The sequence below is a fragment of the Oryza brachyantha genome, chromosome 3 (genome assembly GCF_000231095.2).
Source record: "Oryza brachyantha chromosome 3, ObraRS2, whole genome shotgun sequence".
Taxonomy (NCBI): Eukaryota; Viridiplantae; Streptophyta; class Magnoliopsida; order Poales; family Poaceae; genus Oryza; species Oryza brachyantha.
In genome coordinates this window covers 348,840-606,957 of record NC_023165.2, presented here as the reverse complement: position 1 = coordinate 606,957, position 258,118 = coordinate 348,840, and the positions used below count along the sequence as shown (strand labels likewise).

At 42.0% G+C, this 258,118-nt stretch overlaps 37 protein-coding genes, 2 long non-coding RNA genes, 2 other non-coding genes and 1 pseudogene across 59 annotated transcripts; 20 read left to right on the top strand and 22 right to left on the bottom strand.

Moving 5' to 3' along the window:
• The first annotated feature begins 6,936 nt into the window (after positions 1–6,936).
• LOC102709999 (AAA-ATPase At2g46620) lies at positions 6,937–9,282 on the top strand. Its single transcript, XM_040522303.1, has one exon. The coding sequence runs from the start codon at positions 6,963–6,965 to the stop codon at positions 8,691–8,693; it is 1,731 nt and encodes a 576-aa protein (XP_040378237.1). The 5' UTR covers positions 6,937–6,962; the 3' UTR covers positions 8,694–9,282.
• A 3,578-nt stretch (positions 9,283–12,860) lies between these two features.
• On the bottom strand, positions 12,861–22,264 carry LOC102709345 (serine/threonine-protein kinase OSR1-like). Of its 5 annotated transcripts, none has more exons than XM_006649198.3 (22): positions 21,891–22,264; positions 20,939–21,193; positions 20,744–20,868; positions 20,604–20,648; positions 19,906–19,987; positions 19,418–19,486; positions 19,131–19,301; positions 18,983–19,048; positions 18,346–18,414; positions 18,153–18,221; positions 17,690–17,745; positions 17,147–17,431; positions 16,663–16,796; positions 16,354–16,448; positions 16,217–16,261; positions 16,045–16,104; positions 15,366–15,467; positions 15,217–15,268; positions 15,103–15,143; positions 14,899–14,963; positions 14,312–14,363; positions 12,861–13,457 (listed from the first exon to the last, which is right to left on the bottom strand). In XM_006649198.3, exons 1-22 carry the CDS (start codon positions 22,086–22,088, stop codon positions 13,386–13,388), a joined length of 2,208 nt encoding a protein of 735 aa, XP_006649261.1. In that variant the 5' UTR covers positions 22,089–22,264; the 3' UTR covers positions 12,861–13,385. The 5 variants fall into 5 exon arrangements, 4 of the variants coding, with proteins under 4 accessions (XP_006649261.1, XP_006649260.1, XP_040377882.1 ...); XM_006649197.3 differs by having other exon boundaries at positions 16,663–16,799; positions 21,891–22,109; XM_040521948.1 differs by having other exon boundaries at positions 13,369–13,955; positions 16,663–16,799; positions 21,891–22,109.
• A 1,882-nt stretch (positions 22,265–24,146) lies between these two features.
• Positions 24,147–26,068, top strand: LOC102709059 (probable RNA-binding protein EIF1AD). The gene is made up of 4 exons (XM_006649196.3): positions 24,147–24,401; positions 24,506–24,581; positions 24,705–24,831; positions 25,694–26,068. The coding sequence occupies exons 1-4, from the start codon at positions 24,288–24,290 to the stop codon at positions 25,878–25,880; spliced, it is 504 nt and encodes a 167-aa protein (XP_006649259.1). The 5' UTR covers positions 24,147–24,287; the 3' UTR covers positions 25,881–26,068.
• A 1,079-nt stretch (positions 26,069–27,147) lies between these two features.
• LOC121053945 lies at positions 27,148–28,179 on the bottom strand. Its single transcript, XM_040522611.1, has one exon. It carries the CDS (start codon positions 28,103–28,105, stop codon positions 27,371–27,373), a length of 735 nt encoding a protein of 244 aa, XP_040378545.1. The 5' UTR covers positions 28,106–28,179; the 3' UTR covers positions 27,148–27,370.
• A 1,633-nt stretch (positions 28,180–29,812) lies between these two features.
• Positions 29,813–35,888, bottom strand: LOC102712517 (kinesin-like protein KIN-14E). Its single transcript, XM_040522817.1, has 20 exons — positions 35,663–35,888; positions 34,530–34,828; positions 34,272–34,443; positions 34,120–34,193; positions 33,871–34,048; positions 33,680–33,789; positions 33,480–33,579; positions 33,308–33,394; positions 33,018–33,194; positions 32,524–32,797; positions 32,282–32,443; positions 31,983–32,198; positions 31,860–31,897; positions 31,578–31,741; positions 31,343–31,468; positions 31,145–31,270; positions 30,981–31,052; positions 30,832–30,894; positions 30,696–30,758; positions 29,813–30,617 (listed from the first exon to the last, which is right to left on the bottom strand). The coding sequence occupies exons 1-20, from the start codon at positions 35,886–35,888 to the stop codon at positions 30,126–30,128; spliced, it is 3,219 nt and encodes a 1,072-aa protein (XP_040378751.1). The 3' UTR covers positions 29,813–30,125.
• A 3,467-nt stretch (positions 35,889–39,355) lies between these two features.
• Positions 39,356–40,251, bottom strand: LOC121053891. Its single transcript, XM_040522356.1, has one exon. The coding sequence runs from the start codon at positions 40,164–40,166 to the stop codon at positions 39,582–39,584; it is 585 nt and encodes a 194-aa protein (XP_040378290.1). The 5' UTR covers positions 40,167–40,251; the 3' UTR covers positions 39,356–39,581.
• Positions 40,252–44,715: 4,464 nt separating this feature from the next.
• LOC102712241 (protein HLB1-like) lies at positions 44,716–51,244 on the bottom strand. Its single transcript, XM_040522434.1, has 14 exons — positions 50,825–51,244; positions 49,204–49,323; positions 49,039–49,108; positions 48,789–48,899; positions 48,396–48,479; positions 47,814–47,864; positions 47,149–47,178; positions 46,991–47,053; positions 46,828–46,893; positions 46,611–46,727; positions 46,260–46,295; positions 45,749–45,868; positions 45,441–45,611; positions 44,716–45,255 (listed from the first exon to the last, which is right to left on the bottom strand). Exons 1-14 carry the CDS (start codon positions 51,136–51,138, stop codon positions 45,145–45,147), a joined length of 1,464 nt encoding a protein of 487 aa, XP_040378368.1. The 5' UTR covers positions 51,139–51,244; the 3' UTR covers positions 44,716–45,144.
• Positions 51,245–57,998: 6,754 nt separating this feature from the next.
• On the top strand, positions 57,999–58,602 carry LOC121053983. The gene is made up of 2 exons (XM_040522737.1): positions 57,999–58,144; positions 58,237–58,602. The coding sequence occupies exons 1-2, from the start codon at positions 58,036–58,038 to the stop codon at positions 58,455–58,457; spliced, it is 330 nt and encodes a 109-aa protein (XP_040378671.1). The 5' UTR covers positions 57,999–58,035; the 3' UTR covers positions 58,458–58,602.
• Positions 58,603–64,658: 6,056 nt separating this feature from the next.
• On the top strand, positions 64,659–68,878 carry LOC102711959 (trihelix transcription factor GTL1-like). The gene is made up of 4 exons (XM_040521856.1): positions 64,659–65,092; positions 65,183–65,547; positions 66,143–67,667; positions 67,799–68,878. Exons 2-4 carry the CDS (start codon positions 65,237–65,239, stop codon positions 68,168–68,170), a joined length of 2,208 nt encoding a protein of 735 aa, XP_040377790.1. The 5' UTR covers positions 64,659–65,092; positions 65,183–65,236; the 3' UTR covers positions 68,171–68,878.
• Positions 68,879–69,363: 485 nt separating this feature from the next.
• On the bottom strand, positions 69,364–75,970 carry LOC107303958. Its single transcript, XR_001549967.1, has 6 exons — positions 75,721–75,970; positions 73,938–74,049; positions 72,849–72,981; positions 71,698–71,792; positions 71,174–71,532; positions 69,364–69,790 (listed from the first exon to the last, which is right to left on the bottom strand). It is a non-coding gene; the product is annotated as an uncharacterized LOC107303958 (long non-coding RNA).
• A 3,834-nt stretch (positions 75,971–79,804) lies between these two features.
• On the top strand, positions 79,805–81,451 carry LOC102708778 (salt tolerance receptor-like cytoplasmic kinase 1). Its single transcript, XM_006649195.3, has 2 exons — positions 79,805–80,251; positions 80,359–81,451. Exons 1-2 carry the CDS (start codon positions 79,882–79,884, stop codon positions 81,012–81,014), a joined length of 1,026 nt encoding a protein of 341 aa, XP_006649258.2. The 5' UTR covers positions 79,805–79,881; the 3' UTR covers positions 81,015–81,451.
• A 4,562-nt stretch (positions 81,452–86,013) lies between these two features.
• On the top strand, positions 86,014–87,790 carry LOC102708502 (cytochrome P450 84A1-like). Its single transcript, XM_040522713.1, has 2 exons — positions 86,014–86,931; positions 86,999–87,790. Exons 1-2 carry the CDS (start codon positions 86,014–86,016, stop codon positions 87,626–87,628), a joined length of 1,548 nt encoding a protein of 515 aa, XP_040378647.1. The 3' UTR covers positions 87,629–87,790.
• Positions 87,791–88,522: 732 nt separating this feature from the next.
• Positions 88,523–92,930, top strand: LOC102711685 (transmembrane and coiled-coil domain-containing protein 4-like). The gene is made up of 15 exons (XM_015835250.2): positions 88,523–88,867; positions 88,961–89,042; positions 89,225–89,653; positions 89,784–89,949; positions 90,037–90,189; positions 90,545–90,642; positions 90,757–90,848; positions 90,921–90,991; positions 91,064–91,199; positions 91,426–91,485; positions 91,563–91,645; positions 91,747–91,823; positions 91,957–92,027; positions 92,128–92,185; positions 92,276–92,930. The coding sequence occupies exons 1-15, from the start codon at positions 88,644–88,646 to the stop codon at positions 92,420–92,422; spliced, it is 1,947 nt and encodes a 648-aa protein (XP_015690736.1). The 5' UTR covers positions 88,523–88,643; the 3' UTR covers positions 92,423–92,930.
• A 268-nt stretch (positions 92,931–93,198) lies between these two features.
• LOC102711416 lies at positions 93,199–101,624 on the bottom strand. The gene is made up of 12 exons (XM_006650906.3): positions 101,144–101,624; positions 100,935–101,014; positions 100,135–100,319; positions 98,752–99,709; positions 98,557–98,684; positions 98,046–98,105; positions 97,893–97,943; positions 97,717–97,787; positions 97,176–97,321; positions 94,374–96,986; positions 94,134–94,270; positions 93,199–94,048 (listed from the first exon to the last, which is right to left on the bottom strand). The coding sequence occupies exons 1-12, from the start codon at positions 101,482–101,484 to the stop codon at positions 93,551–93,553; spliced, it is 5,268 nt and encodes a 1,755-aa protein (XP_006650969.3). The 5' UTR covers positions 101,485–101,624; the 3' UTR covers positions 93,199–93,550.
• Positions 101,625–105,912: 4,288 nt separating this feature from the next.
• On the bottom strand, positions 105,913–116,606 carry LOC102708219 (AP-2 complex subunit alpha-2-like). Its single transcript, XM_006649194.3, has 27 exons — positions 116,180–116,606; positions 114,614–114,745; positions 114,357–114,482; positions 113,659–113,721; positions 113,479–113,576; positions 113,200–113,407; positions 112,567–112,638; positions 112,388–112,480; positions 112,102–112,203; positions 111,845–111,942; positions 111,417–111,498; positions 111,206–111,294; positions 110,507–110,612; positions 110,363–110,428; positions 109,930–110,036; positions 109,742–109,846; positions 109,539–109,659; positions 109,214–109,399; positions 108,836–109,135; positions 108,681–108,761; positions 108,415–108,579; positions 108,240–108,326; positions 108,028–108,153; positions 107,800–107,880; positions 107,643–107,714; positions 106,609–106,688; positions 105,913–106,521 (listed from the first exon to the last, which is right to left on the bottom strand). Exons 1-27 carry the CDS (start codon positions 116,309–116,311, stop codon positions 106,377–106,379), a joined length of 3,123 nt encoding a protein of 1,040 aa, XP_006649257.1. The 5' UTR covers positions 116,312–116,606; the 3' UTR covers positions 105,913–106,376.
• A 1,769-nt stretch (positions 116,607–118,375) lies between these two features.
• Positions 118,376–125,297, bottom strand: LOC102711140 (WD repeat-containing protein 6). Of its 5 annotated transcripts, XM_015834255.2 has the most exons (20): positions 125,159–125,297; positions 124,792–125,081; positions 124,618–124,711; positions 124,425–124,507; positions 124,076–124,296; positions 123,802–123,940; positions 123,605–123,687; positions 123,278–123,490; positions 122,828–123,184; positions 122,569–122,737; positions 122,068–122,259; positions 121,783–121,989; positions 121,600–121,692; positions 121,187–121,386; positions 120,486–121,007; positions 120,288–120,368; positions 120,126–120,211; positions 119,360–120,004; positions 119,112–119,262; positions 118,376–119,032 (listed from the first exon to the last, which is right to left on the bottom strand). In XM_015834255.2, exons 1-20 carry the CDS (start codon positions 125,253–125,255, stop codon positions 118,954–118,956), a joined length of 4,002 nt encoding a protein of 1,333 aa, XP_015689741.2. In that variant the 5' UTR covers positions 125,256–125,297; the 3' UTR covers positions 118,376–118,953. The 5 variants fall into 5 exon arrangements, with proteins under 5 accessions (XP_015689741.2, XP_040378157.1, XP_040378158.1 ...); XM_040522223.1 differs by lacking the exon at positions 125,159–125,297 and having other exon boundaries at positions 118,376–119,029; positions 123,802–124,296; positions 124,792–124,950; XM_040522224.1 differs by lacking the exon at positions 125,159–125,297 and having other exon boundaries at positions 119,360–119,470; positions 123,802–124,296; positions 124,792–124,950.
• A 1,181-nt stretch (positions 125,298–126,478) lies between these two features.
• LOC102707751 (heavy metal-associated isoprenylated plant protein 39-like) lies at positions 126,479–127,825 on the top strand. 2 transcript variants are annotated; one of them, XM_006649193.3, is made up of 3 exons: positions 126,479–126,586; positions 126,725–126,803; positions 127,439–127,825. In XM_006649193.3, exons 1-3 carry the CDS (start codon positions 126,578–126,580, stop codon positions 127,663–127,665), a joined length of 315 nt encoding a protein of 104 aa, XP_006649256.1. In that variant the 5' UTR covers positions 126,479–126,577; the 3' UTR covers positions 127,666–127,825. The 2 variants fall into 2 exon arrangements, with proteins under 2 accessions (XP_006649256.1, XP_006649255.1); XM_006649192.2 differs by lacking the exon at positions 126,479–126,586 and having other exon boundaries at positions 126,713–126,803.
• A 3,211-nt stretch (positions 127,826–131,036) lies between these two features.
• On the top strand, positions 131,037–131,568 carry LOC102707471 (non-specific lipid-transfer protein 2-like). The gene has a single exon (XM_015835122.2). It carries the CDS (start codon positions 131,126–131,128, stop codon positions 131,420–131,422), a length of 297 nt encoding a protein of 98 aa, XP_015690608.1. The 5' UTR covers positions 131,037–131,125; the 3' UTR covers positions 131,423–131,568.
• Positions 131,569–136,094: 4,526 nt separating this feature from the next.
• Positions 136,095–138,330, top strand: LOC102707194 (remorin-like). The gene is made up of 5 exons (XM_006649190.3): positions 136,095–136,353; positions 136,919–136,951; positions 137,055–137,142; positions 137,486–137,567; positions 137,817–138,330. The coding sequence occupies exons 1-5, from the start codon at positions 136,233–136,235 to the stop codon at positions 138,015–138,017; spliced, it is 525 nt and encodes a 174-aa protein (XP_006649253.1). The 5' UTR covers positions 136,095–136,232; the 3' UTR covers positions 138,018–138,330.
• A 217-nt stretch (positions 138,331–138,547) lies between these two features.
• Positions 138,548–143,576, top strand: LOC102710859 (folylpolyglutamate synthase-like). The gene is made up of 16 exons (XM_006650904.3): positions 138,548–138,917; positions 139,035–139,162; positions 139,256–139,321; positions 139,652–139,761; positions 140,066–140,126; positions 140,301–140,384; positions 140,646–140,702; positions 141,103–141,163; positions 141,239–141,285; positions 141,441–141,518; positions 141,627–141,791; positions 141,876–142,112; positions 142,235–142,313; positions 142,519–142,665; positions 142,800–142,909; positions 143,153–143,576. The coding sequence occupies exons 1-16, from the start codon at positions 138,740–138,742 to the stop codon at positions 143,210–143,212; spliced, it is 1,668 nt and encodes a 555-aa protein (XP_006650967.2). The 5' UTR covers positions 138,548–138,739; the 3' UTR covers positions 143,213–143,576.
• A 62-nt stretch (positions 143,577–143,638) lies between these two features.
• Positions 143,639–144,618, top strand: LOC121053854. The gene has a single exon (XM_040521965.1). It carries the CDS (start codon positions 144,256–144,258, stop codon positions 144,565–144,567), a length of 312 nt encoding a protein of 103 aa, XP_040377899.1. The 5' UTR covers positions 143,639–144,255; the 3' UTR covers positions 144,568–144,618.
• Positions 144,619–144,711: 93 nt separating this feature from the next.
• On the bottom strand, positions 144,712–147,201 carry LOC102706920. Its single transcript, XM_006649189.3, has 9 exons — positions 146,994–147,201; positions 146,804–146,903; positions 146,443–146,570; positions 146,220–146,359; positions 146,054–146,122; positions 145,809–145,947; positions 145,644–145,706; positions 145,484–145,527; positions 144,712–145,074 (listed from the first exon to the last, which is right to left on the bottom strand). Exons 1-9 carry the CDS (start codon positions 147,091–147,093, stop codon positions 144,988–144,990), a joined length of 870 nt encoding a protein of 289 aa, XP_006649252.1. The 5' UTR covers positions 147,094–147,201; the 3' UTR covers positions 144,712–144,987.
• A 245-nt stretch (positions 147,202–147,446) lies between these two features.
• Positions 147,447–151,339, bottom strand: LOC102710574 (DNA (cytosine-5)-methyltransferase DRM2-like). The gene is made up of 8 exons (XM_015835207.2): positions 151,117–151,339; positions 150,493–150,618; positions 150,272–150,377; positions 150,140–150,186; positions 149,894–150,061; positions 149,299–149,398; positions 149,133–149,224; positions 147,447–149,045 (listed from the first exon to the last, which is right to left on the bottom strand). Exons 1-8 carry the CDS (start codon positions 151,120–151,122, stop codon positions 147,873–147,875), a joined length of 1,818 nt encoding a protein of 605 aa, XP_015690693.1. The 5' UTR covers positions 151,123–151,339; the 3' UTR covers positions 147,447–147,872.
• A 2,007-nt stretch (positions 151,340–153,346) lies between these two features.
• Positions 153,347–153,418, top strand: TRNAT-UGU. The gene has a single exon. It is a non-coding gene; the product is annotated as a tRNA-Thr (tRNA).
• Positions 153,419–153,673: 255 nt separating this feature from the next.
• Positions 153,674–156,488, bottom strand: LOC102710288. The gene is made up of 4 exons (XM_006650902.3): positions 156,096–156,488; positions 155,824–155,996; positions 154,697–154,869; positions 153,674–154,611 (listed from the first exon to the last, which is right to left on the bottom strand). Exons 1-4 carry the CDS (start codon positions 156,276–156,278, stop codon positions 154,133–154,135), a joined length of 1,008 nt encoding a protein of 335 aa, XP_006650965.1. The 5' UTR covers positions 156,279–156,488; the 3' UTR covers positions 153,674–154,132.
• A 5,556-nt stretch (positions 156,489–162,044) lies between these two features.
• Positions 162,045–166,738, bottom strand: LOC102710007 (kinase-interacting family protein-like). Of its 3 annotated transcripts, XM_015834855.2 has the most exons (4): positions 166,639–166,738; positions 165,698–165,802; positions 164,713–165,021; positions 162,045–163,349 (listed from the first exon to the last, which is right to left on the bottom strand). In XM_015834855.2, the coding sequence occupies exons 3-4, from the start codon at positions 164,831–164,833 to the stop codon at positions 162,361–162,363; spliced, it is 1,110 nt and encodes a 369-aa protein (XP_015690341.2). In that variant the 5' UTR covers positions 164,834–165,021; positions 165,698–165,802; positions 166,639–166,738; the 3' UTR covers positions 162,045–162,360. The 3 variants fall into 3 exon arrangements, with proteins under 3 accessions (XP_015690341.2, XP_006650964.3, XP_040378030.1); XM_006650901.3 differs by lacking the exon at positions 165,698–165,802; XM_040522096.1 differs by lacking the exon at positions 166,639–166,738 and having other exon boundaries at positions 165,698–165,945.
• A 493-nt stretch (positions 166,739–167,231) lies between these two features.
• LOC102706637 (THO complex subunit 1) lies at positions 167,232–174,590 on the bottom strand. Its single transcript, XM_006649188.3, has 20 exons — positions 174,306–174,590; positions 174,082–174,165; positions 173,920–173,994; positions 173,542–173,632; positions 173,269–173,414; positions 173,101–173,172; positions 172,669–172,741; positions 172,506–172,571; positions 172,315–172,361; positions 172,120–172,191; positions 171,913–172,041; positions 171,733–171,840; positions 171,061–171,177; positions 170,885–170,967; positions 169,923–169,989; positions 169,549–169,620; positions 169,379–169,429; positions 168,371–168,430; positions 168,126–168,275; positions 167,232–167,827 (listed from the first exon to the last, which is right to left on the bottom strand). Exons 1-20 carry the CDS (start codon positions 174,450–174,452, stop codon positions 167,603–167,605), a joined length of 1,935 nt encoding a protein of 644 aa, XP_006649251.1. The 5' UTR covers positions 174,453–174,590; the 3' UTR covers positions 167,232–167,602.
• A 2,794-nt stretch (positions 174,591–177,384) lies between these two features.
• Positions 177,385–179,204, bottom strand: LOC102706362. Its single transcript, XM_006649187.2, has 3 exons — positions 179,144–179,204; positions 178,578–178,611; positions 177,385–178,247 (listed from the first exon to the last, which is right to left on the bottom strand). Exons 1-3 carry the CDS (start codon positions 179,202–179,204, stop codon positions 177,659–177,661), a joined length of 684 nt encoding a protein of 227 aa, XP_006649250.2. The 3' UTR covers positions 177,385–177,658.
• Positions 179,203–182,777, top strand: LOC107303420 (annotated as a pseudogene).
• Positions 182,778–184,247: 1,470 nt separating this feature from the next.
• LOC102709449 (protein WEAK CHLOROPLAST MOVEMENT UNDER BLUE LIGHT 1-like) lies at positions 184,248–187,119 on the bottom strand. Its single transcript, XM_006650900.3, has 3 exons — positions 187,003–187,119; positions 186,254–186,461; positions 184,248–186,163 (listed from the first exon to the last, which is right to left on the bottom strand). The coding sequence occupies exons 2-3, from the start codon at positions 186,425–186,427 to the stop codon at positions 184,355–184,357; spliced, it is 1,983 nt and encodes a 660-aa protein (XP_006650963.1). The 5' UTR covers positions 186,428–186,461; positions 187,003–187,119; the 3' UTR covers positions 184,248–184,354.
• Positions 187,120–188,276: 1,157 nt separating this feature from the next.
• Positions 188,277–191,454, top strand: LOC102709161 (protein IN CHLOROPLAST ATPASE BIOGENESIS, chloroplastic). Its single transcript, XM_015834897.2, has 11 exons — positions 188,277–188,532; positions 188,608–188,691; positions 188,893–188,967; positions 189,075–189,117; positions 189,200–189,257; positions 189,357–189,518; positions 189,599–189,661; positions 189,752–189,843; positions 190,787–190,868; positions 190,984–191,094; positions 191,192–191,454. The coding sequence occupies exons 1-11, from the start codon at positions 188,406–188,408 to the stop codon at positions 191,330–191,332; spliced, it is 1,038 nt and encodes a 345-aa protein (XP_015690383.1). The 5' UTR covers positions 188,277–188,405; the 3' UTR covers positions 191,333–191,454.
• Positions 191,455–192,733: 1,279 nt separating this feature from the next.
• Positions 192,734–197,474, top strand: LOC102708881. Of its 2 annotated transcripts, XM_015835076.1 has the most exons (8): positions 192,734–193,691; positions 193,803–193,902; positions 194,338–194,457; positions 195,003–195,057; positions 195,398–195,477; positions 196,501–196,562; positions 196,661–196,745; positions 196,853–197,474. In XM_015835076.1, the coding sequence occupies exons 1-8, from the start codon at positions 192,877–192,879 to the stop codon at positions 196,913–196,915; spliced, it is 1,380 nt and encodes a 459-aa protein (XP_015690562.1). In that variant the 5' UTR covers positions 192,734–192,876; the 3' UTR covers positions 196,916–197,474. The 2 variants fall into 2 exon arrangements, 1 of the variants encoding a protein (XP_015690562.1); XR_001549825.1 differs by lacking the exon at positions 196,501–196,562.
• A 395-nt stretch (positions 197,475–197,869) lies between these two features.
• LOC107303824 (basic transcription factor 3-like) lies at positions 197,870–200,140 on the top strand. 3 transcript variants are annotated; one of them, XM_015834682.2, is made up of 6 exons: positions 197,870–197,982; positions 198,482–198,549; positions 198,894–199,042; positions 199,133–199,189; positions 199,368–199,406; positions 199,576–200,140. In XM_015834682.2, the coding sequence occupies exons 2-6, from the start codon at positions 198,482–198,484 to the stop codon at positions 199,791–199,793; spliced, it is 531 nt and encodes a 176-aa protein (XP_015690168.1). In that variant the 5' UTR covers positions 197,870–197,982; the 3' UTR covers positions 199,794–200,140. The 3 variants fall into 3 exon arrangements, with proteins under 3 accessions (XP_015690168.1, XP_015690167.1, XP_015690169.1); XM_015834681.1 differs by lacking the exon at positions 197,870–197,982 and adding an exon at positions 198,026–198,046; XM_015834683.1 differs by lacking the exon at positions 197,870–197,982 and adding an exon at positions 198,140–198,158.
• A 336-nt stretch (positions 200,141–200,476) lies between these two features.
• Positions 200,477–201,321, top strand: LOC102706080 (40S ribosomal protein S17-like). Its single transcript, XM_040522354.1, has one exon. The coding sequence runs from the start codon at positions 200,609–200,611 to the stop codon at positions 201,035–201,037; it is 429 nt and encodes a 142-aa protein (XP_040378288.1). The 5' UTR covers positions 200,477–200,608; the 3' UTR covers positions 201,038–201,321.
• Positions 201,322–202,595: 1,274 nt separating this feature from the next.
• LOC102705794 (homeobox-leucine zipper protein HOX10) lies at positions 202,596–211,063 on the bottom strand. Its single transcript, XM_006649185.3, has 19 exons — positions 210,500–211,063; positions 209,679–210,068; positions 209,227–209,386; positions 208,655–208,737; positions 208,482–208,572; positions 208,298–208,393; positions 207,794–207,907; positions 207,610–207,693; positions 207,369–207,524; positions 207,181–207,255; positions 206,828–206,934; positions 206,424–206,607; positions 205,876–206,064; positions 205,606–205,686; positions 205,140–205,271; positions 204,354–204,679; positions 204,140–204,245; positions 203,371–203,520; positions 202,596–203,191 (listed from the first exon to the last, which is right to left on the bottom strand). The coding sequence occupies exons 2-19, from the start codon at positions 209,915–209,917 to the stop codon at positions 203,045–203,047; spliced, it is 2,520 nt and encodes an 839-aa protein (XP_006649248.1). The 5' UTR covers positions 209,918–210,068; positions 210,500–211,063; the 3' UTR covers positions 202,596–203,044.
• Positions 211,064–219,610: 8,547 nt separating this feature from the next.
• Positions 219,611–232,439, bottom strand: LOC102705510 (probable cytokinin riboside 5'-monophosphate phosphoribohydrolase LOGL3). Of its 3 annotated transcripts, XM_006649184.3 has the most exons (11): positions 232,297–232,439; positions 231,862–231,881; positions 231,444–231,622; positions 229,680–229,784; positions 224,223–224,633; positions 222,105–222,202; positions 221,757–221,787; positions 220,832–220,931; positions 220,528–220,598; positions 220,252–220,395; positions 219,611–220,130 (listed from the first exon to the last, which is right to left on the bottom strand). In XM_006649184.3, the coding sequence occupies exons 5-11, from the start codon at positions 224,343–224,345 to the stop codon at positions 220,062–220,064; spliced, it is 636 nt and encodes a 211-aa protein (XP_006649247.1). In that variant the 5' UTR covers positions 224,346–224,633; positions 229,680–229,784; positions 231,444–231,622; positions 231,862–231,881; positions 232,297–232,439; the 3' UTR covers positions 219,611–220,061. The 3 variants fall into 3 exon arrangements, with proteins under 3 accessions (XP_006649247.1, XP_015691042.1, XP_015691044.1); XM_015835556.2 differs by lacking the exon at positions 231,862–231,881; XM_015835558.2 differs by lacking the exon at positions 231,862–231,881 and having other exon boundaries at positions 224,223–224,398.
• A 689-nt stretch (positions 232,440–233,128) lies between these two features.
• On the top strand, positions 233,129–233,202 carry TRNAN-GUU. The gene has a single exon. It is a non-coding gene; the product is annotated as a tRNA-Asn (tRNA).
• Positions 233,203–234,450: 1,248 nt separating this feature from the next.
• On the bottom strand, positions 234,451–235,902 carry LOC102708603 (NAC domain-containing protein 21/22-like). Its single transcript, XM_006650897.2, has 3 exons — positions 235,728–235,902; positions 235,351–235,631; positions 234,451–234,894 (listed from the first exon to the last, which is right to left on the bottom strand). Exons 1-3 carry the CDS (start codon positions 235,900–235,902, stop codon positions 234,451–234,453), a joined length of 900 nt encoding a protein of 299 aa, XP_006650960.2.
• A 4,959-nt stretch (positions 235,903–240,861) lies between these two features.
• Positions 240,862–246,758, top strand: LOC102708321. 3 transcript variants are annotated; one of them, XM_015835610.2, is made up of 5 exons: positions 240,862–240,959; positions 241,163–241,342; positions 241,439–241,512; positions 245,532–245,676; positions 245,782–246,758. In XM_015835610.2, the coding sequence occupies exons 1-5, from the start codon at positions 240,897–240,899 to the stop codon at positions 245,917–245,919; spliced, it is 600 nt and encodes a 199-aa protein (XP_015691096.2). In that variant the 5' UTR covers positions 240,862–240,896; the 3' UTR covers positions 245,920–246,758. The 3 variants fall into 3 exon arrangements, with proteins under 3 accessions (XP_015691096.2, XP_040377935.1, XP_040377934.1); XM_040522001.1 differs by lacking the exons at positions 245,532–245,676; positions 245,782–246,758 and adding an exon at positions 243,679–243,767; XM_040522000.1 differs by lacking the exons at positions 245,532–245,676; positions 245,782–246,758 and adding an exon at positions 241,601–241,746.
• LOC102705230 (DEAD-box ATP-dependent RNA helicase 50) lies at positions 241,774–245,209 on the bottom strand. The gene is made up of 8 exons (XM_006649183.3): positions 244,849–245,209; positions 244,100–244,581; positions 243,705–243,899; positions 243,069–243,256; positions 242,761–242,974; positions 242,540–242,671; positions 242,273–242,445; positions 241,774–242,202 (listed from the first exon to the last, which is right to left on the bottom strand). The coding sequence occupies exons 1-8, from the start codon at positions 245,162–245,164 to the stop codon at positions 241,980–241,982; spliced, it is 1,923 nt and encodes a 640-aa protein (XP_006649246.1). The 5' UTR covers positions 245,165–245,209; the 3' UTR covers positions 241,774–241,979.
• A 639-nt stretch (positions 246,759–247,397) lies between the features above and the next one.
• Positions 247,398–249,916, bottom strand: LOC102704956 (vacuolar protein sorting-associated protein 24 homolog 1-like). The gene is made up of 6 exons (XM_006649182.3): positions 249,712–249,916; positions 249,528–249,604; positions 249,347–249,449; positions 248,789–248,910; positions 248,508–248,702; positions 247,398–247,768 (listed from the first exon to the last, which is right to left on the bottom strand). Exons 1-6 carry the CDS (start codon positions 249,821–249,823, stop codon positions 247,688–247,690), a joined length of 690 nt encoding a protein of 229 aa, XP_006649245.1. The 5' UTR covers positions 249,824–249,916; the 3' UTR covers positions 247,398–247,687.
• Positions 249,917–251,858: 1,942 nt separating this feature from the next.
• On the bottom strand, positions 251,859–253,142 carry LOC121053958. Its single transcript, XR_005811455.1, has 4 exons — positions 252,947–253,142; positions 252,776–252,868; positions 252,584–252,688; positions 251,859–252,512 (listed from the first exon to the last, which is right to left on the bottom strand). It is a non-coding gene; the product is annotated as an uncharacterized LOC121053958 (long non-coding RNA).
• Between the last annotated feature and the right edge of the window lie 4,976 nt (positions 253,143–258,118).

The following is a 258,118-nucleotide window of genomic DNA, read 5'->3' as shown; positions in this document are numbered from 1 at the left end:
GAAATGCTGTGTCTCAATTCTCAAGGCCCCTTCTTTCCTGTTAAATCAAGAGGCTAGTTTGGGGAAAAAATTGCATATCTACCGTTCCAAAGTGGAGGCTTCGCTGTAATGCCATTCATAAGGTTATACACTTTGCTAGTTTCCCATTTTACTGGTTTAGGGGTCCTAAAAATTCATTTTGTCTATTTTACAACTTTTCCTTCCCAATCTACCCCTGGTCTCTCTCGTTCTCTTGTAGATGGACACCAAGTCCTCCGAATTCGACGGCAAGCTGATCCTATCATGCGACGACAACCCGACGATCGCACGTGCGGCCGCTGCCGTAGCAGCAGCTAGACAAAACACAGAAATGAGCAACCTATATCGGATCCAACATAGCACACGGAGTTGAGTAGCTTCTCTCCAACGCGGGAGAGGTCCATGTCGCCGCCTTGGAGCAGGAAGACGAGCAGCCCCGTCGCTGACCCAAACAGCTCGCCACTGCCGTCGCCGTCGTCGCCACCGAAGAGCGAGGGGGTTGACGAGGAGGAAGCGGTGGGCGGTGGCGCGTCGCCCCGCATCTCAGCAGCGCAGCCGCTGCCGGCCGCTGGTGGCCCTCTTGGCGCGGCAGGGAGCCATGGGAGGGAGGGAGGGAGGGAGGGGTGAGCGGCACCCGGCAGCTCGCTCCCAGATCCGAGCCCTCGTGCGCGTCGATGGTGGAACGGCGCCGGCCGCCGGTCCTCCTCCCTCAGCAGCAGCGGCGCGAAGGGCAACGGGCGCGCAAGCCAGGCGGCGACGGAAAGGAATAGGAGAGAACGAGAGAGAGAGCAAGGGCAGATTAGGAAGGGAAAGCTGTAAAATAGATAAGATGATTTTTTTAGATCCTTAAACCAGTAAAATGGCAAACTAGCAGAGTGTACAACCTTATCCATGGCATTCCCCATTTCATTAGTGGTATTACTGCGAATCCACTTTTTTGGAATGGTAGATATGCAATTTTCTCCTGAGAGGCATGATTTTAAAAATACAATAACATGAGAAACACTTGATTAGAATGTCTTACATTGCAAACTCTCAGTGTATATTCAGTTTGGAAGAATAACAGCCCATAAATTTATTAAAAGTAAAGAAATAGGAATACATGCTCATATCAATTAAAAAAAATCCAAGAGATTTGAGTAGATGAAAATTTCCCAATACTATCTCTCTGTAACTTGCCGTAAAGGATTTTTTTTTGTTTTTCTTAATTCATTCGTTTAAACCAAATAACTTTTATAGAATTTATTTCTTAGAAGTCAAAATCCTTTGTTTTTCCTCTAAACCGACTAGGTCCTTACTGGATTCATGACTGTTTTAAAATAGTTGTTTGGATGCCATGTGAAAAAAAAAAGAATTGTAAACACAAAAATCATGAAGTTTGATTTCCTCCAAATTCCCTATGAAATGGCTCGTTCCATAGGGTTTTCAAAGTAATTTTGGGACAATAATCCTTTGTTCTTGCTGACTTCATAGGATTGCATTTTAAGGATTCAAATCAACTAAAAATCATTTACATTTATCCTTCCTTCCAATTTCCAAAGGAGCCCATCTTGCACTCTTGCTGAGCCGGGAATCAGAGTAACCCATCTGTTTTTTTTTTTTGGTCCCCGGAGATATTATTCTGGTTTCTTAATGCATAAGGATTTTCAAAGGAGTCCTTTTATGGCGAAGGAGTGTGGTGTTGACAGTACACTGTACAGCAGTGCTGCTAAAGCACGTAAACATATTAGTAGAGTACTAGCATGCATGGGCCACAATGCCCTTCATGATTGACTGTTCAGCATATGCCATACCTGACGGTGCTAGGCAAACCTGCACCCAAATTTTAGACTGAACTAACATCTTGCTGACACGGCGATTTTCTTTATAGCTTCTTATCTGGGCATCGGCATATCTTATCCTTTTCTTTTTGGGCCTTTTCTTCCCTGTACCTGAGGTGTTCTGTTAATGGCTGGGCCATCCTCTCATTAGGACGATCGACATCACAATACCTTCTGGAGACTAGAATATGTTCTCTGCATTCAGCTATTTCAAAGGGTTGGCTTTTGGTGATGTAATTTGATCGTTTGACCAATGATCAAAACGAATCAAACGCATGGTATGCATGCAGCTGCGTACTTTCGTGGTTATTATATTTCGACGTACGTATGCCTAATTGTTCAAAGCTTTCGCCGTAATAATTCCAACACAGGAATGTGAAAGTCCAAGCTTTGGCTTATTCTAGATGACAGTACGATCGATGATGTGTTAGTAGATGCCTCTGCCTTAGAGTCTTAGAGATGGTTTTTATCTCGACAACAACTCTTGTTCTGTTGTCGACATACTTTACCCAATCGGTGGTTTAGTTTCGTGATCGTGGAGGCGTGGAGCTCACAGTTTAAGTTGTCGTTTTCATGACTATAAACATGCGCCGCGACGAAGCTTCTAATTTGATTTCTGAGCTTTTGATGGAAACGCCGTTCACTTTGCTTTATCTGACCGGACGACCGGCACGCCAAGCAAGCTGATCGACCCTCCTGCATATTATTCCCTGCATGTCGAGTCCCAGTCCAAACACGCGTGCGAGAAAATTCGCGTCGCAAGAATTCGCAAGCGTCACTCTCATGGGCATTTGGTTAATCCCCAAGAGAACAAACACACGCGGATCGGATTTTATGACGAGAATGGTTAGGATATATGTCAATCTAAATTATTTATATTGAGTTGATAAATTTACGGTTTAATAAGATCAATCCATACCGAGCTCTTCGTGTGGAAAGGTTATCCATGAACCATCAAATTGGCTGCGTACATCTCTTTGGATGTATGTAGAGGCTGGGTTTTTAATCCATTATCTAAAAAATTCATGAATAACCAAATACGTAAGAAGAGATATATATATATATATATATATATATATATATATATATATATATATATATATAGGTAAATGTTTTAAATTTGGTGTAAAATTGTTCTTCTACATAATAAACCATTCCATAAAATCTTAATCAAATTTGATAGCTTTTTATATTATGAACACGAGTTAAAAAAATTAAATCTAATTTTATACATAATAGATGGGTATAAATAAAATGGATAAAATGGCCGTATAACAGCAGGAATAATCGGTCCATTCTTAAGGTTAGGAACATTTGACCCATTTAAATTCTAAAGACACTATTTCAAATTTATTAAAATATATCTTGAATAGATTTAAGTGGATAAACAAGTTGAACTTAACCATTCCCACCCTGAACCGGAGAACGTACGTGTACCGTCACTCACTACCGTGTAGTTAATTGCCAGTATCGGGTATCGCCTGATGACCGTACGTGCCATGCAATGCAAGCACAGTTAGCAACGGAGGCCGCCGACCACAATATCAGTATGGACGGCGACGTACCACGTCATATACGACCTCAAGCCAGCGTGCCCACATGCACAAACGCCGTGGCTGGCAGTGGCAGTTGGCCGTGCAACAGCCGAGGAGCAGCCGGCAAAAACCGCGCGTTGACACGCAGCAGCGCATACGACGATCCATCGGCTGATGCATGGTCCCGTTAAAATTCGGTCGAGTCGAGTCGAGCCGAGCCGGACATGCGTAAATCCCCCACGACGTAACGATCCCCGTGACCGTAGCGCGCCGCCCGCGCGGTGGATACGGGCGAGTGCTGGGCCGGCCGCCGGCGAAAGCGACCGGAGTTTCACGTGACAGAGCCGCGCGCTGGTGCTTGCTTGCCCGTGCGCCCGGCCCTCGGCCTGCAGATCGAAACTCTCTGCGGTGACACAATTTGTGTGGTGCGACTTTTGTAGCTGATGTGAGAAATGGCAAGGCTGATTTCTTTTTCTAGTTAATGACGTTTACCTCATTTTTTAGGTTCTGCATGCAACTAATTTTCAAAATCTAGATTGTTTCCTAAAGCTGAAGGTTTTAGGAGATGTTAGCCTAAACATGGCATATGTATTCTCATGTGATTTTTCTCTAGAGTCACACGAACGTAACAATAGTACAATTAAAATGTAATTACGATGTAACTAGTAATGCATATAACTTAACACGTAAACTTAGTGTAACTTATAAGGAAAAACACTCGTAGCTCAATGTTATTTATACTATAATTTCGTAGTAGTAATATATAGCGCTAACTCCGATCTAAAAAAATATTATTTTTGCTATATATTATTTGTCACGAAATAAGTCTATTTTTAACCATCATTTTATCAAGATTAGTGAATAAATGTTTTAGAAGTAGATAAAATAAAAAATAATTGTATGGGATTTGATAAAATGAAATGTATTCTTGTCTTTTATTTTTTTTATATTGCTATATGTGAGATGTGTAAAAAATAAAATTACTTTGGGATATGGGAGAGTAATTATATACTAAGGCCCCGTTCGGCCCTCCCTACAAATAAACTAAGTCACTCTCGTTTTCCGCATGCACGCTTTTCAAACTGCTAAACGGTGTATTTTTTACAAAAAATTTCTATAGAAAAGTTGTTTAAAAAATCATATTAATCTATTTTATAGTTTTTAATAATTAATAATTAATTAATTATATACTAATCTATTACTATATTTTTAATGCCAGAACGCGGCCTTAAGTCTAGCTAGTACGCAAGTTTCACACAACTTAGAAAAATTACTTAATATCTCAATGCTAGCTGTATTATAATTACACCATAATCATACAATATTTACATTCGTATAGACCACACACGGAAGATTTATAGCAAAACAAAAGAGAATACCTGGGCGCACCCGGAATCTGGCCGGGACCGATCGATGTAGCGATGGATATACATACATACTGCTCCGGTCCGGCGAGACTGGTCCAGGGAGAGACGCCGCCGTGCGAGCCTGACCCCGTCGAAAATGTCAGCACAGGAATGCTCGACTCGACTCGGCTCGGCAATCACAAGCGACCCTTCATGCTGTGTTGACCATCGACTCGATACTACGTACACATCATGTCGACGCGTTGATACCTTGTGTTTTCGTTTTCAACTCATCCGTTTGTTCGAGCACTCATGTCTTTTTATAATATAAAAATTTGAATTTTAAATTTTAAATAGATTTTGAGGTTTCTTTTTATAATATATGTTCGACTGTTACACGGTTAACAACACGTATATAAAAGTTTTATTCATAAAATATTTTTTTATTTATATATAAATATATGTCGTTTTCTTTTTTTTTTGAAAAAGCCGAACGAATCACCCCTAGATTTTGTGTGACGGGACAAACCTTTTAAATCACATATTGCCTTTTTTTTTTCCTTTTAGGTAGGATTCATGCGGTTCAGCGGTTGCATGTTAACATCACGCCAAAACCCATTCCGTCATGCAGTAGCGTTTTCACAGCTGCGAGAGGTTGCAGTGTGATGCAACACAGCAGGTTCGTTTTTTTCCATATATTTTTGCATGTATTTTTCTGGCAAGTGTGTGCCGCCCGCGAATTCAGTATCTTTTCTCTCCGATCCATCCATCCCGTGCTGCCGTGCATTGTATGTCAACGCATGGTGCCAAGACAAAGATTAATTACGTTAAGACATGCCCATACCCGATACCAAAAGGCACTCGGTTGACCTCTTTGATCGGCTTGTCTTTCTCACCTGTACCAGTAAGCTGTGATTATATATATATACAAGATGAAAAGGTGGTGTTAACTGTCGTCCCACTTGAATTTTCAGGGGTTATTACACGAAATTAAATTCATATATACTCCTTCCGAATTTTAATATTAACATCGTTGTTTGTTTATATACATTTAACCATTATAGAGGTGACTTTGGTAGGAAGCAAAATCCCATGTTCTCCGTGAGCATCGTTCCTAAATTTCTAAACAATATACTTTATTTTAGAAATATATAAAGTTTAAAATGATTAATGTTTTAATTAATCATGGCAAGCTGATAATCTAGCTCGTTTAGGTATCTTATTCTTCTCCTTCCCATCCCTTCGTACTCACTCTAAGACATGCTTTAAATTATATATTTTTTTGTGAATATACTCTAAATTGGGCTGTCAGGTGGGGCAGGTTGATCTCATAGGATAAACACTTACCCTTATTTTTAGCTTATGTTTATACTTATAAATTAAAATTAAAATTTTTAATTTTAGGTTGATTTTATGGTTTTTTATTTAGTTTATTTTTTAGATTTTGCTTTTAAATTGATAAAAATGTATATAAAATTTTATTCACAAATATTTTTTAAATATATTTTTTGGCCAATTCAAACCGTCACCCCAGCATGTATCTGTCTCTCTCTTGTTCATGCTGTTAATCTCCTCAATAAATTATGACGCCCGTGCCATTTCACTGTTGACAGCTGCCGACATGTGCCATTTGGTTGTAATTCAATCTCGCAGCTGGTTGGCAGCTGTAATTTGTGCTGTCACCATAAAGTCGAGCTGAATAACCGGTCGAAACTACAAATGGAGACATCTCACATACTCCCATCCTTTTGTACTGCAGCAGTACAGGTGTAGCATCGTACGTACGTGGCCGTCAGAAAGAAAATGCATATGGTCATATACTCAGATGACTATTCTTTCATGGAGAAGAGAAGGATTAGAGTACTTTGCAAAGAATGAATCCTCTCTTGCAGGCAATTAGTACATGTCAATAGTGATTCAGGCAGCAGCTAGGAGTAATAAAGATGTTTCTCTGTTCCTGGCTGTTATCTTCCAACTGTCTTTCATCCTCTCCATACTGAGAGTGATATATGCAAAGATAGCTGTCCCATTTGTTGTTTATGCTAATCCAGGAATAGACCACAATTAAGGCAGTAATCACTAATCACCTATACTTAATGTGAAAACTGGGAAGAAGCCAACTGTCCCAAGTGGCGTGTTTGGATTGAAGACTGATTGGATTATGAGCTAATTATGACCCTTTGGAAACTGAAACCCTCCAAAAAAACAACACAAATGTCAAGGAAAACTGTAGTAGTAACAAAATGGCGCAAGACAGAATCAGATTTGGCGCCACTTTTCATCGCCTCCTCCCCACCATCTTTGACCTGTGCAAACGCCGTCGCCCAACTCCACCTCTTAAAAGCGCAACCCCTCTCGTCTCGCCGAGATCGAGCTCGCGGCGCGCTCGACACGACACCGGAGCAAGCAGAGAGAGCGCGACTGCACGCGGCGCCATGCTGATGGGCGTCGCCGTCGCCTACGCCGCCATGGCCGTGGTGGCGCTGCGACTGGCGCTGTCGCACAAGTCGGCGCTGTACGCGGTGCGCCGCCTGTGGCGGTGGGCCGACGAGTGGGCGCAGGCGTACCAGTACCACGAGGTGCCACGCTTCGCGTGCGACGGCGCCGAGAACCCGTTGTTCCGCAAGGCCGCGCAGTACGTGGCGGCGCTGCCGTCGCTCGAGGACGCCGACGCCGCCTCCGTGCTGTCGTCGTCATCGAGGACCAACGGCGGGTTCTCGCTGCAGCTCGGCCCCGGGCACACCGCGCGGGACGCCTTCCTCGGCGCGCGCCTCGCGTGGACCAACCGGGAGGAGGACGGCCGCGAGGTGCTCGTGCTGCGCGTGCGCCGGCATGACCGGACGCGCGTGCTGCGGCCGTACCTGCAGCACGTCGAGTCCGTCGCCGACGAGATGGAGCTCCGGCGACGCGAGCTGCGCCTGTTCGCTAACACCGGCGTGGATGGGAGCACCGGGACGCCCAGGTGGGCATCGGCACCGTTCACCCACCCGGCGACGCTTGACACGGTGGCCATGGACCCCGACCTCAAGGCTCGCGTCCGCGCCGACCTGGAGAACTTCCTCAAAGGCCGCGCCTACTACCACCGTCTCGGGCGAGTGTGGCGCCGGAGCTATCTCCTCTACGGCCTACCTGGCACCGGCAAGTCGACCTTCGCGGCGGCTATGGCGCGGTTATTGGGCTACGACATCTACGACATCGACCTCTCCCGCGCCGGCAGCGACGACCTCCGCGCGCTGCTCCTGCACACCACACCGCGGTCACTCATCCTCGTGGAGGACCTTGACCGGTTCCTGCAGGGCGGCGGGGATGCGGAGGCGAGGGCCGCGAGGGTGCTGAGCTTCATGGACGGCGTGGCGTCGTGCTGCGGCGAGGAGCGGGTGATGGTGTTCACGATGCGCGGCGGCAAGGAGGGCGTCGACGCGGCGGTGGTGCGGCCGGGGAGGCTGGACGTGCACATCCAGTTCACGCTCTGCGACTTCGAGGCGTTCAAGGCGCTGGCCAGCAACTACCTCGGCCTCAAGGACCACAAGCTGTACCCGCAGGTGGAGGAGAGCTTCCACTCCGGCGCGCGCCTCAGCCCCGCCGAGCTCGGCGAGATCATGCTCGCCAACCGCTCGTCGCCGAGCCGCGCGCTGCGCAACGTCATCACCAAGCTCCAGCACGTGTCCGGGGCGGCGGCGCCACCGCGGCCACCGCACAGGCGGAATACGAGCTGGTCCGGTGCGGGCGGGCCGTGGGATGAGCAGTCCGCGCGCACCAGCGCAGACACGGCAGACGCCGGCGAGGAGGCGGTCACGGCACCGGCGGCGTGCGGGGTGTTCGCGAAGGACGCGCCGATGAGGGAATTCAAGAAGCTGTACGGGCTGATCAAGATCAGGAGCCGGAAGGAGGCCGCCGGCTTCATGCCCCTGCAAGACGGCGAGACGCCGGCGCCGGCGAACGGCCGGGGCAGCGAGCTCGACAAGGAGCGATGATTATTAATTAATTACGCAAATTGTAGAGTGGTTGTTACCCGTTAGTAAGAGTACCCATCAAACAAAAAAATATTTTTGATTTTTTTTACCGTGCTTTTTTACTTCGTGATAGACAAGTACCGTAGTTGTAGATTTGTAGTTACTTCGCCTTTTTATCGTGGTTGAAGAAATTAACAACAAAATGGACGGAGATAAGGATTGGGTGATGTACAAATTGTACGTTAGGATTGTGTGGTTTAAAGCTTTTAATTCGATCAAACAATTATGATGCATGGAAATCAAACAGTAGGGGGAGAGAAAATCTTCAAATTGCATAGAGAACAGTACAAACATGTCATCAGTTTTGCTATTGACCAGTCAATTTTCCCCTCTTAATCTAGACTTATCCGTTGATTAAGGTATAAATTTTATATATATCTAGATTTATTAGTATTAATATGAGTCAGAAATTTTTATTATGAAACAGTTATGTTATGAAAAAGATGTAATATTAGTTATCAGTTCTGCAGGCAGGGGGTGAAAATGATACAAAAGCTTCCAACACTATCGATATTGTTAAATTTTGATATATTTTCGAGCATTCTGTTTATAAAAATTAATTTATTTAATTTCTGCTAAAGCTATATTGATGTCGACACTAAAATCGTTTTGTTCAGATCATTTTCATGCTTGCTTGAACGCAAAAAAAAAAAAAAAAAATTCAACGACACCTCGTACCACAGTGGCACAGTCTATATGTCCTTGGCGTGGGGGTGTCATACAAGTGACTGATTGTTTGACTTTTTAAACTGATATTTGCAACAAAAAATAGTTTGTAAATAAAAATTATATAATTTTAGTGATCTAAAAGTCATCAAGATCGAAAAACAAACTTTGGTTAAAAAAATTCTAAACTTAACTTCAAAATTTAAATAGAGGCTTATAAGCATTAGCAGAGGCAAACTTGTGGGGTTGATAGAAATTTTCTTTTCGGGCTTCAATTGCGCAAACAGTGACCTAAACGGACACACAAAAGGCGCTCTCGCTCTCGCAACCGCAACCGCAACCGCCGTGCCCGCGCGGCTCCGGCAGATGATCGGGCGTTCCTTCTCAGCGGAGGACAGCGACTCGTCGTCGGCGTCCAGCGCGAGCGGAAGCATCTATCATGGCGTGCTTGCCACTGCGAGTTTTTAGTGCGTCTCCAACCGGGCAGCGCAGCGCTCTGCCACTGGAGTTAGCTAGTAGCATACGTGATAGCTGCGGCTGCGCGCAACGCAACAGTGGCTTGCTCGCCAACCAGGTCCAGGTCGGGGATCCATGATGGGCGTGCCACTGCTGCATCACTGTTGCGCCAATCTTTGCCGGCTTTGCTGCTTGCTACTACTACTAATTAATTAGGCACCGTTTATAATAGCAAAAAGAAAAGGAAATAAATGCACTTCTTATTGGCAAGAATTGGATTGATTCTTGCAAAATTCTGTTTTCTTTTTGTCTTTTAAGTTGGTGTGTACTCCTGATGAGTAGGCAATGTCTGGCTCGATGCTGGACGGGTGATGATGAGTTTAGGTGCCGGTTTGGAGATAATGATAGGCAGCCGCTAATTGTGCCACTGGCCTGTAGAATTGCCTCTTTTGATTACGAAATCCTTTTGGTAGTCTGATTATTGTGCGGCTGACAGGACGATCGACGCATGTGTGTATGGTTCTGCTGCCTTTTTGTTCGTGGCTGCCATTTGTTTTGCCAACGGATATTACGCATGTCATTACAGCTGTTCCAGATCGGTGTAGGGTGGTTTTCAGTTTTATTTTTCCAAAGGGTCAGTTTTCAGGAGTCACTGTTGAAAAAGGCAAACGATATATTTACACAACAAAAAATAATCTATGAATTATATATATATATATATATATAATCAACAATCTAAAGGCAAATGCTGAAAAATAATCTATAAAAAAATCTTAAAATCAACTCTAAATTTAAAGTAAAAAAATTAAATTATACCTATAAGTATAAATAGAAAACGAAAATATAAAGGCCTTTGTTTGATTATCCGGAAAGCTGATGTAGCAATAGTTTTACTTTCTCCAAAGGAGCATTTCAAGGTTGTACTTTGTATCATCTATGATACTTTTATGGATCAAATACATATGCTGTAACACATAACAACGCAAGGTAATGCAGTAAAAATAAAAACAGCCTGATCCACACATGGCAGGAACTCCATTGCTGGGCTTTTGGGAACTTACCATGACGATTAAACAGAGGCCCCAGTCGGGACAGCTTTTTCCCTGGTTACCGGAGGAGCCACCCGGTGGCCATATGGCACATTGATTTGGGTTTGGATTTGCTTCTGAAACGGAGACTGAAGCAAACCTGAAAAGCCCTGAATACAAAGATTGCTTGGCAGGCACATACAAGTCCTTGCCTGTCCTTCTCCGTCTTTGTCCCGAAATTTTGACCAAATAACCCTTTTAAAAAACTTATTTTAAGAATAAACCATGTTAAAAAGTAATTAAAAATTGCTGGTTTTCTCAGTACTAATCTTGAGATTTTGAGCTATAGCATCTCAGCGCCACTGGTATCGAAGTTGAGGTCGACACTTTTTGCCATATCATTAAAGGTCGGCGCCAATAACTTTGATATTGATCTCTTTAATACATAGGTACTATAAGATGATAATGTTAGCTTGGTGGTGGAATGTTCTGCCTTTCACCTTGAGTTCAAACCCCCACACTTGCATTTTTTTTACATGTGAAAGATTTAAATCCAATACCTCAAAGTGCAAGGCAAAATACTCTGCCACCGGGGTACCATTGTTATTTTTTCATCATGATATTAGATAGGTTAGCGTCAAAGGTATGGGCGCCAACTTCCAATGACATAATAAAATTGTGCTGTTTTAGATAAACTTTATTAGTATCAGTGGCTGAGACATCGTAGCTTAACGAGTCCACGCCATTGAGAGTTTGAGACTGACCCTGGTAAAACGGTATATTTAGAGCATTCCTAACCCAATGACTAGGATGATATTCATAGCATTAAATAAGTTGTCACATAGAATGAAAAATGATGTGGCAAGTGAATAAATGAGGAAAGAGAATGAAACCATGGTTTCTACGCAACATCACATCTAAGATATCATGTGAGATAAGTAGCATTAAATTTAAGTGTGGAATAATGGTGTTTGTATTGGAAGAGTAGTGTCTAGTACTAGTTTCTTGATGATGAGAAGTTTATAGAAACCATGTCTAGTGTTATGGGTTGTGAATGCCCTTATATAATTATTTTTTTGTTACTGTATTATTTTCAAAAAAGTTTTTTTTTAAAAAAGGGTCAATTTGTCAATCTTTTGTCATTGAATGATTATTGCCCAGTCTAGAGTCAGACCACCGCAGGCCTATTGACATGCTAGATTGTTTGCATGTACTGTAGAGTTGTACTATCCTGGGCACTTGGACTGTTGGCCAGGAACTCAGGATGCAGAGAGTCACGGACATGATGAGCTGAATCTAATGCATTGGCTGCTGGGTTGGACAGTGTTAGGTGTTGACGGTGCGGCTTGACTGCTTCCCCATTCATCGTCGATTCGCGCCCATGCAGCTTTCAGAAAGGCATCGCATTCATATAGGTCAGCAGGGTGCAAATGGCACTCAGCGAACCACAATTATTAGAGCTAACGAATGGTTAAGCCAATTGTTAAACCTCTATACTCCGTACTGTAGCATTTACATCCATCTGCGAATGACTACAGCCATTGCTGACTAGAATGAAAACGCTCGGCAGGTAGCCTGCCATGGCAATACTATTAGACGTGCTCTTTGGATCCAGGACTTTTTTTAAGTTTTTTGTCGTATCAGATATTTGGACGTTAATTAGAAGTACTAAATATACACTGATAACAAAACTAATTGTATAAATAAAGACTATTTCATTAGATAAATTTTTTAAGCCTAATTAATCTACAATTAGCAAATATTTACTGTAGCATCACATTGGCTAATTATAGACTAATTAGGCTCAATAGATTTGTCTCGCAAAACAGTCCAACAGTCTAGAGTATGAGATAAGTTTTATTAATAGTCTATTTAATACTGTAATTAGTGTTTAACCATTCGATGTGATAGACTAAAAAAGTCCCTAGGATCCAAACAGGGTCTATTAGATAGTCTATTAGATAGACAAAAAGGCCAGGCCCTTTGAAGAATGGACAAAAAATTAGTAGCTAATGCTAACATATAAACAATATATTCTGGTGTTTTATACAATACAACCATCCAGTCTCGCAGCTCATTGGTGCTAATACTATATTGGCCAAGATTGGCACCCATGGCCATCTCAAATCTCAATGCCCGAAATACTATGTGGATACCGCAGTTTCATGACCACCTTACACTAGTCCTTGAATAAACTAAGCCCCAAGTAAATAAATAGATCGAGCAAAATATACACATATACATAAGCCCAAGCTGGCAATCATCGAGCAACCTTTCTTGCTATACATCTCAAAAAGCTCTCATCTCCTTAGGAGTTCGTTGTAGATTCCCAAGACGAATCCATGGCACCTTAGGTTTTCCTCTCTTTCCAAACAACGCGCCAAACACCTTGGAATCCGATTAGCCAAGCTTCCAGGCATGAGCCGGTGCAGGCAAAACTTTTAATCGCCTGAACACTGCTTGTACTACTAAAAATCTGGCATAACCTTAGCATGCCAATATGTCATGCATTGTCCTCCTCCCTGGTGTCGATGATTTCTTCTTGACAGTACAGTGTTTTTAACTCTTCTTGTAGCTGAAAGTGATGCAGGAGATCCATCATATATGATGGCTATAAAATATGATGTCAAAAAATCCATATTCTGTTCCATTTAAGATTAAAAACTGACTAACGTCATGGACGTCATATTTAATTTTCCCTATTTCCCTAGATATGCCATTTTGAGTGGTGGCTGGCAGCAAGGCAGCGTTTTCAGATGAGCTAAAGGGGTGCTTTCGACTCGCTTGCATGCTAATCTGCTGGTCGATTTGAAAGGAACGGAATGCACGTATCTTCAACCAGACTTCCAAGCACCTTGAGGCGATCTGTTTGGATATCAAGGAGGAGATCGAGGCTTGGCATCAAGCAGGGCTGTTCAAACCTGTAAATCTTTAGAGCCAGCAGCTAGCGCAAGTTTTTTTTTTTTCCTTTTGGGCGTCGAGCCCAGTTGACAGGCCTCCATGTCATTGTTGACAACTTGTATATCCATCTCTGATTTCTTAATACAATCTGGTCTGCCTGTCTTTGGCCGACCTGGCCAAAAAAATGCCATTTTGTTTCTACTGAAAATAGATTTTAATACCTCCCCCACAAATTGGCATTTTTAGTAAATACTTGATCTCTGAAAATCTGGAGTAATTTACTTGGGTGGAAAATGGTTCTATATACTAACTACTACCTGTCCCTAAATAACTGCACCATTCTAGTTCAAATTTGAACTAGAAGGCTGCAGTTACTTTGGGATAGAGGTAAGAGTAAACAGTGCAATAAAAACCCGTCATGCGAAACCAGTCATATGGTGTAAATAGCATTATCCTTATTGTAGGTAGTCCCAAGTGCCAATATAGTAAAGAAAACTAAACAGAGATGACTTGATAGTTGATACTGACCTGGACGTGCTTCAGTTTTGTTGTGATCAATTCATCAGTTAAAGAAATCATTCTGCAAGGTAGAAAGGTATGTTACTGCATTGATCAAGGATCATCAGGCATCCATTGCCGTGAAAAGTAGAAGTATCAATAACAAATGTCATGTTCAAGCCTCCTTTTGAGCTCGGATAAAGCAGAGAAAGGGCAGAAGGGGCATAAGCATAGTAGGGCAGCTAGATCCAATTGTTTTGATGTTTGGACTAAAACAAAAGAAGATGGCATGTTCCAATTCGGTTGAGTCGTGAACATAACACAATGATGTGGTAGCTGGTAACATTGAGTTTCAGGTATTAGCCAATTCATCCAAAAGCTTAAGCTGATGGAGAACAATGGACACTTCGCTTCAATACTCCCCTTCACGTGGACGCCCCCTTAGGCTTCACATGTGGAATGGAATAGAAGCAAATTGAAGATCTCTGGCTCTAATGCCATGAGTTGCATGGACCGGCCAGTTTAATATAAAGCTTAATCTGATGAGGAAAGTAAGAAATTCACTTGTGAGGATGTCATTACCACCCTTAATTATCAGTTTCAAGTAATGGACCTACCTAGATTGCAATTCAAATATTTTGACAAGCAATGACCGTTCTCCCTCAGAAATAGACGTTTTGACCTACCAAAAGATTGTGAGCAATTTTGAGTTAATGAGCATTTGATAGTAGTAATGAGAATCTTTGTACAGAGTGCACAAAATAATAACGAAAAGAATGATATGTGATAAAAATTTTCGACACAGCTAATAAGCTGCTTACCCCCGTATCACTGCCCACAGTACCAAGTCTATACTGGGTTGCTGGAGAAAACAGATGATTTAGACGTAAATAAGTGGGAAAGGAACTTTCAGCAAATATAGAGGAAAACATTACCATCAGTTTTTTCATTTTGTTGCAAGCTACTTAGTAGGTTTGTAATGAGATCCTAAGTCAACGAAATGGCAAATGGTTAGTTGGTCAAAATATTGCAAATAATTATACTGCCCATACTTAGAGGGCACTAGATTAAGCTTATTCCATACTTGCTGAAATGTGGTCTGCTGTACAAGATTCCGAAGATGGGGAATCAGAATGGATGCAGACACTGAACCATTGCAGAGTTCCTTCCGGTGAAGACTATTTGACTGCAGTATCAATGGAAAAAAAAAAGGGTGATACATTACAATCTTAAAGCAAGGAGAAGGCATATAATATAAGGGCAGTGGAAACTGTACGAGAACAAGAAGGCCATTCCAATTGCATGTGCTGCACTAGCCAGTCTTACTGAAAAATAAAATACTAAAGATGGCGTGTTTGAAAGTTGAACCTTGGCTGCTTTTCTAATTGAGTCTTAAAATTCTGAAATAAGTGTCTTAAATTCATTATTGAATCCTCTGTCCCAAAATAAGTCTATCTTTCTAAAAAATGAGCTTATTCTGGACAGAGGGAATACACGCTGATAGTAAATGATATGAATAACACACTATTTTCAGAACATCAAGATTCGGTAAACTATTATGTGGCATGACATAGAAACAGAAGTACAGAACAATGCCCCTAATCAAATCCTACTTATTCAAAACATGTCAGGTTTTGCTCAAATGCATGAAACATTTGCACTCAGAAATTCCTGCCAGAATTTTCTCCAACAAAAGAAAATGTGTGAAATGTCAAATCACAGCAAGTAATTAGTTTCTACAAGTTGAAAATGGAAAAGCTTACTGTTGGCTTAGCATCCACTGGCCAATGACCGACGCTGGCTGATTTTCTCAGTGCAGAACCCTGAGTAACCCAGGCAAGTCATGACATATGATGGCTGGATGTGGGTTTTGTTGTGTTGGCTGTAGATTACAACGTAGCTTTCAATAAAATGGATAGAGCAAAAAATTCTTACCTCCTGTAATTTGCGTGAAATGCCACTTGTTGGAACTTCCTGAACCTGCCAGTAAGATTTTATTTAGTATCCTTTGTAGTGATCTTTGTTCAGCACGGAGCACACCCTATTGAGGGTATCCTCAGCATGAAACCCACCTTTGCAAGATCCACATTCTCAGATGTCACTGAAAAGCGTCCTTTTATCTCCACTACACTACGTTTAGGCTTATCTCCCAAGGAGCCCACATAGCCTGCAAATAATAGGTGGCGAATCATACTTCCCTTCAATTCACAATCACTGAAGACTACAGTCAATTAAACTGATTGATGAAGAATGTGATTTCTGTTACAGAAGTCGAGTAAACCTTCATTGGTCCTACGATATGTTAATATTAATGCACGACTGCAGTTTGTCATCAAAAGAACTTGTGAAATACTCTTAAAACCAGGGTGGCCTTTTCTTACCTCCGGAAGACCGAATAGGAGCAGACAGACTATTTGCAGAAGCACGAGTAGGGAGTGCAAGAGGACCACTGAGATTTGTAGTTCTTTTCGTACCACTCTTTTTTTTATCAGATATTAACAGAGCTGCTGCCTCCCTGCTGCAAGGAACAACAATAACTAAAAGCGCCTTTAAAAACGGCAATACCTTGTTGAGCAGAGAAAATTGGCAATGTAATTTCCTAACTTCATAGGGTTTCAACTAACAGGAAACTCAAGTACCCAAATTGTAGAAGAACAAATACCAATCCGCTTTTACAAAATCAATATTTTCATGGCATACAAATAAGAACTACCAAGACTTGAAAGCTCAAACAGTAGCCCATTAGTTAGGAAAACATCTTAAATTGTATTTCATTTCTGAGGCATATTTATATGTAATATATCAAACAGGTAAGTAATCTTAAAATTATAACGGAAAAAAATCTGCGAAAATTGGTAGGCTTACCTATCAGAAATGCGACTACTTTCCGTTGCTGATCTATTATGTATACCAGAACACGAAATTGGACCAGAATAAGTCCTTTGTTTTTGTTGATCTTCACCACTACTGATGTTTTGTCCTTCAGAATCATGTTTTGATGTAGAGGGTAATGATTCGTTTTCTGACCCTTGTTTTTTATACCCATCAACCTTCTTTTCACTATCAGCATTGCCAGGTTCAGAAACCAATCCTCTGTCTGCCTCATGCGTATTCCCAACTAGACTTACTGCAGTGACACAAGTTTGTTCACTGAAATGTAACAAAACAGCAAAACATTATGAACACGCTACCAGTAACACAGCAAAGCAATGCAGCAGTACGCATCAAGGCTCACTGAATCTTTCTCTAGTTATAAGACCAAAATTTGACCCTATACCATATAAAATAAAATTTCCGTCCTATATACTTGAATCCGAGATATTGAGAACAAGAAGGTAGTGAACAATATAGAACATACATATCTTTTAAAGAAAGCATCATCACAAAAATATTACCAACTGATTCTACCTGAAGTTTCCATTCAAAATTGTTGGTTGTCCAAAATGATTGCCAGAAGATGGCTCCTGCAAACAAAGTGACCCTAAATGACTTGAAACGAAAGCATATTTAGTATAAAATTTTCTCTTACCTACAAGAAATCAATTGGTTGCAACAGAACATGGTGAGCATATGTTTTCTGCAGCATTTAGAATTGGTAGGAAACTATTTAACAGTACCAAATCATAGGCACTTTCCATATTACACACAAACTGGCATTAGAAATGACCCTGACTTTCTACATTTGATAATCGGTAAGCTCTTTTTTGTGCTATCAAGTTAAACATATGTAAATATATAATACTTCATCTATTTGATACACTAGATAAAAGTTTTCTCATGGTCCCATATAGCTACAGCTCTTGTCCTGTCTTACCAGAAGGCAGGCTTAAGGTCTCACGAGTGAAACAAAACCAAGTCGAGAACAGCTAACCTTAACCACTTCGTTTACTCTATCACTGTCAACATCTTCCTTTATTTCGGGTGGATCATCATCAAGAATCTGCAAAAAGGTTGGAACCTCGCTTGTAAGACTAAATTACATTCTTTTACATCTTAACAATTTAAAAGAATGAGTCAGGGAGCAATTTAAAGTTTTTATATAGAACTAAGGAAAGTTGTTTTACCAACGATGCTTGAGCCTTTAGATCCTCAATATCGAAGTTCCATGCGCTGACGCCTCGTTGGTACTCACTCTGTTAGATAATTATCAGATGACAAGGAAACAATCATGTGAGTGATTTCAAATCTTGAACTTCATGCATATGATAATAAACGACAATGGAATGGCATACATATTTATCATGAGTGTTACAAGTTTGTATGTGAAATAAAAGGGCAAAACTCATGTGGGTATTATGTCCATAAATCCAATAAGTGAGAAAAAAAATATAAGTCAGATACTGCATGTGAGGTGGACTAGCTAAAGTGATATCTCATACAAACCATTGTTTAATAGAAAAGGAGAGTACCAAACAGGAGATTAGTATGCTGGGATCTTAAATCACTCTGTTAGTCTTTGTTCAGCCAATATGTTGTTGATAAAATACTAACATATTCATGCATGAAAAAGTAATTACAGTTTTAAGTTCTAATTTCAGTTTGCAAGGCCTGGAGTATGTGTTACTGCAAATCAACCCTGCCCTTCTACTTTATCATAGGCAGCATCTATTGACCAAAATCTTTAATACTGGTATGGTCATGAACTCAAAAGGAACGAACAGCACAAAACAGGAACATAAACAACACAGCAATATCACAAACCATAGAAAGAGCCTCCTGTTCAGAAGAAGGCATTTTCTTCAAAGCCAATTGTGCTGCATCTTTTAGCTGCAAATGCACAGAATAACATGAATTAATTAAGATATAATCCATCATCTAAAGAAACAAAAGGAAAGTAAAGTAGCAAAACCTTGAGTGCTTTTACACGGTCCCATAGAGGGGGCAAGTCAGTTAAAATATTCTTCACAGACAGCTCTGGAAGTTTTGCGCTCTTGAAAAATGAATGCTTTAGTAACTTTTCAGCTGTTGGCCTCTTTGTTTGATCTTTGACTAAGCACATTGCAACCATTTCCTTGAAAGACTGATTACAACTGAAAAACCTTCATTAGGAGGGTAAATATTGAGGCTAAAACAAGCAGAAATTGCCATAAAACAGAGACTTGCTAGCCAAGAATTAGCTTAAAGGACTAATACTACCTTTGAGAATTTTTTATCACGGTCATAGTCGAGGCCTGGTGGTGCATTTTGAAGGGTCATGAGAAGAACCTACAGTCCAGATACACATCATCGGTTCAACAGAAAGTACGTATTCACATGATTCTAAACTCAAGATTGTTTTTGTCTAACAAGAAAGTTCTATAGGCATATCGCTGACAGCATGGATAACACTGTTCATCAGCATGTCCGAACAGGTAGTCTGAAGAGAAGAAGGTATGTGCATGTAGTATAATGGGACTATATACAAATGGCAAAAACATGACAAAAAAAATCAAGAAAATATCATGTGCCTGTAAGCAACACTAGCCATGTGAAAATTTTGAATATAAGAGGCACACGGATACTAGGCTGATCATGCACTTATTAATTATACTGTTACTCCTTTTTCTTTAGTGAAAAGATTGAACTGTTTTAATTTTTTTAGATGATAAAATTGTTCTAATTTGCAAAAGAGAATAATTCATTGCCTTCATGGGAGGATACTTCGAGAAGGGAGCATGGCCATGTGCTAGCTCCAGTGCAGTTATTCCAAAAGACCATATATCAGCTCTGTATAAGGACAAATAATTGTGAGCGCACTGTGCACCTCAACAGTTCAATAGAAACCAAGTACTAAAATATAAAGACATAGTAGAAAATATATAGAACGTTGAACATAAGCAGAACTGCAGTTACATGTTGGGTCCAATGACAGAAGAAAGAAACAGTGCCAATGGTTCACAGACTGAAATATATCACCCTCATCTTTTCACTTTTGCTAATGCTTATAAGCTAAAATTTAAATTTTCAACGTTAAATTTGGAGTTGATTTTAGAGTTTTTTCATCATAGCTTATTTTTCATCCTTTGCTTTTTGATCGCCAAGAACCCGTAAATAAAATTTTTATTCCCAAATTATTTTTTCATTCGCAAATGTGCCGTTTAGAATTTTCCACGGAGCCAAAAGATAAGCCTCTATGTCTTATCCTCAGTATTTCTATGACAGTTAGGGTTCTTCCCAAAAATGGAAATTTCAAATAATCAAAATTAAGTCAGTAAATTCCTGGTAAAATATATTAAGAAACACCATTTTATCTCAATATTGACAAAAAAATATCACAATAACCAGGATACGGATATTGGTATCCTGGTAGCTAATGTCAAAAGTTATGATATTGCCAACGTACTTGAAATTATAACCTGCTCCAGGCTGGAGAACTTCTGGAGCCATCCTAAAGACCAAATAACAGAACAAAATACGTTTAAAAGAGTGCAGAATACTTATTGTACATATAGAAGAAAAAAAATGCAATAGAAATCTAGTTACCAGCATGGTGTTCCCACAAATGTATTCCTCGATCTTTGCCTATCGCCTCTGTCAAACATACAAGCAGAGACACCAAAGTCCCCAAGCTTCACTATACCAGGACTATCCATAAGGATATTACCCGCCTGCATAACATTATGCTGAGCAAAGCAACCAATAAAATCAGCGAATAAATACAACCGTATAAAAGCTAACCTTGACATCCCTATGGATATGTCCTTGTCGATGGAGATACTCTAGAGCCTTAAGTGTTTCTTTTAGGATAGAGCAGATAACAGGCTCCTCAAAACCATCAGGATATGCAACCTTCATCAGGTGTAAACATGAACCCTCTGCCATGAATGGCATGATCACCCAAAGGTTATGATCCACAACAAATGAGCAGTAAGCCCTGATGACATTAGGGTGATCTATCAAGCTCATTGTTTGAGCCTCTTTTCTTATATCATCCTGTATAGAATATGTATATATACCACCTATGAGATACTAAATACAATATTGAACTTGGGGAAAGATCATTAAGAGACCTCAAACATCAGCCTATAACAGTAAATGTATAATGGTATTTCCGAATCCTAATTATTGAGATAACTAGAGATGCACTCATGATCCAATGCAACAAACAAGAAAAATCTGCAACAAGACAGGATATAGCATGACATGAATTAGTCACTCAAGAAAACTACATTCCATCGTGTAAACTGCAAATGCACTACCCGGATGAATTAGAGTGGGCATATGTGAAGTTAGCCGTCCACACTATCAATCAAGTTAGCCGAGGATGGATTAAAGTGCATGGATATATAATGAGCCCTAAGTTGCCTCCACACAGCCACAAAAACCTAATAAAAGTCACTGGCAATATGAACAATATGAACGATCGAACTAAAAATTTCTAAATGGATAGAACAAAAGCGAGGGGAATTAAACCAAAACCCCTAAGGCGCAGTTACAACCTAATTCTTAAGTTGGAAACACGTTAATGCTCCAACTTCAATTAGATCAATTGTCCCAACTAGACACAGCACAGCTCAACTGCATCGAATCCTCCGCTGCACGACTGCATGTCCCCCGTGTCGAAACAACGATCACCACCAAACACCTAGGACGCGAGCTATGGGGGGGGGGGGGGGGGGGGAGAGCTCACGAGGTTACTGTTAACACGATCGAGATCCAGGCACTTCACGGCGATGATCCGGCTGGAGGGCAGGAACACCGCCCGGTACACGACGGCGTGCGCGCCGTAGCCAACCTCCTCCAGAAGCCGGTAGTCCCCGGGCGACGCGGTGAAGGCCGGCGCCGCGGCCGCGGACGACGACCGCCGCACGCTCCCGCTCCTCACCATGGCCTCCCCCCCCCCCCCCACACACACACACACGCTGGCCGGGCGGCGCAGGCAGAGAGACCGCCACGCGGTGCCGCCCTCCCTCCGGCGATCGCCGACGACGGTGGCCTCGACGTTTGACTCGTGTCGCGCGTACGAGACTGGGGGGAGTGGTGACTGCAACGAGAAAGAGAGAGAGAGACGAAGGGGAGAAAGGGTGGTGGATTTTGGGAAAGAGAGCGAGTCATTATTTTGGCGCGACGTGGCGGAGGTGGGGCGCGAGAGGCGGGGACTGACGGGTGGGTGTTGTTGGTGGCTATCAATGACATGTGGGCCCGATTGTGTGGGCCCCATTTGGCAGTGGGTGGACTATAGTGGCTGTGGCAGAGCAGGGTGAGTATGGGGGCAGCAGATGCCGCCGACTGTCTGAGAGATCTCCGCCTCCCGATGTTGGTCTGTGACTAGGATCGTCTGCGGGGGCTTTCCTGTGGCTGATAACGCTCTTTTTTTGAGACTAACGTCACACAGGAGCTGAGCATCTCGTATCTGCATCTTGTGCAGCCGGTTCGTGTATTTGCCCGCTCATGGCAATATTAGTTACACCAGGCTTTCTTTTAAAGCCAATGGATAGCATTATATATTAGCCTCGCTCTAGGGCATCAGCAATACATATCTCACTTGGTAAATTTATTAGTAGCAATTACTTTGTTTTTCATGTTGTTCGCTTTTTTTCTAGGTTGACAGTTATCTTATTAAAAATTATATAATTATTAATTTTTTATCATGATTTAATTTATTACTAAATGGACTTTAAACATAACTTAAATTTTTGCATATCTACAAAATTAAATAAGATAAATGATTAAACGTATACCCAAAAGTCAACGACACTAAATAAAAAACAAATGGAGTGTAAGATTTGACTCATACTATAACTACAATTTTGGACAAAAGTATTCTAGATTCGTAATCCTATAATTAGTTAAGGTACTTCCCTAAATATATCGTTGTTAGAGTTTCTAGCTCTTCATTGAGTATTTTAAGATGAACCATTCAATGGTACGAGATGTAGGAATCATAATGGCCATAGTATTATTTGTATAGAATCGTTTGTATTTTGTACGGCAAAATTTTCATGAAGTTCTTACATATCGGTAGTTCTCTGAGCTCATGTATTTGTCAATAGTATTTATTGATTATCTTGCAGAAACGGACTAAGGCCGTGTTCGCCGATGGACGTGGTAAGTTAACTTATCTGGCGCGGAAATAGCAATAAATTAGTACATGATTAATTAATTATTAATTATAAAAATAAAAAAATAGATTAATATGATTTTTTTAAAACAATTTTTCTATAAATTTTTTTACAAAAATATACCGTTAACAGTTTAGCAAGCGTGCGTGTAACGCCTGGAAAACGATGGTGTTTAGTTAACTAGTTGGATCTACCGAACACAGCCTAAGACTGCGTTCCGCATGGTGAGAATAAGTTAACTTATCCCTAGCACGAAGAAAATAGTAATAAATTAATACATGATTAATTAATTATTGATTAGTAAAAAATATAAAATAAAGTAATATGATTTTTTAAAATAACTTTGCCATAACAAATTATTACAAAAAATATAATATTTAGTAGTTAGAAAAATATGCACGTGAAAAACAAAATGGGATAAGTTAACTAGGCGGGGCGGCGAATGCAGCCTAAGTAATTCAAGGCACCCACAAACTTGTGAAGGCCACAAAGGATCCGTGTTCGTCGTCGGGACTCGGGAGCATAGCGTGTGCCGCTGCGGCTACCAAGCCGGGTACCACGGCCAAGGACGCTCGTACAAAAACGGACGGACTCGCCGCTTCGCGGGCCCACCTACAGCTCCCCGTACGATCCAAACCAGCCTCATTTATTGCCCACCATCCCTGGGCCCGGGGTGGTGGTGCCGACGCACGTGGGCCTACTAGCCTACATGGGCCGGGCTCAAACGACATCTTTCCTCATGGGCCTATTTCGCCAAGCAGGCCACGGGCCCAACATATATGGAGGAGAAGTCTACCCAATGGCCGTAGCATAGGAATCTAGCATCCCTACTACCATCGCCGTGTCCGCGCAGCCACCCCTCGCCGCCGCCGCCGCCGCGCGACGTCCTACACCTCTCCTAGCTTCCAGGAGCGCCTCCGCGTGGCTGGATCCGGCGGGTTGGAGGGACCGAGAGCGGGGGTGGGATGAAGGCTGGGAGGAAGAACCTGCGGCGGGCGTGCAGCGAGGGCGCCGTCACGCTCGCGGAGGGCGAGAGCATCATGCAGGTCCTCGCGCTCCGGGGATCCAACGTCATCGAGGTAGGATACGTTCTCTCTCTCCCCCCTCCTGGCCTTCCCGGGTCGTGAATTCTCTTGCGGTCCGTCCGTGTGTGTTCCTCATCGCTGTGGCTTGCTGGTGTTAGGTGATGGACGCCAAGGGAGTGCAGTCTCTGGCCTTGTTCCCGGCCAAGTTCCAGAAGAGCTTCTGGATCAAGAAGGGTGAGGGGTCACCGAACTTTGTGTCACAGTAACTTGTCACAGAATCACAGCTCCGGAGTGAAAGGAGTTGTCTTTTGCCGCCGGTGCATGACAATTTGCTTGTGGGTTACTGTGAATCTGCAGGAAATTTTGTGGTTGTGGATGCCGGTGGCCGGGATCAGGCGCTCGAATCAGGCAGCAAGATAGCCTGTGTTGTCTCGCAAGTCCTCTTTCATGACCAAGTTCGGGCTATGGAGAAATCCGATGGATGGTGAGTTAATGTGTTCTTTGATGCTTGACAAGTTGATAGACGTCTAGTTGCCTGTACTAACAATCAGGGATTACAAGTGTGTGCAAGTTGTAGGAAAGGCTGCTACTGGATATCTGTGATCAGGGTTAGCTTTTGAATTTGTTTGCCAGTAGCTGAGGATTTTGCTTCTATATATATGCAAGGTGGCACAAGAAATTATTGGGCAACTTTGGTTAATATGTTTTGCCTCATGTGTCTAGAAATCATCACCAATATATTTGTTGATGTAAGCGACTTGAATAGTTTTCTTCAAGCTATGCTCAGTACAAACTACAAAGCAATCAGCTTCCAAGAAAGTAGCATCTACTGTTTTTTCCCTAGTATGCATCCGTCAGTAGCAAGTTTATAGTGTGCCATGAAACTAAAATATAGTAATTCCCGTAGTAAATGCTTGTGAAGAATTCTGCAGGCTATTGTTTTAAATATTCTAACTCTTATAACTTTGGAGTAAATTCAATTGCCTCACGTCACCAGTGCATTTCAACAGCCTGAATAGTTTTCTCAGGCTTTTTCTTGACCAAATATCCATGAAAAATGATGTGATGAATTGATAACAATCACACCACAAAACTAAGACTTTGACTTGGTAAATTCCTCAGAATCCTAGTTTATCATGTAAACCATCAGGTTGTCTAAGCACTGGAACTATAGATTCAATTATATGTAGTCAAAAGGGTAACTTTGCTTACATCTTCAAACTGGCTCTCTGATGGATTTATATTTTCCTATATATCTTGCCATAGCATTATGTTAGTCAAAGGGTAGCTTTACTGACATCTTCAAACTGGTCCTCTGAAAAATTCATCATTTCTATATCTACTAGGCCAGTTATCTTCAAGTCAACTTCAAAAGAAGGTTCGGAGGCAGGAACACAAGATGGAACAACGCCCCAGATCGAGGAAGAACCAGATTCTGATGAAGATGATGATCTGCCACCGCTTGAGGCGAACACGAATAGACAAAGACCATTTGAACTGTATGCCGACTCAGACAGTGATTCTGACTCTTAAATTAGTTTACCGTAGGCCATGCCATTGATGCTGTTGTGGTTTCTTGATGGAAAAATACACGCGCTGTACTTATGATCAAGTCTTACATTCTGCCAAAATGTAGTGTCAAAATATTCTGAACTTCAATGTCATTCAGTAGCAGGCACAAGGCCTCACTTGAAATATAGTGCTGATTAGCTCCAACTGCATAGGCCATATTAGTGCCTGATCTTACCAGTAGACAATTGTTCAAGCTTGCTGATGTCAGTTGGTTAGCTCCAGGTTCATGAAACGATGAAAGGAAAGGGGTACCGAACCCGGCACGACCTTTTTAAATTTTTTTGAGATGTCCAGGTGCAACTGGAGCATTGCCGGGAGGAAATTGTCGCGGCTTTCTTGTCACTGGAGCTGACCGGGCAAACTGAATGAAGGATCAAAGTCAGAAGTCAGAAACGTGGAAAGAATCTTCGTCGTGGCGAACTTCTTCTAGTGAAGCGAAGATGTGGTAATGTCATGCTTTGAATCAAGTTGATGGCTTGCTTATGCTGCAATTATGTTTATGATCATGTCTGCCACTATCCGGATAAGGCCCCCAATAAACTTGCTGTTATTATGGTATATATCTGTTATTATGGTATATATATTCTCAGTCGAAGCATGTGTTTGTTTCGGGTGCAACTCAGATTATTATTTCTCGGTTTTTACTCACGTACCAAATTGCAAAACGATTTGCTTTTTACAAAAAGTTTTCATATAGTTTGTTATCTTATTAAATAATTATCAAAAATCCGGATAACTTTTTATCCATAAAACAACACAGCCTAATCGTCGTCGTGATCAGGAATAAGTCAGGGATTGTCTCTATATTTGATGAGTTTGTGTCAAAATTGAATTGTAAACAATGGCAGCGGTTGACACTGGCAAGCACAGATGATTTTCTCTCTTTTTGTTAGGTTAGGACTGAGGAGCATGAGCGTCATTCCATGATGATTTTCTCTCTTTTTTGTTAGATTAGAACTGAGGAGCATTAGTAGTGCTAAGCATGCACTAGGGTGGAGGTGGTTGTAGTCAAGTATGCGAAAAACTCAAAGAAAGCGAAATTTGGAACAAGCGGTGTGGACCGAATATTTTCTATTACGCGGATTTGGGCGAGCGTTCAGACCTTTTTGGACTTTTGTATTGTATCGCAAATTCCTACATGCTTCTCGGTGATTTCCCAGATTTTGCAACCAAATCATCCCGGTGTTCTTGGATCACCCCTAAAAAATTCAATCTTTCGGCGAAATTTGCTTGGCAACTTGGCATGCCACGAACAGGTCTCGACTATGTATCATGTATGTAACGTTGGAGAAGGTAATTTCGTTGATCGATTCATATGTACACAATCTAGAGTAGAAGATGAGGTGAAATCTTCTGCTAAAAATCTACAAAATTTGGACATTTTTTACACTTGAAAGGTGAAAAGAAAAAACAAAAAGTGCGTCCTCTTGTCGGCCGGCGCGGTGACCGGCTCACCAGAAGGCCCGCTTCCGTCTGAACCGCCTCGCCGTGGCGAGAATTCCGACGCCGACGCAGACCGCCCATGCTCCCATCTCTAGCGCCCACGTCAACGTCTCCGCCTCCATCTCCGGCGTGTCCAGGTCACCTTTGCAGTCATCGCCGTCGTCTCGGACCACCTCCCAGTCGTCATCCCCGCACATCCCGCACTCGCACCCGCACCCTTCCTCCGGTATCCCCTCCAGCCTCGTGCCGCCGCACCCGAGCCCCCTCGCCGACGCCTTGGCCCTGGCCCTCATCAGCGCGCCGCCCTCCTCGAGCACCACCACCTCGCCCACCACCACCGCACTGGACGCCGCACGGCGGCACTCGACGCGCCACCCTCCTCCCCCGCCGCCGCCGCGGCGCAAGAAGACGCCGTCCGCCGCCAGATCCTTCCCGGCGTACACCTCGAAGCGCGCGCCCTCGGCGGCGCAGACGCGGTCGGCGCTGGCGTACGCCGCCGCGTCGCCGCCGTCGGCGCCCACGCGGCGGAGCGGCACCTCGGCGGGCGAGGCCGGAGGGAGCGGCCGCCCGTCGAGCTCCAGCGCCGCGCCGCCGATGGCCGGGAGGTAGACGAGGGAGAGGTCGGTCGACGCCGACGCCGACGCCGGCGCCGGGGAGGCGAGGCGGAGGTAGAATGCGCGGATCTCGAGGCGGCGTCCGCGCGTGCGCGGGCGGAAGGAGCCGTCCACCGTGGCTAGGCACATTGCTGCTCGGCGTACTGGTTGCGAGCAATGGAATCGCGGCAATTTCGCTGGGTTTGTGCGGTGTTTGTCGTGTCGTGGTGATGCAGTGTCGCGTGGCTTGGGCGGGAGGTGTTGGGATAAAAAGCAGCGGGCGCGGCGGGAGGGTGGGAGGGGATCGGTGGGCGGAGCGGCTCGCGGTTTGCGGGGTTGGGCACGGGGTTTTGCGGGTGGAATCAGTGGTGTGGGCGCGCGGGAGCACACGGGTTTTGCTCGGTGGGCACGCGGAGGGGGATGTAGGTGTACCTGGTTTGGGTTGTCATTTTCCGGTCCCGGTTGCTACTAGATGTGCGCTATGTACAGCACAGGGAGTGCAAGTAGTGTGTGCCACTGCGCGAGCAAAGCGACGCACCCGGGCGACCTTGCTGTCAACCGCGCCGAAGAATTGGTGGCTGATAGCTGACGAGAGGGGTTTCGTCGCGACGTGCTCGTGCGTACAGCCAGGAGAGGGAAGGAGGCACCGGTCGGCGGGGAAATTGTTTGTCCTTTTTCAAATAGAAAAACCAAACGATATATGTAAATAAAAATAATTTATATATAATTTTTTATATTTATTTCTTAGCGATCTAAAAAGGTCAATACTAGAAAATAATAACTTTGGTAAGAATAACTTAAAATAAACTTTAAATTTAGCATTTGAAATCCAAAATTTAGCTTATAAAGATAAGTAGGAGTAAAAAGACGAGGTTGGACGTAAATAACATTTTCTTGACAGAAGAAAACTTGTTCCTCTCCACTCTGTTTCTTTTTGCTCTCCTCAGCTAGCAGTCTCTCGTGTGAGCGCAATCTTGCCAAGCGATTCTCGATCGGTTTGATCTCGAGGTATTGACCGCGATAGGAACCATATATTTTACATTATCCATTCCGTGTAATACATGAGAAAATGGATTATGATCCTTTATCTTTGGCTTTGAGATGGACGGTGGTATGACTTGGGATATTTTTAACCGTGGCTTTATCCTCTGACGGCAGAGGATCCTGATCCAAGAAAAATACCCTTCTTGGTCTTTGCTCGATCGGTGACACTCACATATCATATACTTCTTTCTACGTTCAGCTATGTAACTACACACGAGGGCCGCGTTCGATTAGAGGAGAAAACAGTTAGTTATCTACTGCAGAAAACACAGTAATAAATAAGTACATGATTAATTAATTATTAAAAAAATATAAATAGATTAATATGATTTTTAAAATAACTTTTCTATAGAAAATTTTTCCAAAAATTACACCGTTTAGCTGTTCCAAAAACATACGCGCGAAAAACAAGGCTTAGATATCTAAGCCGGGGTACCGAACGGGGCTGAGATCCTTTATATGTTTTGACGAGAACTACTTATATATATTTTTTTAATAAAACTCTTACAAACAAAGGCTTCAAACGTTAAATTTAAGAGTTAAAAATCTCTGAATTTACTCGCACCATGTCATATTGTTTGTAATAGCATAAAAAAGTTCTATATGAAAAAAATAGTACGGTCACTGTCTTTTGATACCGTTAATTTTTATATCTAATCGTTAAACATAATTTAAAAATCAACGGTGTCAAATAATAAAAATGGAGAGTAACCACGAGCTTTTCATTTTAGAACGGAGGTTGAACTACGTATATCTAGGAACAGTAAAAGCAAGCAGAACTACTTCAGTCAATCATTGTAGCTTTAGGCCCGTAGGTACGAACAACGGTCAACGCAATTGAAACAACACAGAATGGTACTAGTTCCATCACAAAATAACTCCATATCGGTTAATAACGCACTCAACCGTGCGATTCCTATTGAATCTGTAAGATAGTCAGCAATAGATAACACAGGAGCGCAGCACTCCAAATTACATGCGCGCCCTACTAGGCTACTAAAGTATCCACTGCGAAGGACGCAGCGGGACTGAGCTAAAAGTACGAGCCTCATACAATACAAGCCATACTGGGTACAATGGCATCTACAACACTTCATGAACGCATGTCAGGTTCATAAGCAGCAGACTACCTAACCCACCCTCTCGTCTTGTTGGCTGGTTGCTGCCTGGTGGTGGCTCTGGTAGTCGGAGCCATCTTGTGTGTAGCAGTGGCCGTCTTTGAGGTTGCCGTTGTCCGTCCTGTGTTCTTTGCCAGAGGCTCGGTCGATTTTCTCTTCAACCTTGTGTCTCCTTGTAGGCTCCGCTTCCTTGCAGCTACAGGCTGGTTCTCCAACTCCCCACCAATCGATGGATTCCTCGCATCTCCTTTTCTCTTCTTCTCATTAACAACTTCTGGGGCCCCAACAACGGAAGAGTTGTTGGTGACTCTTTTGTTCACAGAATCCGAGCTTCTCAGAATGTGATGCTCCTTCTCGCTCATTGCTTCCTCTCTTGTGAGCAGCTGCGCCTTTGCCTCTCCAGGAGTACTAGCAACTTGCATACAATTGGTTGAGTCATGTATCATCTTTGTATCTAGAATTGTCGTCCTTTCTTGCAGGGCATTCTCAAGTTCTCTTAGCTGAAATGTGGAGGGGGTTAAGCTACGCATTATTTGTAAGTACAGGTGCTATTTAGCGGTTCTGATAAAAGAGTTTACCTTGATCTGAAGCACAGCCTCTGTTCTCTGTGTTTCCAGGAGCTCTTGTCCTATTTCCATTGCCTACAATATTTTCAGGATGATACAAGTGTCAGCTAGGTTAGGAAGACACCAACCACAGGTAACTAGAGATCACCTTTGATTCGGCAACTGATCGCTGGTCTTCTTGTTCCCTCAACCTGATCTCCAGCTCCACAATCTGAGAATAATAATTACAATTAAGCCAATCCAAACATGGATTTTTTCCATTAATAGTCACAAACAGCTTAGTGTTAAATTTCATACCGTCTGCTTAAGAACTGCAACCTCAGATTCTGATTGCTGCTGGAGCTTAAGTTTGCGCTCTAACTCCGCTATCTGCAAAATGATCGAATGGGCATATAATTTGATTTTAGTGCTCTGCACAATACAATTGCTACTAACAGCAGCAGCTACACTTTTGATCATACCTTCTGTTGAAGGGTAGCACACATTTCTTCTGTCTCCTTTAGCTTTCCAGAAAGCTGATTCTGCTGTTTCTCTGATGTAATTTGAGAATGCATCTTAGAATCCAGCTGGTTTTCAAGCTCTTTTACCTACACAATTACAAAAACGCCATCAGGTACATGTGAAGAACAACAATAAAATGTTCCCTGAATTGTATGTACCTTTTCTTGTAAATTTTTGTAAAGTTGTTCTTTCCCTTTGGCTTTATTCTCTAGGCTTTGGCAGTTATCTTCCAACTTTCTCAAGGAATCATCCTTAAGCCTGACTTCTTGTCTAGCCCTTTCAAGCTGGCATACATTCACAGCAGGAAAAGTGTGGAGGAGTTTATGTCATTGGCTCAGTTTCAAGGAGGTTCGGATAGCCAACTTGAGAGAAAGGCGCATTATTGACACTAACCATTTGTTTGACCTTTTGAAGTTCGGCAGTGTCAACCTGTCTCTTTGCTGGACCTAATTCTATACGACGAACACGACTTGCAAAGTTTAATGAGCTCAAAGTTTCTGATACATCATTGTCAGATGGGCTAATTTGCACAAACATTAATGCTTTTGAGTCCCCTCCTATTACCAGTGGAAGAAGCACCAAAAGAGCAAATTAACCATGAAAGGCAGTAGATCACCAAAAAAAAGGTTGGAAATAGTGAAGATGGTTTTCTTCCAGAGCAACAGATCAAGTTACCTAGAGAATCTTGCAGCAGGTGTGTCAACTTCGAATTCCTGCCAAGAAAGGAATATAAACAATGATGAGAATCATAAACTGATGAGTCAGGCAATATACATTTTATTTATGAAGATCGCAAACCTGTAGGGAATGTGGGAATTTTTTGTGGCAAGCGCCGAAATCACATCACCCAATGCAGACAGTGATCTGTTAATGTTTTGCGCTTCCTTAAGCCTTTCACCTTGCACGTCAGTCTTGGCTAATCTTTCACTTCCAGCCAAATCTACAAGCCAAAGCTTACTTCTTGTACATTCTCCATTCATCAGGTTCTTCGCTCTCACCATAATGCAAAGCATACTGAGGTACAGATATAAAGGTTAAAAGATTTTGACCAGAAGCAAGTAGTCTACAAAAGAAAAGAAATAAAAATTATGACCAACCAGTGTGAGCGACTGCTGTGCTCATTCACATTATTTGACCCTACAGCCCTTGCATTACTTCCAGCTTGCAAGACATCCCAAACCTCCTTGATGTTCTCAACTTTGGCCTCCACAATGCCAGGAACATGATGTGATCCTTCACCTGCCTGCTTGATTTCCAACCTAAAATATGAAGATGTACAAGTTATCACAGGATGGTAATTTATTGTGGAACAAAACTCAGATCCTAAAGAAGGTCATACTTCTTAGACGAAGGGGATGATGCGAGCAGGTCTCTGATTTGTTCATTGTAGACCTCAAGCACACTGACAGATAGGTTGTATGTGACAGTCTCTTTTCTCTCTTCTGCAATTTTGAACAACTCTTCCAGAGTTCTGTAATTTACTCCCCTGTTCCTTTCAGTCCCTTCCATGGTGAAGGTCTTCCCTGTTCCTGTTTGTCCGTAGGCAAATATGCACACATTGTAGCCATCCAGGACTGAAGTGACCAGTGGAGATGCATCGGCATACACATCAGCTGCTCATTATTGGAAGTTTACATACTAGGTGTTAGATACAGTACACTGATGGTAATAATGCAACATTGTTTTAATTACCAGCAACTCGTCATTAACCATTGTTCTCACTGCGTACTTGCTGTAAGGTAATACAGAGCTACCATTTTGATCTCTCATGTCTAACAAAACGCAAAGAACAGAAAAAAGGCCCAATACAAACTCAAACACAGTGAGAAATACCTTGATTGTCTGTTGGCATGTACACTCTGTCAAACTTGAATGACTTCTTAGCTGTTCCACCAGTAACAACCGCAATGTCACCATCTTTTGCTCCATCAAAATCCACTGCACATTTATAACCAGATGATGTCTCATCTTTACTTAATGGGCGGCACCGACAGAAAACCCTGATATTTCCTGGAATGGTATATATAGCCAGTCAGTAGAATGAAAAACAATAATATTATATACAACAGACACTAGAAAAAAGAGAGAGGGTCTAAATACAGAGAGAAGATCGGAAGGGGCACCTTTGGTCTCCTGAACAATATTATGAAGTTTCTTTCTCTTGGTCATCTCTTCATAGTACTTCAGTTTCAGATCTTCACACTGTGCCACTGCAAAAAAATAATCAAAAAAATTCTTACATAGTTTTTCATCATGCTTGAAAACCTTTGTGACAATGCGACTGATGGATATTACCTAAGGCCTGAACAGCACCGATCATCTTACTCAGATCAGGAACTGCATTCGCACAGTCATGTGCTTCAAGAGACAACAATGCTTGCTCTTTTTTCATGGACTGAAGAATAAAAGGGTGATATAATCAGTAAAAACTTAGAAAGTAGTATTGTATTTATAAATTCTTGTTATGACATTGCAGACAGTAAATCTTCTTTTACCTTAATTTTATTTTCCAAATTAGATATGGCAGCAGCCCATAATTTCTTGGCATTTTCATACTTCTGGGAAACATTTCTTAGCTGATCAGCTTGACTATCAAGGACTTGTTCTGTCAGGAAGGTAGAACGGTGGTGAGCATATATAAACATTGAGGACAGGTAGTTGATTATCCTGATAGCTTAGTCCATACCAATATTATCACTTCGAACGACCTTCTGGTGAAGCTCTATCTTAAGTCTCTCAAGCTCCTGATTGGTAGATTCCACTGAAGACCACGCCATGTAACACTCATCAGATTTCATGTTGCACTGGTTGGTTAGCTCTTCGATCTGCTTCTCATACTTCGAGATTAATTTACTTGTCCTGGTCTGCATTGTAGATTGATATGTATCAGGATTACACCAAATATGATTCTGTAAATGTTTGTGGTAATACTGACCTGTATAGGTGAATTCCCAACATGACCTGAACATCTTTTGCACAGGGCATTCCCTTCTGCGACTAAGTTTGCCACTACAAGTTCATGATTAAGGTTATCACATTGAATACAAGACCTTGAAGGAGTCAGTTGAATCTAAAATCAGTTTTTACCTGCAAATGCTGCAACTTTTCTAATACAGATGCCGCAAACCATGGGACTTCCCCTTACTCCTTTGAAATTTACGATAATGGTGCCATCGCTCTCAACTGTAACCCTAATATCACGCACCTGAAGGGGCCTGTTACCCCCAACCACGGCATATACATCAAGTTCAGACAAAATCTGTGTATCAAAAATCAAATTGTTTAGCTAAACCTGAAAATAAATTGTGACACAAAATCATGAGTCATGCAGGTCAGTATATTTGCCTTTTCTTCTTGCACAAGGACATCAAATGCTCTAATTCCTTTTGGCCCATAAGTGTTGACTATCTCAGCAAAATGCAGATCTAGAAAATAGTCTCCAGGAGCAAGACCATCGAACTTGTAGCTGAAATTTCCATATCGAGCTGAGTGGTAAAGCGAAGGATAGTCACCACCATCAACTATATTTTCAGATGTCTCTATTGCATCGCCTCCTTCAAAGAAAGAATCCCCAGAAAACTTTGAAGGGGGTTCACATCCTTCAATAGCAGTGCCACCGGCATTAATGACCAGCACGGAGTCATCTGTTTCGTCACAGGCACAAAAAGGATAATAAGAAACACTGTGAAACTATGAAAACCTAACCAATTTAACATTTCCATACAGGCATACACTACCTCCAATTTTCAATTGAGAATTTAAGAACCTGATGGCTATCATCAGATAGTGGTACCACACAACAATTCATGCAACGTTGTACTCTAACATAGAAAATTATCTATGTTCTTCAATCCAATTCAAAGACAATATCTTTAGTACTATATGATGTATTGTTCGCTCACTTAGAGAGCATCAAATGAGGTCAGCATAGTGATCCACTTGAAAATAGCTAACATGGTAGACAATGAAGTCAATGAACAACCACTATTCCAAGAATGGAAACAGTGCCCTATCAAATCTACTCTGAAGAACATAGACGATGCATAAAAGCTAGAACGATCCGTGAATGATTCCACACATAAATGATTCCTGTTATCTGGAGAACCTTATTAAGCTCCTAACGTAGCAGAACCCCTGATAGCCTCGACATTGTGATTACAACTTAGATACCGGCAAATCCCAAATCTGGGGAGATCCAGCCTCCTAAAATTTCCTCCTTCACCCGTACAATCGCCCAGACCAAAAAAGAGAGCAGATTGGGGGAGAATGCCTCCTAGGGTTTTCAATCCGAGCGAAACGGAGTACTCTAATTCGACCAACCTAAACGATCCATATCGCAAGAACTGAAGACAAAATAGAACGACGAACTCTGCTCTGGCAGAAATCAGAGGGATCTAAGAATAAGATCTGCATCCTAGAAATCAAAACACAAGCAATCACAAAACCAAGGGACGACGCGACAGCTACGAGGAAACCACCTGCGCGGCAGTCGCCCCGCGTGAGCCCGGAAAGAACGACGCGCGGCCCGGGCACCAGGACCATGGACTCCGCCACCTCCTGCGGCGTGGGGGCTGGCGGCGCGGGCGCCGACTCCGCCTCGTCGCCGTCGCCGGCGCCGTCGCAGGCCCTCTTCTCCCAGTCGTTGGTCCACGAGAAGTCCATGGGGGTGGGGTCCGCCGGGCACCGCTCCTCCTCGCCCTCCATCTGGATCCGCGAGCTGCTGCTGCTGCGGCGGCGGCGGGCGAGCGAGCTAGGGTCGCGATTTGCTTGGGGGGGATGGAAATGGGGATGGATTTGGCCTCGTCTCTCCTGCCTCTCTTCCCTTCTTCTCTTCTCTTCCGCCCCGCGGTCCGAATTCGAACTGCTGGATTGAATCGCGACCGTTGTGTTTTGTGCGCGCGAATCGGGCCGTTGCATCGGGTGCGCGCACCGGCCTGGCCCATCTACACATGCGGCCCAGTTTCTGCTTCCACCCGCTTTTGCTAGAAGGCTAGCCGAGGATTTCCCCTTGGGCTTATCTTTTCGGCCCAAAACACATTGTTATTTTCTCTGTTTCAGATTATAAAACTTTCTGGCATTGCTTGTATGCAAATAAATTTAGACATATATATAAAATATATAGATAGAAACATGGATAAATATAGGTAAAACCAGAAAGTCTTATAATCTAAAACGGGGGAAATAATTGTTTTAAGTGAATTGCAATTTTAGCCATTTTTTATTACCGTTGTTTCACCTTAGAACACCCTTCAGGCTTCAGCCAATATTTTTGTTTTAGACTAGATAATCTTTTTTGCACTTTGAACCACCAATTAGAGATGGATTCATAATTTTTTTTAAGAATGGACACGCTTAACCATAGATAATGATTGTGCTTAACGACTACCGAACCTATGTTTAATTACTATAATCAAGCAACTAAGACGTAATACCCCCGTTTCATATTGCAAGACTTTCTAACCTTGCCTGTCTAGATTCATTAGCATCTATATATATCTAGTCAATATTGTCAAACGGAATGTAAACGGAATGAGTATTTTATAAATCCGTGTGGCCACAACGGCAATTCCACCAACTCTCTTTTCTAGCCACATTTCTCAGCCATAACTTCTAGCATTCCCAGCAAAAAGTTAAGGAGGATGAGAAAAGACTCAAATTTTCCTTGTTAGTAGAAGAATAATGTTAGTGGGTGGTTAGATATAGGGTATTGAAGAGATAAACTTTGATTTGCAAACCGAGAGTCAAAAATACAGGAATATACTTATTTTGCGACAAAGCTTAAACTTTAGGAGTTGATTTACTTTTGAGGCCGAGTGTGGGGGGTGATGCAGTAATTCGTGCAGAGTCCAATCATCAGACAATGGATGGGCCAGATTGATCGGACCCAGCTATCCTAGGAAAGCATAAAGGGTAGGCTACCTACAAATCACACTTGTCATTTGCCAAGTTGTTAGCTGTCGCATGTACTGTAGCCAAGACGAGGTAAAGTGATCGATGCTGGCAGATGGAGTGAATGTGAATTTTCTCTCAGCGATTAACCTGCAAACCATTTGTCCTTACCTTTTTTATGAACAATTCCAAAGAGGTTTGGATTGCGTGCCTCACCACATAGTGGAGTAGTGGATAGAAACGATGCACACACAGAAGCTCCATACTTCCCCCGTCTGAAGAATGGTGATTTTTTGAGATTATAAGATAGGTAGAAAAATAGCTTCATTTTGACTAAAGGTTGAGTGGAATGGGGTATTGTTATTTTTCATAGAAAAATCAAACGACATATTTGTAAATAAAAAATAATTTATAAATAAAACTTATATATATATATATATATATGTTTTTAGCGGTTTAAAATTAAATGCTAGAAAAATAAAAAAGCCCAAAACAACTTCAAATGTAAAATTAAAAGTTCAAATTTCAACTTATAAATATAAGAAATAAGTCTACATAACCCCGCAACATTTTATCACCTGATCACTTAACCCCCCACCTAACAAACCAGATATTTAACCCCTTAATCTATCTAATACCATTTAGATTGCCCCTCATAGTGGTTTCGGTGGTTTTGCTTCTTGTTGTGCTATGCTGTCAGGTTTTTTTTTAAACATGATTTTTTGATGCATTGTATATTGCACTAATTCAGGTGAACATGATTGTATATGGACTAATTCGAATAGTTTAGGGGTAATCTAAACGGTATTAGATAGATTAGGGGGTTAAATACTTGGTTTGTTAGGTGAGGGGGCTAAGTGATTAGTGGTAAAACGTTGAGGGGTTACGTACACTTATTCATAAATATAATCGAAAGTAAAAGACAAGGGTGATCGTTATTTTAAAACGGAAAGAGTAAAAAGAAGCTGGCGATGACTCGTATTAACTATCAGGAAAGCTAAGCACATCGTTTTTGTTTTGTACTTTGGTGTGCATGCGACCTCTTCTCCTCCTTCGACGTAATTAGCGTTTTTTTATGCTGAGTAACGACTAATTACTTTGTCACGTCCTAGATAAGTAGAGTCACTGTCACAGCGCATGCAGTTGCTAGTGTAGATTGCCATCGACGCAGTATAAAAATACAATCAACCACGCTTCCATCACGCGTGGCATCGACTCATCAGGCAACCAGCCCCCAGAATTAAACCCAGTAAAAGAAACTGGATTAAGCTATGAGGACCAGATGATTAACTCGGCCACTGGCCAGCAGTAAAAATCGTTTAAAAAAACTGCAAGATGAACATGACGGATAGGATAGGCATTAGGCAGCATGTATCTATCCGTCGTCCACTCGCGACAATGACAGCCCAAACTAAAAAAGAAGAACAAACTGAAGAAGAGATCGACACCAAAGTTGCAAAAAAGGACTGGCCACACGAAAGCATACAGCAGCACGCAGAAAAACACTCCATCTATACTTCTTCATCAGAGCCTGAAATCAAGATGCAGACAAGCTCAGCATTGGGATCTGAATTTCTGAACTTCTGACGAGCGCACACAAGCCGTCAATTGGGACACAACTTGGCAAGATTTCTTTTTTAGAAAATACTACTGCTACTCGATTCTATAAGTACAGTATTAGAATAAGTCCAAAACATTTATATTTTAAAATGAAGAGGTTTCATGCGTGTGCCACCAAAACCCACCAAATGCAATGGAGGAGGAAGAAAGCTAGAATGATTGGAATACCTGAGCTGAGAGGCCTATTGGGTTCCATGTTAGAATAGAGAAATGGAGATCAGGAACTGAATTGGCTGAATCCTGATTGGAATGAATAAGTACAAAGTTAGCTGCATCATGCATGCATGCAAATGCAATGCTGGTGTGAAACAACCACCTAGCTACAGATGCTGCCGCATTATAGGCTGGTTGGTTAAGCTATTGTTTGGTCTGTTGGATGGATGGATCCCGTGGTTTTATTAATACTGCCCATGTCAAAATCACAGCTTGTTTAGTGCCAGATGAGCCCAGTTTATCATAGAGTATGAACACACTGTGAGTAGTATATTTATGGCACTATTGACTTTATAGTAAACTAATCGAGTATATACGGCGGGATTCTTTTTATTTTTTATTTTCTTTTGCTGTTGTTCTTGATCCCAATCATTCGGTTCTAGATAAAGAATTGGCCATGTTTGATTTCTGAAGAAGGAGAAGAAGAGGGGGGTGCATGCAGATGCAGGTTCCCAGACCAATCAAATTGAATGTACTATTGAATTCAATTCAGGTGTTGAGACATCGATGAATGAAATGACAAGATTTTGTTTTTTTTTCGGGGTCACACCGGAGAAGTAGAGGAAGGTTGGTTGCTGCAGAGAATGGGTGGCTAATCAAGATCTGGTGATGGCGATTGGATGGGATCACGCCATGCATGGGGCTGCCTAGGCTACCAAAGCTTCGATCTTGAGCTCAGAGGTCGAGGAATCCGGTTTGCCGGAGCACGGCGTTGCGCACGCGGCGGAGGTCGCGCCCCTTGAGCGTCCGCCCGGCGCCCTCCAGCACCGACGACGACCGCGCTTGGCGCCGCGCCGCCACCACGTGCGGCGGCACCATCTCCTCCTCCTCGTCGTAGTCGTCCTCGGGCTCTTCGGCGCGCTTGTTGGCGGCGGGGGCGACCTTCCCCGGCCACATCGGCACCCTCACCGGCGCCGACTGCCTCGGCGCCGCGGCGCCCCCCGGCGCCGCCGCCCTCACAGGCACGGCCACTCCTCCAGCCTGCTGACGCTCGTCGCCACGTCCCCCGTTGGCCAGCAGCGACGACAGCCCGAAGCTCTGCGGCACCGCGTGCGCGCGGCGACGCACCCGCGGCGGGCCCTCCGGGAGCGGCGGCGCGGGGCAGTACCCGCTGTCGTCGTCCCCGCCACCACCGACAGGCCACAGGACGTCGCTCTCGTCCAGCTCGAACGACGCCGCGCCGTCGGGCCCCGCCTCCGGCTGCTTCAGGAGGCCAAGAAACCGGAGCGAGCCGGCGCCCGGCGACCGCGGCATCGCCATCGCCACAAAGCTGAACAATCCAGAAACTCCCCCTATCGCCGGCGGCGGGCGTGACGAACAATTCCAACAAGGTGTTTGTGTTGGGTTTGGATGCCGCTCCCGTCCCGGTGGCTCCTCCTCTGCTTATATAGCACTAGTAGAGTGGAGAGGAAGAGGGTGACGATGCGTCACTGGGGGTGGGGCCCACACGAGGGAAAGAGGGTGGGGAATCTCCAGATAGATGCAGTGGGATTCCTGTGTGGTTTTGGAATGCCTACATACACCAACACTACAAAAGGAACGGATGCTTGTTGATCCCGTGGTTAGTTTGGTGCTAGTAGTTAAGGTGTGATTATTTGGTTTTTTATGAAAAAATAAATAATATATTTGTAAAAAAATATAATTTATAAATAAAACTTTTACATGCATATTCTTATTGATCTAAAAGCTAGAGTAAAAAATAAAGTCGGTGAGAAAACTCTTAAAATCAACTTTAAATTTAAGATTGAAAATTTTAATTTTGGCATATAAACATAACCGTAAGCGTAAAGATGGAGGTATTGGTAGTTAAGTTATCGTAGATAACTTACACTTTTGCTTTGTTGTTCATGAGTAGAGAGGAGTGGGCAGATGACGAGAAGCTAGCTGTTCCTTTCTCATGAAGATCATCAGGTTGCAGCTCAGGACTGTTGTTCTTTTGTACTAGACCGATGTCTATCACCGTGAACTTGTGATAGTGTACCTTGGATCCTATCTCTTTTTTTTTTCCCATCGGATCAAACGTAGAAATATTGGTTACTACCTTTATATTTTATCATAAAATGTTTTAGAAAAAAAAGGAGTACTCGTGTTGTAACTTTGGATTTATTAAGTGCCGTGAATATACTGAGTGAAGTTTATTTACAAGAGAGACATAGCTTCCATATTCCAATTCCAAACAGTAGAAAGGGTCAAAACGGACGTGTGAGTGTGACCGAAGAAATGAAAAATATAAATCGACCATGAATTGTAGCGAACATTAAGAAAGAAGAGCCCATCTAGGCCATCCAACTACCGATCAATTGGAAAAAAAAAAAGGCAAACAGAAAATTTATAATAAAAATAATTCATAAATAAAATTTTATAATATATTCTTAACCATCGAAAAGACAAGTCTACAAAATAAATTTTGGTAAAAAAAACTAAAATAGATTCAAGTTTAAGGTTGGAAATTTAAATTTTAACTTATGAAAAACAAAAGAACGGGTGTAAAATTCATTGCCCCTTTCCTCATAGTCCCATCAAGAGCCAATGCAAACTCAGCTGTGAGCCGAGCATCGAGAGGGCCTGGCAGGTCGCCGTCGATGGCAGTCACTGGGGGTGAGCCAAATGGGGTCATGATGGTGGTGAGTTTGTCGTTTAATCTTTTTTTGGGATGATTTAGATGAGACTACTAAATCACAGTGCTTCAACTGGTATGACGTACCTACATGTCTATTTCATCCGTTTCAAAATAAATCAATCTTTCATTTTTTACTTACAATATTTGACTCTTGGTCTTATTTAAATTTTTTTACAATTAATTTTTTTATTTTTATTAGATGATAAATCATGAATAATATTCTACATGTGACTAACTTTTTTTTAATTTCTTAAAAAAAATTAAATAAGACGCTTGACACATAAACCGAAAAGTCTGTCTTTTTTTAAGGGACGGAGGAAGCACGTGTGTTACGAACGTTCACATTTATAACATGTTTAAAAGAATTACTGAAATCATAGCAACTACATCATCTATTGCATGCCCTCTATGCATGCATCTTTTTTTTCTACGAAAGATATTTGGTATAGTGGAAATTTCTGTGTGAACAACGAGCTAGGTGGGTTGTTGTTTAAAATGAAATCCATGTGATGGTTACTTTAATTAAGACCGTACTAATGTTGGAAGAGCCAACAGCGAGTCACTGTTTTGATGAGAAATGATTGGCCGTAACATATAAATTGGCTCGATGATAGGATGGTGACAACCTGCCGGATCACTTCTGAGCCTTTCTTGGCTGCGGTTAATTCCAATCAAATAGAGAGTAGAAGACAAGATGCGGTGGCTAACCTTCAGAGGGTGTGCTGTTTCAGTTCCATGGTGATAGTGGCCTATGGAAGGTTCCAAACCATGCACCTTTCAACCATGCAATGTACCTGGTATATATTGGTATATATGTTCACTACTCTTTTCCTCAAAGATACACCCCTTTCACTCCAACGAACGGATCGATGCGCTCTTACGAGGTGACACTGAAACTACACCTTCGGTAGCACATGACAAACCGGTTTTTGCTAGCTAATACTACGAGTATTGTAGTGGAGTACTACTAAGATAATTCAGAATGATCAGATGCATGGCGAATTGGAGACCTAAAGGCCGGTTAATTTGTTATGCCATGGTAGTAAATTTTTGTAAAACTAAATATAGATTTAGTATTAAAATTAGCACAAAAATATATATTTTAGATTTAAATCCCTATCACTAACGTTATGTTTAGAGATATATATAAACATTATAGTTTTGTAATGGAATTAACACTAAAGATGTAGTTATGTGATAATTCTGCTATTAAATTTGAGCAATTTTACAGTACTTGAGAAGGAGGTACCAAAATTTTTACACTAAAATTTTGGTACCTCTCGGTATCTACTCAAGGATTGTAAAATTACTTATTAAATTTATAGTTTTATGATATTTAATATAAAAAATGTAGTTTTATTATAGATTTGGTGCTAAATTTATATATTTATGATACAGTATCTTAAATAAATATATAGTTTTACTGTAGTTTAGTGAAAGTGTACATATTTATGTGAAATTTACTCTAGCTATTTATATCCTAGGAATTTGTTCCATCACAATAAGAACAAAGTCTTCGTTAATACTAGTAACAATGCATGCCCACTGGCATGTTGATATGTAATGGGTGTTAAAGTTTTTTTTATTTATTTTGGTGAAGGGAGGGAGCAGTACGTAACCTGTGCGCAGGACGGCGCGTGAATGATTGGTGTGGCTCTGGCTCAGGGATGGCCGGCGATCATTGGTGACACGACGGATTTGATGGTGTGCATCGCAACGTGACCGCGTGCTGCTGCTGCCTGCTGGTTGCCGCACGTACGGGCGCGCCCACCGCGCACACGTACGTACGGTTTGGGGCTGGCACGCCGCGTCGCGTCGCCGTGTGCTGCTGCTCGCGAACCCGCTCACGGTTCACGCAGCGCAGCCGGCCGCGGATCACTGTGCTGATCGGCCGATGGACGCGCGCTCTCGGTGGGCCGGGTTTGCCAGCGTGTGACACGAGCACAGCACAGTACTCACCCCACCCCCTGGTGTTGCCGTGTCTAGCCTTGCATGATTGAGCTGAGCGCGCGCGCATGGATGGCACAGTGGCAACAGATGAAACGACAGCAGATGAGAGCCTTTCTTTTCTTTGCTTTTGCTTATGATGATGGTCCTGACGGCATCACTCCTCTCTTCACCGTGTTTGTAGGCTTGATGCTCTCTCCGCCTGACCTGATAAGATGGGAAACTACCCTACAAGGCTGACGCGAGAGGGCCCTTTCGGGCAGCAGCTAGCCTTGCCGGTTTTGTGCACGCACGGCACCGGTCATATACATTGCTGCCAACCTGGACAGACTCTCTCGCTGTTGTACTACTACTATCACACTCTCATCAGCATGTTTTTATCATCAGTAGCTGTGCCATGCCGGCTCTTTAGATTATACTAAGACCTACCGGTATTAAGCTTCTTCTCAGGTTAACCCTGAGACTTTGGACATGGAACATACGGAGTATAGTACAACACCTAGCTTAGGCATGCACATATAGGAGATGCTTGGCCCATACTACACCAGCAAAGATAGAAGGGATCCGTGACTAGAACGACCCCACGTTAACCTACGCATCACGTACTGTGCCATCCCCTGAATCGGGAAAGATGCACTGCACTGCACTGCACTGCAACACCACTATATGCGAGTCATCAGCGAGTGAGAGTGACAGTGTAGTAGCTAGGGGCACGTACTGGTAGGGCATGCAGGCCGGGGACCTCTCCAATTAGCGCGACTAATGCCCAACAAAAGTGCTACCGCGACGTAGTGGTAGTTTTTTTTTTGTTACGTGGTGTCATGGCCAACACGTTGGGCCCGCAGGGCAGTGCATCGATCGCCAGCTTGGTCGATCGATCTCCTCGCTTTGGAGTTGTCGTGTCATGTCAGGAGGCTTCACACGCGCCGGGCCGGCCGGGACGTTGCATCACTTGTCATCGCGCACACAGTCGCAGGCTTTCTCCTGCCTTGGATGCAGCTTTGGCTCGGCTATGCTATGCCATGGCGCCAGATGCTGGGTTGCACGCAGGGTTGATTCGTCATGGGATTGAGGAGCTGTTTCGTTCGTACCCTCAAAATCACGACCGAGTTAGGCATCAATCTCAGGCATCTGATTTTGTGTGACCAAGGGCTCTCAGGCTGGTCACCATCCAAACAATCCCTAATAATTCCTCAGGAATTTTACTAGAAAAATAGTTCAATTCCTCTATAATTCCCACGGAATTCCTCCAAACCAAATAGGCATTAAAAAAGTTATGATTCGGTGCCGATCTGTCAAACCACTCTAGCCTTAGTTAGGAACCATTTTACAGAAATAATTCAGCATCAGTCCTCCGAAATGATGTAAAGAACAGGAATATTTGATGCCCACGTGGTTTGGTTCAGACTCGATGAACTTTAAATACAGTGAATGGATTTCGATCTTCGTCGTGCATCTATAATGAGGTTTTACACATATAATGATACAAAAAGAGTGTCGGACGACGTAGCCTATGATTGGTAGGGGCCTACAGATCAACTTGTACTCTACAGATGTGTGGAAGATAAAAACACTCGGAACAATCAAGCAGAGTAAAAGAATATGGGTGGTTAAAATGGACAGGAATGCATGATATCTGTTGCTCGACGCACTCGTACATACAACAATAGATCAACCAGTAATGATACCTGCCAGGGCATCGCTTTTTCCTCGTGCAAATATGGTGTACACTAGGCGTATGGCATCTAGCCAACCATCCAGAGATTCCCAGGTATCAGCCACCTGAAACATGAATTAAAAATCCCAGGCTGAGAACTGAAGTGATAATGACAAACATGGTACTATTCGGTTGTACATCAAACAGAGTGGGAGGGCCTACGGAGGAGTAACATAAAAAGAAATCTCAAGAAAGTGGTTCATATGAATTAAGCCCTCCGAATTGTAAAGGGCAGTAAGTATGTCCTTACCAAGTACAAAGGCCCGTGAATTGTATCTATACAAAGGCCAGCACCAGGAGGCAGTGTTAGATCGGAGCACGCAGATACTGAAACGATATCTGTAACAGCTACTTTAATATATTTTTTGCTTCTTCCCATATGTCCAAGCGATTTGCTAGAAGGGCTTTCAGAGACATTAGCCTAAAATTTCCGAAAAAAAAATAATGAGACTAAAATCCTGGTGACATGCACACCAATATAAACATCTCAAGCTAAAAGAGAACATTCGAAAACTCCAGAAGCTCTAGAAGTATGGTTGTTTTAAAGGTAGAACTCACCTGCTGGAGTCCCTCATGGTTTAAGATAAACTGTGATCTTTCCCAATGTTTATGTGGTGCAATGGTATTGTCTGCTGGAGGGGCAGTTAGATATCCGGCTTTTAGATAAGGTAAAGGTAGCTGCCAAGCATAGTATATACGTCAAGCACAGCATAATTAATTACCTGGTGGATGAATGGTTGCTGAAAATTCAAATAGAAATAAAATAAAAGGAAACATAACTAAGCTATAGATAAAACAAGAAAGGACGCATACATTTTGCACACAGAGGGCACAGAAGTTCATAATATTTACTCTAATTTTCTCAATCATATTAAAAACTCTAGTCATTTCAGTATTCGCTCTTATGTCGCAGCAGCAGCAGCTTTTTCTACTTGCTTCTCACCATTTTTAATCGATAGAAAAAACAATTGTATTTCCAAACCTAAGTTCTATACAAGAGATGGACTTCTTAAAGACAAAAATCAAACATGAGCAAAGTTGTACAAGTAAAAAAAAACTGCCAACATACCATTGAGCGAACTAGACGTAGAGCACTGCGATAAACCTGCATTATGCACAACAACGTTTCAGTAGACAAACATATATGCCTAAAGATACATTAAATGGCCAATGGAACTTGAATCTTATAACAACATCGTGATGTGAGGCATAAAAGTATTGAATATGATAAGAATGCCAGAAATCAGAACTCATGGAGAATACAAACAAGTTATTGTGTGAATTTTCTGACACGTGTGATGACTAATTGACTATGAAACTTTTCTTGCTGTGGTATCACATCGCAACCTTCCAGAATGCCCCAATGAAAAAATTTAAAAAAAAAGAAAGGAACACGAGAGAAGGACAGATCTTCACATACTGAATAATTTGGCTTCAATGCATGAGCAGCTGCAACATAAATGGCGGACTGACTGTATAGGTCATTAGGAGAGACATCTGGACCCGCAGTCCTCATTGTATCCTCTGCTAAGCCATACTGTACCACCAAAGAGATGAAAATGAGTTCATTGCTGTTAGCACAAAATCTAGTCAGCTAGCATGTATTAACATTGATGGGGTGCTGTGAAAAAACACACCAGAACAGTTCCAAGGTTGTAAATAGCCCGATGGAAATCAAATTGCAACTGGATTGCAGATCGAAACTGCCACGAAAAAGCAAGTTATGAGTTTAAGAATTTTCTTGTAGATACATTTGCTCAGAAGTAATTTATCTGAAACATAATTAGCAGGTATACCTACCTTGCTTATAGCGGTTTTTATGATTGTTTGTTTATCTCGAGCTGGAACAATTGCACTCAGTTCCTACATCACAGAATCATAATATTGTCAGTGAATAAAAATAGATAATGTACTGATGAAGATATGTTAAACTAGATATAAGTAACAAAGTCGTGTACCTGTAGGCCCAGACCCCAGTTGTTGAGGGCCTACAAATAAAGAGACACAAATTAAATCAAGCAAAATGACAATTGATAAAAAATGGAAGCTAATCAACTAATGCACATAGATAATGGGATTTGAATACAACGACCTGACAAATGTTCAACCAATATCCAGTCAACAGATTTGTCCCAAATGTGGAGTTCAATAAATAAGGCAAAATAATTTGATATTACATTACAAAGCAAGATAAGTTCAGAACATGTAAGCTTGACATTACAGGTGGAAACATTTTATATCTTTCATAAACTCTCTATCAGGAGGGCATGTAATTCAGCATCTTTTTTATAAATTGACTGCTTACTACTAATCGTACAATGTCTTGGAAGTCTTTCTGCAATGCAACCTTATAGCTCTGCAGTAACTTTAACACTTGAGAATGCTTCTACAATCTTAGAACTGAGGAGTGGTCAATAATAGTGTAAAAGTTCATAGTTCATCATCAGTTTGGTGAAGGTCTGCAATTATGTTACTGATGCTTTTCTAGGACCTACTGCATGCTCTTCATTGCATTTGTTTCTAGGATGAAGTTATTTATTGGTGTATTCCATTTCCATATGTAAAATCAAAGAGGAATATTTGTTATCTTGCCCATCAAATCAGTCAATTACACAGTTCTAACCTGGGGGCTGTTCCAGTTTAACTGGACTGCCTTGTCATAGTTCATTATAGCCTGTAAAAAAAACAGAGAGAAATGAGCAGTTCATAACACATTAACTCCAAAATGGTGCAAACAATATACTCAAATGCTAACCATAAAGGTCTTGAAACTTCAAATCTTTTTTTCCCAAATTAATGACCCCATGGTGAGGGATACTGTTAGCAAATGATTATAGACCCTGAGAATTAAGAATCTAAGATAAACAATGATAGAAAAGAAATTCGACATTATGTTTCATTCAGTGCTGCAAGAGTGCTGGGAATTGCAAGCTAACTATTTCCTGTGGATAGTATTACTAGTTCACACGTTTATGACTGCAAAGAAGATAGCCATTCTGCAAATATCATTTCATCAACTCACAGATTTGGGTTAGAATTCAAATTGTTCATTTTTCACACTGTTAACAACATAAATGTTTCAATTTCTGAGACCTTCGACTCTACAAGTGTAGGAAAGATCAGAAAACATTTGCCATTTAGATACTAGCATAAACAAGATTAGCCTTTGTAAAATACACACAAAACTATTAACATTGTTCATGACCTGCTTCCATAGTTCTTCAGCCTCTTTGGTACGTCCACGCATTTTGGCCCGATCAGCAATAGCAATAGCCCAGTTGTAATATGCCTAAAACAATGAAAGCGAGGAATGAGGTGCGATTTTGGTCAAACAGAATATTTTGAAAAAGAAAAAACTGTTCACAAATGATAGCTTTCTTAATCAAAGTTAGGAACTGGCAAGTGCCAGTACCAATTTGGGCCATCTCATATGATAATTTAAGGCACAAAAAAATATTATCAATGGTTTCTATACATATTGATAATATCACCACGATATAGCACCATCTCATGATGAACATGATAAGGTGGAAATTCTTAGCAATTTCCAATCCAGTAGAGAAACATGTTTTAATGAAATTACAATCAACAAACTTACATCATATAGTGTTGGGCAGAGTCGTGTGGCTTCAGCATACTTTTTGCAAGCCTCCTCGAGTAATGAATCTTTTGAAGAACTAGAATCAGGATCCACATTATCTGCACTTTCCTGAAATTATATATTTAGATATTAGAACTACAAGATATTAGTGTAACAGAACTACAAGCTTTTGTTTTAACTTTTAACTACATACATACTTTAAGCAACAGAATGAATTACTGCCTTTCTATAGGGAATGCAATTCTACCTGGAGGACTAGGGCCCAATTATAGTATGCATCAGGATCTTCTGGATTTCTTTCGATGGCACTAACATATCTGCAGAACATGTGTTAAAGGCACAATTCTGAACTAATTGTGAAGTTCATAACACCAGCATATGATTAAGTTAATCAAGTGAAATAAACAAAAACCTTTTGGCAGCAAACGAAAGAATGCGTTGGCGAGAACGGCCTTCCTCATCAACTCCAGTGACACTATTTATCAACTCCATAGCAACATCATGATGGGATGAGAGCTGTAGGCTGTCCTGACTGAAATGGAGCAAAGGAAGTGTTGCAACTCTTCAAATGATAGCTAATTTCAAGATGTGTGAAGAATTGAGGTTTAAAAATGATTGATGTATCACCTCTCCTATGGTAATAAAAAAAACAATTCTACCAAACCCAATCATGTTGATATGAGATAGTATAAGTAATAATATTAATAGTAATGGAAAACCATAAAACTGCATGGTAGTGACTTGCTCAAATAAATCACCCATTGACTTGACACCCGAAAGAGACAAAGTCAGGTCCTGAGGATATACGGTGCCATCTTTTTGCTTAAAATAAGCATAAGCGAGACAGCTTATTAGCGATAAAAATAATTTATAGATAAAACTTTTATATATGTGTTCTTACTGATCTAAAAGTAAATGCCGGGGAATAAAATATGGTGAAAAAACCCTAAATTTAACTCTAAACTTAAGCTTTAAAATTCAAATCTTGGGTTATAAGCATAAGCACAAGCACAAGCGAAAAGATGGGGGGGCATAATTGGTAGGCATATTTTTCATGCACGGGTCAGGAGGAAAGCAAACTAAAATACGGCAGATAAAGAATACTTTCCAGACAGTTCTCCAAGATTTTAGGGCTTGTTTGAACTTGAAGCCAATTTTTGCCCCACCAAAATTTTGGTAGTGCCAAAACCTTGGCAAGTTTTTGCCCTACCAAATTTGGTATTATATAATTTGAACTAACGTGAGAAAAAGAAATGGTAGCAAACCAAACAACCATAGGATATTATTGAAGCTGCCAAAATTTTGGTATGGCGAAAATAGGCTCCAAACCAAACAAGCTCTTAGTCTTGTTGTGAAGGAGAATGCAACGTTCTAGTGATGTTGTTGCAAAATATGAGCCTAAGTTTTGTACAGATACTCAAGCCCTGCAATCTGCATGCAATTGAGAAGCTAAACACAGGGTACAAATTTTTAGTTTTTTTCCTTACTGCAGACCAAAGCAGCTAATTGCACAATGCAAGCATCTTCGGAAAATTATGTTTGCTAAACTAACACCATAGAATTCTGACTAGCACCAGTCATCTAATTCAACACTGTACTATAGTATTATCCTAAAAATGGATTCGCATCTAGCAACTTACAAGTTCGCATTATCAGTCAGCCAGTCTAGGAACACAACCTGTGAAAGAGACTTATGTGGACTGGAAGAATTGACACAGATGGCAAAATTGTATAGTTTGACGCAGTACCAGACGTCTAGCAGCCATTAAGACGAGTAAAAAGCTTCTAAATCAATCAGATCACCAGCGTGCAGTGGCTACTGGCGAGCACTAAACTATTCGATCAAAATCGATCACAACGAAGCACTGCCACACAGTTCACGTAAGTGGCAGATCTGAGGACGTTCTACAGCTAAGCAAGCGAACGCGGCAAGCGCGAAGCTGAGACGCGGCTGCACAGCTCAATGGCTTCTCCCCCGAGATCCGAATAGCTTCGTACAAACCCAAAGTGAGAGCAGAGACTGTCACACTGACCTGGCGCCCTCCGCACCGGCAGATCCAATCCCATTGCCCTCCGCGAGCGCGGATCTCCCACCCGCAGCCTCCCCGCCGTCCTTGAGCTCCCCGAGCAGCTCCCGCATGGTGAACGGCCGCGAGGCCTCACCCTCGGCGCCGAGACCCGCATTCGCCTCCGAATCATCCGCAATTTCAGGGCCGTCTTCCACTCCCACCTCCACCTCCGCCGGCGCAGGCGCCTCAGCGGCGGGCGGCGGCACCGCCTCCGGCTCCGCCGCTCCGTTGGGGAGCTCCGAGGAGTCAGCGGGCGTCGGCCGCGCAGAATCCTCCATGACTGGAGTCTCCGAGCAGGATCTACTCGGCCGGAGATCTGGGTGAGTGAGGCGACGCGAGGAAGAAGAAAGGAGACGCGACGCGACGCGAGCCGAGCCGCTAGTGGTCGCTTCCGCTGTGGTGTTGAAGTGCGCGTGGTTCACTGGAAGGAGGAAGCGAAAAGCTTACGTGTCGGCCTTGCCACGTCGGTACGACCGGTGGGCCCCGGCGTAAGAGGCTCGTCTAGTTTAGTTGGGCCGGGCCGAATCAGTCGAGGGGATGAGGCCGGCCCAGAAGTGGAAGGGCCCATGCAGCGGCAAATTCTAGAGGCTTCTTCTTCTTCTTCGCCACCACGGGAGTCGAGAGCATTCCACGGCCAACTGCCCACCTACAAGTCGCGGCAGCACGCCGCCGCCGAGCGAATTCACCGGAAGCGATCAAGCGGAGCGGAAGTGACAAAAAAAACCCTCCTCGCTGTGTCCCAACTCCCAAGGCCCAGGCGATGGCGGCGTCTCTGCTTCTCCGGGCCGTGCGCCGGCGAGACCTCGCGTCTCCTCTCGGAACCGTACGCTCCTTCACTCTCTTCCTCCTCCCTCGTTTTCGTTCCACAGTGCTTGGCGTGATCCGCTCTGTTTACTGTTTAGTGTCGCTTGATCATGTATGCTCATGCGTCGTTTTTATGTGTTCATGACTGCTCCAGTGTATATGTGTTCATGACTACTCCAGTGTAAGGGATGACTTTATAGTAGTAATGAAATTAAGCGAACGTCGCGCTTCATTCCCTATCTCCTGAAATCTGAAGATGTAGAGTTAGCTTTTATTTTCTTTTTCTATGCTCTTAGTTATTCGCGGTTAAGCAATGATCAGGCTGCTTCCTCTCGAGTCTGAACTGACTGCTGTAGCGGTGACTGACTGGAGTGTTGGATTTGATCTCCGGCCCTAGCCATTGGGCAACCTTGACCACGCCCGGAGGGGCGTACAGCCCAAGTAGGCTGGTGGGCCCCTATCACCCTGCACTATATAAACAGGGGTGGAGGCTAGCTCGGCACGCGTTCCAAAGTTCGCCGCCGCCACCACTCCACCCCCACAAACCCTAATCAGATCCTGAGAGGGCGCCGCTAATGACGCGATCATCACTGCCGCGCTGCTACCTCGTCGGACTACTCCGACCGATCGTGACCACGTGCTAGGACATCGTCGACCACCGTCGCCGCCATTAAGACAAAGCAGAACAACGACGACGATGTCGGGATCATCTTCCTCTACGAGTGGCTCCACCGGTCGGTAACCTAAACCCTAATCCCATTATCATATCCCATACAACCCGTTTCATCCATACAAATAGAGACCCCGATCAATGCTAGACTTAGGTGATCCCAAATAGAATCCAAACATGGAGTAGTGGAGTATGCTCTCCAGTTGCACGGATACTCATACACCATGGTCCGGTTCCTGCTGATTTTAGTTGGCAGTATGATTTGTTTCAGTTTCCAGTGATGTGATCGACTGATCGACATGATTTGTTTCGTTTCCTATAGCATGTTTAGGCATCTGCACTATAGATCGACATGGAAGAGTAGTGGTGGTGATGGAGATGTTTTTTTTTCTCCTTCTGCTCTTATCCTTTGCCACACATTCATAAATATGTGATAGCACTGGCTATAGAGGGTGTAGCATGTGCTTGATATTGGTAGATTTGATTGTGGCATGGAAGGAAACAAAATGGAATACTGCCTGGATATCTCCTTTTGTTTTGGCCTTTTGGATTGTAATTAGCTTGTGCTACTCTTTACGGCTGAGCTGCCTGACTTTATGTTTGTCGACTCATCGACGATGATGCTTTTGCTTATATCTTTCATGCCTGTCAATGTGCTCTTCTATGATGTTCTTATTTTAATTAAGAGTATTTCCTTTTCATCATTTTGACAACGTCCCTATTTATGGTTTGCTATATTTCAGTTGACCGCCAATGTCCAGGCAACATGCGCTGTGAATGTGTGTTGAAGATGGGCTGGTCTTAGTATCTTAGTACCTTTGTTTACAGTCTTACAGATAATGGAGTGGAGATTCTTTCAGTGCATTTTTAACCTGTGCGTATAACTATTTGTGTTCATATTTTGTAATGTAAAACCAATTGGAAAGGGTAATTTTACAGTTCAACAAAAAGTATCTCGAGGTACCGGTACCTCGTGGTACCAAGTCGTTTCCGATCGTTGAATCTAACCGCGCACGTCCTACTCAGCTAGATCCAATGGTGAGAAATGATTTGGTACCTCGAGGTATCGGTGCCTCGAAGTACTTTTTGTTGGACCGGAGCAAATCTCAAGCAACAAATGGTGACACTTTCGTGTGTGGAGAAGATTTTGACAATACCCTTTTGGAGTTTTTAGTAAGCGAGTTCAAAAGAACTGAAGCTATTGATCTATCGAAAGATAGACTGGCTCTGCAGAGGCTACGTGAAGCTGCCGAGAAGGCAAAAATCGAACTCTCATCAACAGCCCGACCTAGATCAACCTGTCGTTCATTACAGCTGATTCCTCTGGAGCAAAACATCTGAATATTACGTTGACAAGATCGAAGTTTGAAAATTTGGTGAATAGTCTTATCGAGAGGACTAGAGATCCATGCAAGAACTGCTTAAGGGGGTGTTTAGATGGGGCTAAAATTTTTAGCCCCATGTCACATCGGATGTTTGGACACTGATTTAAAGTATTAAATATAGACTAATAAAAAAACCAATTTCATAAATGAGTGCTAATTCGCGAGACGAATTTTTTGAGTCTAATTAATCCATAATTAGCAAATGTTTACTGTAGCATCACATAAGCTAATCATGAATTAATTAGGCTCATTAGATTCGTCTCGCAAATTAGCCCAAGATTATGGATGGGTTTCATTAATAGACTACGTTTACTATTTATAATAAGTGTCGAAACATTCGATGTAACTAGGGCTAAAAAACTCCCTAAAGGATGCTAGTATAACTACTAAGGATGTTGATGAGGTCCTTTCTTGTTGGTGGGATGACGAGGGTTCCAAAAGTTTAGGAAGTTGTTTCTGAAATTTTTGGCAAGGCCCCTAGCAAAGGTGTCAATCAAGATGAAGCTGTGGCCATGGGTGCTGCTATTCAGGGTGGCATTCTCCGAGGAGATGTAAAGGAGCTTCTCCTCCTTGACGTAACACCTCTAGCACTTGGTATTGAGACTCTTGGTGGCATCTTCACCAGACTGATCAACAGGAACACTGCAATCCCCACAAAGAAAAGTCAGGTCGGTATAGTTTAACTCCTTGAACTAGGATAGCAGCTCTTACACATTAGAGTATTTTTCCCATCCTCCTTAAAAAAAGTATCATATGGTACCACTGTTTTCTATATAAAATTTGGTGTTTTTAAGTATACAAGGTACCCAGAGATACTAAATTTTATATAGAAAACAGTGGTACCAAGAAATACGGATTTTAAAGTTAGGGTGCTACACAGCGTTTACCTAACCAGCGGGTTCTCCACCATGGTTATCATGATAACCGCGATTATCGAGGCACAAAACTGCGATAATCGCGCTCCTCGGGACGGCAGCCTCAAAGGACTCTGTGGGGCAAGTTTACTAGTAGAACCGAACAATAGTAAATTACTATTAGTAAGTCCACGTCATTTAATAGCCAACTTTAGAGACTTGTGAAACAATAATACAATACCAAGTCATCTCTACACAGCAAAAAACAATAATTTTTTAATTCAATCAATTGCATATGATTGGCCAAAATGTTTGCATGCACCTAGGAGCCTGTGTACAGCTTACGCTTAAACAAGCGTCAGCTTCATTCTCTCTTGCATTCTCCCTCCTCTAGGTAGATTTTGGATGACATCGACTGGCTAATAGTAGACAATATAGCCTTATTGCACCTGCTTTAAGGTAAACTGGTGGTACATATCTTTCATGTTGGAAGAATAAATCCGAGTGTTACTTATCGTCGACATTAGAATAACAAATTAAAAGTTAGAAAGAGTATCATATAGACCAAAAAGACAACAAAAGCGAAATGCCGCAGCTTGGAGAAACCTAACCCATTGTACACAAGTTGTGGTTAGTTGTTCGTCGTTGATCTAGCGAATCAGTCAACGCAATCATTCCACGCAGTCCATCTTAGGTGGTGTTTAGATGGCAAATTTTTTGTCAGAAATGTCACATCGAACGTTTGACCGGATGTCGAAAGTGGTCTTTGGACATAAATGAAAAAACAAAATTTCACAGCTCGCCTGAAAACCGCGAGACGAATCTTTTGAGCCTAATTATGCCGTCATTAGCACATATTGGTTACTGTAGCACTTATGGCTAATCGTGGACTAATTAGTGTCAAAAAATTTGTCTCACGATTCCTCGTATAACTGTGCAATTAGTTTTTTGGTTCATCTATGTTTAATGCTTTATTTAGATGTCCAAAAATTCGATGTGATGTTTTTGGGAAAATTTTTTGGGTGCCTTAATCTAAGGAATTAATTCGGCCAAATCTATCCTATCCGAAACAGAATGCGTTTCGGAGACAGAGCACAGAGACCAAAAACCAGTACAGAGTATTCATTCAGACAACTAGCTTGCCCATCAGTGCCACTTATGTATTGTCATTGCTCTTCATAGCGATCGATACAATTAAGCTGGGAATCAGTATGAAAGTGAGGCAACATGCGGCAAAAAGATCGGTATAGATAAAAAGAGGCAAAGGAATATAATAATTATCTTTTCTAACTGCTCATGAAAAATGACAGCCGGAATATGTATAGAGCAAACGTCCACAGCAGCACAGTAAGAGCAACTCTAACAGTTACCTAAATTTCGTTTCCCAAATCTAGTGTTTTAGCAAGTTTCTAAACAATATGGTAAAGGAAAAATTATTTCATCTCCAATAGTTATGGATATTTCACTTGTCTAAAACAAATTTAGTCATCAAAACGGTTAGGGATATTCGCGGCGAGTCGGTGGCGGTGAGGCGGGTGATCGGCGAGCTACAGTTATGGGCATCCAAGGTATGTGGCTGGTGGTCGAGCTCGCGAGGTCGATCGAATGCACGAGGAGATCGATGTCCGTGTGTCTTTTTTCTTTGGCCGTGAATCCATGGTTGTCAGCGTTTATGGCCTAATCGCAACGCAGGGAACAAGGCAACGACGCGCGAGCATGACTTCCTATCGTTGTGCATCGCGGCCGCCAAGGATCCGTCGTCTCTCTAGCCAAGCGGGCGTGCGGCGCCGGGCGACGGGCGAGCTGGCGCGGGGCCACGGCACAGGACGGCAGGCGAGCGGGCATCGGGGCGCAGCGGCCGACGATGGCCTGGAACAGGCCTCGGCGGCGACGAAACGCCGGTCGGCGTCGGCTTGAGCATTGGACCACGACTAGGCGCGAGAGAAACCCAGCGTCGTACTTCCTGGATGCCAAGTGAAATCCGAACTCCCATATATGGGCGTAAACGAGAGGATATGACAAATTACTAAAATTTGGAAACCTAGATGGTAAACTGTTGGAGATCTTTTTTTACAATTTGCCAAAATAACAGAGATGACAAGTTAGGATGGAGAGCTGTTGGAGGGTGTTTAGTTGGGGAAATGAAAATTTTTACGTGTCACATCAGACGTTTGACCGGATGTCGGAAGGGGTTTTCGGACAAGAATGAAAAAACGAATTTCACGGCTGGCATGGAAACCGCGAGACGAATCTTTTAAGCCTAATTAATCCGTCATTAGCGCATGTTGGTTACTGTAGTATTTATGGCTAATCATGTACTAATTAGGCTCAAAAGATTCGTCTCACGATTTCTCAGATAACTATGTAATTAGTTTTTTTATTTATCTATGTTTAATACTCTATTTAGGTGTTCAAAAATTTGATGTGATATTTTTGGGTGAAAATTTTTGGGACCTAAACGGAGCCTAACTTTCAAATGTCTATATGTTTCTATGGAGCATTAAAATAAACATATATATACTCTATCTAATTTTTTATTTGATGTCGTACCATTTACTTTATTCAAGTTCGTTGTACAAATATACAATATTATAAATTATGTTTAAAATATATTAATTTTAAACTAAAAATAATAAAATATTTTATGTAAATTTTTAATAAAAGCAAGTGGTGATCCAAAATTAACAGTGCTAAATATAAAAAGGAGGATGCTGTATTTTTCATTGCTGTCTCGTGCATACCTAGTCTTGCAAAGTAGAGGATGGTAGAGGCAGCACGTGATTTATTGAGGTGCGTGGTGCATTGTTTTCTTTGGGTTTTCGTTTGGTTCTTTGTCGACTTTTATATAGTTCGATTTTTTTTTCGAGTAGCCATGCGAGGGTTGTTTCTTGGGTAGCAATTTTTTTAGGGGCTAGGTTTTTGCTAGCGAAGATGATGAAGCTGTATGCTCCGTGTTGGTAGAAATGGAGAGGACAGATGATGAAACTCACCTTTTTTTATTGCATTATAAATATATCTTTTTTATATAATTATATATTTAATACTTTCTTTATACCTCTTAAAAAAATTATTCGCTCTCTATTATACGATTTTGTGGCTCTACCTATATTAACATATACATCATGTATATATCAATGTATATGTTTTAATGTAGGTAGAGCCATAAAATCGTATTTTATACGTGTGTGGAGCGTCAAAACATTATGCGAAGGAAAGTAATAATAATTCTGAATACAAAGAATACTTGTTTACACCTTGAAATGTAATTTGTCAAATAGTAAGATGTGAAGAATATCATGATATATCTTAATATTAATTTGCACCACATCAAAGAGTCGCTATACATATCACAATCACGTTGCTATAAATACCCTGAGCACTACACCTTGTATATGAGCTGAGCTTAAATGCTTTGAGCCTGTGACACCTCCAAAATCCACAAACACACACTACGAAACCAAAATGGCGAGGAGGAGGTACAGATCTGCAGCGTGCGACGACAACAAATCTACCATGATCCCTCTCCTGCTTACCATCCTTGTCGTCGCCGCTGCATCATCCACCGTTGCGAGTAAGCAAAATTTGTTTGTTTGTTTGATTCATCTGCATGTGTCCTTGATTTGCGTAGTGGTTCTTGGCGTGGACGCAATGGTGCGTACGTAGGGTCGGCGTGGGTGCAGGACTACGCGTCCAACCACGGGTGCGGGGAGACGGCGGCGGCGGAGCTGTGCGACCCCGGCGACCCGGCGGCGAACCGCGCGTGCAGCGACGCGTGCCACTACAACGGCTGCAGGGGCGGCCGGTGCGTGCTGCTGTACTACCTCGGAGGCGGCGGCGGCGGCGGAGGCGGAGGCATCGGCCGGGGCTGCCACTGCCGGCGTTGAGGGCGGTGACGACGTACGACTCATGACAACATCATCCTTCGGCGCGCCATTGCTGCGTGCATGCTGTTGTTCGAATAAACGGAAGGCTATATGTACGATATGATATCCATCCAGTTGGCAATGTGCAATTACATTCAATTTATTTGATGCCTCGTATATATATGGTGTATTAATTTGGATCGATCGGTCTTGAAAAGGTAGCAAATTAGTACGTTTATTTATATCCTGCCATCTATGCATGCATGCGAAAATGAAATTGTGAACGACTGGACGAGCTGGTGGTAGCGGGAAAAAGGGCGATAAAATGGCAGGAAATACTAGTAACTGCCCCGCTATAAATTTTTTAAATACATTTTTTCTTCAGTTTTGCGTAAATATACACCCTGACCAACGTGTTGCCCCGCACTGCAGAAACGCGGGCCCCGATGGAGATGGGCTGGATTTGATATTGGGCTTTACTCTTTTTTTGGGTCCGCTTAACGCAAGGTCTTTGCTGCAGAGGTTGTGCCGCTGCGCGTGGAGGGAATTGTGTATTGGAAGTGTGCAGTGCGGGCTAGCCAGATACGGCCCAGCACGAGCGAGTTGTCCGTTCTCCGATCCAATGCATCACTGATGTAACTAGTAACATTGCACATATACTTCCCACGTACAAAGTAACGTCTTGTTATCACACCTTATTATATATATACACAAACAAAGATAAAGATACTAATACTAATACTATACTATCCTTTATTTTTTTTCTAAATCATAATGTATTTGTTCTCTATTTTCTCAAATCTCAATACATTTATCCACTATATTACCAAACTACAGTACAATAATTTCTCAAAAGATAAAATTTTTATGTGACAAACAAGATAAGAAAAAGATAAAATCTTTTTTAAAAGGAGGTAGCGTTATTTAACAGACCTAGGCCGGCACCATACAAGTGAGAATGGACTAAGAGTACAATTATAAGGAACTTAGCAAAATAGCCTTATAACTTCAGGATAAGGGGTGCTCTCTCACAAAAGGGGGTCACAATTACAAGATCTCGATGATTATTTAGCAAAAAATGCATGTCTCCACGAACTCGCAAGAGTGTTCATTTGGAAGACATTGAAAGAAAACTCTCATTGTTTGCTTGATCACACTTGCCCAAAAAGTCATACGGTACATTTCTATAAAAAAATATTAAATTACTGTAAAAATTATATTAATCTATTTCTTAAGTTTGATAGCCGATACTTAATTTGTTATGCACTACACTAAGATACCTCATTTTATATAATCGTCCTCCTCCTCTCCCGGTCAACCCCAACCCATCAAAACCATCCTAAGTAAAAAGGATATCTGCAGTGGATGGTGGCCAGGAAGGCCAGCCAGCGGCAACCAACTTTGCAGCGCAGCGTAAAGGCCAAACAGTTGCGATGCAAGCTAGCAACTTTGCTTTGCAGCGCCACGTTTGTAATGCCGCACCGCGCCGCGCCGCACGCCGGCCGGCCGGCCGGCGACGGTTGAAAAACCTGTCCTGCCAGCCAGCCCTGCGACGTGTCGAGCTGGGAGCTCGTTGATTAAGCAGGGCGGCCAGTTATTACCACCATGATTAATTAGGTACCTCAATATCTGATGCATCCATGATTGGGTTGGATAATAGGGATATTTGGATTGGATTTTGGACCGAAGCATGCAGTAAATTCAGCCAACGGAGGACCACACGGCCGGCCGCGTATTCCACCTGCCACAATCCACACTCTCCTCCGCACTGCACTGCTCTGCTCTGCGCTCGTACTTGCTCTGATCAAATTGTCTCCACTGCATCGATGGATACCATCTTTATCACGCACGGCAACGATGCAGGAGGATTCATTTGATCCAGTTTAGCCATGTTATTTCACTATACAGACTTTGGATTTCTCATGTACAGGCTATCCAAGCATGTACCGTCCTTTTCATTTTAAATTGTAAGATTTTTTTAGTCTTATATAGATTTATCTATTAACCAATTTATATTGTTTGAATCCATTTCTAAATGCATTAGCACCTATATAAATAAATGCAACACTAGAAAAATCTTACGTTGTAAGATGGATGAAGAATTAAATTTTATGTTTCGTGACAAAATAAATCTGCATAAAAGTTCATCATTATTTACTTTTTTTGATAATTTTTTAAATTTGTAGCGATGAACTTATCCATTTATATCCTTAAATAACTATGAAAATATATAAAAAAACTAATCCAAAATCATGGTTCATTTTAAAGGGGGGCTTAATCTGCCATGCATTGAAATTGAGGCCCACAGGACCAGCTGGCTCTGCTCTACCGGAGGAGCACGACATGGCTGCCTTTACGTATGTGCCGTAGGAAAACGGTAACGTACTCTGTCTAACTACCATGCATCTGCCTAAGTGCCTAGTATTATTATAGTTTCATCTAATTGTCTTCACTCTTCTTCATACCATCAGTCTGTACTACGTACGAACACCATCGATATATACAGATAGCCAATGTAGCAAGCTACATTTGCATGCATTTTGTCTTCGATCGGCAGCAGTTTTTCAGCCCCCAACTGTCTCATGTAATTACGATACAACGACGCGTGAACGGAATAGTCGGGTGGTACTGGTGAATGTCATGTGTATACTTACAACAAGTTGCAACTGACCTGATGATATATAATAATAATAGTACAGAAGCAGTAGCAATATGCATCCATGTATATATCGGTAATAACGGCACTTAATTCATGCTAGTGAAGAAGCTGGAAATTAATAATTAAGGCAGTTGAAACTAACTTCTCTAGCTGCCAGGGAGATCGATCGATGTGCATGCAGTGGTGATAGATAGATATTAGATGTGTGGGCGACAGCGAAAAAAAGCTTCTTTTCTATCACCTATTCTTTCGGAGCAATAGGATAGATAGATAGCTTTAATCACTACTCATGTAGATCTTCACAAAATAATAAACTTACATCATTTAGCTGCGCATTCAAATCAGTGTGAACACCATCAAATAAGTAAAAACACGCAAAATTCAGACCTTCTTTTTTTACAAAATCATGAAAAGAATAGTAGAGGTAGGTATATAAGGCATGAACTAAGTCTAAACTCAACATTATTTGGGAGGAAAAAAACAATTTCGCTTGAAAAAAAAACTTTCAGGTCTAATTTTCACGAGTTTTCACTTATATCTTCGATGGTTTTTACATGATATTAGTATATACTTCTCATTAGATAGTTATCAACTTATTTGATGCTATATAAAGTCCTTCGCTGTTGATTAAATCTATGCCGTTTTAGACAGCCAAATTTAAAATATTAAATTACTAATGAATAGCATGGGATTTATATATGTAAAAATGTCACAGAAACGTTTCTGTGCTGTTATATTTTAAATGATGTTTACAAACATAAATAACAAAAGTATATTAGAGACAATACAATGTCGATTGTAAGTAACACCCGTATTTTTTTTCTGTTTATAAGCCAAATTTTAAAATTTTCAACTTTAACATTGGAGTTGATTTTGGGGGTTTATTTGCTCATGACTCCATGGATTGTTTACTTGATATTAATTTGAAAAAGCAACCTCACAACTAGTGTAGAACAGATGGGCTAGGAAATGTAGTAGAACTGTTTTAAGAAAAAAAAAAGGATTTTCGGAAGCACGAAGCAAATAGTTTATCTTAGAAACTGAGAAAGGAAAGAAAAGAACACATTCTAATTATGCGTGTTTTTAGTCTGCAGATCGCAGTTAATCCTTCCTGGCGTTACTCGTTAGTCCCATCAACAAGAACATGTGACTGGTACAAGACCTGCAAGCAGCAGTGACATGATATGATCGATCTATCTCGCTCATTAACCTGCATGCATGCCACTGTTTTACCAACCTATACCTAGCTAGGCTCGAAATGTTAAGTCTTCAGTACTAAAAAGAACATTCACAGACACACAATATATACTACACGCTGTGATAAAACGGTAATCAGAAGGGATCGCAGAGAGAGAAACTATGCAGAAGTAATTAATTAACAGAGTCCATGACAGTGTGGACGTACGGCACATGACAATTATTTAGAGAGTTCTGGCACGCAACAGTGTAGTATATATTGTTTTACAGGCCCAACTAGCTAGAGATCAAGAACGACCATTTGCAACGACTGATGCTTGTTTTTCTTCCTGTATGTTTATGCATAAAACTTTTGTGTAGTACCAATTCATTCTTTCTTTCACCCCCTTTTCCTCTTTATTTTTCCTCTTTTTAAAAAGCATGTTCATGCATGCATGCGTGAAGCTGGCTATAGCTAGCGTTAGCATAAAGGAAAAGTCAATCAACAGGAGAACATGTAAAAAAAGTACAGGGTTTTGTTGCTAGATACTCTGGCTATAGACAAGTGCATGTGCATTTCATTTCATTGCCGTAAACTTTACTATTTTCTCAAGATGATATGATGGTTCGATCGTATATATTAGCTAGTTGCCACCTTTTTTATCATATGGAGATGAACAACATTCCGGCTAGCTAAGAGGGGGTATCTTTAATTTAACAACAACATGCAGCTTAATTAAGGATGTTAGTTCATTTGTTTAATACTGAACTACCTTATTTTGGACCAGCTAGCCCATATATGAATTCATTCATCCCCCACGCAGCTGTGTACACTAATGCTGCATTATTGCATTTTGTATCAACCATACACACAAGCATTCATTTTTTTTTTCAGATTTCTTTTAACAAACAAACACACACCCACACACAGAGACACTTCCCTTTATTATTGATGAAGGATATTAATAAATTGTCGATGCCATGCTCCTCACTTTTTCTACCATTTATTTAGCAGTAAAAATCAGTTTAGGAATCAGACATGTGGATGCATGGATGCATGTTACTAAGCAGTACTAGTACCACCACCTAATCAAGCTTAAATAGCTACTCCTTCCGGTTCATTATTCCTATGGTTTTTTAGACAATTACGCGCTCTTTAGAACCTACGTTTGACTATAACTTTCCTTTACAATATAACAAATAAATAAATGAATCTCTACTCGAATTAAAGTTTTTTTTAATACGCATCTGTATTGTTTTCCTAATGTCTTTAAATTAAGAGCAATTTTACTGTTCTTAATAAGGTACAAGGAGATACCAAAATTTTGGTGTAAATTTTGGTTCCTCCTAATACCTACCGGAATTTTACACTGAAATTTTGGTATCGACCATAAAATTATTTTTAATTAAATATTATAAAAGCTACTAATAATTAAAATTTTAAATATTAACTTAGTTATGTCAAATGATAAGAATTACAGAACCGGGTGAAGCGGCTTAGCCGATGAGATGGGGTGAGGTAAGGTGAGCTAGAACGGGAGTGAGTGACCTGGGTGGTACGCAACGTGGGGCGTGTGGGGTTCTGCGTTTATACTTACATCCCTGGATGCACGTTGCGCGCCACCTTCTCTCACTAACCTGCCTGCCGGGCCCACATCACAGGCTGTTACAGTGTGGCCTTGTCTGGCCACTCCCGTCCACCCCTCCTACCGCTTAATTCCCTGGCTCCTCTCTCTTTTTTGTTTTCTTTTGTCTTTCTTAACCTTTTTACCCTCGCAATTATGACCTAAACTGTTCGGTTTTGATGTTTTCTCCCTGTGATTTCTTTCACTTTGCAAAAAAACAAGCGTACCTGTTGCTGTGCAGGAATCGGAGGATCGTGGGATCCGAAACGTAGGGTCCGGATGCCCCGGCCACTCTGCACCATCAAACCTGAAAATCACACATGAGCTAGCTAGCTAGTTAGCTGCCCACAAAGTGACAGTAAAATTTCGACCAGGATTCTCTATACAGGTACATATTAAAACAATAGTGGTTACTAACATATGGGTGAACATACCAACTTCGTCCTCGAATGTAAACTATTTTAAGGATGAATGATTTCTGTAATTATTTATATTACGCGTTACTAGCTTCACTGACTTAATTATAAGTTAAATTCAGTGACTTAACCGTGGAAGCATTACAGTTACGGGGGGTGGCCGTACGTAGCCATCCTGACAGCGCATGCAGCATCTGGTTTGTTCTGTCGATCTATCTATCTATCACTCACACCTCCTTAGCTATAGACCTCATCTCCCTAGCTAGCTATCACTCACATCATCGTCGTCGTCATCATCATCTACCCCCGTCATCTTTCGATCTGCATTTCTTTCCTCGCCTTCTTCTTCTTCACATCACAGTGGCTGCAGTGCAGTGAAGCCTTCACCCTTTCTTCTCCACCGCCCTAGTATAATATTTAGTGCAGCCCTATCGCCGCTGCTGCTACAGTAGTGACCAGTGCTACTACTAGTATACTTCTCTGCATCCTCCTCCCCTTCTTCTGCTTCTTCTTCCTCCTCGATCTCCTTCCCTTTGCAGCCAGCAGCCATATCTCTGCCAGCCTGCGAGCCAGCCTAGTACAATCTTACTCTTTCTCTCTCTCTTGCTGCTTAGCTAGCTAGCTCGAGGGAGCTGAGCTAGCTAGCTTCACCTTTCTTTTCTTTCCTCTTTTCCTCACCTCCATCTTTCCAGTTAGCTTAGCTTAATTAGCTAGCTTGTGGATGCCATGGCGCCGTCTCTCTCATAGTCTCGTGCACGCGCACCGCCTCCACTAGCTCCGGTACTCCTCCATCTCCATGCATGCACTGCTGCTCGTCGCATCGCAGTCTCATCCCCACCTGACCTCAATTCTCCACCACCACTGTGACAGCCGGACTACCTAGCAGGAGGGACAGCGAAAGATTTCGTCTTTAATTTTGTTGGCATGCAGCAGCAGCAGCAGCCGGGCATGCCGCCATTCTCGGCCGCCGGCGAGGCGGCGTCGCCGATCAGCAGCCGCCCACCGGCAGCGCAGCAGCAGGTGGAGGAGCAGCTCGGCGGAGCCAACGGGCCGGGCTCCGGGAGCTCGCTCGACCACGACGGGCTCGCCGGCGAGGACGGCGACCGGGGCGGCTCGTCGGCCGGCAACCGGTGGCCGCGGCAGGAGACGCTGGCGCTGCTCAAGATCCGGTCGGAGATGGACGCCGCGTTCCGCGAAGCCGCCCTCAAGGGCCCCCTCTGGGAGGAAGTCTCCAGGTACCCACTAATTCTCTCTAATTAAGCTCTTAATCCCAACAAATTACTCACCCATCTGACGAGCATGTCGAGCTGCATGGTCAAAATTAGAGCTCAATTTTGATTAGATTTGCTTCAGAGAAGCTTGCTCAACCGCAAGAAGTAGCTAGCTCTTGCGGCCACGACGAGCACAGTGAATTTCCCAATTAAAAATGACACACATATCGCTCTCCTCCTCCGCTTTTCAGTTCCCTTTTGCCCTTTGCGTCACTTCATCCAGCAGCACACACTGCTGATGATGCTGTTAGTATCAGTAATAATAATTCCCCCTTATTTTATATGTATATGCTTCTTCAGATCCGATGTAATTAAGCGGCATCAATCCCAATTCCAAAGGGGTAGTAATTATCTTTCGCTTTCTACCACCCACATGAAGTAAAAAAAATTCAGCGCATATAGGGTTGGCTAGATCTTTCTTTTCGGCGAGAGCAACATGCATGCTAGATTGCAGATGCACGCATGTGTTTGCAACAAGTTGTGATGGTTACATGCAAGTGTGTGTGTGTGTGACATGAACATGCCGACGAGGTTAATTTGTGGCTGCCATGGCGTGCAGGAAGCTCGCCGAGATGGGGTACACGAGGAGCGCCAAGAAGTGCCGGGAGAAGTTCGAGAACGTCGACAAGTACTACAAGCGCACCAAGGACGGCCGCGCCGGCCGCGGCGACGGCAAGGCCTACCGCTTCTTCACCGAGCTCGAGGCGCTGCACGGCGCCGCGGCGTCGTCGCGCCACCAGCAGCAGCCGCCGCCGGCGGTGTCTCTGGCCCCGGCGCCCGTGGCCGTGGCGCCGCCGGCCACCCCCGTCGGCGGCGGGTCAGGTGGTCTCTCGGCCTTGCGCGTCCCCGTCGCAGCGCCGCCGCCTGTCGTGCTGCAGCCGGCGCCGAGGGTGACTACCTATAGTACTGCTCCAGTTGCTGGCCATGCCATGGATGCGGCAGCGTGCGTGATGACGATGGATGACGTGAGCTTCTCGTCGGGGTCGGACACGGAGGAGACGGCGGAGGAGGGTGGGAAGAGGAAGCGGCGAAGCAGCGGCGGCAAGGCGATGAGGATGTTCGAGGGGCTGATGCGGCAGGTGATGGAGCGGCAGGAGGCGATGCAGCAGCGTCTTCTCGAGGCCATCGAGCGGCGCGACCAGGAGAGGATGATCCGGGAGGAGGCGTGGCGGCGGCAGGAGGTGGCGCGCCTCGCCCGCGAGCAGGACGCCCTCGCCCAGGAACGCGCCATTGCCGCCTCCCGCGACGCCGCCGTCATCTCCTTCATACAGAGGGTCACCGGCCAGTCCATCGCCGTCCCGCCACCGCTGCAGCCGACGCCGGTCGCCTCCGCCGCGCCGGCGCCGGCACCGCCGCAGCATCAGCATCAGCAACCGCCACCGCAGCCAGTTCAGCCCCACATAATGCCGATGACGCCACAGCCCCAGCCCCAGCTCCAACCACAGCCGCAGAGCAAGGAGCTCACCGCTGTCCGGGCTCCGCCGGAGCTGCACGACATGGCGGCGTCCGGAGGCGGCGGCGCGTCGTCGTCGAGGTGGCCAAAGGCGGAGGTGCACGCGCTGATCCAGCTGCGCACGGAGCTGGAGGCGCGGTACCAGGACGCGGGGCCCAAGGGCCCGCTCTGGGAGGACATCTCGGCGGGGATGCGGCGGCTGGGGTACAGCCGGAGCTCCAAGAGATGCAAGGAGAAGTGGGAGAACATCAACAAATACTTCAAGAAGGTGAAGGAGAGCAACAAGAAGCGCCCCGAGGACTCCAAGACCTGCCCCTACTACCACCAGCTCGAGGCGCTCTACCGCAGCAAGGCGAACGCCGCCTCGCCGGCCGCCGGTGCCGGTGCAGCGCCGCCGGTCACCGTGCTCGCGGCGGTGCCGCTCTCGCAGACGGCGCCGCAGCCGCACGTGGAGCACGGCAGCAACGGCGCCAACGGGAATGGGTGGGCGAGTAGAGCCGCCGCCAGCGCAAACAACGGCGGCAGCTCCGGGGGCATGCAAACGAAGGCCAGCAACGGCACGGCAGCGGCCGGGTTCCCCGTCGTCGAAGGCGCCGGCGCCGGCGGCAACGGCGTGGCGTCGGATAACAAGGTAAATTAGTTAAACACATTGCATTAACTCTGTGCTGTGTACTTGTGCGTGCACAGGCACATGCATGTACGCATCGTTGCCTGTACGATCCATTCTCATCGATCGACGTCGTCTATCAAAACTGTAATTAGGGATCGAAGCAAGAATCCGTCGTGAAGGAGACGGCGGCGGCGGCGGCGGAGCAGAGGCAGCCGCAGCCGTTGGCCATGAACCACAACTACGGTAACGACAGAATGGCCGACGACATGGACAGCGACAGCATGGACGAGGACGACGACGAATTTGACGACGACGATGAGGACGACGACATTGGCAGTGGCAAGATGCAGATGCAGTACGAGACGTCGTCCCATTTCCAACGGCCGCAGATGCAGCAGAACCAGACCGTCGTCGTCCGGCCAAACGGTGGTGGCGGCGGCGGCGGTGCCCCGACGCCACCACCGGCGGGCCCTCCGCCGCCTGCGGCAACAAGTGGGACGTCCTTCCTGGCCTGCGTCCAGTGACGACGACGTACGCTAGCAACACAGCGACATATATACACCAAAAAATGCTCAGGTGGTGGTGATCTCGATCTCGATCTACTATCTCCTGTACCATATGGACCTAAGCTAGCTAGCCAGCCACCACTTGCATTGTTAACTCCTACACTACACTATATATCTCGATCGATCCATAGTTAGAGCATACGCTTTGTGAAACCTAAAAGCCAAAAGTTTACTGTTCCTGCCTAGATTCCAAGTTCCAACAATCTGATCATTTTCCGTATATTTATCCTCCTGCACATACATTGTTTATCGTCGTATACACCTTGTACATGTCACACACACTCACCATGTCCATACATACATAAATGGTATTGGGGGACCTCCAGGAGAGAAAGAGAGATCTAGCTAGAGAGAAACTAAAAGGAGGTGAGATATGATCTTGTACATGTGAAGGGTTTTGCGTACGTAGGTACGTGTCCGTTTTCTCTTTAGTGCTGTATTACCAGTGGATTTGCTCAAGTGCTACAAGCTACGTACGGCAACTGAGAGAAAGGCATGATCATGCATTTTTTTTTCTGGGTATACTTTTCGATGTCTTTTTTTTTCTTTTACAAAATTTACTGTGTTATGTGTTATGCAAGTTAATTTTCTTTCCCATACTGTTGTCGAATTGTACACTTGGTAATTGTAAAATCATTGAGGTTAATATTATATGCGGGCACATTACATCCATTACCTAGTACGCGCCCATATGGCCATATGTATGTACTATTGTAGGCGATAGAGATGCCTGGTACTTGCATTAAAATATTTCAAGCTCTGGTTATTCTCTAGGATCCAAAGTTTTGTTTATTACCCTGAACCACTTTAGTTAAGATCTAGCTAGTATATGCTTTGTTACGTTGTGCTACCTCTCAATCCAATACAATAATCTCATAAAAATAATCAAGCATGGAGCATTATGCATACAGGGCACATGCCAATTACGGTTAGATCTAGTAGCTAGTAAGTACCCCTAGTGGATCTAACATAGAAAATATGATTATGTTTTCATGACAACAAATTAAATCGGTAATACTGTATATATATAGTTTCTCCAATGTTTAAACGCAGGATTAAAGTTTCCAAATTCGTTCAAATTAATATCATGAGCTTTTTTAACATGTTAATCTTGTGTATCCCTCTAGCTAGATCGATCGACCGCTCTTCTTACCTCATAATTAAACACAAAAATATGCATCTACCTCACGGTACTTCAGGTACATGAAAAAATAATTCTATTGCACGTCCACGATTCAAGCAAAGTTTTTTTACCCACTTCAGCCCCTCTGATAGCTATAGGAATTCCCCGACATGAGTAGAACCGGTGCCATACATTAAGATTTCGAGAAATACCCATGAAACCAACTCTGAATTTTACAGTGCATTTTACAACTAATCTATAGAAAACTTCACACACCAAATTAAACCAGACAGAACTATAGGTTAAAATCCAGAAACAACGAGCTAGAAATTGCATGCATATGCGAGAGTCACCTGACTGCAGGAGGTAGCGATGACGTGCATGCATGTATCCGCAGGACGAATGGTGCAGATCGAGAGGCGGATGCTTGGAGTTTTGAGCCAGGAGTGGCAACCCTACAAAATTAGTTTCGACATCAGTGGCGGATCCAGCCGCAGAAACGGTTGCAATGCATGCAGTGAGGTCACTATAGTGTGTCACAGACAGATAGAGATTAATTTACATTTCTTATTATGAAAGAAAAAGGGAGCTGTCAACTGTGGGATCGGCGCTGATCTACTCTTGCTGTACTAGTAACTTAACTTTCATGAGAGGTAGGAGTATGTTTCCTTTTCTTTTCACTGGCAACTTGGCAAGCAGCAGCACGTGTGGTAACTCCACCTCCACCCTGCACGAGCTAATCACTGTTTTTTTTTACTACACTCCATCTATCTACTTGTACCGACATCTTATTCTGAAGGAGCACTACTTGTGTACTCCATCTAGGTAAATTAATTAATCGTTGGATAAAAATTTAAACAGCTGGGGGTCGATTAATTCTAAAGAAATATGTAAAGCTAACACCATTTGAGAATATTCTATGGAGTTGCAAAATTAAAGTAGCGGGTTATATTCTCAGACTGCTTGATTAGTTGATATACAATAATTATACAATACAACGAACGCATACATGCCACATGGGGCCAATTTGTCTTGAATGCCTTATGTCGGGTTGCTATTTTGTTAGATTGGCACTGTTGCCATTGCTGATGGTTTAATTAGGTGGGGGAGAACAATTAAACGGGGCAGACGGCTCCGTGCGTGCGAGTTTCAAGTGCCCACTCGTACTAGGGTCTAGGGCAGGCAACCCTCACACTTACGCTTACACAGCTCTCACCCACACGTGCGTGTCACTGCTGACGCTGTGACTGTGGCAGTAGCTACCTCTCCTGCTAAATTCTTACAATTTTAGTTTGTCTAATCGATCACCTCGTCTAAAACTGTCCCGTTAAATGCTATTTAGTTCGGTGAAAACGACTTCCATTAATTGCATTAATTAACCTAAGTTGGCACATAAAACTGCCCCATCTGACTATACTATTCACTTAATTAATTGGCGTAAACAGCAGAAGTAACAGTTCCGTTTTCCATCAGATTTTGCACAACTACGTAGAGTACGTAAACTTAGTGTCTTGTACATTAGGAGGGCAAAAATAAAATGCGTCTACAGTACAAACCTAAACTCTTGAGTACGCTACATGTATATATCAGTGAGCAGCTAGCACCCAAAATATATATACCCAAAATATATATATCAGTACATGTATATATTAGAAGTCGGATAAAAAATATATATACCCAAAATATATATACCCAAAATGTATATATCAGTACATGTATATATTAGAAGTCGGATAAAAAATATATATACCGGCGTGAAAAATCAACAAAAACAAAGGCAGAAATATGATATGAAAAAAACAAAGGAATAAATGGTTAGAGAGGAGCATCTTACATACCTAAGGAGACAAACTGGTAAAGGGGAAAAAAGCCATCCCTCCATCCATCCACCACAGGCGCGAGAAAAGGTGATGCCAAAATGATGGGGTCACAGCCCAAATGATAAGAGGAACGAGGGGGAAGCCCTCGTCTTGATTCGGCAGCGTGTAAAATTGTACGAACCTGACTACTAGTGGATTAATATGCCGCCCGACAACGACACCATTATGCATGCATGAGCTGGTCTCTTTTGATATGTTTCAGGCTTCAGATTGTTACTGGCCTTTTACTACACTCACCATGAAAGACCAGAATTACGGCGATTACTTTATAGAGCAGCCCAGTCATTCAGTCAAGAAACACAGGCTGAGAAATATGCCTGCAGAGAATTTAAAAGGGAGAAAAAAAATGGTTAATGGTGATATTTCTATAGAAAAACTAAATGTACTACTATAAGGTACTAGCAAAGAGGGGCGCAATACGAAGATGCCATACAATTAAGATCGGGAGGTTATACATCTAATGGAGTGCAAAGGCACTATACCTGATTGCAATGTGCCCATACTGTAGATAAGCCATGGCGACCATTCACTTCCAAACATTTGTGGTCCATTTGGGTGCTCATCGACACAATACAGCCTAACAAGTGAATCATCAGTATGGTCCCATCATTCTGGACGAGAGAGCTGAATTATAAGGGACGATCTAAGCATATCTTTCTTTTCTTGTCCTGTTTCAGTGAGGAAGTAAACTTGCATATTCTTGCAATAAAAATCTAACAAGTTTTTGATGGACCACTTGAGAAGGAAAGAATCTTGCGTCTATGGGATTTTCACCCTCATCTTTTCGTTTTTTTTATGCTTATAAGTTAAAATTTGAATTTTTAACTTTAAATTTAAAGTTGATTTTGGAGGTTATTTTTATCAAAGTTTATATTTCAACGTTTGCTTTCAAATCACTAAAAACACGTACATAATTTTTTTATTCACAAATTATTTTTCATTTGCAAATAAATGGGGTCCTTTAACTTATCTATTTAGACGTTACAGTAGTATATTTATTTGGCATCTGTCAGGATACACAGGATGATGCTAGGGTAATTTTAAAGGATGTAAAATACTCGACTCATTAAAGCTTGCCTAAGAGAACTTTAACGACAACTATTGACATTCCAGTAAATCTCCTTTTCTTTTCCACCTTTACAAAGTGTTAGGTGCCAGCGCCACTCTGTAACCTTTTTCAACACTAACAGCTTAACAAAATAACAAGTGAAGTTAGGACCAACTGTTGACAGGGATGCTTCATCAACAAGTATGACTACAACTAGTCCTGGCAGCCTGGACAGCATATGTAGTTTTCTTGAATATAAACTGCTGCTAAAGTGAACATATACATGCAAAAACAGTATATGTATCTAATAAACATACTGGAAAATATTCATATTACTCCCTCATGTTGTACTCATGTATGAATGAGCCATATACATGCCACGCAATTTAAGTGGTAATAGCATATTTTCAAGGTCGCCATCTTTCACCTCTCAGTGTTTTTATGGGCCCAAAAGGGTGGGGTTCCAGTCTAATCCGTGTGGATCTTAGTGCTCCATATGGATTGGCTGTTTGCACTGTTTCGAATGAGGCATCACCGCATCAGTGAACAGATAAAAGTAAAGTTTCCGAGGAAAATTATGCGCACCTCGGTATTTCATTTGATACCACATCTGCATACTCCCATGTTTTATTGGAGATTAACAGGCATGGACATGGATATCTACCATTGACCTGTATAGAAAGCATCCAAATCTCTCTGCAAGTGGCCCACTATACACCTGCAAGAAATCATTGATGTATTTTGCCAAGTGATTTATCAATAAAATAACTGCATGCTGAGGTTCTGCCTGAACAATTTTCTTGAAAAGTAATCCCCACAAGGAAAAGAGAGCCCCACAATCTCACCAGCTTAGATATATTTCTATTGGACTACTACAACTACACCATCTTAAGTGCAGAAATTACTGGTTTCAAAGAGAAACAACAAAAACTGCAAGTATGCTGCAGTATATTAAATATTGCCAATTCACAAAAGACTTCCTGATATTCTGTGAAGATACCTAAGATCCATGAACTTTGATCATTTAAGCTTAACAATGGGCTGTTCCTTGGTTGTCTAAAACAATTAAGGCCTTCCAAAGTGACATGAGTTGTCCATGCCACAACAATTGCCTAATCATGTGATAGCCACAAACAATTCCGTTTCTGAAGGTCAAAGTGCATAAATGTTTATCCATTTTATCCTCATCATATCATGAAGCAACCCATCCCTTACAGCACACACACTAGCATTGCCTTGACAAATATATAACAGAACCACAGAAAGTGGCCAATTCATATATCATTATCTAAAAGGCTAAGTGTCATCTTATTTTTGCTGAGTTATAGTTAACAGTGATATCAAAACTGTAGGGGCTTGGTTGCTATTTGCTTATTTGAATTCCATTCAATACAGTAGTTGAATACCCACTTGGTACAGGTAGTTGAATCTTTTGCTACAAAATAGTTGCATTGCAGAGGGGGAACGTGAAATAAAAAGGACTACTGAAGGTTTAAAGCCACACTGTTATCTTAAAAAGCTGAACTAGTGCACTGGTAAAGAGATGTAAACTAGAATCGGGAAAATTAAGTTATTGATGGTTATTCTTCTGCCAGAGAAGTTCAGCCAAGACCAAAAGTTATACAGAATATACACAAGGTATTAAGGAGAGACATTGTTCGCACCCCATGTTACCTCATCCAACTGTTGTTCCCCACTTGTGTGGTTGTGCTCTCCCTTTACACATGGCCTCATAACTAACCCATTCTCTCTTCTCCCTTTGTTAACATAGCATGGGCCCTCCTGCCTATACAAATTAATCATCATTATTATTCTCCCCCCTCAATTGTACCATGCATGTCCACAATACAAACACTATTCTATAAGCCCTGCGTTGTACATTGATACAGTAAATATAATAAAACAAATTGTTTCAAAGTGCATCCACCACACATATAGTGAATTATTGTGTGCACTAACTGGCTAGTCTGTACAGGAACAGGAGCTAATTACAGGAAGAGGATTATGTTTGAGCTGATTAACAAGTGCAAACATGGGGATATCTCCAAAAGACAACATATATCACAAACCCATACTCAAATGACATGGTAATTGAAAGCTGATGGAGATGCAAGATATTCCATATGGGTGGAAGTTCCCATTCTCATCAAAGTGGCATGATTTATCACTTCACATTGATGCCCAACTGCACTAACATTCGTTTTCAGGGCAATCTCTGAGAAGTTGTCATCATGTTACCCGTTAAGATGTGACATAAGTATTAGGGCAGGTGGGTCAGTACTTTAGATAGTTAACTACGAAAATAGGTTTTAAGACCACAAAAGGATCACATGCAACACTTCTAACTAGGAAAAGAATCCTGCAGTGTTAAAATATGGTAACCTTACTATTAAGCAATAAGAACATATGAACAAAAGTTCAGCCACTTTTCCAAAGATATGAGTGGACTTATACTTTTTGTGAAATTATTTCAATAAATAGGCTAACAATTCTCATAGCTTTGATATATGGAGAAACTGAAACTATGTTAGCCAAGAAAAAGTATGGGACAGGGATCTCATCAATTAAAATCCTACTCAAAATAGAAGTATTATCACCAAGTCATCTTCAAATCTCCAGATTTCCAATGAACCCATGTTACTATTCATTTATAAGTCCATCTTAGATTTTACACCTGCAATGAGCTTTCTGAAAAATCACTTCACCGAACAAAGTATGAGCTTAGTTCAGGATAGCCAGAGGGAGATGTACAGACAAAATTGGTCCATAGTACAAACTAATCACGTGCTAGATATTGTTATTTTTTAAATAAGCAACATCTTACAGATGGTAGATATTTTATAAAACTTGGTGCATCCTGCATCTAGCAGTTAACACCTCTCCAAACTGTATCTCTGAAATAAAGAAGACTAAAGTGTTCTAAAAATTTTATTTTATAACTCTCAAAACTTAAACCAGGCCATCAGAACAGGAGAACTCAACTTTTGTGACCAATCGCAGTGTGATGGCTACTGAACCAATGATGTCACAAATGCATATTTGTACACTGATAGCTTAAACTGTTTTGGAGGAGTGGTACTCCCTGAATAAAATAATGTAAGCATCATAGTGGCACAGAACATAACTTAAGCTGTCTAGTGATGTTAACCAGGTCCCCATGGCAAAAACGTGCCTCACTTGGAATTCGACCGCTGATGGCGGCGCAAATGTCAAACAGCATCGCTTCAGAGTCCAGAGTCCAGCCAAGCCCCTAGAGTCAACTCCAGCCATGCCCCTACATAGTGCATGATGCTAGTATGGACATGCCGATGTAACAATCATGAGCGGAGTTTAAACATATCTGGTTCAGGTTCACTCGTGGTATCATCGGCGGGGGAAATCCGCATCAAAAACCTCTCTGATTTCATCGTGAGATTGAAATTCTATCACGCAACAGAATCAGGGATGAGTGAATTACCATCCCTTCGCCGCCGCCGGCCGTTGCGACCTAGAGGAGAGAGTCCTCTGCGCCCCCTCCAACCACGGCGCACTTTGTACTGTATGGAGTTAGAGGGGATGTCGAGGAGGATGAATGCAAGGAACCGCCGCACGAGCAGCAGCGACGGCCCTGCTCAAACCCTAGACCTCGCGCCGCCTCCCTCGCTCGCGGCGGCTTCCCCTCCATGGGCGGGCACTGCGGCGATGTGACGTCACCGACGAGCAGAGGCGACGAGGCGTTCGGAAGAAGCCGCCCCTCTCTACCACATCGCGTTGGGCCTTCTCGATTGGAAGAGACGGCCCACCATAACTTCTGGGCCTCTGAGATTTCCGTCGTGAAACGTGTAGGTGCGGAAAAAGTGCACTTCAGGTCCTCCATTTATGGACCCCACGTATTTATTTTGATTGCCGTGTCACGTAAGCGTTATACGGTGTGAAGACCAAGTTTTTTTTAAAAAAAAAGCCCTAGGGTGTATATTCATATAAAAAGAAGAAAAAACTCTAAAAGAATTACAGGAGACCCTAGAAGGGTTAAAGAAAAGAAAAAAAGACACTCCCACACAACCAACACTGCTCTCCCGCACTAACGGAGAGTAACAACGCGAATTACAGGAGACCCTAGAAGGGTTAAAGAAAAGAAAAAAAGACACTCTCACACAACCAACACTGCTCTCCCACACTAACAGAGAGTAACAAGGCAGAGCACAACGCTAGACATCGGTACTAATAATGTCGTAAGGCGGTACTGAGGATCAGAAAACGTCGAACCCATGTCATCGTTGCCAAGCCTGTCGCCTCGTGACCCCGTAGCTTCGACTCCACGGCGCGACATCCTCTTTATCAAAAGTGCCTCCAAAACAGCAAAGCCAACACCGATTTCCCACAAAGCGCTTCAGCCCAAGCTATCAAGCACCAATCCTATACCTAGAAGGACCATCACCCCTAACAATAGAATCATACCTTGTGCGAAGATCATGAGCGACACGACTTGACCCGCGCTCACGTTGATGGAGGCAGCACGGATATCTCTGAGATGATACCACTTATCTCCCCCCGACAGGGAGCTCACGTACCTGAGCAAGGTGTCGAGAGGCGGGAAGTCCAAGATGTCGCCGGTGAAGGGGGTGGAGGAGGCGGATTGCAGTGTCGTGGTCTCGCTGCAGCAGGAGGATGCCCTCCACAGAGTAGAGGACGCAGTGGTCTTTGAAGATCGGGAGGTGGACGCGGACGAAGGCGCCGGTTGAGAGGTTGAAGAAGCGGACGAACCCGCGCAGCGAGGCGTGGCCCGGATGGAGGCCGTGGTCCTCGGGGAACAGCATCCACCGCCGCGGGTGGAACCGCCGGTCGACGATGCCGCGGCCGCACGGGCAGGTTGTGATGGACCTCCAGTGGGGGCAAACGGCGGGGAAGCGGACGTAGTCCAGCAAGTCGCCGGCCAGCACCCGCCGCGCGATCGGTTCCAACAGATCCTCGTGCAGAGACGCCCACGAAGATGATGAATCACGAGTCGTGGCGGCGGCATCAGCGACCATACCCCTCCGGCGCTTGCTGCTGCGGCTCGCATCCAGGTCCGCTGGGCGATTCTGATACCTCGACGACGACGATGGCATGCCGCCTTCGCTCCCGAAGTCTCGCTTGCATCTCAGGTTGGGCGTTGGGGCACTTGGGCCTCTCACCTGGAAGAAACGGACATGCAAAGCTAGGTTCAGGCTCATCTTTAATTATGGGCCTTTGTCATTGGGCCGGCTCACCGAAGGGCAGGAATTTTCTTTTCTAATTTATTATCATTGCCGAAAATAAGCTTTCTTTTGTGAGAAAATTCTCTGAACCCTGTGAAATTTCTGCATATCAAAATCCGAATGGAGTTTACTCTGTGCTGTGTACTCGAAAGGAGAAAATTAAAGCATTCTCCCTCCGATTTTTTTTTAACGCCGTTGACTTTTTAATCTATGCTTGGTTCTTCGTCTTATTCAAAAGATTATATAATTATTGACTTTTTTATTATAATTTGATTTAGTACTAAGTAACTTTAAGTATGATTTATAACTTTTTATATTTGAGTAAAATTTTTAAATAAAACAAATAGTCAAACGAAATAAAAAATTAATGGTGTCAAACAAAAAATACGGAGCGAATATATAGGACGGAACAGTGCAGTGCATCAGGTCACATTTCAAATCCCACTGATGCTCCCGTTTTTTTCCTAGCCCTATCCACTTGCAATTGCCATGCCTCCTACCATTTTTGTCAGCTCGTGCTTTCGTTAGGACATACACTTAATAAAAGTAGCAGTGGATTAACAACTAAACCGGATCACCCCCTCCTTTTTGTTTCTTTATAAAACAAACCAGCAATATATCCTCTAATCCAATTGTCAAGTAGCCGCCCTCTGCTCTCCTGATTGGAAACCGACACAGATTCGGAGTGGATACGTGACGCGATAGATTGCAAACTGAATTAAATTTGCACCGTATAAAATCATGATATCTATACACAAACTTTTGAAAGAAAAAAAAAGCTATATTAATTAGTTCATTAGAGTGGATGAGATGGCTGCAATTAAACTTGGTCATCTCCGTTTCTTTAAGACGTCTTCGTCTTCCTTTCTATCTCACGCTTTGTACCCGGGGGCGGGCCATTGTCTGAAAGCACTGCAATGGCCTTCCCCTGATGTGATTAGTGGAGTTTAATTTGTACACGTTGGATGGCGACGTACGGCCCGAAGCTCCGATCAGGTCATGGCTCTCGTCGGCCGCTTTATCCCTTTCCTTATCGGCGATTAATCAGACGTAGCAACGGCCCAGCAGAGGCACTCTCGTCTGAAAAACATTTGGCATGGTTGCCACATTCTGAATATGCTGGTAGGCATCTTTCCGGAGGGTGATGATTATACCATTAGTTCAGTTAAGCCCAGTTCAGATTTGTTAATTCACTACCTGCGTTTCTTCAGTCTAGTTGTAGTAGTTGTGTGTACCTAACAGAGATTTGCAATGTGCTGTCTTTCTGACGGCTAGTGAAGCTGATCAATACAAGAAAGAAAGAATCAGAAATTTAGAAGATAGACAAGTGCTTGCTATGGCTGCCTGATGGAAAACATGACAGGAAAAGTTGTATGCTTTGTCTTTTCGTTTCCGTTTATTTTAAATTTAAAACTGATTTTATGTTTTCTTATGATAACTTATTTTTTAGTATTTGTTTTTAGATCGCTAAAACATGTATAAAAGATTTTATTCATAAATTATTTTTTCTCTGCAATATAATACCGTTTTGTTTTTTCTCTAAAGAACCTAACGATGATCGATCACCTTGATCCTTGATGTCTGAAACTGAAAACCCCGGTCCGTTCGGTGGCTAGTATGTGCAAACATGATGCGTTCGATGGAAGGCAGCGACCAACCAGCATCAGAGTGGAATTATTCTGCACAGCATACAGGACAGCCAGTGCCAAACATCTGGAGATATGTGATTTGGAACATATATATACATATGTAGCAGCTATAAACACGGCCTTTCCAATATTCAGATTGCATGGGTTAATTCTGTCCAAGACTTGGAACTAAACGCTGCACCCGGAGATTATTGCCAGACACTCCACAGCTAGCTAGCTCTTCAGGATCATGCATGCATGGATGTCATTAACTCATTATTTAGCTAAGAAATCACGGGTTTGCAATGCAAGTATAGTTGTACAATACAAAGATGAATCATTTTCCCTGATTCCCATCGTCAGAAGGATCCAAACTGTAATGATCCAACTGACGACGACGTGGTTTCTAACGGATTCGAGCTCGCTGGCAAAATAAAAATAAACTACAAAAAAACTAATTAAGCGACCTGCTGGTGAGTGCCGCAGTAGTCGTCGTGTGATGTCACACATAGTCTCTTAACGATTGAGAATTTGAAAGCAGCAAAAACTAATTAAAACCGTTGCTATGTCACTAACGATGAAATGCAGAATAATTACCAAACGAGAAGTCTCAAAATTTGAAAGCAGCTGCCAAGTCTGAATTTTTTTTGGTGCACCTGAACCTGAACCGCCTATATATAACGACCAAAAGACGCAGCCCGAAAACCAGCACGCGTCTCGCGCAGAGGGGAGCCTTGCCGCGCGCCTGCCGGCGACAAACCAAACCGGCTAGAGATGTTGCTGCACCGGCACCGGCACAGGCTCCTCTGCTGCGGCGGCGGCGTCGCCATCGCCCCCGGCCGGGGTGCACCCTTCGGCGGCGACGGCATCACGGATCATCGCCAGTCCAAGAACGCGGCCACGTCGGCGAGGCAGCTGTCGTGGGCGCAGGTGGAGGCCATGACGCGTGGGTTCACGTCGGCGGTTGTTGGTGAGGGCGGCTTCAGCACGGTGTACCTGGCTCGCGTCGCCGGCTCCCTCGCCGCCGTCAAGGTCCACCGCAGCAGCGAGCGGCTCCAGCGCGCCTTCCGCCAGGAGCTCGACGCCCTCCTCCGCGTCCGCCACCCCCACATCGTCCGCCTCCTCGCCTTCTGCGACCAGCGAGGTATATACGGCTAGCTAGCTAGCTCAGTGACCAAGAAGCTGGTGCCGTCTCCGGCGACCATGACGACCTGACTGACAATCTGTGACATGGACGACGTACGCATGCAGACGAGGGCGTGCTGGTGCTGGAGTTCGCGCCGAACGGGAACCTGCACGACCAGCTCCACGGCGGCGAGAGCGGGAAGGGCGGCGTGATGCCGTGGGCGCGGCGGGTGGCGGTGGCGCTGCAGGTGGCGCGGGCGCTCGAGTACCTCCACGACCGGTGCGAGCCCCAGGTGGTGCACGGCGACGTCAAGTCGTCCAACGTGCTGCTCGACGCCGCCATGGGCGCCAGGCTCTGCGACTTCGGCTCGGCGCGCGCGGGGTTCTCGGCGGCCGTCCACTGCCCGCGCCCGCGGCCGTCCGCGCTAGCCGTGCTTGGCTCCCCGGGCTACGTCGACCCGCACTACCTCCGCTCCGGCGTGGTCACCAAGAAGAGCGACGTCTACAGCTACGGCGTGCTGCTTCTCGAGCTCCTCACCGGCACGCAGGCGTTCTGCGACGGCCGTCTCCTCACGGCGGCCGTCGCGCCCAAGCTCAGGGCCGACCCGTTCGACGTGCAGAGGCTCGTCGACCAAAGGCTAGGGTGCCAGTACAACGCCGCCGAGGCGGCGAACGTGGCGGCGCTGGCGGCGGCGTGCGTCGGCGACAACCCTTCCCTCCGGCCGTCGATGGCCGACGTGGTACGGACCCTGGAGCAGCACGGACAAAAGTTCAGACGGTGACGTGGAAAGCTTGAAGCCGTACGATGCTTAGATCTGACGTGGCGAGCATCAGGGCCGTAGGATTCCGTGCTGCTCCCGGTCACGGAACCCTCGCCACGATTGGGTTGGTGAGGGACAAGCAGAAGCAGTAGAGATGAAGCTTATCAAAAGAAGCAAGCAATCAACGAGGGTTGGTTCAGACAAGGACTTTTTGGAGGATAAAAGGCTTTTAGTTTTGTTCTTAGTCTTTTGGTGATCGATCATTGTTATTCATCTTCTAGGTCGTTGGCAACAGTGCATGCAGCAAGTGTAGGAGGATTCAATCCATATCCACTGCATTTTTTTAGATGTTTTTGCAGGTTTTCTTCCTGCTTCAGCAAACACCAGCACGTAATAAAACGTGCAGAAATATGTATATATCTGTTCAGAGAATCAGATGCCTGCTGTATGTTGTCGCATTTCTTTCTCCGTTTCTTTTTTGTTTTTGATTGTATATATGTTGCAATTTCATTGCCCACATAACACTCCACAATCGAGTATTAGTATCATCATTCAGCACCATGTCTGTCAATGGCATTGTCACTCTGAATTCACTCGCCTTTTTTCTGACTGAAAGCTCTGCATGGCCAATTACTGAATACTAGGCACTATCTAGCTCCACCATTCCCGTGGCGTGTTCTTCATCACACCCAGAACGTCTTGTCATCTTCCACCAGAAAAAGACACCAAGTAGTATCAAGTATATTTCATCCAGAACTCGAAACAATAATCCATCACAATTCAGATAGACCACAGTCAAATGGAAGGGACGAAATCACCAAAATTTCCTTCGTTTTCTTCGAGATGAACAACGAACAGTAATCAAGTGATTCAGACATGGACATGGTAGCACGCACTACATCCAAGGACCAACTGCTCTGCCGTGCAGCTCGTACTGAGTGATGTGTGGGTGCCATGGCGACGACGGGCGGCCGGCCGGCGAGGGAGAGGAGGTAAGTAGGGGTAGCTCTCCGCGAGGCAGGCAGTGCACCGGTGAGGCGTCCCGGTCGTTGATTGCACAGCCAAACCACCGGAAAATTGCCGCCACATCTCTTTCAGCAGCGACGGCATGCCATGCCATGCCACTGTATACACAACTATAGCTAGAATCCAATGTATACAAGCTATTGATACAAATAATGTCTACAATATTATCCAGTCCTGCTTAATTAATCACATGATCAGAGATGTCTGAAATAACCAAAGCTGTAGGCCAGTGCTGCTTTGCTTTGTCTCTTGGGCGGCGTCCGTATGCTGTCATGACGTTGGCGCATCGAATCTTCGAGTAACCAAAGTAGTATTATACATTTATTTATACTGGTACTTGAATTGGATTTCTGAATGTTTGTGGCATTGAAACAGTTGTGCTTTATGTTCTTGGCTGTGAGGACCGCATGAGCCATGACGAGAGAGAGAGTATGACCAAAATATAAAATTTGCTGGCTAGATCACGCTTACGTACGTCTCAACCACTCCTCTGATCTCTCTGATGAATGGCCCAAATTGGACTAAATTGGCTTCTCTCTGATGGAGAGAATGCATCTTTGTTCAAATCTTTTATTCATGTCAACAAAGACAATACACACTCTTTGTACTGTACTTTGTTGCTGCAAAATCTTCAGTGCAGCAATAATTTGATCTTGGGGTTGTGGGAGCTACTTTCGTTAGTGCAGTTGAATTGCTTGCTTTTGCTAACGCATATGCCAATATGCCTTTGGCTTTCTGCTTTTAACGATCTCCTCGGCTTTTCTGAGGCAAGTGCCATTTGTCTTGATGCAACTTGGAGAAGAGAGAAATGCAAGTGGCTTCCCTCTCTGTCTCTCCGCCATTTTTTACACATGAATGAAGGGGGAGAGCATAGGCATGCACATGTGAGAGGAGATCGATTGCTCCGTGGTTGTGCGTGGTCAAAAAGAATGTTGGTGATGGAATCAATCGGCTGCTAGTAGGAACATACAGGATAATGTCAACTTGATCATCCTGCTATTCCAAATAAGCGATCGAGAGAGCATACACCGGCGTGCACGATCGATCGTTGGCTGGCTGGCCTACCAGACGGGATCTCTCTGCTGTCTACTGTTGTGATGAAATGATCATCGTTATCATGTGATAGGGTGATTAGGTGAATCAGCAGAGGCAGAGCAGCACATGCGCTGATGATTCATGGGTAGCTTAGCTGCTTGACAGTTTTGTTTGATAAGGTCAAGGCGGCGTACATGGATGCTTGCACGGTTGGCAATTGCCTGTGAGAAATCGGTCAGCGCAGCACACAGCGGCAGCGGTTGGTCTCCGGGTGGCATCTCGTGCGCTATCGCCAGATCGATCGCGGAAAGCACGCAGCCTCCACTCCACGGAGCGCGAGGATCACACGATTCGATCCGATTCCACAGCCACTTCTCGGCCTGATACATGGGCCTCCATGAAGCCCGTGTTCTTTCTTCATTTGGGCCTCCATGAAGCTCGTTTTAACCCATCATCTTGGTCCATATCTTAACTCATCCAAATAGGCACTCTTATTTGGGCCGAAATCGATCAAACCTAAACTTGCTTGAGCGTTTTTTTTTTTTGGGGGAGGGGGAGTTGTGGTCTGCAGTTTGCTATTTGATGTGGTGGCTCGTGAAGCCAGCCAAAAATATTGTCGGGGTCCTCTCCATTGCATAGCATAGAGAAACAGTGATTGAATTAGTATTTTATTAAAGATTTTAGGAATTTTGTCCGACCCCGACAAATATGGCTAGCTATACCATGAGTGGCTGGCTATGTCTATATGCCTATATGGTTATGCATTGACATGGCAAATGAATTTATTCCAAGTACATCCAACCTATATCATTGAAGTAGTCAAAATAAGTATATGCTACCTAGGAAAATTTTAGTATAGGGTACTCTGTTTATATGAATGCATATGTTTTTTACTGTTTATGTATAGTGAGTAGAAACACATTTTATTTCGTGCAATTTGTGCTCTATGTTACATGTCTTGCTTTCGGACAAGCTAGTGAACCAACCCGATACACTTTATTTCCACACAAATGCTTTGTTCATTATGTTAGTCTGTTAGATCGTCTGTCACATGGCATGTGAACTATTGTTTTAGATGTTTCGAGATGAATATGGTGTACACGCTAGTATCATCGACTAGTTATTTATAAGATGAAGTTGTCCTCTCTACCTAACTAGCGCGCTTCCCTCACTATATATACTACCCACTTCTCCCTCATGCATCGGTGTATTCTCTCGCTCACTTGTTCCTTATTTTCTCTCCCGGTCTACCTTTCTTGTAAAATTATGAGATAGCAAGATACATCCCTATGTATCGATTCACTAGATCTACAAATGCGTGATATGCCAATTTCATAGTATTACTGATTAAGTTTGATAGCTTGCAATTATACGTATCGATTAACTAGATCTACTAAGTTGGTGATTTGCTGTTCAATTTGTATTCTTTTGGTCTATTTCAGATTCAAGAGAAATTAATGTTTACATAATTTGTTTTTGTTTTCAGGTATGACAATTGAAGTTGGATGATAGTACGCAAGTAAACCTATGCTTATTTTAATCATTCATTCGCTCACACGACAACTGAATTATCTGTTTAAATACCCTTTTTTCCTTCTCTGAAAGAAGATTGATGCCTATTTCAACCATGCATAGATTTTCGCCGTGCTAAAAATATTATATTTCTTGTTGTGTTAAAAGTGATCCCATATACCTAGCGATGGCTTCCCTTTATAATCCTAAATTAAATTCCTGAATATTTATTTCCAAGGTTTTTTATTTGTTAGTACATATGAAGTATACCACTTATGCTACAGTGTTTAGTGTGAACTTATATGTGTAATGCAGCATATTAATTGGATATGAAGTGGCGAAGTGCTATAATGTAAATCGCTACTATGTTGTATATTTGAGCTCAACTTACAGGTTCCTTTACAAAGCTCAAGAAGCGAGTTATCCTTAGATTGAAAGGTTTTTAATTAGTTCCATGAGTAGAGAAACCACTAGTACCGTTGTTATTATTTTTTTTTTTTGGCTTACTACATCCTAAGCACTGACATGTGGGCCCCAACTCTATCAGGCCTACTTGTCAGTTTCTCTAACTTTACATTAGAGATATTAATCTGGGTGTGAAGGGGTGGAGCATTTCGCTTGTAATTAATAAATTCACAGATAAGGTTACTATGTTGCATGAACCCTATCTCTTTATTACGAATCAATATATTGCTAATTTAACCCAGGTACAACCCTATAAATCTCTGCCAATGTTGCCATTTTACTTGATAACCAGTTTTCTCTTTGAGTACCAGCTTAGTTAAAGACACTACCTCCAAAAACTCTGATGTGGCATGGTAGACATGAGCTTGTGACTACAGAATTACAGATTCCAGCTCATAGAGTTGCAGGATGTAGAATTCTCAACCCTGTTTTTTTGGTGCCAGTTGTTGTATCATCCAGCACATTTTATAACTGATGCTTTTGAATACTAATCTAAGGAGAAAAATAAAGAACTGATGTCTTTTTAATCACAAATCTAAGGGGGGAAAACAAATAACTGTTGCACTAATCCAAAGAGGAAATTAAAGAACTGATTTTTTTTATCACTAATCTAAGGAGAGAAAAACAAATAACCGTTGCACTAATATAAGGAGAAAATTAAAGAATTGCTGTTTTTATCACTAACCTAAGAAGGAAAATAAATAACTGTTGTTTTTAGCAACTAATCTAAGGAGTGAAAAAAAATGAAGAACTGATGCGTTTGATCACTAGTCTAAGTTTGAAAAAAGAGAGAGAGAGATGAACTGATGCTTTTGCCAAGAATCCTGGAAGAGACGATCCAAGGATGAAATCTTCCCCAAGATTTCATTGATAACCTTTTTCTACCTATATATAGGCGCATTGCACCTCTCCCATTTCTCACCAGCATCACTCCTAACAATCTAGCTTCGATCGATCACCTTCCGATCTCTAAGCTCCAGCAATGGCGTACGGCGTGGAGTACTGGCTCCATGAGCAGTGGCTTGTTCTGTGGCTCGCGCTGGCCTCCCTGACCTTCGCATTGCTGCACCTGCGGCGTGCGCGGCGTCGGCCGCCGCTGCCGCCGGGTCCCCGGCCACTGCCGATCATCGGCAACATGCTCATGATGGACCGGCTGAACCACCGTGGGCTGGCGGCGCTGGCGGCCAGGTACGGCGGGTTGCTGCACCTCCGCCTCGGCCGCGTCCACATGGTGGTGGTGTCCAGCCCGGAGTACGCGCGCGAGGTGCTCCAGGTCCAGGACGGCGACTTCTCCAACCGTCCGGCGAGCATCGCCATCGCCTACCTCACCTACGACCGCGCCGACATGGCCTTCTCCCACTACGGCCACTTCTGGCGCCAGGTGCGCAAGCTCAGCGCCGTGAGGCTCTTCAGCCGCCGCCGCGCCCAGTCGTGGCTCGCCGTCCGCGACGAGTCCGCGAAGCTGGTCCGCGCCATTGCCAGGAGCGCCGGCGAGGGCGCCGTCGATCTCGGCGAGCTCATCTTCGCGTTCACCAAGGACGTCATCTTCCGCGCCGCCTTCGGGACACGCGGCGGCGGCAGCAACGACGAGCTTGAGGTCATCCTGCAGGAGTTCTCCAAGCTCTTCGGGGCGTTCAACATCGGCGACTTCATCCCGTGGCTCGCGTGGCTCGACCCGCACGGCATCAACAAGCGGCTCCGCGCGGCGCGCGCTGCTCTCGACGGCGTCATCGACAGGATCATCGACGAGCACGTGAGCAACTCCGCCGGCGACGAGGACTCCGACATGGTGGACGACATGCTCGCCTTCCTCGACGAGCCGGCCGGGCGAGAGCAGAGCGGCGGCGAGCTGCAGGGCACGCTCCGGCTGACGCGCGACAACATCAAGGCCATCATAATGGTACGTTGCCATTCTGGCACTTGCCATGCACGCACTTCATGTTGCTTCATGGAGTTGGCCGGTGCAGGACTTCGTTTTCGGAGGGACGGAGACGGTGGCGTCGGCGATCGAGTGGGCGATGGCGGAGCTGCTGCACAGCCCCGGCGATCTCCGGCTGCTGCAGGACGAGCTGGCGGACGTGGTGGGGCTCGGCCGCGGCGTGGAGGAGACGGACCTGGACAAGCTGCCCTTCCTCAAGTGCGTCGCCATGGAGACGCTGCGTCTCCACCCGCCGATCCCGCTGCTCCTCCACGAGGCGGCGGCGGACTGCGTCGTCGGCGGCTACTCCGTCCCAAGGGGCTCCCGCGTGATGGTCAACGTCTGGAGCGTCGGGCGCGACCCCGGCGCGTGGAAGGACGCCGACGCGTTCCGGCCGGCGAGGTTCATGCCGGGCGGCGACGCGGCGGGGCTGGACCTGAAGGGCGGATGCTTCGAGCTCCTGCCGTTCGGGTCGGGGCGGAGGGCGTGCCCCGCCATAGTGCTCGGGATGTACGAGCTGGAGCTCGTCGTCGCGCGCCTCGTCCACGCGTTCGAGTGGGCGCTGCCCGACGGCGTGCAGCCGGAGGAGCTCGACATGGTGGACGGCTTCGGCCTCACCGCGCCGCGCGCCGCCCGCCTCCGCGCCGTGCCGACGTCCCGGCTCACCTGCCCGATGTGACGTCACGTTCAGATTTGGCGCGAGAGATGTACTGTGCAACGTGGCTTGAATGCTCGATCAGTGTGAGCGTGTGAGAGAGTATCTGGCGTGGACATCGTATGCGTTATTCGCGCATACGAATATGAAATATCCAAATAAAACTTGATGAAGTTGGATTTGATACTATATATCTCTCCTTTTGAATAATTGTGCTGTTAATCCCTCTATTTTATGTTATAAATCGTTTTTAGTTTATCATAAGCCAAACTTATTAAAGTTTAATCGAATGTACCAACGTCTATAAGTTTCCTCAAATTCATCGTTGAACATATTTTTATGTCAACTGTCATTATAACAATTACTTTAGATCGTAGAAAACATCCAAAAAATGGCTACGGAAAAGGTTAAAAAAAGACAGTAATTAGATCCATAAGATTTGGTATATTTATTTAAAATATTGCTACGTGGTTTTTATCAATTTAATCAAACTTAAAAACATTTAACTTAAATGACTTATGATATAAAATAAAGTGAATTTAGTTTTACCTTAGTTAGGTATATCACGGTCTACGGAGTTTTTATTACCATATTTTAGAGACAAAATACCCATCTAATATGAAAGACTTTTAAGCACCTAGACTAGACACTCTTTTAGAAACATAAATGGTCAAAGTTCAAATATTTTGAGAACGAAGAGAGTATCAACTTGTTTATTTCTAAGGATGATTTCATTCCAACATCATAAACAATTTACCCGTATAATTTTTTGAACGAAATCTTGAGCATTCCGTTCCTTGGGTGGTTGGTTCCACGTGCCAGGTCGACGTGGTCTTCTAGAAAATTTCTATGCCTCGTTTGAAATGGAAAATATTTTGTAAAAAATCAACTGTTGCTGGCTGCTGCTCTCTCGTTTGGGAGGTCGGCTGCTGCTCTCCCCAAAAAATTTGACCGGCTTTGGCAGGAAGGAAACCGCCTCGACGCCGTCCAAGTGAAGCGACCAACCCACCACCTGCTCGATCGATCGCCGGCGAGGCAGATGGCCACGACGCTGACGCCGACGCAGCGGTACGCGGCGGGGGCGCTGCTGGCGCTCGCGCTCCGCCAGGCCCAGATCCACCAGTCCGTGCTCCTCGGCGCCCACGAGGACGACGCCGAGGAAGGGCGCGCCAGCAGCAGCAGCAGCAGCAGCTCCTCCTCCGGCAGCGCCGACGCCGACCTCTGGACGCACGACTCCCACGGCCTCCTCCGCCCCGTCTTCAGGTCCGCGCCCGCCCCCGTTTTTTCTCCCCGCTCGCAAAATTCGACACGAACGCCTCCGCTTTACTTGGCGATCGGGGTTCCCCCCTCTGTTAGGTTCCTGGAGATCGATCCCAAGGCGTGGTCGGGGCTGGAGGAGACGGCGGCGTCGTCCGAGGCCAAGCACCACATCGGCGCGGTACGGCACTGCTCTTTCTGCCCCTCGATACTGTAATTGGCCGTGACTCGTGAGTTTTGGTCAGATCATTTGGGGTTTAGGTGTTTGATTATATGTTTACAGAGCTGTTCAACTTCAGTTCCCGCGTGTGCTTAGCAGTGAAATTGTGTTTCATAGCACCTCATATCACTCCCATTTTGTAGTTTCTGAGGATAATATTTGAAGAGGATGGCGAAAGCTCTTCAGACAGATCCCTTCAAGAGCTTGCCTTGGCAAAAGGAGTTGATGTGATGGTAATGAGTTTGGGCAATGATAGGGAAGTGGATGACACAATTAAACAGGGGGATCAGGATGCTTTGCCTTGCAGCTCTGGAACAGATAAATCCCCAGGGGAGAGCTCTCATGATGACTTGTTAGGAATCAATGAATTGTCCTTAGATGATATTCCTGCTAACAATCACCGCAAGATGGCATTGCTATATGCTCTTCTCTCGGCCTGTGTGGCTGATAAACCTGTATCACAAGAGGAAGAGGACAGAAAATCATCCCGCTTCAGGAAGGGTTATGATGCTCGGCATCGTGTCGCTCTTCGACTGCTATCAACATGGCTTGATGTTAAGTGGATCAAAATGGTTTGTACAGACTTTTTTTTTCAATTCAGCAGAGTAATAACCAAACAATATCCTAGGGCAATTAAAGAAAATTTTTTTTCACACTTTTCATGTTTTGTCAAATTTGCCACCAACCTTTCTTTTACTGTAGGAAGCAATTGAGGTTATGGTTGCATGCTCTGCCATGGCAGCAGCAAAAGAACAGGAACAATCACAAGAAAGAGCATCACCCAAGAGTAAATGGGAAAAATGGAAACGTGGAGGAATAATTGGTGCAGCTGCGTTGACTGGAGGAGCATTGTTGGCTATAACTGGGGGTATGAACTATTGGATGCTAAATGTCAATATTAGTTTCTGTTGCTCGTAGTACTCCAAATGGTTGATGTTCTCTTCCAACTTGACAGGTCTAGCTGCTCCAGCAATTGCTGCAGGGTTTGGTGCTCTTGCTCCAACGCTGGGCACTCTTGTCCCTGTTATAGGAGCTAGTGGATTTGCTGCTATGGCTACCGCTGCAGGATCTGTTGCTGGCTCTGTGGCAGTTGCTGCATCGTTTGGAGGTGTGTCTACATGTTCTTCTAGAAGTGAAAACCCTTTGAATGATGATGTTTTGAGCATTTATTTCTTCATGCTACATTGCTATCAGCTGTAGTCTCCCTTTCCTTTTGTCACGAGGGCTGTGAAATTGTTTAGTAAACTTACCCAAGAATATGCACACCTCACTCTTAAGGGTGCATTCTACAATTAGATAGTAGTTTGATGAATTACCAGAAGAACGATAAAACTCAATTATACAATGTATGACCCAAAATGGAGAGTATGGATTATAGATTAGTGAGGATAGTTATGTGGTATGGAAATGTTCTATTTAGTCATGCTTGTCCTTTGAAATTTTGAAATGTTATTTTCACTTAGCTGCTGGAGCTGGCTTGACGGGGAGCAAAATGGCCAGAAGAATTGGGAGCGTGAAAGAATTTGAGTTCAAACCTATTGGTGAAAATCACAACCAGGGTGTGAGTTCCTTTTTGCTTTCTGATGTCACAGGAAATTCCATGCTACTAGATTTTTATTCACCCTTTTAGTAGTCAAGCTGATCTGGTCTGGTTAAACGTTGTCCACCCTTTCAGCGCCTTGCAGTTGGCATCTTAATTTCTGGATTTACTTTTGATGAGGATGACTTTTGTCGACCTTGGGAAGGATGGAAGGATAACCTAGAGAGGTATAGAATGATTTTTACATGTTGAATAGCATTCTTAAAAACACAGCTTTAGAGTTGAATAATGCCTGGCAGGTACATCCTTCAATGGGAGTCTAAGCATATAATTGCAGTGAGTACAGCAATACAGGATTGGCTGACATCAAGTAATATTTGTAATTATGCCCATTTACACCATCAGCAAAAACTTATAATTTACACTGTTGTTTATGATTCAGGACTTGCCATGGAATTGATGAAGCAAGGTGCAATGAGAACAGTATTAAGTGGCCTTCTTGCAGCTTTCGCATGGCCAGCCACACTACTTGCGGCTACAGACTTTATTGATAGTAAATGGTCTGTTGCTATTGACAGGTGGCTATAAAGTCCCATTTCTCTTATGTTACTTATGCTCACTGACTTTTTACAGTATTGGCTTTCTTCTGTTGATCCACACAGAAATTTGTATATTCAAACCTATGAAAATTGTGACATGATAACACTTTAGAATAACCTTTTAATGTATATTTATCACAGCATATGCGCATTGCAGTTAAACATATCCTAGCAGTTTGTTAGCTAATCAACTGTATCTTCTCAGATCAGATAAGGCAGGAAAAATGCTCGCTGAAGTGCTTCTCAAGGGATTGCAAGGAAATAGGTAATTGCATACGCATTTGTTTCATTTAGCGATGTGGTCGCCCAGAAATATGCCCCCCTAATGCTAAAATTTTCCAGGCCTGTGACTCTCATTGGATTTTCACTTGGTGCACGTGTTATATTTAAGTGTTTACAGGAATTAGCTTTATCGAGTGATAATGGTACCTGTCCTGTAGCCATCTCTATCTATTCATCTATAGAGTTTTCTTTATTGGTGGCAAATTCTCACCTGCAATCATCTCCACCACTTGTTTGCAACCAGAGGGACTTGTTGAGAGGGTTGTTCTCCTTGGTGCTCCAGTTTCGGTGAAAGGTGAGCGGTGGGAGGCTGCGAGGAAGGTAATGACTATGAAAGCCTTTCTTTTCTTTAGTAGGAATGGTTCAGTATGCAATTACAAGAGACAGTGAACATGTTCATTTATCCCAGCATATTCTGCTCAGCACTTGGTTAGCTCACTTGTCCTCATTGCAGATGGTCGCAGGAAGATTTGTGAATGTATACTCCAGAGATGACTGGATTCTTGGTGTTACTTTCCGTGCAAGGTAAACAGATTTTACAATTTCGAAGCTTTGATTAAGAACGGATGATCATTGCATATCACCATTCCATTTGTGAGTTATGACAAGTAATCCTCTCGTACAGTCTGCTTTCCCAAGGGTTGGCCGGCATCCAGAACATTGATGTTCCTGGTGTTGAAAATGTAAGCACGTCGGTGCCATTCTTGTCATCTTTGTTTTCCTACTCGAGTTTCGTCCATCTTTCACACGGCTATTTTGCGCAATTTTTACAGATCGATGTTACTGAGCTTGTTGATGGCCATTCGTCTTACCTATCGGCAGCACAACAAATACTGGAGCATCTTGAACTAAATACCTACTATCCTGTTTTTATTCCCCTGAGTGCAGCCAGCGAAGAAACGGATATAATAGTAACATAGTACTCCCTCTATGTTTTTCACGACGGTGTTAATTTTTATGTTTGTGTTTGATCATTCGTAATATGGCGTACTTTTTCGTGGACGATAAAAAAGGTCTACAAAAAACATGGAGGGGGTATAAGATTGTGACTTGCAGGACCGAAGAAAACTGTATATAGAGAACAAAAATGTAACAGCTGAGATTGTAAACCAGTCAGCCTGAGGCCAATGTGCCGTGGCGCTGGTTGGTGAGGCTCTGCCATTTCGTGAATCGCTTGGATATCTTAAACATCGAGCAAAATATGCTTATGGTTATATACCCAACAGTATCTAGGTATTACACATGCGAGAAAGAAGAATAAGGATTAACGCGACAAGCCTACAACTTATGTTAGAGCCCGAATCAGCCTGGAAATCTGGAATATTATACCAGAAATAGGCCCAAAGAGAGCGCCATATATTTAGTTAGAGATACATTTATTACAGATGTGACATATTGCCGCACAACTGTCTATAGCCACAAAATGGACGTGGATACACCAGTACAACACAAACTAATGACGATAACCGATCAACTATTCCACAAGTCTCTAAATACAAATTCCGTGATATGCTGCCTAACTTGTACATCTGACCTTCGGAAAGCCCATCCTCTTACCGAATTTCGGTCTATAGTATATCAGTATGTCAATACTCACACACATGTTAAGTATCATATATATATAACAATTAAAAATGCTAAAATAATTGTCCTAACCAGATAATACCGAGCGATTCTGTCAACACAAGAAAAATCGGAAACTAAACCGATTAGATATCTCTATTTTTCCAATACATCTGGCAGACCATGCCCTGAAGAAACAGATGAGGGGAAAACAATAGGATACAACTGCAGTTCAATTGAACAAAACAGAATTAAATAGGTCATGTTCCCCCCAAAAGTGGAATCTACTTGGGCAATACATTCAGTCATTATCCTATGCTAGAGCTAGACATATACGTAGTACTCCTTAGTCCTTGCTACAGATGAATGGAACCAAGCAAAAGGTCGTGTAGGCTCTATGTTGACTACCACTGTAATTAGGCTATACAAAAAAGTCAAAAGATGTGGGCAAAGAATTGCAAACCCTCTTTTGTCTATTGCAGATATCAGGGATGCAGGTAGTTACAAGATGCACCCTTCCTGCAGTAGCCACTCTCATGAAATTTACATATCCCCCTCTGTGTTTGTCCCCTTGGGGTTGATCTCGATGACCCACCAGAGCCAAATCCATCGGACCTACTCCTAGAGTAGTTTGAGCTAAGAAGCCAAGATTCGCTTATTTGTGAGTACCTGTCACGATGATGACTCCGCTGGCTGCCCCGATTAGCATTACCAGCAGATGGATTCCAGTTCTTCGTGTTTCCTAATGCCTCCCCTGAAGTAGCCACATTCAAGTCAGTTGCACATCCCGGCTTTCTTGATGCTTCTCCAGAGCCTTTACTCAATGGTACTGCTGTTTCATGGCTGAGGGATAAGTTAGTATTATGGTTAGTGTTCCGTGATGTATCCACATTTGGGCCACCATTCGCTGATGGCTGAGAACATACTAATCCTGTGCTCCTGTCTATCATTGATACCGATGTGTCATTTGCTTCTGGATTCATCTGATGTAGTGAGAACTCAATGTCAAATAGAATGTCATACATAAAGCAAATATCAAAGGCTAACAAGATGTTGGAATACCATTACCTGCTCAACCAATCCCCAAACTGTGCATGCACCTGAGTTTGGTAGCTCCACCTTCTCCCCTGGCGTGGTATTTCTTGGAATGATTTCATTATTTACTTGGGTGACAGTTACCTCATCAATAAAATGAGCAGTTGTACCTGCAGGAGAGGGAAATTGTTGCCGCTCAAAATTAGCAGGTGTATGCTAAACAGCACAAACTGTTAGGATTAATGGATTCATGCTAAACATCAGCAGACTAACCAGATGAATATTGGACAGCCGGTGTTTGTGTGGATAATTGCCACATTTCACAGATTGGATCATCATCCTGGACTCCCCATAAAGAAGAACCAACAGAATCACCTTGATAATAGCCAGATTCACCCCAAGGGGATAATGCAATGGGGCTAGAGCACGTGGATAAAGCAATGGGGCTAGAACATTGTGGTTCTTCCTTAGATAGAAAACCTTCTAATGCTGCAGCACCATCCAAGTAGAAAGTTCCACAACTTTGCTCCATCAAAGATTCCAAGAGATTTTCAGACATGTCTACGGACTCAACTCCAGAGGCAGGATTAACCACCATGTCCTCTCTTATAACAGTTGATTCAACATACAGTTCTTCTTTAACATAGAGTTCCTTTACGTTTGAGTCTCCACCTTCTATATGTGTCGTTTCTATATCAGATACTGATTTCAAAGCACCATCCCCAGCTCGAGGAGATTTTGGAAAAATAAAAGGAAGTGAAGAGTCTTCACCAGAAGCTATCTTTTCAGGTGCTAATGATATTGACTGAGAGAGGTTTATAGTAAGCTCTTTACTCTCAGATATCAGATTTGGACTATGATACCCGTGTTCAATATCTTGGTTATCAAGAGAAGATCCAGAGGGAATCTTAGACTGTCGAGACACCTCTTTACTCTCACATATCGGTGTTGGGCAAGGATATTCATGTCCAACATCTTGGTCATCATGAGAAGGTCCAGGAACCTTGGACTGCAGAGATAGTCCTTTACTCTCGGGTATCGGAGTTGGACTAGGATATTCACATTTAATACCTTGGTTATCAGGAGAAGATTCTGGGAGAATCTTACACTGCGGAGATAGCTCTTTACTCTCGGGTATTGGAGGTGGATTAGGGTGTTCATGTTCAATATCTTGGTTATCAGGAGAAGATTCAGGGAGAATCTTAGACTGTGGAGATTGCTCTTTACTCTCAGGTATTGGAGGTGGACTTGGGTGTTCACGTTCAATATCATGGTTATCAGAAGATTCAGGAATAATCTTTAACTGTGGAGGTACCTCTTTACTCTCAGATATTGGTTGTGGACTAGGATATTGACGTTCAACTTCTTGGTTATCAGGAGAAGATTCACGGTTAGTCCTTGACTGTGGGGATAGCTCTTTACATTCAGACATTGGAGGTGGACTAGGATATTCACGTTCAATATCTTGGTTATCAGGAGAAGATTCCGGGAGAATCTTAGAATTTGGAGACTGATTAACTGATGCATTTGATATATCAGCTTCAAGTGGTTTTTGTTGATTCATGGTCTCCTCCATCTTACATGTATCAGAAGCAGACACAGAAGGAGCTGACTGTGGACTGCAGATTGGTGCTCTTTCTGAGTGGCTCAGCATACCAGAGGGTGAACTCGAACCTCTGTCTTCAACAGGAGTTGCTGGAGCGAAACTTTTAGCCTTTGCAGAAGCAATTGAAGAATTAAGTTCATCATGAGCACATAAATTGGTTGTTGAACTCAAGCAAGAGCCTTCATGTTGACTGGAAGCAGTCCTGGACTCAGATGGACTCCAGGCAAAAACAGGGCTGGGGGTATCTTTCATGATCCGTTGACTAGGAAGTTTCTGTGAAAAATCCTGCCTGGAATTCATATCCTTTCCAGAACCTGCTTGTAAACTAATTTTAGTATCATGTTGAACCTGTGAACACAAAGCATAATGATTGTGATGAGATTCCACGTTACTGTGTGCACTAGAACTTGTCTGCGGCATGGCTGGACTCCACATTTCACCACTGTTGTGTTGATTGTTCCATTCACCAGAGCGTCCTCCCTGTACTTCATCATGGTGCAAATCTGATTGTCGGCGTGGACTTCCAGAAGATGGAGGAAAGCTTGAATGCTTGATCTGATATATTGGTTGACTATTTGAATCCTTCGTGTCCTTCAGTGGAACTGAGTCCATTGTTAGTGATAACCTGTCATCTAAAGAGTTTACGCTTTCCCTTTCTGGGCCTGAATGCTTAGTACACTGAATAGTTGTTTCAGAAGAATTCAGCATACTATAACCAACAGGAGAAGGAGCTTTGTTTAGATCCACAAGTTGAGTGCTTCTGTTTTGTCCAGTGTCTGCTAATGTGGATTTACTACTTGTAGTCAGAGCTGCAGGTTGACCAAAATCCTTTGGCTGTTTAGAGAGCACTTCAGTCAACAGCAATGATCTCTCTTCACTCTCAAATGTAAGCCATACTCTCATATCACGTGGGAAGTAACTTGTCCATTTGGATAGCTGCAAAAGAGTAAACGGGCCCTGAACATTTCCAGAAGGATCCTTATAGTGCCAGACTTTTTCTGGTTCTATGTCACCTGATACCGTTACTCCAGAATATGGAAGTGGTGTAGTTCCACACATGGTACTCTTTGCATTAGTGACAGATTTTGGTATATCCATACCAACTGATGAACGGGGATTCTCAGAGTTTCTTGCTACTACTGGTTTACGAACTGTATTTTGCTTAGACTGGTTTTTGAGATGACGGGTAGCATCACAATTCTTTTGTACAGTGTTCGGATATTTCACTTTAACAGGTGAACCAAATGGATCTGATCTTGCCCAATTTACATTCCATTCAGCTGCAAATAACGAATAAGCAATGTTATTAAACATTAATTTGTTTTTACCTAAAAAATTAAATGTTTATTGCTAAAAACTACAACAACTAAAAAGTGGTACAAGAAGTTCCTATAAAACAGATGCCAGATGACTAGCTGCATCATAATATGAAAAATTGTAGAGCATTAACATTTCAAGGATATAAGTACCAGTTTTCTTGCTGCCAAATTCTTCAGCAGATTCATAATCAGGATCCATATGCGAATCAACATGCACATCAAGAACTTCATTAATTTTGCGTGCTCTTTCCTCCGGAGTGTTGAGAAGCTGAAGCTTTTCCACACATTCTCTGAGTGTGCGATACAGTTAAGGTAAAAAAAAAAGAGGCAAACTCAAGCTGTTTTTGGTTGTCTTGTGGAATTGGATTTAACATATATCCTATGGCTCAAATAACATCCCTAGCATGGCAAGAAAAAGAGATCCCTCTGCCGATTCCATAATAAACAGCAAAACCATAATATAAAAGGCTAGCATCCCAAAATTTTTCATTAACCGATTATGAATTATCTGTGCATGTTAAATGCATCCTTCAACGTTATTTTTCTAAAAACAATCTGTAAATATAATGTTTGGACTCATCGAAAAGAAACACGGTCTCAGAAGACATATCAGATCATCAAGCCAGTAAAAAAAGGTTCAACGGAAAGTAATGAATGCAAAAGTAGCATGATAATATAGTCAATAGGATATTCCTTTCTGCGCCCAGTTTCGCTTGCACGGTCACGAAGATGGCACAGCTTCTGCTTTTCATTTTCTAACCACTGTAAGAATTTAAATAGTATCAGATAAATCAGAGATCTTTGAAGAAAACAAAAACTATTAGTAAAACTAGAGACACAAGTTTCCTTTCAAAGGATTATGCTCACATCGTTCACTCTTACAAGCTGGAAGATATTTGCTTTCGCTTGGATATCACCCTGAATTAATAAGACAGAAGATAACAAGGATCAAACCAATACATATCTTGTTAAAATAAAAATCTATCAGATCACTGGGTGTTTAATCTCATGTAGCAGTACCACTTTCAGTCGGCTAATTAGATCATACTTCATGCTCTGCCTTAGGCGCTTGCATTCCTCCTACACAAATAAATGCAAGCAATCCATTGAGCCAGAAAAAGGAGGTGGCAAGGAAATCAAATGACAGCTCAGTTAGATGCACATTTAGAATGCACCAAATCAGATATTATACTCGGTGGACCGAAAGAGAATATTAGGTACATAAGAAACAAGCAGGTGCATATAAGTATATAACACATATCCTTTTTTTTTCAAAAGAGAGGAAAAGTCTCATATGCCCAATCATCTTAGCATTTGTGAGTTTAATCCATCCCATAATAGCTGCTAATAAATAAATCAATGTGTGCCATCATCAACATATTTTGTTATTCAAAAAGGGTTTACTTAATTATTTTCACAGCAGACAAAACAAAATTGTAAAACAGGAAATGAAATTGCATGTTCCAAAATATACACAAAAAAATGCCATATGAAATTATTTGAGAGAAGAGAACCAAATAAAAGATTTGACCTCTGTAAAATCCTGATTTGATACTGTATCCATTGTGATAATCTCCTTTTTGTTTAAGTTTAGGATCTCAAGTGCAAGATTTGTTGTTTTCTTCCCAATGCTGTATTTTTCTGGGACCTTTTGTGTGCCTGCACAAAAACTTATGTTCAGTTGAATGAAAATTGTATATGTAGGAGCTTACGTTAATTATCTTACCAACAACTTTCACCAGTCGATACATATCTTGCTTCTGGCCAAGACCCGAAATTCTTATCCTTACAAAAGCACCAGATATTTTGTCCGAGAATGTGGGATCATCAATAAGATCCTCCATCAAACTACGGCGCAGGTAAATTAAGCTAATATTATGCATATCAATCGCTGCATAATCCTCAGGATTAGCCTGTGATTCTCTTTCCATCTTTCTATGCATCCTCCGTCTCCTATCAGGAGAAAACTTTGCAGCCATGTCACTATATCCACTGGCATGATCTATTTGAGCTGAACTAGGATTGGTAATCCCTTGACTATCATCATTTACTGCAGAAGGCTCACTCACAAGAAAGTGCATCTCCAAAAGCTTCAACATCTCAAAATGAGCAACACGTGTTTTCCTGAATAAACGGTGAAGTCTTGAATCACAAATAATTTGACTCTTTCTTTGAGGGTCCCGGAGGTTATTCTGTTTTATATAGTCAAGCAAAAGAGCCTGTACGTCAAACTGGGAAATAAAAGATAGATCACCATTTCTCATGTGCCCTACAAACTCCAGTAGCTCTGGCGAAGCCCATTTGGTGTCAACTGGCAAGGATGCCTCTTGAATTGGTACTTTGCTGGGCAGGGTTTCAGAATCTCTAGTAACACTTTCGAACTTTTTTGTGGCAATGCTACAATCAGAATTTGTTTTTTGGCGTTTTTGACCCTTTTTTCTTGAAGAATTCCATTTTCGCTTTCCAGATGAGCAGTCAGAACCAGCATCGTCATCATTATTAGCATCATACAGGTCATCAGATGACTCATCTTTTTCTTTCCTAGTGTAAGTAGTAGGTGCATTCCATCGAGATTTGGCGCTAGTTAGTTCTTCCAATGTTAACGAAAGCTTCCCTTTCAGATCCAACCAATAAAGCTTGAACAGGTATTCCCAGCTATTTTGATCATCAAAATCAACAACAATCTGCGATAAACACAAGACATGACAAAGCAAGAATTTTTAGAATTTGAAGTGCAAAGCTGCAAACTGTGGAAAGGCTGAAATACAAGAACATGAAATGAAGGAAACAGACAGCAGAACTTGCACAAAGATGCAGCTTGAATGGGACCTTAAAAATCACTTCTTTATTGTGCAAGGCGCATATCTATGCTCCAATTGGGATTGCAGTAGTGTGCTAGGCTGTTGTTATTTTGTGTGTGTATTTATTTCCACTTTTTCATTTTTGTTGGGGCTTGGGGGGGGGGGGGGGGTGGTTGTAATTATAAGGGAGAATAAGGGAGATCACAAAATACTCATGCAACGTACAATTTCTTCCAGAGAAGGAATGACCAATCACAGATGTTTTATAAGAAAAGACAAGAATTCTTTGTGGCTGGTAATAGACATACCTTTCCATCACCTTCATCTTTGGATTCTATCAAAAGTATAGTTGTATAACAGGTATCGCAGAAGCCCTTCGTCCCCCTGACGCTGAAAAATTTGCCTTGCTTGATGCATACCTTGCAAAGGGAGTATGTGCACGTATAGCACATGTAGTGCACTGCCTTTTCACAGCTGCTGCATATGTGCCAACCTGGAGCAAAATGCCAGGAGTGTAATTTTAGTAGGTTTATGTCAATTGCTGAGACTTTAATTTTTCTTATGCAAAATTGCAGATAGCACCAAAACTTTATGTGGAAGTCATAACCATTTACCAGAACCATCATGGACAAATTTTTGGAAACAATAAGATGAACTTTTTCCCCTTTTACTCAAATTTCGATTTACGTGAAACATCGGCCCATGATTTCTTGCATAAGGAAGAAAGTCGTTCATTCAATCTTGAAAAATTAGTGGTTCTAGCATCTGATGAGAGGATAGCAGCACCAGTGTACCATGAAAAGCTAGCTATAGCAGTTGTGAAGGCACGCATCCAATGACTAGTCGATTATAGCACTGATATTGGGTGTTGAATCATCTGCTCAATGCTAAACAACAAATACACGTGAAAGTTGTCTATTATTATCCACCTCCATATCTCTAGTTAGTGTCTTAAGGCTATTATTGGTTACCACCCAATGATCATGTTAGCACATTTATTTATGCTCCGATTACTTAGCTGTGAGCAGCCGGAGAGCAAAACAATGACATGTAGTGTCATATCTACACAGGGGAGAAACAGCACACAGGATGAGCTCAACTCAATTACCGCAATTCCACTTGCTGCGAGATTGGAAGAATGCCTCATCACGCTTGATGCAGGCCGGATGATAGACCTTAGGGCATCCCCTACATGGAGGAAAACACAGGGCTCGCCTCAGTTGATTTTTCAAAGGTATCCATCCACAAGGGGAAAAAAGGAAAAAAGAGTCACAACGCTACGGCAACGCCGCGAGGTCGCCGCACCAACCCACCCACCTCCGATCGCACACGACGAGGTTGCCCCCATCGAAGCAGATGAAGCAGACGACCTCCTCCTCGTCGACTCTCTTCCTCGCCGGCTTCACCGGGACCGCCGCCGCCGCCGCCCCGTCCCTCTTCTTCGGCGGCCTCCCCCTCCTCCTCTTGACCCCGACCGTCGCCCCCGCCTCGGCCGGCGCCTGGTGCGCCTGGGCAGGCTCCCCGATGATCGATCCGAGGAACTGCGAGTCATCCATCCCCACCCCAGGCTGCGGCGGCGGCGGCGGGAGGCGCAGCTCGGGAGGCCAGTCCGCCTCGCCCGGCGAGAGCATCTCGGCCGCGGGACCCGCTCCCTCCATGGATCGGCGGCGTGCTCAGCGGCCTCGCCCCGTCCGGTCGACGTCCCGGTCGTCGCGGCGGTCCAATCCGGCGGTCGCCACCACCTCCTCCTCCCCCTCCCCCCTTCCTATGGGCTGCGTCAAGCGTGTGAGAGAAGACAGAAGAGAGAGAGCGACGGGGAGGTGGAGACCGCAAGAGAGAGAGAGAGAGAGAGAGAGAGAGAGAGAGAACGAGTGGGATCGAATATGTGAATAATTCCCGCTTTTTCGAGGGGGCTTTGCGGAAAAAGCCGAGACGACGGTGGTGCTGGTGCGCGCGCGTGCAGGTCGCACACGCAACAACACACAACACGCCGATTAGGCGAGGTGACAACACGCACGAGGTTTTACTGGGCTTGGCGTGTTTTTTTAGCGGTTTGGCCCCTGCAACTTTGCGGTTGGACGGCGTTTGTTAGGTGCGCTTCATAAAGACGCACGCACGCACGCCCGCCCGCCCGCCTCGTCCGTCTTGGCTTCCGCAAATCGCCGCCGGCCCGGGGCCGCAAGTCCACACTGTTCCGGCATGGTAGTACTACTACTAGTGTGGTGCGGCTTTTGACCCGCCTGCCCGCCCTCCCACCCGCGGCTTCGGCTTCGCATTCAACAGCAGCCTCTGCTCAGCTCACGGGATGGGGTGATGCTGATGCCCATGTTGGGTTGGATGTTGGATTTTCACGTGTGGCAGGCACCCACAGCCGCTGTCCCCCCCTTCAGTTCCTTCTTCGCTTTCGGTTTAAGAGCCGGTATATCCCGGCTAGAGATATATTTTAAAAAGATAATAGAGAAGAGAGAAGGAGAGTAAGTTAAATTTGTAGCCAGCCATAACACGAACTTCAATACACAATGTGTGTATGACATGTGAGATATGATGGTATATGTTATGTGTGTATGATATGTGGGAATGATGGTACATGTTTTATAGATAACTATTATATGAGTTAGCTATTATATTGGCTATTAATAAATTAGAGCTAGTAGTTGGTTGTACTATTAAACTTGCTCTAACGTGAGTGGTCGTAGACTGGAAGTTCGAAGTAGCTAACACTTACTCTACACCCCTATTGTTTGGTCGGTCAGCTAGCGGCGGTAACATATTAATACTATCTCCGTCTCATAATAACTTTATTTTTCGTTTTTTCGTGTTCAATATTTGACTATTCGTCTTATTTGAAAAATTTATAAAAAACTTAAAAAAATACTCATGCATAAAGTACTATTCATGTTTTATCATCTAGTAAGAATAAAAATATTAATTGTAAAACAATTTCAAATAAGACGAGCAGTCAAAACATTGTATCAAATAACTTAAAAAATGGTCTTATTTCGACAGAGGTATTATATGATTAATTAATTATTATATATATAAACTTAAAAGTTGATTAATATATTTTCTAAATCAAATTTTCTATATAACATTTTCATAAAAAAATTGCTGTTTAGCAGCCCGAAAGCGTGGGTCTGAAAAACATGGAATCTAGATTAGTTAACTAGGAGAGATAATAGGGCCTACTTAGGATATGTTCTTTGCTCTTGGACAACGAAATAGCTATAAAAAATCTAAAAAGTGAATTGATATAACTTTTGAAATTTACTTTAATATATATTTTTAAAAACACACTTTTTAATGTTTAAAAAGTATGTGCGGGAAGATCGAGAAAACCTGGTTTAGTTAACTAGTTAAAAAAACACTGTCTTAGTATTACTATATACTATTAGTCTAGCCCTTTATACACGTTTACTTAAGTATAAGATTCTCAATTATTACATCTGTAACTTGTTATTTAAATTTCTTTCTGTCCTCTCATCCCAACTAATACTAATTTAATAAAAGATATACTAGTCAATTCTTTATACCCTAATATTTCTTTCTAAACAGAGAAATGTCCCTTATATATTTGAACACTGGTTACATGATGAGTAATACATGTAGGCTTATTAATGATGTAAATTATGAAAAATTATTATAAAATTAAAAATCTATTTTAGAGAGGTGAGATTATAAAGAATACTGTTTCGTTTTGTATGTTTCGTTTAGTAGTTCCGAACCATGCGAATAAGATCCGAGGGAAAATACGAGAATAATCAACGTTAAAGAACGTACCAATGGTATAAGTAGGTAGATTATTTTTTTTTTCTTTTGCGACGTCATATCGATGGGAGGCTTCATGCTACGGCGGAGAAATAGAATGCAACGGAGGCTCTCCCTCGGTGGATGGATGGAAGTGAAAATCACTAGTAGTAGCTCGTGATGCCTCCACGACAACGCTGACGTCGTTCTCCAAAAGACGGTGACATCGCGACGTAATACGGTACGTAGCATGTATTGCGAGTATGAGTATGACGGCCAAAGGGAGAAGAGAAGAGAACGACGAGAGAGAGGTACGTACGATGCGGCTCCGCGGGCCACGTAAGACGCGACGCGCGCGGCAGCATGTTGAGCACGACACGAACCCACATGTTCCGTCCCCACGACGCAACCGGAGACATGGCTTGTTCCCCTTTTTTTTTTCTTTCTTTCCGTTCCTTTCTGCTTTCTCCCGCGACGTCGTGACGTCCTTTTATTACTGCTTTGCTGCTGACGACGAAGGAAGCGCAAGTGGCGGGCTGGCGGCCAGCAAGCAAGCTAACGTCCCAGAAGGGCGAAAGCGTAGCAGGAGTACGGCCCCGCTTGGAAGCAATTATCAGTTGAGTTGATTATTTCTTCGTTTATGATGAGTCTTAAGGTTAAACTCTAAGCTGAAGGTTATTTTTTATTCACTGTCTTATAGTCCATGTTCACAGTGTATATTGCTAGCCATAAGGGTTTATGGCTCGTTCTTATGTCATATTATGGTTACCCTAATGTATGTCTAATATATCTTATAGCTCCGCTCTCAAGAAGCAAATAAAGTGAATAATAATTGTATTAAACTTTCATAAAGTGGAGGATATTATAGTTTTTTTATTGGTATATATGAGATGAGTGAAAAATAAAGTTATCTTTGGATGGAGGGAGTAAGTATTTGTGGAATTTAAATATTATATAAAAATACATTTTACCTCGATGTATAGTGATACATGCCTTATCAATAACTTCTTATTTAAAATTATTATCACTGTATCCTCGCATACGCTCCTACCTCATAAAATCATTATTTATTAGAGGGCACTCTTTCTTATATTTTAGAACAGAGGTATTATTTCGTGGCAAATTCGTGGCAAAATAAACCTTTTGATTTGATTTCCTCGCTTATTATGAGCCTGTTTCCTGAACTCCGACAAAATATATATTTTGTGCGTAGAAACTTTTAAAAGATCAAATAAATCTAGATTTTAAGGAAATTTATATTTAACGTTTAATTGATTGTGTGCTAACTACTCTCCTGGCCTCCTGGGCCGCGCAAATGTACATGCCGCCGCCTTGTGGTCAGGATACGACCTACAGACTACAGTAACGGTCTGCGATTTTGAGGGCGTACGAAAGATGCACGAGCTGTACGCATCGGCACCCGCATAAACGCGTGCCGACCAGGGACAGCCTCGCATTTGACCATTCTCCTCAGTTCACCCCTGCTGCTTTGTCGGATCGCTATTGGAGTAGTACTAGAATTCTTCAAGAGCGTATGGATTGTACGAACGCAAGGGATCACAGATGAAGCATAGACGACCACACATCTAGCCAGCAAATGGGTTGGATAAAAATAAGTTAAATGGGTTGGTTTTAATTTGGATTGTGTTTGGTTGGGTACAAATGGATTGTAACTTCAAATGATCTAGATTGGATTGGGTTATAGAGATAAATGGATTGATATGAACTGGATTTGGTCAGGTTATTTTAGGTTCTAAATGGATTAAACCCGTGGAACGTAAATGGATCCCTAATGGATAAGATAATAGACATATGTAGGGCCCACATGTAGAAATCGACCAAAATTTGCACAAAGTTGTTTTTATACATAACATATCATCCTACTAAATTTTAGTCAAATTTGATAAACTTTTATAGTGTGAACGCGAGTTTTAAAATTTTAGGTCCGAGTTTATACATATCAAATGGTGCATCATTTTGCAAGAGTGGATTGAATCCATTTTAACCAAATGGGTTGGTGCGGGTTGGGCTAAAATCAAAGTTGGATTGGTTTGAATTGGATCCCAATAAAGAATAATTGGTGCAGATTGGTTTAGTAGACTAATTAGCAAAGAAATAGATTAGTTTGGTAGACTAATTAGCAAAGAAATAGATTGAAGCGGATTTGGAGTGGATTACAATCCACTCGCAGGCTTACGCATACACAGGGTTAGGAACAAAAGAAAAAACGACACGTGATAACGTACGGAACATCATTAGATTGAAGAAGCGAGAAAAGCTAACCTATCAGTCAATCAAAACAAATGCAAAGGAGGGAGTGAGAATGCAGGTGCAGCCACACGCATACCAATACCATGCACATAGATAACAAAAACCTATATGAATTTCTTTTGCCTATTCCAACCTTTATTGGTACAAATCGTAATGCAATGCGCATACATGGCAACTTTACAATCGGTTTGGTGGAAAAACCCTAGCAACTTATATAAACACACAAAAACTAATCATGTTCACCACCAAGACCTAGGGCAACGCGAGTATACAAGATGGCAGTGTGGTGGCAAACGACGGAGGAGCAAAACGAACTTACACGCTATGGTGATGAAGGGGCCTTGCAACGGCCCAAAAAATCTAGCGCTTTTCCCGGTGAAGAATCTGAAGAGCTGAGGACTACTCCGCCAGCCCTCTCTTCATTGGCCTTTCAACCACATGTCGTCTTGGCAGCAGCAAGATGTTTGTGGTGATGTTAGATCCTTACACTAAACAACTGTCATGTACATCAAGATGCTATTTGTTTTTCAACTGTTTATAGCAACCCAGCTAGCATTGCACCAGGGTCGTTGTATGTGGCAGGTACCGCCGGAGGCAACTGTGGCTGCACCGGGACAGGAGCTGGGGCAGCTTGTACCCTTGGGATATCAATTAAATGTTCCTTGATGAACTCTTTCAACCTGTTAGGCAAAATCCCATGATCAACTTTGGCTTTCCTAGTAGCCATTAATCATAAGATACAATAAATATAATGGAGTAAGATTTACTCGAATGTCAAATACTGATCTCCTGATGCAACTGTGAGCCGGAGTTGCGTTCTGTCTTGTGGGTCAGTTTCAACTCTCACCTGCAAATGGTACAAAGCAGGGAAACCAATTCTCACACCTGATCAGAAACCTAATATATAATATGTCTGAAAAAGGAATACCGTAATTTATGAAAGGATCACACATATTCAACGGAATCATGCAATATTTTTTTCTTTTGTAATGAAATCATGAAATGATTGACGACACATCACGTGCTAAATTGGAAACAGACAAGATAGTTCAGATTTAGATACAGATGGATTGGACTAGAGAGCTTTGCTACACTTATACTAATGGCATGACTGGTCAAAACTGCTGGCATGGAGGAACAAACGTTCTGGTAAGGAATGCCCTAACTGGACTTTCTCCTAGCTGCTCATTGCATCAGCGCAAAGAGTCATGACTTGCAGCATTCCATTTATGATTTATCTAAAGATTACTGCTAGCTATATCCATCATGCTAGAGGCAAAACTAGCAGAGATATACTGAACATAAGTAATACGGAAAGACTAGGAAAGGGCATACTGATTTATTCCCTTTTTAGCGAAATGAAGACATGTTAACTGCCCACACTATCCAACCAACCCAATAAAACTCATAGCTGCCACGTGCCAGGTGCAAATGACCTTTCAGAGGAAAAAGGTTCAGGTGTGCTACTTTGTGTAAAGAAATGGGTTAGGTTCAATTCGAATCTGACTCAAGTGGCAAGTCAGATACAAAATGGGTCCAGCACAAAGAATAGAGAGTGCCATGATTCATGAGTCATTAATCTGTAGGAGTCAATAATTTACATTTCTATATGATTGTGCTGAGCTTAGCTTGGATTTTAATTAGTATTACGCATTACTGTATTAGAAGGGATTAAAACAGAAGAGCCCAAAGAAAAGGATATTATACAAACAAGTTGCATTCAAATCATGATGCTTCACAGGGTGTGTGTTCTCATGCAACCAAACCAATAAATCAAAGGAAAGTTCACTGACATACTTACCAGACAAAGCATGGCACGAGTTGTTTCGGAAAAGAATGTAGTGCATGCAACCAGATTGTTTGGGTTAGTATCCTAAAAAGGAAAAAGAAGTTCAATAGTGAAAAGGCTTGGAAGTTGAACAGAAAGCTGAAAAATTCAGACAAAAATCACAACATACAAGTCCAGGAGCAACTGCCAAGTGAAGGCCCATGAAAAGACTAGCCATCTCAGGAAGAGGTAATGGTTTCACACCTTTAACCTGTTAAACTCAGACGACAAGATGTTCTTTAGAAAGACTGATGTAACAGCTACTTCAATCATTAATGCTAATAACATACTTCTTTGTACTTGCATAGAAGACTTATTAACTGTTCAGTGAACATCGACAACAAAAGCAAAATCTTACCACTTCTTGAACTTTAAGAGGTTGAACATTCAATGCTTTCCACTGGGGGAAAAATTCTTCAGGTGAAAGAGTTATAGGTTGCAAGAATTTATTCAATACAACAGGGAGCCGAAGTTTGACATTCACCTGGATACGAACAAAGGCTGTTAACTTGTGATATAAAAATGTGAATATCTGGACACTCAGAAAACATGAAAAGATAGCACACTTACCAATGCAGTTCCAAATGTATACGAGAAATCAAGAACAGCAACATCTCTACTTGCACGGAGATTCACAATCTCAAGTGGAATTTGGACCTACAGAATGCAAGAAAATGAGGATTGAGAAAAGTTAGGAAAGGAAAGATGGAAATATATGAAAATATTGAATTGCATCACTTAGTACCTGTGCTCTTGGAGGAATAGTATCAGGAACTGATGAGAGTTCCACTTTTAAATGGCTAGGAGGCAAAATCAGAGCCTGCACTGATACAAGCGGTGCGGTATTTTTGTTTCCCAGGAAAAGAACAAGACGACCATGATGAGCACGCCACTCTGCTTTTAGACCAATCTAGAACCGAGGACCAGTAGGAAAATGAATCCATGCAGAAGGTTAAGGGAGGAATATATATCTGGTTATGCAAAATTATTGACTTAATAACTAATGCAAACCTGAATGTGAGGATCCTCATAAAGTACCCCGCTATCTTTTGAGCACAATATATGAAACTTCTCCTCGACATTTACAGTAGGCTGTACAAGGTAGGGTTATGAAAAAAATAAATGAATAAATAAAGGACAAATAATATGATAAAGTACACAAGTACCTGAACAGCGTTCGACTGATCCTCAAGGGTCGCTAGTGCCAAATCACCAACTGGACTTTGACTAGCCTCCAATCCTTGAACAGGACTTTGTTCTACAGCAGCCGAAGGACCCTCTATTGCAAGAGGACCCAAAAGATCTGCAAGGAGGTCTGCTTGGGAAGCAGGCTGAGATATAGGAGGCTCAACTTTGCTCTCAATGTTGGTCTCTGGAATACTCTCAACTTTACTCACAACTTCAACAGGAGCACCATTTTCTTTGGGAATTTCTACTGGGGTTTCTTCATGAGTAACATTGTTCTCCTGAATAGCACAAATATCAATTTCATCAGATACAGGAATTACATCCAGTGTATTTGACAATTGAGAGGAAGACAGTACTTCAGTGATATTTTGACTTGGCATCTTCACCAGAGTGAGATGATTAGATGCTGGTACTGATCCATTTACAGGTGGGTGATCAGCTACTACAAGAGCAGTCGATGTTTGTTGCTGACTTCGTAATTTTATAGCACTTTGCTCTGCTGTGTCAACCTCAGCGTCTTCAGCCTTCTTCAACAGAGCAGACTAGATTTGACAAGTAAATCCGTAGTAAGAAAATAAATCTTTGTCAATAGAACAAATGGAATATATATAAACCATGAGCATGAAGGATGAAGATTTGGTACAATAAGCTGAGTATACATGTAACAGGATGCAGATTTACCTCACGTTCAGGAAATTTTGGCATTTCTGCCAACACATCTGCTAGAGCAGCACCTTTCCTGCTTAGTTCAAAATATTCGACTGCTCTCTGCTGTATTTCAACATCAATATAACTCTCATACCTGAAATAATGTGCACGCAGATAAATAAATGATTCAACCATGGAAAGGTGATGCACATCAAACATGTAGGCTCAATTGGTACTTCTTAAATATCGTCAGGATTTGTTGCTGCAGTCCCACATCAGGGGTTTGACTGTGCATTAGTATCTTGGCATAAGTCGACAGAATAATAGCAACAGTACTTGTCCTGATAAAAAAATCATGGTACAAAAATCACAACAAGATAGATGATGATATCGTTAGTAAACTAAAGAGGCTTTTACAACTTACGATACTGTTGGAAGCTTATCATTTATTATAGCAAACAACTCCTTAGGACTACAACCAGGTCTTCGGGCCAATAGGTGGCCATACTCCCCAAGAAGGTACGCACTCACCTGTAAAATTATGTTGTAACGTAAACAAATAAAGCACAGCAAAAAAAATAGAGAAAATAGTTGCTGTGAAGATTGGATTCGCTTGCAAACAAATAAAATACAGAACAAAAGGTCCAGTTAATCATAGCATCAGATAGTGTTTATTGTAACTAGTTTTTTTTTAAAAAAAATTCATTGCAAGGCTAGCACATGGTATTGCCAGTCAAAGTGTTCGTTAGTTGTAGAGCAGATTTCATTCATACCAAAATCAACAACTAGGTCAGTACTAAAAAATTAGACTTCATGGAATCATTGTACAACTGTACGAGTTCAGGTGATGAAAATACCTTGACCATTGTTTCATGCAAAGCAGGCTTGTCAAGGTATTCTCTAGCCTTTGCTGCAGCATATGGCTGATAAAATTACAAGTCAAACTTCAAGTTCAAAATCAAAATTGAGATGACCATGGGCAATCAGAAATGTGCAAGAACCTGCAGATCTTCATTGTTGGTGACAAATTGTACCACTCGATACCATATATCATCACTTACAAAATCTCCTGCTTTGTCTATCAGCTGAAGAATGACATCAACATACCTATAGAAAGAAATATGGATAATATTGAAATTTCAACCTTTCAGGTCCAAGGAGCTGATAACAATTCCACGCTAAACTAGTATAATGCTAGCTAGAGTTACTACCCTACAGGCAGTACAGAAATTCAATACAGCATTGCCAGGTTGATCACTGCTTCTCAAGTTACTAATATCCTATACAATTGCACTGTTTTCTACTGCTGTCATCCTCTGTGAAGGGTGTTGATCAATAAAAAAATGGATACAATTATACAAGGCTGATCACTATCAAACCATGGATCATGCCAATTTTAGAGCTGTACTGGATGAGATTTGGGTTTCTCAATTATACTACCTGAGAAGAAAAATGTCTCATGAATGCTAACATTTCAAGTTCAATTCCACAATCGCACGGTGACAGCTGACAAGTAGATAAGTTATAGTATTTTTATCTACTATGGTTTCAAAATAGTCAAGGTAAGCATTAAAAAAAATATGTTTAAGGTTAAATTTGTACATTTATGAATACATCACACACTTATCATCAACAAAGATAGCTCACATTTCACAACATAGTGACTGAAGAAATTGGGTGTGTCGTGAAAAATACTTTACCATGAAAGATCTGGAGCGAATTTTTCAGCAAGGATAGCTGCCTTCAGGGACAGCTCTTCGCGCATTGCAAATTCAGCTGTATTAAGATACTGAGAAACAAGATAAATCTTAGGATTTGCATAACAAGACTAACAGATGATTTGACAAACAACATGCCAGCAAAATGTTTTGAAGTTTAGTTTTCATTTGCAAGACAACTATTTCAATATACCTGCAATAACTCCTCAACAATTTCTTTTGCATTCGTAACATCACACATACCATATAGCAAATCAAGAGCCCGCCTTCTAATACTGCAAGGTGATATACATAAAAACATTTCAAAAATCAAACTGAATTAGTGAATTGTGAAGAAAATGTCTTATATAATCCATCTTCATCCTATTTTACTGCAGTACTAGCTATCACCCTTTTCTGACTCTACCAAAAAATATCCTACTGCAAACATCAACAGTTATTAAGTCATGCGTGGAATGCCTTGTATGAACCAACGAACCATGTATTCAGGATTCAGGAACTGGTTGCGATTTCAGAACACTGATCATAGTCTAAAATGTGTTTTATGCTCAAATAATACCAAGTTCCTTTGTGGCTAGTTTAATGGCTATGCAATGACAGATTATGGAAGGCCTCAGGTACCTGATATCTGGATCTTTCAAAGAAGTAATAATCTGGGCCTGGTGCCTTTTAATGATATCCTGTACGTCTGTTACTAACAGCATCCTACTCATGTTTTCCTGTGAAGACAGATGAAATACCATCACATTATTGGCAAAATTTTCATTCATGGGGTTTGATGTGAATGAATCATTTTTTCTAATGTAAATGAAATGTTACCAAAGTACCACACACATATATAGAATCAAATAATATTACTATTGCAAAGCACAACTTACCAGACCAAGATACCTAATATTTGGCTCCCGAACTGCAATAAACTTCCCAAGAAGCGCCACACACTGGGACATCATCTCCTTTTCAGCATCAAGATGCATAACCTATAATTCAGAGAACTTAGAGAAGCATTCTAAATGCATGATTAGCTTTATTTTATTCAAGTGGTGAAAGACTGGAGACCATGAAAATAAATGTATGAATATAAAAGTAGGGAAGGAGACAAACTGGTTAAGGAACAAATTGCCAGAAACTAAAGCATATGTAGAAGTTTTAGTATTAACTCACAAGAGCAAGAGCTTCAAAGAGAACAGCATGTGAGGCATTATTCTTGTTGACGTTTTTAACAACATCAGTACCCATCAAAATGCGCTGTAAAACCTGGAGAATGAAAGAAGTATCATTAGAATTCATGCATTGTGTTGTATATGTGGAGAATAGATATGCAATAGTCAAAATAGGTGTACCTCAAATAAAGCTCGTCTTGCACCAGGATCTTCAATTGTAGGGAAGTACTGAAGAGCTCTCATTGTCTTAACCTGCATAAAGAAAATTTAACTTGAAAAACAGTTGGGACATATTTATTCATTTATTTATTTGAATAAGACAGCAAATAATAGCCGGTGCATTAAAAACAATTCAAGTGTAAAATTATCATGACGTCTTATGTCAAGACTATATTCATAGCCTAAAACTAGCACTTGGATTAAAGAATTGTCTCATCACCGAAATAAAAGAGAATTATACTTCCAATTATAGGAACTCTGCCAGTTCTGAGTTTCAATGGTCAATAGATTTGCTTGCTTCATATGCACAGCACAGAATGCATATTTGGGTTTATCTACTGGTGAACTTATGAAACCAGCCTCAATTATGAGTCACCTTAGTGGCTAGTTGCACTACACAACTTAAGGATAAAGAGCATCAAGACTGGCCATGAAATTTTTAAAGAAAAAGGGAGGGGGGGGGGGGGTCCCCTTGACTTAAAAAGAAGCGGGCCGTCAAAACCTTGTTCAGGGGGTTTATTTATAATTATGTATGCCCAACTTTAATGATGAATAAAGCATTAAAGCTAGATGATACCAAGGAAAGAAAAGCACCTGAAGCCACGGAGATGGAATTCCATAGTAAGTGTATTCTTGTGGGATATCTTGGTTCCTTGCCATCCTCTCCAATATTCTTACACACTTTGGAAGGCAATTCCAATATGCTTCAGCATTATTAGATACCAGTGAAACAAAAAGGCTCATGACAGATGTCAACACACCCAGATCCCGCTCATCTAAAAGTTGTGCCATCCGATCAGACCTGATATACATAACATAATTAGCAAATTGATTTAGCGGAGCAAAGAATATAATGTCACATTCTATTAGTACCAGCCATCGATATTCACAACATCAGGGTTCTTCCTATAAAGCCGCAGAAGGCATAATGCCGCCTTCTTTCTGACCACAGGACGACAGCTACTAGAAATCTGACACCAGCAGGGTGCTTGATCAATCAAACTGCTCATATGATAACGGGAGGATATGAAGACTAAAAAACCATTCACTTACAAGAAGTTTCTGGACATCTGGGGCAAGCGACTCAGAAAATTCTTTCCCACCGATATTACCTACCTGAAACAGATTTTAGTTAGAAATAAGTTCATACTATACACATTGATTTTTATATTTTGGAAATTAGCCATTAAGTAGTCCTTTTATCTCTAGTTGCTTGGAGGCCCATATGTTCAATATTTAGAAACACTGTGAATTAATATATGTCGAGGTATATACATTGGCAGCATGAAAATGATTCATTGGATTTATATTACAGAATGCATGAATAATATATAAATCATATCATTTCAGTACTATATTATGGTTATAAACCATAGGGAAAGTAGCATACTGGAGACCGTAAAAAGTGAAGAAGTTATATATTTTTGGCCAGAGGATAAATTAGACTCAAAACAGAAGCCATAAAAAGCAGGTAAATTAAAATTAAAAAAACTTGACAGCATGCTGAGGAATTTTAGAATTGCTATCAGGCTTTGGTTGCCAATTTTTCTTAAGGGTAACTTATTGCATTTGTTGGCATGAATGCCTAACAAAATCATTTCTCGGTAACACAAGTGCTACATTCCAGCATAATATATTTGATGGTTGGAGAATGGGAGCTTATTAATATAAGGGATAATATTTGCTCTAAATATAAAGTCATCAGACAAAACCAGCAGAAGACTTTTAAAGGATAAAGCAGAATTCCATACCATTGTCAATGCTAAGCATTGATAAGTCTCGTTCCGTCCTATTATGTCATTGCGTACTGTATTTATGACCATCCGTAGGAAATCATTATTTTCATTCAATAAGCAAGATGTCACGATGTACCCAACCTGCAGCATGGGTCATACAGTAGCAATTAGGAAACAAACATGTGTTGTTTTGATAATTTTACAGTTTTGCACCAATGTATACCATTATTAGAATGAGATGTAGTAATTAGGATTAAAACTGCCGTTTTCACCTGTTTCTCAGGATACTTTGGAGCAGATATCAAAGAAACAGTTTCCATGTGCCCAAAGTCAACATCATAACCCAACATATAAATGTAAAGCATCTTCCATACATACTTTTTCTTCTCGTAAGGCGATAGTCCCTGCAAGATGATAAATTATGGTAATTATTCAGTAAGGTTGAAATCTTCTGCTAGTGGTTTGAGCCTACACAGAAATTTTCTCCATTTCCTGCAGGAACTGTACTAGCTCCTGCAAAAATCCAGTAGAATTCCTACGTTCCAAAGGAGGCATTGAGGATTTCAGTCACCTTCAGGGTTGCAATTAATGCTTAACAACATTAATCCAAGGGAAATGCATGGCCCTTGGTGAATGGCGTTGTAAATTTACTTGTGGAAAGTGAAACGGTCATCTTTGGTACTTTCTAACTAAATTACGATGAACAACTCGCTAGGGTCAATACAACTGTTGAGGTATAGTGGATATAACATGCAGATATTGCCTTATAAACAAAAACAAATATGGAGTTTGTGCTAATGGAATGAATATCTGCTGCTGGGAGTTAAGATTGTACCCCCTCCGTACAAAAATGTAGGGCTTATTTGTTTGATGCTTCTGTAAAAGAATATAGGGCGCACACATTTCTAAAGCATTTTTCATGCATTGTTTACCCTAACTACCCATACTTTTTATAGGTTGTAAATCCATGCAACTAGAGTAGAAATGCAATAATTATGAGTATTTTAGTTTAGAAAAATGCTTCCATTGTGTTATATGAACATGCAAACTATATGCCTTGCATTTTTATATGGAGAGGGTAATATCTAATACACAGGTAAGTCACTTGACATGATGTAAATAAGTATGCCAAACTGGAGTATCAAAGTATGATATTTTTTTATTTAACCTGAACCCACAGAGCTTCTCTATGCACAATGAAGCATATAGTCATATGATCAGAATTACACTGCTGCACCATGCTCATGTCCCAAACATCAAGACATTGTCATAACACATTTAACTCGTACTATCTTGCAGAGAATCAGTTTGGGAGTAAACTTTTAGTACCGAAGCCCTGTTATATTCTGTCCATCTTTCAGTATTAATGTTCTTTTCTGAAATGATAGTACCAAAGTTTTGAAACTTTGATAAAAAATAATTTGCTTGACCTTATGAAGGTTTCTGCTAGTGGATTCGTAATAAAGAAATTAAACATTTCAAGCATTTTAGCCCCCAAATTGCAAGAAGCACACTAAGTACTGGCCATTTTGTAATTACGGTTCATCATTGCATGCGCAGCCTCATTACATCGGATGTCGTCGAGTAAACTAAAACACTGAGTATCAGCATCAGGCATCAAACAGCTTGCAAATTGACACTGCAAAGGTTGAAGAAAATTCGCAGGCTAAGCCAGCACCGCTACAAAGCTCCCTGGCACGAGTTTACTACCAGATAGCCACCTCTAAGGCCTCGTCGAGCAGGGTCAATTCGAGCAAAACTCCCAACACCTCAATTCCGCAAATGCGCTGGCGTAAATCTCTACGGCAAGGGGCAAGGGGAGCAGGAGAGCGCGTGACCTTCTCGTTTTTGAAGCGCGTGCGGATGTTGCCGAGCTCCTTGTCGACGCGGAGGCGCTCCTGCTCCTTGTTGTGGCAGTTGCGGATGTCGCTGATGAAGACCGACAGCCCCCGCATCCCGGAGAGCGCCATCCCCGGCCGCCGCTCCTAGAAACGCCCAGATCCGCGTGCCGCCGCGCGAGATCTGGCCACGGAGCACCGCCCCCCAACGATCGTTGCGGGAGCACCCCAACCCAACCCAGACCAAACCAAACCAAACCCTACGCGGCGGCGTGGATGGATCGGCGGGCGGCGACGAGGAGGTGGTGGAGATGGGGGTTTTGATTTGATTCAGTCTTCGCCGCGTCTTCCTTCGCAGGAGAGGCGAGGGGAGGAGAGGGAGGAAGGGGAGCGCTCGCTCGCTCTCTCTCTCTCTCTCTCTCTCTCTCTCTCTCTGATCTGTCTCGGCTCGGCTCGGCTCGCGCTCTGGCTGCTGGAATGGAATGAGGCGCTTTTTCGCTGGTTTCTCGAAGGTTTTTCGTTCTTCTCCGCGAGGTGGGGGAGAGGAAAAAAAATGAAAAGAAATGGAAATTGGCTGGCTGGCTGGTTGGTCGGGTTGAAGTTTAAACTGCTTCCCCGGGGGTGACGTGTCTTTTTGGCCGCACGGGATTTGGAGTTGACCTCCTTTGGCTTTCTGTTTAGCAGCAGTGCCTCTCTGCTCAGTTCAATCTCATCGTTCGATTATATTTTCTGTAACCACATTTAATCGATGTATTTCAGTCGTGCAGCGACACTGAGGATCTGAGGTCGAAGAAATATCTTCTGCTAAAGCCCGCAACACAGAAGTGCAATTGTCGTTTTGATTTTCAATCACCCCGTCATGCATTGCATATAATCCTAGTATATTTTCATAACAAAGAAACTCAAGGAACTGATGAGGAGACATACAAGTGCTGGAGCACATGGTTTAACATGTAAATTAGTAATGAACTTTTGGAGCTTGACATGAGTCTATGTATGGGTGATGGCAAGAATGAGATGATGCATTCTAAACTAGTAGCAGTTCCTTTTTTTCGTTTTCCTTTTTTTCTTTTTTCCAGCAAGTCAGACACCATGCGACAAATTTTGTAATAATAGGATTCACCTAACGTGGGCGCTAATCAGCCATGGGCTCCATCCATTCTAGGTGCACGGGTAACCTGCTTAAATAACGGTAATGATGACACGGGCTCAAACAGACAGAAGTTTCTAGCAATATCAATACGCAGTATCTGCTAATACAACGTTTTACGCCTATTTGAATCACACGAATGAAAAAATTGTAGAAATAACCGGACCATAGAAAAATACAGAAATTTAAGAAAAGATAAAGACTCAAAGGATTTTTTCTGTGAGATACTACCTCTTGTTAAATTTCCTCCGAAACTTGTATGGAAAGAGGCATTCTATAGGAATTTCATATGGTTCATTTCCTTTGAAGGCTTTGTTGGAAAAATTTCTATAGGAATAAAATTCTCTAAAATTTCTATGAATTTTCTTTGAACCAAAGGGGCCTTAGAAAAGTATGAATAGTATGAAAGCTAACATAACAATATTCTTCGCAAGTTTACTGTTAAAAACCATAGAATTAAGCTAACAAATTCCGCTGCAAAATGGAACCTTTTAAGAATTTGGGGCATTGACCGGTCAAAACAGGTAGTAGCAGTTGAGTCAGCATAGGATTCTAACTCTAGATAGAGACCCAACAGTTTAAACGAAGCCTCTGAACTTCTGAAAGTCTGAATGCCTGACTGACGAAATAAATGGAACAGGAAGGACCAAAACAGACCATCTTGTGCATCATCTGCCACCACAACTGAGGGCTCGTTTAGTTCTTAATTTTTTTTTAAAAAAACATCACATTAAATATTTGGACACCTAAATAAAGCATTAAACATAGATAAATCAAAAAACTAATTACACAGTTACGAAAAAATCTTAAGACGAATCTTTTAAGTCTAATGAGAAAGTGATTAGCCGTAAGTACTACAATAACCAACATGTTCTAATGATGGATTAATTAGGCTCAAAAAATTCGTCTCGCGGTTTCCAGCTGAAATCCGAAATTTGTTTTGTAATTAGAGTACGTTTAATACTTTAAATATGTATCCAAAAACTTGATGTGATGTTTTTGCAAAAAAAATTTTGCAAACTAAACACCACCTGAGAAACGTTTGCCACAGTATCAGTAAAAATAGAGACTTCACAATACTAAAAATGATCTTTTTGAATCTGATCGCTTTTCACAAGTTAACATCGTGGGCTCATTGTTGGTTCAAGATTACAGTATCACTCTTGAATCTGATTACTTTTCACCAGTTAACATCATGGGCTCATGGTTGGGTTGGTTAAAGACCGCAGAATCACTCCTACCAACAAACATGTCACGTTAGTCATCAGTTGCATACTTCCTAGTTGTCCAGCCAGCAAAATCCACTACGTGACAAGGTCCCATCAACCTGGACGGACAGATGGACAGTTCCACTTGCCATTGTCACTGTCCACCATGAGTGATATCAGTACAGCACTGTAGCTTAACATCGCACAGTCCACTCTTCTCGATCGGCGCGATGAGCATGGTGAGGTTGTTCAAGCACGAACCACAACAACGTACAGGCCGGCATGCTGTGTTTTGAAGTTTTGCCTAAGTTGCAGAAGTCCAGATAAAATTCCAGTACTCTGGAGGGCATCCTATTTCACCCCAAATGAACCAACATTTCATCCCGAAAATTAGACCATCTTGAAATACATCTTCCTTAATCATCTTCAGATGATAAGAATTCAACCATTTGCATTCCCCTTCCAGCAACAGCAATCCAGTATTTCTTCTCTCTACTGAAAATACAACAATCGTGAGAGAATTCAAAAGATAAGTTAATTACAAGGAAATTATATGCACACAGAAACACCTCACCGCTCATGAAAAACATCCAGAGTTTCTGGCTCAGGCACACTGATGATAACATGGGAATACTCGGTGAATCTACCAGATGGTTCCATCTTCCAACATCTTATTCTTTGATCAAGACCAGTAGAGAAAGCCCATAAACCATCTGTCCAGATGCCTATGACAAGTATGCGAATGCGTGAGCTACATCATCCAAAAACAGGATTGAAGTGAAAAAATAATAATTTAGTAAATTGGTACTAACAGTGACAGACCTTTAACTGCTGAACTGTGAGCAGAAGGAACCCTTTGCTGACAAATAACTTTAACTGTGCTATTGTCAGGTGAGTGTAGACTTGTATTTATCGAGCAATCCTGAAGAGATCCTAATGTAAAACAGAAAGAATGAACAGCTTGATCATCCCCACCACTTAAGACACAGTAAGACATGCCAGGAATTGAGTATGAGCAATCCTTCATCTCTGAGACATGGAGGCAGTTAACACCTGACTGGTGAACACCAGAGAATATATGCAGTGGTGTCACTACAGGTAAATTACATGATTGGGAGCTTGAGAATACATAGTTCTGGTTGTTTGTGGTACCAATTTCTTCCACACTAGAAGTTTCAGATGCATTTTCAGTGGCACTTGGAGTATCCGGGTTGCTCCTATCAGGAAGAGACGCCGCTTCATTTATCTTTTTCAAAGAACGATCTGGCAGTGTTCTCCACCTGCGACGACCGCCTTGACTTCCTCTTCCAGTTCTGGGCCGCTTTTGGCAATCAGTGACCATGTGTGGTTGAGTCTCTGATAGTAGTTGCATAAATCCATGAATAGTATCTGTAAGGTCCCAGAGAGTAACACTACCATCTGTAGATCCGCTCACAACAATGTATGTATCTCGACTGTATGCATTTTCTGGAAACCGGAATTAGAGCTTCATTGAACTGGACATCATTATCAGACACCCATCTTTCCCCAAAAGCCCCACACACACCCATACATAAAAAGGAGAAAGCAAAAGAAAAACATAACTAACCTTTGCAGTTGACGCTAGCTGCAGCAATAATATGCTTGAGGACCAGAACCGGTGATTCCTGAGGAGCCAACAAAGCAATATCAAACCTGTATAGAAAGGGGCAGCTGGTTATACAGCCAATAGTACTACAAAATACAAAGTTTACAAAATTATACTACATACCAAAGCCTAGAAGGCAAAAGAAGAGCACGGAGGACAATTGTAGCGTCAGAGCAAGCAACAACAACAAAACACACAGTCAATCTGACAAAAAAAAGAGAATTGGTTAAGATTACCCTTATTCTTTCAAGAGATGATAAAAATGATACACTAGACCCTATGCTGTCAGCAGTGCATGAGTATACACATATCATATCTCACTTGGTAGAAGGATGTTCCAAAAGAAATGCTGTAACTGAAAGATAACGCCAGTCATTTTCCAGCTGGTCCATGATAACCTGGTTGGGTTGCACCACAGAGTAATCCCCTTCATCATTATTTTGTTTTACATGGCCAATCTTCGACCTATTGGTAAGCTTTGGAGGCATATGAGTAGAAAGCCACTGAAACGTCATGGCAGGATCACCATCCCCCGTACTTTCAGAGCTTTGCTTGGAGTCTACATCTAAGACACTAGAACACACAAGTCTATTTTCTGCAACCTTAGGTTGTAAAACCCATGTAGTCAGGACTTGCTTTGATCCAACAGATATTAATAAGCCAATGTTGTCCTTGTTTTTGATTAAAATGTCATCAGAATCGCCCTTAGGTATGGTGTTACACGATTTATCTAACAATGTGTAGGCCTTCTGCACAAAGCATGTCGCCCTCACAGCTGACCCGCCAACATGCTCCCCCAGCAACTTGGAGGAACACCATCTTCCAGCACTATTAATTGTGGTCCTGTAACAAACATCAAGAGCAAAAGGTATCGTTTACATCCTTGCAAAATAAAAAAAGGTACAATTTACAGAACACCTGAAATGAACAGCTATACTTTTCCAATGCTGTATAAAATAGAGAACCAGAAAGTTATATCGAACTGTGTTTGATTCTTGCGTATCAAATATGCAAATCATTACCCTGTAAGTCGTACGGTTCCATCTTCGCATCCTGTTGCAATATACAGATTTGAGCTCTTCTCAGGATTTGAATAGCCTGCTAGATCTATGAAGCACAAAGAATGCACTTCTCTTCCATGGAACTGCATATGGAGAACTTGAGGAAGCAGTTTCTTGTCTTGTGTTGGTGTCCAGTGCCTACGAATGTGAATATTATGATCCTGCTAGAAAAAGAACAGCATCAATTTAACTATCTGAGGAAAAATATATAGAACCTCAGGTGACTCACTTCTATAAATTAATAATCGACACACACACACACACAGTAACAAGTATAGGCAGTCAACACACTGAAAGCCGTATAAAAGCAATATGAAATTGCAGATACAAAACAGCATAGGGGAAAAGGAACCACGAGCAAGAGAAACACAAACCTTAAGAAAGGCAAAACAATTCTGATACTCAGGGACCGTGCCAAGATAATACGAATAAGGACGCCGCCATCCTCCACATGATATTTGAAGCATCTACAGAAGATGAAAATTCAGAGTAATAGATTGACTGAACTATCGGTTGCTCCAACTTCCCAATTCATGTGGTATGTATTACCTACTTACCTTTGTTTCATTTTCTAGGTCCCAAATGATAAAATCTGCAGAAGTGAAGCCTATAGCATAGGTGCTAAGCAATTGATTTTCTGAGGCATGATGAGAAAAGACGGACTGAACAGTGCCCAGCTCTTTTACTTGTCTCATTCCAAAAAATTCAATCTTTTGCACATTTCTGTGACACTTGAACAAACAAATGCAACCATCTCCCCCTGTCTATAAAATGGTCAATGATCAAAGCGAATGCAGGATAAATTCATGAAAAAAAGGAATAACAAAGCACTTTAAACATACAGTGTGAATTTCAAGATGATCAGAAGTTGAGGTAATTATATGAACACTTGTGACACTAGAAATGCCATGGGCTCCTTTAAAACGATCACATGAAGGCACATTCTGTTGTATCCCATTGCTCTCATGTGCTACCAGTACTTTAGGGAAAGGAAAGGCAGTGATGTTACCCTTCTTATCACCGGCTATAAGGATCTGCATAGAATAAGGGCAATGTTACAAAAATTATATTCAAATCAGACAAATTTAATTAATTGTTTCTAGCAGGATCATATCATTCTCTTCTACCAAGTACCAAACAGGCTACCAGATACATTTTTTATCTTGTTTCACTATTTTTTCTGCTTGGTCTAAATCAGGCACTGGCATTCTAGTTATATAACCCTAAAGAATCAACAATCCTACAACCATAATACTAGCATCTGCTGCCCACACAAAATAATAGTTAGCAATTCAGCGTGTTTAATCTTGCCTTCAATGAGAAAAAAGTTTTAAAATAGTTACCTCATCCTGAGGAGATACATCTAAGCACATGATTCTTGCCCCAAAGGAAGATTCGAACACAGCGATAAGGGGAACCTTCTGAGATGTAGCATCAAGGGTGTCTGAAAAAAGGGCATTCCTTATGTCCCATAGCTTAAGCACACCTCTAGGATCGGCTGTGAAAATGTGTCTGCAAAAGAAAAGAAGAAAATTGGTGAGCATAATGAATGCTTGCTGACTGATGTATTTTAAGTAAGAAAAGATTGAGCATTCCACAGACCTACATTCAAGTGACTTGCACCAGTATACTCCTAGTAGTTGTCTATCTTTTTCTGCTAACCAGGTAAAAGATAAATCTATTTTAGGTCCAAGATCACTGACAGTTAAATAGACAACAGTAACATTTCCACGTCCATCTCCAAGGGCAATGATATCTTCCCTATTCGGTGAAGTGTCTGAATGCATTACCATAGCATCCATGCAAATAATTGGTGCCATATCAGCAATCTGAATAACCTCAGTCCATATTACATCTTTGGAATTAGAGAACTCCGCATGATGCAGATATCCATTGTTTGTGGCAATATAGAGATCATTTTCTTCTACAAAGTGTAGGCACCGTACATACTCACTTTTGCTGTGATCAACCAAACAGGCAATAACTTTCACCATCACACCACGAAAGATAGAGATAACATGAAGATTATGACACATCACAGAAATGCCATACCTATCCAGGGGACCATGATGTCCTGACACTGTAGGGGATGATATTGAAAAGAACTCAGAATCATGATTGGCATTGTCTGAGTCCACCTTGTCTTCTACTTTGTCATGAAAAGATGAGTTCCATAGATGGTGCACTTTGATAGCTGAGTCAAACCCAGCAGTGACAAGTAGTAGTGTACTTGGATCATATAAACACCGCCATATTCCTCGGCCACTACAACATAGAAGAAGCAATGGCAAATACAAGTTCTCCTTAGGGAGACATTCCCCCAATTCCTAATTGTTAAACTCCAGGTTACAGTGTAGCTAAGTGATCAGGCCAACTTACATGTGTTCCCGGAACTTCTTGATTAGCTTTCCATCCATAGCCCAGATGCAACAAGAACAATCCTCACCAGCTGTAATAACTATCTAAAAGGCCAGTTCAATTGGAAACATTAAGATATATTTAGGACAACTAAAAGAGTTCAGCGAGAAAAATCAAATTATATTTTAAGTTGCAAAAAAATAGTTTGGTCAACTTACAGAATCTGATACATAGCAATCCCATATTCTAGCACTATGCCCAAAGATTGTGAGTTTTGGTATAATCTGAATATCATCTTGTCCAGCCGCCTTATTGACAAAGTTTTGTGACTGAGAATTCAACATCCAGATGCGAGCACTGCCATAGTAACAAAGATAAGTAGATAACACAAGTAATACGGAGGACCGAGGTTTTAAAACAAGATCTTCCAGAAGGTGGATAAGAGAATCTGACGTAGAGGATGCAGAGGGAAGTGAGGGAAAATGAGCCAACCTACGATCATCGGAAACAGACATAAACTTTGATCCATCAGAGGACCAAGCTATTCTAAATATTGAACCTTCATGTTCCTTCAGCCTTCCAAGATGCATTGCTATATATTTCTTATCACTAAAATGCATATTCTCGTAATCCTCTACACCATGAGTGTTCCTTTTGTATGAGCTTAACAGGGATTTTTCCAGGGTTTGGGATACCAACTTCCAAATAAGAATCTGGGAAAATAAAGTTACTACTGAGAACAAATTTATAGACGAAAGGGAATACCATGCCTAAACCAAGATTCTTTTTCTCAGGATTTTGCCTGTTGTAGAGTGGAGCTGAGAGTACCTGGCAAACTTACCTCATTTAAAATCGTTCCAGAAGCCACGAGAAGAGATTTAACAGAGTCTCCCCACATTCTCATCGAATACAGAAGGCACTTCTCTGCATCCGGAAAGCAATACCAGAACCAAGTGTCAACAGAGCTTCCAGCACAGAAGATGCCATATCGTTAGGATAAAGGGAACACTGAGATGCTCAATTGCTCATCAAACCTGGTGATTTCACTCGGGTAAGAAACAAACGCTTGCTCAAATCCCATAATGCCACGGAATTGTCACTCAAACCGATCGCGAGTAGCCCATCAGCCTGCTCACAAATCATACTAGCCGCCATTAAGTAAAAAAATGGAGGTTTATCAGCGTAGAGCACGTAGCTAAGCATCATACCTCCAGGAAGCAGGCGTCCAGCACCCAGTGATCAAATCCCGGGAGCCTCTGCTCCAGCTCCAACCGCACGCTGCAAGCTTCCCCATCCTCCACGTCGACGCGGAGCCTGAAAACCTTCACCCTCCTCTCACCGAACACTGCCATGGTGACATCGACAGGAGACGAGCCGTCCGGGCAGCTCGGGGCGCCGCGGGGCTGGATGCCGTGCACGCGCACGCCGTAGAACACTTGGAAGGAGGCCGCAAGCCTCGCGGCGTCCACGTCGTAGACGAGCAGCTCCGATCCGGTGCCTGCAGCGGCAAACAACCATAGGTATCGATGCACACACGCCTGGAGTGACACGGAGGAAAGGAGGAGGGGGTGATACCGGCGAGGAGGACGGGGCGGGGGCAGGAGGGGAGGAAGGAGAGCGCGGAGACGTCGCCGAGGTAGGAACCCGGCCGCAGGTGGTCGCCGGCGGCCATGGGGAAAGCCGGAGGAGGGTGGAGCAGCCGTACTGGAGTAGTAGGTTTTTTGGGGGTTTAGGCCATGGCCTCTTGGGATTTGGGCCTTCCTTTGCGGGGTGGCTTTTGGGCTTTTATTTGCGGTGTGGACTTTGTCATTTGGGCTTTGATAAGCCCCTCGTTTTTTTATGTTTATAAGTAAATATTTAAATTTTGAAACTTAGATTTAAAGTTATTTTAAAGTTTTTAGCATTTATTTTTTATCACTAAGAATATATGTAATTCGTATCCTTAAATTTATTTTTTAATTGTTATTACGTGGTTCCGTTTATGTTTATAAACCCTAAAACAACGAGGCTATAGAGTTGGGCTTCATATGCCCTCTAGGGCTCTACCTTGTTGCTTGCTTGCAGGGATGAAAAGAGTTAGAGACGGTATCATTATTTTATTATTTTTACGAAACAGTAAAATCTCTATATTTATGAATTGGATTTAAGCATTTAGTTGTAACTTAAATATTAAATGGACAGTTTTCTTAAAGACTAAAGTTTAAAAACAGAAATGATAAAAAAGATATCATTATTATCATTATTGTATTAGTATTTGGAAGCCGCACCAGTATGGTCAGTAAATTTTCATACCGTTAACATGCCGCTTCCAAGCTCACACAGGCTCTCTCCGACTTCCCAAGAACTTCATTCATTCAGAGGCGAACTTGGCTGTATAATCTGAGTACTTCAAGCTTGACATTAAACTTCAAGACCCGGTTCGAAAATTTCATCCAAAACTCATAAAATTGCATAGCAAACACCCGCTACCACTACTGGTTATGATAGGCATATACTATATCGGTTAATGACCGTAATATACACGGAAAAGAGAGCGGGCCTAGATATCATCATTTATTATTATTCTACCGTGCAAAAACACTCACTTTTGACACCGAAAGCCTGATCGGTGAGTAGTCATAGATGTTGACTCAGCGAAATCCTGACAAGCTGAAATTCCTGAACCCTGAGCTGAGTCACTGATGTGGATGTTAACCGTAGCTTGAGAGAGAGAGAGAGAGTCAAAGATAGACAAGAAAATCAACATTTGTCAAGGAGGATTCCCGAACTGAAGCCTCTATTGCATGGAAACGCCTAAGAAGTTTTGTTGACAATTTGGCATGCTATAATGATCATTCAGGTGAGGTGAAGATGACACTTCACCACCCAGGAAGCCTTTATAAGAGACACCAAGGATATCATCCAACACTCTTAGTTCCCATTCTTCACATTTCTATCAGGACACTGCTATCACTGTCTGTCTCTTGCTGAGACATCAAAATTTCAACACTTCAGATGGCTCAGGTATATATTATCGTTTGATGTGTTCTTCTTCCTCCTCTTGATTTTCCTTCGCTTTTCCATGTTCCATGTTGATCTTGGTGTTTCTGCTACTGAATTTCGACATCTTCAAACTGAAACAACTTACCGATGGATGAGCAGAAGGTGGTGCTCAAGGTTCCAACCATGTCTGACGACAAGTCGAAGCAGAAAGCGATCGAAGCCGTCGCAGATATCTACGGTAAACAATTAGCACACCCTTTCTTGCTTGTTCTTTGCAGTTTGGATTACACGTGCTGTCGTGCAATACTCAAAAGACTGAATTACGTATGCTACTGTCTCGAATCTCTGAAAGTTAAATCTGCTATGACACTGAAATGGTTTGTTTCAGAGATTGCGACCTTCTTAGTTTTATTTCATTTTCTTTTCGTTCGCCGTTCGTTCTTCAATGTGTTGTCTAATTATTCAGAAAGATAGCTTTACAACTAATCAATAACTGGATTCTTGTGATAAAGAAACATCGTTAGGTGGAGCTCGATTGTGATACCTGATCAGACTCGGTGACGTGAGTCAAGGGATAGGTCGTCCACATGATATATTACTATAGTTTATAGGTGAAGATTATGTTAAAAAAACTTCTTATCATCGCATGTTTCATGGAGAGAGTTGGTGCAGATTGGCACGTTTCAACATGTGGATGATTGGTTATGACTTATGATGTACTAACATGATTAGCATGGTTGATTCAAAAAAATAGTTCAAATCCAACCACTGAAGTGACTGAAACTTATTTTTTAAAAATTAAATCAGCTCTGATCAGATGCAACAAATACAAACAATGGAGCATTATCCGTCGATCATTTCGTTTGGGTGCAGGTATTGATTCCATAGCTGCAGATCTCAAGGACAACAAGATGACCATCATTGGTGACATGGACACCGTCGCGATCGCAAAGAAGCTGAGGAAGCTCGGCAAGATCGACATCATCTCAGTTGGACCTGCCAAGGAGGAGAAGAAGCCAGAGAAGAAGGAAGAAAAGAAAGAAGAGAAGAAAGAGGAAAAGAAAGAGGAGAAGAAGGAAGAGAAGAAAGACAAGAAATGAAGCAACTCATCTTGAAATTAAATCCAATATCATCACGCGAAACGGCAAACAAAAGCTTGATCCTCCACCTGAGTGGTGTCCCTGTTGAGATATTATCACCTTGTAGTTTGCACATTATATATACACCCACAGCTGCAGAAATCAAACCGTTTATATGTCACATCGAACGTTGTTTCCTCGTCATCTTAGCTTAAGCTTAGGCTTTGTTTAGTTCCTAAATTTTTTTTTCAAAACATCACATCAAATCTTTTGAAACCTAAATAAAGCATTAAACATAGATAAACTAAAAAACTAATTGCACAGTTACGGAAGAAATCTTTGAGACAAATCTTTTGAGCTTAATTAGAAAGTGATTAGCTATAAGTGCTACAGTAACCAACATGTGCTAATGATGAATTAATTAGGCTCAAAAAATTCGTCTCGCGGTTTTCAACCGGAATCTAAAATTTGTTTTATAATTATACTACGTTTAATACTTTAAATAAATATCGAAAATTTGATATGATGTTTTTAAAAAAAAATTTATAAACTAAACACCACCTTAGCTGCCATGCACGCCGCCGCACAGGATGCAGAATTCAGAAAGACAAAATGCTGAGAATGTGGGCAACTTTCAAGCCATCCCATCAGATATTCAGATGCATGATTAGCTGCAGATAAGCATCACCAGCACAGCTTTCGATAGGAGCTCGGCGATTCCGGTGGCGGCAGAAAACCTGAAAAATTATGGACCGGTACCCATGCTGGTGCTTCTGGTGTTATGTTGGTTTTCAAAACAGTGTTGGTGAAGGCGAGAGGCGACCGGCGGTGACGGGCCATTGGAGGACCAACCCGTGCTCTGCTCTGCTCTTCCTAGCGGCGGTGACGGTCACCAATGCGCTCCTCAGAATTCCATGGTCTCCGTCACCGCACAGTGTCGATGGAGATGTTTGCATGCTAGCCTCAACTTGACCATGTTTGATTACAAGTATGGATCTTCTTTTCCTTTTGGAGTCAGCCATTTCTGCATGCTAGTAGTGCTGGCCAGGTTTCAATTCCTTTACCCTGCAGAGCTTTGACTCAACCGAATATTCTGAACATAAAATTACCGCTGATGTTTTATTTACCAGCAAATTGCATATTATCTAAACAACCTCTGTATTTTAATAGATGACAATTAATCTTTTTCATATCATTTGTCTTATTCGAAAACTTATATAGTTATTATTTATTTGTTGTTTTTGGATTTATTACCAAATGTATTTTAAGTATAACTTAAATTTTATAGTTTGCATAAATATTTTGAATAAGACGAATAATCAAACATATGACAAAAAGACAACAACATCGTATATAAAAATAACGATGGACTATTAATTTTTTGAAAAAAAATGGTAATATACATTACCACTCATTTTGGTTAAAAAAATCTACTATTTAGGATATAATTTAGTCAAACATTTAAAATTTCTTCATCAATATTTTTTTCTTAAAGGGTACCTTTGCCATTATTTAAAAGTACCAGGATATATTATATTTTCTAGTGTGAAACTAGAAATCAAAATTTTACATTAAAACTTTAGTACTTCCATGTAATTTCTTAAGAACAGTAAAAACTCTCTTTTAAATGTTTAGTTCAAATACAAAACAAATAATATACATAGTTTTTTTTCAAAGTGTACTATCATAATATTATAAACTTATTATGTTTTATAAATTATTCTATCACAAAATTGTTTTATGGAATTGTAGAATTTTAACAAAATATTACCCTAAATAATAATTACTTTTATCAGGGAGAGTATGTAATAGACCGCTCCACAAACATAAAGATTTAAATATGACCTCTATAAGACAGGGAAAACAAATACGACCATATTCATGTCCATACTAGTAAGAGCTTAATTTATCTTTTGTTATAATCCATAGAAATTGTATTTTAACTGGTATATTTATGGAGTAATATATCATATATTCACATGTTAGTCTATCTTATCAAAAATATTTAATTTTTCTATAACTAATTAGATGGCATGCACGAGTCACGATGACACATCTCCGTAGTTTAAAACACATTGCTTTATTTTACTTGATTGTCCTTTTTAGGTAGGCTATTGAACTTCTTTTGCATTGAGGCTATCATTCGAGGCAACACTTGTTTTGGAAGTAGCAGTCGTTTGTTTCAAAAGGATTTGCACATGAAAAGGTAAGAATACAAATTCATTTGATTGAATAGAGTAGGAAACTAGGAATACGAAATCCTTTGGATTGAATAGAGCATCGACGTTCGTTTCAAAGGAACGAATCAAAGGAGAACTATTGAAACTTTCCAGCTTATCAGGAGCCCCAGTGGACTAAAGCCCAAATGCCCTATCTATGTTGCCAAGTTGAAATTGGGTTTCGCAGCAGACAGCTTCCCTGAAAGTCTGAAATCGTCGATCGATGCATGATGCCATTTGTCTGCAGCGAGCGAGCGAGCGAGCAACGAGCACCTACCACCGGACCAACCTACAGAATTAATCACGAACGATTGAATGCAGTCCATACATGCCCATCGCCACTGGATCGGATTAATTGACGACCATGATGTCGATTATGGGCTTCGCTAGATTTGTCAAATCCAGACTCCCTGTGTATACGTACGTATATTGTTAGATGCCTAGCTACTGCTCCCTGTGTATACGTACGTATATTGTTTTATTAGAATACGAGTTTAAAAAAACTACTCTATTAAAATATAATCCACCCATTTTTTATTTAGTATCATTAACTTTTGAAACTACGTTTGATTGTTCGTATTATTTAAAACTTCTATGCAAATATACAAAACTATATGTCATCTTTAAGGTTACTACTCAGTAACATAGCAAATCATAACAGAATAATTAATAATATGTATTTTTTGAATGAGACGATGATTAAACGTATATCTGAGAGTCAACGACTTTAAATTTAAAAAAGATGGAGAGAGTAATTTTTATGACAAACATGACATTATTACATTTATATTGAAATATTTATCTATAATTATATTTTGACGTCACATAAATAATATATTAATAATGTAATAAACTATTATACTAACGAAACTTAAATACGTGATGTAGAGAGATGACTAATTAAAGAATGATCGAGCCAATTATATTTTGAAGTCGGTGACAAATTAAAGCGAAACAGTTGAGAGTATACCACATAGGAGTATTGCTGTAATTTAATCGGTCTCTTTGGATTTCTGTCAGCTCGCCCGATGGCCAAGATCAGTCGACCTCGTACAGTTGCTATTGGAATTAACTCGCTCCCATACACACGTGGCGGCATCAGCCAGGCCACGTGTGCATGCAGCGCCTAGAGCGGCGAGAGGCAGACGGCTGTGGCTACAAATACGCGGCGAATTCGTAGCTACAGCTTCAGCACAGATCGAAGTAGTAGCTAACAGCTAGCTGATCACTTGATCGATCGAGAGGAGAAGCGGCAGCACGCGATGACGCCGACGGCGACGACGATGAGGAAGGTGGCGGCGGTGGTGCTGGTGGTGGTGGTGGCGGCGTGCAGGTGCAGCGACGCCGCCGTGCCGTGCAACGCCGGGCAGCTGACGGTGTGCGCGGGGGCGATCGCCGGCGGGGCGAAGCCGACGGCGGCGTGCTGCTCCAGCCTGCGCGCGCAGCAGGGATGCTTCTGCCAGTTCGCCAAGGACCCGCGCTACGGCCGCTACGTCAACAGCCCCAACGCCCGCAGGGCCGTCACCTCCTGCGGCATCGCAGTCCCCAGATGCCACTGATCCATCCACAGCTTAATTAATCTGCTGCCTCCAATTCGATCAAACATCATGCATATGTCTGCGTATTTGTACGTTTTTAATTTACTCGTGGCGCCTCACGATGCGCAGCGTGAATAAAGGATGCATCCGTATGGACCGTATATGCATGTTACTGGCTGCGGCTTGCACCCCCTATTTTCACTTCACTTGCATTTACGTGGCAAAACTTAAATTTTCAATCAAAAATTTAGAACATTTTATTGTAGTTTATTTTTTAGTTTTGGATTTTAAATCACCGAGAATACGCATATAAAATTTTTGTTATAAAATATTTTTTATTCATTCGACCTTTTAAAAGACAAACGATCGCCTATACTTATTGGATGGGTTTGGATCACCTATGGTTACAACTGCAACCATAAGTAAAGGATTTCTATCCTGGTTTCTGTCGAAGGCTATCCTTTTCTTTTCCGGTTTTGGATTTTCGTTTACACTTAAGAATCTAAACGATATATGTTTTTATAGAACAATTATTTAAATTTATTTATTTATTAATACTCTAAAATAGCTAATGATAAAATTCAAACAATTGATCGATTTCCGCTAATGTTCAGACGGAGCTGAACTTTCAACGCGCATTGCATGTTGCTCTGAAACGTGCGGCCTTATGTATCTTGGGCCGGAATGGGAGTTCCACCTACGTGCGGTCCATAATCTGCAACGGAACTGCACTGCCACTTGTTGGGCTGGGACGAGGATCGCCACCGTCGTACGGCGCATATTGACACCACCGCTCGGTCGCCAGAAAGGGATTGCCCCGAACGTCAAGTTGGGCCGAACAGAGATACCGATGGCTTTGAGTCCTGTTACTGTGTAGCCTTCTGCCCGTTTGGGTAGGTCCTGGTTTCACTTATCGATTATCGCGATAATACATTATCGTCCAAGCCACCAAGACTTGATAACATATGGTGCGGTTTTATTCGGTAAATATTGCGATAATTTATTTAAATAAATTAGAAAAAAAATCTGAAATAAATTCATGATGATATATGTGATAAGCGTATATATATCTTGATAATTGTGACATATCACGCGGTTTTCACAAAAAAACTACGATAATACAAAGACTATCATAATTATCATCCTAGATGCGGCGATTATCGTTACTACCAAAACCACGATAATCATCCACTATTACACAATATCGTGTGGTTTGACCACTTAAACCATGACAATTTTTTTCTCAAAGAAAAATTAAATTCAAACCCATGTCGTTTATCCACAATTGTCCGATAATCATTTCTCCGACAGCTAACAATTTCAAAGGAAAAATGAATAAATGATAAATGCGACTAACAGTAGGGGTGGACATAGTAATCTAGAGTTGGTTTTAGTTCAACTAAGGCCCTTTTTGTTTGAGCTTATAAGTAGACTTTTAAGTCAAAAGGCTTAAGCCTAAACAAACAAACAATTTTTAATTGAATTTTTGAAGCCATAAGCCACTCTGATACGATTAAGCCAATGAGATGGATTCAAGCAACCTTTTTGGTTTATTTGAAACAGAGGTAGTACCTCATTATTATTTTTGAAGCTTTAAAGCTACCAACTTACAAATCATATAAGCCAAAATATCATCTTAAAAGCTTAAGCTAACAAGCCTGAGCCCAAATAACCATATTGCAGGCAGAACCGCAGAAGTTTCGCTTATCAAATTTATCAACTTGCCACGTTTGACAAAAGTTTGTTTTTTTATACAGCGCACGTGTTCAATCGGAGAAGCTGTATTTTCAAGGATGAGTTTGGGCTGGTACATTTATATGTGGGCAAAAGTATGCTTATCAAAAACTTCTCTTACCTTACTTGGGTCCAAATAGCGTGACAAAGTGTAGCAAGTAAACCAAGTACGTCTTCACATTGCTTTCTACACATGCATCATTTTTACTTCACATCGGATTGCTGTCTACACCTGCATCTTTCTTTTCTAGAGAGAGAGGAGATTCTGCATCCGTATGATGTATCTGATGGACTTAGCTCACAGTATATATATCTGCTAGGGAGGTGGGCATCAATCGAATCATGCTAATCAAGTACTGATTTAGCGACAGATTAACTCGTAATTATCTGCTAATCATATAGCCAGGTGGGCTCGATTAAGGAGACATCCTAACTGTTAGGTGGTGATACTGATATAGGATCAGAGCTGGCAACCAACACCAACACCACCATGCATGATATGACGATGCCATAAAAAGCTAGCATGGCATCCGATTGATTTAGGCGTTGTTCAGTTTGTAATTTTTTTTCAAAAAATACGGATACATATTTGAAATATTAAATATAGTCTAATTACAAAATAAATTATAGATTTCGTCAAGAAACGACGAGACGAATCTTTTAAGTCTAATTAATCTGTCATTAGTACATATAGATTAATATAGCACTTATGGCTAATCACGTAGTAATTAGGCTCAAAAGATTCGTCTCACGATTTCTCTCATAACTGTCTAACTAGCTGTTCATGTATATTTAATGCTCTATTTTAGATGTCCAAAAATTCAATGCGATATTTTTGAGAAAATATTTTGGAAACTAAAGAGAGCCTGATACTCTCGTATACACATCGTCAATTCGTCATCCATCACACACAGCTCCAATTCGCTGTCCACCGTCACTGTCGTTGGCCATGCACAAAGCTTTCTAACGGCTGTTGCTGCTGCCTAGCTAGCTCTTCTCCATTGCTTCGTTTCTAAGGTTAGATCAACGAATGCATCCACACTTGATATTTTTTTGCAGTTTGAGTATCTTAATCATGCACCAACATTAATTTTATCAACGTACAGAATTTTTTTTAGAAAATAATTATTAACGTACAGAGAATCAGCGAACAGGTTAGGTTAGCAGCTTAGATATTGCAGCAGTTTCTTCAGAGAAGTTTGGTCATACTGATGATACCCGTTTTGCTGATCATAGTTTTAGTTGCCTGTGCGTTGAGTTGAGCTGTTGTCGTCCTGGAGAATCAATGTACGAAACTGAATGATTTCTTACATTCTTTTCTACTTGCAACAAAGGAAAAAAGGAGTAAGAACAGCTAGCTAACGAAGCACTACTAGTTGCACGTAATGTTGTTCTGAAGTGGACTGAATAAATTAAAGGGGACAGATTGGCAAACAAAAGTAGGTAATTATCGTTCCACCATACTAGTACTACAACACCTAACTTTAGTATCTTCTTAGACTGATGATTGATGATTCTCATTAGACTAAACTAAAGGTCTCAATAACCTGCAATGTCTGAACTCGACAGTTAAGCAGATGTACGTTTTTACCTGCAATTAATGAATTAATGGACCATAGCGACTCTATAATGAACTAATCTCGGCCGAACTCATATGCAGAGCTAACTTGTACTTCGTCTCTGCTTCACATTTACTCTATTAGTTACTATAGGTTTTTAAGTTAAAGTTTTACAGAAAAAATATGGCAATATTTTCAACAGATAATAACTACGTTATAACATATATTTAATATTGAATTAAAAAAAACCTATTCGGTGCTGCGGATGGTACTACACTTTACAATAGACCCAAAATAACTTATAACATGAGGCGGATGGAAAAAAAATCTACAGCTTAATTGTTTGACTTTTCTATGTAAAATATCGAACAACATTATTACAAACAAAAAATAGCTTGTGAGTAAAATTTTCATATATATGGTTTTTAGCGATCTAAAAACAAATGATGAAAAATAAATTATGATAAAAACCCCTATGATAACATCAAATTGAAAGCTGATAATTTAAATTTTAACTTATAAATATAAACAGAAACGAAAAGATTAGTTACCTAACCAATTAAACGACAGGCAAGGATATACTACCTCCATCCCATATTAAGGTCGTTTTTCAGTTTTTTAGATACAATATTTTGACTCTTCATCTTATTTGAAATATTTTTATGATTAATAATTTTATTGTTACTAGATGATAAAATATAAATAGTACTTTATGGTGACTATTTTTTTAAGTTTTTGTATATAAATTTTTTAAATAAGACGAATGGCTAAAATATTGGATACTGAAATTAAAAAATAAGGTTATGATAGTAAGAGGTAGTGCGCGAGAAAAGGAGAGAGGAAAGCGGAGAGGAGTGCCTGTGCATAGGCAACGAACGAACGACCGAGTATTAGCAAACAACCTGGAACATGGAAGATGGTGGCTGTCATCGGCCCCATGGTCGTAAAGCAGCTTAATTGGTTGGCGCCGGAGCTCAGCTAGAGAAGCCAAGACGACATGACGCGCACCCATCACCAAATCATTACTCATATCATTATTTAGCACTAATGTATGCTTCTTATTTAGCTAAGTAAATAATCAATTACATTTAACGTGTACTACCATATTATATAACACTACTCTGTAGTCTGTACGACCCTGGATAGAATGTTGTAGCATCTAAAATCTGATGTTTTTTTTCCCCTGGGCATAAAAGATTATAATGTTAGTAGCGTCGAATATAATAATGGTGTGATATGCGAGCTCACCAGACCAGCTCACAGCCTGCCTGGAAACAGTACGTCGTCCATCACTCTTGCTAATTAACTAAGCCACCCTTGATTGTGACACTAACTCCATCCATCCATCGCCTTCTTTTTATTTCTTTTTTAGCTTTCTTCCTTCCTCTATATACACACATATATCCTCCTCCGGTCCAGCTAACGGTTTACGCCTGATTAGCTGTTGTTTTGGCGAAACCATTTGCTGCTCGCTCGTCGTCGGGAGCAAGAAGAAGGAGACATTTGTGTTGTTTTCTGGAGGTGATCTAGCTTGCTCGATGGCCGAGGAGGCGAAGAAGGTGGAGGTGACCAAGGACATCGCCGAGGAGAAGGCGGTGGTGCCGCTGCCGGCGCCGCCCAGCCAGCACGACGACTCCAAGGCCATCGTCCTCGTCAAGGGTACGTACAGCAGTTTACACCACCCTCATCTCCGCGATCGATCGATCGGTTGATTTCATGGCCACTCGCAGTTTCAGCAGCTGATTCGTCTCATCAATTATCTAAGTTTCAGTTCTGCTTAATTACTTGCCAAGTATACTATGTTCCTTTGGTGAAATGTCTCTGTGATATGATGCATGTTTCTCCATGTATGTCCCTGCTAGTTTTGCTAGCTTTTTATCTAGGAGTATATGGGATTTTTAAGAGATCCCTTTATCTAGTACTGATTTAAAACCTGATTTCATGAGAAAAAAAACTACAAGGTTTAAAGATAATGAAGTGAAACTTAGGCTTCACTAAGGTAAAACAAACTGGTACTGCATAATTTGAAAATAGATGTCAAATCAATGCGAGGTAGAACGATCATCTACCAAGCTATTGTTCTAACTGCTTATACAAGCAGAGTAAAAGTTCCCTGCAAAAAAGGAAAAAAAGAAAAAGAAAAGGAGTACTGAGTGTAAAAATGAATGTTTCCTTTTTTTTTTTTCTGAATTCTGACTTATCCTTTCTTGTTTCCCAACACCAGATGCTGAAGCTACAGGAGGTTCAGCTGAAAGAGGTACTAACACAGAAATGATCATCTGAATCTCACTGTAACCAGCAAAAAATACTTCAGGTTTCATGCTTATGTGCTCATATCATTTCGTTTCCTCGTTGTTCAGATGCTTACCTCGCAAAAATAGTGTCCGAGAAAAGATTGGTACTGATCAATGCCTGGGAGGAGAGCGAGAAGGCTAGAGCAGAGAACAGGTACTATATTTTAATCAGAAATATTATCCACAAAAAAAAGGGTACCATATCAAAATACTAGCATTCAATTAGTGGTTGCTTAAAAGCGAAAAGAATCAATCAGACTACTGTAGCGCGTAATTACTGACATGGCACATCATCTCGTTCGCTGGTTAGCCATATTTGATGGAGAACTATTCTTACGGTGCACTCAAAGAGCAAAGTACCTTTCATATCATATCTGATGCATGCACTGACGTTGCACTCGTACCAACACTAGCTTGTACTACTACCTGAAAAATGCTGATGAAATTTCTTTCTGTCTCTGTCATTTTTCTTTGTCTGACTGAACAACAACAAACAGAGCGGCCAAGAAGCTGTCCTACATCACTTCATGGGAGAATGCAAAGAAAGCAGAGATGGAGGCTGAGCTGAAAAGGATCGAGGTAGACAGATCATCCGATGATTGAAGTTTTACTAACAGTTAAAACTGTTCAGTAACAATCACTCTCATCTTTCGCTTCTACTCATACTTATAAACCAAAATTTAAATTTTTAACCTTAAACTTAGAGTTGATTTTAAGATTTTTCATTATATATATATAAGTTTTATTTTTAAATTATTTTTTGTTTGTAAATATACCATTAGCCAAACAATCACCCCCAATAACAGTTGAGTTACTCTGTGACTGCAGGAGCAACTGGAGAAGAAGAAAGCAGCATACGAAGAGAAGCTGAAGAACAAGCTGGCGTTGCTGCACAAGACAGCCGAGGAGAAGAGGGCGATGACGGAGGCGAAGCGAGGTGAGGAGCTGATCATGGCGGAGGAGCTGGCCGCGAAGTACCGTGCAAAGGGCGAGGCTCCGACGAAGCTCTTCGGCCTCTTGAAAGCCTGAGAAGGAGAAAAGGAAAATGACGATGATGATGAGATGAGATGATACACGATATTTGCTGGGATTTGGTGTTGTTAGTATGGGACTGTAAGTGTATGTGCATGCATGGCATCCGTGTGTTCGTGCGTTTCGTGTGTATGACGTCTAGTTGAAGGCCAGTTGGTTCGTGTTTTGTGGGTTGGATGGTGTTTGATTTCTGGTGCATTTTGTAAAGGAATTTGTGTATATGCATAGGGAGTGCAGTTCTGATGGATTATGGATACGTTTATTCTTTCACGAAGATTTGTTAGTAAAACATTGGTTATTAATTGTTGTATATTGTCAAATGAAGAGTTAAACTTGCTCCTCCTTTTTATTGAAAGGTAGCACATGAAATTTTCTTGTACCATAAAACAACGATCCAATGGAAACCCAGAAATCCGCCTCCGCGCCTCGGAGAAAGCGTATAGCACAACACACTACTACGAGGCCATACAGTAGATTACTGGAGCAGCGGGATCCAGTTTGGTGGGATCAGAAAACTCGGGGACCCACTCGTCAGCGGGAGGGTACCCTCCGAAGAGACAGACAAACGGCTGCGGCGCCCGAGGCGTGGAGCCCACCAGGCCACCACCACCACGGCGGTGGCGGCGGCGGCGCCACCACTACCACCAACCCCGCCCACTACAACTAGTAGCGGCCATGGAATCCGCGCTCGCCTGAGCTTGCGCTGCACGCGGCGGCCTATGCCTCACCGCCCTCCGCTGGCCCAGCTCCGCCGCCTCCTGGTGCCCTGCTCCTCCTTCCTCCCCGCCGCCGTCGCCGCCGCCGCAGCCCCGGACCCTGGACGCCGCCGCCTCCTCCTCTACGCTCGCGAGATGGCCTCCATCGCCACCGCCGCCGACGCCGCTCAGGCGCGGGCAGGTAAGCGGCGGCACCGGCCTGATTGATTTTGCCTGAGCAGTTTGGTATGGCATGGATGCTGCTGCTGCTGCGCTGTGCTGATGTGAGGGATTGCGGGTGAATCGGTTTGGGATGCAGGTGGTGTTGTGGCGGCGGCGGAGTACGAGGACGTGATGGGGCGGCTCTCCTCGCTCATCACGCAGAAGGTGCGGGCGCACAGCGGCAACCGGGGGAACCAGTGGGACCTCATGGCGCACTACCTACAGGTCTATTTCTTCCTCCGCTTTGGCAAGTTTGATTGCCTATTAGGATGGTTTGTTTCATTCGATCGGGTGGGTTTGGTTGCTGCGGTGGCGCAGATTCTGGAGCTGGAGGAGCCGATCGCGCGGATGAAGGTGATTCACGTCGCAGGGACCAAAGGAAAGGTAAACTAACTAACCGAGGATTAACTCCAGCTATAATGCTAGATGTTGTGTGGTTTCCATTTCGATGAAGAATGTTTAGAGAGTAGAGATGCACGCTGCACAAATCATTAAAAGAGCAGCTCTATGCAGAATCTTGATGCAGGTATGCAACCAATATGCAACATTAAGTTTACCAATGCAACAGTTTGATTCTGTTTGGTACGGCACGTAATGCAACCAATTCCAGAGCTTTCCTGCCATGCTAAAAAAAATGCAGAGCTCTACATACTGTAAAACTCATTTGCTTCCTTATGATGTGGAGTTTGAACAGCACATGGGCTTTATCTACAGGGTTCAACATGCACGTTCACAGAGTCAATACTGCGATCATGTGGTTTCAGTACAGGGCTGTTCACCTCACCACATTTGATGGATGTCAGGGAGCGATTCCGGCTAAATGGGTAATTTCCTTTCCGTTGTTCTCCTTTACTCATCTTTGCCTCTAATGTTGAATTGTTGATTGCTAATGTTTCTCATGTCAAATTTCTGGATCTAGATGTGCTATGCCACGTCTTTTAAGTTATTTGGATAACTATGCGTTTTGCTAACTGGCATCCCCAGTAGCGGTTGTCGTTTTTTACTTTGCTCTAAACATTCTGTATGCTCTCTTGGCTTTCTATCAAAGGCAGGTCAATAACCTGTTTCCTAAAAAAGAACTATGCATTTTGCTTGTTCTGATCTAGCTCCTAATCGTGAGAGTATCAGGGTGGATATTTCTGAAGAAAAGTTTTTGAAGTACTTCTGGTGGTGCTGGAATAAGCTGAAGGTATATGTCTAACTCTGCTGTTTCATATGTGTTGGGTGCTAGCAGTGGTTAAAAAAAAACTATGGCATAAATGCTACCAGGAATTTGCACATTTTCTACATAAGCTATCTTGAGTTGTTTTGCTGCTTTTGTTATCAAAACTTCTAGATTATTATGTACATGGTGTACTTTCAGGAGAAGACTGACGACAATATTCCCATGCCAACCTACTTCAGGTTCCTTGCACTCCTAGCATTCAAGATATTCTCAGCTGAACAGGTGAGATAACAGCAAACACTTCATTCTCTTTTTTTACATTATTACCATTTGCGCCCTTTTATCTACATGGAGAGGATTGTAGCATTCAAAATTTCATTTTCTTCCTCCATTTTACTTGAATGACACTGTAATTTTAGGATTTGAATGTACTAACATAGAAGCACCAAAGACATATATCACACATTGCCTTTTGAGACTTGGAACCATTTTTCGGGAGAAACATTCTTTGATGGTTTACTCCCTCTTTTTTGGTTCAAACAGGTAGATGTTGCTGTTCTCGAGGTTGGCCTTGGAGGGAAGTTTGATGCAACTAATGTGGTATGTGATCTGCTGTTCTAGTAATGTATAGCTAGAGGTGGTGTGCACGTGTTCATATTGTGTAATTGAAGTGCAAGACTAATTTGAGCTATACCATTTTAGTATTGAAAATCTTGTTCGTATTAGGTTTTTTGCTATTTTTTTTCCGATCATCCTTTCATCCCACATAAAAGGTGTGATCACAAGGAAAACTGTAGAAGTAGTTAAAGTTTAGCTATATTCATTCAGGTATAGCCATATGTTGGTGTCTTCTATTTTAATCAGAGTTAAAGTTTAGCTTCTGTTTCTTCTGAATATTTATGAACTCATTCAGATCAAATACTGCATGTTGAAGACATGATGTATAAAAAACTCAAGAGCATAAGCGTGCAACAGGTCTAATAACTTTGTTTATCCGCAGGTTGAAGCACCTGTCGTTTGTGGAATATCTTCCCTTGGATATGACCACATGGAAATTCTTGGTTAGTCATGGAACTGACTGTTGATCCCCCTCTATTACTAGGAAAAGTAATTTCATGCTTTTGTCATGTGCCCAGGAAATACGCTTGGAGAAATTGCTGGGGAGAAGGCAGGGATTTTCAAGGTCTTTTTAGCTACTACCCTAACAAAGTCATGTACTACAAATTTAGGACGAAGTGTTCTATTATCACTTTCACTTGGAATTTTACCAATTAAAAGAAAACGTCTACCTCATATTTCTTGATTTTTTTGGGTTCCCTTTTGGCGTCTGATTAACAGAAAGGAGTTCCGGCCTACACTGCTCCACAGCCAGAAGAGGCAATGATTGCTCTGAAACAAAGGGCTTCAGAATTGGGTGTATGTTTTACTTTAAAACTTTTCCTTATGCGCTGTAATATTTGTAAACTTGATAATTAACACAGCTGAAAGCATCTTTTAAAATAAGTTAGTCTATGCCTCCTGAAGGTTTCACTCCAAGTAGCACATCCTTTGGAACCCCGTCAGTTAAAAGATCAGCATCTTGGACTGCATGGTGAACACCAATATTTAAATGCTGGCCTTGCAATTGCATTGGCTAGTACATGGCTCGAGAAGCAAGGACATGTAGATAGAATACCACTAAACCAAACTGTAAGTTTCAATCAATAATTCATGCTAATTTTTATATATAAAAAGGTTGTTGTGATAACTTCCTTCTTCTCTTATGGAATTTAGGACCCTTTACCAGATCAGTTTATTAGTGGGCTGTCAAATGCTTCTTTGCAAGGCCGAGCCCAGATTGTTAGAGATTCACAAGTGAGCTCAGGAGAGGAATTGGTTTTCTATTTGGATGGGGCTCACAGTCCTGAAAGTATGGAAATTTGTGCTAGATGGTTTAGCCATGTTACTAAGGAGGGAAGGAGAGTACCATCTCCCATGGCACCATCTCAGTCTTGTGGCAACTCTCAAAAGGTATGACTCACAGCTTCTCTACTTTCATGTGTACTTTCATCATACTTGAGTAGACTTTATTTTGCGTGCACCATATCATTGGCTTTCCCCTTATATGAAATTTACTGTTGGTCCAATTACAGATTCTTCTATTCAATTGCATGTCTGTGAGAGATCCTATGAGATTGCTTCCGCATCTTGTGGATACATCAGCTCAAAATGGTATGTAAAAGTGCTTGGCATGGAAAATAAGTTCATATACACTCATTTATCTAATACTTATGCATTATATTGTGTACTGGTTGTTTGCACTAACAACTAGAGTTTTGCACAAACTTCTTTATTCACTGCTGATTCCACTATTAAGTCGAATTTGTTCCTGTTCTTGGTTGAACATTTGCATTTACTGTTGTTCAATTTTGTTCAGGGGTCCACTTTGACATGGCTCTTTTTGTGCCAAACCAATCACAATACAACAAGCTTGGTACCAATTCATCGGCTCCTGCAGAGCCTGAGCAAATTGATTTGTCATGGCAATTGTCACTTCAAAGAGTGTGGGAGAAATTACTTCATGGTGATAAATGTTTTTCTTAATCTGATTGCTTTTAGCCATGCATGCTGCTTCTATTGTATCTATGCAGTTTTCTTGTTGAAACAAGTTATTTTTAGCCTGAAGATGGTATCTGAATTTAGAAGCAAACGGTGCAGGTACGAACAACACAAATTCCAGTGAGACCAGTCTGGTTGTTGAATCACTTCCACAGGCTATCGAGTGGCTGAGGACAAATGCCCGACAAAACCGATCGACTTCTTTTCAGGTAGGTGTTTTCATCAAACTATTACCTGTAACTTAGAAGCGTTAATGTTTCATCCCAAATGTGTTACTTCATGTTCACCATCACTGTCCTGCAATCTGTTATCTTTTTATATTTGGCATGTGGCCATGTTTAATGATCTTTCTCCCTTTTTTCCCCATAAATTCATTTTTGGAAACGCTGTAACATGTCTAAGCTAGCTTCACACTTCGTACTGATACATTTATGTCTGATACATTGAACCAGGTCTTGGTTACTGGCTCCCTACATCTCGTTGGTGATGTATTGAGATTGGTCAAGAAATGATACTTCCTCTTGGAATGATATATTTAGTTCAAACTGAAGCTGAGCATTTCGTGGTTTATGTTTGAGATCCCCCGGCGGCAGCCGGACGGTTGCAGAATACAACAATTTCAGGTGTTTTAATATCTATGCTGACCAGGTAGCGAGCTTCGTGTATACTCTCTTTTATGTGTTTTCATGGTTGTTGCTGCCACTGTAATCCGTATTCTTTTACCCAGAAAGCTTTAATGCCCATTATAACAAGTCATAGATTGAATACTCCACTTGAATAAGATGGTGTTCATGAGTAGGATATACTTTTGTAAGCTCCTGTTGAAGATGTGACGATTCATCTTTTGACGTTCATGTGCATTTAGTCAACTCTGAATGCCTGATCACAGACTTGCATGATTGATCTGATGATTTCCACTGATATCACAATGATATGAGATAACTGTATTTTTCTTTGTTGCGTGTGCCCGTGAATACTGCTCTCCACGCTCTTGACAACGCTGCTGCACCAGACTCGCGACCTGACATCTCTAAGGGGCCAACTCTGCTGTTCCTAACTCTTAAAAGATTAAGACTGCTCTTGTCCTGGATGAAGATGACATTAGCTCTACTGTTAAGGCCTTTAATCCCATATGGCATGTTGCCCTGATGAAACCAAATGGTGAGCAAAGCATAAGCCAACCCTCCATTGTCCAGTAGTACTTTCTTCACTAAATTTTACTAGCTAGTAGTTGGGTTTGTCTTATCAAGAGGGGATAGATAGCTCCCTGTCGATACAGATGGCCCATCATCGTACTCCCTCTGCCGCTCTTCTTGTCTTGATCACAATAAACTTTTAGCCGGCTATCTTAAGGATGCACTAATTTTTTTAACCTATTTTTAAACTACAATATCATCGAGTAACGTTTGTGAGTTGTGACTTATTTGGCTATAAAAGTGAACAGCCAAGGCAACAATTTCTGGTCAAGATATCTTGTAGCTCCATCTTCCAGCTAGCTTTAGCTCTTCCATTTCCTCTTGGCGTTTCTTGTAAAAGCACTCTATCCTCCTCCATTATGAGGTCATGGAGTGTGCGCTTAATGCTGCTCCTCACTCTGCTGGGAACAGAGCTGGCAGGCCTCTGCCATGGCCGGATAATTCCGAGCTTAGAGGTCATCCAGGTGCATGAAGAAGAAGCTGAGTTGCCGTTGCCGTCGCCGTCGCCGCCGAGCAAGGGCTACGGCGTCTTGACGATGGCGGAGAAGGCGCCGCCCGGCGATGCTCCCCGTCGCCATTACTACAGTAGCAGGCGTGTGCAGGAGGAGGATCATGGCGTGTCTGCGTCCAAGCGTGTGGTGCCGGAGGGGCCAAACCCACTGCACAACTGAGGCAGCAGATGAAGGCCGAGGCGTTTGTCACCTGCAGAATTAATCAGCGGACGAGTGTGCATAGCGAGCTTGCGATCGATCGATCTATGGATGTAACTAAAAGGTTATATCAGTTCATAGCTTAGCTAACTTGCTTGATGAATGACAAAATTAAGACAAGGATATATAGTGCAATCGTTTGTGAATTCATGAGCATAAGAATCAAATACTGCATTCATGTCATGGCAAGATAAGACAGGTTCAAGGTAGTCTCGTTGTTGCATCTTCCAGGCAATTAAGGAAGGCGTCTAATGAGCACGACAGCATATGTACAACCTCAAGATTTCGTTTCGATGCCTTTCCCTGATTAGCAACTCAAAAGAGTTTACCAACCATACGTCCAATCCAGGACTGAATATTTGTCAGCTGCTCGATCAGAATCTACATCAGCTGGTTACCCACGGGGTCGACTGTGAAGTGTAGCACAAGAGATTTCTCCACAATCGGTTGAAATTTTGATGCCCACACCTGCATTTCACAAGTCATTGTCAGTTTTCAGTGCTTTACATGGTGCACTTGTTAACAGAGTGAGTACATACTTTTGCATGCTTGCTTACTGCAAACAACTCAACTAAGGGCTACGTTTTGATGCAATAATTCAGTGTTCAAGCTTTCCTCTGCTAGTTAAAAGTGTAGCGTAAAATCATTCTGTAAACTGTTATCAACCCATTATATATGTATACAACAGCAGGTTCTGATTTTTCAGTATCCTACTTTGCTATGAAGGAATTGAACAGAAGGCAAGACCAATTTTCAGGGTTGTTGGGTTCTGCTGTTCAATATTGTTTGCTTGTGTGTGTGTGTGTGTGTTTATTTATTTTTTTTAATTTTTGGTCCAGATAGCAAATGCGGATTCATGCAAGTATAGAAGCCTTACATCCTTGTATTCCATGCCCTCCCTGAATAACTTGAAGTCGTCAACTACAGGAAACATAAAATTCAGTAAGGAGCCTTATTATACGCACTTATCCAACTTTATTCTACATTTATATGGATTTTTAATTTCAACGACAGGTTTAGAATTATTGATCACTTACATGATGGAAAACGAATAACTGCAGCATGACTGTAACCACTGTCCACATGATTCAGACAGCAGCCTGATACATGTAAAACAACACACTTTGTTATCTGAGTAGGAAAAACGGAAAGTTTTGTGAAAATGTGTCGGAAGAAATTACATTGACACCATTTTGTCATACCTAAGGTTGCCTGAACAATGGAAGAACTGCATTGACTGATCAACCTCTGAAGAGAAGATAATGCATCCTCCACTGAATCTCTGGATGCACTTTCCAAGAAAGATATCAGTAGCATGAACTCCACTCCGTAGTTAAAATCCTGTTGGAAGAAGCAAACTTAGGCTCACATACAAAGTTTTTCGAATATTTTACACGATCAACCACTGAATAACAATGTGAGCCAGCTTGAAGTCATCTTGAATTACCTCTCCCCTACGGAAGAGAGGGATAATGTCATCTTCAACTTCAGATTCAAAATCTACAGAAACCGAGCCCTGTAAGTTATCCAACTAGTGATTCTCACAATGCAATGAACAACAAATAGTCAGAATGCTTTAAGAACCAGAAAGAAGATTACATGCTGAGGCGTACATATGAAACAGGTTTTACGTGCTCATCAAGAATTTTGTAGTAGTAAGGACTACTCTGGAACTTTGCAATGTCATCTTTCTGCTGAAAACGCATGAAGACAGCATGCGTAAAGTTCTCCATATTGGGGTCCTCTATGCGCCCTGCATCAAGAGATAGATATCAAAATGAAACACATAACTTTGGAGAATTCTTCATCAATGAGAAATAGATATAAGGTTATCACCTAATGACACAGCTAGAATCCCTCTCATCTGATACTGAGAAGTATACAAGTAATCAAGCATGTCCTTTTCTTCAGCATCCGAAATGTTCGGCTTGGCTCTGAGCAGAATGATGTGCTCCACAATCTTTCTGCCAAAGTTCACCAAGTCAGGTTATCCATAAACTCCAGATTAGCATGTAGATACTCAGCTCTTCTGAAACAACTTTACAGAGGAGTACCCACTGTGTTATAATCAGTCCAGGAAAAGTAAAATAGTATACGAAAAACTCTTTAAGGTTTGAAAGTAAGTAGTGTTCGTTCACAAAGTAAATTTGAGGACGGTAATTTCTGTAACAAGCAGTGCAAAACACAGTTCCCACACCTTTTCTTGACAAGGCCACCAGATGGCGCGCCATTGCTGGAACCTAGCACACTGCGAGTGCAAATAACCACCTTCCTCATAGGAATCTGCAATCTGAAACCTGCACAAGGAATACGGTTAGCTTAGCTTTGGCCATATGCTAAACTGGAAAGCCATGAAGATTGAACACAAGATGAGATCAAGAACTCACGCCGGTCAGAGTTATGCAGGCGCCGTCCATGCAACCCATAGTAACTTGCAACAGGACGTATGGTGTGATGAGGGATCTGAGCAGAAGCTGGCATCAACATGCTGAAAATTCAGAACTTGGAAGCTTAACTCATGGTTGTTGCAAAGGTTATATGGCTTCGATTTGGGGGTGGAACTGGGGTGTGGTATCTGCCAGTTGAAGTGGGATTTTTTTTTGTGGGGTCTACACATTGTGGCGGGCAACTCCTCACCATAAGTGGGTGGCTGAAGTGTGTAGCACTGTCCTTTTCTGTTCTGCTTCCCAGATTCTGATATTTGTTGGGGCCGGCAATACTTTTGTCATTCTGTTTGTGATCACAATTCAGAATTTACAGTACTAACGCAAAAACAAGAATATATAATCATGAAAAGAAGAATAAAACACTCTTAGTAGAGTGCAATAACATCACACAGCTCACCATCGAATTATATAAAGTTCAACAATCAACAATCTGCAGAGATAAATCGTACTGTTACAAGAAATCACAGAATCATAAGTTTGTTTCTGCATGTATCAACCAAATAGAGGTTGACCACTACCAGGTTGCAATCTATGAACTCTCATTTCGTAAAACAGGAACTACTAAACCATAAGAGAACCAGAAAATATGTCAAGTCTTCTCCAAGCTCTAGGACCTCCAGTGCACCTTGCACTCATTACAAAAGCTTGTTCACTAAAATGCATTCAAAGGAGTAATGATGGTAACCATCAGAAACACTTCAGAACAGCAATTGAGCAGCCAGATTTGCATATTAAATGTGGCACAAAGATCAACCAACAGGTTCTAACTTTGTTAGTAACAATAAATCACAGAACTAACAGTTAATTGGATAATTTAGTTTACATCCCTGCCATAGATGTCTTTACACTATCCAGGATTCTGAAATAGTCATAGAATAGTGCGGAGTGCTCGCCCTCCAAACCATCACGGTGGTGACGGTTGCTGCCAGCAAGGTTGTTGCATGGACTGCCCCCGATCACTAGGTCAAAGCCCCCAAATCTTCTGATGAATGATTCTATTCTGTCAGGAGTAAGAGTCCTCACATCAGCGATTTCAATCAGCGTGCCAGTTTGTGTCTGATCCCACCAGCTCTTCAGAACCGTTCGGTTCACTTCTGATTTCTCAACTGATACCACTGCTTTCATGCGGATGCCGAGTCTGTGGAGAGCTACCTCTGCTCCTCCTATACCAGAAAACAAGGACAGAACATTCATGCCAGTAGGAAACATCTCTCTCAGCACCGAGAGATGGTATGCAACTGTATCAACTTGGAATGAATTCCCAAGAGCTCTATATCTCTCTGTCCTGCTAACTCCCCTAGTGTGGTTCCTAGGGTATCCCAATAGGAACTCCATCTCATCAGGCTCTAGAGGAGCAACCTTGTTCTTTCCAACCCAAACAAGGTTCCACTTCCTACATTCTTCCAGAACGTACTTTTGAACTTGGGGGGGTGGTGCATCACCGACGCTACCAAGAGCACAACGAATTCTTTCTGTAAGCTTCGCGCTTGCCACACAAGTTTGCAAGCAGTTGAACTGCCTTCTTGGATCCCAGGAAGGCCACCACCTCTTAGTATTAGGAAAGGCTTCAGATATAGTTTTGGGTGGAATAGGAAGAACGGGTGTCCTGTTCTCAATTGGCAGGTTATGAATGTAACCCCGTTTCCTAGCAGCAGCACAGAAGTACTTGGAATCTACAAACTCAGGCTGAATATCATACAAGAACCTAGAGATGGTCGCCCATACACCTTTTGGAGCAAGGGCCACGTTCTCGTAGTAAAAGAACGGTGGTCCAAATGCTTGATCAGGAAGGTTTCTGTGGACTGACCGTAATCTGTCACTTGGCAAACTGAATCCCACCATTGGATTTGGAAGAGGCATTGACTCTTCATGGCTGCCATCAAATGGCAGTTGACTCCCTTGTGGCCCACTTCCATACCGCTTTCTCTTTTTCTTGTTCCCATTCATGAATATTGTTTTCTTTCTTCCTCCAAAGGAACTGAACTCTGTATCCTGCACAATTATAAATATGATGAAAGTGCAATTAAATTGAAAGAAATGAAACAATTTCTTGAGTCAGATGCGTTAGTCACAAGGTACCTCATATTCAGATGAGTTTGCAGAGTACCCATTCCCTGCAGTCTGTGATGCAAAGATTGAATCAGCCAATGTATCTACAGATGCATCGAGACCTGCAATATTTTAACCCAACATAGGCAGTGTAAGGTTACTTCCTGTCAAAGCAGCAAATTAAATAGAGGCGTACCGCATCTAGTTATGGCCATCTTTGCTTCATCTTCAGGAAACCCCATTCTGACTAAAGTTTTGATTTTCTCATCATTCTCTGACATCTCTTGTAGGAAATCCTGCATGAAAGCACATGAAAAGCAGATTGAAAAAAAAATGCTACATCTCACTCGTGACTTGCAGTCCAAATAACCTCCTGATAAAGCAACTAATACAGGCATCACATATACACTTGTAGAATTATATGTTCCTCTCTCTGATGGTTCTTCAGTAGTTTTGCTAACACTGACTATAAAGGCAGCATAAAAAACACTACTGAAGAAACATGGAAGCAAAAGTTGGATCAACAAAGCTCCTTTAACAATTTGTAGATAACCCAAAAAGACTACAGCATAAAAGTGCAGCTAAACATCTCAACTTTACTAAGAGTGAACAGAACATACGCATGAAACTTTTCAATTTATGGGAACAGTAGTTCATTACCATAAGTATTAATGAGGGAACGTTTTCTTAGCATGAAAAAGGTGCAAAACATGGCACATAAACTGCTGAAGAAATTGATGTGGCAAGTACATCTAAATGTATAATGACCAAGGAGGGAGCCATGTAAATACCTCATCACCAGAACCATCAGAGTCAGGAGCCCTGGCACAGTTACCCGCAGCATCATCTTCTTCCCAATTAACATCATCATCATCATCATCTTCTTCTTCTTCTTCAATAACCTGGGGGGTAGAGGTAGAAGCAGAGCAATTACCCACTGAAGGGTCACCGCCTATCGCCTGCATTACACAGCATCACTTGTACAGTAGAGCATTATATAACAATAAACAAAGTAATGCAACCACTTGGGCAAATACCTGATAAGTGAGAAGCAACTCGAGCAATTGCTCTGTATCTGTATCCCCTGAAAGAAAAGGCAGCGGTTGAAACAAATGATTCAAAAAAGCAACCTAATCAAATAAGAAGAAATAGATTATTGCTATCATTACCAATCTCTTTGATGGCTTTCAAGACCATTTCCTTTGGGAAGCCCATTCCCATGAAGTCGGCAACCAAAGCTGGTGGTGCTGAACCATTGGCCTTCCCATTAGCATCCTTTAGACAGTTCCACAAATAAACACCATAATTTGATTATAAGTATAGCAACGCAATATCACAGCTTCGATAAATGACTAGGCCATGTGTTCAAAGCTAGACTTCTATCTCCTACCTCCCTCGGTCTTGTGGACGGACCAGGAGCATCCGCGTTCCTCAATGCTGCAGCAGATGAGGGCTCGGCCTCACCATCATCATGCCAACAGAACTTGCTGTCATCGTCGCTATCGCTAGCCCAATCCTGTGACATGAGTTAAGCATCATATCTCAAATATCCCGACTTACAGTGAAAATAAAGCAATTCGGAGGGGGGGAAAATACGCAAGGATTAAATCGAGTTAATGTAGCATCTTGTGTAAGGCATACTGCCACTCCCCATATCACATAGCCTCATCAAATCTCAAGGGGATCGCTAAACTGTTAAAACCCTTAATCGAAGGGGGGTTGGGGATGTTCTGCCACGAGCGACATCACAGATCGAATTCTAAAGTAGTAACAGATGATTTTAGGATCCAGAATGCATCAAGTATACAGAAAAAATGATAATCACTTCGCGATTAAATAGACCAGGAGCCCCCATCCCAATCCCAGAGGGAAACCCCAAGCACCGCACAACCGAATCGCGCATGAACAGCAGCAGCACGAGCGTCCCCGGAACCATTGGGCGCGGCCAAACCGACGTCGTACAGGGTGGTAGGAGGGGAGAGCAGAGGAGAGAAGAGGAGGAGGGAGCGCTTACCACCATTCTCGAAGGTTGGACGCGGGCTCGAGGAAGAATCTCTCGCTCCCCTCCCTCTCTCTCTCTCTCTCCCTCCCCTCCCCCCGCGCCCGCGGCCTCCCTCTCTCGCGCGCGAGAAGAGCGCGTCCCGCCGGCTAGCCCAGGCCTCGCCGGAGAGGAAGCGCGCGGCGGCGGAGCAGCGGGAGGAGAGGGTGAGGGCGGCGGCGACCACACTGCGCCCCTCTCGACGACGACTGGTACAGAGACGGTGTGTTGCTCGTGCCCAAAGACCAGGCCGCTTCGCAAGGGATTCTCTCTGACCGGCGGGACCCACCTGCTTCGTGGGCAGGCTTGTCAGTGACTGTTCCCAGGGCGGTGTATTGGATTGGCCCTGTGGGTCTACAGACACAGGGATCTTCTGCGGAGAGGTGACCTGTGGGGTAGCCTGCGCGCAACGCATTCCCGGCCACGTACAAAGGACCCTTGGATGTTTGCCTGTTTGGCAGCACACCATAGTGCCACAGAATCTTTCTGTGCACAGCAGTACAGCACACATTTTCACGAGTGGTGGAAGGAGAGAGAGAAAAGGTGGGTGAACCAGGATACTGTCTTTTTTAGTTGTCAAGCATTTGTTTTATTCGACCTGATATATTTTTATTTATTATAATCTTTTTTCATGAATAATTTTATATATAAACTAATGTTTCACGGCTGATATTTTAAAAATGGATTTGATATATGATATTCAATGAAAATTTAGGATAATTCTTACTTTATTGGTTTGCTCCATTATTGTGTTCACGGGTCACGTGAGTTCTCCTGAAGTATACCGATTTCTTACGATTAGTTAAGTTTTGGCGATTGATTCAAATTTAGGATATAAAAAGAGAATGCATGAGGTGTTCAATTCAATTTTAGAGGGGATTGTAAAGAGCTCAGTGATAGGTGGCAATGATTTGGAGACATTGAAGCAACGGTGAAGGCGTTGAAGCCATGAGGCAAAGGAGAGGAGGGCGGAGGGTGATAGAGGCATTATACTTTGTGTCTACAATAAGTGTTGATTATGAGAGAATAGAGATCAAAGAAAAATAACATAAGAACTAGAGGCAGAAGATACGAAATGGAAAATAGAGGTGGGGAGTAAAGAAATTGGATATGATGAGACCAATGACGATAAAGATGGTGGTAAGGATGCGGAAGACGACAAAAACAAAGATCATCCAAGAGATAACTATGGTATGTCAGGTTAGGATAAAGCAACAATATAGAACTAATAAAGGTTGTGTGTAAAGATCTTAACCCCCACCATTCGAACCCAAACAAGAAAACTTAAAGTGTTTAGGAGATCCTAAATACTTCGGATATGACAAGTATGATTGAAAACATGAGTATATCTTTGTCCCAAAACAAGTTGATTGGTAGCAATTCCAAGACAAAGTTGTTATTTGAGTAACATCTATCTATTATATATACAAATAATAGAAAATGAAATCATCACGTTCATTCTCATGGGCTAGAAAATCCCGTATTAATAAAAAAACAATCCAATTATAACTATGATTTTAGAATTAAAAACAAATAAACATAATAAAAAAGAGTGCACGTGTAAATACAGTTTAGAATCATTCAGATTTTATCCAAATCTCATATTAAAAAATTTAAAATAATTGATATTGACAAAAGAGTCCATCTACAAATACAATTTGGAAACATCTAAAATTTCGGTTACAAATAAGTAAAATTAAGAGAAAGTTGACACATATAATTACAATTTAGAAGTATCTAAAATTTTAAATTAAAGATTAAATGTAAAAAAAAGTTTATGTACAAGTATAGCTTAAAATACAGGTAAATAAGAACAATAAAAAAGAATCATATTAGAAATACTATTTCTAAATTAAAAATAAAGAAAATTAATAAAAAAATAGCCCATATGTAAATACAATTTGGTGAATTATTGGTTTGTTCATCTGTGGGCATCAAAAGAAAAACCGTTTGATATATAATACGGATACTTTCAGGATGTGCCATTTTAATGCAATACTCTCCTGCACCTATTTTCTGAATTATTGGTTTCTTCATCTCAAAATAAAAGTACGGTCTGATTCTAATCACACTGGAAGATTTGTGTGGATTGGAGTCTGTTCATTTGTCGATAGGGCGTACTGTGAATCGCTTGGCGGCTTGGGGATCTCTCTTCAAGCTGGGGTTGATTCAATTTTAATAATTCTTCCCTGTCGACAATGCATAAGCCCCTATAGCTCAGTGGTAGAGCGTCAGTCTTGTAAACTGAAGGTCCGTAGTTCGATCCTGCGTGGGGGCAGCTTTTTTGTAGGAAATTTTCTTCCAGAACTACTAATTTCTGCATAACATTTTTTAAAGTGCAGTGCGGAAAAGATTTAAGTAACATGCCATGCAGTGCCACTCTTATCCTGTTAGAATTGTAACAAACCTTTTAACTGTTTGGTGAATCTTTGATTATGACCGGTGAAATTCCTCCAAAAACAGTCCATTCCAAAGGAGGCATGGCATAGTTTAAGAAAAGTAAACTGAAATCCTAGGGGACAGCAATATGGAAGAACGGATAAAGCCACCTCTTTATTAGTCAAGAGAACAAGTGAAGAACACACATTCTGATTCTTTCCCTCTGATCTATATATTGCCTATGTGCAGTTCTGCATTGTGTACAAAAGAATAAGCTCCAGTAAGCCCCAAAAGAGGCACTCCAAGTCCCAAACTAGTATAATTTATGACAGGAAACAACTGCTGCTGCTTTGCTGCAGCAGGTTCAGCACACAGTATGTATTTAGAACTCTAGCGTATAATATATCCAACACGTCGTTTCGCAGTTTCGCACCACATTTGTAAGTTATGGAGGAGGTGTTTCTGTGTGTTTATAATATCCACTGCCTGAACTAGCTCTGCTGTTTGGTTGGGGAAGAAATAAACCAAACCCTGAACTTCTCCAGGCTCCAGGCCCTTTCGGCACCAATAACAACCTGTATATGCAAGGCATATAACCAAGCTGCAAACCATACTAATCTCTGGCAGCCTTATTTCTCCAAGCAGCAATTTGCTTCGGAAAGCTGTCGAAGATAGGCTTTGGAATGCTGTCGAGAAGCAAGATTGGGAGAGGGAGGGTGAATGCATCTGGTTTTAAGCCCAACTTGCTCTTAAGCCACTCAGAAGCAATGCTGTTGTCTGAATCTTGGAATTCAGGAGTGCTTGATGACTTCCTCACAGCTTGCAATCCATCACCATATGAAGGTACTGCAGTCGCTACAAGATCCTGCTGGCTGTTGTTTATATCTGGTCGATTGCCAGATTTAGGCCTCAATGCCAAACCTGGGCCCGCCTTCATCAATACACCACCACTATTGCCCTCCCATGTTGAAAACTCGCTATCAGATTTCTGGCGTCGTCTTATTGGCTTTTCGGCATCATCAACCTCCCAAGTAGCATCACCATTTACAAGAGAAAAACCCGTTGATAAGCTTCTAGCTTTCCTATTCTGACCTGGATGTGAATCAGATTCATAATTTAGTTGATTAGTTGATCTCCAAATCATAGTTCACATCTAAGCAAACAGTAATGGAATTACCTATACTGTATGTCGCCATTTCGGTGCCTTCATTTTTTGGGTCCCCCTTTGCAGGTTTTGAAAGGCCATAGTAACTGTGCAAGAGGTTCATGGAAGACGAAACTGTGCTCCGTGGTGGTTTCAGGAATGGATCGAAGGCAGCATTTTTGGGAGGGCGACAGGTAGCCCATTCTCTGAAATAAATTACATTGTTATTGCAGACAAAGCATCAAATATACACATGAAATGTCCACGGATATTAAGGGACTGTAGTCAGAACTGTGGAAAGGCGTCACATGGTACAATCATTAAACTAGAAAAGAGCAGCAGCTAGCATATGAAAATGCCAACTAGAGGGAAGTACTATTGAGAATCTACATCAATCAATTATGCCGTCCTTTTACACTCGAACTCTTGAGAAGCAAAGCAAATTTTGTGTGTGTGTGTGTGTGTGGACAGTCGGTGCTATGAAATGTTCTCATGGGACCTTAATCTATTCCCATGTTCTAGATACTTTTCTGTGAAGAATATAAAAAGAACTAAAAATGTGTGGGCACTGGGCAGTGAGTGCAATGCATGTGGACTTGTGGAGTGCAGCACATCTGTTCACAGGTAGGATCGCAATCCCCTTTCCTCAATTCCTCGTTGCTTTACTATGGATGTTCCCATCACTCGCAACCCAGTGGCAGCCCCTCTTTTCGAAGGTTCAGAAAGGAAGGGCACTCAGTTGCCAGTTTGACACTATGGACTAAGCGTCAAGTTAGCGTTTAATGCTGAACAGTGATAGCAAGAGTGAGACCAGCGGGAAGAAGCAGCCAGTCGGTTTCGTGTGGATTTCAGCCAAACCTTGCCTACCTCCTCACCGAGTTAGTTCTGGACTTCTGGCTCGTTTTGTCAAATTATGCACTACTACAAATTTGCGCACTACAGGTACTAAGATAGCAGCTGCAAAGTCAGCACAAATTTGTTCAGATTTTGTGCCTGAATATATTGACTTTGTAACCGTGGAAAAGAAAATTGTATGCAATGAACCGCACAGCGTGGACAAACAAACGGGCAAGACTTTGCTTCACGTAGATTAAGGTGTCTTAGACATTTGCAAATCTACCATTTAGTCGGGAAATGCAAATCCCTTGAAACGTGCATACCTGGGACGATCGGTGGCAGCGTCGGCAGCGTGGATGGAGAGGGGAGGAGGATGGGATGGGGCCGAGGCGGCGGCGGCGGGTGGGTGCCTTCCGGGGAGCGGAATCCGCAGCGTCTTGTGCGCGAACATCTGCAGGTCCGTTGTGAGGCCGTTCACCCGCTTCACATCCGCCACCTGCACGAGGAGCCGAGCAGGCGAGGCGCCATCGAATCACAGGCGAACACACACGAGGCGTACTAGAGATCATGGGGAATGGATTAGGCGTGTACGTACCTCGACGCCGTACTTGATGGCGACGCCGGCAAGGGTGTCGAACCTGCAGACGCGGTGGAGGATGTAGCGGCCGCAGGACGACATGGGCGGCGGCGAGGCCGACTGCTCCACCTCGAACAGCACGCTCCCAGCGTCTCCGCCGCCGCCGGGCCGGTGGGCGTCGCGAGCGGAGGGGACGCCCATGTGTCGCGCGCCCGCGGGGGCAGGGCCGCCTATTTTTGGCAGGCGGGCTCTGCCTCTCCTCCCTCCCTGCTCCCTCCCTCTGCTCCTCCTCCTCCGGGGCGGGGCGAGGCGGAGGCGGAGGCGGAGGTGGAGGTGGAGGAGAGGCTTCGTGCTCGTCTCGTGTGGGCGAGTGGCGTGGCGTGGCGTCGGTGGGTGGCGAAGGAAGCGCGCGCGAGTCGAGAGTGGAACGGGTCGGTGCAAAATAAAAGGGAGATGGGAGGCTCGGTCTCTTTGACTGGTCGCTTTGCTTCACCCGTCTCGCTGTGTGTGCGCGTGTGTTTGGTTTGGTTTGGCTCGTTCGCACCACCACGCGGCCACGGCTTCGGTCCCTTCCCTTCGCTGCTCTCGTCGTGTTGCTGTTGAGTGTTGACGCGCCTCCTCAGGCAAACCTCTCCAATCAACAAGCGTTTCTTGTTGCTAGTATTTTTCCTTTTTTTAAGGGGCAATTGTGCTTTTGATTCTATTTTAAAGTCTAGCTAGCAATACAGCCTTCATTTCTTATCTTTGGTTCTTTGACTCTGCTTTTCAAAAATAAAACTAATGTCTAGCTCTGTTCCGTGATGTTAGGTTAACATGGTTAAAATCATGACCTAAATGACACTGGTGGCCTTGCTTTACTTACTTAAGATTTTATTTTTATAGCAAGTTTGAAAACAAAATTGATTGAACATTGATAAATTCAGCATAAATCTTGACACAAACAAAAATGTGAGAAAACTAAGTGTATAAATAGTGTTTTAGTCTTGAGTTTAACATTGTTAAGCTGACTTCATGTAATAGAGTTAAACGGCAATTTTATTTTCATATGGGTAAATTGAGACCACCGGGTTAAATAGATATGTACATCTCGTCCTTTTGTTTCTGTTTATTTTTATAACCTAAAATTTGAATTTTCAACTTTAATTTTAGAGTTGATTTTAGAAAAAAAATTTACTAAAGTTTATCTTTCAGCATTAACTTTAAATCACTGAGAATACATATATATAAAAGTTTTATTCATAAATTAACTCTAAATTTAAAGTTAAAAATTTTAATTTTAGCTTATAAATATAAGAAAAATGGAAAGACGAAGGCGCTATCGGTACTTGTTTTAAGGCCATCGGTTTCCCTTCCACGGCTAATTGTGCTCTACTGCTCTTCAGCCAACCTTGCTTTCATAATAAGCGGTTGTATTTTCTTTTCAGATTTCTCGCGATGACAGCGCGCTAAACGACTATGATTTTTAAGCAGTATAGACTAACCGCCTTATCATCAAAACTCTCGAGAGTTTGGTGTTGTTCACCGTTATAATTACTGTGTGGAGCACGTGGAAACTTTGGGATAGGGCTAACGAAACGTAGAATGATAGTGTCAAAATACGATGAGTAATTCTTTACAAGAGTTTCAGAGTGGATTCGTAGACTGTCTTGCATGTATACTGACGTACAGTTACAGTGTTCTTCTATTTCAGGTTTCAGCAGATTAGTGCTCTGCCCAATTGAAGCAAAATGACGCCATGTCCGGAACCGATCTTGCGTATACAGCAGAATGACTGTTAATCACAATCGAAGTACCTTCCATTCTTCAAAACAATCTATGTCAACTCTTGGTAAGTCTGACTCTTTTTTAAAAAATTCTGATTAGAGAACGGAGGAACATTGGGCGGTTCTGACTGTCACTGAATTTTGCAGCTCACTCGTTGATGCTGACAAAAAGAACAGAAAACTACGTATTCAAATGCAGATCCCAAGTGTCTGATGGATTCGTGCTGTCACTGCAAAAAAGTGCCCCATTTCCTTTTTACTTCAGAGTTCAGTATAGCTGTACTAATTGTACATTAGTACATGCAATTAGTATCATAATGACACAACTGTTTAACAAATCTATACATAGGGCAACGCAGGCCTATGAAATAGTAGTATAGATTATGTACCCAAAAGAAACTTCAGTAACTAACTTTTTCAGACTTCACATCACCAAAAGTCAGCAACTGAACACATGACAGGCACCGAATAGGTCAAATAAGGTTTGGCATGGACAGGACAAACAAATGAATCTCTCTAACTGATGAAAGCGTTTTAGCTCATATACTAATAACTACCCAGCTTATAATCAGTCTCTTTCCTGATCTAGTGGCTCTGGTTAGGTAGTTTGGAATGGAATTCCTGGACAAAAAAGCAGCTTTCTAGTAGCAGTAGAGCATTATTATTATTGTACTAATGCCATTATACCAGTAGTAATCAAAGCAGACTCGTTCTACACTACAATATGGTCCAGATATTGTCTTTCATCTTGTGTTATGGATTGCAGGGCTCGGAATATAATATATCAATCAACATGCAGTATGAGTGTCATCGCCGTCGAATTGGGACAGAAAAGCCTTGCTGTCCAGAAAAGATGGGCTGCTGTTGCTGAAGCATTGCCTTGTGTCGGTGGCGTGATAGGCTCACTGCTCAGTGCAGTGATGCTTTACCACACTATCCTTTTTGCTATTGGCTGTACTTACAAACTAAAATTTAAAATTTTAATCATAAATTTAAAGTTAATTTTAATATTTTATTGTAGTTTTTTTAGTTTTGACTTTTTTTATCACAATGAACACGTATATAAAAATTTTATTTGTGAATTATTATTCGTTTATAAATACGTCGTTTGACTTTCTTCTTGAAAAAGCTAAAAGATGTTGAGAAATTTGGTTATTTGAAGGGTAAAGATGTCTTATCAGGTTACAAATACAACAGAAATGGATGAGAAAATATAGAAAATACATAAAATGACAATGAAATCAAGTATTATATGTTTGGAGTCCTAATTTTGCGAAGTCCATGTTTCAAATAGCAAAACTACGAAGCGCAATGTTTAGAGTCTCAAATAACCAAATTTCTCAAAAGATGTCTCCCTCGTATTCATGCTAGCTGAAACTATCAACATAGTGACACACGTTAACACAATTAAGAGGGATTAACACCTGTTCAGTGCTCTCATTTCTCGGTTTGGAGGACTAAGAGAAGCCTTATAATTACAGTGGACATACAGAGAGCTAACGTAGCTGAGATGGTGAATTGATTGTGTTGGAAAAGAAAATGGCGGACCGGTGATGAACAGCAGCGAGGCCGATGAATGGCGCCGTTGAGATTACGGAAAGAGTTTTGGTTTGAAAAGGCAGCAGGTTTTGCTCCGGCCGGTTCCCTGCAATATATCCTGGGCATGGGCAACTGCATTGCTCTTGCCTTTTTGCGCTGAAACATTGATGTGTGGGGATTGATTCATCCGTTGATCACGGAGGGGCATTTGGCTTTGCCTGTTGTCGTGGATTAAACAAGCAAAAATGAATTGAAGTGCGTACAGTATGTTCAGAGAAACGAGAGTGAATGGAAGACCATGGCTCGGTTCTTTTAGCCCAGATTAGGGTATGTTCGACGGCAGTGGGCTCTATCTCAAGTCACGTCAGCAGAAAAAACTTCTCGTATAAAGGACAGTCTCTCAAACTGACACTTGTAAATAGATTTTCTGCTCGTAATTCTCAATAGGGCCCCCTTTCTGTTCAGTGAAGTGAGGCGGGGTCGCCGAACGAACGACGTTAGTTTACTTGCACGCGATCTCCTTTCTGATCAGTGTTTCTAATTAGAGCCAGCACACGTACAAAACAGATTTTATGGTTGTCTCCTCGTTTTATGCGCCAAGAGGCGATGTTTTGCTGACTTCATACAAAACAACAAATTTTCTCTCCCCTATCGTCTCTATTCCACGTCAGCGAGCATGCATCAATAGAGACGATAATTAGAGCCCTTTGTACGCGCCCTTATCCATCGACTTTTACACGCATACTTACCCAAGTATCTTTTAAAAAAGCTTCTATAAAAGCTCGTATTTTATCTTTATCAAGTGGATTTTAATTTTATAATAATTAATTTTATTGTTTATATTATTAAATAATAATTAAAATGATAATATTTCCCATATGACCATCACGTATGCATTACATCGTCGCCCTGTCATGTCCATATAACGTGTCGTGGAATAGATGGCGATGGCGGTGTGATTGGTGCAGTGCAGTGAAGGGCGAAACCGTGTGTGCATCGATCTATCGGTGTGTGCGACTCCGTGCGCCATGTGGACGAGAGATGTGCATTGAAAGCGACCACGCTGGGTGCTGCAGTGACGCTCTCCTCCGTTTCGGCATTCGAGTGATGCTTCTGCTAGGACCAGTGCAGATCGTTTATCTTTTCCAATTTAATGTATTAAATATTATAATATTTTATTATTATTTTAGTAAAATTTAAATTATAAATCTTACAAGCATAAGTTTGAGTGAAAATATGGGCTTGGACATTGGGAGAGATGGAATTGTTTTTCCAGGCTTCCAACAACAGCAAGCGACGTTTAGAAGAAACGCGCGCCTGGCAAGAAGAAGCGCAGCCTGGCGGTAGATTGATTTCTTGATTGCTCGGTGAATTCTTGAATTCGTTCCGATCCGTAGCTACCGAATTGAAGATGAGATTCTTGGCGGGGGACATTACATAGACCCAGTGGCGGAGGTGTCGCTTCTCGATCGGACGCGGACGCCGATGGCGACGAAACGAACAGCTAGTAAGCTGCGTGTGCGAGATCTGCGGCGTTTGGAACCTGCAGCTGCAGCGGCGAGGGCACAACCCGCCGCCGTGCAAGCTGAAGCAGCGGAGCCCCAAGGAACTGTGGCGGCGAGGAAGAAGGGTTTACGTGTTCCCGGAGACCGGATACGCGCGTCCTCGGCTAGCTCACCGGTATCAAGAACCGCGAGAAGAAGTGGAAGTGCGCGCCTGCGCCGGCAGCCTCGTCTTCTTCCAGTCCTCCCTCCACTCTGCCCATGCATTGCCATGGCCATGGCCGTCCAGACTCCAGACAGCTCACCGTTTCCAGTGACGCAGGCGCCGGGGAAGGCGACGGAGGAGGGTACGGCCCATGTTCATTGGCCCGAAACGGTTACATGAGGCCCAAGAACGGGACTGCCGGCTTACGTACGGTGCTGTAACTCACGTGCGGCCCATTTCCGTTGTTGGGCCTGAACGGGATTTGATACTGGGTTTTCCATTTCGATTATGGAGTAAAGTGTAGTATTTGCTACTCTCAGAGGTGATATTTAATATGACACAGAGTGGGTAATAAATTGTTAAATATGTTACTGTAGCAAGTGATAAATAATTAAATGCCCCATTCCTCGTACATATGGACCTGGAGGTCTGGAAAGGGACAGAGGAATCACCATCGGATTGCAGGTTGGTGGAAAAAAACATAGCACTCCCATTATTAATCTGCTTCTCTTGCTTTGGGTAAAGAGGTCGTAATTCCAACCCCACATTTTATCCGCGAGCACGGAAGATAAAACGATTTCGTCGCATACACAAGATGTGGAATGGAACAAGGACAGGGTGGTGGAAATAATAACCTCTAATTCTTCATCGTCTACGGTACGCCCCTGCATACTGTAACAATCATTTCTTAGCTACGCACTTCATTTCAATTCAAAAGATAGCCGTCTGACGCAGCTGATAATTATGCCTTTGTGTAGGGTGATGAAACCTAATAAAATTCCATAAACAATAGTGTCAAATTAAATTTATAAAACTTAATATATTTATGATACTATGATGATAGTACTTTTCAATAAAAAAATCTATATATATCATTTATCTTCTATTTAAACTAGGTTGTTTATCAAAATTTTAAAAATTTGACTAAATCCCATTCTAAATGAGAAATGTTTTCGTGACCGGAGGGTGTATAGCACGCACACAGTTACATTACACACCAGGTCTACCAACTTAGAACATCCAGTAATATTTATATACTCGAGTCTCAGTAGACTAGTTTTACCACCAACATGCAGCTGATCCATTTTACAAGCCAGATAAAACTACCCACTTCTCGCTAATTAGTCTCATACTAAACCTGTCTCTAGTGCAGTTTTCACCACAATCCCCTTGTTGATACTTGAACGCAATTTCACCACAATCCGAGGGGCAAAATGAACACACATGCCGACCCAAAAAAACACGTACCGCCGCGCCAAAACGAAGCAAACAGATTAGAGGCAGAAGCAGCCGCCGGCGTTGTACTTGCCGTCCTTCCTCACCGCCGGCGAGCACGGCGTCCACTCCGCCGCCATCCGCACCCGCGCCCACCACATCCACCCGCCTCCGCCCTTCCGCTTCCGCCTCGCCGCCGCCGCCGCCGTCGAAGCCTCCGCGGCCAGGCGCTTGTTCTCCGCGCGCAGCCGCTCGATCTCCGCCATGCCCAGCTTCCGCTCCGCCTCCCACGCCGCCATGGCCTCGTAGCACTCCCGGTTCCGCAGCTCCAGCCCGTACACCTGCGACTGCAGCGCCTCGATCTTGCGCCCCAGCATGCACACGCGGTGGTCCTCCCGGAGCTTCACCACCAGCCGCGCCATCTCCGCCGCGCGCCGCCGCATGTACCCCAGCTCCGCCGCCGCGGCCGCCGCTTCCTCCTCGGCCGCCGACGCGCGGAACCCGAGACGCGCGTTCTCGCCGAGCAGCACCAGCCTCTCCGACTCCAGCACCTCCAGGAGGCTCCCCTGCAGCTCGATCTTCCTCGCCGACTCCGCCTTCCGCCGCTCCGCCTCGTCGGCCAGAATGTCACGACCAACCCACGCAAGCACCAGCTCCGCCACGACCAGCTCAGCGTCGACAGCATGAATGCTGCTGCTACAACTGCTGGCAGGAGCAGCAGCAACGGTCCCATGGATGACGGCGGGGGGAGGCTGGTACGAGAGGGAGCTGTCAGCGTCGGAGGAGCGGTCGTCGACGTCGGAGGAGCCGCAGTCGGAGCCGGACGCGGCGGCGGCGTGGAAAAGCTGCGGCTTGTTGGCGAGGAGAGACTGGGAGTAGCGGTCGGCGAGGTAGAGGTAGCGGTGGTGGAGGTCGGTGAGCAGCGCCAGCAGCTGCGGCCGCTTGTGGTAGTAGTTCTCGGCGCGCTCCGCGAAGGAGTGGTCCGTCGCCGTCGCCGCCGCGTCGTCCGGCAAGCTCACCGCCAGCGCGCGCACGCGCTGCTCAATGTCTGCAAAACCGAAACCATCACAAGTTGCTCGTCAAGAAATACAAATTCAGTCACGAAAATACAAATTGCAATATAATTTTGTTTCGTTATTTCACCTAATCTTGTTTTGTAGTAACTCCTAATCAGGTTTGTTCAAACTCAAACCAAATCATACGAAAGTTCAGATAAATTTTTTGGTACTTTACGAAGTGCAGCCACGTCCTAAGCATGTACTGAAGTAAAATGAAATGGCGGTAAAAAAAGGGGAGTCTGGGTGGAATGATGTTGTCATGGAGATGCCAAGCCTAGCTACACAAGCTTTGTCCATTGTTCTTGTCTTTTGGTGCAGCTGGTGAAATGGGCTGACTTTGGAATGATTGCTGCCAAACATTTGTCATGCATTTGAGAATTCCGTTCAAATTTCAAATTTCGAAGCACTCTAGCAGACGAGAGCCCAGGGTAGAAGAAACAAACTACTTTACGAAGTGCAGAGATTCCCCAAGACAAACACAAACGAGAAGCACGAAACACACGTCATGAATCAGCCACATTGCATCATTCACGCTGTCACACAGTGACAGTACTCTCTTCTCTCTTCTCTCTCTCACGGTCTCACCCACGGGACGAGAGTGATCAGTGGGCATGGCGAGAATAACTGTAGCCTACGATCATGAGATGCTCATGTTTGATCCATGGCAGATCAGACATCAGAGCAGAGCATTGAGCCAGTGACACTGGTTTCTTGGGACAGCACGAGCAGCACGGCTGAAGCATGAAGCATGCAAAGCCAATTCTATTTTAGCTGGAGGAAATATAAGACTGATTTTCTGAACTTTATGACAGCTGCTTAATAACATAAATGATAAAATTAACAACTGAAAATTTAAAAAAATCAACTTTAGATATAAGAGAGAAAGAAATTGGTCACGTAGAAGTCGAGAAAAAAAAAAGAGAATGAAGAACACAGCCAAAGTAATCTACCACTGTGCAGTGAGGGTAAATGGAGAATCATGGTCGACATGAATGCGTATCACAGGACACCCGTGATCTATCAATGTCTGCTCGCTGTATCAGCTCAGAGATGTCATCACAGGGTGGATGGATGAGTGAAGAACAGAAGGCTGAAGGCATAGAAGTAGAATTTAACCGCGAGATCTCTCCACTGTTCTGTGCTGTGCCAGAGTAAAATCCCCACTGGCACTGCAACAGAGGATTTCATTTAATTCCCCAAGTTCAATTTTACTGCTAGCAGCAGTAATTTCGCATGGATAAGTGAGTGATGAAGTAGAGAGGGACAAAACATTAATAGGATGAGTAAATTAAGCAAGTGAGAGTGAGCAAGTAAAGAAAGGGAAAATTGAAACCGAAGAGATCGAGATCGAACCTGCAATGGCCGCCTGGAGCCAAGGTGGGCACGTGGGCAGGCGGCACGGCAGCTGCTCTTGCTGCTGCTGCTGCTCCGTCTCCATGTCCATGGCGACGCCACGAGAGATGATGCTCTGCATCTCCTCTCCAACTCCAAAACCCAAACCAACGAGTCCTGAATCCTGATGCGATGCGTTCTTCTCTTGCCTTGTCGCTGCTTGGATCGCCTGGCTCGCTAGCTACGGGCTACAGCTAGTAGCAGCAGCAGCAGCTCGGCATGCCTGCAGGATTGGTTTGGCACAGCCTTGTTCTTGCAGATGCAGGCAACCTGACACAAGGCAACCCACGACAGGGGTGAACAGTAACATGATCAGTATTCGGTACTCCTACCAGACAACGTTACACTGCACAGCTTCGTCTCTTTCCTACTACTGTACTGCTTGTGTACAACGTAGAGTAGTAGGCTTGCGTGTTTTGATTGAGAAATTTTTTTGGAAGTACGACGTATGTTTGATCCAGTATAAAAGGGATTTTCGAACACGAATGAAAAAACAAATTTTTTAACTAGGCTGGAAACTGCGAGACAAATCTTTTGAGCCTAATTAATCCATCATTAGCACATGTTAATTACTGTAATACTTATAGCTAATCATGGACTAATTAGACTCAAAAGATTCGTCTCAAGATTTCTTTTATAACTGTGCAATTAGTTTTTTATTCATCTATATTTAATGATATATTTAGATGTCAAAAATTCAATGTGATATTTTTAGAAAAAAATTTATGAACTAAACAGGCCTAAAAAAAGGAAGAAAAACTACAGCTACAAGTAATGCACTGTAAAAATCTCGGAGAATGCTGTATTGCGTGTCGTGGTGGGTGGTGAAGGCAGTAGCAGTAGTAAAAAAAAGAAGAGATGCAGAGCAGTCGTCACGAAAGGCGCGGCGAGGGCGAGGAGTTGTCGCTGTTGGAGGCGGGACATGACAGGACACGGAGAATTTGACCTGTTGCGTCGCCCGTCCCGAATCTCAACGCAAGCTGCACGACCATACTGTACTGTTGCTGCTGCTCCTATGCTCCCATGGTTCTTGATTTTACAGCGATCGAGGCTTGTTAGAGTCAGTGTGCAAAATACAACTCATTAAAAAAATGTCCTTAATCATTAAAAAATGTCCTTAATAAAGTACTAGTACAAGGATTTTCAAATGGTTAACCCGGCTACCTCACTGTCAGTACTCAACCAACAGTGGATTAGCAGTACTACGTTTCATTCTTTCGGATTTGCTTTTGAGTTCAAGAAAAAAAAAAGAGTTTTACCCCGAGAAACCAAGAAAAGAAAAGGTGGTTTTGGTGATACAGTAACACGGTTGGAGGAGGGAGGGATAGCAAGTGTCATTTTCATTGCACATGAGAGGACAACATGGCCATGGGGCAGCAGCAGTACTGGTGCCCCCAGCAATGGAATTACTCGCTGTCTTCTAGTGCATCTCTTCTCTGCTACTTTTATCACTCAGGAGATGGGGATGAAGGGTTTGAAATCGTCACTCTTTTTTCTGATGACGAAACATCATGGTTTGTACTATCAACCTAGATACTTTTGGAAGCAAAAACTAAAAAAAAAAGAAGAACAAACAACCGACGAAAATATCAAAGAAAGCAGTACATAATCAGTTCTTCAGAATGATGCGCAGTTGGGCGGGCGTTTAGTTACAAGGTTTGCAGCTTGACACGGGGGTTGAAAGTAATAACTGAAAACCAGCAATGGTAGAAGCCAAAAAAGAACAGATGTTGCGATCGATAATAGTAGGTATGAACTACGACTCTGCGATAGCAAACCCAACAAGCTACTTGAAAAAAAGATTCGATTATTCAGAAATGGGAACATATGACGAGAGATCACTCTACGGAGAGAGAGAGAGAGAGAGAGAGAGAGAGATGAGCTTACAGGCCTGTCCAGTCGATCGGATGCAGATGCCTAGCGGGAAGTGGAGAACGCCATTGTTGTTGGAGGAAGCAGCTCAGAGCCTGGGAGCTGTAGAGTGGTGTGTATGTGGTCAGGTCGTCTTCTTCCTCGCGTTGTACCACTGGACATATATATGCAAGCGAAGCCAAGAGAACACTGGACACTGCTGCGCTCGTGAGGCTATCACCCTTCATCTCGGCCGTCCAGATGTTTCTGTACGGATGGAGCGAACGGTGTGGATGTGGATTGTGACTCGTGCTTGCTGAGGTAGGCCAGGGAGAAACCCAACCAACCAACCAAACTTACTACTACTACTCCGGAATCGATAATTTATTTATTGCAACTTAATAAGAGAAATGAAATTCAAACAGGTTTTTCTATGGAGGCATTCGAAGTCGGTCGCCGGGATCTGAAATTTGGATTGAAGAGTTCGAAACAGATACACATCTGACGATTTAGCTTAACTTTCAGGACGGGCGTTTTGAATTTATCAGACGATGAGCGGCCACCGGCCAACGCTCCTGAAAACTGGTGGTAAAAAGGAGGGAGATAGACAGAGGAGTTTAATTTCACCAATAATGATATGGAGCTTGGATTAAAATGAGCTTGGAAGTACAGCTACGTAACTACTATGCTACAATGAGCAGTAAACACACACGGGAAGGGACGAGGGACTAGGAAGCAAGATAGCGCTTCAAAAATGTACTACAGTGTACAGCTACGGATACGAAACAAGCTGGTCTATATACACATCATGTAGCTGTACAAGTCAGGCAAACTGGCTAAGGCATGGCGTCAGCTACAGATTCGAGAAATTTTAGTGTATAGTGGACTAGATTCATCAACTTCTTTGAAACATGCCAGTAATAAAAAAAATCTCTAAAAAATGGCTGATCTCAATCGAAATGTTGGCAACAGGAGACTATAAAATCTTCCGGCAGAAATTCTATGCCGTCTCCTTGGATGGACCGTCTTTGCTAGCCTCGTTTTTCATGTTGTCTTCGCCATCGGCTTCAGCCTCGCACTGCCCGCTTTCAGGTCCAGAGACCTCCTCTGGGCTCTGCTTCCGGCCTTCGTCGATCGCGGCGTTATCAGAATCCATTGGCACAGCACCTTCTTCTGGTTCAGCCCCACTGCCGCCACCATCGGTCTCCGGTGTGGCCGAAGCAACCTGAACGTAAGAATCCACAGCAAAAGATATCAGCGGCGCATTGCAATGGGATGATTGTTTGGTTTTTCTAAGACATATTTGCAAATGAAAAATAACGTGAATAAAATATTTATACATGTATTCTTAGTGATCTAAAAACTGAGATTGGAAAATAAACTTCGGTGAAAAACCCTAAAATCAACTCCAAATTTAAGGCTAAAAAATTAAATTTTAGCTTGTAAGGATAAGCAGAAGCAAAAAATGAAAGTGATTGCTGTTCCTGCTCGTCCGAGTTTGATCAAGAAGATGCGTCAATTACCTGTTGTTCCTTGGGTTGAGCTGAAGTGCCTTTTGCGTCTTCCCTCTTAGGTCGTTTAGCCTTATCACTGGGCTTTGAATAAAACTTGGAACGGACTTCAGGTGGCAAGAGTTCTTGAGGTACAACTCCTTCAATACCATAGTCACAAAACTGCAATGCGATGGAATAGTGGTTATTAGAGGTACTCACTGATATAAGCTGGCAATCCGTCATACTATACTGCAAAGGACAATGTTGAGGCATACCCGAGAAAACCCTTCCAAATCTTGCCTGGCTGAAAAACGTAACCCTTTCCAGCAATACACCTGTCAAATAAATGTTGGTCATGAGACAAAATCATATGGAAGAGATAAAAATGACATGCTGTTTTCTTTATCAGATCATATAGGAAAACAAAATTCTAGAACTGAGTGTCCATGGAAGTAGTATGAAACAAGGTCCATGTTTTCATCATCACCGAGGCCCCTGACAGATGCTCAGGATCTTTTGTTTCTTTCTAATGTGATTCAACTCATCTGTATCATTGTGTGGGACATGCCATCCTGTGACCCACCACTAGCCCAGAACTGTATCGGATTCTCTTTTGCTACACAATACACATCATAACAGTCTACAGTATCATTGTGTCAAACCAATCATGGGCTTGGTTTTAAGAAAGCGAGAAGTGCCAACGATTTATTTACACAATAGACATTTTCTTTGAACCATGTAAGCATGGAGGCGCACTTATCCTCAGTTTAATTCCCACATGGATCAAAGTACACGTCAAATATGAGCAACCAATAGACTAGCAAATACCATTCCTAGTGAAAAATTAGGACCTGGAGACATTCTTGGATGACACTTCTTCATATGGTAATAGATCCAGGACTTCTTGGCAGTATTTTCTTAGAATAATAATTTGAATTTAGATTTATCTTCCAAGCCAAATCAAATTCTAAACATGAATAGCGTATGCAATATCTTGTTCTAGGACAGTCGTCAAGGGGAGGGGGGGGGGTCATCTTTTGGGTTTTTAAAAGAAAAGGACAAACGGCATATTTAACGGAAAATAATTTGTGAATAAAACTTTTATATACGTGTTCATAGCGATATAAAAGTCAACTACAATGAAAAAACCTCGAAATCAACTCCCAATTTAAGGTTCAAAATTTAGCTTATAAGCATAAGCAATAGCCAAAAGATGGGGGTGAAGATCAAAATTTAGTATAATCAGCTCGACAGAAAATAGTGTTGCAAGGTTCTCTACTCACACGATTATTCTTGTGGTGATATTCATCCTCAATTCCAGCAGATGGATCCATCTGTAAGTTACACATAACCACATTGACATTAGAAGATTGCATTCATAAATTGTTTGACTCAAACCAAAAGGACAAATATAAAAGGTGCAAAATGACACTACACAAATTGAAGCACTTACATCTTCTGCAAGCGGTTTCCAATACTCTGTTACTGATGGCATGCAAATGCGTTCAGAATCAGTCAGAGCATTCTGCAGCTCACATATAAATTAGAAGTCAGATGCAAAAGATAAATGCTAGAAAAAAATGAATGCCTTTAAATGTTGGAGAAGTTGTATTACAAAATGATAAGAAAGTGATGAGAACGGCACAGGAGAATTTCGATTAATAGATGCTGTATGCCTTCAAATGGTGTTGTTTTGCATGACAAAAGGATAGAAAATGACCAAGAAGGGCACATATATGGAACTCGACGGATGGAACCTTTAAACTGGATATATGAAAGTATATTCATAACAAACAGAACAGTAATGGGATGCTTGTTAGAACATACAGGGTTTTGTTCTGCCCATTTCCACAGTTGGGCAAGTTCTTTGTTTCCCAATCTCCACCTTGGCTTCCTAAAAGGAAAGCAAAACATCAAGGAATTAGGTTGCAATTGGGCATGGACTTTCTTGTATTAATTCATATTACAAATTCATATGAGAATGTGAAGTAGAATATTCTCCTATTAAGTCAAAGATACATGCTATATTTCCAATCAATTTGCCTTTTCCTACCTTTTCTCTAAATAAACACAGACCACAAACAATAACTCAATGAGGCAATCGATATCAAAGACCATGCTTACATTCTTCACCCATGGAAAATATCAAACTACACATATTAGGCTATTAGCACAAATGAATACAAATTGTGAACTTCATACAGCACATCTGAAACTGCTCATATATAGAAATGCTGATCTGAAATAGGAGAAACTCATGTTTCTTGCTTATCACAAACATATATAAGAAACTGATAGTACAAAATTACAACATAACTAGCCTATCTACCATATGGTAAATCAGACAAAGGTATTTGAAGTTAATGCTCCCAGTGACAAAGAGATGGTGCTACCAGTAACATGAAAATTATAAACAGTAGGCTTTTCCGGACATATAAGGATGCCATCTTTTGGATTTTTAGTGGAAAAAACAAAACGGCAAATTATAAACAGTATGCAAACAAAAAATAATTTGTGAATAAAACTTTTATATACGTGGCCTTAGTAATCTAAAAGCCAGGGCTGGAAAATGAACTGCGGTGGAAAAATCTCAAAATCAATTCTAAATTTAAGGTTGAAAATTCAAATTTTGACTTATAAGCATAAGCGAAAAGATGAGGGTGTATAATAATAGCATAGTTGATTATTGCAGAGATCAAATGTAACAGTTACTCATTATGACAGATCGACACTAGATCCAATAATAGACTAATGGCAAATTCAATGCCAGAAGAAAGAAAATAGCATACCGTTTTTTGACTCCAGCTTGGCCTGATTTCTTTTCAAAAGGTTGTTTTTCAAATGCAAGGCATCCATCTCGTTTCCACCAAACCTTCAAGTTGAGGCAGCAGGAACAGAATCACTAGTTGTGAGAATTATTACAATTAAGATTAAAAAAATTGCTTGCATGCAGCTAAAAGGATACCCAATTTTTCTCCCGCTCAAGAATGTGCTCAATGCTTTGTAGGAATTCCTTTCCTTTTGGTGGAATTATCTCCAGAAGCTTCTTAACACGCTCTTCACAGGAATCAATTTCCTCTTTCTGATTGTAGAGAGAATATAGTCAATACAGAGTGCATAGTGGTATTGGGATTCTTAATTCCCGATTGTCTGTACTAGCCACTATAGCCCAGTTGTATCAGTCAGGCAGTTAGTATTAATTGGCACAGTTACTGACTGATACTACCACTGCTTAGGCAGTCAGTATTAGTTGGCACACTTATACGGAAAGATACTAGCACTGCTTAGCAACTCCATACTGTTTGAACAATTTGTGCGATCAGTGTTTGCTAATACTTAGAGACCCAGTCACTGTGACAGGTATGCAGAGAGGTGATAGCAATCGGTTCAATATGGGCATACCTACAATCTCACATACACCATAAGTACAGGAAAATATTAAAAAATGGACTGTGACTTCAGGAGAACTAATGTCAAGTTCGCCACATTAGCTGTTGTGACTATCACAAATTCAAGAGCGATCATGTAGTAATAAGTGGATACTAAAAATTTGGTAAGAGCACAATCTCAGATGGTCAAATCTAAGTTAAATAGCTTTCCATGGAAAACAATCGGACAAATCATTTGGTGGACTAACCATGCTCCCAGTTGGACCTTCTTTGTCAGTCTTTCCAGGTGCCTTTAGAAAGTCGAACAATATAAGGCACTGGACAAGGATGTGGCGTCGAAAACTTGGGTCCTTCAACTGTATAGAAGCATTTTCTATATGAGTCCATGACAACAGTGAGCTTATATCATATGATCAAAAAGTTATTACCTCCAAACCCATCAATTTACTACTTGTCAGGTACTTGATATTGAAAGCAGCATCTTCCTCTTGGTCAAGATTGTTAAGTTTTCCATCGTCCTCACTGAGAGGCTGAGCTTCAAATGTGCTTAGCACAACCTGCAGTTTCATTAGTAGTGAACATCAACCAGAAGTTAAGAACTAACATTTTGCATTGGGAAAGAAACAGGGATGTACCGTTAAATTGGAAGCAAAATTTTGCCATTTTGTCAGATTTGCAGCAGTCAAAGCAGGGTTACTAAAATGCTCCTAGAACGTAAATACAAAGATACATGAGTAACAAAACAGCATAATGTTTAAGAGTTAAGAAGCATGTCAGGGATCAGTGATGGTTTTTGAATCCCAAAGAATGAAAGGGTACAAAATAGTCACCTGTAGACTCCACAGGGTATTGTAGAAGTTGAAATCAACAGAAATTCCTGAGAAACAACAGCTTACATTAGGGACTGCTATCCTTCACGAAGAAAATTGATTGCAGATATAACAAATTGAATAAAGTGATACCAATAAGGCACGAAAAAAATCATAATATAATATTTTTTTATCAGGACAATCCTACTCACCATCTGTAGCGTCTTTCTCATACTTTGTTTCATTTGATGTGTTAAAAACTCCCTTAATATTGAGAGCTGATAAAATAGAAAAAACAAGAAAATGGTAGTTATTTGCTCCTGACCATTAAACAGATGTCTGTAAGGAGGGAAATAGGAGAGGTAATATTCAAACCTGAACGTTCCGATAACGGGAAGAAATGTGCTAGAAACATGATTATACGGCCGCAGAATACCACATCATTTGCCTGTGATATTTCAGTATAAAGGATATCAATGCTAGTACAAACACAAATTTAGGCAGGCAAAACTCCAAGAAATATAAAGAACACACTTACTAGATGCTCACTGAAGCAACAGAGTTATGGCATTACACATAGAAGGGGATTTTTATGATATGCCTAATAGTTCGGTATTTTACAGTATAGAAGTAATTACCAAAGATCTTACTGTTACCAGCAGCGACCACAGTATTCAGCATTTCAGCTTATTACTAGATAAAACTGCTCAGCATGGAAAACAAGGGGAAAAAAAGAATGATTTCAATCTACAAATATTAGGACCACGACAGAGTAGCTAGCACTAGTAGAGTACGCAAAAGAAATACCTTTGATAATCTTCGAAGTAGTTGGTTGCAGGTTCTTAGCATAACTAGCTTGCCACGCCCAAAAAGCTCTTGCTACAAACAACTCAACAAGATGATCCCCCTGAGCAAAACAAAGGCATACGCCATCTGCGCGTAACAATGCAGTGCAAATAACAGATTCTCAATTACCTTCCCCAAGACATCTTGTTTGCTCTCAATATATCCAAAGACATCTTTGCAGTCTTTGATAGTTGACATTTCTGTTAGATCTTCTAACAGCTGGAATACCATACCTCCCTCAACATGCCCTCTTTCGCAAAGGTAAAGCACGATATCTAACACGAAAACATTTTGATCATCCAAGAGAAAAGAGAACTAAAATGGATAAAATCAATAAATAGCGCTCAGGAGCCCATTTGAAAAAAAAAAGGAATGGTGAAAGGGGTCCAAGTTCCAACTAACCAAGAAGCCGTGTTATTGGGCAATTACTTTCTCCATTATCCAGTGAATTCCCGTATTGCATAATTCTTTTACCAGATTGAACTGCAGATGACTAAGAATATAAATATAAAACAAATCAGCAACCGAAATTAATTTGTAGGGTTGCATGACAAGCAAGGACTGAACAATTTCAACAAGATAGTAAACACTTCAAGTCAGTTATGAATCAGAATATGTATTAGTGAAATGTATAAAACGGGCAGGAACAACTTGTATCCAGCTCATTTATAATAGTGAGGCAGTGACCAAGTGACCAAAGAAAACATCGACCAGTAACAGTTTGTTATATAGAACAAAGGCTAGTGTCGGAGTGGGAACATGGGTGGTAAAGAAGCTTACTGCAAGTTCCTGCAGCAAAGCTCGTAGAGCATTTTCTAAAGATTGGTTCTCCTCTAGAACCAGCACTGTTTGCTTCTGCAAAATCAGATTAGCAACAAACTTTAAAACTGCACAAGACAGCACCGGGAACACAAGCATGCCAGACTGTGGTGCATTGCGTACCTGAGGTTTAATCGCTTCCTGAACCGCCTGAAGTGCGAAAGCTTCAGGGGATTCAGTCCTAGACAGCGCATCCCGGAACACCCCCTGTGAACAAGATCGATTTTCATATTTCACGAGGCGTACAGAAACGATTCCACGCAAATTCATGGGAACCCTCCGCGCATCCTCGCTCACTGACGACAGCCCGGGCGCCGTACGAGATAGAGAAGGGTGGAGGAACTCACAATGATGCGGTCGCGGTCGGTGTGGCTGGATACGGCGGCCGCGGCGGTAGCGGGCGCAGAGGAGGAGGAGGAGGCTGGCGGCCGATCCTTGCTGAGGAGGATGCGCAGCCCGGCGGTGGACGGCGGCGGCGGCGTGAGGTCCGCCATGGCGCGGCGGATCAGAACGGTTGGCCAAGCTAGGGTTCGGGAGGGTGATGCGAGCCCCTCCCTCCCCGCTTCCGAGCTGGCGTAGTACTCCGCTCCGGCGACGTGCAGCGGCGAAGGCCAGCCGGCGGCGGATGCGGGTTGAGGCTTCCAAGTCCAAGGGGGCTCGGGGAGAGATGGGATGGTATCTGATGGGCCGCGTTTGGATGGGCCTAAATCGCAGCCCATTATCAAGCGTGGCCCGAAACTTTGGGCCTAGCCAAACACTGGCCTGATCTATATCGGATGTCAACGATGCAGCTCACTCGAACCACACAGCGCTTATAACGTGGATTATCACAAAAATCAGATACTTTTATATTTTATCTTCAAACGCAGCCTAGATATTGCAAACTTGAAATATGTATTTATTATATTTAAAAAAATTGCACATAGATTTTTTTTTTCAAAATAGATCATTTTTTTAAAAAAAACATACTAATAGAACATAAGGTACTACACGAAAAACTAGTCGATGGAGGGAGAGGACTACGATGGGAAGAGGATGCGCGCTGTGTGATAGATAGGGTGTATTTGGTTCGTGGACTAGGTGGGATGAGTTGGACCCTTTTTTTGTTTGGTTGGAGGGATGAGATGTGATAGAGTGAACCCATTTCCTGTTTGGTATAAGGGATGAAACCAAACAATTGAGAGCTCCCCTCCCCCGACGCGGCCGTGGCAAGCTCCCCCATCCTCCTGGCGCGGTGAGCTCCCCCCCTCCCCCGTCGGCCCGGCGAGCGCCCCTCCCCCCCCCCGGCGGCCGCGGCGAGCTCCCCTCCTCCCAGCGGCCGCGAGCTCCCCCTCCTCCCAGCACGGCGCGACGAGCTCCGTCCCCGGTGGCGCGGCGCGGCAAGCTCCCCCCTCCCCCCGGTACGGGGAGCTCCCCTCTTCCCCCGGCACGACGAGCTCCCTCCCTCCCGGCGCGGCCAGCTCACCCCCCCCCCCCCCTCCCCTGCGGCCGCAGTGAGCTCCCCTTCCCGGTGCGGCACGACGAGCTCACCCCCCCCTCCCCCGCGGCCACAGTGAGCTCCCCTTCCCAACGCAATCCCAGCCCGTCCTGGGTTGCCCCCGTCCCATCCCGTCCTACCATTTTGGTGGAACCATCCCACCCAACATATTGAGGAAATATTCCCTACTGGGTCCAACCCAATCCACCTGGTCCATAAATCAAACACTACCTAGGATGGGATGATTCTATTCTACCTAGGATGGGATGATTCTATTCTATCCCATCTCATCCTTAGCAACCAAACACACCATAGAGATTCGCGGAGAAATTTGCGTCTTGACCGGACTTCGCCCGTGGAAGCTTCTTACCAATCAGTATATAAATGCAAGCGACGACGAGATCAAACCTCAGCCTTTTTTTTCCTTTTCGTTGATCATAGCATTATTCATTCTCACATCTCCTCATGTCCATGTCTGTAGCCTCGATTAACTAGGTCATGTTTCATGATTATGGATTTACGGTAGAATTCAGTATGGTTTCCCTACTTTGAACAAACTATCGTGGGAAGAGTTAGCAGCGCAGACAAACAGATACTGGGCCGCAGCAGATAAACACTACATAAAGCGATGTTACATTCTTTCATGCTACCACGTATTTCATCACACAATCTGCAGAAACAATTTAGCAGCACAATCTGGTTTGTGAGCCAAACATCACAAAGTAATTACAACCAACATGGATTGGTTACACAAATACAATTCGAAAACCAAATGTGCACAAGCCAACAAATACAACCAACTGTTTTACCTAATTTGTTTACAAAATGCAAGGTACGGTCTCCTTAAGCTCCTAAATCATTGGAACAGGCAGAAAGTAGGGTAGAAATGCAGGACGTGCAACTAATTTGGATCTCTGAGAAAGGTTGACAGTATGAAAACCAACCATCAACCACATGGCACAGTGATGTGGTGCAGTAAAACTAATGAACGGGCATTCGTTATTAGTTCGGGGTTAGTAGTAAAGCAAAATTATTAGAGTCATTCTAGAGTACACCCACCATAAATTCAAACATTTTGAGCAAAAGGTTCCTTATGTTAAGTAGAGATGTAAGGGGAAAATAAAACAGGAACAAGTGACAGAGTTCAGTTTCCAAACTAGTGTTTGGCTGCTTGCATGTCCAAAGCCATGGATAAGTGCAGAGAATTTAAAGCATTCACTTATAGGAGAAATGGCCGATAGCTTTCTGGGAAGATAAATAGTCAGAAATCAAGTTTATCTGAAGATAACAAGCTTTTTAGGTGCCGGACATGTTATTGTAACTTTATAAGGTTTACTTATTTTAAGTCTTGAAAACAACTACTCCCTATGTTCCATATTGTATGACTTTGTATAAATTCATCAATTAATTGATGTATATAGTTTATATATATGTTTAGATACATTAGCATCCATATGAATCTAGAAGACTTAACAGACAGAGTAATCAGCAAACATTGATCCGGAATCTTGCTACCAAAATTCCAACAGTATGTTAAACTCTACACACAAAAAATGCTAACCAAATGAATGAATTTTTTTTTTAAAAAAAAACGCTTACCTCATGAACTAAGTGAATATAGAATATGCGAACCCAAAGAAACCACGCCTAACATACTCTAATTCAAAAGAAGCTGACAAGCATTCTGTAAAAGAGATTGGAGAGACAAGCATTCTGTAAAAGAGGTTGGAGAGTCACAGTCATGGTTATGGACAAGTTTTAAGAAGAAACAGTATACACATCAGCCGTCGCCCTACGGTACATGGAAGAACAATCGGTTTACTCCAGAATGGCTACTTCGTCTTTGTCAATCCAAAATGGATGGATTACCAAACTATTAGCACCGTCAATTCTGCACATTGACCACAGCTTCACAAAAAGGTGAGTAGAAAACTAGCTACAAATTACAATTCACCAAAAGTTGTAATATATTGCAATTTTGCTAAGCAGAAGAGCCCAATAGATTCCATGTTTAATGATCAATAAATAAGGACACTTTAATTTCACCTTCATCACGTGAGAAAACATCAAGAACGTATTCATAATTTGTTTCTTCCCCAAATCACACACGCACGAGTCAGACAGACGCAACACAACACATATATAGGTGCTAATAGTATATACCCCGGGAATCCACGCGATCATTTTATCACAAATCCTTAATATTCCATCGGCAAGACATCCCTAGTTCTTACCGCCGACGTACTGTTCGGCGTCGTGGATGATGACGTATCCAGCCTTCTTGGGGCTCTCGGAGTCGGACAGCTCGTCGTCCTCGTCTTCGCCGTAGACTTGTTCGTAGGAGGGAGCGCAGGTGGAGGCGACGAGGGACCAGACGAGGTACATGGTCGCGGCGGTGAGGGCGCCGCAGCCGAAGCCGAAGAGGAGGCCGGAGACGACGACGAGGATGTCCTTGGCGCGGTCCTGGACGGACGAGGCGGCGTCGGAGGCGGCCGGGAGGGGATCGGGGCGGCGGATCTGGAGGGGCTGGTGCGGGCCGAGGCGGCGGACGCGGAGGACGGTGACGACGGTGGTGGTGACGGGGGTGGGGTTGGTGGGGTCGGGGTTGGGCCTGGAGACGGAGGAGAAGGAGATGAGGAGCGTCTGCGCGTGGCCACAGGGGCGCCCGGCGGCCGCGGGGGAGACGGCGGCGAGGAGAGCGACCGCGGCGACGAGGAGGAGGAGGCGGGCGGCGGCCATGGCGACGCGGTGGATTTGGGGAAAATCCGATGGCTTGGTCAGGAGGAGGAGGAGGAAGGAATAGAAGGTTTGACTTAGTTGGGAAAATCGAGTTGTTATTTATGGGCGTGGGGTCTTTTTACGGTTCGGTCCCTGGACTCTGTCCGTTTTCGTACAAGCGTGCACAGTACGGCAACCGCCAGCGAAGCGAATCGATTGGTTGGGATTAATTTCGGGGTGTAAAGTGGAAAATGGTCATCAATGTGAATATGTGGTGCGACCGTGGCCCAGCTAGCGGATTGAGGCCTTTGGGCTAGGCCTATTAAGCAGCTCAATCTTTTTGATGATTTTTTTTATTTTTAAACATTTTTAATAAATAATTTTATTACTAAACCTCTTATAAAAATATTTTCACCGTATAAACCTTTTGGCCAATGATGGTGATCCTTCTGGTGTGCCTTTATGGAAAATGGCCAAAGATGATCAAGTCAGGTTAAACAGGTACGCACCCGTCTCAAAACAAACCATTTTTTTACTTTTTACTTCTTTGTGTTATTAAAAAAATTACGGTTAATATTTTTGTTTTTATTAGATGATAAATCATAAATAGAACTTAACTATTTTTTTTCATTTTTTAAAAATAATTTCAAATAAGACAAGTGGTCAAACGTTAGACACGGAAACCGAAGAGTTAGTTTACTGTGTGACGGAGGGAGTAGGTATTCGGATGCATGTCGCTGTATACAGGAGATGACATGTAAATTATTTTGTTGAGCTGATACGCCAATAGAATGAAATGGTTAAAAATAAGTAAAATAAGTTGATACAGTGTAGGGCAGGTAGATATAGTTGAGAGAGTTTTTGATCAGACTCGGTTTGTGGTTGAAGGATTGCAATCGGACTCGGCCGGGAGTTAATCGGACTTTTTCGGCTCCAAATTAACCAACCCAACCTGACGATCGATCGCTTGACTCCGGCCCAACGCCCAACCTGAAATGCAAGCGAGAGCGAGGGCGGCGGCTTCTCCGGACCAGATCTTCTCCGGCGGCATGTCATCGTCGTCGAGGTATCGGAATCACCCAGAGGACCTGGCTGCGTGCCGCAGCAGCAAGCGCCGGCGGGGTATGGTCGCTGATGCCGCCGCCACGACTCGTGGTTCGTCATCTCCGTGGGCGTCTCTGCACGAGGATCTGTTGGAACCGATCGCGCGGGAGGTGCTGGCCGGCGACTTGGTGGACTACGTCCGCTTCCGCGCCGTTTGCCCCCACTGGCGGTCCAGCACAACCTGCCCGCACGGCCGCGGCATCGTCGACCGGCGCTTCCACCCACGGCGGTGGATGCTGTTCCCTGAGGGCCACGGCCTCTACCCGGGCCACGGCAAGCTGCGGGTTCGTGCGCTTCTTCAACCTCTCAACCGGCGCCTTCATCCGCGTCCACCTCCCGATCTTCAAAGACCACTGCGCCCTCTACTCTGAGGAGGGTATCCTCCTGCTGCAGCGAGACCACGACGCTGCAATCCGCCTCCTCAACCTCTTCACCGGCGACATCTTGGACTCCCCGCCTCTCGAGACCCTGCTCAGGAGCGTGAGTTCCAGCTTGCCTGGAGAAAAGTGGTATTATCTCAGAGATATCCGTGCTGCTTCCATCAACGTCAGCGCGGACCAAGTCGTGTCGCTCATGATCTGGTCACAAGGTATGGTGCAGATAGGCTTTGCTACCTCCAGGGAACAGCAATGGAGGGTGTCTAGCTGGTGCTTCAACCAAATTTTCAGTCCATTGCCGTTCCAGGGAAAGCTATACGTGGTGCATAATTACGTAACTTACGGTCAACCAGATATCCTAGAGATCGACCCACCTCAGCTGGAAGGGGCAGAACTATGGCTGCCACCACCAAGGTTGATTGCCAAATGTCCAGCAAGCACGCCTCAAACCAAGTTTTGCTACATTCTGGTAGAATGCGACAAAGAGATTCTGCTGGTCACTCTAAGCTGTGGCTTCCATAAGAACATTAATCAATCTCAGTTTACAGACTGGCTGACCTTATGCTGGGAAGGACTGTCAGGGTGACATGCATTGGTGGCAATGCCCTCTTCATTGACCAGAGGAATCTGTGTGTCCGGTCTAAGAGCAGGTACAATAGCAGGCTATAAGCCAGTTATAAACATATTTTAAAGAGATAAGAGGGGAGAGAGAAGGGAGGTGAGCTACTAATTTATAGCCAGCTACACGCGGACTCCAAGAGAGAGAGTGTATATGACATGTGAGACCATGTACTGATGTTTTGTAGGTAACTATTATATGAATTGGCTATTAGATTGACTATAGATGAATTGGAACTAGTAGTTGGCTATACGATTGAGCTTGCTCTAAGGCGTTTCCAACCGTTGTGGGTGACACGATTGTCTTTTTCCATCACAAGCAACGTTATCTTGCTCAATATCACCTCAACAGCGACACATTGTTGCCAGCATCAGATGGATCTATCAGAGAATTCGCTATACTAAGCCATTTTAGCATCATTTACCATATCTACACATGTTGCTACCGTGAACAATGGTTGGCAGGACCGTTCCTGGGCCAGGGCGAGAGGGGCGCCGGCCTAGGGCACATGAAATCAAGGGGCCCCCAAAATACATATACATATGTATATACCTGTATAATAAAATGGGTCAAAGAAAAGAAAATACTTCGTATCAGGCCCAATGGCCCATCAGCCCAGGAGCAGGAGGCCAAGAGTCAAGGAGAAAGGATTAAGGAACGTTGCTGCAGAATTAGTGCAGATCGCTCCCGCATTGCCGCGTATCCGACGTCGGACGCGGAAGCTATTTCTTTATTTTCGCCGTCTCCTCGACTCCTGGTCTCCTCGTTCCCCTTTCATAGTTCCACTTCCACAAAACGCAGCGTCGCAGGTTGCAGCCACAGCAGCACAATGGCGCAACTCAATCCGTCAATCGTCGGTGGCGACGCTAGGAACATCCGTGGGAGTGGGAGAGATCAGTCGGCGCCAACGCACGGCTGAAGCCTGAAAATCCTGGGTTTTTTCTTCTCTAATCCGGTAATCCCTATCCAATGTCTTCTTTGGTTGATGCGAGATCTATTAGATTATCGTAGACTATAATTATGTACCCTAGATGTACTGAATATTTTTACCATTAATATAAAACATATTACTATATATTGTGTTGAAGCAAAGGGCCCTAAATTTTATCTCGCCCTAAGGGCCCCAAATTTTATCTCGCCCTAAGGGCCCCGAAATAGTAGGAACGACCCTGATGGTTGGTGCCTGATTTCTATTTTTCATCATTGTTCTCTTTGACAATAATCGCTGCTTTTCATGGAGCATTTTGTGTTGCTACATAAGCTCATTGTTTTCCCCTCTGCCTGTAGGAACAAGGGACAAATAAGATTTCGGGGCGACATTAAGGGGTGGAGGGTGAAGCGGAAGTGGAGACATGGGGTAGGTCTTGCCTCTGTTGCAGTGTTTCTGTTTCAGTGTATGCATTTTCATCTAGTACTACACATGATTATTCACCCAAGTCTCATCACATGATTATTCACCCAAGTCTCATCGCAGCTGATTGATCAATTTCTCGGATGTTTCTCTAGTATTCAAGCTAAACTGTTTGTAGTCCCAAATCAATATAGTGGCTGTTGCTTTCCCTTTTAATTACCAGGATGTAATGCCGTTAGATATGCACACAAATTTTGGTTGGGATAATCATAAAAAAGTACTTTCGAATACAAATGTAATAACATTAATTTTGTGTCAAAAAAATCTATTATAATAGAGTAACCGTTGGTCAAACTCTTGTCCAAATGAAACAAAATGCTCTCAATGTTTTGAAATTGAGGGAGTAGCAAATAGAAAGGTTCTTGAATTGTTTGTGGGTAGGCGTATCAAACACATACTGCTGACACGTTGCATCCAGAAGTTGTACAAGGATAGTGTTAGCATGTTGATTGGAGATGCTAGTTTGTTCCACCAAAGCAAGCCAAATGATTATGCTGACTTCACATCTAGAACACACATTCCTTTTGGTCTTCTGCATATTTAGGATCTCATAGATTTTCTCTCATCGTGCATGCGTGGTCTACTGTTATATTTGATCAGATTGGTTCAATAGTTATAAACGCTGACTTGACGCCTGCTTTTCTACTTGTATAATGCTAGGCGTAAACGGCTCCTGTGCCACCGTGGATTGATGGTAGTGCCTGGGTTTCCTTCCTCCGCGGCCTTATCCATCTTATTCTTGCTGGGGTCGCTATGACAGAGATGCTTTTCTACACTTTTAAATTATTACTCCTGTGTAGGCTAATCTATTTTGTCAGTGTGTAGGCTAATTTTAAGTTGTTCTTGCTGTATCACTATGTATTTTATATTTTGTCAAGCTACTAGTTCATGTTCAAACGGCTAACTTATGTTTCTGAAACGTAGCCAGCAAAGCTGGTGTTATACTAAGAAGGATGGAGATCTGTATAATGTGTCATCAGTTTAGGGAAGACAGATGCTACTTAATGGGTATGCTGGCTAATAGAGAGTCCAGAGTTTCGTCTCAACTCTCAATGATTTTACTAACCAACTGTTGAAATGTCAACTACTTATTTTGGAATGCTCATTCCATATATCGAAAAGCAATCAAGATGAATACTTGCCTCATAATTTTTGGCTTCTACCGTTGAGTCAGATAGTCTGCTTGTGTCATTTCAAAATGGAGTGATTGTTTTTACAGGATACATTGATGTAGAGTTTACTTAATTTTACTGGGAAATGTGACTTTTGTGTGACTTTATCAAAATTGAAGTCAAGATTTGAAATGCCTGAAAATTCTGTTTGAATATTGTCCAAAGTTCATGCCAAAATGGTTTATCTGAAAATAGGGGCAAATACACAAGTGCCCAAATATGGCTAAATATGCAAGTATAGTTCTTTATTTTTTATCATACATTTAATACGGTTCACAATAGAACAAGGGCAATCCGCTGGTTCATTTTGGAAAAAAAAACAGAGGCAAAATCACAATTACAATCAAAAGTCGGGGCAAGTTATGTAACACTCTTGTAATTATTTTGCTCCCCTTCGTAATATATTGACACTCCAATTTGGGCTTAAAAAAAGATTGTGGTAACATACAAATTGTTGCAGCAGTTTTTATTGATATCTATTTAGTCTTCACAAGGTGTGAAGTTAGCAATGATGGTGATCCCTCTGGTGTGCCTTTCTGGAAAATGGCCGAAGACGACAAAGTCAGGTTAAACAGATAGGTATTCGGATGCATGTCGCGGTATACAAGGTTAAACGGGATACGACGCACTCACTCACCCCGTCCTAAATATTTGATTCCATTGACTCTTTGATACACGTTTTACTTTCGTCTTATTTATATTTTTTATTAAATATGTAAAGTTATATATATATATATGCATAAAAATATATTTAATAATAAATGAAATGATATAAAAACAATTAATAATTATGTAAATTTTTTAAATAAGACGAATGATCAAACATTTATAAAAAAAATCAACGACGTAACGACGGCAGTATAAATTATTTTGATGAGGTGATAAGTGGCCCAATTACTGCATTTCTTTAACACAGTGGTAATGCATTTACTGGTTATGCAAAGCGATTTCTTGTTAATTAAAATGCCCCTTTTCGTTTTGCCAATCCAATTGCTGCGGTCCATCTCTCAATTCACTGATGGTCATGCGGCACATAAAACTGAGCTTGTTGTGTTCAATTTTACTATTTACTTGAACAACATTTCATCGCAAACACACCTGATATTCTGATCTGACTGAAGCATGTATACTCACAGACCGTGAATTCTAAACTCTTGAGAGGCCGTCTCCTCATCGGCTTCTCGTCTATTGCATACTATTTAAATAGTCATCAAAAAATATAAAAAAATTTATGAAGATAAATTAATATGTGATATATCATTACACAAACATACAAATTAAAATATAACTTCTACAGTTTAATTTGTTATTTTTGCTATGAATTATAGAAGTTATATTTTAAGTTGCATGTTTGTGTGGTGATATATAACATATTAATCTATTTTCATAATTTTTTTATATTTTTAATGACTGATATGTAATCGACGAGCGAACGTCACCTTGAGAGTTTAGAATAGTCTTCCGCATGCTCACATTTACAACACAAAGCAAAATGGCCGAGACAGTAGAAGAAGAAGATCATTTCCAGTTCTGGGCTCTCTTTCGCGCCAGAAACATCACCATGCGCGGGAAGAACGTCGACTTCTGCTTCGCCCCCTCCGCCTCCGCCGCCGCCGCCGCCATCTCAGTCCTCGGCATGTACCCTCCTCTCGGGCTCAGAATGTGAGGGTTCCCGCCGCCCGACGCGTCGTCGAACACGGAGACCTCCGCGAGGCCCGTGCGCGGCGAGGCGGTCTCGCCGGCCAACCGTCGCTGGTGCTCGTGCTCGGCCCGCCACTGCCTGAGCTCCCGCTCCGCCGCCAGCTTCCCGAACTCGGCTTCCTCGGCCTCCGCGCTCGCCGCCTCGAGCGCCTGCCTCCTCTGCTCGGTCTGCTTCGCCAGCTGCGCCAGCTTGTCCAGGCTCCGCACCTCCGCGTCCTTGGCTTCCTTGATCTGCTTCACCGCCTCCGTCACCCGCTTGCCAGCGTCCTCTTCCGTCTCCCGCGCCCGCCGGCTCAGCTCGTCGTACTCCTCCGCCGTCAGCGTCACGCTGCCTTCCACGTCCTCCTGGAGTTGCGCGTTCCTTGCCGGTTTACCTTCCTGCAGCAGCGCCGCCGCCGAGGCAGCGGCGATCCCCTCCGACGTCGTTGCGGCGAGTATCTCCCGCTTCACCGCCTCCAGCCTTGCCTCCATGGTGTGGACGGCGGCCTTGGCAAGGACCGCCTCTTCTCTGGCCTTGCTCACCGCCTCCTGCGCCGACCGGGCCTTGGCCTTGGCCTTCTCCGCCTCTCGCCGCGCCTCCTCTAGCTGTGCTGGCATCTTGGTCTCCACGCCGCCGTCCTTCGCTCTTGCGACCTGCGCCGCCGTGAGGCCGGTGGTTACACGGCTCAGCTCCTCCTCGAGCGCCGGGATGGACGTCGCCGAGAGTCCTTCTCTCCGCCGCAGAGCGGCGAGCTCCGCCTTCTGCTTCTCCAGGTCAGCGCTCAGCGACGCGGCGGCGACGCGCAGGCACTTGGCCTCGTCCTTGGCCTTATCGACGGTCGCCTTCACGTCCTCGAGCTCCTTCTTGGTCTTGTCCAGCTTCGCCCGGGAGCTCACCGTCGGCTTCTCCTTCTCCGTCGCCGCCTCTTCGCCGATTGTTCCTTCCACCGCGCGGGCGAACAGCTCGGCTCTCAGTCCCACCAGCGTTTCGGAAGCCGCGGCTACCTTGGACTCGAGATCTTTCGTCGCCATTAGCGAGTCCGCAAGCTTCTTCACCTCCTGTTCGGCCAGCTCCAGCTCCCTCCGCCATTGCACCTTCTCCTGCTCCAACGCCATTGCCACTCTCATCCTCTTCTCCTCCGCTTCGTCATGCGCGAGGTGACAAGCTTCCACCTCTTCTTTCACTGCAACGAGCTCGGCGGTGAGCTCCTCGACGGCCTTGACAGCCTCCTGCGACGAGGAGACCGTCACCCGCGCTCTCGCCGCCGCGGCGTCTGCCTCGGCGGCAGCGGCGGCATGCTCCTTCCGCAGTAGCTCCAGCTCCGCCTTCACCGACCGCAAGTCAGCGATGGCGGTGGCGTGGCGGTCCCTAGCGACGGCGAGCTCCGCCTTCGCAGCGGTGCTCTCGCGGACGCCCTGCTGCGTCTCCCGGAGCCGCAGCTCGGCGAGCTCCGTGTCCTGCCGCGCCCGCGCCTCCTCGGCCTGCGCCTTCTCCAAGCTGAGCCTCAGCTCATCGATCGCGCCATTGGCGCCGCCTAGCTCCTGCGCCGCTCGGGCCATGCCGGCCGCCGCTTCCTGTGATCTCTTCTGGTAATCGGCGACCTCCTCCTGCACCTTGTCAAGCTCATCCTGCACTTGCTTCCGCCTCTGCACGCGCCGAGGAAGACGAAACGCTCATTAATCACTGGCTTAAGCTTAGCCAGAAATCTAGTAACAATGGAGATGCAATTCCAATACCTCTCTCCAATCAAGAATTCCTCCGAACTTGCTGACAGCGCCCTTAACCGAATCGATTGGCGCAGTGGTGTCGATGTGCACCTTACCGTCAACTGCATCTGCATGGTGATGCTGATCTCCCTCGGATTCTTGCTGCGAGGTGGATGAACCGAGAGGTGCCGGAGCTTCGTCCATCCCACAGCATAGGTGTATGATACTGAAGATATATCTGACGGCAACATGTATGCATAATACACAAATTAAACAAAGCTGTTCTTGTTTGCAGATACTCCTAGTGTTTAATCATTGTTGCATCATTCAAAGCTGAACAGACAAACAATTGTTCCTACTGAAACCTGTAAATCCGTGCTCTAATTATCAGTAATGCAGAAATTGATGCAAGCAAAGGTAAGAGCGATTCAGGTGACAATACATGAAAAGGCAACACCATATATATCGCAATGCAACACATGGTAAACCAAAAGAACGTGAATCTATCTGCAATGAACTAGCTGCTTAGCACTCATACTGTTCATACATGCTTGGTCGGAACCTGCACAAACCTCATAGCTTTGCACTTGCGCTGACAAGAAGAGCGCAAGAACCGATCCTATCCCGTTCAAGATTTTCTTGTACGATTCATAAACGAATAACGACTAACAAGAAAAAAGAAAGGGGGAAATTTGATTGCCCGGTCTGAAGAGAAAGAATGCGGACGAACAGGAAAAGGGGGACAGATTCACGAGGAAATTCTGCAGCAAAGCACATACCAGGATCGTCCTCGTCCAGCTCCTTCCTGCGATGAGAGAGCCAAGCCTGGCGATGAGAGAGAAGAGGAGAGGAACAGATTGGAGAGAGAGGAGGTCGCAGCTTAGCTTAGCGTAGCCTCGGTTTGGGCGTTGTTGCGGGAGAGTGTGGTTGGGAGGCAATGTCGCGCGCGAGCCGCGGACTCTCTCGTCTCCTTTCCTTTTTCTTTTACTTTATTTTTGGCGCCATGGAAAATCCGAGATGGTTTTGGAGGTTTGCTCGAGCTGGTTGGGCCGAGCATGGAGGCTGTCTCTGTCTGGATCGTGATAGCTTTGGACCCTCTTGAGATGGGCTGGCCTCTCTTTGGGTGGATCATCTCAAGTATTTTAATTCCCGTTATTGGGCCTCAACTGATCGATATCCTGTTTCGGCCCAATAAAATATGAGAAGGGAGACAACACCGGCTCAGCTGGGCACATACCGAGGGCTATATCGCTGCATAAAATATTTGACTTGTGCTGACTTTAATCAGAGACGTCAATAAGATGGAGTGTGAATAAGGAAGAGTATGATGCATAAAAGAGTCAGCTTGGAAGACTGTTCTTTGTACGAGAAGTTTTTTTACTGGCATGGCTTGAGATAGAGCTCATAATAAGCTTCACCATTGAACGTACCCTTAGGAAATGTTCAAAAGTAGAGCCTAACATGGACATATTTTCTATCGATACCAACAACAATGATTTTATAGTAATTTGTACAAAGATAAAGTTAGGTATGGTTTCTTTATTAATACAACAAAAATTTTTATATTACTCTCTTTCCTTTTTATCTACTTTATGCAACAAAATTTTCTTAAATAAATAATAATAATCGACTCTAAACCGTTTTCATGCATAAAAGTCAATTTTCTCTTTATTCTATATCATCATATTTGCTCGTGTAGCAATAAAAAAGAGTTAACTAATAAATAGCCTTGTACATGCCCTTAATATATGCCACACGTAAGCCGGAATATTCCCACCCACGTAAAGCCTTTTGTTTATGCATATACTTAAAAATTAGTTATAATTTTAAACTTAAATTAAGGTAATTTTACTATTTTTTATCATAATTTACCTTCTGTTTTCTTACTTTTAGATGGGTAAGAGTACCAGGCCATTGAACAAGTAAACCAAATTACCGGCCCAACTAATTCTGGGCTCAATGGCTTCGCGAGGCCGGCCCGGCGGAGGAGGTCCCGGAGGCCGGAGGCGGAGGAGAGCAGCCGTCATCCACCGGATCGCCGCGACGACGCCATCCATCCACAGCACCTGAGCTGAGGCCGCCTCGTCGAGCCGCGCCGCCGCAACCGCAACCGCAAAGCGGATAGGATCATAGGAGATTAGGAGGAGGAGGAGGACCGGAGGAGATCGACGAGGTCGCTGAGATGAGGCCCGCGGTGAGCAGGGCCGCCTTCGCCTCCGTGCTGCTGGCGCCGCGCGCGGTCGGGGTCGCCGCCCGCTGCGCCTCCTCCTCCTCGGCCGCCTCCCCGTCGGTCGCCGCCGCCACGTATGGTGAGTGAGCCACGAGCTTTGCTGCTCAGTAGCTGAGGGTTCTGACAAGCTCGCCTGCTGGCTGCTGAAATGCAGATCATGCGTCGTTTATCAAGGAGGTCGCCGCGACCGATCCGCCCGAGCATCTCAACTCGTTGCTGAATGTGCTCCAGGCACGAGGTACGATACTTTCTGGTGATGAAACGAGGCCGGTTTTATTGTGTTCATGTATATTGTGGAAGTGAGAACACGCCATGTAACTGGAAGCCATCTTGCTCTTTGGATTTCAGCAATAGAGTCTAATTGATTCCATCATCTTAAGTAGCACTTGCACATTAAAGTGGCAAACATTAAGTACTTTGTAAAAAATATATTTGCCAGGTGAAAAGTTAGTTTCTCCAGGGGCGAAAAGAGGCCTGATTCCACTTGTTGTTCCTTTATCAGAAAGTCCAGCAGGTTTGAATTTGTTCCAAACTGGATAGCCACTTGATCGAAGATCACAGGCGTTTATGTTATTTAAGTTGAGAAACCTCCGGTTACCTGACATATTAGTCCAAATGTAGGCAATTTAACATCACTACTGAGATGGCCGACTGCTCCTAGTGGGTAAATTGCATCTCCTTTCACTACATGTTGTACCTCTGGAGCTGGTATCTAATTTTAGGTATGTATGTATGTATACCTTTAGGATGGAAATGCCTGTAGTGGAAGTACGTAATTATGGGCTATGGCTTTTGGCTAAGAATGTAAGTTAAGTTGCTTCTTGATTACAGCGTTCATTTAACTGTAGGTAAATAACTAAATATACAACATATTACTTTTTACATTTTACTCGTATTTATCAGGTGAACCAATATATTCACAGAATGCTCGTGGAGGCTGATGTCACCACTGATAACACTGATGATTTATGGTCTGCTGTGGGGGCCGCTGGTAAAAACCTTTACACAAAAGGTGATTTCAAAGAGTCGCAGATGGCAGATCTTGATGCCTATTTGTTGAAGAAGGTTGAGTGTTAATTACAACACATCGTTCTTGATTTCTGGCTAAAAGTACTACTGTTTAATTTACTGATGTTCTACTGTAGGTCGGCCTCTTTCCAGATGTTATAGAGAGAAAAACATCACGCCATTTCGAAAAAGGAGATTACGTAAATATCTTTTTTCCCTCCGTAGATGCATTTGCCATGTCCATATGGGCATATGGCACAACAGGCATGTGAACTGATCGTGCCCTTCAGGTCTCAGCTCTGATTACTGGAGAATTCTACACTAGAGATCAATTTCCCGGATTTGGAAGGCCCTTTGTGTTCAACGCAGAAATTTTAAAAAGGTATTGGACTAAACATAGAGCAGTATACTTCTGTGTTGTTCTCATCGAGCAATAACATTTTTGAGCTAAGAGGTTGTATTTTCTGTCAATAGGCTATCATTATTTAGGGTGTGTTCAGGAGAGGAGGTTGGGAACCCTTCTCCCTGGCACACAAAATGGGTTGGCTTATTAGCATATCATTAATTAAGTATGAGCTATAAAAATGCTTGAAAATTAGATTAATATGATTTATTTAAAGTAACTATATATATTTTTTTTTGCAAAAAAACACCTCATTTAGCAGTTTGCGTAGCACGCGCACAGAGATCGGGGGACTAGAAATTGGGAAAGGGCGAAGCCAAACACAGGCTTACTTATGCTACCGCACACACAACCATGTATTTTGTACTGCTTAACAGTTGCAAAATATGAGAAACTTGTTCTCAGGCTATTCTGCGCTGTCTGGCCATTCCACTACAAGTACCTGCTGTAAACCTGGTCTTGCATGTCTTTAGTTATGCTTCCTTAGACTAACTACAAATTCAAACCTATGTAGCAAGTTTTGATAAGAATTCTCATTCAGCAATCTTTTTGTATGGTGTCAAACTCAGAATCTAGAAAGTTATCTAATATTAGCAACTCATAGACAGAATAAAAAGAAGAGGGCTACTGGATGGTAATTGTGTTGCCGTCTGTTCTTCTTTTAAGATACTGGAAGTTTTATTGATCTAAGTCAATTATATCAAGGATACATTTGTTGTAAAGAACACTCCTGGCCTCTGCACCACGAAAGTGCACACAACCAAAACACAATCATACGAAATCAAGAAAAACAAGAAAAAGTTTAAGGATCGTCTGTTGTATCGACTGGCTAGCACTTTGTACAAGGGTCCCGGCTTTGATATTTAGTATAACGTGCATAAAAAGAGTTATATCTTCATAATCTTCCTTGTTGCAATTCAAGAGTTGGGCGTACAACTGAAGCCAAAGATTCAGCTCGAGTGGCTTTGAAGTCACCATGGTGGACACTGGGCTGCAGTTACGAAGTATGATTTCTGCCATTGTAAACAATTTTCATTACTGAGAAGCAGCATTTCCCTATAGTATGTTTGCCATCCTCCCAAATCATAGATCAATATATATCTGTTTTCGTTATCACAGGAGGCTGCTGAGTTAGCTGGGTGGGAGGATGAGCAGATTGAGTTTATAAGAGAGAAGGTAACTGAGGAGGGCAAGCGCGACGATCTGAAGAAAGGAAAAGCTCCAGAGCAGGTGGTTCCCTTATCATGATTTACTGTTTACTCCCATCATCTGTGATGCTTTGACACATTATGTTAATGAGTTATACGGAATGCTCAATAATTCGCAGGTGGTTCTTGACGAGGCAGCATTTCTAATGGATTTGGCATCGGTGGATGGTAATTGGGACGATGTTGTTGATCGAATCGCTGGATGTTACAGAGAAGCTGGACTTGATGACATTGCGAAGTTTATTGCTTACAGGGAATAGTTGTTTATAGTAACTTTGTATTCCTTCTGAATTAAAACACTCTTGTCTTTTTACTTTTACTTATAAAATCAAATTTTAAATTTTCAACCTTAAATTTGGAGTTGATTTTAAGGATTTCTTTTTTTTATCGAGGTTTATTGTTTAGTCATGACTTTTAGATTGCTATAGAGGTGTTACACTAGCAACCACACCGGATCCTAATCCCTTTACAACGTAATTAGTCTAAAGTTAATACTATGTTTGTCTCGATATAACTATATTTTTGGATTACGTGACCAACGTTTGATCGTTAGTATTATTTAAAAAATTATGAAAAAAAACAGTCAGAAATAAGTACTATTCATGGCTTATCATCTAATAACAATAAAAATATTAATAATAATTTTGTTTAAAGTAAAACGAATGATCGAATATTGAACATAAATCGTGCAAAAATACAATTATTGTGGGACAAAGAGAGTAATATCTTTGCTGTTGTATGTGTACCGGTTCCTCCAAGTCCTAATGTTATGAGTTGCCGATGACACATTTATCTTTTCACTTCTCAACCTTAATTTAAAATTAATTTTAAGTTTTTTTCGCTAAAATTTATTTTCAAATCTTAGCTTTTAGATCGCTGAGATAAGTATACAAAAATTTTATTCACAAATTATTTTTCGTTTACAAATGTCATTTGGTTTTCTTCCGTAAAAAAAGCCAAACGATCACATCAAAGCTTATAATTCTACTTTGGGTTGACTTAGTTAATCTGGACCTCATCTTTTATTTAAAAAAACGTATGATAGACTTCGTCGTGACGTCAGCTCGTTACCTCTAGAACAAACCGACCATCAACAGGCGCATAGCCCTGACAATTTGAAAAAGGTAGGTCTCAGTCTCATTTTGAAGATTACATTTTCCACCGGACAGAGAATCTTATATTCACCCAAGCAAATACTAAGGTCAATGCGGAACTGGAAACCATTGCTATTTGAGTCGTTATAGAATCTAAATTCCACTCATTTGGGCCTCGTGTAGTTCCTAAATTTTTTTTCCAAAAATATCATATTTTTTTAAACATCTAAATAAAACATTAAACATGGATGAACCAAAAAACTAATTGTACAGTTATGAAAGAAATCTTGAGACAAATCTTTTTAGCCTAATTAGTCCATGATTAGCCATAAGTGCCACAGTAACCAACTTGCTAATGACGGATTAATTAGGCTCAAAAGATTCGCCTCGCGGTTTCTAGGCTAACCGTGAAATTCGTTTTTTCATTCATGTCCGAAAACCTATTCCACATTCGATCAAACATTCGATGAGATGTTTTCGCTAAAAAATTTTGACAACTAAACACCACCTTGGTCTCTTTTCCCCAAAGGTGGCCCCACCTGTAAGCCACGAAAACGGAGGGGGCAATACGGTGGAGATACCGCAACTGGCAGTTGGGTTTCGTTGGCCGCGGCGCCGCGCCAACTGCGGACTCTGTTGATTGATTACGTTGCCGCCGTGGTGATTTGCATCGATCCCAACTGATCTTCATCCCCGCAGGATCATCCGTCATGGACGAAGATGAATTGATGTTTGGCGAAGGTGAGGTAATAATTCTTACTCAGCTTTTGGAATCGAAGCCGCCACCGGGCTACCCGGAGGAGGGGAGATTCCCGCCGCCGCATGTCGCCGACGGCTTGGCCCAGCCATCGGCGATGGGCGGAAGCATGGATGCGGCTGCGGCGTCGGTGTTCCCGTACGGAAACGGCGACGGCGACGGCTCGGCCCTTCCACCGGCGATGTGCATCGGATGCTGCCCGGGTTTGAGCAGCCGGGAGGAGGCCGCTCGCTTCGCGCCGCCCAATGCTCCTCTGGATTGGGTAAAGGTTGTCGGCGAGATATTGGAGGAAAACGCCGGCACCATGGGGGATAACGATCAGTGGAGTCCGGCAGCCGGCGTCGCGCAGCAGGAGTGGCCGGCGCCGCAGCTCCAAGTCCAACCCTCCGTGATGGACTACGACGTGATGCCCTGGTCGAACCAATTCGACGCGAATCGGATGGGGATGAATCAAACAACCTTCCCGAACCAATTCCACGCAGGCTTGCTGCAGGGGGCGAATCAAAGGATCATCGACAACTCCGCGGCGGCCACCGACCAAGTCCACATGCCGCCGTTCGGCTACTACCCACACGAACAAGTCGAGATGGCGTTGCAGTACTACCCGCACGGCTCTGCGGAGGGCACCGGCTATCCGCAGCAGCACATGCTCGACAACGAGGCCATGGAGATGGCCGAGCTTCGCCGCGTGGCGTCGGAGTGCGGCGACGAGGCGTCCGTGGTCTGGTCGCCGGAGGAGGATAGGGTGTTGCTCGACGGCCTTTCTCGGTATGTGCAATGGATGGATCATTTGCCTGCAAAATCACTTTCGGCGATCAATTGCTAGAAAACTCTTGTATCTCCTTATTTGAATCTTTCGCTGCTTCTCTAATTTTGTAGGCTCGGAGATCAAGATATCGTCTGCATGTGCATCGAAATTGCGTGCTGTCTTCCGAAAAAGACTGCAATGGATGTTGCAAAGCGAATTCGATGGGTCCAGGTAGTGTTTTTGGATGATCGTTTTGCTTTTTCTTGAAAAAAAAAATCAAACGACATGTTTACAAACGAAAAATACTTTATAAAAAACTTTTATATATACATTCTTAGTGATTTAAAGCCAAGATCACAAAATAAATTTTGGAGAAAAAACCTAAAATCAACATCAAATTTAAGATTGAATATTCAAATTTTAGCTTATAAGCAGAAGCAAAAAGATGATGATGTCATATTTTTTGGTTCTTTGGATATATATATATATATATATATATATATATATATATATATATAACATACTACACGGTATCTAATACATTTTTTTATCACAAGCCACTTAGACCTTCTCATTTTCTCATGGACAAAATGTACTATAGAATATGTAAATAGGGTTTAAATATAACTATGTAGACCTTCATTGAGCAAGCTTTTGGCCTTGTAGAACAAGAACATATCTCCTGCCCAAACAGGAGTGATTTCAAAAGAATCTAAAGGAAGGACGACTAGAAAGCCCCAAGCAGGAGTGGGTTCGACAGAATCTGCAAGAAGAAAGGGTAGAAAGGTAAAACACATCTGTCCATATTTTTTTTGCCGAGCCACATCTGTCCATATATATGTTCTTTCCGGAAGAAATACGTTTTTAAAAGATCCAACAGGGTGAACAGGTGATGCACATAGACTTACCGCAACTAGCTGAACCTGAACAACTATTGTTTTGGTCGGCATGCCAAAGTTTGTTGTGATTTCAATAATCAAGATTGTTGTAACTTGTATCAATTAAGTGGGGCAGTCCTTTCGCACATGTACTCCCCACTTTAACTGACCCGAAACACTCAAACCCTTGCACCATCCTGCATGACTGCTTCCTGTAAGAAATATTCTGCTATTCAATCCTTACCCTCAGGAGTTGTTTGGAATATTTAGACAATGCATTAATGTTATAGCACTTAAACGAGTGCTGCCTTAATATGACTGATCTTTTGATAGCGGCAAAAATATCGCTGGATAAATAATCACTCTTGATGTTCAATAATGTCGATATATTGATCAGTTAGTTTATGGAAGGTCTTGTGCTTTATTGTTCTGATGTAATATTTCATTGGACAGGGAAAAGGAAATGAGGGTCCTAACGTGAAAAGGAATAAATATGTCCCTTCAGAAAGTAGGTTTAGTGCTCCAACAACTTTGGCATTTTCAGTTTATTCAGGATTTCCTGCTATGATCACTTATTGTTACATTATTGTTGGTGCAAACGTTATTAATTGTCTTTAAAGAAAATGTATCAATTTTCTTCTTTGACATAAACTGTATCAATTTGCTCGTCTGGAATACTTCAGTTTTGCTGTTGCTCTGTCAGTTTCAAAAGATACAATTGTTGGTGCGCGCTATTTTTCGTTTATAGTTTTTTAGTATGGACCTGGGCTTTAGTAGAAATTGATTACCTTGTTTACGTTTATGTTGTGACTAATACCCCTCTTTTCTTTATATTGCAAAATCTCAAGGCTTCAAGACTATTCAGGCTCAAATCCGAGATAATTCTAGGCTTATGGACCGTATAGATGACAATTTGAAAACAGGCCAGGTCTGCTTTATATTGCCATTTTCCTGTGCTACATCTTTATATCATATATATAGCTCCGTCTGCCATTAGTTTGTTGATTTTTTTTATCTTTATATGTTTGTGTCGAAGTTGTTTTGTTGACTAACGTGCACCTTGTTTCATAAGAATCTTCGGGTCATTGCAATTTAGCGTGCTAGTTTCTAAAAACATTGCAATTTAGTTTGCTCTATTGACTTGTTATTTTGTCTATCTTACGGTTTGACGATAGAAGATCCATGGACATGGATCGCTAAAGGGCAATATGCAAGAGAAACATATTCACTCCACATTTTTTATCCGATACGGATGACTTTTAGGTTTATGTTTGATCATTGACTTATTCATAAAAATTACATAATAATAATTAATTATTTTGTTGTAATTTGATTCTTTTTTACTAAAATCACTTTAAGTATGACTTATAATTTTGTATATTTATACAGAAATATTAGATAATGTGAGCGGTCATCTGTGGATATAAAAATCAACGGTGTCCAATAAAAAAGATAGAATATATTCTTTTTATTTTTTTAATGTTTGATGTTATTGACTTTTTAATAGAGCTTTGACCATTTGTTTTATTTTGAAATAAATATGTAAGTACGTAAAAAGTATAAGTCCTACTTAAAATACCAATGATAAAAGAAATCACAACAAAATAAATAATAATTATATAATTTTTTAATAAGATGAATTGTCAAATTGTGTGCTCATAAGTTAATGATGTCAAACATTAAGGGGTGACTGTTTGGCTTTTTCACGGTATATTTGTAAATAAAAAATAATTTATGAATAAAAATCTTATATATGTACTCCTATCTATCTAAAAGCCAAGAGCCAAGGTTAGAAAATAAACTTTTTTTTGAAAAACCCTAAATCAGCTATGGGGGTGTAAAAATCGAATGGAGTATTTCGTGAAAATTGATTGATGCAAGACACGTTGCAAACTCAATTCATCATGGTTTGATCTGAGTAATTTGGCATGCAACCTTATTTTTGCTGCAGTTGATGCATATTCCAAACATTTTTAACGACGTGACGACGAACATGGGTGCTATATTGACGAAGTAATACGACGAGATCCCTACCAGTTAACAACATTTGAACAGTTAAGTAGATTCTTTGGTACTCTGAAACTAAGTACTGTTGTACTGTGGTTTTGCAGAATGAGGGAAATGGGCATTAGCACTGATCAACTCAAAATAGACGTGGAAGCTCTTGAAGAGGTCACTCAGGGTTTTCCTCCACCGGTAATTTTGTAGCACTTTTCCGTTTTTTTCCCTCCATCTATTGCCTTCTCTGTGATCTGATGGTTCTGATTATAGTACTTGTTTTCTGCTGGTGACACAATTTTCAGAGTGCAAATGATGCGATAGACTACCTGCCGATACGTCGTGGACATGTTTCTAACAGCATGTGACAAATACGCACGCAATTAACTGTTACAATCTATGATGAGCCGTGCTTTGATCTGTGCACCTAATTCGAGTTCTACAGAATTTTATGTTGAGCATGGCCAAAGTTCAGTCATGTCTCGAGAACATTTTATTGGTTCATCATTTACGTTTTCCTCGCTAGCCAGAACATTTTGTCGCTTACCATTGACAGCCTTTGTCGATCATTGAACTATGCATACTCCTTTATTTCTAATCTTTAATCAAATTTGGTCGGCCAAAACTGCCGTCCCGGAAAATTTTGTGAAAAGGTAATTTGAGCTTATGCTCAAGCAATTATTCAATTAGAACAGCGAAACATTTTTTTATATGCTCACTTAGTCACTTGTGTTATAGGCTATAGCAGGTTGTGAAAATCTAATTGAAACACTTTTTGAATGATGCGACTATTGCTTCATGTTGGCAAATTCATTGCATCATTCTGTTTTTTTTTTGTGTCTTGTGATTAATGTAAAGCCTGGCCCTTCATTGCATAATGAGGAATGTTTTGTCTGAAGTTTCTGTATCAAGTTACCTCTAGTCTTATTCCGACAGTTTTTGATTTAGTACTCAAATTGCATCATCGTGGTTGATTTTTCGTGTTGTGGTTGATATTTTCTGAGCTTACTGTAATCGAGCTATCTCTACCCTTATTCAGGAAATTTTCATTTTATTTTCACCCAAATACAATACATATAATTTCCCTTTCCTCCAAACAAACAAATTTACCAGTACAAAAATAATTTGGTTCTTCCAAAAAGAAGCAAATTCTACTGGTAGCAGGCAGAGTTAAATTACAGAAGCAAGCGGGTATGATGAGGTTCGCCCGAGAACCCGAACCCGCTATCGCGCGCGTGCATCGCAGGAATCGGACGGCCAGGATCGACCCCGCGGTTGTTAAAACCCTAACACCGAGGAAAGAAAAGCAGGGCCCTCTCGCAGTGGTTGGCCTCCCGAGCCCTATCTCCTAATCCCACCCTCCTTTCCCCTCCCCCCCATCCATTCCCCTCGCCGCCGCCGCCGCCGCGCGCCGCCTCCTCCCCCCTATCCCAAGGTGAGACGGCGACATATCCTCCTCCCTCACTCCCCCGCAGCGCTTACTAGCTACTTATATGATGGTATATAGTTCCTGGTTGCTGCCGCTTTTGTATAGACAGATTGGGATTTATACCTTCCCCTATTTTTTTTTCTTGTCAATTGGTTATCACGTCGTGGTTTAAGAGACAATAGGCATGTATGGTGTGATTTTTTCCGGGTGTTTTTTGTTTTTTTTTCCTGGTTGCATGGTTGGGGTTTTAGGCTTTTGGCACGCGCGTTTAGGTAGTTCCATCCATGGCTAGATTTACTCAGTACGCAAGCAGCGGGGCGCGTGATAGGTTTGATTTGGACTGCTCCTCTGCTGAGTCTTGTTGTAAAATCATCTCTGGATTTGTGAAATTGTAGTCCAGCTGCTCCTCGCAGGTGGACTTAAAGTGTCGAGAGAGTAAGTTGACTGTCATTTCTCCCTCTGCGGCTTTACTAAAAGCAGAGCACCATGTTGTGTTTTCATGCAGATGAATGTCGACAAGCTTAAGAAGATGGCGGGTGCTGTGCGCACCGGTGGCAAGGGCAGCATGCGCAGGTGTTTTTCTTGTTTATTCTGATCGTCGGCTAGTAATGCTATTGATTGGCAGTAATAATGGTTGATTCGTGCCATTAAATATTTGAGAAAATTTCTAGTTGTAGATCTAAGTAGTTTTCTCATATAAGGATATATGAAAGGCGCTAACTGGACTTCTTGATTATCATGCACTTATTGATGCATCCTTTCCCAATAGTATCCCTTCCTCCATTTTACTGGCCTCTTCATTTGTGTTCTTAGGCATCCATCTAACTATCTAGATGTGCTGGCCTTGTATTTTTGAACTTATAAACAATGTCATGTGCCGTGGAATCGAATAAATACTTCTTGTGCGTCGATGGCAGGAAGAAGAAGGCAGTTCACAAGACTACCACCACTGATGACAAGAGGCTTCAAAGCACCTTGAAAAGAGTAGGAGTGAGCAGTATTCCTGGTATTGAGGAGGTCAACATCTTCAAGGATGATGTGGTTATTCAATTTCAGAATCCTAAAGGTGAAATTCCACCATGCTGAAACCTCTACATAGTTGATAATTCACTCCTGGATTCTTCTGAAATTGCTTTCTTTTCTTGCCTTCCTGCAGTGCAAGCATCTATTGCTGCAAATACCTGGGTAGTGAGTGGAACACCACAGACGAAAAGTAAGTCATTGCTTAGTTACTAACATTAATAGGTTTAAATATTTCTCTTGTTTGTGATGAATTACATTATAAAAACTTGAGATGAACAAGCCTTTCAACGCTAATTCACATGTGCATTGTTCGTGCTGTATTACTAGGCATAACAGTATTCTCATCTTTGACTTTGTAATTTGGACAGAGCTGCAAGATCTGCTTCCAACAATCATCAACCAGCTGGGTATGATTCTCTTTTCCTGGTTTTGTTGAATACGAGTTCAATCTCTTGCCGAGATACTTATTACGCTAATGCTTTTTTAACACAACTAACATATGGACTAAGCATTGATCTTTAGATGACCCACATAGTATATACATACATTTGCTCACACAATTACATATATGTACAGGTCCTGATAATCTGGACAACCTGCGGAGGCTTGCTGAGCAGTTCCAGAAGCAGGTACCCGGTGCCGAGGCTGGTGCCAGCGCAGGTGCTGCTCAGGACGATGATGACGATGTTCCTGAGCTTGTCCCTGGAGAGACGTTTGAGGAGGCTGCAGAGGAGAAAAAGGAGCCTGAGGAGAAGAAGGAAGCGGAGCCTGAGGAGAAGAAAGAGTCGTCCTAGTTTTGTTCATCGCCATCGTCTATTATTGTTGGTTCAGTGTTGCCCCCCTACCATGCCTGGGACGTGCTCTTGTATGGACTCCGACCTGCCTTGCTCGTTTCCATGTGGTCCGGTTTTGTCTTGTACGAGGATTTGGTCTAATTCAACGGTGAAATTGAGTTTTACGACGGTCAAAATTATGCTTCCGTTCGCAAGTGTTTTATACCCACATTGTGTTTATCTCGACGTGAGTTCGGAATATCTTTTGTCATCCAATGTTTATGTGCCAGTCTGCGAGAGTGTTGTATGATTGTATTGCGCCAACTATGCCGAATTGTTCCTCAGTTATACTCTCCTAGTTTCTATTCCGTTTCGTTTCATATTTTAGGGTGTATTTTAAGACGTTTTGGCTGTGTCTATATTTATCTATTTATCGATGAATCTTGTTACAAGTATTCATATGAAATAAAAAGTCACCTGTGAAGGATAAACTTGTGTCCAACGTCATGTATAAGGGCGAAGAATTTGGTCAATTTTCCTAACGCGTGGGCACTCTGAACTTGATCCTAATTTTGTTGGGCTGCAATCCTGGCCCTTAGATTATACAGCCCATTGGTAAAAGCCCAAAAGTCCAGGCCCATCTAGCGAATCCATAGTCTTGGAATGGACGGGCGAGATGCACCCGATCTTCGCCGCGGCAAAAACCCTAGCCACCACGGCTCCTAAAAAGCACTCCCCCGAACGCCGCCGCGCGCCCACCCCACGCAGCAACACAGCACAAGTCCGCCGCCGCCGGAGAAGGAGAAGGAGAAGGAGGAGAGGAGCGGAAGAGCAAGATGGGGCGCGTCCGCACGAAGACGGTGAAGAAGACGTCGCGGCAGGTGATCGAGAAGTACTACTCGCGCATGACGCTCGACTTCCACACGAACAAGAAGGTGCTGGAGGAGGTGTCGATCCTGCCGTCGAAGCGCCTCCGCAACAAGGTGGCCGGCTTCAGCACCCACCTGATGCGCCGCATCCAGCGCGGTCCCGTCCGCGGCATCTCGCTCAAGCTCCAGGAGGAGGAGCGCGAGCGCCGCATGGACTTCGTCCCGGAGAAGTCGGCGCTCGAGGTCGACGAGATCCGCGTCGACAAGGAGACCCTCGACATGCTCGCCTCGCTCGGCATGGCCGAGCTCCCCGGCGTCGTGCGCCAGGCCGACGTCTCCTCCTCCGCCCCGCAGTACGGCGCCCGCCTCCCCTACGCCCGCCGCGACCGTGCCTAAGGTGACTGCATCCTCGTCATGCTTGCTCGCCTCCTCGTCCATTGCTTGCGCTCGCAGCAGCAGCAGCGAATGCAAGAAATTTTATGCTTTGATTGCAGTTTTGTAATACAGAGATTCAAAGAACCACCGCGTCTATGGTTATTATTGTCTTGGTCATAATTATGAGATCATTCAGCTTGCCTTGTTAATCGCTATGACTGTACGTGCGTGTAACCTTTTGCGTCATGCTGCTGCTTGCTAATTGCCATTACATTTACTGCTTATCTGAATATCTGTTACTGGTAGCTGATCGATCAACACGATCAAGTTTCATCTCGCTCGCTACTGGTGAATACTCCCTCCGTCCCAAATTAAATGCATCTTTCTAGTTAAATTTTGGACCAGAAAGATCATCTTAGTTTGGGATGGAGCCCTGGAGGGAGTAGAGACATGGGGGCATCCACAGAGTTTGCCATATCGCGTTGTAACCTCGTGCGATAACTGAATCAAGAACTGTCGTTTCTACTTTTTCTTTTTCGTTGTTACTGGGACACCGCTGGGTGACAATAATGCTTATAAAGGAACATTGGAAATCTATGCATTGCAAAATCTTGGTTATGTTCTTTTCTTTCTACAGCTATTCCCTTCGTTTCATAACGTAAGATGTTTGAATTTTTTATTATAATGTTTGATCGTTTGTTATATTTAAAAAATTATGGAAATATCATTTATTTTGCTTGACTTGTTATTTTTTATACTTGTACTAAGTTTTTGAATAAATTTTTAAATAAGACATAGTCAAATGTAGTCAAACGTTGCCAAAAAAAAAATCAAAGGTAATATTTAATAGTGCGAATGATAAAATTAGCTAGAACAAAATTAAAAATATAATATAAAAATATGAGACGACAATCTTCCAATAAGATCACATCCGATAAGAACATGTTGAAACAGGGCGTGCAAAAATCAAAACGGAAAAAAGGCAGAGAATAATATGGAGAAAGAACACGACCTAAGGTTTGCTGCTGACCTTATAGCATCCCCAACAGCTCATCTAAATTTGATCATTTATATTTTCAATCATATATTTATTTGAATGATCATCTAAAATACTTTTATCCTTTATATCCCTTTATACTCCAGAAGATTATCTATATATAGCATCCTCTATACCTATTTAGAGGATCGGACAGATTACAAATATTAGCTTTCCAATGATGTTCTTTTGTACCGATTCCACTATAGCTCTGTATGCTTCTTCTTGGCCTGTATTCAAGTTTTTGAATAAGTAAGTGATTCCCAACTTACTCTCTAGCTTGAAGGACTCTGCTGCAATTTCTAAGCGGCGAAAGAACTCACTCAATCCAATCCGTCTCGCTCGTCCGGGGAAGAAGAGCAGGCTGTTAGGCAAGCCGGCTTTAATACAACCTCTCTATATCTATTTAGAGGATTAGAGAGATAACATCTAAATATAGAGTTTCTCTCTCCTAATATAGATGACATCTAAAAATAAATGATAAGATAGATGTTCTGCTGAAAAAGCTGTTAGGAATGCTCTTGGCTGCAAATCCAATAGCTAAAAATGGCGACGCCAATATTTAGTAGCGAAATATGGACTGCATTTTGGATGAAACATGCCAGTGTCAATGCCAATGCAGTTTAGACACTGCAGGTTTGGTCTTTTACATTGATGCAACCCCCGAAATCATAGATATATCATTCTGGCCGACGTATTATTGACTAATGTAGACCCTACATGTCATTAAGATTCCAGTTACATACTTTTAACTTTGCAAAATTATAATGACACGGTTGCAAATTTTCCAAAACTAAAACACCTGCCCGGTACTGGGGTAGTTGATAGAATGGAAGCGAGATTTGATTTACATATGCGAGAATTTTCGCAAATTCTACTAGATTCCCAAGGTCTAGATCTAGTCCAAAACAAGATTTTTAATTAACATCACAGTTTTCTCCCGTCTTGAACAAGCAAAAATGAATCTTCACTTCACAATGGATGGTGTATGGTCACACAAAGGACCAGTTGACGAAACAGAAGGCCAGGCAATGGACATTGCTGTCCTCGCCGAGCACCTTCCATGCCACGGCCTGATCGAAAGAAACATGCCGACCCATTCCTGACATGCACACGCCCGATGGCAGGTAGACATGGCCCTGAACACGCAGAAAAAGGTAAAGAACAATTTGATGAGCCATGTATAGTAACTGAATTCATTTCAATTCAATGATTTTTGCAATGTGTAGTAACTGAATTCATTTCAGTTCAATGATTTTTTTATCCTATTTAAGGGTGGGAATTGCGGTGAGCGCAAAAGGCTAAATGTTGTTTCTACCTGTTCCATCAATTTGGGGATGTTTGAGAACAATGCTTCTTTTCCAGGCTCATCAAAGATCCTGTCCAATGTGAGGTCTTGTAAGGCGACAAGGGAAGTTTCTAGCATATCCAGACCTGCCTTGTTGGCAAATGTAAACACCGGTTTTTCCTGAAAGCATAGAGTGCCAAAACATAACTGTCAATACAAGATAGCAAATAATGGGGTCTGCAGATTGCATCAGTATGTCAGAAGTGTAAACCTTGAAAGAAAACTGGAGAGTTTTATTTGAAGGCAAAATATAGTAAAATCACCTTGTAGATAATATGTTTGAGGTTCTAAGTAATCATTAGTCCCACACTGTCAGAGCCAGTTCTTTCTAAGTAACTATTAGATAATTATCAACAGAGCCAGTTCTTATTAGATTTAAGCATGCAGGCAATGGTATGTAACAGTAATTTATAGACTTAAATGATACTCCCTCCATATTTTTATTAATGACAGCGTTGACTTTTAGGATTATGTTTGACCCTTCGTCTTATTCAAAATTTATATCCAAATATGCAAAATTATAATGCATACTTAAAGTTCCTATAATAATAAATCATATTATAACAAAATAATTAATAATTATATAATTTTTTTGAATAAGACGAATGGTCAAACATAGACCTAAAAGTCAACGGTGTCATATTAAAAAATATGGAGGTAGTATTAGATCAAATGATAAATAGTAAAAGTGAATCCAAAATTGCAGTCAGAATATTTCTATGTTGAATTCATCAAATACCTTGAAAGAGCAGCACAAAATAGCATCTTGGTAATGCCATAGCATCTTCAACAACTGTTCTGCATCACCGTCTGATTGACTAAGTAGCTCTACCCCTAGATGATAACTGTGTGACAACAAAATGTTTTATCAACTTGCATCTAACATGGAAAACCATGAAATATTTTGATTAAATATCACTAGGGGCACATGAAGAAACTAGGACTACACTTACTGATAGCTCTGGCAAACCCATCTAGCAAGAGTTGGAGCTTCAGGAAAACCAGATATTATCCTCTGTCCAGCATTTAGACCAGATTGAGAGGGAGAGATTGCCATTGACACTCTTTGCACGGCAGAAACAATGCTACGAACATATTGGCGAGCCATAGCTGCAACACTGTCTTGGAGATGCATCTCATAAGGGAATTGAAATGCGATCGTCAGCACAGATCGCATGTTACAATCATCTGGAGATGCATCTCCAGAGGCTTGAGTTGTGGTTGAACCTACTTCAAGACTAGATGCCAAATCTAATGTCCTACCAGAGGATGCTCCATCCTGCATACAATGTGATGGTTAAAATTTTGGTCACTCAAAAGGAAAGAAAGTGCACAAATGTTTACATTTTAGCAAGTTTGGTTCGTACATAAATGTTTTTGTTTTTCCAAGGGAATATTTCCAACCTAATGCCCCTATTAGTGTTCATTAGTGATGTCATCAGATGAAAACATCCAATTTAACAGGAGTTTACAAAATTGTATACTGTTTTCCGTATTTGTGGACAAAGCTGAAACATTCAAATCAGGCTGGAGGGAGGACAAGTTAAACATTAGAGCTAGCTAGAAGGTCCCCGCCCCCCCTCTTCCAATTGAACAGTTTCTTTCCACAAAATTGCAACAGACCAAATGAATAAACTAAGGTTACTGTAAAAGCTAAAAGACATCCACGACCAATTATTGTAAAAGCAAACAATGACATAAGGGAAAAGTTAGAATGCTAACAATTTGGGGATCCTTACTGTTTTCATATCGAGTGGTATAACACGGAAACCAGAAGAAATCAACGGAGTTTCATCTGGGAAATCATCAATTGGTGCAAAGACAAGCTGAAAGGAGGATCCCACAGACTTCTCATCTATTCCAGTGCAGAGCTGTAAAAATAAAGGACATATTAGCAAACAGAAATATGTACAAGCCTCATAGAAAGCTTGACATCTTTTTCTGTACTTTGAAGGGGAAAAAAGAGCAGCAAGAACTTAATATACCCATGTAAATATAGGCGTGTGGATTGTTGCATACAGCATATTTTACTGTACTGTTATTTAATAAGATGAAATTGAACCAAAGATGCTCAATAATAGAAGCAATGATCAACTTGTTAGGCATGAAATTACTTGTATTAAAATGATACTGGTTATTTTCTCAATCAAGAGGCAACACAGGACATACCCAGACAAAATAGAGCAACACCATTCAGGGTCTTACCTGAAGCAGGTGGATATCCCTTGAAAGAAGAGCTTCATCATGAGTAAGAGGCTGACCTTCAAGGCGAACAACTTCGAGAATCTGTTCATTATTTTTGTCAAGTTAACAAAGCTATGGTCGATAATGAAATTAACAAGTCACTATCAACTATGGCAATGTGAACATATTTGTTAGAAAGAAAATAATTTACTATAACCATTACTCAAATCAGTTTAACAGCAATAAAGCTCACAAAGAACACTGATTTTCCACAGATTGAGGGAAATATACCTCCTCATTCTCCACTGTGTGGGCAAGTGGTATGATGATTTGGCTCCCAGAAAATCTCATGGGCCGCAACCCAGGAAGCGAACATGCACTTGTTTTCAGTGTTGAAGCCAAATATGCATCAATATTGTAATCAGCCCATTCAGATCTATGCTCCCTTAGAAATCGAACCAGTACTGCTGGAGGAACACTCTAAAATACCAAAAAAGATAGATGTTAGAATTTAACATTGTTTAACAGCTAAAATTTTTGAACATAGAAACCTAATTCCAAAGAACTCAATTTCTGTAACACTGTTTTTCTCTTAATACCAGCCATGGTAACAGTTTTATCAAAGTTTGAAATAGGTGAACAAATTATCATCAGGTGCACAGCCAGGGAAAGAATACAAAAATCTCATTAGGATCTCACTATCAAATGTCAATACAGTGGAGTTTATTATGTGCTTGCTTGTGTTGAAAAACTAACAAGTTTTTTTTTCCTTCCTTGGAAAATTGATGCAGGGTAAAGGGGGGTCATCTGCACCCAAATGAACTAAGGATTATCCTTACCTGCAGTAACATCGATGCCTTAGCACATATAATGCCTCCAGGGGCTCCAAAGGCAATGCAAGCATTGCTGCCAGTTTTAATTTTCTTAGTTGAGTTGCAAGCAATGACTACATCTTCAACGCCATCTCCACCCATTATAGACCATCCATCATCATTGAAACCACTAATGGCATCATTAAAGCCTCTAAGAAAAATAACACTGGCGTTATTAGCAGGTGAAAAAGATCAGTTGTTGAGTACTCCCTCCATCCCAACATGTAGCTACCCACGATGAGATGGAACACCTCCAAGGACTATGAACCTGGTCTACATCTGTCCAGATTCATGATCTTAGGATGTGCCACATCCTGTACTAGGTAGCTACATTTTGGGATGGAGGGAGCAATAGTTTATCATAAATTCACCTGCTCAGCCGTTGACTAAAAGTCCGTAGGACTGCTGGTTGCCTCCCCAAAGCATACACAACTTCCCCGCTTGTTTCTTGAGCAATTTGTCTGATGTGCCGGAGGGCCTTCATATATATGATGGACAACAAAAAGTTAGCATAGAGTAGATTGGAGACAATGAATGTTCAACATATCTAAAAGGTAAACATTATCATTAATTGTACCAACCCCTAAATCATTTTCATGACATATTCAATATTATGAAACTTGAAGGCTCATGAAAAAAAAATTGTTTGAAATGGTGATCTCGTAATATATCGATGAAATTTAAAAGTGAAATTTGAACTTAAAAACATTTCACAAGCGCTTACTGCAGTAGTCATTTTCTGAGCAACGACCCTTGAAGATTCATAGAGCGGCCGAAGCACCTCAGGCACACTCCATGCCTGAAAGATTAAACCAAATTGTAGTATTAGTTTTGAGTGTTTCACAGTGCAGAAATGATCCTACATCAAAGGACAAAAAATATGGTTCAAGGGCACAAAAGTGTAAACCATACCTCAAGATCCAGATGGTCCACTATGTGCACAATTGACCCCCCACCTTCACATGGGCGAACTAGATATCCACTTGGAAGCATTTCTGCTCTCACATATTGCTGTGCAGAGGCTGCACTTGGACCTCCCCCCGTACCACTTAAAGATCTCTCACAGACCTTAGATATGGATGAGTTTTAGCAAGGGTGGCAGCATGCCTCAGACTCAATATAGCGTAACAAAAGTGTTCATGCTCATACATACCACAAGGCTGCCATCTTCCATTGTGGTTGTGTACCGTAGCGTCCAAAAATCACGTGCAGGGACTAAAGTTGTTGGAGCATACAACTGTAACAAAAACAGATAATAATGTTCATAGAATGAAGCAAATGCATTGATAGAGACTGAAGAGAACATTACTCAACAAAAAAAAGGGAACAGTGCCAACCTGTGTGTAGACAAGTTCAACTGTTCCTCCATTTCCTGCTGGAAACATTGTAAAGACTTCCAGGTTTCGACAATCACGGAACCAAGATGGACGATCTTTCAATATCTCCACCACCTATGTAACAAAGTTCTATCAGTTGGCTACTTTCCTGAATAAAGTAAAAAAAGACAAGCTATCTACATATCTTAAAGATTAAATTTGACGAAAACCACCAGCAGACAAAATATACGATCATGAAAACATTTGATCTCGAAATCGAACTCTTCAAAGGTAAGTATTTATTATCATGTATTACAATCTATCTTAATTCCACACTCAGCAGCAATGTGCTCCATGAGCCGCTTTCTGTTCGGAACCTTTTTTTTGTTTATAGATGCCTAACCATTTGCACACAGAAAACCAAGTCCTGGTGGATCCATGGATGGACTTACTATCACACGAAATAGATGCTTCAGAAAAAAAAAATACAGATAGCGAATCTTCAGGCAACATAAAAACACTTACTTTTGTTGGCTCTAGATTCACCAAACCACAGGCACGGGCAGCAACACCACGGCAACCATGCGAAATGGCCACAATACCAACCGAATCCGGACCAGGCTAAATCCATGAAAACAAAGGGTAGTTAATACTTCGAGTAAAAACCTCTTTAGCAGAAATCACAGAAAATCCAGCGCTAGCATGGAACCTTCATCCCAGGCATCTGGACCCAATCAATAGCTGTACCAGTAGCCTTTGAGAGGAACTCTGTTAAGGTCTCCTCTGCAATAGAAAGGAGCCTGGAACAAGAGAAAAGGCCAGTTGAAGATAGCAAGCCCATCCCAATAATCATTCCTGATTCACTCAGAACTATTTACTTACCCAGAGGGGTTACTCGCATCCCTTAGAGGGTTTTGAGGGGTAGTCACATTTGATTCACAGCTTGTATCATTTGCCAACGGAGTCTGCAGCCGAGCAATTGATAGTATCAGTGAAAAGCAAGTTAAAAGTAGAATAACATAATCAACTCATGGACATCCTGAGGATTAATTCATACATCAATTCTAAAGGAACTGTTCCAATGGACCATATATATTTTTCAAGCCTATTGGCTGTGTGCCTTATGGCAGAAGCCGAAGATGTAAACCATCTCTATTATCCAAAAAGAAAAGAGTACTCCAATGGAAGAAACAAGCATGAATTTGGATACAACATCATTGCAGGTCTAGCTACACCACATACATGAAAATTTAAAAGTTATGCACTAGTAGTACCACTACCATACTCATCAACAAATACGGTACAAAACTGCACATTCCCGCACATGATGTCTGTAGCAAAATCCACAATAGTAACAAGTAATAATTCAGTAAGAACATTTTTTAGATAATGATTCAGTAAGAACATATTTATGCATGGGGTACAACATCAGCACCAGCACATCAAGAACTTACATTCTGCAGCTGCTGTCGCATGTGAGCATTCTCATGAACCAATTGGGAGACCTGCTTCTGGAGTCGCTCATTCTCTTCCATAAGAAGCTTGTTCATTGCAGTCAATTTTCTGTTCACAGCCTGAAGACGTGAAGACTCCTTCCGCTGCTTATCGCGGCACCTAGAGCAACACAAGCATAAGTATCCACTTCAGCGAACATGAAGAACGAAAACTCAAAACCATGTACATGTTGAGCCATCGGCTATAGTAATACGTTTTGCTGGTGCACAAAACAAATGAATGATAAACAATTGACATTGCAGCTCCCCCCATATCAAAATATTGATAATCACGTCATCAAAGCAGCATAGCATCTTCAGAAGGAAACAGGCCCAACATTATTTTCGTCGGAGATGACACAATCAGGTAAAACTACCAACAAATAAGTTTTTGTGAATTCTGTTACCATTACCTTCTATTCTGGAACCAGACCTTGATCTGCTTTGGCTCAATGTTGGCAAGTATAGGGCACTCACGCAGCAGCTGCTGTCTGCGCGAGGAGGTTGGCTTGGGGCAATCGGCGTACACCCGCTCGAGCGCCTCCACCTGCTCGGGCGTGTAGCGCACATATTTACCCGAGTCCATCCCAGAAACCTTATCAAACCCACCTCCATCACTGCTACTCCCTCGCATCGCCACTGCCGCAGCCATTGCTACCTCACCAATGCAAACTTGCAAAGTATCCAGGCAAGCACAAACACAGGAGTAGAGTCCACTGCCTCCTGCGAATGAATCGTTCCCTTCTCACACAATTTGAACGCGGCTCTTAGCCCACACTTCAACTTACAGCTCGCCTAGATCCCTGAAAGAAATGGAGAGTTAGTTTGTCTCAGCATTTTGTGAAACAGTCGTTCTGGAATCAAAATCCGCTGCAAAAAATACAAATGCCAGAGAGGGATTGAAGTGCACGCAACAGAAATGGTAAAGCTGGGTAACTAAGAAAGCGGGAGAAAAAAGAACAAAGCTATGCTAAAAGAAACCGCTTCCTAGAATGGGGGAAGTAAAGGTTACTCGAATTCACCCAGAAAATCTCAACAGAGAAACACAATCAGTTGCTAGTAGATGATAAATGTAGAGTGACCCGGAAATGAGCAGCACAGATGCAATTAAAAAAAAATCTCAGCACGACAAGCAGCAGAAGAGAGCAAGAAAAATGGAAAATCAATCAGGAACCCTAGCTACCTAGCCCTAGCTATAGATCTCGGCAGCAGAGAAAGCACGGCAAGGCCTGACCTTTTGAGCCGGAACCGATCCCCCCTCGCCGGCAGGCGCGGAGGGGAGCGCCGCCGGAGGCACCCTCACAGCCTCCCCCCGGCACCAAACCCACCCATCGATCGCCGCCGCGCACCACGCTCGGATTGGCCCCAGCACGACACGGCAAGCGACGGATCGAAGGGGAGAGCGGGCCGGACAGGTGAGCAGGGCAGCGAGAAGCTACTGCCGCTCTACTCCGCGCCCCGCGCCGTAGTGCTTGCTAGGGTTGGGGGGGGGGGGTCTCGCTGGTTGCGGCGTCGTAATTGAGGAGACGGAGAGGGGGAGAGCACGGGAGAGAGAGAGAGAGAGGAGAGGAAAAGGTGACAGCTTTAAAGCGGAGACAGACAGAGATGTGGATGGAGCAGTCGCAGGATAGAGAGAGAGAGACGATGGCGAGCAGCAGCAGCACGCGCATGCACTGCTCCACTCGGCTCGACTCCACCTCCACCTCCACTCCACTGTGCCAATGGCGCGCGAGCCCGGACGGCGAGGCGAGCAGCTAGCTATAGCTCGCACAGTACTGCACCTGCACCACCTATATACTCCTCCCCCACCACCACCACCACCATGGGGGGAGAAAGAGAGAGAGAGGCGGAGGGAAGAAGAGGACGGGGGCGTTGGCGCCATTGGTAGGGTGGGGCCCGCGTGTCAGCGGGGGTGGAGCGTGGTTGGGCCGCCTGCCAATTGAATTGGGGGGGCTAGGCCCACGTGACGGGAGGAAGGGACGGTGGGGCCCACGGGGTGGTACTACACGTAGCGCCGGGCGCGCGTGTGGGCCCGCGCGGCCGGGGGAAATGGACGCGCGTTCCGAGGGCGGGAGTGGGGGCCGCACGCGCGCGCAAATAGGGAGCGGAATTTACCGATATGCCCTCCCTCCGCTCGAGCTCGATACGTGGACCTGGTGTTTCTGCACCGGTGAGGGCTGCGGGTGGGGCCCGGCGTCCAGCGGTGGAGTCGGTGTACGGTAGATACGGCGCCAGTCGCGGTGAAAAATAACACACAGCAGAAGAGCATTTACTTTTACCGTTTTACCCCGTGTTTAGTAAATGTTGGTCGCTTCGCTTGCTCCCAACCAGCGCCTGATATTATCAAAAATTCTTTTTTTTGGAAGCGTCTCTGCGTCTCTATTACACGCTTAGAATTTTGGGGTGCACACGTGTGTACGGAAAAATTCCGGGTGAGAGATGCAATTTTTTTTGGGTGCACACGTATGTGAGGGAAAGTTTCAGGTGAGAAACTAGTTGTTATCCTCAGGGATCGAACTCGCGCCGACGGCTCGTGCGCCCGCGCGTCTGACAAACCGAGCACCGCTCGGTCTAAAAAAAAATCTAAATTTGAATGTTATCTTCGTCATCTAAAGATTTTAGACGAGCGGCTGGGATGGTCTTAATTGTTAACGTGACCAAGGTCGGTAAAACCGAAAAGGTATTAGGTTTGGTAACTTACTTGACAAGTTGTAGCAAGAGCAAGTACTGAAGTATGTTACTCCCTCGATATTAGTTTTATATAGCACTCACGTAATAAGCGTATGTTTAGAATATAAATTTGTCTCGCAAAAATCGTATTTGTGAAGTACTAGGGCGGATGATTTGGCTTTATATTTACAAACAAAAAATAATTTGTGAATAAAACTTTTATATATGTACTCTTCACGGTCTAAAAGCTAAGGTTAAAAACAAATTACGATAAAAAAACATCAAAATCAACTCTAAATTTATGATTGAAATTTAAATTTTGACTTTATGATTATAAGCATCAGAGATAATATTCTTCGGTTTTTATTTTATTTCTTCCTTATTGCATAATTGCATTCGCTTACATGCTAGTTTAATACTGTCTCCATTTTCTAATGTAAGATATTTGATTTTTTTATAACGCTTGACCATTCGTCTCATTCAAAAATTTAGTATAAATATAAAAAATAACAAGCCATACTTAAAATTCTTTTGATAATAAAGTAAGTCACAAGAAGAATAAATGATATTTCTATATTTTTTTAAATAAGACAGATGGTTAAACATTACGAGTAATAAAGTCAAGCATGTTACATTATGAAACGGAGGGAGTATAAATTTATAAGATGAATGTTTGACCTTTTTATAGAAAAAGAGTATGATAAAGAGCCAATTGACAAATTTACAAAGGAAAAATAACATTTAAATACAAATTTTATATGTGTATTTTTTGCGATCTAAGAACCAAAGGTTATAATATAAACTTATATGAAAAAAACTCCAAAATCAATATTGAAAATATAATTTTATAAATAAGCAGAAGCGAGAAAGATAAGGTGATAGCCACTAATTGAACCCTGCTATTGAACTTTAATGCTGCTACTACGGTGGTACTAATAGGAATATTAATTAGTTCCAGTGGATATATAGCGCAGCTAGCTTGGTGTTTCGTCTAAGCAACGCTATGTCGATGGCTTTAACTTTGTACTAGTAATGTTGCTTTGCTTTTCTTCCCTTGCTCGCTCGATCGGGTCACTGTACGCTGGCCCATGCATATGTATAGTATACCACCTAATTACTACTACAATATTAGAAAAAAAACTAATTACTTGCACCAGCCGACGACACTGCTCTAGTTTTATCTATTTACTTAACGATTAATTACCACAGCAAGCCGGACCCTATATTATATGCAGGGCGACCGCGCGGTAAGCCGAAGTTAGTAGTAATGTAATAGTAGTTGATCGAGATTGTAGTCGGCAAGAAAAACGGGATATATCGGTAGCAGATGATTACAGTGTTAACTATTGTAAATTCTAAAAATTGAGTTACTTGATTCTTTAAGAAAGTTGCGTGCAGATTTTCTATAAAATATAGTATTTTTTAGCTTGAAAAACATGATAACGAAAAACTGAGAAACTAGATTATCTCAGCTCAGCATCTAGTACCTATTTGCTGGTGAATGTTGATTTTTTTTTTGCCATTACATAGCTAATCTACAATCAAATTTGCCAAATGCAAGCTACAACCTGAATGTTTAACTGAAATGAAGTATAAAAGAAACAACTTACTTCTGCATACATATTTTAACAAATCTAAAAGCAAACTCAGCTCAACATCTAAGACAAAGTGGAGGAGCAGAAATAAAAAGCATATAGTACCTCTTTGCTAGCGAATGTTGATTTTTTTTTTGCCATTAGATATATCGTCTACAATCAAAATTGCCAAATGCAAGCTACAACCTGAATGTCTGAATGTTTCGTTGAAACTAAGTATAAACGAAACGACTTACTTCTGTATACATATTTTAACAATTTAAAAATAAGCTATGAAAAATAAACTAACATGAAAACATAAAATCAACTCTAAATTTTAATTTTAAATTTAAATTCTTTTTAATAACATGAACACACTTGAAAAGATGTAGTGTCACTCTCTCACTGGGCAGACACATCCCACATCCCAGTCTGCCGGGTCATGTGAAACGTGGATGCAACTTGACACTAGCTAGCTTAATTGTGATCCACCGAGTCGTGAACGAGAAGCAAAGGAAGGAATTGGGACATGCATGCGAATGCGATGGCACTGGATCCTGGAGCCTGGAGCTCTGGAAGAGGCACGGGTAGCAGTGACGGATCTAGGATATGAATGCTAGAGTGGCTAATCATCTTCTTCCATCTTTAACCCCTCTCTTCTTCTTCCTCTCTACATAGGAATCCAGCGCGTAAGGGGCTAGAGCCCCGCTAGCTTCCCCCCTAAATCTGTCCATGCTGGTAGGGCAATAGGGCATGCAGCAAAAGTAGTCATAAGGGGTTATTGTTTGTTTTATTTAGAGAAAATCAAAAAGTATATTTACAAATAAAAACTTATGAACAAATATTTATACATGTTCATAACGACCTAAAGATCAAGGCTAAAAATAAACAATGATGAAATAACCATAAAATATACAAAAATTAAATGTTAACTTATAAACCTAAGCGAAAAGACGAGTAAGGCCTTGTTTAGATACTTCAAAATGGCAAAAGTTTTGTCATTTTGGAGCACTTTTTGGCAAAATGGATATAAACACTAGGGTAAGAAAATGACAACTTTGCATTGGTCATTTGGCAATCTAGAATAGCAAATTTCGCTAAAAGACGCATATGGACGCGGATTACCTCTCACTTTTGGCAAAAAATGATAACTTTTACATGCCTTTAAGCACCAACTTGCAAAAATGGAATGCCAAAACTTTTGTCATTTATCATTTGCTATTTCAAATGGATCTAAACAGGCCCTAACGCTGGCTTTGCTGGGCTCCTCCTCTTCTGCTTTGCTTCCTTTACAATCTTTCCTTTTCTTTCATCTGTTTGTTTGTTTGTTTGCTGCCTCCCCCCATGGTGGTCGCATTAGCGGTTAACGAGCTAGCTAATCCCTGTACGTAGGAGCCTGTGATAAAATCTGAAAAGGTGAAGGAGAAAAAAATAAAGAGAGGTTGTGTGGTGGTATTTGTGTATTCATCCTCAAGCAAAGCCGTACGGCTGCAACTGCAAAAGCTTTGTGTTATTTTTTTTATGTCAGCCTGCAGTGGTCTGCTGAGACAAGATAAGCGTAATTAAGCTGATTGTATTCTGTTTGGAGGTGTTAATGTCTCGAGATAGATATATGGCTCATCTTACAACACTACTGAGATCTTATATATTTTTAGATCAAAATATATAAAAATTCAGTACACTTCATTTCCCTTAAATCTTGTAGGCTAAAATGGGGCTCTGTATCGTCCTGAAGCTAAAATCTATCTTCATGTGTGCCAAGTGAAGAAGAAGAACCATTATAGATAATACACATTCACGGTAAGAAAACGCACGCATGCATTAGAAGGTTATAACAGTGGAATGTATATACATTCGTCATGCACGCGTGCGTGCCATCTAGAAGAAGAATACACATGCTAGTATGTGATTAAAAATTACTAATAGGCTAGGCCAAGATTAAGAAAGGAAGTTTGGTGGTGCACATGTGTGCGTGCGTAAGATTAAGAAAAGAAAGTAATCTTACGTTGTACGCATCCATGCACACGCCAGAAAAGAAAAGAAAAGAAGGCCGGCCACGCACGCATGTATATATTTCCCAGCAGCACACATGCACGCCTCAGCTCCAGTCAGTCCATTGTGCTTCTGCGCATGCATTTCTCCTCATCCTCTTCTCCTACATCTGAATACTAAATAGAGCCTGCTTAGAGGAGCTTCTTCTAGCGGTAACTTTTTTCGAAAGCTGCTTCTGTTAGAAGCGGCTCCAAACGATCCACAATTTCTGAGAATCTATAGTTACAGATTATAAAAAATAAACTTAAAAGTTCAAAAACTAAAGAAGCTAGATTTAGAAGCTTTTCTATATTCTCGGATAATGCGACACCAGTCACTGACGTTTGTGTCCCTCGACACCGTCAAGCATTCTAATATTTATATAGTGTATACATGCTCCCAAGGTCCTACAATGTAAAGAATGTAAGAGCGTTTAAAGTTCTTTTTAGAGAGATGAAGGCTCATAGAGTAGAGGATTAGGATTGCCGAGATAAAAAAAGTATGTTGTGATTGGCTTATACGAGTAGGCAGGTGAAAGTGTTTTCTACATTGTTGATATGGGAGTTTAAACCATAGATGTTCACATATATATTTTTTGAACGGTGTAGGGATTATAGGTTATTTGTCAGAGTCTAAAGATTAACATAAATTTATTTGAAACCTGACCCAAAATCCCTTGTATTTAAAAAAAATCAAATTGTTAACTCTAAATCGCCTATATAATTAATCAGACACAGGGGGTATATCCACAATCCATATGTAAATTATTATGGTGCTTACCTGTACGTTACTCCCTTATATCAGCAGACAGAGGGAGTTAATAGCAATAGGCTTGGTGTGGGTTTAATGAAATTTAGTTAAGTTATGTGCTGTGGTTAAGCTGGGATGGATGGATGGATGGAGCAGGAGTGCGGAAAGTGCGGGCACGTCATGCTTTATGCTTTGCACTCTACTGTGTCCCTGTTTCTTTCAGCTTGGGATTATTATAATCTAGAAGAAAGCTGAAAGAAACAGATAACCTATTGAAGTAGCTTATTATAATCTGGAGCCAAGCTTATTATAATCTGATAAGCTCGTTTAGGTGAGCTTTTTCTAGCTTATTGGCTAAAAAATTACCTACTATGCCACCCCACTCCCTCTTTAGACTTACAAACCCAATAATCTATGCTCTAATAATCTAGAAAAGAAACGACTCACAGCTTATTCCGTTACAGATTATAACAATCTAGTTTATAATAATCTGACTCAATAATCTAGAGTATAATAATCTTAAACTGAAAGAAACATGGCCTATACCTCGCTTCTCTTTGGTTTTGGAGACAAAACTACAAACATTCCCCTGCCTCAGCTGCTGCTGCTGCCCTCCATGTTACCCTCCTTTCCATGATCCATGTTGATATATAATCGATCCCGAGAAGTCGCTTTTCCCCCATCAATTTCTTATGGTTCAAGTAACACCAGAAAACGATATTGGCCATGATTTTTTATATTCAAATGTACTGCATGGGACAATTTTATTATCATTAAAAAATATCTGCAGATACCAAAATTTAAGTAAATTTTGGCACAAGGTAAATGGCGGCACTAAATTTTATACTAACTCTGGTTATTTTATTAATGGTAAAATTACCCGTACAACATGACATCATCTTGATTTCTACTTTACTATCTCTATGTTAAAACATATATATTTAAAATAAAATTTGACCCATGATGAAGCATGTACATATTCGAAACCCTGAAATAGACAGATAGCTACATTATAAAATAGAGGAAGCATTATTATTTTACAGGGAAAATACACATACCCCTATTGGCAGGCATAACATCCTATCCCATCCACTTTATATCATAAAGGCAAAATTTGCTATAGGGCATCGAAAAAACGTGTAATTAGTCGGTGGAGACCGTAAGATCACGAATTTGCTACAGGACACCACAAAAATATGGTAATTAGCTATAGGGCACTCCGGCCAATTTTTTATTATTTTTGGAGTCAAAAATTTTAAAAATGACGATATTGCCCTCGGTAGCCAACCCGTTATGCGCCCTCGCCGCAGCTAGGTCGCCGTCGTTGCTGCCTGCTCACTTGCCCTATAGGCTAGGGTTTGGGTGTGGTGCGGCGCCGAGACCGATTTGGTCTGGTTCGACTGAACCTAGTCAGTATAACGGGTTGATCACTAAGGGCAATCTCATCATTTTTAAAATTTTTTACTCCGAAAATAATAAAAAATTGGCCGGAGTGCCCTATAGCTAATTACTATATTTTTGTGTTGTCCTGCAGCAAATTCATGATCTTACGGTGTCCATCGGCTAATTACACGTTTTTTCGATGCCCTGTAGCAAATTTTGCCTATCGTAAAACATTTTCAACTTTCTGTTGTGAGCCAAACTTATTTAAGGTTTATAGAAGGCAAACAACAATAAGTACCACACCAAATTAGTTCCACTAAAACAGTATCAAATACATTTCAATAGTTTATTGTATCGTGTTAGAAATATTGTCAGTACCTTTTATAAACTTAATCAAAGTTATCTAACGTATACGAAAGTGAAAACGTCTTACGAAATAAAAGGCATGTGCAGTATATAATAATGTTCCACACTTACGCCCTTAGGTGCATACCTTGCATGAGCAGTGGAGTAGCCACTTGCATCAGGTAGCAGAATGTACATCGGGTGTGGTTTAAGTACGTAAAAAAAATTCCTATGTTTTATATTAACATATATTACAAGACATTCTGATATATACGATATTATATAGATTTATTTATATGCTAATAAATATATATATATATATTAATATACGAGTAAGATAAACTCAGAAATGTTATAATATGAAATGGAACGGGGGAGTAGTACTAAATGGCAGTAATCACTTGATTAGACGGCAGGAACTGGTCCCTGTCGTTGTAATCTGCTTGCAGATGCAGACATGCACGGCTTCTGCCTAGTGGCAAATTAATTAGTCGTTGAAACACAAGGCTATCTATAATGACTTCATCTAAAACCTATTGACTTCAAACCACAGCACGTATCGTGGCAAGAGGGCCGGAGCAGATTCAACGACTGAATGATTATTATCGTCTCTCTGCAAATCAGAACACCGAAATTACAACTTCCTGCTACCATTCCAGCTAAGCTGATATCTTGCCGGATCTGGAAACCATCTGACAACCAGTAGCAGAGCAGCAGATAGGCTGTCTGTCTGTGTGTGATGGATGGCTCATTTTAATTTGGATTTTGCATGGTAATCAATCAATGCAGAACAAAACAATCGCATGCCAATATACAGGTACTGTAGCAGTCAACATGTGAGCAGGAGCAGTCACATGAACACAGCTTACCTGGAACTCAGTTGATTTTGGCTTTGCAGAGAGCAGAAGCTTCAGTAGTTAGCATGATTACCATGGTCTGAATTCTGACTGTAGGAGAGTCAATGCAAACCGAAATCAATTGCCAAGAACGACGGGACTGAAATTGAAATGCTGAACTGATGCTTTCAGTTGAAATCTTGTCGCTACGTTTGTTATAAAATATAAATATTTCTATTTTACTTAATATAGAATAAGAATACATTACAATATTATCTTTTAGTCACTTCGATGATTAATTTTTGATTTTTTTTTGAATTGATTAGATTATAGTTCGAAGTATCTGTTTGGCTTTAAAATCGTTGGAATGATTAAAATAATGAGAATCAATACAGAAATGGTTATAATACTACTATTATAGTACAAATTTGAATTCTAAGAATATTTATACTCTAGAACGGAGAGAGTCTTGCTACAGATACTTATAGATCGAAGGTTAGCCATATGAACTTGTCGGGTTACGTTGCAGTCCGTCTTGTACAGCCTCTGTTCCGAGTGAGACGCAGAAATTTCAGTAAATCATCATGGCAAATGAGAATCGGTTAAAGCTTCCTTTTGTTTGTGATTAATGGGCCAAATTGAATAATGGCAGAAGTTGGGCCGATCCAGGGTGGGAACTGATTAATATCCAACCCATAACATGAGCCTCTTTTGCTTTCATTCATTCAATAATCTGGAAAGGCATAAGAACACTGTTCAACACGTACTTCAAATTTTAGATAATGGAAATGGTTTATATCTCCAAAACATCATTGTTTCAATCAACTCGCAACAATCTTAAAACTTTGAATTTGATACAGTAACCAGATCAGGTGAATCTTTGGCACCTGGTTTAGTGCCAGTTGATTATCAGTTACTGGATCTTGAACATTGATATAGGGCTGATTAGGGGCTACTAGGTACTTTACCCAAACTGACGACAAACTCCATGCTACGTAGGAGCAATAAAAAAGAAGAAAAAAACTAGGCATGCAAAAGAGAGAAGATAATCTAGACTGGTTAACTAGCCATGCACTACTATTACATAGATCGGATAGAATTAACTAGCATGCTTGATCATATATATAGTTGCTGGATTCATCTTTGCCTTTCCTCAGTTCATTTATATCTGGCTGGGTACAGGCTTAATTAAGCTCGTTGCAGCAGCTTAGAACCCTAGATGATCTGCCTCCCAGTTCAGCCCAGATGCAACCCTATCATGGTAAGGGACGTACTCCTGCAAGCATAGAGCAATTAAAAGTAAGTCAGTATTAGTTTCTAACAAGTGATTTACTCGATTAATTAATAATGTACTAATTCCCCTATGATGGAGCTGTTAATTAACTGAGACAAGCTACCTCGAGCTTGTCCATGAGTTCCTGTGCCGTTGGAGCAGACACGATGATGCGGCGAGCGCTCGGGCTGATGAAGCCTTCCTCCACGGCTTGGTCGATGAATGTGAGCAGGGAGTTGTAGTACCCATCGACGTTCAGCAGCCCAACCTGCATGCAGAAATATGCATATGGTAAGTTCATCAGTAAAAGAATAAAACCTGATGTCTGAAGATGAAATGGTCAACATGTAAGAGTGGAGTAATTAGTGCACTGAATTATACAGGAGCCATGCATGCATACCGGCTTATGGTGGATGCCAAGTTGCGCCCAAGTGATCACTTCAAGCAGCTCTTCCAGTGTTCCGTATCCACCTGAATTGTTTCGCTAACTAGGTTAGTTTTTTTGGTGTGCTCACAACAGTAATACAGTAACAAGTGTGCCACGTTGCCAGTTGGCGTATTATTACTTGTCAGACAGACGCTATTACTACAGAATTATTTAAGAGCCATTGAGATCTTGTTGCCTTGACCTGACAATCCAGAAATGGAATGCAATGCAATGCAATGAAAGAACTATGAAAATGCAGGGTATGCAGTAGTAGTACCGGGCAGGGCTATGAATGCATCAGACTGCCTCGCCATCTCAGCCTTCCTCTGGTGCATGTCGGACACTGGCCTCACCTCCCCTACTGTCTCTCCGACTATCTGCAGATAACAACAACATCGATCCATCATCTCCTTCAGTATTGTACTCCTAGTATACTGTATATTGGGTTCTAAAACAAGTTCCAAAGGAAAATTGCATTACATTGCAGTGCTATGACCATCATGCATTAACCACGAGAAGACAAACACTACCATGCACACGTGGCAAAAGCCAGCTGTGTGACTGTGGGTAAGTGCAACGATATTTACTACTAATCACAGCTTAGCTGTTACTACAACTTGCAACAGCCATCAAGTAATGCATGATGGGGTGATGTAGGTAGCTGCAGAGATCACTGCCCTGCCCGTGCCTGATCAAGGTCTTCATGGATGTCCGCATGCCTGGTTCTAAACCTCATGGTTGGAGCTAATACTACTGCAGTACTGCTACTACAAACAAGAACATTCTTTTGAGAAGGCTACAGAGACAGACAGGCAACCGTTGCCTCGACTTCCAAGGGAAGCATGTCTTTGGGGAATCATCTGCAAAGCTGCTGAGCTTCTCTAGTTTATACTCACGCTCGGGTTTGGATTTGTGCCGCAGGCATGTAATCGACTGCAAGTACTATATTCCAGGTGATTAAACTGTTGTTTTTCTTTCTTCTAAGCAGTGCCTGTTTACCAGGAGACACTCGACCGATTCAAGTGCTCCAGGATTACTACTATCTGATAGAGTGTCAATTAGCCCTGGGGCTTAGTAACACAAAAAAAAAAACTAACAAGTGTCAGTGCATTGCCACGATTGAAACTTAAAAGGAGCGCACTTATGGTCAAGGTAAGTATAAGTAGAGGCGTAGTACAGTAGGGGAGATGTGCAATTCATACCTCGGGGGTCATGAGAGTCTTGGGAATGACCCTGCACGCGCATGGAAGGCAAGTAAGCAACAAACAGAATGCGAGTACTTCCTTTTGTACTGGAACGCATGCATCAATTAATGGACGTACTGCTACTAGCAATGTAAGATACTAGAGTACTCTTGAACCAGACTTAAACTGTGCATTTAACCTAAGGTAAACTGGCAAAACGGAGTAGCTATGGCATGCCACAGTAACACTAGTGGCCTTTAACAGCATACTAACTAATGCTGGCCTGGGTATAGAACCTGAAACTTGACTGTTGTGCTGAATAATTTAGATGGGTAAAAAGAAGATGGAAAGAAGAAAAGCACTGACCCGATGACATGTCTGCCACCGTCGTAGACGGCCTGGGAGACGAGCCCCATGAGGCCAATGCTGCCGCCGCCGTACACAAGGTCAATGCCCCTCGCCACCTGCACCGGAAAGGTATCAATGCAGCTCTTCTCTTACCCCAAATGCAGAATTGCAGATGCACCGGTGAATTCTTCGTTGCAGAGACAACAACGGACAGAGGTTTCCGTAGGAGATGCAGAGAAAGCATGCTTACAGCATATCATTTTAAGACACGACAAAAACCAGTAATACGAACGCAAGGCCATACGTACAAACTCCTCTTACACAGTACGTACGTACTACGCGTTCAGTAGTAAATTCGTGGATGCAGACAGAAGAGCCATAAACTAGGGATAGATCACAGACAGGTGATGCAGAGAAACGCATGGGCATGCCATTATCTGACACGACAATATTACTATTTAGGTGGTAGGAATGGAAGCCTGTACATGCTGTACTCCCCTAGCTTGATGCAAAAACGAAGACGTGTCCCCTCGTTTTCCTTCTATTCTTCAAGGAAAAAACAACAACAAATGGAGGCATGCGATATGTAAACCTTTTGTTTCATCAAAGTTCTATCGAATGCAACCACTGCCTGTATTGCTTCTTACCGTTCCATTGTTGGAATATCTTCTAACAATCTAGGGTGCAGAATTAGGTCTCCCAAAACACACATGAGCGGATCAGCCCACTCTCTCTCGTAGATTGTGAACTAAAACTCGCCAGTTACATCCAACATGTCAAGAAGTATCTCTTTATTAATACTTATTTGTTTCATATTAAAAGTCACTTTAGGTTTGCTTTAAGTCAGACATATTCATGTTTGAGTAAGTTTATAGGAAAATGGGCTAACATCTATGACATCAAACTAGTTTAATTAAATCCACCATTGAATATATATTTATACTATATTTATTTTATGTTCAAAATGTTATTATATCTTTTTATAAACTTGATCAGATGTTTAACTTATAACAAACATAAAGTGACTCGTAATACATAGGAGGGATTACTAAGGCCCTGTTTGGTTTAGGTGACTAATCCATTAGTCCCTTCACTTTAGTCTCCTTTAGTCCCTAAAAACTCAAACAAGAGGGACTAAACGGGACTAAAATTATATTAGTTTATAAGTCCCTTTCAGAGGTATTAAAACTTCCTTTCACACCTGTCCCTTAACCAAAATTTATATATGATGCACTTTTAGTCTCTCTAACTAAACAGTAGGGACTAAAGATTGTAGCCCATGGACAAATTTTTAGTACTAGGAACCAAACACTATCTAAATACTATTACTACCATACTCTGCTAATGGACATGCACTATGATCTGTCTTTCCACCATTTTGGGATAAAGTGACGTTATGATGTATGTAAAGCAGCTATCTAGTCTAATTGAAGAGAAAAGGGGTTGGATATCGTGTCGATCTATTGTAAGTAAGTTTTATATATGAATAGAAGTGTGTTATTGCTATTTAGCGAGATTAGTGGTAACACGACAGTTATCTAAAAAACATTTAAAGAATGATAAACTTTACTATTTTCTAGAATTTGGTCGTTAATTATAAGGAGTCACCAAGAGGTTTCCTTTTCTGTAACACTAACGGTGAGTCTCGTAACTGACGATAAGGAAAACACTTGTGCAAAGTACGTGCGAATAGCCATGCAACATGCAAGTCTTAACATGGCAAAGGCTATCTTCAACTGTACGCATATAATACATAAAGTGTATATATATTTAGCTCGATCATAGTACTATTGTTTTATCAAAATTTAAGACCCAAAACTATATAGAAACCTTCGGCCTCATGCTGCTTTAAGGTGTAATCATAGAAAAGAACATGAATCCAATTAAGTATGGAACACTAACTAAACTAACGATGAAAGATTAACTGATGATGCTGATAAGTAGTGAGTATTAATTACCTCCATTTCACAGTATCAGATTTAAAATGTTACATAGATTTATATAGAAGTTAATAAATATAGACATAAATATAAATAATATAGATTAATTAATAAATAAATCTAGATATATATAACTAAAAACTTTTACGATATAAGATGCATGGAGGGAGATACGATGCATGTGGTGTATACTAACCAGCTCCTTGGCGAGGTCGACGGCGGCGTCGCGGTAGGTGGTCTTGTTCCCCTGGCTGCTGCCGCAGAAGACGCAAGTCCTCTTGAACCTGCTCGCCTGCTGCTGCTGCTGCTGCTGCCTCATTCTCCTCTTATCTCAATCTCTCCTACTATATTTCTGCGCTCTGCTGCTACTACCTTGTAAAATTGTAAAGCTCTCCTCTTTGAATTTGTGTTTGTGTTTGGGTGCGCCACCTATGGCTGCTGGCAGCTGGTTTATATAAAGAAAGGAGATGGAGATGGGGGCCAGGCGACCTATCTTGCTCTGAATGGGATGGTCAGTAATACAGTATAGTGCTGGCTTGTGTTTGTGCTTGATGATGATACAAACACACGTCGTCCCATTCGGCTCCCTTGCTCCTTGCCTACCTAGCTGTTGGTACCATAGCCATAGGCTGCTACACACTCATTATCTTATTGCCACACTGATATATATTCGGTGATTATTTGACTTATTTAGAGAAAAAAAGTCAAACAATATAAAAAGAATTTGAGAATAAAACTTTTATATACGTGTTCTTGACGATATAAAAGTGAACTTTGATAAATAAATTATTGTAGAACACCTTAAAATCTACTCCAAATTTAACGCTAAAAATTCAAATTTTCGCTTATAAGCATAAGCACAAGAGAAAAGATTGGGTTGATAGCGAGCAACAGTGTGCTATATATGCCGATTCAGGTAAATCAAATACATCAAGCATACGCCTACAAGTTAGCAAATCGACACACCTTCTAAAATACTATCCATGTTTGTTTTGGTCATCTGATCTGATCTGATCAATTTTCATTTTTATTTTTGGCAAGAATAAGGATAGGAACACTGAATCATGTGCTTGATATGCAATCCTCTTGACCTGGAAACAGTAAGAACATATGATGATTTGTTACTGTTATAATTTCTGGTCCTCCCCATCCCTGTCTGGCGTGGACACGTACATATATAATATGTCTGACTTATGGTTTCCTATTGTCTTTACCAAACAAGCTGGCTGGTACGCTGGCCGGTACACTGACATCATCCACAGCTCCACAGACACATGCTGTGTTACTTCTGATTGGGCCTAGTAGCTCTCTAAAAAAGAGAATTGAGAACGTGAAGGTAAACAGTATAATCCCTGTTAATTAGTGAATGCATGCTGTTAGTGTTGGGGCTATCTAGTGCGAATAGACATCAACACATACTAGACGTATAGCCAAATGATATCCAAGTTGAAGCAAAAAGGATGAGAGCTAAAGAGCAAACAACCCTATGATATCTACGACGTACTTTTCCCCCCGGCCTTTCGTTACTCAGTTTTATGCATCAAGATCCAGAAAATCGAACCTCAAATCGAGCTTTGTCCCTCGCTTTATATCTAGCCCCATGATAACAGAATGTATGATTTGTCTGCTACGAAATTCTAGCTTACAGTAGTATTTAGCTAAGAAAATTACATTTGAAAAGCGCTCATTTTTTTTTCTGATTGAATCAGTTGCACTTTAGGCCATAGTTAATTTGTTACCAAGTTTCACTTTTGGACCAATTAAGTTTACTATCGTTATAATTTGGATCAACCCGAACGACTTTTCCAGTCTCATGAACGGCTTTAAATACACCGTCAAACTCCCATTTCTATATACCTCGTCTATTTATTACCAAAAAGGAGGTTATTAGATATGGCTAGAAAAGCTGTTTAAGGTGATTCAATTAAACCATAAGACCCCATTCAGTTCCTAAAATTTTTTAGAAGAGAGGTCACATCAACACGTACGATCATACATTTGAAGTATTAAACATAGTTTAATTATAAAATAAATTTCAGATTCCGCCTGGAAACCGTGAGATGAATCTTCTGAGTCTAACTGTAACACTTATAGCTAATCATGTACTAATTAGGCTTAAGATTCGTCTCACGATTTCTCCATAAATATGTAATTAGTTTTAATGTTCATGTATATTTAATGTTTTATTTATGTATTTAAAGATTTAATGTGATGTTTTTGGGAAAAGTTTTTGAGAACTAAACAGAGCCTAAATACCAAATTTATCTAGTCAAAAGTAAAAAAAAATAAGTTATTTGTGGTCCATGAAAAACTTAGATAATGAAATATAAGCTAAAGTGAAACTAACTCTATTTTTTTAAAAGAGATAAAGCAAGTTTTATTGAACTCAATGAATTACATCAATTTGATACAATTACACTAAGAATATTATTGGTATCTGCCCATATCGAAAACATGCACATGTAAAAAGAAAGAAAAAACAATTAATGATCATCTAACCGAAGAATCAATTGCTAACCAAAATCATTCTCATAAATTGGATGAAAAGAAAGGAAAAACAATTACGGACCATATATTGGATGGGTTGTTTAAAGCATAATTTTGTGAATTTTGAAAATTAGTACAACCGCCGTCTCAAAATAAATCATTTTTTATTTTTTAGATAAAATATTTAACTCTTCGTCTTGTTTAAATTTTTATAATTACATTTTATGGTTATTAGATGATCAACCATAAATAGAACTCTACGGTTACGGTTGACTAACTTTTTTTATAATTTTTTTAAATAAGATGAATAATAAAACACTCGACATATAAACTAATAAATATTATTTTTAGGACCGAGCAGTAAACAACAGATGCTAGTAGCATAGTAGCATGCATGAAGGTTGAAGGCAAGCCTTTTTCCTTAAGAAACACGTGTGATGATGAATTATTTACAGGTCAAGCGAGTGACAGAGATGCTACGTGACATTCGGCAAGCATATATACAGGCTGTGTGGTAGTGGCGGTGCGACCCCGGTGGGCAAAGGCGACGGAGCGATCGACAGATGTGTTTTTCCTACAGAAACCGCAACAAGGCGACACAAGTAATTGGTGGTCGTCGCAAAAGCGAAGCCGACGCGACAACTCCATGATGCATGCATTGCCATTGCCCGCCTTCTCTACCCCATCACCAACCAACGGATCGCCGCCGCGTTAACACCATCCATGACTTACTCTCAGCAGCAGCAGAGTGGATGGAGGTCAGGAGGATGCGTACACGGAATTCGGATCGTGTGGCCTACTCATGCATGCATGGGTGGTGATCTTATCCAACACCCACAAAGAGAGGCGAAAGCTAACGTGCGAAAAAATCGAAAAGGTATAAGTATCCATCTAAAAACAAACACAGAATAAATACGAAAAAAATTCTAAAATCAAATCTAAATTTAAGATTAAAAATTTTCATTTTCGTATATAAGAGAAGCACGATGGTTAAATTCATTAGCTATTGGCTAATTAATGGCATTGTTCTCTTGTAGTTTGGTTGGTCGATTAATTTCTTGAGAGCAATGGAGTCAAACAATGACGTTTCTCCCGAGCAGGTTGGGGTAGTGACCAACCGGAGCTCTCCGCGTGGATCCCTCAGCTGAGCCTTTTTGCACCCACTCACTCGCTGAGTGCAGTGCAGTCCATTTCCAAAGGCTTTCGGTCAAATCTGTGTCGAGCTCGAGCGATAGCTGTTCAGCTCGTGTGTTTTGTACGCCTCCCACAGCGCCACGACAGGAAAGGTAGGAGGAGCTTTTATCTTGTTATCGTGTTGGCTAATCGATCGCTCCTCCGTTTGTTTGGCTGGAATTAAACTCGTTCATTCAGAGAAAATTTGGTTAATGGTGCACTCATGAGCACTCATGTAGTAGTATTGTGCACATTTGGGAAACCATTTTCGTTACTCGGTGGATATACTTGCTTCTTTCTAATATGCTACCTATATATTCTCTTCGTTTCAGGTTATAAAACTTTCTGATTTTACCTAAATTCATTCATATATCAATATATATGTTTTGTATATGTGTCTAGGTTCATTAGCACACATATGAATTTAGGTAAGTTCAGAAAGTTTTATAACCTAAAACAGAGGAAATATTATTTATTATTTTTTAAACAGTAAGATATATTAATATGATATATCATTTCATGAACATGTAATTCCAAATTTAACTTCTACGATTCGATAAGTTATAACAAATATAACTATGAATGCATGTGTAGTAATTTTAATTTAATTTTTATAATTTATAGAAGTTAAGTTTGTAGCTATATGTTTATGTACCGATATATCTCACATTAACCTATCTTATTAAATTATTTACAATTATTTAGATAATAGGTAAGAAATTGGTGGATCTCCACTGAGCATTAAAAATCCATCTCCTTGTATTCGGTCCATGGTGACCGGATGAATTGCTAAGCTAGCTGCTTTGGGGGTTTCACCGCTGGCTGGAGCACACTAGAGACATGGATGGATTGGACGCCGACCAACCACTCGATCGAGACTTGAGAACAAGCAAGGTTGTGGTCGAGTGCGAGTAGAAGCAAGCAGATAAGAAGAAGAAATGAAAGAAACTGTTGATATAGTGTTCAGCAATGTTCCATCTCCTAGATCCATATTTTTTTTTATGGAGTTAAAAGACCAACTAAAAAGCTATATAAAAAAAATAAACTAGAGAGATACCACACTCTACTTCAAACACTTCTCCAGATAAACATATCGTCCTCTCACACTGCTTCAGAAGTTAAATTTAGGAGTCCAAGCCTTGCTAAATAGACCTATGGTAGCTAGCAAAGGCGAGGATATGAGCATGGATTGGGTGGGGTCGTGACTAGTGAATGGTATGACGGGTGTGGCAACGGGCAGCCGGGCAGGCAGGCAAGAAGGCAGGAGATATGATCCAACGTGTTTGGGCCCCCGGCAGGGGAGGGACAGAAAGCGAGGGATCGACGCTGCAGCGCTGCCCGCTGTCGCCGCGCTTTGCCGTGGCATCATTCCTCGCCGCCGGCGGTTGCGTAGGCAGGCAGGCAGGCAGCTGCCCGATCGAGTGTGGACTCTCCGCAGTGTCCTCCGATTCAGCTCCCACTCATACCCATTTCTGCATCCATGCATATGCATATATAGCTAAGGACTTAGGCTTTGGCCACCGGTCGGATATGATGATTGGTGAGCCACCAAGGACTAGGAGATTCATGGGCAGTGAATTTGCAACCACCCTATCCATTCCAATGCACGCTCCAAAACGTCCAACAAATCGATTTAACATTCTCGCGCGACAGTGCCTAAGTACTGCTAGCTAGGCATGACCTGGAGTTCACCGATCAACACGCGCACGAAAATATCATTTAAACTTTAGCAAAACTATATCACAATATGCTTCCGTTTAATTGAATTACACGTACCAATTGACAATCCGTGTGTTGCGTGGGTTATTTTTATCGATGTTACGATTTTAGTTATATGCTAAATTACATTTAATATGTTGATTGTTTCCCAATTATAGAGGCTAAGATAAATGTTGAGAGAACAAATGAATGGATTAATTATTAGAAACTTGAAAAATAAATTAGTTTCTCTAAGAAATAACGATGAAGAAAAGTGTTTTTTGAGAAACCGCACCGTTTGGTAGATTGGGAGGTTTATCCACGATAATCCATAAGCCGAAAGAAACACGAGTAAAGCTTAAAAGCCCGTGATGTTCCGGTGACCACCCTTCAAAATGATCTACAATAATTATAATACTATTTCGTTAATCAATAGTCAGATATTTATGATTAACATGTCCAATTAACATAGATTTTGATACACCGTTTCAACGAACCAAATCATCATCTAAAAATGAATTTAAAGAAATAAATATCAATACGTCAAATGCTACGAGGTTCAACTAATTGTAAGTAGCAATTCTTAATGTAAGTCAAAGAGCACAAAAAATGTTGCACCAAATTAACTTGTTAGATTCAAAACTTTGAGAGTAAGTAAAAAGATCATAAGTCATAACTTAATTACAACTAAAATAATCATAAGGCAAATTAAATAAAACCAAAGTTAAAGTATTTTTAAAAAAATACTTTTGGAGTAAATTCATATGACTACACCAACTTTGGTAAAATTATCACAACTAACCTTACAATCCCAAAATTGCAGACTTAGGTATAACCATCACCGAACTACAGTTTTAGTGTCATACTTTTCAGAAAACGACATATAGAGCACAGATTTTATCCCAAAACTACACATGGTATGTATAGAGATGGGATGGCACTGCATCTATAATTTTGAGATATAATGACTTAATCTATAGTTCTATGATGATATCAAAGTATCAGTATTTTGTGAAATTTAATCATAATTTTGGGGAGAAAGTTGTACTTATTATCTTATCTCGTCTCATATTCAATTATGGCTTCATGTAGAACCAAGCATAAAAGGCCCAAGCCTGGTCAGCCCAACAGCCTTAACAGGCCAGAGCTAGGAAACACCAATACAATAGTGTAGCACAAATCGAACCATATGCATGCCCGCCCCGCTCTAGGCTTGGCAGCAACCTAGCTAGAAGTTCTCTGTTAACACATCGACGGGAATTTTCCATACGTCATAAATAGCTAATGGTTATTATTATGTAATATCCCTAAGGCATTATCTTGGTCCACAGCTCCACATGGCATCAAAATGGAAGTGCAGACGGTAAAAGAACACACAAATGGCTGTGGAACCACTACCGAATAGACGATATATGTACAGAACTACAGATGATGGCTCTAGTTGGCATTGGTGATGCTGTTAACCGTACTATTGATCAACTGATGCATCAACGCACCTTTGGCATTGGCTTCTTTGGTATACACGTCACCTCTACACAAGATTGGTGGTTGACATTGACATTCCAACGCAACTCCCTATCCTATCTGCTATCGACACAGTATCACACCCACTAACATGGGTCAAGTTGGGGAACAACAATGGGCGCGTTCGCAGCCACAGGTGGTAATTGGGCTCATTAGCGCACGCAAAACGGTGAACACCATTAGCACATGATTGATTGAATTTTAGCTTTTGCAAACTTGAAAACAGATTAATCTGACTTTTTATACAACTTTCATATTTTTTCAAAAAACAAACAACTTAGCTCTTCAGAAAGATTGCACACGGGAAAAAGGAAAAAAATAGCCTCAACTGTCAGTTGCAAACGTGCCCAATCTCCTGTACATTAGTAATTATGAGTGAACTAAATTGTAGAAGAAAAAAAAGGAGAGATAACTTCCTAGCTCTAAACAAGGCTTGAACATGCCACTGCAATATTTTAGTTAGCAAACAGGTATAAGTTCTGCTAAGGGATGAGAGTGAGTATTGAGTAAGGGGCATATGATCTGAGAAAAATACCTGGAATTACCCAGCTGAAGGCAGTGCGTGTGTTCGGTGATGTTCCGAGCCTTGTCAACTGATATTTCCGCGAGATAAATATAGATACATATAGCATCCCCATGTCGATGATAGCTCATAATTTCAAGCAAAAATGGTTGCTGGCTTGTCAAGATGCACTGGAAAACGTATCCACAAACCTGATATGCATACCACCAGAATATCAGCAATCCTGCTAAATCTGATCTTGAACATCTTACTATTCAAACTGTTGGTCGGTTGACTTGGCTTTCTGTGTCCTAGTCCTATTTTGACACGAATATTATATTGACCCTATGTGTTACCAATATGTACTCATGATAGTTCCATGGCTCACGCAATTTACATATATACTTTGGAAGCTAACGAATGGAATGCTATTCTAACGAGGCATCCTCACCGGAAAAGAATGGCATGTTCCTGCTTCATTATAACCGCAATGTCAGCTACTCAGCTCATGCTTGGAAGAGATCAACACATGAAAAAAAATCAAGTGTGATCAAACGCGTATGCGATATCCACAAAAAAAATATAAAAAAAATTGGTTAGGTCGAGCATCTAAAAAATTGAACGAATGCTTTTGAATCAGAGGAACAGATCGAGCGCTATGGAAACCCGGAGGATTAGAGTAATCTGAGCTATTCAGTGAATTCAAATTCAATCCCACTAGACAAATCCGCCGATATGCCTCATCAAATCCCTAATCCCTAATCCCAAACCCAAGGAGCAGATTAGAGAAGCTGATCGCCTCGAATCCCCCACAAACTGTGGAGCCTGATCGAAACGAATTCGTAAGAACCACGAGAGGGGAGGCTACGAAGTTGCGAGATCGGACCTGCGGCGTCGGCAGGAGAAGACGCCGGGTGGCCGCCTCGCAGCTGGAGCGGCGGCGGAGCCGGAGCAGGAAGAGCGCGAAACTTCTGGAAGGTTCGGGAAGCGGCGGGTGGGGGAAGAGCGATGCGCAGCGGAGAGTGGTGGGCCGTGGGTGGCCTCTGGTTGTTGCGAGGCGACGCGGAGTTCATCTCGTGCTCGGAGTGACTGGGTCGGAAGCTGAGGCCCATCTCGTTGCTGATCTGAGAGGCCCAAGGCAGCTGCTGGCCTTCTTCTTGGGCTGAAAGGGTCTGTGCCTACAAGCCATGGCCGCTCCCAAAAATGCAAAGGAATATTTTAGGAGAAATAAACTATCAGCAGTTCCGCACATACCAACATTGCTTTTTAAACTTATGTAAATTTGATAAAATTTATAAAAATTACATAAATAACTAAAACATTAATAGTTTCACTAAAATTTATCATATATTTTTTTATATTGTATTTGTTTGATTTGATATTGTAGATGCTATTTTTTTCTATAAACTGGCAAAAACTAGAGACATTTGAATTTGGAAAAAACATAAAAACTAAAATGTATTATATTGTTTAATAGAGGCAGTATAACCCAACCATGTTGTTATAGAAAATAAAAATAAGTTTACAATTCATTAGAAATAAGCTAAACAAATGTTAGTGATGGATAATCATCATGGGCGCAGAGAAGTCACAACTGTAAATGTTCCTCCCAATCTCCATCATAAAAAATGTCAGTTGTACAGCCATTGATTACGAATAATGGTGTAACTGGTGTTAAAATAGTTAATTAAACCTATCGCTCTAAACTTAACACAAAAGCTGGAATAGCTCAGTTGGTTAGAGCGTGTGGCTGTTAACCACAAGGTCGGAGGTTCAAGCCCTCCTTCTAGCGTTATTTTTATTTATTTTTAAATACCACATTCAGCTTTCTTTCCTTCCACAATACTGCTTTAAAATATTTATATTTTATTTTTTAAATACCACATTCAGCTTTTTTTTTGCAGAATACCGTTTTAAAATATGTTTTCTGTTTAAAAATATTTTTTTATCTTTTCCAATCCCCACATGCAGATTTTTTTTTCTAAAACGATCTTCTATTTTTAAATACCACATTCAGTTTTTTTTCCTTCCAGAATACTGCTTTAAAATATTTATCTTTTATTTTTTAAATACCACATTCAGCTTTTTTTTGCAGAATACCTTTTTAAAATATGTTTTCTGTTTAAAAATATTTTTTATCTTTTCCAATCCCCACATGCAGATTTTTAAAATGTCTTTTATTTTTCCAATCCACACGTGCAGCTATTTTTTTCAAAATACCACATTCAGCTATTTTTCCAGAATACCGTTTTAAAATATGTTTTCCGTTTAAAAATATTTTTTATCTTTCCAATCCCCACATGCAGATTTTTAAAATGTCTTTTATTTTTCCAATCCACATGTGCAGCTATTTTTTTTTTCAAAATACCACATTCAGCTATTTTTCCAGAATACCGTTTTAAAATATGTTTTCCGTTTAAAAATATCTTTTGTCTTTTCCAATCCCCACATTCAGCTAATTTTTAGAATACCGTTTTAAAATATCTGTATCTTCCGATCCCCACATGCAGAGAATACCGTTTTAAAACATGTTTCAACTATCCACATGCAGCTGATCTGTTGATGCTGCTTTGTTGTTTCTTTCAATTCCGATTTGAAACATCTTGCAGGATAACATCCATACCATATTACACTGAGCATCATTTCAATCCACATGCAGCTAATTAATCTGTTGCTGCTTCTTATTAGTGGCACAATTAATTAAACTACCTGTAGACTGCACAATATCTAAGCAAGCAGCATAAGCTACAAGCCTACAACCTGATGACATCCACCCATTTCTAGGTTTTAATTTGTACTATACGTGCACATGACATTAACACCGTATATATAATGAGTTTTTTTACCATCGAAAAAATATCTCAATGTATCATATTTTTATTTTTTTAGTGTAAAAAGTATTGTACCTCTCTGAGATACTAAAATTTACGCTAAAATTCTTAATACCTTGAGATACTTTGTAAGGATGGTAAAAAAACCGACCTATAATAGATAGCTCGAAGTGGACTCGATCTGATTCATATACAGGAGTATCCATTAATTAATAGAGCTGCGAATAGTAATTATTGGCGTCTTGCAGCACACTGCAGTACGTCGTCTGGAGGCTCTCCATCTCCGTGATGATCTCCATACCGGCGCCTGGAGCTTGCTCAAACTCCAAGAAAGCTGGAGCTTGGAGCACTGAATTAGAAAGATCTAGCAGCTGTTGCTGCTCGTCGTTTCTGCTGCTGCAGACAATGCGCTGCTGATGATGATCATCTTCATGCAGCTGGATGCTCATGAACTGATCCTGCTCGCTGATAATTACTGGTGCAGCCGGTGATGAGCTGATGAGTGGTGACGATTCATTGTCCACCTGCAGCTGCTGCAGATGATGAGTAGCTGGCGCCGAAGAAGAAGAAGAGGGTGTGGTAGTGGCAACAACGCCCGTCGCTTGTTTGTGGAACACCCTGCACAGCACCCAGTCCTCTTCCTCCTGCATATTCTGAATATATGAACTAGTAAATGAATCAAGCATGCAGCAGATAAAGCTATAATATGACACAGTTAATTTTTGTATTTACGTTTGATCATTCGTCTTATTTAAAAAATTATATAATTATTAATTATTTTGTTATAATTTGATTTATTATTATATGAACTTTAAGTATGACTTATAATTTAATATTAATTATTTTGTACTTTTGCTATTGATCATACGTTTGATTTTTTGTTTTTCTGTCAAACACGCGCGTAATCCATAGAGGGCTAGAGAGGAGGGCGGTTACGTGATTTTTGACTCGTATGCATACCTTTAGATTATTATCCAACAGCAATGATCGGATTTGATTGATGGAATTAAAAATTTCAAACATTTAATCAGTAGGCCGGACCCAAATTTTGAATAGGACGAACACGATCGAAAAATTAACGATGTTATATAGAAAAAAACAAAGGTAGCAGTAACCTTTGGGTTTGGGTGGAGATGAAGAAGGCGGAACTCGTGCATGACCCAGCCGCTCTTGCGGCCGTTGGGAGCGCGTCCGAAGTAGAACACCAGCGTCTTCCTGGCGCCGGCCACCGCCCTCCGCCCGTCTTCCTCCTCGTGGAGGATCGCCTTGTCCTTCCCCGTCGCCTTCCAGTACCCTTGCTTGGTCGCTCGGTTCCTCCGCGACCCCGTCGCGTACTTCCTGTCCCGATAGCTGAAGAAATACCACTCATCCGCTCCCATCTTCGCCACCTCTACATGTTGCAAATTACAATTAAATTACACGTTGATTAGACAAAGTGCCATGTCCTTAATTATTACTAATTAGCATCATATATATGTGTATGTACCTGGTAGTTCCCATGGCTCGCAAGCATGGAGGTCAACCTCGACGAGCATGGTGGCCGCCGCCGTCTGCTGCTGCTGCTTGTTCCGGAGGTAGTAGCACACCAGCTCCTCGTCGCTGGGATGGAACCTGAACCCCGGTAGCAGCCTCGACTCGATCGCCCTCAACCCGGCCATCATATCGCTCTCGATCAACGACGTCGATCGTACACTCACTCTAGCTAATAACCAAGGAAAATAAGGTCAAGAAGCATGCAATTAATATTTCAGCTAGCGAACTCTGAAGAACACCTGATATATGGTTGCGAACTCGGAAGCTAGGAAGGGTCGTATATTTATACGCACACGAAGAGAGAGAGAGAGCAGCAGCAACTGTCTACGTACGCATGCATTCATCGTGTGCCTGACTTCATATTATCATATACTTGTCGTTTTCTATATATCTTCTTGGTTATTGTTTTTTTTTCAAAAAGAAAAAAATGATTCCTGGCTGATCTTGCAAGATATATGTGAGTAGGAGCAGCAATCGGTGCATGCATGATTAATTAGCTGATTAATGAATCAAAAATCATTCATTATACAGTTCATACCATGCTGCTCGGTTCCTAATAGTCAGCTAGAGCATACTTGCATTCAATGTGTGTTATTGTCAATCGCTTCGTGCGTGAGGGGTGTAATATGTTATGCAACGACAGAAATCTGACTGGACTGCATATACATTTCTTCCATCGTGATCTACATATAAAGCTTGCGTGTTCCTTGATTTTTTTTTATTGCACACATAGTTGGTGAAGAAGTCATGCATGCATGTGTTAGTACACCTTGACTGATTTTCTAAAAATTAATTTTCATTTTGATAAAAACTAATTTCTAGTAACAAATAAGGACAGCATGCTTTGCAGGCTGAAAGAAAGCCAGTGTTTCTGAATGCCCAAACTGAACCAGATCAGGAATGCCATGATCTATCTGATGATGCTTATAAACGCGTAATTAGCTGATTGATTGTTCTTCGTCGTCTTATGTTAGCTTTACTTTTCAGGCTGTTACGTGTGAGAGAATGTGTTGCATGCGACAAGACGGAGGAGGCTGTATGTGACGACGAGATATCAAGGGATCGATGAATGAATTTCCTTTCCTTTCCTTTTCATTTCTCCTGAAATTACTCGTCGTTAGATGAGGTTGTACTGTCCTGTTTCGCCAGTTTCATATCGTATCCAACTTAAACGCAGGCGTGTTGTTCTGGTTGACTCCATTCATGCTGCACCACAATTAATTAATATAACCTAATTACTTGTAGTCAGTGCATGCAATGTAAACGTGAAAACAGTGTTAGATTGACACTCCATTTTCAGCTCATTGTTAACATGTTCAATTCATCTTAAAGAAAGAAAAAGCGTACTCCAAGCGGTGAACCTTTTTGGAAGAACAGTACGCACATAGTAGATCCTAGATTGTTGTTTGTCAAGGGACCATGCATATGGAATTAAGGAACAGTTAGGGACTGCATGCACATGTTACTGTTTGCTTCAGAAAACAGTACTACAGTTGAGCTAGCAGTACAAATCTATACTTGGGTAGCTGATCATGCACGAATGATTAATGAGCTTGTGGAACACAATTGTACAGCAATCTTGTCGGCAGGTGATGCTAGCTTGAGGATGTTTCCAAAGTTTTTGCTTCTGGCACAGTTGCTAACTGACAAAGTTTCTGAACTGTATCCTAACCACGACAGATGTTGAAGTCTTGAAAGCAACATAGTCCCTCCCATCAGGAGGAGCCTTGATCGAGTCTCTCACATACACAAGCAGACAATCCTACGGTGATCATGCATGCATATATTTGCAATGTGTTCAGTTGGCATATATATTAATTATTTCTTCCCATGCAGATATACAGAATGAAAGAAGGGCAAATTACCCTCCTGCCTAATTATCCCATGAACTAGTATACCAAATATTTTACGCCCCAAAGTTAATTATAAAACCGGATGAATTACACCCCAAACTCATTCTGGAGCGGTTTTCATCTTAATTACGTGATGTACATGTGGCGGTCGAGTAGATAAAAATATTTTCTAAATTAAGGATCACAGTTAGATCTTCAGCCGTCTCCCTCGACCTCCCTGCCTTCATCGATCGCCCTTCCCACTCGGCCGACAACACTTTCCCTAAGGGATCTTAAGCTGTGAAGATAATTGAAGAATTAATATATATAAGGCCCTATCCCAAAAACTTTTCCCTAAAAACATCACATTGATTCTTTGGACACCTATAAAGCATTAAATATATATGAATATTAAAACTAATTACACAGTTATGGAGAAAATCGTGAGACAAATCTTTTAAGTCTAATTAGTACATGAATAGTCATAAAGTGCTATAGTAACCAACCTATGCTAATAACAGATTAATTAGATTCAAAAGACTCGTCTCGTGGTTTTTATGCGGAATATAAAATTTATTTTATAATTATACTACGTTTAATACTTCAAATATGTGACCATACGCGTCGATGTGATCTTTTTCCTTAAAAACATTTCCTAACTAAACGGGCCCTCAAACGTGTGTACAATTATGCAGTCGGCTCTGACAATATATATAAATCGAATATGTACGTACTACATGCTAGCAGTTGAGGTGGACGTACGTATGTTGCGTCCCTGTCAGAGCATGACTTGGAGGTTGTGTCATACACTGGCAGTGTGCATGGAGCAAGGTAGGCCTCCATGATTGGATCGCCATAGCCCATAGATTTTGAGTGGTCGTGTGCACATATTGACCCAGATAATAGAATTGAAAGATCTTATGGCTTTGATACTGTACTTCCTCAATTTCAAAAAATTTGTGACTAAAGATTGCGCTACTAGCTAGTACATTGTCTGTGACATCAAATTAATATTATTAAATTCAAATTGAAAAATGATTTCTTACCATTATAGTTTTGTGTCATATAAGTGATACTCGTAAATTTGACAATTCATTCCATTTTAAATAATTTGATAATTCATATAGTTTTGAACAATGACACAATCTTCAAACATATTTATGATTATGGTATTCTGTTATAATATACACTATAAATACATATTTTTTATATTTATTAAAACATTGTTAGGTTTATCTATACATGTTGGCACAGTGTCTCAAGCTAAATATTTTTAAAGTTATTAATAGTTGGATTTTAAAAGTATAACTATAAATTTATCCAAAACAATATAAATTATTAAACCATAGGATTATATTAATAGATTAGTCTTTGGTCAAACATTTGTTCTAGCGAAATAAAATATATTTTATATTTTGAAATGAATGGAATATAACGTGTGCATGCATGGAGAAGCAATTAATTGACTACTATCTTGAAGAGATCAGAAACTGCGTGGGGTTTGATTTCTTCTTCTATTAATTGAATTCAGCGTGTTGTTAATTACGTGCTCACAGCTCATGCAGTTATCTAGACCTACGGTCTGATAGTAGTAGCTAATTAATTAACTAGGTGTGCATCATCATGCAGGTACAGATAGTCAAATTAATAGTGATGGGTGTGTCTCGATCGACCGAATTTTTGAATAATCATGCATGCATAGATATTTATTCTATTCACACTGAATTCTGAATAGTAATGTATGTATACATACTCCCTATTGAATTATGTAGCAGTATCTAGGTAGCAACTAGCAAGATATGTGATGGCAGCCTGATGCGTAGTTTTTTTTTTGTTTTTTTTTTGGTGTGTGTGATCTCCTGCATGCATGCTTGAGCTCTTGGTCAGCGGATTTGTCGAGATGCAGCTAGCTTTGACTTGGATAATGGATAACATTCTGGACTTCTGTAACTAATCCTACCACCGTAACCAGACTAGAGTACGTATGTCTCAATAATGGGTTTGGCCAGATAACAGGTTCGTAGAGATTAGCAGAGCAAGCTAGGTTAGATTCTAGAGTACGTGTAGAGGATTACCGGCCATTTTTTTAAGATAATAAGATGTTTCGACTTTTATTAAATTTATATAGATACTGTATAAGATGTGAATGTGGCCAGTATAAGCCAAAATTTTAATTTACATTCTTAAATTTAGAATTGATTTTATTTTTTATCATAGTTTTTTGGTATTTTTGTTTTTATCGTTAAAATCACGTATATAAAAGCTATATTTATAAGTTATAACTTACTTTTTAATTATAAATATATTGCTTCTCTATTTTCTCCAAACAGCTAAAATATATATAACCGTCTTAATTAAGAAAAATACATCAAAACTTCTTATAACTAAAAGGGACGATTGAATATTATGATCGAGGCGGCGCCGGCGACAAGAGTGGACTACTGTTGCCTCGTCGTCCACGGCCCACTACATGGATATGCATGCATGAACATATATATGCTCCATTAATTTGCATGCACATATACCATTCAACATTATGGAAGTCAGTTGCACAAACATGCGTGCGTGCGTTACGTGTAGCTTATCGATCGGTCTTTACTTTGTTATCTAGAACAAACCAATTAATCAAATACACATGTGAGTAGTATGTTTTTATATTGGAATCTATTTTGCACCCGGCCCTCGATTGCAAAGTTAGCTATTGGGCATCCCTTAACTATAGAAAGCGATGCAAATCGAGCGTAACATTTTGATCTAGTCTTCGTTCGATGCGGTGTTTATGTATAATTATATTTAGCAACAAAATAAAAGTATAATATGACCTACTATTAGTGAAATGTGTATCATAAAAATCAAAAGAATTAATTGATCTAGCTAATTTATCTTTTTTTCTACTTTTGCTTGTAACACCACGTAAATGCAGTGTGATGGACACATAGGACGAAAACCAAGTCAGTGCGCCACATGGGAGCCAGGTCAGATAAAACCATCGAGCGATTCAATTTGCACTCGCTTTATAAGTTGAAATATACTTATATCCAGTTTTATGTTGCAAGGATGAAATGAAAGTCGACTGATTTAGTTCAGGTTAAAATGGACTCTTTTTTTTTTTCTAAATATGGGCCGAAGTGTTAAACAATAGTAGCATGCGTCCAGCCCAGCCCAGCCCAGCCCAGCCCAATGAATTAATCTCCCTTCGAAGCGGCCCATATGGCAGCGTGAAGCCCAGCAGTCGAGAGATACACCAAAATCCACTACGACCCTTCTTCTCCAAGCCTCGAGAGAGAGCGATGCAGGCGGCCGGGGGTGGGAGGGAGACCACCAAGCGCATGCGCACCACCGCCGCCGCCATGGTATACCAACTCCTACCTCCCTCCTCCCGCTTCCCCTTCCTGCGATGCGATGCGATCCGATCTGGGGCTGGGCGACGGTTGGTTGCATGGGCGTTTGGTTTTGGTGTTTGTTGCGGGGTTGAATTCGATCGAGAGCATGTTGCCTTCCGCCGTCTGATTCATCCGCGTTTTTGAGTCGGAAGTTTTGTTTGATTTTTGTGCAGAGAAACGATGAGGGGGAGGAGGAGTCGCCGGCGGCGGCGAGCCAGGGGAGCGCGGGAGGGGGAGTGGCCGCCCCCGCCACGGAGACGGACGACATGGCCGTCGCGGAGGAGGTGGCGTCGGCGGAGACGGAGGAGCACGTGCAGCGCATCCTCCTCGCGATCGACGCCTTCACTCGCCAGGTCCGCCTCCGCCTCCCTCCAATCTCCCTCGATCAAACCATCGCCAACCTGGGATGCGGTGATGAACTGAACTGAACGGAATGCAATGCAATGCAGGTTTCGGAGATGCTGGAGGCGGGCCGCGCGCTGTTCAAGAACCTCGCCGCCGACTTCGAGGACCGCCTCTGCTCGTAAGAACACCAACCTCCCATCGCATCGCTCGTATGATGTTGATCTGCTTTGTTCGTGAACTGGACTAGTTATTACTACGTTGCGTAGGATCCACAAGGAGCGGGTAGAGAGGTGGGAGGAGGAGATCCGGGAGCTGCGCGCCCGCGACGCCGCAAACGAGCACGCCCGCGCTCTCCTCCACAACGCCCAGCTCCACCTCCTCGCCACCGTCAGCCATGACCACTAGACCACAGCCCTACCAGCACTCTCACAGCTACTAGTTAGAGAGTAATTAGTTGCCTTTTGCATTCCATCTTTCACAAATCACAGCAACTACACCACCTAATCAGTTTCTCACTCACCAATAGCAATGTATGCATCATCAGCACGGATGCGAATTCAGTCGAACACCATGGACGCATCATCAAAGCCGGTTTTGCAAATTCTATATCTGTGTCTCTGCCCTAGAACGAACTCTAGGCTAGAGCTAGACGCATGGCACGTCGTGCAGCGGGTGGCCCTTGGTGTTCCTCTCCATGACCCTCCTGGCGAGGGACACCTGCTTGCCGACGGCGAACACGAACGCCTTGCCGTTGCCGGAGGCGCCGCGGGCCGTCCGGCCGACGCGCCGGACGTACTCGCTCGGGTCGCGCGGGTAGTCGAACAGCACCACGTGGTTCACGTTCGCGAAGTCGATGCCTCGCGACGCCCTGCACCCCACCAAATTCAATCAATCATCACCATTTTCCGATCGAAATTCAGGAATCTGTTCGTGCCTACCTATCCGTGCAAACGAGGAACATCGAGTCTGCTGTCTGCCTGTTCAGGAACTCTTTGATGTTTGTGATTCGCTGTTCCTGGTCCAATGCACCATGGAAGGGGAGAACTTTGATCTGTGAAGCCTTCTTGTCCAGCCGCCTCACCACATTCTCAACCTTTCTGCATGTCTCAATCTACCAACAACAAAAAAATAAACTTCCAGCAGTCAGATACACTGTAATTTCTTTTCCCAGATCAATGTGCTGGGATACAGCGTACAAGGTCTACCTTATTGCAGAAAATGATTGTTTTTCGCACAGGAGATTCCTCGATGATCTTTACAAGTGCTGATTTCTTGTTCGAGAAGGCTGTCTCAGGATTCTTTTCCTCATTGTCATCTCCACTGCAGTCCACAAGAATCTGCAATTCATCAATCTCTACAAATGTAAATATGCGCGTACTATGCTCCAAAATGTTCTAGAAAATTATGAAAAGGAGAAGTGACCCACCTCTTCCAGGCGAGAGCTTGTTCGGTGGACGCCTGGCCCCATGATTAATTCACAGTCTGGAAATGTCTCAACAACCTTGTTGTAGATGTCGAGGGGAAGAGTGGCAGTGACAAAGAGATATTGTGTGGTCAATGGTGCAACAGTAATCAACTGATGGAGCACTTGTTCAAAACTTTCTTCACCATATAAAATATCCACTTCATCCAACACAACACTGCTCATAAGTATTTTTCACTCATTAGTTTCATACGTTCTCAGCTGGAAGTTCAAACTGCAAAATGGAAGGAATGAACAAGAAGAGCATATACCATCTGAGGTTATTTAATTGCACAAAGCATTCCTGAAGAAGATACAAGAAACGACCGGGTGTTGCAATAAGTACATCAAGCTCTTGATCAAGGCTTTCTAACTGTGTCTTCTGTCGAAATCCACCAGTTGCAACCATGGACCTAAAGGGAACCCCAGACTTCGATATTGACCGGCAGTTGTTAAGGACCTGGCAGATTAAGGGGTTGTTTAGTTTGCAAAAAAATTTTGCAAAAATATCACATCAAAACTTTAAACACACATCTGAAGCATTAAACTTAGTCTAATTACAAAACAAATTTCAGATTCCGCCTTGAAACTGCGAGCCGAATCTTTTGAGTCTAATTAATTCGTCATTAGCACATGTTGGTTACTGTAGCACTTATAGCTAATCACGTCATAATTAGACTCAAAAGATTCGTCTCACTATTTCCTCCATAACTGTGTAATTAGTTTTAATGTTTATATATATTTGATGCTTCATTTAGATATCCAAAGATTCGATGCGATGTTTTTGGAAAAAATTTGGGAACTAAACAGCCCCTAAAAAAGTTACAATTGTCACTTCCACCTTTCCCTAATTTGAATAAAACAACCAGAAAACAATTGCAGCATCACATTCAAGACAACAAGAATACCTGAGAAGCAAGCTCAGCAGTAGGCGTCAATATTATCACTCGTGGGTTCCTAGGAGAAGACCTATGGAGCCCCTCAACTTCTTCCTTCCTCAAATTTTGTACAACTGGGCAAAGATATGCCAATGTCTTGCCAGATCCACTTTGATCACCGATGATGCAGCTTTTGCCCTCCAAGACAGGTCGATATGCCATGGCCTATAACAGTGTAACAGGCTAGTTAAGGAAAACATGTTTAGGAACAGTACGGAAAGTCCATTGTTGTAGTGTGACGATTAAGTGCAGATATACACAATCACTTATGACAGCAATTCAAGATGTTCTTCTTCACAACTAAAGAGAATAGCGACTTAAGATATCTGCTCCAGGTAGAGTACTTTGTTCTGAAATGTTATTACCTGAATATGTGATGGACGAGGGAAGTCAAAACTTCTCAATGCACTTAGAATTTCATCACTACAGCCAATTTCATTGAAAGACCTGCGACTGAAAAATCCACTATCTAAAGGGCTCTTTCGCCTTTGATCCTGTCGTCCATACGTAACGTCACCGATTTTACCCCATCTTTTGGAGTCAGAAGTAGCCTCTGATTCCGGAAAATCCGAATCATCAGCACCTCTATACTGCCTCAGGACAGAATTCAGAGAATGCGCACCACGGGTCCTGTCGTCTCTATTGTTTCGCCTTGCATCTCGCGCCCTACCTCTTTCAAAATTAGTCTCATCTTCATCATAATCATCCAAAGGTGATTCACTAAACTGGCTGATGCTTCTACGACTAGAATTCTCTCTCTTAAGGTGAGCTGATCTCCTCGCTAAAGATTTAACTTTCTGTGCCTTGAGTCTGCCAAAATTTCCAATACTTGTACTTCCCCCATTTTCTGTGGTGTAAGAAACATGGCTTCACTTTAGAAAATTGCAAAGTTTATACCAAAGCAAACTGAGAGATAACACAATCATCACAGATTACAGAAAAACAAAATTAGTGAACTTTATGTCTGACGTGGCACACTGGCAAGAAGGAATGCGTACTAATTAATCTCGTAGCTAACCTGTTACGATCAAATTACGGCATATCCACTGGGAAACAGTAGCAGATTATTTTGAAGATGAAATACAATCACGCAACTGTACAGAGACAACATTACCTTTTGGGCGGTTGGGGACGCGTGTAGTAGTCCTGGAGAGCACCGCCGGGGAAGGCATGCTGACCTCGTCGCCGTCGTCGGAGCCGCCCCACACGATGACGCTGCGGCCGGTGGTCCGGTCGACGAGGCGGTAGGCGCCGGGGGTGTCCATGGGCACCCTCTCGTACCCGCGGCCCTCCTCTCCTCGTCCTGCTTCCGCTGTGGTCGCCGCTGCCCAGCTCCGGCGGGCGCCGGCGCAGGAGACAGAGCCCCGGAGGGATGCGGGGCGGCGGAGGAGGAGGGGGAGGACGCCGGCCTGAGCACCCGCCACCTCCATCACTGGCTCGCCGCCGTCTCCTTCCTCCTATCCGATACAGAGGAGCGGTGGAGATATTGTCGAGTGAAGTCTTTGGGCTTGGGCTTACCTGTTATATGGGCCTATTTGGGCCGTTTCTTTCTCGAGCAAAAAAGCCCAGCACCACCGCGTAGGAATTCGCCGCGCCAGCGACGGCGATGTTTGGACATGTTTGGGAGCTTTGTGCCAGCTATTGAGCTATAGCTTCTAATATATTCCATCTTTTCACATTATAAGATTTTTTTTAATATTATCTAAATACACGTTATAAGAGTTATTGTTGGTGAACCCCATTTAATTAGCTTAATATTCCGTAATTGTATAATTAAAACACACTATATATATGCAGGTTCAACTTCCCGCTAAATCCGACCAAGTATATCCCGTTTTATGGAGGCGTGGAATACCATGACTACCACCATTTCGTTGGACAGAGCCAGAGCAACTTCTCCTCTATCTTCACCTTCTGTGATTACATATACGGGACAGACAAAGTACGTACTGGTCCAATAATTTCTCAGTTAACCCTTTAGCCTTGCAATTAATTACGGCCAATATATTATTGCTAACACCAAAAGTTCAAATCATGTTCATTTCAGAGCTACAGATACCACAAGGCAAGCTTGGCCAAGTTAGCTGCTCTGCTTCTACGTGCAGTTCTGGCATATAGCTTCGATTCTCCGTTGACTATAATAGATGAGAATAATATTTATTGTTATCGGTGTCGCTATGCCTAACGTTATCTTTCTATTTCTTCTGCCGACGGAATAGCTCAATAAATGACAGGAGAGGAAAATGGATTCGGCAACGGGAAACAGGATTAATTAGAGGCTAACTGCAATTGTAGCAGTCCTCACAAGCTCGTGCAGAACTTGCAGTACTTTTCTGTACGGTACCCTCCCCACACAGGAAAATGATCTGTATCACTATATATAATCAATGAACCAGCATCTGTACCCAGCCAGGGAGAACCAAACTTTCAAAGGAAAGTCCCTGATTATAACAAGGGAAAGTCGCTGGTTATAATAAAATACGGGACAAAGTAGTTAATACTTAACAGCAATGTTAGTTAGTTGTCATTGAGAAAGTTTGCCTGACCTAAACACCTCCCTGAGAAATGTAGATGAGTGTAGAAATGTAGATGAGTGTTTGGTGCCACCCTGATGCTTCTACGTCCTCGCCTGGCCTGAAGCAATCTTTCGTGTAATTAGCTTGAGCCAGGCGATTGATTTTGGTCGCCTGAGCTCTAGGCGCCGCTGTTGAAGTTTGTAGACTCCATTGGATGAACGGGAATCACGCCGCAACAAGCAAGTAGATCAAAGATTTTGGGATTTGCAGTTCTGCTGTATTGGTTAATCACCGGATTCGCCTCCGCATTGTTTTGTTGTTCTGCTGTATGGGCTGATTTGGATCTATTTTTTCTTCATTTCTTTTTGTGTTCTTGTTCTTGATGTATGCAATCTATTTAGATCATTGAAAGCAGCGATGCAGTATTGTAATGGAGGTAACATTGTGTTCCCGTTAACATTTGATTAGTAGTAGTAATCAATATACCACCTAATCACATATTTTCTTCTCAGGCAGCCATGCGCAACCAAACAACTTTAGAGACAGGCTACCTGACCAGGCAAAGTTCGTGGACTTCTCTGTGCCTAGCAAGCATGCAAATTTCTCGGGCATAGTGCTCAGGGCACCAACCAAACAGCCTCTCATTGTCTAATGCTCTTGGCCTTGTGCCAAAGCAAATATTAACAGTATATTATCTCCGGTTTAATAATTCTTGCCATTTCGAACGACAACACGGTCTACCAAATATATCTTTGACCGTGATTTTCTATCAAAATATATACAATAAATAAATAAATGTTTACTTTTATTAAAGTACTCTTTATGACTCATTTATATGTGTTGTCGAGTGTTTTCAAACAAAATATTTTAAAAGTTATTAATAGTAAAACTTTTAAAACTTTGACCACATCCTTGTCTAAAACAAGGACCTTGTCTAAAACAACAAGAATTATGAAACTAGAGGGAATACCACTCAAGAATTCAAAAAACATAGTAAATGTATCTTAAGCAAGTACTTGCCAATGCTTCATGGTGAGTTGCAGGGTTGCAGCATTCTTAAGGACATCCAGACCATAAATAATTGGATAATTCAAGCAAAAAAGCACAAGATTTCAGCATTATCTATTTCGTAAGTAGTTACTCTCCAAGTCTCAAGCTCTCAGCCGGATCAGCTGGATGATGATAAATTTAATATTACTACAGATGTCACAATATATATGTATGTATGCTTTATGCACAACAAATAGACAAATTTAAGGGCAAACAATTACCCTCGCAACTGAGCTTGAACAATTTTGTATCAGTGAATGCAGGTTGCATGTATATAGGTTTGTTAATGACAAGGGATCTCTATTTGTGATATAACACACACATACATTCTCAAGTGGAGTATAATACAGTAAAACAAACCAGTGATTGCTCTTCGTCAGTCCTCTTTTATGACCTCACTTTGGCAAGCCTTTCCCTTATATGTTCAAGCTCATCATCATCATCGACAGCTTCTGCAATAGCAGTTCTCTGCACATTGGTGCAAATTCCATGTAAGGTATTTCGGAACTCAGTAGACTATTTTCGAAACATGAAGAACTCCACCATTGCAGTTGTGACATCTGGCAATTCAGCGTTCCCTAGAGTTTGGTTCAAATGCTAAGGACTCCCTGCCACCTTCATAAGGACACTAAAACGGAGCACAAAAAAGAAAATTGGGATCGAGAAACAGCCTTTTTATTTCATTTGGGAATTGGGATAGACTATTTTCGAAACATAAGAACTCCACAATTGCAGTTGAGACATCTGGCAATCCAGCGTTCCCTAGAGTTTGGTTCAAATGCTAAGAACTCCCTGCCACCTTCATAACGGCACTAAGACGGAACACGGAAAAGAAAATTGGGATCGAGAAACAGCCTTTTTATTTCATTTGGGACTGTGCACTTCCAACACTAATACCATTAAGACTAAATCAGTCTATTCGGAAATCAGAACTAGAGGAAAGAGAAACTCAGGAACAAGAAGGCACTTGGGGCTAAGCATGACTGCATGAGCGTAGTTAGCCTGAGATTGGTGTTTAGAGACTGGTTAGATACACTTATTTAATAGCTACTAGTTACGTGGACCTATATTGTTTCAAAGCAGCTAGTTTAAGCCAGGTATAGCACCAGGAAAAGCACTCATTTGTAACCAAAACGGTTATATCAAGAAAGAACGAATTGCTAATATCACAAAATGTGAAGGACATGTGTGAGCTTTATGACATTACCTCTGCAGGTTCACTTGTTGAAGGTTGCTTCATCTTCTCCTTTTCCTTCCGGACAGTGTCTGGAAGTTCGGAGGCAGTCTCCCCAGCGATTGCAGAGAGGACCTTGTCAACCTCCTCTTCAATCTCCTCCTCAATGTCCTCATTGTCCAGCGCTGAATCCACAGCATCGTTGACCATTTCTTCCATTACACCAGCCTACACCACAGCAATCATGAAGTAGGAACTAGTATGGTATAGAGGGCAAACCTTTGGAATAGATCTGATCATTTCATAATTCATACCTTGGTCATCTCTCTGCTGAATTCCTGCATCGTGGCAGCCACCTCTGGGGCTTTCATAAGGTTGTTGACAAGTTTCATCACTTCAGTGCTCTTGGACAGATGGCCAACTGTCCTGGCAGTAGCTGAAAGAGGACAGTATGCAGTGTATCATCAGAACAAACACCACTCTGTTAAGAAACAGAATATATGGGAGAAATACAGTATGGGCATATGTTCTGGCCCTGTCAAAGCGGTGGGAATTTTGGAGGATTTACACTCTTTCCTGGAATAAAACAATTTCTGTCGAATCACTAATTCCAATCACAACTCCTATTGGTTTCACTACAAGAAGAAGTAACAGCTAGTGCCAGCATTAATAAGCTTAACGTTCTATTTGTGATATTCTCCAAACTCGTAAGCAAGGGGGCAGATGGCTTGCTGGAATGCTAGTTTCCAGCAAATGTGCAGCTTGAATAGCACATTGCGAATGCGCAAATGCCCAACCAACACTGGGCGTGACGGCGATGTGCGTGGTGCTCTACGTGATGTGAGGAGAGATAGAGGGTAGGAGGTGATTACCGACGATCTCGCCGAGGTGCATGGAGATGGAGTTGAGCTGGGCCTTGTTCTCGTAGAGGCGGTTGACCGCCTTCCTGGACCTGACCACCTCCTTGGCCAGCGCCTGAACAACCAACGAGGAATGGATCAAAACTAACTCATGGATGGATTGATGGTGGATAGTACTAGTACTAGCACGTACCTTGGCCGATCCGATGTCGTTGCGCTTGGCGGCCTCCCTGATGGCCTTCTCCACCTTCTTCTCCTCCCTCTGCACATCTGCGCCGGGGATCCATCCGTCAACGAAGCAGGAAGGAAAAGCGAGTGGAAGGGCGGATCCAGGTCCAGGCAGAGGAGGAGGGAGGGAGGGAGAATCCGGCTCCAACCTCGGATCTGGCGCTCGATGTTGCGGCACTCGTTGCGGAGGCGGCGCTGCCACTCGCGCAGCTGCTGCTGCGGCGTCGGCTTCGGCTTGAGGAGGCTCTTCACCGCCTCCATCGCCGCCGCCGACGAGGACGACGACACCTCCGCTCCGCTCCGCCCCGCCTGCGTGGGGAAGACGCACTCTGTCTCGCCCAGATGCTGCTTCCTCCGCGATGGGCCTTACAACTTGGGCTTCTCCTCGCGAGGTCGTCCACTCTTTAGCCCACTAAAAGTATACGTCTTGCTGCTTCCCCCGCCTGTTCGGCCCATTGTTACAGCCCAAACCAAAGTGGCCAAGCCCACCTCAAAAGATAAACTACTCCCACCGATTTATTTTAATTAACGCATTTGACTTTTTATTTACGTTTTACTCTTCGTTTTATTCAAAAATTTTGTCCAAATATATAAAATTATAAAAAAATACTTAAATTTACTTAAATAATAAATCAAATCATAACAAAATAATTAATAATTATATAAATTTTTTAAATAAGACAAAAAGATCAAACATAGATTAAAAGATCAACGACCGTCAATTAAAAAATAGAGGGGTATATAATTACATCCCTACGATCTTCTGAATAGATATGGCTTCTATTAGCTCTCCAGCTAGTTTATATTCCCACTCAGAATCTGAGAATTATTATGTATGCAAAACGAGCTAGCAGTCAGAAACCGGTAAAACCATATTCTTTTATGTGTTTTTTTTATTATATTTGAAAAGTATCTCAAGGTACCAAAAATTTTAGTATAAATTTTTGGTACCTCAAGGTACTACAATGTATCTTGAGGTACCACACTTTTTATATTAAAAAGTGTGGTACCTTAAGATACTTTTTTGATATACTTTTTTAAGGAGAGTAAAAAAGCTCTTCTTTTATAGTCTTACCAACTGGTTACTTAATAGCTGTTTTCTTTTTAGAAAAATTCTCTAGCTCACTAAACATGATGTACTTCCTAGAAGACAACACTAAAGTTGAGGGGGATATGTTTGAATAAATTTGTCGGACAATGCGTCCAAATTAGGGAGGTTGTTATGCAGTAGTATGTGACATGGGACCCGAGCACCATCCATGCATGATTGTTATCTTGTGCATAGTAATCAAATTTGATTATATATCTTGCTCATGTACACACCAACTGTAGACTAACTAACTTATAGCTCAGTTTCGTTCGTGAGCAGTACTGGAAGGGATAGAATTAATCATATAATGAAAACAAAATCAATTAATTAATTAAATTAGAACAGGTAGATATGACTAATTGAATATCTATATGAAGCCATACCGATTAAATTGATTTGATCGATCCCCTAATTCTTGTCCTGCACATACTGCGGCTGCATGATCGATCGATGCACGATGCATGTCCTAGCTCGATGACCACTGGATCGTACAACCTCTGCGTTGAATAAGACACCAGCAAAATAAATAATATTTTTATAATTTTTTTAAATAAGTTAAATGGTCAAATATCGTAGATAAAAAATCAAACATGTTACATTATAAACGAAGGGAGTAGTTAACTTTAATTAGGAGAGAGGTCATTGTCTAAATTGATAGCATGATTGAGCTAGCTAGCAATATTAGCTGCTAGGTGCCGTGCGGTTGGTTGCTTTGCTACACTACATGCATCTGCATGCATGCATGTATCTGTTTCTGCATGCTACAGCTTTCAGCTTTGGTCACTACAACTGATTTGTGATTCAATGACGATGAATAAGTATCACAGAAAACTTAAATTTGTCATAGATGATCCCCTGTGACAAATACAACGCGTCACAAATATCGTCATGGAAGCCGCGTCATAGAAAGTTTCTGATGACGAATCACCTTTTTTTCGTCATAGATCTATGACGATTTTTCTAGCGTCATAAAATCTATGACAATATAGTTATGTCATGTATTATCCAACATTCGTCACTAGCTAATCCACGTAGATGCCTTCTTATAGTTGTAGCTATGACATTGCAAATCGTCACGGTTCACCATGATGCTTACAATTTTTTATTACTATTTTTGGTTTCTAGTAATTCAGTTACCAGTACATGCTCAAGTAATATTGTAAACAAACTTATATAGTTGCACATGAGTGATGCCAATAGCAATTCATATATTTCATTCAATATGTCTATAACATAGCATAAAAGATACCATCCAGTGTTTCACCGTAAGATAAGCATCCTACTGACATATACAAAAGAGATACCACACAGCTAAGTTAGACCATCTAAATCAGAATAACTACAATTCAACGTCATGCCACCAAAACACAAAAGTCATTTCTACCACTTAAAAGTATCATACTCAAAAAATCTTCCCCCAACAAACTACTTTGATGTTCCTTGATCCATTGATGATTGGGTCTGCTGCTGTCTTATGAAAAATCGGAACATAGCCTCCATTTCATCTTGTTTCTTCCGAAGACCATCCATTTTCTCATCTTGGCTCTTCTTCAAGTTGTCCATCTCTTCCTGATGCTTCCTTTTCAATTCAGTAATTTCTTGTTGCTGAGATTCAAGTTGTTCAGTAAGTTGATGCTGCTTCCTTGCATTATCCTCTTTCTCTACTCTTAGCTGATCACGCAGCTCTTGCACCTGCATAGATGAAGTAGTATTGCCAGATTTTTTATTGGGGAAACCCATATTTACTAGAAATGTGCTTGATGTGTTTCTTTCAGACAAAACTTCAGCAACAATTTCCTCGTCAAGTTTCGCGTGTCCACCTTCCTCTTGATTTTATTCTCTTTTACTCACCATAGCATTCTGAAAATTAAATATGTTAACCTATCTTTAAAGGGCAAACATGATGAAAAATATGCGAGGAAAAAATATACATAGGCTTCCTGTGCATCATCACTCATGGAACCTTTCTTCTTGCTGAAATGGCTCTCTTTGAAAAAGTCAATAGCATCTGGTTCTTGATCATTGTTATTCACCTTCTGCAAAAAGATTTTTAAGATCCAATTATTTTCTCAGATCTACCCATTATATGTACATAATTGCTAGAGAAAAGATCAGTAAGTTACCATAGAATGGATTGCACAAACATAACTCCTAGAACCTGTAGTTTGGTGAAATTTAACATGTTCTCGATTAATTTTATTCTTTTCACAAGTTTCCTATATGAAGACTTTTTATTAGTACAATACACTTCTAATGGAATATATAATAGTTGTTTACTTGTTTCATACTCATACCTTGTGCTTTGGATCAGTCCATTTCTATACAAGTTTTGCCCAATCTTCCGGACTGACACGTGGTGGTGGGCCTTTTGAAAGCACTTCACTAATAGGAACATTATTAAAATATTTGCTCTTAAGCCTATACCGCTGTTGCCGGATACCATCCTTAATAATATTAGTGCATGTTGCCCGAGCCACTTCATCATTTGCATTCATGTCAAACTTTCCCTAAAAAAACTAGAATTAGAAACAAACATATGTTAAACATGTATGATCCACACATCTAAAAACTCGACATGATTTAGAAAACAAGGCTATATGTATAGAGCAAGTTGGAGTCACCGCTATAGAAGTGATAGCAGCTGGGATGGCTTTCTTGTAGTCATTTGTCTTGTACATCTTTCAATGTGTTGCAACACGCAGATGGTTTTTAATGTGAATTCCGCATTCCAATGCTAGCTTCGAAGCTTGGGTTGGATCCTGTGGTCTTCGCTTACAATCAGTGAAAGAGATGTGCATTTTATGATCTGTCCTCTGTACATACTTCTCAAGTCCATGTCCCATAGTCTGTTTACGTTTTTCAGAGCTAGTTAGTGCATCTAAAAGAATGTAGACAATATTATTATAAAAAGTTGGTACAATACATTACTATATAATAGAGTACATTAGATACATGATTACCTTCAGCTTGCAATGAAACAACCATACCAAATTGTCTAGTAGTTTCACTGACCCCATCACAGTTATGGGTAGCAGAATTGCCATCAGTAATATCATTGCTCAACCGAGAAAATTGAGTTGCCATAGGTGAATTGCTTGGACTTGGTGTGGATTCTTGTGGATCCCTAATTTGGTTCCAGTCTAAGAGATGGTTGCTAACTGATGTTATAGCTCTTCCAATCCTTTGATCAGTCACATGTGCATTATCCAATGGATTCACCCGAGAACGTGTTGACACAGGGTTAGATTCATTGTTGGAGGAGATTTTAGCCCTCTTTTGAGGTCTTGTACCAGGTGCCATCTTTGAATTTATCAGGGGCTGCATATTAAAAAAATTAAGTCAACAAGACATAGTAATTGCAGAAAGAAATCCACACAAATAAAAGTTGAGAGCTAGACTAACAAACTAATAATAGTGTAACAATTCTCATATCATATCTATGTTATGCTCAATTAACCAATGAAAAGAAATGATGAAATTAGCACCTTAATCTGATGTAACCTAGCAAGAGTTTTTCCATGCTTCTGTTGAACCATTTGTCCTAGGCTGTTTACATCTATGTCATCACTGTCTGTTTCAGTTTCCTCCTCATTTGGTTCATAATCCGATCCAGATTCCTCCCGATTACTAGTATTTCTCCGCTTCTTCGCTAAGATAACTTGTTCACTGCTATTTCCCTTCCCATGAAACATACTAAAAAGAGACTTTTTCAGTTCAGGTAAACCAAATGATTGTAGCACCTTATTATTCCTGTGAATTTGTATGTTACTCTTCCTCTCATAGTCTGTTAATTCCATTTCCTATAGATATTGGATTTTTGTTCCTATACAGTAAGGACTCATATAAGAATAGCTGATGTAACCAATATTCCAAATAAGGTTAATTTCTAATTAAGCAACTCAAATCTGTTGTCCAATCGTTTAGAAGGTAGAAATGATGGGAGCAGTACCCATGTGGTAAGTAAAGTGCATAGCATAAGTATACACAGAGTTAATATAGAACTTAGCACTGCATTAATATCATTACATGGAGTATGGGACATGTCACAGAGCAAGCTACAAGAATATATACTTTTTTTTGCCAACTATGGAAATAAGAACAATTCATGTTATAATTATTGTATTGTCTACCACCACGTACAGAATAGTTCAGATGTTAACAGATCAATTTCGATATACATGCGTAAGAAAGTTTTACTTGATCTCAATATGACAGATAACCTTCAACGGAAATATGCATGTGGATGTTGTTCAGCTCCTTGTTCTGTCGATCTGTAGAAGTAAGCAAAACACATAGATAGAAATTAGGACCAGAAAAAATGGCATCAAGCAAGAAAGCCCGGAATCAAGAAATCCCTAGGTTTAATAAACCCTATTAACCAGATACCAGGCATATGAACCACAAATCGGGATTTGAAAATGAAGAAGGTTAAGGTGCCTTAGTGGGAGGATTATAAGTAGAAGGTTTAGTGGATTCAATGGATTGGGAGTGGATCGAATGGGGTGCAAGCTAGGGGGAAAATCAGGGGAGTGAAAGAGAGAGGGGAGAGAGGGGGTGGAGAGAGAGAGGGAGGTACCTGAGTGGTTGAGTCTTGCATCTGGGTGTGGAATTGTGGAATTCATCGGACACAGGAGATTTTAATGGGTTTGAGCAAGTACGAAATTACCCTTGCTACAAAATTTTCATAGAAGGCTCGGTTATGGGCAAAAGTGGAACTTTAGCCTATATGGGACTGAAATGGTGCGATTCTCCCAAATTTTTTGGCGCGCTAACATTTCTGGGAGGAATTGGCAATTTGGCTACTAATTGGCTAGTGTTTTATTTTTGAAATAACCTTTTCTAAAAAAAATTAAATGGCATGCATATCAGTTGATTGTAATTGTAGAGTTCAAAGTAAAGTCGTTCAGTACAAAATAACATTTATTCTTATTCCTTCAAATTTTGTTCATCTATTTGTATTAATAATTGAAAAAAATACTCGGGTACAACTAACTAAGTTAATAATTGGAAAAATTGACTATTCGTCCGCCTAGTTTTTTGGAAAATATTGGTCTATTATTTTAGTAAAAATAACCAGCAGTTAATTTTGTATAGCTTGAATAGTTAGGATTTTGGTGTTGTCTTTCTAAGTCAAATCTTAAAGTTGACTCAAGTGCTCACAGTCAAGGTTGGCAGTATCCTGATATGTATCCTAATAACCTACGATACCATGAATCTGCAATATTGTTTTAAAATAGAGTGGATTAATAATATTATGAGTAAGTTCCTTCTAAAGTTACATAAATGAAATTAAATTTAGCAAAATCTAATATTATAGGATTTAATGTATACTATAAATTATAAATCTTATATAAAAATTATATAAAAACATGTATTTTAAAATCTAGTAGGATCCCGATACTTGATACTGCCAGACAAAAAAAGATACTACCTGGTATCTTGATACTGATTACCTTTCTTACAGTTACGCTAACAAATGTGTGCAAATAGAACTTATATGATCCCATCCGATCCAATCCGAATACATGTCATATATATCGGTTGGCCCCTAGTCCTATCCGACGTTGCCGCCGCCCGCGGCCTCCCGGGCTCACTGGCACGGGTGAGCCCCTCCAACCCTTCCCTCCCCACTCACGTCGCCGATGTTGCTGCAGACGAGTAGTACCGCAATAGATATATATATATATATATATATATATATATATATATATATATATATATATATATATATATATATATAGACACACACATACACACACTACCTCTGCCTTAAATGTTTTACGTCGTTGACTTTTTAACACATGTTTGACTATTCGTCTTATTCAAAATTTTTTATAAAATATATAAAACTATATATGTGCATAAAAATTTATTTAACAACGAATCAAATGATATGAAAAGAATTAATAATTTCGTAAATTTTTTGAATAAGACGAACGGTCAAACATTTATAAAAAAGTCAACGACATCAAACATTTATGGACGGAGGTAGTTTATACATAAGAAAAAAAAGGCAGAGCTTGTTTTCATCTATTTCCGAGAAGTTAGTCTGCATGGTATATGTGTCACGCCTAGAAATTTTCACCAAATTTCTGAACAATAGCATGCATTAAATCTCGGTCCAGGAATCAGCCCGAGTACACACTATGACAAATTAATACACAGTTCCACGTCTTAAAAACAAATAAAAACAATTATCTATCGAAATGCAGCGGAAAGAGGAAAACAAGACTAGACCATCTAATCTTCAGCTTCAGCTGGCGATGACGGCTCCACACCACAGGCACTCTCGACGGCGGACTGAACCTTACTTCAACCTTCGGAACAACCTTCTTCTGACACAGGCTCTGGCACTTGCTCTGGTGGGGAAAAATTAAGCAAGGCTGAGTACAAACCACCGTACTCAACAAGTAACACCCAAGAGGGGGAGAATAATGAATGCAACAGGGTAACAAGGATAGGCTAAGGTTAACTTGCACAAAAGCTGCGGTATTTTAGCAAAACAGTAGATAAAATAGACTGAAATAAAAGTAAAGTAAACATTTAAAATAATCATCCACTGTCCAACGTTACACCACGTTGCAACAGGCCCAAACCGCTGTCGAACGTTACACCACGTAGCGACAGGGTCAACCCTCTGCCCAACGTTAAACCACGTTGCGACAGACCCAAACCACTGCCAACGTTACACCACATTGCGCAGGGTCAAACCAGTTCCAAGATTAATAAAATTATTAAAGGGGTTCAACTAATCCCAGTGAGTCTGTCGGTTCGCCCAATAACCGCGGGCACGGCTATTCGAATAGTTTTACTCTGCAGAGGTGTACAACTTTACCCACAAGACATGGCTGCCAAGCATGTTACCATGCCCCAACGTATCACCACGATACCTCAGTACGGAAACCATGATAAGACCTTTCACCCTGCCCTCCCTAGACAATCGCACCACACTTCAGGTTTCACCCCCTCCTTCACCAAGTCGGGCAGTCCCCTCTTGTGCCTTGGTAGATCCGGAAGCAGGAGAAGCTTTCGTTACACCACGATTGCCCGTCCATACTCCATCACGCCTACCCTTGCCTGGGTACGTCGAATAGGGATAAGCTAGATTACGAGTCTCACCGTTGCCCATTCTGGCTTGTGGTTAGTACGTGTAAGAACTTCAGGGTTTCCTGAGAACCGGTCCTTAATTGCCATGGGTGCGACTCTCAAAACCATGCACCCACAGCCCACCATAAGCAATATTTTAGTTGTATTAATCCTCAACGGGAAATGAATAATGGTAGCAACCATTAAAGGTCTATTAAAGTTTAATCAATAATTAAATAAGAATTGGTGAGCTAGTTGAACTAAGCATGGCTAAGCATTGACTAACCCTAATTCTAGTCAAATTAACCCTGGGATGACAATAATAATAAATGGGGATCAACGGGTATATTGGTAAATGCCCAATAGATAAATAAAGTAAA

Bases quoted from the DNA above. Each gene is read 5' to 3' on its own strand.
- LOC102706362 (XM_006649187.2), bottom strand. From the start codon at position 179,204: ATGCCGCCGGAGAAGATCTGGTCCGGAGAAGCCGCCGCCCTCGCTCTC. The intron at 178,612-179,143 runs GTTGGGCGTTGG...TTTTCCATAAAG, and splicing joins CGCTCTCGCTTGCATTTCAG to GCACACCAGAAGGATCACCA. The intron at 178,248-178,577 runs GTTTATACGGTG...TTCCCAACTAAG, and splicing joins TCACCATCATTGGCCAAAAG to TCAAACCTTCTATTCCTTCC.
- LOC121053891 (XM_040522356.1), bottom strand. From the start codon at position 40,166: ATGGCGATGCCGCGGTCGCCGGGCGCCGGCTCGCTCCGGTTTCTTGGC.
- LOC102708881 (XM_015835076.1), top strand. From the start codon at position 192,877: ATGGACGAAGATGAATTGATGTTTGGCGAAGGTGAGGTAATAATTCTT. The intron at 193,692-193,802 runs GTATGTGCAATG...CTAATTTTGTAG, and splicing joins TTGCTCGACGGCCTTTCTCG to GCTCGGAGATCAAGATATCG. The intron at 195,058-195,397 runs GTAGGTTTAGTG...CAAAATCTCAAG, and splicing joins TAAATATGTCCCTTCAGAAA to GCTTCAAGACTATTCAGGCT.
- LOC102709449 (XM_006650900.3), bottom strand. From the start codon at position 186,427: ATGGACGAAGCTCCGGCACCTCTCGGTTCATCCACCTCGCAGCAAGAA. The intron at 186,164-186,253 runs GTATTGGAATTG...CGGCGCGTGCAG, and splicing joins GAATTCTTGATTGGAGAGAG to AGGCGGAAGCAAGTGCAGGA.
- LOC107303824 (XM_015834681.1), top strand. The intron at 199,043-199,132 runs GTGAAATTCCAC...GCCTTCCTGCAG, and splicing joins TCAATTTCAGAATCCTAAAG to TGCAAGCATCTATTGCTGCA. The intron at 199,190-199,367 runs GTAAGTCATTGC...TAATTTGGACAG, and splicing joins TGGAACACCACAGACGAAAA to AGCTGCAAGATCTGCTTCCA.
- LOC102707471 (XM_015835122.2), top strand. From the start codon at position 131,126: ATGACGCCGACGGCGACGACGATGAGGAAGGTGGCGGCGGTGGTGCTG.
- LOC102712517 (XM_040522817.1), bottom strand. From the start codon at position 35,888: ATGGAGGGCGAGGAGGAGCGGTGCCCGGCGGACCCCACCCCCATGGAC. The intron at 33,195-33,307 runs GTGCCCCTTCCG...ATACCATTCCAG, and splicing joins TATTGTTCAGGAGACCAAAG to GAAATATCAGGGTTTTCTGT. The intron at 32,798-33,017 runs GTATTTCTCACT...AATAATGAGCAG, and splicing joins CATGCCAACAGACAATCAAG to CTGATGTGTATGCCGATGCA.
- LOC102709999 (XM_040522303.1), top strand. From the start codon at position 6,963: ATGGCGCAAGACAGAATCAGATTTGGCGCCACTTTTCATCGCCTCCTC.
- LOC102705794 (XM_006649185.3), bottom strand. From the start codon at position 209,917: ATGGCTGCGGCAGTGGCGATGCGAGGGAGTAGCAGTGATGGAGGTGGG. The intron at 208,394-208,481 runs GTTCCATGCTAG...TCATGGATTTAG, and splicing joins TCCAGATGCCTGGGATGAAG to CCTGGTCCGGATTCGGTTGG. The intron at 205,687-205,875 runs GTATATTTCCCT...AATAATGAACAG, and splicing joins ACACAGTGGAGAATGAGGAG to ATTCTCGAAGTTGTTCGCCT.
- LOC102705230 (XM_006649183.3), bottom strand. From the start codon at position 245,164: ATGGAGGTGGCGGGTGCTCAGGCCGGCGTCCTCCCCCTCCTCCTCCGC. The intron at 244,582-244,848 runs GTAATGTTGTCT...CTTACACCACAG, and splicing joins CGTCCCCAACCGCCCAAAAG to AAAATGGGGGAAGTACAAGT. The intron at 243,257-243,704 runs GTATTCTTGTTG...TTAATCTGCCAG, and splicing joins CTGCTGAGCTTGCTTCTCAG to GTCCTTAACAACTGCCGGTC.
- LOC102710574 (XM_015835207.2), bottom strand. The intron at 150,062-150,139 runs GTATTTGCCCAA...TGTGTAATGCAG, and splicing joins AGTTGCTTCTCACTTATCAG to GCGATAGGCGGTGACCCTTC. The intron at 149,225-149,298 runs GTACGCCTCTAT...AAAATATTGCAG, and splicing joins GATGGCCATAACTAGATGCG to GTCTCGATGCATCTGTAGAT.
- LOC102711685 (XM_015835250.2), top strand. From the start codon at position 88,644: ATGGCCACGACGCTGACGCCGACGCAGCGGTACGCGGCGGGGGCGCTG. The intron at 89,043-89,224 runs GTACGGCACTGC...CCCATTTTGTAG, and splicing joins CCAAGCACCACATCGGCGCG to TTTCTGAGGATAATATTTGA. The intron at 90,849-90,920 runs GTATAGAATGAT...AATGCCTGGCAG, and splicing joins TGGAAGGATAACCTAGAGAG to GTACATCCTTCAATGGGAGT.
- LOC102709345 (XM_040521948.1), bottom strand. From the start codon at position 22,088: ATGGTGAGGAGCGGGAGCGTGCGGCGGTCGTCGTCCGCGGCCGCGGCG. The intron at 21,194-21,890 runs GTGAGCTCTCCC...TATTCTATACAG, and splicing joins ATCGTGTTAACAGTAACCTC to GATGATATAAGAAAAGAGGC. The intron at 15,468-16,044 runs GTAAGCTTTTCC...TTGATACTGCAG, and splicing joins CAGTGGATGCTAAGCCAACA to TCAAATAGTCTTCACCGGAA.
- LOC102708603 (XM_006650897.2), bottom strand. From the start codon at position 235,902: ATGATGGCCGGGTTGAGGGCGATCGAGTCGAGGCTGCTACCGGGGTTC. The intron at 235,632-235,727 runs GTACATACACAT...TGCAACATGTAG, and splicing joins CGAGCCATGGGAACTACCAG to AGGTGGCGAAGATGGGAGCG. The intron at 234,895-235,350 runs GCTACCTTTGTT...TCATATATTCAG, and splicing joins ACCCAAACCCAAAGGTTACT to AATATGCAGGAGGAAGAGGA.
- LOC102711416 (XM_006650906.3), bottom strand. From the start codon at position 101,484: ATGGAGGGAGCGGGTCCCGCGGCCGAGATGCTCTCGCCGGGCGAGGCG. The intron at 98,106-98,556 runs GTCAAATCTTTT...TTATTTGTGTAG, and splicing joins CAAATCAGGATTTTACAGAG to GAGGAATGCAAGCGCCTAAG. The intron at 94,049-94,133 runs GTAATGGTATTC...TCACTACATCAG, and splicing joins TTTGGGGATTGGTTGAGCAG to ATGAATCCAGAAGCAAATGA.
- LOC102711959 (XM_040521856.1), top strand. From the start codon at position 65,237: ATGCAGCAGCAGCAGCAGCCGGGCATGCCGCCATTCTCGGCCGCCGGC. The intron at 65,548-66,142 runs GTACCCACTAAT...CATGGCGTGCAG, and splicing joins CTCTGGGAGGAAGTCTCCAG to GAAGCTCGCCGAGATGGGGT. The intron at 67,668-67,798 runs GTAAATTAGTTA...AACTGTAATTAG, and splicing joins GCGTGGCGTCGGATAACAAG to GGATCGAAGCAAGAATCCGT.
- LOC102710288 (XM_006650902.3), bottom strand. From the start codon at position 156,278: ATGGGCGTCCCCTCCGCTCGCGACGCCCACCGGCCCGGCGGCGGCGGA. The intron at 154,870-155,823 runs GTATGCACGTTT...AATTTATTTCAG, and splicing joins GCTGCCACCGATCGTCCCAG to AGAATGGGCTACCTGTCGCC. The intron at 154,612-154,696 runs GTAATTCCATTA...ATTCACATCCAG, and splicing joins AATGGCGACATACAGTATAG to GTCAGAATAGGAAAGCTAGA.
- LOC121053945 (XM_040522611.1), bottom strand. From the start codon at position 28,105: ATGTGCCTAGCCACGGTGGACGGCTCCTTCCGCCCGCGCACGCGCGGA.
- LOC121053854 (XM_040521965.1), top strand. From the start codon at position 144,256: ATGAGGTCATGGAGTGTGCGCTTAATGCTGCTCCTCACTCTGCTGGGA.
- LOC102706920 (XM_006649189.3), bottom strand. From the start codon at position 147,093: ATGTTGATGCCAGCTTCTGCTCAGATCCCTCATCACACCATACGTCCT. The intron at 145,948-146,053 runs GTAATTCAAGAT...TTCTTCCAACAG, and splicing joins CTCTCTTCCGTAGGGGAGAG to GATTTTAACTACGGAGTGGA. The intron at 145,528-145,643 runs GTAAGTGATCAA...TGTTTCCTGTAG, and splicing joins AGTTATTCGTTTTCCATCAT to TTGACGACTTCAAGTTATTC.
- LOC102707194 (XM_006649190.3), top strand. From the start codon at position 136,233: ATGGCCGAGGAGGCGAAGAAGGTGGAGGTGACCAAGGACATCGCCGAG. The intron at 136,354-136,918 runs GTACGTACAGCA...TCCCAACACCAG, and splicing joins GGCCATCGTCCTCGTCAAGG to ATGCTGAAGCTACAGGAGGT. The intron at 137,568-137,816 runs GTAGACAGATCA...CTGTGACTGCAG, and splicing joins CTGAGCTGAAAAGGATCGAG to GAGCAACTGGAGAAGAAGAA.
- LOC102708321 (XM_015835610.2), top strand. From the start codon at position 240,897: ATGCAGGCGGCCGGGGGTGGGAGGGAGACCACCAAGCGCATGCGCACC. The intron at 241,343-241,438 runs GTCCGCCTCCGC...AATGCAATGCAG, and splicing joins TCGACGCCTTCACTCGCCAG to GTTTCGGAGATGCTGGAGGC. The intron at 245,677-245,781 runs GTACGTACTGGT...TGTTCATTTCAG, and splicing joins ACATATACGGGACAGACAAA to AGCTACAGATACCACAAGGC.
- LOC102709059 (XM_006649196.3), top strand. From the start codon at position 24,288: ATGAAGGCTGGGAGGAAGAACCTGCGGCGGGCGTGCAGCGAGGGCGCC. The intron at 24,402-24,505 runs GTAGGATACGTT...TGCTGGTGTTAG, and splicing joins GGGGATCCAACGTCATCGAG to GTGATGGACGCCAAGGGAGT. The intron at 24,582-24,704 runs GTGAGGGGTCAC...GTGAATCTGCAG, and splicing joins GAGCTTCTGGATCAAGAAGG to GAAATTTTGTGGTTGTGGAT.
- LOC102711140 (XM_015834255.2), bottom strand. From the start codon at position 125,255: ATGGCCGCCGGCGACCACCTGCGGCCGGGTTCCTACCTCGGCGACGTC. The intron at 123,688-123,801 runs GTAAGTTGACCA...CTGGCCTTTTAG, and splicing joins ATTGCTATGTATCAGATTCT to ATAGTTATTACAGCTGGTGA. The intron at 121,008-121,186 runs GTAATGATTTGC...TGTTTGTTACAG, and splicing joins GGAACCGTACGACTTACAGG to GACCACAATTAATAGTGCTG.
- LOC121053983 (XM_040522737.1), top strand. From the start codon at position 58,036: ATGGCGAGGAGGAGGTACAGATCTGCAGCGTGCGACGACAACAAATCT. The intron at 58,145-58,236 runs GTAAGCAAAATT...GTGCGTACGTAG, and splicing joins TGCATCATCCACCGTTGCGA to GGTCGGCGTGGGTGCAGGAC.
- LOC102705510 (XM_006649184.3), bottom strand. From the start codon at position 224,345: ATGAGGCAGCAGCAGCAGCAGCAGCAGGCGAGCAGGTTCAAGAGGACT. The intron at 220,396-220,527 runs GTATGCATGCAT...TTCTGCATGCAG, and splicing joins TTGGCATCCACCATAAGCCG to GTTGGGCTGCTGAACGTCGA. The intron at 220,131-220,251 runs GTAGCTTGTCTC...CTATGCTTGCAG, and splicing joins AACTCATGGACAAGCTCGAG to GAGTACGTCCCTTACCATGA.
- LOC102709161 (XM_015834897.2), top strand. From the start codon at position 188,406: ATGAGGCCCGCGGTGAGCAGGGCCGCCTTCGCCTCCGTGCTGCTGGCG. The intron at 188,968-189,074 runs GTTTGAATTTGT...GTCCAAATGTAG, and splicing joins TTTATCAGAAAGTCCAGCAG to GCAATTTAACATCACTACTG. The intron at 189,519-189,598 runs GTTGAGTGTTAA...GTTCTACTGTAG, and splicing joins ATGCCTATTTGTTGAAGAAG to GTCGGCCTCTTTCCAGATGT.
- LOC102706637 (XM_006649188.3), bottom strand. From the start codon at position 174,452: ATGGCGGACCTCACGCCGCCGCCGCCGTCCACCGCCGGGCTGCGCATC. The intron at 170,968-171,060 runs GTATCCTTTTAG...CTCAACTTGAAG, and splicing joins TTGAGCGGGAGAAAAATTGG to GTTTGGTGGAAACGAGATGG. The intron at 168,431-169,378 runs GTGAGTAGAGAA...TTTATTTGACAG, and splicing joins ATCACCACAAGAATAATCGT to GTGTATTGCTGGAAAGGGTT.
- LOC102710007 (XM_015834855.2), bottom strand. From the start codon at position 164,833: ATGCAGAGCATCATCTCTCGTGGCGTCGCCATGGACATGGAGACGGAG. The intron at 163,350-164,712 runs GTTCGATCTCGA...TCGGTTTTGCAG, and splicing joins GCTCCAGGCGGCCATTGCAG to ACATTGAGCAGCGCGTGCGC.
- LOC102708502 (XM_040522713.1), top strand. From the start codon at position 86,014: ATGGCGTACGGCGTGGAGTACTGGCTCCATGAGCAGTGGCTTGTTCTG. The intron at 86,932-86,998 runs GTACGTTGCCAT...TGGCCGGTGCAG, and splicing joins ACATCAAGGCCATCATAATG to GACTTCGTTTTCGGAGGGAC.
- LOC102707751 (XM_006649192.2), top strand. From the start codon at position 126,713: ATGGATGAGCAGAAGGTGGTGCTCAAGGTTCCAACCATGTCTGACGAC. The intron at 126,804-127,438 runs GTAAACAATTAG...GTTTGGGTGCAG, and splicing joins AGCCGTCGCAGATATCTACG to GTATTGATTCCATAGCTGCA.
- LOC102706080 (XM_040522354.1), top strand. From the start codon at position 200,609: ATGGGGCGCGTCCGCACGAAGACGGTGAAGAAGACGTCGCGGCAGGTG.
- LOC102708219 (XM_006649194.3), bottom strand. From the start codon at position 116,311: ATGGCGCTCTCCGGGATGCGGGGGCTGTCGGTCTTCATCAGCGACATC. The intron at 107,881-108,027 runs GTAAGATTTTGC...TGAGTTTAACAG, and splicing joins CTCTTAAAGTTCAAGAAGTG to GTTAAAGGTGTGAAACCATT. The intron at 106,522-106,608 runs GTAAATCTTACT...TTTGCCTAACAG, and splicing joins GATCAGTATTTGACATTCGA to GTTGAAAGAGTTCATCAAGG.
- LOC102704956 (XM_006649182.3), bottom strand. From the start codon at position 249,823: ATGGAGGCGGTGAAGAGCCTCCTCAAGCCGAAGCCGACGCCGCAGCAG. The intron at 248,911-249,346 runs GTAATCACCTCC...GTCCTCTTTCAG, and splicing joins GCACCTCGGCGAGATCGTCG to CTACTGCCAGGACAGTTGGC. The intron at 248,703-248,788 runs GTATGAATTATG...GCTGTGGTGTAG, and splicing joins TCAGCAGAGAGATGACCAAG to GCTGGTGTAATGGAAGAAAT.
- LOC102712241 (XM_040522434.1), bottom strand. From the start codon at position 51,138: ATGGAGGATTCTGCGCGGCCGACGCCCGCTGACTCCTCGGAGCTCCCC. The intron at 48,480-48,788 runs GTAAGTTTGTTG...TCATTGTTTTAG, and splicing joins TCTGCCCAACACTATATGAT to GCATATTACAACTGGGCTAT. The intron at 47,865-48,395 runs GTCATGAACAAT...TTTTTTTTACAG, and splicing joins CTGAAGAACTATGGAAGCAG to GCTATAATGAACTATGACAA.
- LOC102710859 (XM_006650904.3), top strand. From the start codon at position 138,740: ATGCCTCACCGCCCTCCGCTGGCCCAGCTCCGCCGCCTCCTGGTGCCC. The intron at 139,163-139,255 runs GTCTATTTCTTC...GCGGTGGCGCAG, and splicing joins TCATGGCGCACTACCTACAG to ATTCTGGAGCTGGAGGAGCC. The intron at 142,910-143,152 runs GTAGGTGTTTTC...ACATTGAACCAG, and splicing joins ACCGATCGACTTCTTTTCAG to GTCTTGGTTACTGGCTCCCT.
- LOC102708778 (XM_006649195.3), top strand. From the start codon at position 79,882: ATGTTGCTGCACCGGCACCGGCACAGGCTCCTCTGCTGCGGCGGCGGC. The intron at 80,252-80,358 runs GTATATACGGCT...GTACGCATGCAG, and splicing joins CGCCTTCTGCGACCAGCGAG to ACGAGGGCGTGCTGGTGCTG.